This window comes from Idiotropiscis lumnitzeri, chromosome 1, assembly GCF_059441095.1.
Source record: "Idiotropiscis lumnitzeri isolate Australia: NSW breed Sydney's pygmy pipehorse chromosome 1, RoL_Ilum_1.0, whole genome shotgun sequence".
Classification (NCBI taxonomy): domain Eukaryota; kingdom Metazoa; phylum Chordata; class Actinopteri; order Syngnathiformes; family Syngnathidae; genus Idiotropiscis; species Idiotropiscis lumnitzeri.
In genome coordinates, this window is record NC_142391.1 from 15,314,755 (window position 1) to 15,600,186 (window position 285,432).

The following is a 285,432-nucleotide window of genomic DNA, read 5'->3' on the forward strand; positions in this document are numbered from 1 at the left end:
AATACAAAACCAGTTGAGACTCCTCTCCCTTTTTCCGTACTCCTCAAATTCCACCTCTCAAGCCATGCTACCACCATGAATTCTGTCTAATCCAGTGACCCACACAGAACATTCCTGGTTTAACACTCCTCGGAAGAGGCTGGATTTGGACGGATTACATGCCTCCAGTTCTGCTTGGTGCTACCTATGGCTCAAAGTGGAGGGAAGAAGCAACGGTGACAGCGAAGCATAGACACAATACTATTTTCTTTTTTTTTTTTGTCTTTTTCATTTTGAGAATCTTTGCAAGGACTCCATTATTCAATCAAAGTATATTACATGGTGGGATGTCACATCAGGGTTTATGTGCGTGTCATTGTGGGGTGGGGTGGCGCAGACAGGATGGGTGACATCGAGCGAGTGAAGAATGTGGGGGAGATGAGAAGTTGGTTGGGAGTGAGTAGGGGGGGATACTGACTTTCACTTTAGCCCTTCAGCTTATGTAAAGATGTTGTCACTTTCACCATCTCAAGTGTTGCCACTTCAGATGTTGGAGCTTAGCATTCGCTGTGGGCTGGAGGGGGCCAAGAAGGAGGAAGTCTGGGAAGATTTCCATTTTAACAAGCACAACTTTGTCACACTGTCACCTGATTACCATGGCACCCCCTATTCAGCACTCCGCAACTTCCTGTTTCCTCTTTACTCCATTTGTGCCACCCCTTCACCAGCCTCTCCATCTTTCTCAAGATCTCTTTAGAGCAGCGTTTCCGATTTGAATCATGCTTCCAGTGTGATCAGTTGTTTTTCAAATCTATTTTTTTCTTTTTGGCTGTTAATTGTTTCATTGCCTTTTTAGGCAACAGTAATTGCAGACGTGCATATGTTAAATTAGGTGTTATTTCCACCACTTTAATCCATGATATGACCTCAATTGTTCCATGGGATGGAATGGAGGTGCACAGACGGCAAATGATGAATTAAATCTTACTTTCAGTCCTCCTCTGAAATATAATCACTCACTGGCTAACTAAGCTCACTTGCAAAATTTAATAGACTCTTAATGAGTTATGGACCATATCTCTTCAGTGTAGATGTGCAGATTAAGAAAGGGCTCAGCACCTGGAATAGATGAACATCCCCATATTTAAACCAACATAAACAGAGGGCTATTTAAAATTATCCACTCAGGGAAACAAAAGTATGCACAAACAGAGCGAATTGCAGCAACACTGGATAGTGTTAAGAGTGTCAGCCCTGCACTGCATTGATTATTCTTCGCCGCTGTCAATTGGAAGTTCATGATGATGATGATCTCTGGCATGGCAAATGATTTTAACCTGCCTGTGGGACGCCCCCGCACCAAGTCACAGATCAGCTGCCCCACGTAAACAAAAACATTAGGAGAGTGTTGCACATTTAAGAGCACGCTAATTGCAGTCATTCCAATCTGAAGTACTTTTTGCTGCAATTTGCTCAGATGACCATAACTCCGATCCCTCATGTAAACAAACTCTCACGCCGTGCAGAGAAAGAAAACAAATAATAAAATCGACGTCAATCCTATTCAAACTCGCTGGGGGCACCGAAAGTGAAGTAGGCTTCAAATAGTATTGCACATGCTGCACTGTTCAGTTCTAACATCGTGTTTATCCCCAGTTAGAAGAAATGACATGAGTTGTTGATATGCAGAAACAAACAGTCAAGTAGAATGATGAGGGATGCAAGCCATAATAATCGAGTTTTCTCACATTAAATAAAAAGTTTATTTTTCACTTCTCATTGTCACTAACCTTACTGTTAAGGATGCTTTTCCACACTCTAAAACTAAAAACACACGTTAACAAATGTTCACTTCAGTCATTTTGTGGAGTTGAAGTAAGTTATGCTTCTCAACTAGTAAGCTGTGGAAAAATAAGTTAATATGCCATACTTATTAATTGCAGACAAAGGTACAAACATGCACGAGATTATTACTCTACTGTACAGATGAAACTGAAAAGTTGATTGTCCCCGATTGTATGATTAAGAATCCTGACAATTTGTACCTAACAGCATCGATTGACTGTAACTTTTTTCAGTTTATTTTGAATAGCAATGTGAGAAATGCCCCCCTCCCCAGCTTTGTGGAATTTTCTAAAAAAAAACAAAAATCAAACTTCAGATGAGCTAAAAAAAAAATCACTTAAGTGCATGTCCACGGTCTTGTTCTCATGAACAATGTTATATTTGTGCAAGTTCTTACGACAATTGCCAATTGTAACATCACAGGGATTTTGACGTGTGGATTTGGAGAACCCCTCAGAATTTTATCCTATACAAGCTTTTCAGTGGCTATTTGTTTTTATTGTTAACTGAAACTAACAGCCATTCGAAGGAAGTGTTCCTTGAGTAGGAGATTAGAAGATAAAGGATGTTGATAAATGACAAATAATATTTTTACTCTTTTATTTTGAAGGCTGGAATAGTAAAAATAGTTTAACACTCCCAATATTTTTGACCTGCATGTGTAATATGTCACAATTTATACAATACTTCTTTATATGTGAATCATTTAAAAAAAATTCATCTTATATCATATTTTTCTGTGTCCGATGTTCATGTCTACTTGTTAGGTTATCATCTCCACCTTTTCTAGTCAGTCCAGAACCAATCAGGTCTTTCCTGCCACTGCGGGTCTGCCCGACGTCTCATTGGTATGCTAGTATTTAGTTGCCCGATTTCTTGTCGGAGCATTATTGTTGTTTAATGTGCACGTCATCTCACCTCACATTATGTAGATTGTGTCCTTTCGTGTTGAGTTTCACGTGTTTCTTTGTCACTTTGATTCTTGCTTTTTTTTTTTTAATTTTTGCTTTTTGTGGTGTTCAAGGGGATTTTTTTAAAATTCGAACGAACCAGCGCTACACTAGTATCTGGGAACGGATTGTGTTCAATTTGTCCGTCTTGAGCTGTTATAATAAATAGATTAAACGAGATGTCACTACGCATAATTGCACTTACACAATTAACCGTTTCTACTCAACACCCTCTTTATTCATCACCGTCCTAATTGCTCTCCTCGGTCCAAAGGCACCAGCGCCACAGCAACAAATAAAGCTGAGTGTCACCACAGCCGTCGAGGTGAGTGTGTTTCTCCAGTGGCTGAGGAAATGAAGCAAAAATGATGGAGTGTTTGTTTTCTGACATTTTGTCTCTCTGCAGCCTCATCAGGGCTGAACCTCGCAAACGTCAAGTGTTAATTTAGGGCTCCTGCCGAGCGTGAGGCTGTCAGGGACGATGCTTGGAGGAGGGAGGTGAGCTCTTGCAGAAAATGACCCTTCTGCTCTGATTGTCTTCTGGCTTGCAGACTGGCACTAAGGGGGGAAAACAAAGGCACAGGCAGAGAGGGAGAGGCGGCTGAGTGCTAATGCATCTCACAGCAATTAGAGAAGCTTACCTGACTGCATGAGCGCGGCACATAAAAACACATACGAAAGGTACACTCAGTAATGTACACTACCTCTGGTTAAAGTTAGAAAACACACATTCCGTATGCTCACTTAACATACCGTATACAATCAACACTAGATCTTGTCAGCATTTAAAAGAGCAATGTGAAAAAAAAAACATCTTTTGCACTCGAAAAAAGTCCTTTGGATGTACTTAATTTGAACATGATGAAGATGTGAAGTTTTCAGTTCTGACTCACGTTTCACTTGTGTCTTGATGTTTCACAGACCCATTATGTAAAATTAAAGTCATTTCATGACATCAATCGCATGATTAAAACTGTATTTTTACCTACCGAAAGTATTATGTGGCTTGAAGGTAATTTCATTTTGTCTTTAGTACCCCATCAAATATCTATCTATCTATATATATATATATGTAGTCGTCCACCAGTTTTCTTTGGTTTGTTTGCTTTTTCAATCTCATTTGTTATATTTTAGGCATAATGCAACCAATTTCACACTAAACAGAGTGAAACTCAATTTTCAATATGTGCGTATTGGAAACATTACAAAACAACAAGAACTATGGAAAGTAATAAAACTACAAGTGCATTTTAAAATGACAGATCTATAATTGAATACACACCTTTGCACCCATTTTGGCTGTTTGTTTGACATGAAAACTGGTTTGGAATCTGAAAATGAAGGGTATTGGATAAAGTTTGGGACAGATTTATTTAAATTATTTATTTCAAAATACAATATACTGCCACGCTTAAGTGTCGACCCCAAGTGCAGTACACCGGACCACAGTAGACTTTGGAAATGGCTTTTAACGCACACAATCCACTGGCAGCACAACAGGGAAACTCACTGCAATGTGACAGCACAATGCCAAACAGCCACGGCGACGGGCAAACAGCAAGCATGAAGGTTAGAACTCATAGTCAAGGACAAAAGGCTCAGGTTGTGAATCACTCTGTGCATGACTAAAAAATAATTGCAGTGTAGAAGCACTTGTGTACAATTAGTACTTTTCTGCGGGCTGTGTGTCATCATTGTTTCTTCATGTGTTGGATGCCATTGAATGCCTCATTGCTTCCTAAAATTTCATTCCACCACCACAATTATCAAGATTATCAAGAAAAATGATGAGACAGCAGGTATGGATGCAGGCAGAGTTGCCCGTGGAAGATGAATCCAATAGAGAGTGCTGGTGAATCTCGCATAAGAGCAAAAAAAAAAAAAAAAAAAATTCCAAATACAAAGAGTGAGTAAGCAGGTGAGGCTTAAATAGTGGGTGATTGCTGATTATAACCACCTGTATGCCCAGAAGAGCAGAGTGGCGAATGAGGTGGGCGTGGCTGACTGGGCGAGTGGAGCAGGAGTGGAGCTAAATTGGAAAAACACTGAGAGCACACATGTAAAACAATGGAGCCTAATTGTGAAAACAGAGGTCTCACCTGCACCAACTTGACTTTGGAGATGTGATTTGTCGGGTGGACTTTTAACGACCAAGGTAATTAAAATCATACAGCCACTGGATTGACCGCCTTCTGTACCTCGAATGGCCTGATGAACTTCAGTGACAAGCGCAACCAGTCACCTCCGGGGGTTTGTTTGCGCATTCATGCTCTTGACCGCTTCTGGTACGGTGTTTTTTATTTTGTGGAGGTGATCATCGTATTTGCTCATATCAGCACATGTTTGATCCAAAATATTGCGCAGAACGCTTTTATGATTGCAAAGGTTGAAGTGCACAAGAGTAGGAATATGCAGTTGAATTTTAGTGGTAATCGGTCGCCGTTTCTAACAATAGAACTGACAAACCAAGCAATATTACAATGCTTGCCTCCCTGCTGTGACATCGACGGCTCAGACGGAAAATATAACAAGCTGAGCTTCAAAAGGTGGCGTGCCAATTTCTTGTAAATCTCATCCCAAAAAAGGCCCTAAATCAGTTTGTTAGGGGGACCGATTTTAGTACTGATGTGATTTTTACTTGCATACTTTTATATAAATGCCAATGTTAATCTTACTCAAGTGTCCCTTTAAAGGACTAAAAGGTGGTTCTCATCCCATTTCATGGTGATACTGTGTTGCAGGTAGGATTTTCATTTGTGTCAACTTCGTTGTTTTATTAATTTATTAATGAAGCTCTTTAGTCGTGTAATTAATGCTGGCTTGGCTGGACTGCAGTTTCGTGCAGCAGCCGATTATTTTTACAGCTTCCACATTAAGGCTGTGTGAGAAGCATTCAGGAACACCTCGTGAAATAAATGTGAAGGTGTTCTTTGTTTTATGTAATATTAAAAAACAGATTATTTGAGATTTTCAATTGTATTAATGGGATGTGTATCAAAATACCTTAGTTAACAATTTCCACTATTTGATGAAATTTAAGTTGGAATTTTTCTTTTAATTTGTACAGATTCTGGAATTTTGGTATTCTGTTCTTATTTACATTTTACAAAACATCGCAACTTCAATTGATTTGGAGTTTGTATATTTAAGACACACATCGCTACATAGGTGTGGTGCTCATGCACAAAAGATGTGTTATCATATGAGAGTGCAACTACTGTCTTGACATACAGTAGGTGTTATAATGTTTTTCCAGATCCATGTAAACCTCAAATGTTCTGGCAGCCTTAAAACCAGCATGGAAACATACATTAAAAAAAAAAAAAAACAGATGACGATGAACCTTTTTTCTCACCAATCCACCAAACGATGTGTACAAGTATGTAAAATATTACAAGGCATCATTGGCTAATGGTGCGCCACTAAATTTGAGGACATTGTTTAATTGGTCTGAGACCACAAAAGTGTGGCACTTCACTCTGTGAAAGTGAATCAGAAAAAGACTCGAAAAAAATTATAACTGCACAATAAGCACAGATTCAACCATAAAATTGTCGTTTTTGCCTCGTGAAGTGTTTTGAGTCTTGGAATAGTTTATACAGAGTATCGTAGCCACATCCAAAGAGCATGGTTATGACTGTGTTATATCTAGACTTCACACCGATCTGATAGGCTGGATAGGATCGGATAATATTTTGCAATTTATGCAAAATCGGTGATATGCTGAAATGTTCTCAATTTTCGATTGATCACTGATCGGACACAAAATCTCGTTCGCTCCGCGGCGTTCTGTGCTGCCATCGTTTATGTGTGAGTCGGAAAGCTAAACTAATTTTAGCCTTGCTGCAAGGTGTGTGAGCCGAAAGCCTTTGCGCTTGCAAGCAGAAGTTCCGCCTATGCATTTTTGACCATCCAATCACAAAGTAACTGATTACATAATTTTAGTAAAACCTCAAGACACCTTTTGTCGGACCAATTCTCAGTTATGCATCATATATCTGTATTATTTTTGTGCAAATTAATTTGCGAATGTTAATAATTTAATTGATGGTTTACAATTTGGGATTATTTATTATAGCCCACACCAAATAGCCTCATTATAAAATAACTTAATCAGTCACAGAATGGAACCAAATTTTCCATTTTCCTTTTAAAATGTCAAAATCATTATTAAATAAATTAATTTAAAAAGAAAAAAAAGTAATTTAACCTTGAGTAACTCATCACTCTACAAAGACAGTAAACACGTAAAGAAACATTAGTAACTTGCCCAAACCTGTCTTTGAAAATGTCGGTCTCAACCCTAAATATTGTAACAATACTCAACAATTAAGTCCACGGTATTGGTACGAGCAAGCAATGTTTACGTATTTATCTTAAAGGTTTTGCATTCCAAAAGAGTCCAAAACATCAAATACCTTGCCATGAAGAGCATTGAGAGGCTCATCATAGTGGAAGTTAAGGTTAATTCTGTAATTACCTTGGTGTGAAAAAATGTGTTCCTAATTTGTATGAAAATTCTTTTTTTTACGTATTCTTTTTTTTTTCTCCACTCCATCATACCTCAATTCAATCGCTTGAGTGCTTGTGTCTAGGTTATGCAAATCTGAGCTACTCAGAATGAACCCATTTCAATGCCCAGCTCAGTTGTGAACTGAGGTGTTGACATAAAATAGAAATTCTTCCATTTCAATGAGCCTCTCTCCTGCTGCTATCAAGGCTACCTTTTTACTTGCTTCTTTTATTGCGGGATTTTGTTACTTCTTTTTATTTTAGGCCAATGCACACTGTTGTGACGCGTTCTTGTCAGATGTGCCCTAAGAAAAAGGAGAGGGGTCAAATCTGTTTTGTGTGCTCAAGTGAGGAAAACACTTAATGTATGTTTAAGATCATGCAAACGGATGAAGAAAAAAAAAAAGTTAAGGGAAAAGTATGAGCTTTATTTGACACGTCAACCACTTGGTAACAACTAATTTTTTAATGTCTCTTTTAGGGGTGTCCCGATACAACTCTTTTCACTTCTGATACGATACCGATATTGCAGTTGCGATATTGTCCGATATGATATCAGCATGCTTTAATTTATTTTTAGTCTGAATTGTTCGAAAAGTTTTGCTCAAGTTATACTTTTAAACGAATGACAATAGACAGAAACAATAGGTATGACACAATATGATCCATTAATTCCAAACATTTTACATAAATTCAACCTCAAACATGAGCTTGTTCTGCACTTGAATAAAATAAATACAAAATAAATCAAATCAGGGCTCTGGACAGTTTTTGTACTGTTCTTAAACTGGCGGACCAAATTTTTCTGCTGAGTTGCGCCATCGGTAAAGTTGCTAAAGCGGCCAACTGGGAGAAATTCATTTCCTTAACATCCATCCATCCATTATCTGAACAGCCCCTTAAATTGAAGTACTGTTATGTTCAGTACTATTTAGTGAGAAAAGCATTGAGCAGTTTGTTAAATTTGGCAGCTGCATGAACTTTCCGAGCAGGTTTTGATTGACATCCAGCATCAGGCCTGAGTGTGGCTGAGGCCAGTGTCTTCCGACATCCAGACGTAGCACTATTATTTGTACTTATCCCCAGGAATAAGTCCAGGCAGCCAAGGGCTCAGCAGGCGGCTAATAGACTAGCTCAGAGGAACCCCCCACTGAAGCTTGATGTATTGTGTCAATGTCTTGTCGACATTATGGACCACATGCCACAATTTCACAGTACAGCAGGGTGACTGGCCCCCAGCCCTGGCCCTGATTGGCCAGTGATGGATGGTGTTGACAGTTACAAGCTGAGTACCAAGTGGGACAACAAAAAGGTCAAGGTTGAAGCTGCCAGTGTGGTCTGGTTAAGAATGCAAGGTCTCCATGGCAGGAAAATGCTCTTTATACTTCCCACTAATTATGCAGCGTGACCACAAAGGCTTTAGTCACTCGAAGCCATGCTTTGTTAACAGTCATTGTTGAATGGATTCAACAATTGGTATTGAATTACGCAAGGAAAACATGATCATTTACAAGGTCTAGCCAGACCTCCAATCCATTCAAATAAAGTGCTCAAGTGATTTGATTCAAAATGTTAGTAAATTGTCATTGATTTTCTCATCTTCAAGTTTTGACCAAAATCTGAGTGGTACTCTACCAGCACTATTAGCTACACATAAAGGGGTCCTCACTATGGTGCCCGCGGGCGTGAGAGAAGTAGAAAAAATACATTTAAAATCCAAATCAGTATTGCCCTTTACGGTATATAAAAAAGTGAAATTTTGTCGAGATATGTTGGGAATAGTAAAGTTATGCTGTTTTACTCTAATTTGAAGTTTTAGTTTTTTGACCAGATTTTCAATTATAACCCGAACGCATTCCCATTATTTTTTTTCCCCATACACAAAAGGCACATTTTTTCCAATTCATCCAATTTTCAAAATTCTTGGAAGTTGCCATTCCATCAGACATTTCAGTTTGACATTTTTGTAAACTCTCGTCACATTACTTTGGCCTCATCGTCTTCAAACACACTGATATTTCTTCCTTCCCCAGGTCAGAGTTTGCAGCGGGCAACTCCAGGCTCACTGTTGCATGAACTCAGAGTGCCACTCTACAGTACTTAGCAAAGCTTGACACCAGAATGGAACACTTTATGCAAAAATGTGTATTGTTCTCGTCTTTTATTCCGCATTAAGAACAACAGATCTCACTTGCTTTTAATATTTTGCAGGGGTCAAATCCCGGGTACCACTGCACTTTTAGTGAAAGCAAATAATGAAATAATGAATGCACACTTCACCTCATACCTATTCCATGAGGACATTCTTTTGTGTGCACTGTTAAATAAAACATTGGTTCCCACTACAGAGTCCTGCGGCGTGAACAACTTGACGACGAGACATTTCTCTTGTCATTTTCCTCCAGTACTTCAGTGTAATTTCTTTTTTTTTTCCCTCTGCCCTCTATTTTTTTCCCTCAGCGTCTGCAGTATGTGGCAGTCTGAATTGTGTGTTATTACCCAGCAGGAGACAATATCATTACCACATATTTGCTGTCAAGGGTCTGCAAAGAATGGTGCTGTCTTGGGCCTCAGTGATCTAACAACCTCACACAGGGCTCCCGAATTACCCACTCCTGGCTGGGGGAAGTCAAACACTACCAGTTAGAGAGAGGAGTGAACAAAACAGAGGTAGGCTTCTCTCCCCTCTTCGGTCTGTCTCCCTCTCTCAGGAATGTAAAAGCAGACACACCTCCTCTGCGCAAAACGGAGGATGTTATTCTCTCGCGGCTTGATAGAGATATACGTTTGCCTCAAGTGCTGGACAGTATGAGGCTGCAAGGTAGATGCAGGTGGGATGTGTACATGATCTTTTTTTTTTGTAAGGAGTGCTGTTGTGTCCCCAGTGGTGCACCATTAATGTTGAATGCACAGCTCATAATTACCAGTCCTTCTATCAAGTTTTTGCTTGATGAGCTTGGCGCTGGCTCCAGCAATAACGTTTGTAAAAAAAAAAATAAAAAAAAAACATTTCAAGGGGTTTCAGAATGAAGCTCGCAGATTACGTCTGGAGAAAATAGCTTCCGAATGGACCAACCATCTCTTTCATGAAGACTACTATTCAGACTTTGTAACAATATCTTTCTCATGAGACAAGTAGAATTGCTATCATTTCCGTTGACAGCGTACAACAAACAGACGAGCAGTTTATGCATACTGAGTGACACAGCCATCTATTTTCTTTCCGGGAAAACAGGCAATACACACTCTTGCAATTGAACCACAAATGAGGAGTGAAAAACTGCCTCTCTATCCATAGAAATATATGATTGCGCTTGCATATCTCATCACACTTAAAGAGGCAGCCAACCAATACAGCGCGACGTAAACAAAGTTGGAGCCATATATGAGCCTATCATTTAAAAAATCCGCAGAATCAAGATGGAAAACAATCAGGAGTGTAGAAGTTTATGAGTGTTTTTACTTGTACTGCTTTAAAAGAAGTTGTAGATGGATCCTTATTTAAGGTAAGATGTTGCAGGTAGCGATTGCCGGATACATCTCGGTGGTGAAACAAGGCAAGAGCCCTTGATTTGTCGCAATAGGGGCCTGTCCATCAGAGAAACTCATTCATATTCATGAAACGGGATATTAAAATGTAAGTAAGTGTATATATATATATATATATATGTATATATATATATATGAGGAAAATGATAAACACACCATGATAAGCTGATCTCAAAGAGCAAAGACAAAGGGCCAAGTTCTCTCAAATATTGTTTATCGAGTTGGCTCCGTGTTGCAGAGCACTGCTTTGCCAAGATAATCCATCCACCTCACTGTTGTGACGAGTCAAGAAACTATCTCTGGGAAGGTCATCTGCATGCTCTTCGTCGTCAGAATCTCGACTTGATTCACTCAGTTTTGATGGCATCTGGCTCTTTGGAGAGATGTTTTCTTCAGTCACTGGTTTTTAAATAGTGTTTTGTGTGGTGTGGAAAGTCGTAATTTATGGACAACAATCACGGGTGCATTTTATTGATGGTCTTTTGAATGTACGAAATGAGACCCTGAGGCCTATTGTTATGCTATTGAGACACGACCATCACCTCAATGTTGCGGCGTGATAATGCAATTGAAAGGATCCGTACAAAAGTCCCGGAAGCTGAAAATATCCCAGTACTTGCCTGGCCAGCATACTCACAAGTCATGTTAACCAATGAGCATGTTTGGAACGATCTGGATCAGCGTATATCGAAATGTGTTCCAGTTCCTGACATTATCCAGCTTTGCAAAGCCATTGAATATGAGGGGCCAATATTCCACAGTCCATAATCAACCATAACAACCTGATCAACTAAATGTAAACGAGATGTATTGCACTGCACACCGGATAACGTTTTCCGACCCCCTACATGTCTATACACATTTTAGAGAGGCCTTCCATATTTTAATGATGTGCCATACTTGTGAGGTGCATGGATTATCCGGGCAAAGAAGAAGTGCTCAATCAAACAGATTCAGACAGATTTGTGAAGCACAATTTTAATAAATACACCATTTCTGTCATCAGACCGAGTCTTAAATCTTTAAGCTCACTTCAGGATAAATGAGTGCAAAAACAAAAGCAATGAATTTACATGTTTTTTTCAGTCGTGTATTTATACTGGCCATTGTAGACTTCGTAATCAACCAAATGAAGTGAAGTATATTAAGTGTGCCCTTTGAAATTGAAATCAGAAGAAACACAGAATGATATCAGGCAAATAGACTAATGGAAGGACTTTCATTCTACCGCGAACACTCATTGCAATTTTGAATTTAATTATTGTTAGGGCATTTACGGATCTGCTCGTAATATTCCAGATCGTGCATCAGTAAGATGTGTTATCTCACATGATATTAAATTAGAACACCTTACAAACAGAGAGCACTCAAAGACAGCAGCTGGGAGGATATGAAAACCTTTTCAAGTCTTTGCCACTAAATTAACCTAATTCTAATAGAATTTGAGGTAGATAACATTGAACATTGCTGTTTTCTTTCAAGGCAATATATAACATGGAAGAGGTACCGATTGAGTTCCATTTCCTTCCGAGATGCCCTGCCCCAACCAAACATAATTTCATAATTTCAGATGACGCGATATGAGTAGTAATAGTTCCTATCTTATCTTGTCACACCCTGCAGTTGTTGGAGAGGATATGATTAGCTGAACAATAGCATGAGTAATGCACTTCATGAAGCCTATCCTGTTTTTTTAGCGACAAAAAAAGGTGGAGAGAAGGAAGGGACATGAGGCAGACATGACGACAGTCAAATGGAGCCATGGCATAATTGGAATCTTTAGCAGAAGCCATTCAGCCTAAACCAGAATTGGACAAAACAGCAGGATTAGCCAAGTATTATCGGTTAGAGATTATTTAGGAACAGGAAGACATCCCTGGGCCAACATTGGAAGCACAGCTCCAAAGGCCAGTGTTTGGACCGGTTAGATGCACCATTAAACCTTTTAAAATGAGCTCCTCCTGCCAGAGACTAAAAACAAACGTGACTCTCAGAGTATCAATGGGCACCACTTACAGCAAACAATGCCCTGTTGAGGACCTCCAGTTTCCTCATCAATGAACATCAAAGATGAATGAGCCCCGGCTGACAGCTTTGTTTTGGACTCTGACACCCACAAAGCTCTGTTCAGCATCATCCCGGTCCAGCTACTTTAGGCTGCCCCAACAGGTGCCACTTCGCCCCACAATGTAGCATTTGACAAGACCATGGAAGGACAAGGATTGGGCAAGGGGTGTTCCGGTTTACAGCCAATTAAATCCACATCGCTTTACAGGAAAACCGAATGTTTGTCGGGCAAAGTCAAAGGCCAGGGATCCCTCCGTTGCCTTTCGTGCCTTGTCAGTCTCTGATTCACAGCCATTTCTTTTCAGAAGAAAAAGCTTTTAGAGCAGACAGTTGTTTGGATTATAATAACGGCACACAAAGAAGACAAAATAGAAACATCTGGGCAAAGTCAGGCAAGCCCAATGACATGACTATTAAACTAGAATGGCACAGACTTCCACCAAGGCTTAACTGCTTACCCAAATGTTCGTCGGTCTGTTCGTATATTAGTCGGCCACTTCCTGGTTAACAGACATTGACGTAAAAGAATTTGGGGCCGTACGGAATTCTATGGAGAGCTGAGGGAGCAGTTCAGTTTTGACTTATACAGCAGAAAGAGGAATACAAATCCGAAAACAACAGTCAACAAATTCTGCCAAATTTGTTTTGTCACACCGTGTATTCATGAGTTCGCCTCTCCCTGGTTCACGGAGGACACAAGTCAATCTCGGATGGGGTCTGGACCAAATTTGTCAAGATGCAAGGAGACTAACTAAGCCAAGGTTATAAAAATAAGATCTAATATAAATACCTACAGGGAAGGCTGCTCAATTATGAAAATAAAAATATTAATCACAATTTTTTTCATAATTTGAAATTAAATGATCTCAATCGATCCTTTCTTTTGGGGATACAAAATGAGAAAATGTTTGAACATAAAAAATATTGAGTTAAATATTACAATAAAATATTATATAAATGTTTTATCATTTAAAATGTAAAAATGAATAAATAAAATTATGATTTCCTTTTATAAAGAAACATTTTAATTGCTCTACACTTATAAAGTGCCTCAGAACTGTTGTAACATTTCAATAAAGTAAGTCTTCTCACTATAGCATTGTAAATTGAGCACTATTTTAACAATGTTATGTAGATAATAATGTATACAGTATATAATAATTGTTTTTTTACCATAATGCCAATTCTGCAATCACAATTGTAAGTGAATTTTGATGAATTGCACAGCTCTACCTATAGGTGACTAGAGTTTAGTTTAATCTTGCTAGCTATTTTAGCAAACCAATTGCGGTGACAACTTTATCGCTCATGGTTGTGGGAATGTGATATTTAAGTCATCTAAGGCAATCAAAACACCCATCCATTCATTTTCAATCCAAAATACTTTTTGCTATTTTTGGGTTACCTGTGCTAAATAAAGGCACTCAAGATAATTCCCATCACATATTATGGAAGGTAATGGTTTGCTTATAAAGCATAACCGGCTTAAACTTGTGAAATAACAAACTAAAGGTGATCTCGTCATTTTTTGATAAAATTATTAGTTTCACCAAATCTCTTCCCTACAAAGAGGCAAACATGTGCATATGTCCCCCTCAGTGATTGGCTTCCACTACTTCATGGGGAGATTAAGGCTCCTCCACTTCTGGATATAGAAAAGTCTTCAGTCTGGCAGGGAGAGCCAACGTTGAGCGTTTTAATCTAGAGTCTCAAAGATAAGATGCAATGGCAGATCAATATGTGCTCTATGGTGGCAGCTCCCTGAGAACATGTCTTTCTGACTGCGTAATGAGAAGCCTTTACCCCAAGTGCCCCGTGGCTTCATTTCTCCTCACATTGACTATCTGTAGTGACTGTCTCTCAGTGACATCTCACACCGGGGCACGTTAAAGCCGAGACACCACGCAAAACAGGCGCTGAATATCTAAATGGGATCACCTGTGAAATTTGCTACGATAAATCTCTCACGGAATCACCCATTTTGAATATTTGATATCGCAACTGTCCTCCGCTACCTCAGGGTGGCGAGGCAGTTATGATAAGCGATATTCAGCGTGATTAGATAACAGGAAGCAATTTTTTTTTTTATTATTGTGGGCAATGCATAGAAATGGTATTTGCACTCTTGACACGTCTGTCTGACTGAAGCAACGTGTGCAGCCAACATTTAGAACACAAATTCTACTTAATTTAGTCTCTTTTCCATCATTTCAGTATCATCAGATGCGCTCTCAATGACAAAGAATCATCCGGGGATAAAACGGAAGTTCTTCAACATGTCTGAAGATCGACATGAAAATTCAGAAAACCTTGAATTCGCTTAATTTTAAGATGTGCTATTCTCAAAGCATGATATATACATTCGCATGATCTCCTCCGTGGACAACTTTACTTTACACGAGTGGGTTAAGGCAGCCCGGTTTTTAACGCGAGCCTACGACCTTCACATTTTAGCTTCCAGGGGATGCTTTTGACATGTCTGTGGAGAGATGCATTTAGAAAGGCAGGTTGTTTTTGCTACTTGGCTTCTTCTGGGGTTGTGAAGTGTCTCATACTTTTAAGTCACAGTATTAAAACCAAACATGCCCATCAGTACAAACAGGTAAAGAAGAAAACATGTCTAACAGGATAACAAGACTGTGAACTCCAGTTTATTTGTAGTTCTCTGTTCTTTACTGTGTAACCTGTGTAAGAGCTATTCACTAACGCACCTTTTTGTACTTTTTGTAATGTCACAAAATGAAGCCAAAATATCGTACTGTTTCTGAGGGTTGCCGCATACGACGCAATGCGGCAGAATGCCGCTCAACACTTGCATAGTGTTGAGTGGTTCTGCCACAAGATTTCACGAGCGGCCGCGTCTCTCGTTTGGGCAAGTCTAGTCTGGTTTAGTTTTTACTTTTGGCAATTTGGCTGACTGTGCTTCGCCATGCTTGGTGTTCCAGCGGACCAAGGGCATTTTTTTTTTTACACGCCCCAGGCACACCTGATATTTTGGTGACTGAAAGTAGATTCAACCTTTAGGCCAGCTAAAGCAGGTCTAAGTTGTGGCGCAGACGGTGAAACATGATTTGTTCAAGGTGTGGGGAGACAAATTCTGTGCTCCGTTGATATGTTTGCTGGATGTCATTCGTAAACATGACAACACAGTGCATAGACGTATCTGAATCATTGTAGAAATTGATTAATTCAACGCTTAATCATCATCATCATCTATTCTATTTTCAAAACAGATCTCTGAGCAGTGTCACAACTATGCTGGGTGGGTGAGGCGTAGAACTTGCAGGGGTCACCACTCCACAATGGTGATCTGTGATCGCCCTGGTCAACTTTGCATTATCCATCCATGAAGCTCTTCTGCATAAAGTAGGACAAGTCTATTTCTGATTCCACAATGTTGAAGACTGTGTGACTGAATTTAAAGGAAACGAGATGAGGGGAGTCAGTTCCATTAACTGGGAATGAAGTCGGATGTATTCACGCCCACAACGGCGCAACTGCCCCGCTCTACCTGCGCCCATCTTGGAAAATACTCCAAAAAAGAAAATCCCACCCAGGATTACAGTTAGACTTTGCTTTGCGCTAAACTTGCGCTGGGCTCGAAAATAGAGCCCACTGTGGAGGCGGTGCCCTTTAGCAAGGCAGCACAAACGCAAAGCCCTTGGGGCACTATTAATGCAGAGAAAAAATGTATGAATATCTATCTAAAAAATGTGTAATCTGGGCAATAAAAATTCTCCTGTGAGGAAAAAAAGCTTTCATGTAATGGTAAATAAATAGTTTTGCTCTTAATATGCATGGAAGTAATACTGTACATGCACTATTAAAGACTAGAGTAGTGTAGTGCACTGTAGTGTTTTGGGTACGCGTGCAAGTCGCGCGTGCACAGGAGCAGGCACATTTGTGAGTGTTTGTATGTCTGTGCGTTTTGTGACAGCAGACCTCCCCAAGGAGCACTAGCAATCACTCCATTTGGCATCTGCTGCCGCACAGCTTATATTGTCATTCCCCAGTTTAAAGAAACCTTGAACAGCTTCAAAGATCTTTTCAAAGCCTTAATCCTAATAGGTCGCGGTTTGTTCTGTCACATCAAAAGGGGGGGGGGGGGAGAGTAGGTAGGAGGAATAATGCATCCGGGCTGGCAGAGATTCTTAAGGGCAGAAGATTGGCAGAGGATTTGCAGGACTGAAATCGGAAATATCGGCCACAGAATGCCTGCTGTAATAGATATGAAATGGGTCTTCTCAACAGCTTGAAAGGCTGACATTTCCAGAAAGTTTGCTATGAGAAGGCCCTTTTATTCCCCGCCATCTATCTACGTTTGTACTGCCACCTTGTCTATAGTGGAAGTTTGCAAGTGTCACTCTGACAGGTTACAGAAAAGGGTTGGACATTTTCCATTTTTTTTCCTTCCCACCTCTTCGTCTTTTTTTTTTTTTTTACTTCGCCGCTGAGAGACCAATTGAGTCAGAAGCTATTTAAGAAGACTGCTGCTTTCCACCTGGCACTCAAGTTCAAAATACTTTTATTCAGCACTATTTTCATGAGCCTTTTTTTCATTTGAACGAAGTCCAAGCTTTTTTACACAAGGCCCATTATTAATTATATTTTTATTTTTGTCACAAAGATGCCACAATTTGTTGACGCAATAAAATCTACTCCTAACTATAACTCAGTATCTTTATTTGAATGCCACCATCAAATTCCAAAACACCTAAAAATTGTACAGGGGAACCTCCGAATCCATATTCTGTTCTGTGATTGGTTGACATGGAAAAAAAATGCTCCCATGGGAAGTAAGATAATTTGATACAGGCTCAAAATGTCACCATCATTAAATCTTTATTAAGTGTGAACATTTTGGTTTAAAGTCATATTTACAAATTTTTAACCGTCACACATTTTCAAGTAAACAACCATATAATAAAACTACACTAAAGTAAAACTACTTACTCTTTCAGAAGCCGTAATTGGACAATAACAGTCATGTAGGTTTTTGCAGAGCCACACTGTCACCTTCAGGTAATTTTTGTCATTGCTGTATATAATAAGGTATTGCTATTATACAATTAATAAGAAATAATATGTTGTTCAACTTTCTGGTTGATTTGTCAGTATGTATGATTTAAGTAATTCTGCGAGCTACATTGTCAAATACATTTAGCGTCTGTTCGGGTTAGCCAGATGCTTTGCTGGGTCAAAAATTCAGTTCACGGCGCTACATGGTATAGCGGAAGTGTTTGCCAGCACTATCATGTGGTGACGGAAGACAAAAAAAGCTAAAGATGAACTAAAACACACTTGTTTACTTCCTGCTTCTGATGCTCACTGAGCTTTCCTGCATGATGCGGATTCAAATCTGTTTCAAGTTGTAGCTGCATATTTTTTTATTTTATACATTACTTTAGAAGTTTCCTTGTATAGTAGTCAGTGTGACCTCCCTTTACCCTCAAGCAAGAGCAGAGACCCGTCCGTCTCTCTTGAACCTAAATTGAATGAATCCGAAATGAACATCATTGCTCACCTGTATTTATAGATTTACAAAGTCAAAGTCATTGATATCGGAGCATTAAAAACATCAAAGACATTGGCGGCATCTCCGCTGTGTGTGTGTATCAAAAATCATCGAAGGTATTTACGAGATAAGAAAAAAAAAAACGTTTTGTGTCCTCGTGACTCGGACGATAACGTTGAAATGAAGTCTGCCAAAGCATATAGTAGGTGTGAGACGTGCTAGACCGTAAGTGTCACTTTTGTGTTTACTCCTCACCTCTCCGACACTTTATCAGCTCTGAAGGTGTCTCTCGTGCATTTCGCCCTATCGACCCGGTAGACAAAGAGATCTGCTCTGTGTTTTAACAGCGTACAAGTGTCCAGCTAATTAGGTGCTCATGGGAAACTGAGCATTGATTTTCTGTCTGCCCCCCAGAAAGAAACAAGGCTGTTTGTCTTTTTCTAATGATGCACAGCGTGCCATTGATAACAACGATAAAAAGGCCAGAGGTGTAACATAAGTAAACCTGAATGCACTATACCCGTGGGAACCCATACTTAATGACACCATTTAATTCTATTGGCTTTTCAGAAAATATATAGGCTGGCGCTGTGCTGGAAGTAAACAAAGTTTGTTGTGGAGGGAGCTACATTGTGTTGACTGAGAAAAACATATCTTTTCCGGAGGGAAAAAGGCATGAAGTCCCTCTTGTGCTTGTTATTTCGCAGTCCTGGAGTTTCAGTTTGGGCCATAAATAACACGCAGGACAGCAATGTCAATGTGCACATATACACGCATTTATACAGTAGGGGAGTGAATTTTGCCAGAGAACTTATTAATGACCTCATATTGTCAGTATCCTCTGCTAGAATATAAATCCCATAGAATACATTTTACAAGTTGGGTGTGTCGAATTAGCATTGCATTTCAGCAGCAGCATTTTTCTAGAATATAAACTAGCCAAAGATGGCATCTACTTCCCATAAATTCTGTGTGAGGTGGAAAACTTGGATTTGCTGGGCAGGCAGAGAATAAATAATGGTTTCAGTATCATGTTGGACAGTGTAGCAGCCACCTGCTGATCCAGGCGCACAGGTAGAGCCAACAGGGTGACGCACGGCCATTCAATCTGCCAGCAAACTAATCAGCGAAAAGGATGAACTCCAAGCTTATCGGAGGGGGTCACGGATGTAGGTGGAGGAGGCGGCAATGGGAGAGCAAGGTTATTTTATTTATTTTTTTTAATTTATTTATTTATTTTTCCCACACTAGTATGAGACCGGCCCTCGAATGGAAGAATACACAAATCTCAGAGCACCAACCTCGAGGAGGTGAAGGAAGCTCGCTGTGTGCCACCCACGCAGGAACTGAACTTGTGACAGTCAGTTGTTAACACCCTGGGTTTAACTATGATATCATGAATTTCTTGCTTCGGAATGGTTATCTGATAGCTGAGGGATTTGCGATGGAAAAATCTGTGTTTTAAGACAGAATAATGTCAGAAATGGGTCGTGTTTGTCGTGAGATCGAAGGTTCAATTCATGGAATTGTGTGACAACTTGAAGCCATTCTGTGAGAACATGCTAAATACAAAACAATTTTTTTTTATATAGTAATATTGCATTGAGTCTTTGAATTGCGAGTGAAGCATCCCCCAACAACCATTTCATTCATTTAACAGATAGTTTCTTCTTTGAAATGCAAGGCCGCCGACCGAGTATGCAGTTTGGTCTTAAATTCAAGAATGTCTCAGTAAGGAGACACGCCATTGAATGGATGCATTATTTCAGCCCCTTAACTGATCACCGCTGGAAACCAGTCGGTATCAGCTTTTAAAGTCACACGGCTGTAATTCAGGAGGCGATTTCACATCTCAACAGAATCCAATTAAAAAGCGCAGGCGTTTCAATTAAACGTCCCCTGGCTTGTCGCGACAGTGTCGCATCACGAGTGAAATTGGAATCAGATTAGGGAGAGAACCTGAAGAACTATTTTCCAGCTTAATATGGATCACACATTCCAAATGGAAACCCCTGTCATGCATACTGCAGAAGAAAAATCGCCTTCCTTTGCCAAAACGCGTCATTTAATTCTCTGGGCCTTATTAATTTCACAGCAGATTACTTGGAAGATACAAAATGCTGTTAGCAAAGAGTTTTAATTAAGAATAGCCTATTTTGCTGTGAGTACCTGATGCGAAACAGTTGCCTTATAATACTCTTATTTTAATTACTTCAGAGTGCACCCTCATTAACCCCCATGGAAATGTGCCCCGGTCATGTGAATCATGAACAATAGACTATGCAATTAATGTATCTATACACTACATAATATACATATAGTACACCGCTTCACCTTTATAATTAGTCATTTGACTGAATCCGTTTATATAATATCGGTCTTATTTAGACATTTGTTTAAGTTGTGACAGAATGTTCTAAATAAAACAATAAAGATATATTTAGGAACGTTGTGCTATGAACCTTGTTGCATTCTTTGATTGCTGAGGGCACGATGACGACCCCTGGTGGCAGCTGAAATGTAGGCTAGCTAAGCTCTTGTTTTTTGTGTGCTTTTTTTGACGATTTAAAATATTTCAGTCGGATTAAAATAGTTTTGTATTGCATTACGTGTCGACGTTTTCACTTTGAATTTGAGGAATAAGCAAATTTACTTTGACTGCTCAAAAAATGAAATTCAAATAATATGTCATTGTCAAAAGGTGCGCGTGTGTGTGTGTGTGTGTGTGTGGAACCATCTCACAAAAAAATATTAAAGTCAGGGCGTCGCTTCAGGGTCATTTTTTAAAAGTGTTTTAAATGTCTAAACAGACCATTTAAAACCCAAATACCTACAATTTGTGTGTGTTGTTTAAATATATATATTTAAGTATTTTAGGTCTTAAAATGTAATTTAAAAACTCAACAACTTCTTCGTGTAATTTTGGTCTTGTTCCGTTTGCTTCATTTGACTATTTTACTATCCCTTTTTGTTTTTTAATAATTCAGTTAAATTGCAAGATTTTGAGTTTAAAGTTGCACTATATGTGGATGGGGAAAATGTGCCACTGTCCACCCCCAACACTGCTTTAATATGGTTTAACTGGATACATTAGCTTTTAATGGCACTTAATTGTGGAAAAGGGAAATCCATAACCACATAAGGAGAAAAGTCAAGTATTTCCAAGCTCTTTGTAGGAACAATTTAGAGGCGACAAGTGCTTTTCAAACCTTGGATTATAGACAGGCTGGCCGTTGAGAAGAGCAGTATTTGTGAGGCTGCAGTGCCACCATTTGGTCACAACTTTAATACACCACCAACTCCTAGATTGGTATGAAAAGTTAGAACGAGGTAGATTATACACATCATTTTTTGAAAGAGAACTTCTTCCCCACCAGACTGAATCGGTGTTTGGCCTTGTAATAGTTGACAACAGCGAAATGTTATAGCACATAATTGTCATAATTATATGACCTCACATACTTGCAAGTACAGGACAAGGGGGACTATTGTATCTCACTGTTGTTGTTGAAAGATTATCGATGGTCTATGTTATCTCAGATAATAAGCAATAAGATGCACTTGAACAACAGGGCAGGTTTGCCAAGACTGAGCCATGATTACTGCGGTGATTACTCCTTCCTCAGGATGGCCCACTTCAGATAATGAGTGTCACACCAAACTGCAGGCCAAAGGCGGATTTCACTCTTTTTTTTACACCTTAGCTTCAGCTCCGTCATTCCCTCTTTCATTTCCTTTGAGCAATCTTGAAAAAGAGACACAATCACTTCAACGCGATTGTTACAGATCAATATTTTCCAGCGCTCACTTGAATAAATCACTTGTTTCTTTCTTTCACAATCATAATTTAGAGCAACATGAGACTTCACCTCCAGTTGACCTTGAATATTATAAGTAATTATTTCTTTGGGATTATTACCTCGTGTGTTCTGTGGTGTTTTGCTTTACTTTTCCAAATCTATTTCAATGACTTGGGCGCCCTCTTTCGGTGACTCTGGTGATGTGTAAATTCAAGACTAAATGATGAATAATATAAAAATAAAACAAAAAATAATGTTAACTAATGATACCGTTATTACCCATGAAAACTATTGCAATGTCATTTCAAGGACATTATAATACATTACTATATTTGCCCAGCCTGTACATGATTGCTTACATTAAGTAAGGCAGAGGTTAAATCGATTGAGGTTTTATAAAATGTCAAGTCAACATTTCCCCCTGACATCAATCAATGCATTGTCTTTATTTTTTATGACTCAACTAACCAGCCAAAAACAATTTAAAGAACACCAATCATGTTATTAATCAAACCCTAAATTAATCTGTTGGGCAGCTCCCTTGAATTGTTATTAAATTGGCGTTTGATACTATGGACCACAAAACCTTGACAATTAAGCTCTGTAATGCGTGGTCTGTCTGAGCAAGCTCTTTGTTAGTACTCCAACTGCTTGTCTGAAAAATATTTTTTTTTAAATGCTGGATCTTCTTCATCTCTTTTTTTAACGTGAAGAGAGGGCTCAATTTTGGGATCTTTGTCTTTCTGCCGGTATGTAAACAATTCTGGGCCAAGGTTTTTAATGCTGATATTTTTATGGCGACAATGCAATCACACACTCTTGAATTACTGCAGTCAACCTTTGATGTGGTCCAAAACTGGGTAATGCATCTCAAACTGGGGGTAAAGCTAATAAAAAAAGAACTAATTTACAACCACGCATGGCACTACAATTTAAAGAGTTCATCCATCCAAGTGATTGCGTATTGTCACTTATCATAATCAGTAATTTGAACGGCACATTGAAAACCTTGTGATTCAACTGTAACTCAAACTATTTGATCTCCATGAGAAGATCTGCTTTTCATTAACACAAATGATCAGTATCAGGGGAAAACAATACCTTTTATCACTGGTCCCTGCATTTCTTTACTGGTTATGGAAATAGTAATGCAATACTCATCCGCGTACATGAACAGATTTCCATATTTAACTTTTATGTGCAAAGCTGCTTCCAGCAGATATCTGTAAATAGACAGGATATGCTCATAAATCAAAGACTTTTACTGTGATCATAGTCTAGGATTGTAGATATGGAATGTACTGTGCATACGATGCTGCCTTCTTGCCAAAGTCTCAAAGCATTTTTTTTTTACATTTTTAAATATATATTTTCAATACAATGCGGTATTTAGATTTACTGTGATGCACCTGTATTCTAAGTGTATATATTCACATGTAAAGGTTATAGTCTATTTTAAGACATTTCAACGGAAAGCCCAATATCACCATCCTTTTCAACAGAGTGCATCGATGATGTTATGTGCATATAATTAAATTACAACTACAGTAGTATTGTTCTTTTTATATATTTCTGTATTTTAAAAAAATGTTTATGTCAGAGTTGTTTTTCCTATTTCAGGAACCATTATATTTTACGTCAAATATGCGAACACAGTAAATGTGGCTTTTGTCTAAAATGCGTCACGTCCGGGAAAATCTTCGATTGATCAATTTACTTCAGCGTCTTTCTATTCCAAAACACCAGGAGGCGCTTTGACGCCAAGAGTCGTCAACCGCTTATATGGAATTAATTTTGTTGTATTATGTCGCCTCGCAAAATATAGATTCATATATTGACTGACTTCGGGTTCTAAACTACTTTGCGTGTTTTAATTAGTGGGCATTTTAATGCACGATAATTAGATGGAAAGTGTAAAAAGTGACTGATAAAAATGCTTGTACAATATAAAATAGAATGAAACTAGAACTGGCAATCGAAAGCTTTCAGTTGAAATTAAACCTGTCCACACATTGACTCAAATGTAAGGTTATAAACCAGTAGGCGTACTCTTATAGTCTGACCACTCCTCGCTGTCACACGCGCTTCCGTGTTTACACTCCAGCCAGAAAAAAAGAAGAGGAAAAAAACACTGGCGGCTGTAGGGCGAATGTTTACCGAGCAAGCATCGAGTGGTGGTGAGGGAAGTGACAGTCACACTGGAGCCTCGGTGTACGGTAACAACACAGGTGATCGGCTTCCACGGTTGCATTTGACAGCGGAATGTTCACTCGAAGAGGCCATGGAGACGTCAAGAAATCTACACAGAAAGTTTTGGACCCAAAGAAGGATGTTCTGACGCGGCTGAAGCACCTGCGCTCACTGTTGGGTGAGTGAAATGACACCGTGCTTTTGATGCTTCATCGTCGTTCGAGGCTAGGCTAGGCGAGTTTGCTAGCTGGCAACAGCCGACTGACTGTCTTGCAGCCAGGCAAGGAGGCTGGCTGGCTGGCTGCCTGTCACTGTGCTTATTTGACTAAGCCGGCTGACAGGTTCCGCTCATGTCCAAAATGGTTGGACGTGCACTCCGGCATGGTTAGCACGCCGCTCTCGCGTCCGTGCATTTTGCTTGGTTTAACAATAATCCATTGTGATGCAACGTGGGGGCTAGCTCCTGTCTGCTAATGAGGTTGACAATGCTAACTGTCGGTGCCTCGTTAGGGCATCAGTCCCCCGGCTGCTTTCACCATTGTTTTCATTCATTCCCTTTGTCCTCACTGGTAACATTCTTTTATGTCAAATTTCCAGCACCATTTACACGTCAGCACCAATATAAGACCATTTAGGTTTAAAGTGGCAATACTTCTACTAGCTCATCTCTATTGCTCGGAGCATCTTGCAGCAAGTTGCACACCTGGAGATTTAGTATTTGAAAGTACTACTACTGGATACGACATTCTGTTAAAGTCCTGTACACATTCAATCAAACTAGGAAGTTAATTACAAACTGTCTTGTAAGGAGATCATCACAATGCTAAGCAATTGTAACATTGTTACCTAGCCTTTGCTGAGCCAAGGCACGTATTTTACAACGCCACCAAAGCTCAAGTATGTAGCTGCCGTCATCTCATGGAAGAGTGTTTAATTGGTTCCCTAGTTAATATTTGTACTGGAAGAATTTACTTTGTAGAAAATTAGAATTTTCTGACCGTTTCACTAAAACTTAATCATTGTCCATGACACTCTTGGTGACATTTTACCCTGCAGTTTGAGACTAGTGATGCTCAATACCAGTTAGAGTACTTTTGAGTACTCACCCATCCCGATACCACTAGTAAATCGTTGACAAATTATTTTAAAGAGAGACTTTTCTTTTATTTCTGATTAAATACAGAATTTAAGTCCAAAGTCAAACACAAACAACTAAGATTTTAAGGTTCATTTGTAATAAATTTAATAAATGTGCCCAATAAAACTGACAACAGCCCACATTTTCGTGTTTAGTAAAGAACAAATCAAGTGCAAAATAATACAGGTTCCCCTGGTCAAGGATAAGAATGACAATGGTTGATATAGTTGATATACTATTACAGTACTTTCACAATTGCAGTATTTTTCTATCGTTGCAGTACTTTTACCATTACAGTACTTTTATCATTGCAGTATTTTCTATCATGCAGTACTTTTCTATCATTTCAGTATTCTTACCATTACAGTACTTTTATCATTGCAATATTTTTATCATTGCAGTATTTTCAATCATTCAGTAGTTTTTATCATTATAGCGTTTCCCCCTCTGTATAATGGACAGGCATTAGGAGTGTTTCCTTACACTTAGATACGTTTATACTGTGTATATTTGCATGCTTTTTATGAATGTCTGCTGCTAATGTTATACATTAACGGCTACATTACGCCGCCGACTCTGTGTGATCTATATCTTTGCTGCTGTAACACCTCAAATTTCCCTATTGTGGGACTAATAAAGGACATCTTTATCTTTATATAGTATTTCATAAGCCAATCAACTGATATTGATGAATATAGATTTTTGTGTATTTAAAGAAAATGTAATGGGTAAAAATAGGTAAAAACTTAAAAGATACAATTCATCCTACAAAATATAGGTGCGTACAAGTACCAAAAAACTAGGCAACAGGTATGTGTGGCACTCTGCACAACACACACGAGTAAGTAAAAGTGCTTTGTTGCCTGTACTGCATTCAGCCATATTAATGACCATATTAATCTACTGAATGAAGAGAACATCCTATTTTTCTCGGCCGATGATGTAAATGTGTAAAATAATTACATACATGTAATACTGTAAGGGAGAAAGTCATCATGACCCACAAAATGAGTTATCAAATCGACATTTAATGTTGGTAGCAGCACATTAATAATGCCCTCTAAGCATTAATATCAACAATGTTAACATACATTTACTAAATAGAAATTGCATCTTAATGAGAGTGTGAGAGGATGGGCATGGACGGAATTCAAAAGAGAAAAAGACTGGTGGATCTTGTAGAAATTGAGTTTGCAAATACATTTGAGTTGCAATGTACAAATAATGATTTTTAATCTTTAACATACACCTTATATACTCCAGGAATTGAATCTGAATGAACATAGGAAAGGACTGACATGGATACAGTTCACTTAGAAAACATTCTGTCAGCCATGCTTGCCATTTAGTTCCTGATAGTAAAACAGGCACAGAAAGGTTTTGGCCAATATAATAATATTATTATTTAATATCACAGTAACAATGTGCCATGATAAATTTTCAGTTATTCTAAAAAAAAATAAATAAATAAATAATTGTACAACACACTGTGACCGCTTGGCTTTCCTTACTTTATTTTAAAGTGACGTTAATAAGACCTGTATCAAATGAGAAATGCATCCAGAAGTGCAGCTATACAAAATTAACATATTTAAACAGAGACAACATAACCTTCATATTTCTGGCAATTTAAGTAAGTGACATGGAAAATAATGTTTCTGTCAGAAATTATTTAAAATAAATAAACAAAAAAGGATGAGCTCTATTGTAATGTAATTTTGAGAACATTTGTCATTTAACATTTATTCAATTTATCAAAGCTCAGGACTATATTTTGGAAACAAATCACATTTGCACTATTATATGAATTCAATATATATCCATCAATTTTCGGAATTGCTCATCCTCAATACGAATATACTTTTAGTCTTCTAGGCCACTACTCACAGCTGATGTACATAGCATTATTTTGTATAACTTTCTCTCCAGGCACTTATTAAATTGCCAATTAATTTGCTGTTCAAAGTTGTGTGGCGTGTACTCAGTCATCCAAACATTTAATTCTGGTCTTTCAAAGTGACATTTGGTTAGCTTAGCAATTAGCATGTCTTCTCCATCTTTCTCACAGTTAATTATACTTTGTAATCTCTTCACCGGAACGATAATAGTAAAAAAAAAAAATTAGTTTATGTGCTGCCTTGGATGAGAGATGATGGACGTTGTGATTAATGATTTAGGAGCAAAACTGCAATGTGTTTAGCAGGAAGAAATAGACAGTCGAAAGCTTGTTGCTAAACTTTTCTCGTGATGTAAACATGCTATCACAAAGAAGTAGCATCACTGCAGTCACGTTTACCTTCATTCATTGTTTATGCAGTGTTGTGTCTGAGGTGTGTCGAATTTAAAGTCACTCTTGTCTCACCAAAACTTAAAACCCCGTACTCTCTTAGAGGACATTGCGCAGACTCAGTTTGTTGAAGTCAGTTCAGACGTACCAATGTCACACAACAGTTGCCTCTTTAGCGCCCTATTTTATAGGCATGACTAATCCACTCCAAGTTTTTCCCAAGACAATTTCAAGGTCATATTCTTTGATCATTTTGGGGGAAAACAATACGCGGAAATCAGGGCTCCAGACTTGCCCTAAATGGTGGAATTTAGTGCAACGATATTTTTCATCTACTTGCACATGTGTGACCAACCAATCATCTTGCCAATTTATTTATTTTTACATTCTTGAATATGTCTTGTTACTGACAAACAACTGCTCCAAAATTCTGCCTACTTGTCATTATTATAGTGAAAATGAGTGGAAATGTGAAAATTAACTTCATTTTGTGATTCACGTGTGGCCCTAAATTTTCAGTTGGGGTCCACTGTGATGCACTGCGTGTGCACAAACAACCTCACTGCAAATTGTTTCAGTTCAATTTTATTTCTGCAATGTTGCTTGACACCTACTTAGGATGACTGAGCTAACATATGGTGGACTCAATAACACTTGCCCTTAACACAGACAAATGTGGGTCAGTGTGTAGATGGAGAAAGTTGACTTGAGGGAATTATTGGCATAATAAATGCAATTAATATCAGGGCAAAGGGCGTTTTCTGACCTGGATCTTATTAAAAGTATGCTTGGACACAATTTTTACTTCTGCACAAATGTTTTGCTCTACTGTGGGCCCTCAATTAAACGTTCTGGGGTGCCGCTTCAGAAAATAATCCTCAAGCCTTGGTAAGGAACATCATAATGTGTTGAATGCATGATAATTAATCCATTATAAGTTTGTTGGAAGGCTGATCTCCACAGAGATTGTTGAGTGGCGACCAGTTCTCTGTGTATCCTACCACTCATCCAAGGTCAGTTGGGGTAGGCAACTTTGGATAAAGATGAGTGCTCTCCTGACATTTGCAAAACTATTTAGCATTAAAACAAGCCGAACTGATGGTTATTAGCTGTTTTCATATTTTAAAGTACAACATTTTCTGTTTACGTTGAACTTTCTTCCTTGGGCTTCTCTCCTTGGTTGATTTGCTTCGCACTCACGTGGGAGGAGTTTCCATGCACCTGACTGAACACACGCTTGTTAACTATTGTTATAGCATTTTAATGCAAATCACATTTTTAGGCTGATATATTTCCTGTGGCTTTGCACTTCTGCTTAGTTTAATTCCTTGTAAAGTTAAGGTTTCACAGTGACCAGACATACAAATAAGTATTTGTTGTTCTGCTGTTGCTGTCATATTCATTTCAAACACACGATTGTCCCCTCATGCCAATTTGTGGCATCAATTATGTCTGTAATGCTCTAAAATTCAAAACGTAGTTGCTGTTCTTCCATTATAATGCACCTGTCCTGAGTTCAATGTCATTTGTATTGCAACCCAAAGCAGAGGTCAAAACAAGACCCTGTCTGCCTGCATGTGTTTTTCTTCACCATGTGTGCACGTCAAGATAAAGCCTGTCTGTTTGTCCAGCCGTTGAATAGTACATTTTGCATGTTGCTACCGCCACCACCTCCACTCCCACCCAACCATCACTGATTCCACCATGTTTTTAGCAAAGGAAGGATTTCCTCCCAGTGCTGCTGGTTCCTGTGCGGACATGAAATGCTGATGAGTGATGCTGTGATGTGCATTTTGCGGTACAAGGACGAATGGGAATAATGCTCGGACCCTTTATTTGCCCAATGGTGTTTGCGATGAGTTAGATGGATGTGGTGTTAATGATGATACGGGTAGCTGAGATCTCACGTAGTTGCCGTTTACAGAGCAGCTTTTCTTTGTGACCAAAGAGGAGTGTGTAGCAATAATCAAATCTGGAAGTTACAAAGACAAAGGCGTGGTTGACTGAGTTAATGGGAGATGAATGTGAACGAAAAATGACTGCTATTGGACGATAGAGATTGTTTGATACTGCGAAAGTGAAAATAAGTGGAGCGAGTGATGTTATTGATGTGAGCTTTGAATGATAACGCGCCATCCGGCATGACACAGACTCTTGACCTGAGGGCCGGGGCATAGTGCACTAGTGTAAATATGGAGAGAAAAACTAGGTGCTTTGGAAAAGGTTAATTTTGTGTTTGTGATAAGTTTTATTACTGCTGCACGAGTCAGTCTTTTATTACTGATATTGACTTGTTGCTGATTTAGCTGTTTTCTTTTTTTACTGGCAATGAAGAACTGAGACCCAGAATGTCACTGCCACTGCTTTGTTGCAAATTAATTCTCTTTCCCATCATCCATGTATTTTTCCTCTTTGCCATCACTGATATCCTTCTGTGTTTATTTCCAGTGTAAAATAACAAAAATGTCTCATTAAAAGTCCAATTTCAATGTTAAATCATTAAAAAAAAACATTTCAATGGGTTAGGGCTATTTTCAGAGTGGCCCATATTGTTTTTCTGCTCACTGAACAGATCTGTAGGACGGAGTGCAAAAGCGGCTGCATGTTAATTTGCTGGTCATGCCTGGCTAGATTTGGCTGAGGTTGTTAATTACAGGAGGCCAGCAAAGCTCCCACTGCTTGTCTCACTGAAAGCAACAAAGAGCCAGAGGGAACTAAGCAAATGGATATTCCTCAAGACTCTTTGTTGCTCTAAGCCACTTGCACGCCTAGGCATTGTCATCTCATCGCTGTGTTGACTTGTGCAGAGTGAGAATGTTTATCTTGGGAAAATAGTTAGCGATGCTCAAAGGAGATATCCATCGTGTTGCCTATCACCACAAAGAGATTAAAGAGGTCAAGAGTGACTAGTGAAGGGCAACATCAGACAATTTATAGGGCAGAATCCAAGCGTAAGTCAAGATCTGATATCAAAACTATATTTTAGGAACGCTATCCAGCAATGGGACCATTTCTACCTGGAAGAATCAAAATAATAATCAGTGTTTAAACACGTGAGTTATACACTGTTAATAATAAAATGTGTTAACAGTATAACACCTAATTTGACCTTGATGACACTAGAATAGGGACGAAACTGGCTTCGTGTCTGAGTTATTAAACACTGGCGTATTGATAAGCTCCACCTTTAATATTTTATTTACGCTATATAAATGGTATTTTGCAAATTCTACATCTCTGATCTAAATTGTAACTATGTAATTATGGGGATGATGTGGGGAGGATGGCCTGTTTTTCACTCAAAAACTCTACGTAGTTTTTGCATGTATTTCATTTCAGGGAACTTGAACTAGATTCAGAATTTTCATTTTTATCAGATTGTTTTGGAGAAATCAGTAAAAAACTGACTCTTCTTGTACTTCTTTCTGCTCTGCAGGCACGCCCTCCTTTATTCAAGTGCACATGATCAAATTAAAGACATTTCAGTGTTTTCTTTTCTTGTATTCACCGTATTATGTTTGTGTTTTTATATGCTACAGCAAAATGCTATTGCACTGTCAGCAGTGGAATGAGTGAGAAAATCAAAATGATTGTCATTGTCCAAAAATATGAATCGTGCAAACAGGCTTTATGGAAACAAATTGTAACTGTAATAAGTGTGTGGATGATAATAGTTTGTCTGCAGAAGACGGTTTGTATCTCAAGGTAATGTTTTCCAAGGCTGCTCTTCAGTCCACTTGAATATTCAAATTTAATCGTGCCATTTTTTATTTTTAGTGACTTAAAACGGGTGAGGGATGTATGAGGTGGCAAGATCAACTGTGCATGCTTTCTTTGAGAGGAAATCGCTGAGGCTCTCAACAAGGTCCTCTGTGAGGCTCAAGTGAAGGCTGAGATCACTTCTCACTCTGCCGTTTTTGTGAAAGTCAACTCAAACTTGAGAATAACTTCAGCCTCTTATCGTCTTTTAGTCTGACAACTTAGGTGTAATATCAGCTCTTTTTTAGAGTTTATTCTTCCAGTGTGCCTTAGCACAATAAAAAAAAATTAGCACTTCCTAAGAAGGTAGTTTTATGGGCCTTTATGTCCTCTAGATGTCTTGAGCGAATTTGGTTTTTTGGTTGCATTTGATAAGCAACAACAAAATGTTATTTACGTAGCTAGAACATATATAAAGCTACATTGAGATGCTGGACCACATGTGACATTCTCAGCATTTTGGAGTTGGTAAAATAAAAACTAAAATTGGAAGCAAAATAAACTATTGAACTGAATACTTTTTTTTTTTTTTTTTGCCTGGGTAAGCTTCATTTTTTCTTCTTAATTGAGTTGTGTAACAGCGGCTAGTAAGCTGACAGAGCAGTCTTGCCCTTCTAAATTGTGAAGTAGTGTTTGAAATGCGCGTATGGAGCGGTGCTGATCGGCGCGGTTTGTAGCATAAAGCGAAACTAAATTACTCTGCAGTATGAAGAGACGCGTGGTTAAAAATATGGCATTTAACAAACATTTATGGACATCAGTCAGCATTTATTCGTATCTACGAATTTCGTAAGTGTAAGATTCAGACCTGTCCTGTCTTCAAAACAAAGGGCGCTTTTTTTTATGGCAATTCCCTTGATGATGCTTCTCCAGAGAACTTTACATTTCCTTTAGTCAGTAGAAGACATTGGACCGGGCCTGTGCAATATCACATTGCTTGCACGGTAGACTGTATTTCACAAGTGAACACTGACCGTTTTGACAACATTGCCGTCTTCAGTGTATGAGAAGTTTTTCAAAAAGGCAAAGGAACAAACTACCCTCATGCTAAACACACACTTTAGTTGCCAGTAACGACAATAAGTCCTTCCTACTGTTCTACGTTTATGGATATCATGCCTGCAGAGTTGCTTCATGATGAATGAACGTATTCAAAAGAACTTAGTAAAATGTCACCGCTCGGTCTGTAGTTTGTGTTATCAGGACCCCTGCTATTTCTTTTTTTTTTTTTGCACTGGGTGTACTGGTGCACTCAACTGTTTTTCTTGGGTGCACCAGGAAAAAAGATCAAATTTTGAATTTGATGTAGTTGTTTCTATAATCTGTCACACCACACGATGATTGGTTAAACCAAATTACGTGAATATCTAAATTGATCAAAAAATACATTCTCACTAAAATATTAGAGGCAGATTTTATTAACATTTTATAATTTTTTTTGAACATTATTAATGTCAAAGATAATTTTTTTAACTAACTATTAATTAACTGTTACAGTTTCCTGAAGCGACCCCTCATGGCCCAATAATTTTTTCATTTTCTCAGCATCCGAATGCGGTTGTTGGGTCAGGTGTAATAGTAAGGAAGTCATGAAGTTTAACGAACATAATCATTCCTTTTACATTTTTGATTCACAATTTCATTAACAGTTTCACAGTTGATTAACAATAGCAGTCAATTTAAGGGATTGGTCTGACTTGCGGCACTTTTGAACTTTGTCCAGTGTGAGGTTACCAGCTCAGGTTCTGCAGTAACGTACAAAATTATAATTGTAACTGATGCCAGTTTGTGGGCATACAGTATGAACAAGTTTCTTACGACTTTATGCTGCATAGCGCCAACCTCAAGAGGCTTAAATTTCACATATTTACAGGGTCATTATCCACTTGATAAAAAAGAATAGTGTTCTAGAAAAGAAAGTGTAGGGATAAAGCAGCATGTGGCTATGATGATCGTTTTGGGTGGAGTTTCAATAGTTGAATCAATACAAAGTTTTGAAATCAGTGAATAATCATTTTAATAAACGTGATTTCAATCCTAATAACATTTATTATGATTGTTTTTTTTCCCCATTATCGTCCAGCCCGACAATCCATTGTAGAAGTGCGCTGACATTTTGAGCACTCATGGCTCACACGTATTAGCTGTTCCTATTTGCAACTCCCAAATCAATATCATATGAGGACACATTGCTCTTGCTCGTGCTTGGTTGCACCACCCATACACATGCATGCACATTCACAAACACACACTAAAACCATCACATTCTTTCTTATGGTGATGCAATGCAGGTTACATAAAAGCAACAACAAATGCTCAGAACATCAATGAACATATCTATCACAACCCACCAAAAATACATTTCATTTGAATGAATATTTAAATGCAGCAGCCAGTCAGAGAGTGGGCCTTTTACGAAGATGATTTTGATGATTGTTGGTTGCAGTGGTGTAGAACTGTACTTCATCATAATGAGAGCTGTGCTTATTTGTGACCAAACACGGAAAACAGGCTAGCGGGCTTTATGTGTATGCTGCGTTTACTATCAGAACAACCAAGTTGCTGACATGATGGTTTGAAGCCAAACTCCCTAAAATATTGTTTTCTTTATGACTGGTGTCTCTGGACAAAAGCCAAACACTGTTCATGTATATAATTAATTTATAAAAATATATGGATGGATGATGTGTTGATAGAGTATGTACACACAAGCAAAGCCAAAACATTGGATATTGTCATCTTTGGTAGCTATTGAAGACATGTTGCGCAAATTGTACATGTAAGAAGTTCCTATTGGTACTTTGTTCCTGTCCCCTGAGATCGGCTTCCACCATTTACCCGTGCTGGCAGGAAGTGGTTTCACCTTTTGCCAAATGCGGAAACTGGTTTTACATGTACTGTATTAGTCCAAAATATTAGGGCGCACAGTGCTGTTCTCTGACAAACACAAACCCACATTTTGTGTTGCTATAACATATTGTTAAGATCATATTCCCCATTTAGTGTCAATCAAAATTGGACAGTATTGTGTTTGGAAAGAGAGACAGCTTTTGCTCTTGGATGTCAATATAAATGGTCCTAAATAGCTGGTTGGTGTATTAGGTATGACATTTTTAACGGACAGAAACATACATTTGTTCTGGATGCTACTTCTGTAGAACATTTGATTTAATTTGAACATCCACAGTTTCCTTTTACAATCATTATTTCTTATTATTATTACCTCTGGTGTTTAGGCCTAATGTTGTGTGTTTTACAAAAGCCCCATATAAAACTTGGTCAAATCACATTGCCATGTTTTTTTTAAATTTTTTTTTTTTTTATAAACCCTACCAGTCGCCTGTGAAGAATACTACAAAAATAGACAAATTCTTTGCGGTGGATGGCGGCTGTTTGTTCTCCACAGCACATTAAAAACCAGTTTTGCTAGTTTCATTGAGTCTGCCAATGTGGCCCTCCAGCTCTCCATTGGTTATAGCTTTCTGATTTATTTAACTACAACTCACTGTGGAATTTTTTTTTGTTAAGCATTTGCTAACATGACAGAGGTCAACTTAACAAAAAACAATTTTAGTCGGGGCATTTTAATGATTTTGTTAAAAAAAATTGACAAAAATTAGACAATTAATCCGAAAAACACCGAAAGATGCTCAGCAGATCTCGCCTAACTCGGCAATTCCTTAATGTCCGTCATATGATTTCAAAACTACTACTTTTGTTACTTTTTGAATATATTGACTTGTTTCTCACACATTTCTTTTTTGTTACATTTACAACTTTTTGAGTCCTATATTTTAGAATTACAACTTGATTCTCATCATTCCATGATTGTCATGTTACTGGATTTTTGTTTTCAAGCATGTTGAAGATGTGAAATGTTGCAGTATTTTCTCGTGGAATCCTTTTAATAGAAAACCAGTGAGACCCCTCTGGATCATAACATGGGAGTTTTTCGTCCGATCAGTTCTGCTAGTCGAGAAAATAAGCCACTTGGCCAGTTCTAGCGAGTTCTTCCCGGGTATCACTATGTGCTCTAAGAAGACTCAAAGAGCCAAATTTGTTACGCAGCCAGAATGAATGCATGTTGAGAAGCATTCATGCTGTGTTTGGCACAGAAATTGGTATTATAATTAGACTCAACCTCGATCTGATCAGCTGGATAGGATTGGCCCATATTTAGCATTTTATCCACTTTTTTGGATCAGCCATAATTTATTTACTATAATTCACCAATCAATTACATAATTGAAAAGATATTGGTGTATCAATATGTAACTGTTGTCATTTTTCGGAAAGCCGCTCTGCCGCTTGTGTGGTCTTTATTTCTCGATACCAGGACTGATTTTCTTTGTGGTACGGTACTGCAAATACAGAGTCTCAAATGACTGAAGTAGTAACCGTACCAATGTTTAAAGGTTGAGAATCGATCTCAGTGGCACCAGCTCAAACAGTATCGATCCGCCTCGCCATTCTTGTAAGCATCATGGCCGTCTCGTCACTGTCAAAGTACACTCGGTGCTCCTTTTGCTGTCTGATAGTTTGTATTTTGACTTAGAAACACCACTTCATATTGGTGAAAGTCTACAAGTAGTACAAATAGGGTCTTTCATCAGTATTTCCGATTACGCTGCGAGGCGAATGTGCAAACCAGGCAGGCACCGTGCCGGTCTACACAATCCCATTTTTAAATAAATAAACGCATACAAAAGTAACAATTTATTTTTTTTCGGTGATCCGTCCCAAAAATGCTGTTTGTTATTATATTATTATGCAACACAAACAATGTTCAGAATTGTCTACATTACTTTTTTATTTCGGCTCCATTTCTCCCACCTTGATTGATGAGAAATGTGAGTGAAGCCTCTGCAATTTTAAAATTGCATTGCATTTCATTGTGATGTTGATTTGAATTTGATTCATTGTTCCGGCCTACTCTCAATGGACTGTGTTTGAACTTTGAGGTACGACTGTAACCGGAATATTAATCAATGACCATGGTGCATATTTACACAAGAAAGATAATATCAGAAGAGAAATAATATTCCACCTTACAATTGACTCTCTCTCAGTAGTGTTGTTAGCTCAAGGAACCTCTTTCATTTTGAATCTTTAAACGAGTCCTCTTGGTCTGATTTCAACATATATTGCCCTGGAAGGATTCCTTTGCTTCCCCCTCATCTCCATTTTGGCATCAACATGGAGCACCTGCAGAGTCAGCAAGCACAGTGCTAATGCTAATGAGGGTTTTAATATCAGGGGCTTTGCTTGTGGTTTGAGCATGACATAGCATATCAATATTGCAGGTGGTGTAAACGTCTCACCCTGTCAGGTTCTCAGATTGCTAATCATGGCGAGCACATGAATTGTGCATATGAAAAATGTTGATGTGGATATAGTCGCCTGATGGCTGGTGTCTAAATAGATCACTGGCTGCTTCAACTCACTACAGTAGATGACCTTCACCCTCGCTGCAAACAATCCCAGTTTGCACAATGCTCGTGCTTGTCTGGCATATCCAGTTCAAAGGCAGTTCACGGGAACCCAACAAAAAGATGCACTAATTATTCATCAGGAGATTAGCATAATACCGCTTTGCCTACCAGATGGCTTCCTACTGTGAAATTATATTCACCCTCATGTCACGGTTTCATAGTAAGCAGCAGCTAAATCTTCTAACGTGTCGTTATTGTCCACGGTGAGAACCTCTGTGGTTAGCTGGAAAATATTTGTGAGAATTCCAAATCTACTTAGTCAGAGGTTGGAAAATACTGTCATAACCTTTGCACTGCTATTGGAGTGGGAGGTTTATTCTAGAGTTTGTGTGAGAGTGACATCTAATAAAATTACTTTTGGAACAGACAGCATTACACAGTTCATGGGACAAATCAGGCCAGTCAACCGTCTGGTGCTTTATTTTGAAAGTTGTTCTTTTATTTTGAAAGTCTCTTTTTAACCTCACCCGTGGGTCATGAGAGGGTTGTTTTGTGGGTTTGTGTTTGTATAAGAATCAGACATTTCCCAAGATGCTAAACTGCACACGAGTAGGTTTCTAGTTGGCTGAAGGCTGCGAAGTATGAGCTGTGGGTGATCGGTTTTTCAGCTCCCCAACAGTAGGCATTAATCGACATATGGAAATCACGTAATTATCCATGATCACGATTGGTGGCCATTCGATCGGACAGTGACGTCATCATTAGTAACTGGCTGGGGCAACAAATTGCATCAATTACTTTATATGACACATACGTGCATTGTGCATAAGCAACCATGTTGTTATATTCAATGTCGTCCGTATTGGGATAATGTTCTGTTTTATTGTTATTGTTGTATTGAGTAGAAAGCTGTCCAGAGATCTCTGTGAGGATGTAGAACATAGCTGTTATGTTGTTGTTTCTTGGGCCATACTATTAGTTGAGAATAAGAGCAGTTCCGTTGGTCACCGTCCAGTAATGCATGCTGATACTTTTCTTTGTTTCTGGTTGGCTCAGATATTGTGGCGCATCGCTCCTCCACGGTTAAAAGCTCAAACTCAAAATGCAGGCATTCTTTTCTCGCCTCAGTTACAAGATGAGAGAATTGGACACATATCCACAGTCCGCCTCAGTAAAATTGGAATAAAAAAACGTGCAGAGCGCTTACCCATTATCATTTTACAGCTGTTCTTTTCACACGGGGGTGGGACTGCTTTGCCTCCTTGACAAGTAACATGAAATGCACCACAATTGCTTGGAGTCATCCGACCAAAACTACCATGGCGGTTGTGTTTGAAATGCATTTATTGGTTGCTAGATCGGTGCTTCATTAAGTTGTCACTAATAGCATCTTAGACCTCTATTATAAGAGTACACCGTATTTTTGTTTTTCTATTTGCAAAAAATAGTTGTGCTGCGATTCATGAACAGCATTGTTTATTTATATAGCGCAGCACTTCACATATGGTGTAATATAAATTAGCAGTAAAATAGAACACAAATTCAAATAAAAATTAAAACACATAAACACATATACAGTAGATACCAGAATAACAGCCAAACAGAGAAAGTCTCGTGTTGAGTCAAAAGCCAAAGAATAAAAATGTGTCTACAAACGAGTGAAGTAGCTTAAAATTCACTCTAAAGTGCACTCAGAGCCAGTGACGAGAAGCCACGATTGGGGTCATGTGCCTCGTCTTCTGAGCTCCAGTCAAAAGGAGAGCAGGAGCATCTTGGACCAGTTGGAGACGCTTGAGTGAGGACTGGCTGACTCCAAAATAAAGTGAATTACAGTAATCTGGACAAGTGTGTTAATCTTATTTCTTTGTTTCATTGTTTGCTTGTATGCTGAGTTTTTTTTGGTTTTGATTTGAAACCGTGACTCTAAGGAGTGTGGTGACCCCCCTTGACGTTGTCGAGTAGACGTGTTGCCATGACATCTCTCATTGGTTCTAGTCAATGTCATTGGCAGTGATCCCTTATGGTGCCATGACATCTCTCATTGGGCTGAGGTGATGCCTCTGGCAGCGATCCCTTATTGGCGTGAATACTGGCGAGCTAGCTTGCGCGAGCAGCTTGCGCAAGCTAGCTTGCGCCTCGTAGTGCGGCGCGCCTAGTATGAGTATTAAATACGGAAATAGCACCCTCAACCGGTGTTGCGCCCTTTGATGCAGCGCGTCTTATGGCCGTAAAAATACGGTAACTCAAAATGTTGTTTCCCATTAAAAACACAATCCATCACAGTTTTTATGAGTTTTTCCTCACAGCAAATTCATATACTGTATGTGCCGGGGTCAATTGCCCGGATTGGATTCGCCAACTGTGTTTTTTTTTTTTATACGATTGTCCAGTTATGATTGCTCATGTCGCTTGCTGTGCTGCATGCTTGAGACTACCGAGTGCATTCTACTGCATAACATTTATGATTTACTTTCTGTTTTACAGATATCATTGACAAGAGTGAGCTGAAGCTATTCTTCGAGAGCAATGGTTCACAGATTTATTTTATCTTCTATGAAAATTTCATTACACTGGAAAGCAACTTAAAACAAAAAGGTGGGTTCGATCGTTTTCTTCTTTTTCTAAATTTCACTCTCCACTTGAACCCGTCATGTAGCACAGAAATTCAGCTGTCTCCCTCCTGTCTGAATTTTGTGTCATAAAAAAAAAGTTAATTTTCCACTTAATTAATTAATTTCCCACCTGTATTGGTTTTCTCAGGGATCAAATCTCAACGGGAGGAGCTGGACTCCATCCTCTTTATTTTTGAAGTAAGTTGCTGTTTTCTTATTACCGGTACTTCAAAACGTTTCTAAAATATGCTGATTCTTCAACATTAAGGTTAGAGTTATCTCTCAGTTCTCCTGCAACGGTGGAAACAAATCAACTGCAAGTTTTAGAGGGGAGGGGGTTCTGCGCTCAATCATTTTCTAACTTAACTTTATGTGATGGCTCTTCCCCCTATTTCACTGAGCAGTCTTATGTTGAGCGTGCAGGTTAAAGTCCTCCACCGTGTTTTTCCATCTGACTTCAAAGACAGCTCCAGTGTCCAACACAAATACTTAGCTCTCTAGTTACGTTTGCACAATGAAGGGCTATAAGGCTGGCAGAATATCAAATTGGGGATTTGAAGCATTGATATCATCACCTGCGCTATGCCTTTCCGGAAATGACTCTGCAATTTGATTGGCTAATAGAGGAACCAGGGTTTCCTATAGTATGTGCTACACTTGAGGGTCTGACGCCGTTGGTCAAAATAATATGTGCATAGCAACATATCAAAGCTCAAATCTGATTGGACAGAAAACAAAATCAAGTCACAAATGACTAGAAGTAGCGTGGCCATGACACACTATATATATATAATGAAGACAAAAGACTGTTGGAAAAAAGTGATTAGTTCTTCATTTAAGTTGTAAATGTAGGTCACGTCTTCTGATAATGTTTGGGCCTACAGATATACAAACCCAATTCCAAAGAAGTTGGGACGTTGTGATAAACATAAATGAAAACAGAATTCAAATCCTCTTCAATTTAATGGAATAGGCTACAATGACGATGTGTAATGTTCAAACTGATGAACTTTATTGTTTTTAGCATATCATCATTAACTTACAATTTTATGGCTGTAACATGTTCCAAAAAAGATGGGATATGCTCATGTTTATTCACCACTGTCTTACATCAACTTTTTTTTTTTTTTTAAACAATATTCGATTCGAAACATTTGAAACTGAGCACACTAATTGTTGAAGCTTTGTAGGTGGAATTCTTTCCAATTCTTGCCTCATGTATAGCTTCAGCTGTTCAACAGTCCAGTGTCTCCGTTGTCGTATCATACACTTCATAATGCGCCATATATTTTTAATGGTAGACAGGTCTGGACTGCAGGCCAGTCTAGTACCTGCACTCCTTTTAGACAGAGAGAGTTGGAGCCTTTTGTTGTTGTTGTTGTTGTTTTTTTTTTCCCCCCAGTATAAAGTGATGACATTTGTTTTCCCTCTACTTGGTTTTAACAAGTAACTGTTACTAACGACCAAATTTTTCTTGATTTCCTTAAGCTTTTCTTGAAGCCAGAAATTTGCCATTTGAAAAGACATTTTTGCTTTTTTTATACAAATTCAAACAACTGAATGAACAGCCTCTGAGACTAACTGATGCCACCATTTTACCCTTCCACTGTGTTGCATTGTGACAAATTGTGAGATGAAACACATTTTCCCATGAAAAAACGCTAAATGCTTAATAGAGTATGATGTGCATTTATTTCAATTAGGATAACAAATACATTACTTTGACGCACTTTATTTGAATGATTTCAAGACTTTTTGATAACCTTGCTCGGAAACCAAACTTCCTAAATTGTCCTTCGATGTTCTTTTTGCCACCACAAGATAATCGCCTCAACTGTACACACGCTCACAAGTTGACCTCTAACTAAAATGTTAATTCTTGCCTGCTGCATATGTATGCAGTTTTTTTTTCTTCCAGAACTAATATTAAAGCAGCTTAACCATCACTTGTCCCCTTTTAGCGCCTGTCTGTGACGACGTGCTTTTCATCATGTACTCAGAAGATAAGCATTGAATGTTGAATACCGGACTAATATGTCGCTTGGTGCTAAGATCTGCTAAATTAAAGTACTCGTTCTTTACGCCACATAAGATCAAATGTTATCATAGATCGTGATAGTGTGACAGGCTTAAGCATTAAAATGACATTAGAATTTGTCCTTTAAAAGTGTGGCTGGACAAAGTTGGTCTCGACAAAACAGAATCATGTCGTTCTGAGTCACGTACTTAAATGTAGGAGCTTCCCTGAGTACCTACCGTAGGGTGGAATTATTTTGCCGTCTTGCCGCACTAAGAGGGGACAACATTTCTTTCACGCTTCCTTGCACATTTGCATTCAAATCTGGTTGACACAATAGACACAACTTATCTCCGCTCTGTGTTTGCTTCGCACACCTTTGCAGAGACTACTTTGCTGTCATTATAAAGTATGTGACCCCTTTTTCTTGGGGTGCCTCAGGCAAGCATAGTAGCCCGGTATGGTCCTGTTTGTGTGATGGGTGTCGAGAGAGGGGCACGCTTTTGTGCTAAATGTTCTGGAACACCCAAAGCCCCACAGGCGATGCCATTCATTCACATTGACTTTCATTGGATTTCTTTAAAAGCGTCCGTAAGGCTATCTTGTTGTCTTATAGCAGCTTTTTCAAAAAGGATAAAAACCTGTTTATGACAATGCATTGTTTCTTTTTTTTTTTGGTATCATTAGTAGTGTTTATGTTGGCAATAAAAAGAAATAGTACTGTCATTCAGTTCATTTACTCTGATGTTGTTTAGGGACTAAATAGTGGATGAATTACTTATATTATATCTGAAATGAAAACCACAATACCACCAAAAGGTATAGTTCATTTTGGCATATTGTAAATCCTTTCCACGAAGGGTGTGTAGGTGAGATAACAATCTTTGTGTAAATAATATGACAGTGTACCAACCCGCCACAGTGTTACCCATAAACGAATACAACAAAGGGGAAGGTGTCACAGTAAATTCAGGACAAAAATGGAGAACATCTCTTGCCTCCATGCTGGTTTTCTTGTGGCTCTTCATTACAAAAGAAATAACCTAGTTTTAGAAAGGCATGTTTTGTTCCCATTCGTCCCATTTTGGGCCCCATGAAAAGATATCTTAGTGGGCATCGCCACAGCTGGCCAAGACGCCGGTGGAAAATGTTGATGCTGTATTATATTAAACTATGATTTGTATTGATATTTTTGACTATTCCCGTGTTTGAGAAAATGACATGAAATTTACTTGGTAGCGTAAGCTCTGAAAATAACCAAATTCGTGCAGATTCAATTTATGCTGTGCAAGATTGAAACCCAAATCCCAAAACCATTCGAAAATTCAAAACTTCAATACTTAATAACCTCTTTCATTAAAATGAAATGCAACTATAATCTGTGAAGAAACAACAAAATGGCCAGTTGCCTTTTATGATTTATTGTAATTTGAACATTATTATTTATTGAACAGAAATCCACAAGCCAACAATAAAATAAAACAATAATTTAATGTCTATTGCATTTTTGGCTACCGGACTTGAAGGGCATCTTACCGTCTTCACCTCCACTCACTCCACACTACAAAGCTTCTTCGCTGGGTTTTTGTAGCACTATTTCCCCCTTAAAAAAAAAAACAACCATCCTAAACAATTCGTGTGAGTAGTAGAAAAATAGAGGAATAGAAGAAGAATATATAAGACCCGGACAATGACCATTCTGGGAATAAATACATTTGCAGTCTTTCATTGCCACATGTTAGCTGCTAACAATAGCCAAGATTGACTGGCTACCAAGTCATTAGTTGTCAGTCAGTGTTATTCGAGATTTGGAATGTGGGAAGGAACCGAAGCACCCGGAGAAACCGAACACATGCACGGTGGAACATGCCAACTCTTTACAGGATACCAGGAGCCCGGATATAAACGCCGACCTCTGTACTGTGAGGCGGATGTGCTAACCAGGTGGCCATATAGTTCAGCCATAAACATTTTTGATTGAGTTATTTCCTTATTAAAATAGGCAATTCTACACTTTTGTTATTTTATTTCTATTTTTTTTTTACCCATCTTCAAATGACCTGGGGCCTCCCGTATCAAAGAGTGCTTGGGATTCCTACAAAAAGATTGCCTATGCACAATATCTGAAAATACCATACAACACAAAATAGAAGAATAAAATCAGTGTGTCATGCCTGTATAACATTTTCTTAATAAGTCCCCGCACTTGGGAACCCATATGTGGATCTTGCCCTCTCCACGCCCAACCAAATCATATTTTGTCAATGTAAAGCAGTACTTGATTATAAATGTGCCATGCATGCCAATGTTTTGTGACGGGTGAATCAGGACAACATGCTTATCAACCCAGTGGGGGAAAAAAGGGATACAGTTGACCACTGTGGTTCATATTCTCAGGTATTTATTCAGAGTTTTTTCTTTTTATATTCTTAACTATTTGTGTGTGTATGGGTGTTTTCCCTATTCTGTGTGTATGATCTTTGAGAAGTATAGCCCCAAGGCATCAGTCTGTTTCATAAATGAGAAGTGACCTTTGAGCAAATAAGTTTGCCCACCCCTGGTTTAGGCAATGTGGTTGACAGGTAATGTTAGCGGCAACCGGTAGCTTCTGATTGGCCGCTACTGGTATTGTCATGATGGAAAATGTTGTACAGTCTAGATTTTGTTTTGATGTTACAGTTAAAGCAAATAGATGCCACAGGCCAAAATCTAAATAGACACTAAATGATCGAATCTGAAAGAAATACTGTACTACTCTTCGCCAGTCAGCTGTTTTTGCAGTCACAAGACAAGCCTGAACCTCTGTCAGGCAACTCCAGTCTCCAGGTTTGAGAGACTCCAGTGTGTTTACACTCCCATATGCCAGTACTGTACATGACCTTATCAGCTGACTGCCTAAAAGCAGCTCGATCCCTGCGCCACTGTGAATGTTTGACATGGGAAATTTGCACTGCCCAAAAAACCTTAGGGAAGTTTGTGCATATCCATTTCCCTTGATTTTTCTCGACAGGATACAACCTTACCACGACCCATCCGGATTTGACTCAGCGTTCTGAATTTCCCCTGTCATCTTTTCTTTGGCTCAATTGAATAGGTGACTTGAGTCTGTGTCATATAGTGCAGTGGATCCCAAACTGGGGTAATTTGGGGTCCGCAAAATAATTAACAATACAGTTTAGCACACCAATAAAACAAACTTATGAAATTAGTTATCCCTTCCTATTTTAACTTCAGGCGATTAAAAGGTCTTATAATAAACGTCCCTGCATGCATGTAACATTTCTAGCTCTCATGCGCTTTTCTCTTGTAGGTTGGCAAAATATTTGTGGCATTCAAGCACATACAGTACTTCGGGTCAACTGTATACGGCATGTCGATAAATGATTGCTTTGTAACGTGTAAGTGGGTGCCTGTGCTATGTCTCCTTTCATGTTTTATAAAAAAAACAATGTGAACTCATTCGGCTCTCTTAGGTATTAAATTTGCTCATTTTTTTCCCCCTTCAAAATAGTTGGTAGAGCAGTCAGAAAGATGTTAAATAAAGCAACCAAAATGCTAAATTGGCGTCACTGATACACTAAGTAGCAACATTAAACATTGTGTAACCTAATGACTGAGGCAGCAATCAATTGAGCGCTTGAATTTTGAGTCTTCAAACTGTATCTGAATTAACTTCATGCTGAGTGAACTTTTATTGGCATTCAAATTATTTTATGCTTTATTTTCCTCTTCAATGGCTTCATGTTCCCATTGTTTATAGGCGGATCGTTATGATGATGATGATGTTTCAGAAAACAACACAATGATGTGATTGGAACTACAAATGACCTTACAGTGATGTACTGCTGCTACCATCTATTGGTTAGAAATAAGAATACACTTTACTCGTGATTTTTTTCCCCCCCACATTAGTGTGCTTAAACTCGCAGAGTAAGGAGCTTCCATGTCAAATATTTTTGATAAAAGAGCAAACCGTTGTAACATGAGTTGGGAATTTATTCAATTTACATGATGGTTTTGACTGCTTTTTGTATTGTCATTGTTATTCCCTATGTTGAGATGATTTATCTCAAAGTCGAAGGAGTGTTTGTCAAAAAGCCCTCGTGGATGTTCTAGAAACCTAAGCGCGGATCATGTAAATGCACTAAAGTTGTAGTTGTAGCACAGTAATACTCCCATCGTTATGCTGGCGTATGGCTGCAGATTATAGTAACACCACCAACCTTCAGTACAGAGGAGACTGCCATCGCCTTGAATCAGCCAGTAAATTCCTCATTGTTAGGACCACCATTCCGGCTCCATGGGGAGTCTTTCGGAGCGAGCTTCTCCATCTCGTTCCTACTCTCCTTTCCTGGTGCTCTGTAAGTGAGAGAAAGGGGGTGTTATTGTGTCTGCGAGGGTGCACACACATCCACGTTGGGGAAGGCTTAACCATGCTACCCTGCTGGGTTGCAGCCTAGGATAATATGCCTGCCATCCCAAGGAGACAGACCGAGTGGGGCCAACACATATCCTGTCCAGAGATGCGCTAATCCCACGAAGGATCAATAGTAAGGTGCAGCTATACGTCTTTCAGCATGTCTGCTGTCACCGATAATGAAAGGGATTTAGTCCAGAGGACAAGAAGGGTATGTTAAAGATGAAGAAAGAAAAGGAAGTTGTTGACAAATCAAGTTAATCAAAAGCAATCAATGATCTCTTGACTTGGACATTGCAGTCAGTGGTAAAACGGTCTAAGGTATGTTAAGATAAAAATATTATGGACAAGTGTAATCTTAAGACATTCATACAGTATGTTAATTACACACCTATTCCTTTGGGCATGCAGTTATCGAGACACATCAGGCCCTTGGGGGAGCCAACAGTCCCCCATCTTCCCTTTGTTGCTTCTATCCATATTCTATCCAGATGCAGAAGTAGAAGCTCCATTTGGGAGTTGTATACCTCTTCCCTTTTTTCACTTATTGTGGCGGACCATTTATTTTTTTTTTTTTTTAACTTGCCCTCCTAGTTAAAAGCATAAAGTCATCCTGGTTCACTGATTTGTGATTTTGGCAAAGCAATTGCTCACATTTCAATGACTGTTGTGGACCGTGTGTGTGAGCACGTACTCCATTTCCCAACAATTTTTCACCTTTCCAGATAGAAGGGTCGAGACGGGCGACTGGCCTTCAAAATAGGGTCAAGTGCCCAAGTCTGATTTCTCGGACTATCATGGTTGTTTTTAGAGAGTTCAAGAAATATTTATTTTGCTTATGTCTAACTTCTAACTTCTTTTCAACAGAAAATTCTTCAATTTCTGCCGGAGAAAATCTATAACCGCTGGCAGTTTCACAGTATAGGTATGTGCCGCTCACTTTTTTCACAAACGAAATTTTCTGCATTTTCTATCACTGCTAAGTACATTATTAAGATATATCCCGGTGCTTCATTTTTCATCACTATGCTCCCATAACATTTGAGATGTCTTCATTTTGCACAACAAAGAGAAATTAATTAGTCTTAGAATTGAATAGAGAAGAGAAGTGCTAATTAGGACTTAATTTGAAATGCAAATAAGTAATTGAAATATGCTGGCATGAGTTCAGACCCCCGTAGATTGAAAAGCCCTTGCCAGTTTTGATAACCCCAATTAAAACATTTTATTGTCAGGCATCAGCAGTGCAAGAATCATTGCTCTTCAACTGACATTTTTAGTTCTGAACGTCGAGACCGGATGCACCTAAGTGTGTTTTATATAACATCACAGCTGCTATTGTCTTTCTTTTAAAGTCGTCTACAGAGGAACTTGTTTATTATTCACCCCTCAAATCAAATAAATCCTGACAGTAGTCTTAAACTTGAACTGTATTCTTTTTTTTCCTGAACAAGGTTTCAATGAGGTAAATTTTTTTGACAGCTTTTGGTTTCCTCTCAAGACATGCATTTATTTTGAAAGCATTCCCTAACTCTCTCACATATACACAGACATGCATGCACACCCACGCACACACACACACACACACACACACACTCCCTCAATCTGCCTTGGTTGAGATGATGCTCATACCTGCCCGCTTTGTAGTTTGTTGTAACTGTGAGCATCTGGGCTGTGGGTCAGTTGAAAATGAGGCGTGCTTACCATTTGTCGCTTTCTTTTTTTCCAGGTTCCATTCTGAAAAAGCTTCTACACACTGGAAATTCCTTCAAGGTAACTACCGTACAAAATTATAATTAATACATGTTGTCGCATGCAAAATTGTTCCGGTTGTTTGTGATACAACTGCATCCACTGCGTCTCGCTTTCTACGGCCATCATCATTTATTTTTGCCTCAACTGTGCACACTACTCACCCTGTGAACGTTGTTTCATCTTTGCTATAGTTTTTTTGCAAAACCACGCTAAGCCCTCTATCCTTTTTCTAATCCAGATCCGCTGTGAGGGGATCCGTCTCTTCCTGCTGTGGCTGCAAGCCTTGAGGGACAATTGTGCTGAGGAGCAGTTCCTTATCTACGCTTGTCTGGTGCCAGGTTTCCCAGCAGTGCCCTCGTCCAGGGGGCCTTGCACCCTTGACACAATCATTTACAACCCTTTCTCCAACCCACCTGATGGTGAGAAAGGAAATAATACAATATCTTATATTCTGCGTCATGCTTCGTTTAGTTTTTTTATTATTTTTTTTTTACCCCCACCCGGTTCTTGCTTCAAACTGGACCATGTGGCTCTTTTCTCATCGTATATGTCAATGCGAGCAGCTAAAGTGGTGCCTGAAGAGATCACCCCACTTGTTCCAGCTGTGGCAGGCGAGAAGGTAGCAGATGACCAGACTTGTTACATCCTCGAAACCCTCCTCAAGTTCATGGTTACCCAGGTGATTGATACTGTTGCAAGGACAATAAAAAATATACAATTTTATTAAAAATATCATGTATTTTTCTATTGTTGATAGATACTATAGTTCTCAGTCTTGATTTATATGCTTGCTTCCTCACTGCAGTAATCAGGTTTTGTGTGTGGGTGTCATCATCCACAAGTGCTTGCTTTTACAATAGCTGATAATAATGAGAAACCAAACATTATGGCAGCTGTTAAGTGTGTAGAGTCTTTCCATTGACACCAAAGCGACACAATTTTCCCTTTGCACGCCGTTTGTAAGTACAATAGCTTCAGTGGTTTATGCTGCAAACAATATACGGTGACAAGCTGAGTGATTATGTATTCAACTCAACTCCCTGTAGCCTGACCTTGTCAGTCTTTGTTTTTTTTCTAACCTGCCAGGCATCCAGTTTAGAGTGGAAGAACAAAGAAAACCAGGAGACAGGCTTCAGGTTTCTCTTCAGCCTGTTCAAGAAGTACTACCTTCCACATCTATTCCCCTCCTTCACCAAACTCACAAATCTCTACAAGCCTTTATTAGGTAATGTGGCGTACATTCAGAAAATATGTCATTGTGTATCACCTTGTTATTGTATTCTGTCTGACGGACAGCGTAGGTAGTTCAAAGGTCATGGGTTCAAATTCGGGCTCCGGCTTTTCTGTGTGGCGTTTGAACGTTCTCCCGCTATTTCGGCGTCCTTCCACATTCTTAAAACATGAATGGGAGGTTAATTGAAGACTCTAAATTGTGCGTAGGTAAATGTGAGGGTGTGTGAGGTGTACCCCGCCTCTCGCTCTAAGTCGGCGGGGTTATGCTCTAGCACACCCGCAACTCTAATGAGGATATGCGGTACAGAAGTTGGATAGATGTGTTGTCTCTTCTATGTGTGAAAGAAAATGTGACGGCACAAGATACATTGTGCACACACACACAGATTTGGAAAGTCCGAGTCATTTTTCATGACAGTGTATTCAGTCTGGCTGGCAACCGGTTCAGTGTTTAACCCACGACTCAAACAAGACTTTTGAATGTCACTACACCAAACCCTGAAATCGTCGATTCCTGAGCCCTTAGATGCTGTGATGTCATATTCAGTTGACAGCTTAATTCATATCCCACAAATGTAATATTAATCTGAATGCCGTGTTTAGACTAAGCGGGACTCATAGGACACTTCACTGTAAATTAACTTGACTTCCCCTTTAATTATAATTTATCAATTCAATAATTGATAGAATAAGCACAGTGCTGTAAGGTGATGTTTCTTTCAAAGCTTTCTAGTCACATCGTTCTTTGTTTTGCTCTCTCGCCCTCGTTTCTCACTGGTTATTTTTGTCTTTCTTCATCTTCCTGTTTTTGTTCAAATATCAGACCTCCCACATCATAGACCAAAACCCTTGTATGTGCCAGTAACAAGGAACAACGAGAGCACCTTCTGCACTCGGGACCAGTACCTGGCTCCCCGTGTAGCTTTCATCACTTGGCTGGTCACCTTCTTCCTCAAGAAGAAGTATGTCAGCAGTGCTCCAACAGCGCAGAATACAAAGAATGGCCCTGAGGTCCTTCCCAAACTCATCCAGGTGGGAATTGTGCAACTGTGGACGTTGGATCTGCGGTTGTAGTGGTTATTTCAAAAGTACTGTCAGCTGCCTTTATCCAGTGTGTACTTGGAATGTACAATACATCACATAATTTTCAGAAAACTTTGTCAAAATTGCATGAAACAACGAATAAAGGTACATATAGTGGAATATTTACCATCTGAGTCACTGTGCTAACAATTCAAACTGTCCACCACCTGGTGTCAGAATAGAGCTTCCCTTCTGTACATCTTCCTCCATAGACTGACGTACTTTTTTAATTATTAAATATTGGGACAAGAAAACTAACAAAGATGATTCTCAGGACATTGAATCTATTGCAACTGGACTGTTCCGTTTGTCTTCGGCTTCATGCACAATTTTACTGTACATTAGGCTACGTACTGTATCTTACATGTATGGTGTGTCCAGACTGTCACTGCAGGCGGTAGCAGCCAGGAAAAGGAGAAGGAGAAGTCATCAGACGGGGACCCAAATGGCCCCACAGGGGAGCCTGAGAAGAGCCACTCAAACAGCAGCACACTCTCAGATCGACGGCCCAGCGATTCCAGTTTATGTAGCATTGAGGAGGAGCACCAGTATGTCTATGACATGGTGCATGCCATCTTACTATCCACCAGGGACAATGTGAATTTTGTCAACGAGGTCTTCCACCAGGTATCAATGGCACTCTTGTCAAATTGTATTACTTCCTTGTTAAATGTGCACGTTCAAATTAGATTGGATGTTAATTCCTGGTGCGTTAGCCTAGTATTAAACGGGTTATGTTGCCCTCTGCTGGTCATTTGTCGCAAAGCTCCTTCCTTTTAACACAACTATGTAGCATCATCACAAATGGAACAATCGTGTTCTCCTCTCTGAAGGCTTTCCTCTTACCGTCCTGCGAATCATCGGCAACCAGGAAGGTGATCAAAGTGTACCGAACGTGGATACTGCAGGAGAAGCCAAGCTTTATGACAGAGCCGGACATAACTGCACAGGAAGATGAAGTGGATGATAGCACTGAGCAGATACTCAGCACAGAGAATAATAACATGCAAGCACAGGTAATAGTGTACATATTTTTACTATTGCTTTTGTAAAAATGTATTTTCATAAAATTGTGGAATTTTAACATTTTAGATGTACACTGATGGCCTCATACCAATTTTAGTTGACTCCCCCGTTAAAAATGAGAGAGTGTATTACACAGTACAATACAAATTTTATTGATGTAGCGCATTTCACAAAAGCTGGAGCTGTATTAATGCACTTTCCATATGCCGTCATGTAAATTAGCAGGTAATTAGAATACACAATAAAACACATATCCACATTTACAATAGGTACCAGTTATCAGTAATAATATCAATATGCAATGTGACAAGGTCAACGTGACTACTAATTTTGCTGTAGTCCTTCCTGTTGTAGGCAATTGATAAAATATATCAATGAGTGCACGAACAGTAAAAAAAAAAAAATCAATAAATAAATAAAGCGTTCATGGTAACTTTGCAACACGCATGCAATGAATGTCAAAGTCGTTAAAGGATGCACTATTCTTACAAACAAGCAATTGGAATATATAGGAAATATTTTGTCAGTAAGTAAAAGTGACAAGTTGTGAAAGGTCTTCTCATCTTTATTTTAAGCCAATGTTTGAGTCGGGCTTTGAGAAAGGTGCAGTTTGCCACAACTAATGTGTCGTGCAAGTTTCTGTCATGGGATGTCAAGTTCTATAATTGTTAGTCTCATTATAGATCTTTTTTGAGATGTTGACTGGCCAAGTCTTTTAACAGACACTTGAGAGTCACGGTCATAAGCGATCGTCAAGTTGGGGAAGGACCTACTCTTTCAGCAGCGCAATCAGTCGAGGTTTTCTAACAGAGGAGAAGAACAGGGACATCAAGGCGGGCATACAGCCCACACTCCAGGTCTGTCGGTTTTACATCGGGACATCATTTTGATCATCTATCATCAAACTAGATGACCGTATTCATGTGTGTCTACAATTGTAGGTTTTCCTGACAAACTCTTCGAATGTTTTCCTACTTGAGCCATGCCAGGATGTACCCAAGCTCCTGGAAAATCAGGTTGAGGTGTGCAAGTGTGTCCTTAGCATCTACCGGCACATGATCATGGAGCACACAATGAACACACAGACCTGGTGGGTAGAATGTTTTTTGGCCTGATTGACATATTTATGTGTAGAAAAAAAAAATAATGTTTTTTGGCCTGATTGACATATTTATGTGTAGAAAAAAAAAATAATGATCCGCTTTTTATTCTGTTTTATTGTTTGCAGGGAGCAAATGTTGCAGGTCCTACTGAGGATCACTGAAGCAGTAATGAAGAGGCCATCAGAAAACCAAAGAAAGGACAGCTTTGCTGAAAGTTTGGCATCCATTCTTTTTCGTGTATGTCTGCCCTATATTTCATCCTCATTTTTTCAAAATAAATCAGAAAAAAGTGGAGTTAGCGCTCATGACATTACAAAACCGTAGGCGGTTTCGTTTGTCACGTCTTTTTCAAGTGCGGTGTTGGAGGTGTATCTATTCATATTTGTTCTCATGTTGCATTCAGACGATCATTGTGGCATGGGTGCGAGCCAACCTGTGTGTGTACATTTCTCGGGAGCTGTGGGATGAGCTGCTTACAGTACTGTCCTCTCTGACTTACTGGGAGGAGTTAGTGACAGAGTGGGCCAGCATCATGGACTCCTTGACGGCTGTGCTGGCCCGCTCTGTTTACGGCCTGGACATGGCCAACCTGCCTCTGGATAAACTCAGCGAACAGAAGGAGAAGAAGCAGCGAGCACGTGGTGAGGAAGACACCTTGAACAATTTTTTAAAATTCTTTTTAGATAAGGAAATTTCCTGGGAGAAAGTGATGGTTTTCTGTCATGTGTTTGTAGTTTTTTTTTATTTTTTATAATTTACCTAAAGGCAAGTGCACAGATGAACATTTCACCTTGGTAATATTCCACTTCTTCCTTTCCACACTGATACAATAGCCAGGCAGTTCAGTTGAAAACCTAACTGAAATACATTACTGAGGAAAATAAACAACCACCTTTTTATATTTCTCATAACTTTTTAAGTACATTTAAACACATGTAAATATGTTCAAAGTAGTCTGATTACAAACCCATTAACAGCTGCTGGAGTTACTAAGGGCCCTCATACTCCCTCCTCAAGTTTTTTTTTTTTTGTCTACATGTTTTTAGAGGCAAAAAAACTGAACATACATACAGGTTTTATTACTGTGAGTGTGGTGTCCTATGCTGAAGCACAAAAACAGAAAAATAAAATACAAATAATAATAAAGAAATGCAGCACTTAAATATTTGAAGCTAAAATCTCATCCAAACAGTGCATGATGTACAAAATCTGACTCATAACAAGACATGTAATATAGTTAAAAAACACTTCCACCCCACATCCATACATGGACCCATTGTGGCCATATCCACGTATGATAAAGATAAAGATGTCCTTTATTAGTCCCACAATGGGGAAATTTGAGGTGTTACAGCATCCCCAATTCCAGGCCTGATGCATATTTTTGAAGTTCGGTGGCAGTGGTTGCTGATGTATTGGTAAAAGATCATGCAGTCAACCTTTTGCCAGTGTAGCAAGGTGCACAGCCCATGCTGCCATCATGCTAAGCATGCCCCCAGGATGTTGAAGCCAAGGAATTAGTGTGACCCAAGCACAGACACTGCTGGGAACCTGAAAATCCACCCCATCCGGTGCAGCCAAAGTGCTCAGGCACAGCGCTTGGGTGCTGCCAACACACACGTACTGAAAAGCAATTCCGTTAGGCCAGGTCGTGTCTGTAGGCCCAAGAAGGCCTCCAAGACCAGAAGGGCTTTGGCCCCATGCCACAAAGGCCTGACTAAATGGATAAAACAGTTTGTTTTCAATGTTATTTAACTTCATTTGAACAGTTCAATAATAATGAAACTAAATTATTCTCTTTCACTGGAGCGGTTCGCAGCTGAGTATGAAGTGGTTAGGATGAGAATCAGCACCTCCAAATCTGACTCCATGGTCCTCGGTCGGAAAAGGGTGGAGTTCCCTCTATAGGTCGGGGATGAGATCCTGCCCTTAGTGGAGGAGTTTAAGTATCTTGGGATCTTGTTCACGAGTGAGGGGAGGATGGACCGTGAGATCGACATAGGATCGGTGCAACGTCTGCAGTTATGCGGACTCTATATCGGTACATCGTGGTGAAGAGGGAGCTGGACCAGAAGCTCTCGATTTACCGGTCGATCTACATTCCTACCCTCACTTATGGTCACAAGCTGTGGGTCGTGACCGAAAGAATAAGATCCCGGATACAAGCGGTTGAAATCTCTCAAGGCAAAATTAAAAACATTCAAAAAAATGCTTATCAAAATCATATTGAAACATACAAATGCTCTTTCTTTGGCAGGAGTGATTCAGGACTCTCAGAAAGCAGCTGCAGTGGCACGTTCCTTTTCACTAAGTTGGAGGAACCAAGGTGACCTGAGTGGGACAGCAGTTCAGGAGCCAATGAGGATTCGTTCTGCCACCACGTCGGGTGCTCCTGGTGTGGAGAAGGCCCGCAACATCGTGCGTCAGAAAGCTTCAGGTTGGGACATTTATTATGACAAGTTGGCATTGTAAAATGAAATGTTATCCACCTTCAAATTAAGCCGATCATTAAAATAATTTATGAACTTGGATTGGAAATTGTATTGTTCACAGTAATATTACATAATGGAGCTATCATTGTTCCTATTAGATTATCTAGCCCCAATTATGACTGTTTAAAAAGGTATCGAGGCTGTAGTGAATTTTATTTACGTGAATATTTTCTCGATGCGCTGCCTTTGTGTGAGAAGCTGCTGCTACTAAGCTTCTGGTGCTCTGAGACGCATTGACTGCATTGAGATCCATATGACAGGTCCATGTATACACCAGTCCAGGTGCCATTGAAAGGCCAAACACCAACGGCAGAAAGCTCCAGCAGATGGCCCCTATTGTCCCCCTCACATGTCATTGCACACTGACTCCATTTCCATGTCTTGACAGTATGTCAAAGGCTGGCTTAGGACGCCCATTGTTACAAGCTCAGTCCAGACGCAGCAATGGCCCTTATCTGATGAAGATGTGACAGGCTAATTATAAGTTGAGAAGCGTAACTAGTTAAAATGCACATCTCGCATGTATGAATTTTTGGTCTAGACCGAAAGGGAAAGATAAAAGAGACAATCCCATTTCTTTTCCGCAATTACCTCTAATGCTCTGAAATGACGAGCTCGGTGAACAAGGAGCAGCATTTGAGCCTGAAGGAAAGAAAAAAAAAGTCCTAAGTGTGTGTGTGTTTGTGGCGGTTTCTATGTAATATATGAAACAACCGCTTCAACTTCCCTTTCCTCTCTTTGGGCCTAATTTTATTTCTTTCCCGATGATCTTCAAAGACCCCGTCGGCTCGTCTCTCTACTCCTCCAAAGAACGTCCACACTTAATTGTGTGATAGTTTTTGAGAGTTTTATTTCAAATGTAATTAATGCTCATTAATATGCATTCATGGCAAACAGTAGTAAGCTGTCGCGGACATAATATATCTTCCCCTGAAAGGAGTAATTAAAGTGAATTGAAAGAGACAATAGCAATGTCCCCTTTCATTGTTCATATTGACATGAGGCTTGCCATCCACATCCAACAGCCATGCCTTATCATTGACTTTCAAAAATTGACTCTACTCACCCATGCAAATATAAACTCTGATTGTTTTGTGTTAATAAGTGTTAGCGCGCTAACATTTATCAGCTAAAGGTAGTTAAAACCTTTGTACAATAAGTACGCAGTGAATCCTCTGAGATTTTATTACTCCATATTTACCAAGTTGACTATATATGTGGATGAGAGTATATTTAAGACGCAAATAAGTTAGATATATAAAATGTCCAAACTTGTTTATCTGATGAATTACTATTCTTGCCTTCAACAAAAACACCATCTTAACGGTTACTGTATAATTCATTTCAATTTAATTGTATTTATGTGGTGCCAAATCACAGCAGATGTTCATGACCTCACTCATTGAAAGACTAACTGAGCCCCAACTGAATTACACACAAGGAAGTACTTGGTAAGGAAAAATTCCCTCTTGGAAATAGACCCAATGCGAACGAACGCAAGACTCAACAAGGACCGGCCATCTGCCTGGGCCCGGTGGTTTGAGCGTAGATAAGGAGATTTAGGCAGGTAATCAGGTCGAGGCAATCATGTGCTATTGTATATTTAACATGATACATTTGAATACATTGTGGTTTAGATTCGTTTTGCAATGCCCAGTTCTATTAAAGTCTCTGTAAAGTGAAATTAAAATGTCTTTTAAATTTGGCAAACCACAGAGAAGATTGTTGCCAAATTTGCATGAATACATTTGCCCATGAGTCTTTAAGTATTTCGACCAATGGGGTCACAAGACCATATTGAAAAGAGAATTTTTGACTTGTGTTCCCCTTTATGCACAACGTCGCATGTGGCTCACACGAGCACATATTTCCTGGAAGTGTTAAACCCACAATGCTTTGCGGTTAAACGTATCACACTAACCCGAATAACATCTACACATAGTGTAAATTTGACCATCCAGGGTTGATACATTTTTCAGGTTGTAATGCAATGCTTGCTATCTAACGGCATGCTGTAGAAGTAGAAATGGGCCGGATAGTCACCAGTGAAATTAATGTACTCAGTACTTATTGCACCAAGTGGTACCTGATGTTTGTTTGAACTACTCTCAAGTAATCCGGAAATGGTAAGTTTAACACTATAGTTCAATAATTTAGTACTTTGTTGCTCACATATTTTGCGCGTCTCCAGCAATTAGATTCAAACATATCTTACATATTTAGAAAAAAACCCTCAAAATTCACTCTACAGGGGCTTTAATATATGCATTCATCAAGTTCAATTTTTTTCCCACATACCGTACGCCATTATTTTTTAATACTGTCTTTATTCTCTTTATTCCTTCTTTTTTTCACCTTTTGTTCTCTTTTTTACTGATGGAAGCGAAACGAAGCCAGTCCATCAGCAACTGCGTTCACCTATGTGAGGCTTTGCCCACTACTAAAAGTGTTCCTACGCTGCTCCACACTGTGAGCTCTTTCTTGCCTGGTATCTCTTCTGGTAACTCTGCTTGCTCTCACAGACTCTCAGGTAAAGTAGCTTTCGAGAGGTGAATGGACAGTAGTTGTGTGTTTGTGGCCTCCACCCGTCCTGCATCATTCACCTGTCGTCCCATCATAAACTGTCTTGCTACCTGGTACAGAGGGTTTGGAATGCTTCCACAGACGGGGAAAACGTGGACTTGCGCCTACATTACCGCTGCATGTGTGCATGCCTTCAGTTTGCTCATTTTGTTTACATGACAGGATTTGTATACACATTCATTGATCAGCATGTTACTACTGGCTCATTTTGTGATATTCTTTTTTCCCCCTCTTCACCAGATGTAGAGGAATGTCAGCTGTCAGAAGGTGGGGAGGAATTAGGAGGAGGAGATAGCCCGCTCCCTCGTAGCAGCAGCACCTCAGACATCACGCAGCAGCTTTCTGACACATTACAAGGTACACAAGTAACTATAAAAAGGAAGTTAAAAAAAAAATGTCCAACCCTATCTGGTCCCACATAGAAAAAGTAATTAGTTGCTAAGTTCCAGCAGCGGTTCACTGAACAACTCTGCCAAAAGCTCTTGCTGTGTAAATTCTCTCCGACATGTGGTGATTCTATTATGAGCAATCATAGGCAGTTTTGTTGAGCAACTTTAAAGTATGCCACTATCAGGCGGAATCCCCCATTTGTCCAAATATGGTCAATTTCATACCTTTTCAACAGAACATTACTATTGGTCTGTCTTCAAGCAGTCTGTTATTTTTTTTTTCACATTGTTAACCAATATAAAGTGTTGGAAATGGCTTGAGAGCAAATCTATTAACCCTCTTGGACTCTTGAACTGTCTGAGGAGTGTTTGTTCAACTCCACCTCTTCCTCTCTCCATAGGGGACATGCAGCATTATGTAACCTCAAGATTGAAAGTCTGGATGTTTTTTTTTATACAAAAACTTGTGGAAATAGTTAGGTTAGATACAGCTGCGTAAGCATGTTTGGTTGAAAATGGATAGCTGGCCTGTAATGATTCAATACTGAGGGAACTGGTCAGTCAAAGATAAGTTGCCATGCAGATTTATTTCTGCCTAATACACTGCGTGGTCAGCACATTATTGTATTAATTGCATTACTCATGGCTATAAAACCTTTGAAAAAATTTTGGGGAAGATGGTGTAACATTTGTTTGCTTTTTTCTTCTTGAAATAAATTCTTTATGTGTGTTCCAATGGTCAGCATGAACACAGACTTTGACGGTTGGAGGCCGCTGTCTGTGTTGTTTCCATTGTGTTTGAATCAATAACAGCGTGATAAATTACTTTTTCTATAGCATATTGAATTAGCAATTAAACATGATTTTGGGGTGGTGTTTGGGGTAATTCCGGTGCACAGCAATATACGATAGCATTATCTCAAAGTTTAAGTTCAGTATACTTGGGAAAAAGACAGTACAGTATATGCATCAACTGGCGTTTGCTTGCAATGTGGTCATCTATTTATAAAGTAGGTTGGCCAAGGACAAAGTCTTTGTGTTTTACATACATTGTAATCATATATTTGAGCACCTTTTTAACCTATTCTCATCTCTGTATCAATTTATCTCTCGTCTTACTCTCCAGCCCAGAAGCGAGAGCATTCACCTGCTTCCTGTGGTTCTGATAGCGGCACATCAGAGAGACGAGAGGGCAGTGAGCTGCCAGTTGTGAGAAACCTATTTGTATTGTAATGTTGTATCATAGGTGGAGTACTAGAAAGAATGACAATGCCAACATAGTCTTTGTTTTCTTGTGCTTGTAGATCCTGATCCGCCAAAGCAGCAGTCCAATTGAGACAGAGAATAGTGCAGAGGGGTACCATCACTACGCAAGGGCCAAGCTCAGAGAGAAAAGTTAGAATAGCATCTCCGGTTATGTCCTCATCTGATTTTATGTTTACCGTAATTACTAAATTGTTCCATTTTAACCTGCTGGCCTTCATTTCCCAGGTGAGAGTATTAGCAGCGAGACATCCAATGGCTACGTGAATGAAACTGAGGTCACCTGGCAGGTTTTCGAGGAGGAGGCTGATAATCAGTCCACCCAGTCGGCCCACATGGACGTGACCGCTGACCCGCAGAGCCAGGGGAGTCTGCTGCTCAGTCACCATGAGGCTCTAGCAGGTGACAAATCACATAGAGTGCAAGCTCACCTACATGGGTTTTGTCGTTTTACCCTGCTTTGTAACGATTGCAGTTTATTTCTTTTGTGACGTAAATGGAACACAAAGTAAAATCAGCCAGATGTCTCTCTTACCCTTATGCACGCACATTCTATTGTGACTGTTGTTTGTGATCATCATGAAGTTTTTGTCTTTGTCATTCTGCTCCCCTCCCCAAACCCAATTTTATCTCTGTCCCTTGTTTATAGGTCCTGAGTGTACTCTCTCTCCCCACTCTTCACCCCCACCCCAACACTACATCCACTACCACTATCCTCAGAACCCCCCCGCCTCCCCAGCCTTAGTGGTACACACTGAGTGCCCGCAGGATTGCCCCCTGGACGACAGCATTCATCAGTCTGTCTTACATATGCCACACCACTTGGGTACTGCTCTATAGCTGCTCATCACTGAGTCCTCATGCGCTTACATTTTTCGCCTCAACCTTGACTTTGCAAATTGCACATTTTTATCCTCTCGACTCACACATTATATCTTCACACATCTGTTACTTCACTGGATTTCAACTTTTAGCCTCTCTATAAATTATTGGTTGCAAACATACTGCATAAATTGCAGAAACTTTAGCTGACAATTTTCAGTTTCCCATCACCTAACCCCTCCCCCTTTCTAACTGCTCTTTTGCCCACTAAGTGGCGCTGTCTTTCTACAAATCCAAAAGAACTCATATGGCTGTTGCATGAGACCATGTATGTTTTCTAAACGTTTCTTTCCAGCACAGCACTTCAGTGGACAAGGATTTAATCAACTAGTAGCAGCATGATAATACTTAATTGACAAACCTGTACAAACATACTACGTAAAATTTGCTTCCCTGAATGTCATTTAGCACTTTTTGATTAAAGCCTGTGTCTCCTTGAAAATCGTTTTGATTCATTCTATGGCAGTCACGGCGACAAATCTCATTGCTGCCAAAATAAAGTTTAGCATCAAATGCAAAATCTCATGCTTTCTTTCTCCTTTTTGACCATGCAGACAGCAGCGAGTGTCTGACTGATGATGTCAGCATAATTGCGGGTGGCACCCTGACAGGATGGCATGCTGATTCAGCCTTTGTCCTATGGAGGAGGATTTTGGGAATCCTTGGAGATGTCAACAACATCAGATGCCCCAAAATCCACGCCAAAGTGTTTTCTTATCTCTATGAACTGTGGCAAAAACTTGCAAAGGTAAAGTGGAAAACTAATCAAACAATACATTCATATCATTAAAAATACTGAACGTTATCACACAGCATTTCCTTCAGAAAGGACGCTTATTGGTTGTTGTAACCATTTCCAGATTCGAGATAACCTTGGTATCAGTGTGGACAACCAGTCTTCTCCTCCCCAGCCTGCATTCATTCCTCCCCTCCGTATGCTTGCTTCCTGGCTCTTCAGGGTACCAACAACACGTAACCTCTGACACCTGCAGTCCACATGACTAATTCCGCCGTAGCATTTTGTTTTGGGTGTACAGAACATAATCGCCAGCGACACAATTTTATGCTGCCTAATAGCTCTTGAAAAAATGGAGCTTCTGAGAATGTCTTGGACACAACAGACAAAAATCTATATCTTTTTTTCCAAGATATATTATTGTACACGAAGCATACAAGGAACAACACTACTTTTTATGAAAAAGAGGAGGCTCACTACTGTTTTGTTACATCCGGCACAGAAAATCTCAAGACTTTGACTAAGAGAAAATGTAAAAAATGTACCAAATGATTTGCTTGGTATCTGAAAGTTCAAGCTCATTTGAAGGTCGTGGGTTCTTCAGACCAAAAAGACAAAAAAATAATAACAACCCAAAATATTGAACAAGAAGGCATTGAACTATTCTGTAGTTGTGTTTTGAAGAGTTAGGGCTTACGCAATTTTTATCCAGGCCAGAAATAATTCTGTTTGATGACAAACAAATGAAATAAAAAAAAAAAAAACATACTGATTTGGAGTTGACCATTTTTAGCAATTTTTGTCCCAAACACATTTTCATGTGTGTAGTCTTTTTTTTTTTAAAAGACACATTATTTGATACAGCAGTATTTCACAAGTTTGGGAAACAAAATTTGTTAACTGTACAATTTAACCCCGTTTCCTTTTTGTATAATTTGTACATAAGAAAGAATGAAAATTGGCTTAAATCAGTTATGGTGATTTTAATAAGATATGAATGACGAACGTGTCTCTTGAACAGCAAGAGTGATTTGACCTTTTTCACTGTTCTTCCCCATATCCCACGCAGGCCACCATGCTACCAGCAGAATACAAAGCAGGAAAACTGCAGGCTTATAAACTGATCTGTGAGATGATGACCAGACACCAGGATGTCCTCCCGAACACTGACTTCCTGGTGCACCTCTACCACATCATGCACAAAGGTTTCACTAGCAATGATCAGGTATGACCAGCAGGTAGCGCCACCTTGACAGCATTTCATTTCATTTTGGTGCTTGACTGCTCCATGAAACCTCAAAGGATCATTTTGTGTAATTCCTGGAAAACATTGATTTCCGTTTGTCAGTAATACCGAATTGACATCAATAACTCTTTTTGTTTCAGAAATTTTAATTGGTTGAGATTTGGTTAATCATTTCACTGAACAATATATAAATGTGCTTTTTTTTTTGTTGCCGCTATTTTTCATCATTAGCTGAACGCAAAGATTTGCGCATTTTTTTATGAGCACAAAACTCCTTTCAGTAATTCTTCACGAAATTGTCTTAATTTGTGTTCGTCAGGTATTTCAAAATGCAGTTTAAACTGTATGATTATTGCGCAGGTGTGCCTTGGCCTTTCCATAATAAAAGACAGTCAGTATCTGGTGACCACCATTTGCCTCACACAGTGCAACACTACATATTGTGATCGATTCATTGGGTTGTTGAATGCGGACTTTTGAATGTTGGTCCACGCCTCTTCATTGGCTTTGCAAAGTTGTTGAATATTGGCTTGAACTAGAACACACTGTTGTAATGTACAATATATGCCAATCCAGAGCATCCCAAACATGCTCATTGTGTGTCATGTCTAAGCCTTTGTAGCTGCCATCGTAGAGATCCTTGCAACCTGAGGTGATGGCTGTGGATGAATGGCACAATGGGCCTTGGAATTTTGTCTCTGTATCTGTGCAATCATCAATCAATAAAATCACCTGTGTTCGTTTGCCAGTAAGATACCATAACTCTGAGATGGTTTCTGAGAGTTTGTGCAGAAATTCTAAAGCTAACTAATTGTTGCAGTAGATTTCAAGAAGATTGGTCTCATTCGATCTTGGAGGTGAAGATGCTTGATTTGGGCTGGTGTGGTTACATGGTTCTGAGGCCAGTTGGATGCACTGCCACTTCCCCGAATAACCTTTGGACCTGCTTTTTGTAGAGAAATGATTATATTGACGGGCAACAACTGGCAGACATTCCTTCCTGCAGTTAGCATGCCAACTGGTCGCTTTCTCAAAACTTGTGAGAGCTATGGGGTTGTGGGCAGCCTAAGGTAGACCTGTGACATCATCATGCTCTCTAATCAGCATCTTGGTAGTCCACAAGTGCTCAGTGACAGATTGTTTTAAACAATAAGTGTGACAAATAGTGTGTTTTTTTTGTACTGCGGAAAAGTATTGTTTCTTTGAGTACAGCTCCTGAAAAATGGGCTAAGAAAAAACAAACGCTGATGCATTTGTATTTTTTTGTTCAGTGTCGAGTGAAAATGTCTTTTTCTTTCAGCATCAGTTTCTGACCTCACACATTTCCACCGACACAATCACACCCTTGCAGCATGTGACCAATTAAAGCCGCAAAGTGGGACTATATTGTTCATTCCATTTCAGCTCCTGTAAGCGTAATGCTCAGGTGTCCTAGTACCCTTTGTCCACATTGTGTACTGAAGATGAACTTTGTGAGGAGGATGCAGATATACAGTAGAGGCGGCAGGCACAGTGTCTTCACTTTTGCTGTCATGTTCCTGCCAACCAGCTGTGTTGAAGAATTCTGCTGTGTTTTGGCATCTTCCGGTCTTCCTTTAGTCGCACCCTTCATTATATTTAAATCTGGCCTAGCTCCACTCCTTCTAGACGATGCAGAGTGGAGATGAATGATGCCCCCTCACTAACCAGGGAAACAAAGAACGGGATAAAAGCGTGGATAGGGGGTATTTTGGATACAAGTATGTGTGTGCGTGTGTAGTTGCCCTTCTGGCTGGGTTTCTATTGCACCTTGGCAGAGCGACAAGCTTATTAGAATGTTTTCAATATCGTTCAATAATGTTTTGAGCCCCTGCCGCGTATTCGTGATTAATTAAGGATTGACGTCTGTCGCGCTCCGTTAGACTGACAAGTCGGCCGGAGGCCCAGAGTGGGCTGGTCTTGTGTGTGTTTGAGTGTGTGCGTGCGTGCGCGCGCGCGCGTGTGTCTGTGAAGGAGCGGGAGGACAGCCAGGGGATCGTAGTGTAGAGTGGAGCAATGAGGGGGGCACGCCGAGGAACAAGGCAACATTCTCTCGCTTTTGTTACAGCGCTGTATAATGCGTCAGGGGGCCAGAGCCAGGCTGGCCACTGAGGCATGCTCAAATTGGCCAGAGAAAAGAGTCCTCACACCACACAATAGAGGACAGCCGCACGCCTGCTTAACATAAGAAAGTGGCTCTTACTCAACCCCTCCTCCTCTCTCCTCCTCTAAGCCACCCTACCCCACCCAAAAAAGAGGAAAAGCATATATTTTGAGGTGAATACAAATGATCTATACCTTTTAGAGTCAATGTGTTCCTTGCATTTGTGTTAGATCGCTTTTACATAATACAGTAGTCGTAAATTACTGAATGTGCTGTCGTATTTAGATAATTCAAGATTTTGTCGTAATATTGTCTTTTAGCTTTTGTACAGATGAAGCGACATAATGACATAATCTGTTGTAAAAACACCCATGCTCTGTGTCTCATGGTGGGAGGGAATCACAGTGTAAGTCATCACCATTAAATTCAGTTAGGCTTCGAGTAAAACGACAGTTCCCTTGGAGGGATTGTCCCTTCAACTGTCAAGAGGGTCATGGCCATTGTCCTCACAGTTTGTCCTACGCTGCTTTCATAAAGACATGACATGCCATGACAGCGGTAATCCGTCTAAAGGTCAATTTAAGTAGCCGCTGTCCAACTTGGTTCAGGTACATCTTTTTGGCAGATATTTGTAAACGTGAGTTCCTTTTTACCAACCTGCATGGGCCAATCCAATGAGTTGATTTATTTCTTCATTGAAACTCGTATATATCCATGTTCAGGTTGTAAGACCGGAGACAAATAATTGTGTTTTATGGGTGACGTAATGGCAGAATGCACCCTGTCACCCCAGTGGCCGGCAGGTGGACAGGGTGTGCTCTGTTTGAAATGAGGTCAAATGAAAAAGTCTGAGGTGGCTTTATTCAGAGGTACATTAATGCTTCTTTTGTTGATACGCGGGACCATTCCTTCTGCCAACATCGAGCCACACAGGCCTGCATTCCCATTTCTGTACACTCCTTAAATTTAGGCACCAGAAAACACTTTGCGTTCTCCATTTGTGTCCTCCTCTAAAATGCTCATTTCAGGCAATCAAGCAAGAGTTTGTTGCACGCTAATTACCTCTGACTGCACTGCACATTATGTTTCAGAGGTCAATTACCAACAAAATGAGGCTAAAATGGACCCTCAATCTCTCCCCACCAATTTTCTGCAGGCAGTGTGTCCTGTTGGATCCACTTCCTGCATATTACCTCTCTGTTTATTCTTGTTCTTTTCAGTTCAGCTGTACTCTGTGTTTGTCAAAGCTCTGGGTTATGCGTGAAGATAGGACGAAGGTACGGTAATCCAAGAGAGTAGCGAGAAATTGTAGCTTTTTGTGTTTGCTGAGTTGCCCTGTTAGTTTAGATAGAAATAGCCTCGTGTTTGAACTGTGGGATTTGCACAGGTTTATAGCTAAGGAGACAGGTGCTTTCAGGCTGGACCTTGCCTTTATACACACACACACACACACACACAGACGCACAGATGCGCATGAGTTGAGTGTAAGATAAGAGAGCGAACGAACACAGTGCATACTCATACGGGGTGCTTGTGTTTTTCTGTGTTGTTCACAATCACTGTTGTATTCCAAGATACAAACACAACCAGTCTTTTACTTCTTTATCATATATCCCTGTTGCCTTTTCAACCTTGATCCAGTTGATTTTTGCCCTGCACATACTTGAGAAGTTTGCAGTCCTCTTAGCATATAGGATTGTTGAAACCCATCTGCTAGTGAGCTGTCTGTAACTCAACAAAAAAAAAATACTTAGCTTAAATACTGGTATTCCTATCTGTGTACGTAAATGCGATTCACAAAGGTTATAATCCTTTGTTCCCCCAATCCATCTGTTGCCTCTCTTTTTTTGCTGTCTTGCTCTGCCACTCTTATTTTCTGTTGCTGAATTTTAGTATCCCGTCGAGTGCCTTGCTGTCCTTGCCACACTTAAAATGCTTAGCCTACCTGTTGGGGAAAGAAAAAAGCTTTGTCCCCACCATGTCTCGGACATTGTGGCCTATTTACAAAATATTTCTGTCCTAGTTTTCCTCCGCAAAATGCACAAATCTTGTTTAACTGCAACTCTGCTCGTTGGCGTTAGTTATACAAACCAATGGAGATGGGATGTTGAGTAAAACATAATTAAAAACGAAAACTGTTTGCTTTGTGTACGGAACATGACGACATGAGTTTGACAACAGGCTGTCTGCACATTCGGGTTTGGTCAGTGCCGTATTCTCAAGAATCAGTCTTGTATTTTTTTTTAATACATTTTATGTACAGGTCAGCACATAGATTTCCAGTTTCCGTTCGAACAGATGCCAGATTTTTTTCTTCTTGTCTTCTGAATTCATTTTTTACATGCTGCCCCCAGTGTTTAGACTGAGACACCGCAGTTGGATATAACGGTGACTTTAGAACATTACAAACTTGTTCCTAAAAGTCCACTAAGATGGTAGGTGTTCCCAAATTTTCCTTGATGCACTGCTGCATTCAATTAAATTTTTTACTTCATTAAATTGCTTGAAAAGCCGTAATTAATTGCTCAAATAATCAATAATCAGCTTTTTTTCTGCCAAATATCGGATTTGTCATTGGCCTAAAAAATTGGTTGATGCCTGGTTAACATGCCCGTCACAGCTTTATGGAACATGTTGATGGCATCAAATTAAAAATTAGTAAACATTTACAAAACAAAAAAAGTTTATTAGTTTGAACATTAAGTATCTTGTCTTTGTACTTTATTCCAGTTTTTCGCCAACTACCCGTACCAATACCATTATGTGATATATGGCCGACAAAGAGACTCAATAACATCGTTTTGAAGCTCCAAGGGAAAAAAAATGCAGCAAAAGCAAGTTGCTCAAATACCAAGATAAAAGGAAGAAGTGGGGGTGGCATGATAGGACTGTGTTGGGCCACCATGTAGCTTCAAACACTTTGCTGATCGAGCCAGGATACATTTATCCACTTAATTCAATCAGGCCATTTTATCAAAACTCTTCTTGTTCATGTGTTGCGGTTAAATCATTTCCATAAGTATCGTATAGAATCGAAGTGAGATCACGAGGGTATTCAATTTATTATAGGTTGAAAAAGATTTTCAAATGGTTGCATTCTGTTTTAATTTAGATTTTACACAATCTTCCAACTTCATTGTAATTGGGGCGTGTACTTACCGTATTTTTACCACCATAAGACACGCTGCATCAAAGGGCGCAACACCAGTTGCGGGTGCCATTTCCGTATTTAAAGCATATACTAGACGCGCTGCACGGTCGCGCTAGCTGTAGCCAGCTCACCAGGACTCATTCCCTTAAGGGATCACTGCCAGAGGTATCACCCCAAGTCAATGACAGATGTTCCTGAATCTATAAGGAATCACTGCCAATAACACTGACTCTAACCAATGAGAGGTGTCATGGCAATACGTGACTAGACAACGTCAGGGGAGGGACTTCACTGGTCACCACACTCCTTAGAGTCACGATTTCAAATCAAAATAAAAAAAACTCAGCATACAAGCAAACAATGAAACAAAGAAATAAGATTAACACAAAACATGTATCTCTCATGCCATTTATATCCCCAAAAGAAATAATAATAACACAAAAAGATGAGAGAAATGGCTTCTTGGGAGCCACTCAGCCTTAGCCAATTACAGCAATGGCTTCTTGGGAGCCACTCAGACTCAGCCAATCACATGGCTGTTTAGAGAGATGTGCTGTTGTGCTTTGCAGTCTGTTGTCTAAACCTGGGACGGTTCTTGCTTGCAATAACATAAATGATAAGAAAGACTACAACATTGTGGACAGCTGCCCTTTTGTCCAGCTTTCTCCTACACCATCACCCAAACACCGTAGTCACATAATGTATTAGTCACAGTCAATTCGAAGCATAGATGACTCAGACTTTGACCAGCAGGGTGTGCTAACATGCACTCCGAACAGCCCAATGAGTCAAAGGGTTGATGGTCGAGAGTGATGCTCAGTCCATATAATGGGCGCGTCGCTTTACAAGGCGCCTCGTTTGTTTTGGGGAAGATTTGGGACTAGTGCGCCCTATGGTCCGGAAAATACGGTATATGAAGTTGTTGCTTACCTGCTACTGCCGATATTGTATTAAAACTTAATGATTCATTTTGTCACCAGGATACTTTGAACACAATTATCCGTTCCTGCTCTCCAAGATTTTTCTTCCTCGGCCTGCCGGGCTTCACAATGCTGATCGGAGATTTCATCACTGCTGCTGCCCGCGTCCTCAGCTGTGACTCTTCCGAGGTACAACCTGGCTTGAATGTCCGTCCATATTCTTCAACTCTGTTTACACCAAGCAGAATAGTTGATGCATCATTTTTTTTTTCATGCCAAAATTTGTAAAGGTTGCCAAAACAAGTACTTTATCTAATACCATGTCACTTTAGGGCAGCCTTTTACTGAGGTCCAAAATGCAACGGTATGCCAGTGTTAGGGTGGATCTATATACCACCCAAGTCCACCCACTGGTTGAAAGAGAATTGTCTGTCAAATGACATCATAATATATTCAAAACCAACCCGTCAACTATGCTTTACATTTTTGATTTATTCACACCATATATTAAATTTAAAAAGTACTTGATGTTAAAATGTATTTTGTATTACATTACTAGTTCTTAAATTTAGAAAGAAATTTCAAGTAGATGTGACTAGTATATTTTCTCCATGCGCTAGGCTCCCAGGATGGAGGCTCAAACAGTTCTTGGCTCGTTAGTGTGTTTCCCAAACCTTTACGTCCACATTCCAGTCCTGCGGAGTGTAGCTGGCTCTGATGACGTTCTTGTAGGAAATGAGGATATCAAGGTAAATCACTCAATGTGTTAATCCTCGAGGGTAAAGTATTTTTAGTATTTTTCATTACTGTAAAGGCGTTAAAGCCATGGGAGACTTCAATCCCAAGATGCACATTGTAACCTATGGAGTCTGCGTGAGCGGAAGGACTAGACTATAATCTGATAATGTGTGTCTTTGCACTTCAGGATTATCTTGTCAATATCCTGCTTGAGGCTGCAACAAAGGAACACTGTGAAGGGGCCCGGTATGTAATTACATAGGTGAAATGGCGTGTTTAAGTATAGTCTATAAGATCAAAAAAGGATGATAACAAGTTTACTCTGTCATCAGATATATTTCGATTATTTCTGAAATTATTTTTACTTTTATACCACCGTAGCTATTTTTTTTTTTTTGCTCTCTAGATGTATTGCTGTGTGCAGCCTCGGCTTGTGGATTTGTGAGGAACTTACACAAGCAAATGTCCATGATCAGGTGAAAGACGCCATCAACGTCCTGGGAGTCACACTTAAGGTCAGTGGCTGCACTATAGTATGGCCGATTCAACATATAAAATGTGGTCAAGCTGTCGGGTTGAATGAGAACTGTGATTGGCTATTAGCTGGCAAATCAGTGCTCTGGACAAGAACCGGATGTGACGAAAGCGGAAAAAAATTAAAAATTTAAGCTATTTCTCAAAAACTAAACTAACTTAATTTAGCAAATTTTCACATCGCCTCTATGGACATAATTGCTGGCTGGACTGAAGATCGCAAAGTCGAAGTAATCTCTATAATTCTCGAAAGAACGCAATTATTGGACAACACCGAAAAAGGCTACGTATTGACAATTGCCGCCGAAGTCCTGAGTAGTTGGCATCCCTCTCGGCTTTTGCGGTGTGTTCTGTGGTCATTTTCCGGACTGACTTGCCGACTACTAGGCTGACGCGACAGTTGGCCATGATGGCCAATGTCAGATTGATGTGTGGAGAGGCCTGAAAGCAAAGACTTGTCCAAAATATCTTTGTATGCTGAGGTTCTGGCTCAGCACTTGATTATTTGGTCAACTGATTAATAGATGTGTCTCTCTACTTCATCTATCTAGTGTACTGACGGACCGATTATCGTCCGGGCTGATATTTGTCACATTTTGCCGATTATCAGTAGCGGCCTTTTTTTTAACTTTTAATGCCGATAAATTAAAAGCCGGTTTATTTTGGCTTGCTGCAGCACACTTCTCTTTCTCTCTCGTTCTGCTGTGCTTGTGGCCCTGCCTGCAGAAGCTGATTGGCCCACCCACAGCACCATCTGATTGGTTCCTTTATGCAGTGGGTAGCAGCCAATGAGCAGTAAGATGCCTGTTTGCTTTTACACCTCGAGTCACACGCAAGCAGAGAAGCGTAGAGCAACAGACTTTGCCCAAATTTTGATAAACGTCAGCCTGCTACAACTCACAACTAAAAGAAAACTATTTGCCGTGGTAAAGAGATGTTTGTGTTCTTTGAACTATAAGACATGCAGCTAAGTCTGGGAGCTCTGTGCACTTTTGGTTAGACTTTTAAAACTAGATCGAAAAAAAGCTTTGACATGTTGTAAACCACTGAAGTTGTTTAATAAACATGTGCTCAAAGGCATTTAAACAAAGTCAAGTTTGTTAGTTTCTTTTTTTTTTTCTTTTTCTTTTTTAAATTTACTCCTTTTTTTCAACAAATGACTATCGGCTTCAAATATCGGTTATCGGCCTTCCATGACTACTAATAATCGGTATCGGTATCGTCCCTGAAAAAACATATCGCTCTATCACTAATATAGTGTATATTTGGTGACTATTTAAACATTTACAAAAATGTAACAATGCACGGTATTTCATTGCCTGAATAAATCACTCATGGCAACCGTGTTCATGGATTAGCTTTTACAGAAATAATCTGTCTCTCTAATCAGTTTACTAATTTCACTTGCAGCCCTCTATTTCCTTTACTGGAGAGATCCAAAAAAACAGTTGAGGCCTTTTCTTTCTTCACGGTGAGGGACTTGTATGGTGGCGTAATTTTGAGACTGCGCACTGTCTCTGTAGATGTTGGCCAATTTAAGCAGCTCCATCTCCCAGCTTCCTGCTCGAGTAACCCCCCCCCTTCCATCTCTAATGGAGCAGTAATCACTCCCCTGTACAACTTGACACACAGACTCCGCCAGCCCCAAAATAGAGGGTTGGTTGGATAGAGTGTGTTGTAAAGGGGGAGGGGGTTGAAGAGTGGCACTGACAGTCTCTTTTCTAAAAGCAGGTGCTGAACTCTCAGGGCCTCTTTTTGTGTTTGGCCATTTTGGCACTCATTGCATTATCTACCCTTGTTACATGTTGAGAGGCATTCAGTTGGAAGAAATGGGAAATTCTATTTCTGAACAAAGAATTTGAAATCACTGAAGAAATTCACATTTGGGTGGAAATGGCCCCTGCTCAGTTCTCGTCTCTGATGAGTCTGGAGAAAATGAAGCATGGGTAGAACCGGAAATTAATTTATACTGATGAACTCCAAAATGTGGAAAAACTGATCTCGCTCAGAACTTGGTCGATGTTAGTACATGTGACTCTTCTTATTGTGACAGCAAAGTCCTCTTTTTTCCACCGCACACTGCACAATGCTTCTGACGCAGACCCAACCATATATGAGAGTTGGCCACTCTCCTCTGCACACTGGACGATTTCGCAAAAGGACTCCTTGGGATGTGAACTGTATTGCATTCTGAGGCTCCTCGTATGATACATATCTTGACCCGTTTCACCTTTAAAAGATAGAGTGTCAGTCAAGGCAGACGCAGGTCGCTACAGAAAGAGGACATAGGTGAGGATAAAGACAAAAAAATGGCAATGTATAAAAAAGTGTGGTTCACTTCCATTCATTTGAAAACCGGTGCAGTATGTTCACCGCCTGTGTCTATTTTTACCACTAGCCTTGCTATTTGAGGTACAGGTAGATATGAAGTTATAAACATGGTTAATTTTTGTTGTAATACACAATTTGGAAACTACTGTATTTCTATAGCTTGGCAGCACGTGGCGAGCGGCTGTATCGCGCCCTTTCAGAACCCAGAAATTCATTTTTTGCCACTTGTGAACACTTCCGTGTACGTTTAATTAGCTATGATTTTTTAACTTTGCCGCATTGTGCAACTGGGATAAAATTTTGAAAACCAGTGGCTGAGACTCAGCCACTCGAGAAGTTGTTGCAGGACCAGCTAAACTATGAGAAAAAATATGGCATGTTGACCACAACAAACAACAAAACCGTCTTCTTGCCATTATTTACTCACTGAACTCACTGTTTTTTTATTTTTGGTGCAGTTTGGAAACAAAGCTGTGGCTCAGGTAGCCTGTGACGTCTTTCAGCTGCTCATCTCTCACTGGGAGCCTCTCCAAAATGTGGAGCCAACTCTCCCTAAGAAAATTATCGAGGTAATATTCACAGCGACGACTCAAAGTGTGAGTCACTGATGGTGTGTTTCAAGTGCCGCTAACCACCGATCCACGGGCCATTTGGTACCCGGACGCACAGAGAACAGTATTTATTTCATTTTATTTTTTTGGGGTGGGGGACATATACACCAGCCCCCCTGCAAAGCCCCACCCCTTCAATACATTTCGAAAGGGCGATGACATATGTAGGGCTATGTGATTATATGGTCAAGAATCATATTAAGGTGAGCAGTTGTGAGCATATTTACTCCATCAGACGTAGCTGTTCTGTGAGTTTTGCAAATGTACTTCATATGTTAGTAAAATGTTGATATACACTAGTTACCCGAGTTTTCAGTATGGAGGCTTTAAAACTTGTCAATTAAAAAAACAAAAAAAAAAAACAAAGTCATGATCATTTTTATTCTTATTGCAGTGCTTTTCAAATAAACTTGACTTGTCTGGTCCCGGTTGTAGTCCGCTGGCATAGGCTCCTCCTCCCTACAACGCTGACCACGATAAGCCGCATAGAAAATGGATGACTGCATATGAAAAAATGTGCAGTTCGAGCACATTAGAATGTATTATGACTAGAAAAGAAATGTCAGATTTCTTTTCTCCGAACCAATTAGTCTTTTTTTTCTTTATGCTTTGTCCCTTTGCAGATATTTGTGGCCACAACAGCCTTTTTGTTGCCGAGCGCTGAGCACTCAACAGTGGAAGCAGACAAAAAGGTACATTTTGCAAAGGAAATGGTTGAGATCTGAAGGACCTTGATCTATCATGTTGGAATGGCGCATTTATGGAGGAATGTTTTCACTCATGTGATTTGATTTTCTCCTGTTTTCCACTCCACCCCCTTTTGTTTCATTTGTCCTTCTCGTAACCCGTTTTCTTTTCTTTAACAATCTTTGTTGATGACATTACATTTTGTCTCATTTTCTGTATTTTAACTTCCTCAGTTGGTGGTGTCCCTGCTGTTATGTCTTTTGGATTGGTGCATGGCAGTTCCTCTGAGTCTGCTTTTGGAACCAATTACCACATCTTTGCTGGAGGACCACACATCCCACAAGGCCCCTCTACTGGACTACATCTACAGGGTGGGTGGTGTCACTGTCATCTTGGTGAGAGGAGAGCGATTTTGAATTTAGTGATTTAGAATTTTTCTGTATTTTTTATATTTTAGTCATCATGTCTACTCCTATTATGCAATTATTTTTTTCTCTGCTTTTTTATAAATAGTCCAAGCAACGGCCACTCATAATTTTCAAGTCATTGACTGTTTGAGGATAATTGATGACCTAAAAATCATGCTGAGTTCCATTTGCATAGACCATTTTTAGAAATCTTAAAAACATAATTTGCACCATTATTTAGAACGTGGTGTATTAAAACTATTGCAACAGCTTCAACTCTGGCCACTCTGACCTTCATCACTCCTCACATGCTTGCCACTTGAACCACTCGCTATGACCTCCTGGCTATGCTTCATTTAAAAACATTATAGTGACACAACATTGCTGAGGTGCATCGTTTATTTATCGTGAGCCAATAGCATTTTCTCTGGAATCTTCACTATCCTTCTACTAATAATACCATTAAATGGAGGATGGTTTGTACTACATTTAGCTGTATTCATCCCTCTGATCCTTCATTTTTTTGTGCTGACTCTGAGGAGCTTTAGGCCTAAATGAATGACGTATTATTCATTCCCTCCTGTCTGGGCAGATGCGGTCAACGGCAGATCTTTGTAAGGATGTCAACCCTGATAAGAAATGGTCCAATTATTCAAACCGGACCCTTTGTCCATTTGATAAGCTCAGACCATAAACGCTTGTCCTGCTGATTTGAATGGAATATGTCTTCATATGCGAGCGACTGCAGCTGCTATAAAAGCAAAGACAATTAGACAAGATTGGTTGCCTATCAGAATCTAAACAACAAGACCCCTCTGGGTTTCATTGGAAATAATTCATCAAGTAAGTTGCGACAATGCTAATGCAATATCCAGGCTTAAATCTGTATATTTCCATGCTAATTATTCCACAGGACCCTCCCTTTTATTCCATTGTTGAACAGAATGCGTTCCTGTCAAGGTAGTCGTATGTCCTTTATTGACATTGCTTTAATTATAAACCTCAATTGAAAAGCTTTTTTCTCTTTTGAAATCAAACGGTCAAATATCAATGTAATACATATCAACAAAAACGGTCGCCGTGCTTTTCATCCTGGCAAGTGTGTGCTTGTGATGCCTAATAGAATGCAGATCCATTGCAAAAGCATCATTGCGCTAGACCTCTGTGGTGTTCTGCTCAAGCTTCTCCATCTGCTCTCCGTTCCTGGCCCAGCAGCCAGCTGCACCACCCCTCTGTGAGGGCCTGTTAGGTTTACATCTGTCTTTGTGAGGACCAATTTAAATTTGAACCTCTGTGTAAGGGTGAACTGTAGTGATAAATATGCAAATGTGTGTACGACATACATTTTATCGGGATGATTATGAGAAGACAGGGACATGGTGAAGGTTAGGCTATGTCTCCAGCATCCAATTCAAATCAGTTTCATCCCAAATTGTTGTGAGATACATGTGTCCCTCTTAACTACAGTGTGCTCATTTGTCTGTTACCCTCCAAGAACTGTTGCTATGCAAAGTGTAGTCACTTAGTTGTCAAGCGCAGCCGTGGGTTTTCCCCCTCCCTTTCTGTCTCTCCATCTCTCCGCAGAGGGAAGCTCTTTGGGGGCTTTGGTGTAGCAGCTGTTTGGTTCAGGTCTTTTCACCATCAAGCTGCCAATCCCTCCCCCATGTACTCAAAGGTCTGCTGGGGAGATTCATCCACGTACTGTCTACATTGCCACACACAATACTGTTTCAGATGACGGGCCCAGTCTGCCTTCTCTCTGCGTCTCTCCACCAAGTGCGAGCGCATGTGTGCGCTGAAAGGGATTAGCCTTTACATGGCTTTACCCCAAGTTGCTCTACTGTGACCAAGCGGGCCCCTCATTTACATATATTAGACGTATGATCTAAACCCCTTACGTACAATGGCATTGTACAAATTACAGGTGTGTGGAGGATGGATGTTTGTGCTGGGAGTTAAACACGCAACAAAAAAAGTCTTAATTAAATCAAACAGTGTAAACCTGTCCGATGGCTGTAATCGACTGCCCCAGTGCGCCTTATCTGGTGCTGCCAAGGGATGCGCTGCCATCTGTTATGTAGATCGATACATTCTCACAATACAGGAGAGATGGATTCAAAGCAATCAAAACACTCCTTTTATTTTATCTCCTCTTTCATCACCATGGTGTAAATGAATATATTGTTTTCCTCTTCCAATTTCCTCAAAAAAAAAAAAAAAAAAAACAATGTTCCTGTTAAACTTTAGTGACCAAAATTCCCATTTTCGAATTCACACTAATCTCCAATGTTTACCAAGTGTCTCAGCGGCGGGTGTTTTGAAATGGCATTTGCTCGTAAAAATACTTCTTACCTTCCAGGGAACCACGTTTACCCAAAACATGAGGTGGGGAGACATGTTTTGTTTTAATGGACGTTTCCTTGTACCCTGACCCATTTTGAGACAAATCCACTCACGGGTGTTATGGTTCTTGATGAAGAGGGAAATTATAACAGCTGAAATTGTTAACAAGGTAACTTCTTTACTCAAAAAAAGTATGTGTCACTTTGAACATAAAAAATCACATTAAAATGACTGCAGGTAATCCTTAACTTTTTGAGATTGGATACCAAAATATCAGGGAACTGTATGTAGAAAGTGGACACCTTTTTTTTTTCCTTTTTAAAAGCTTACTGGTGTACTCATCAGTCCGGAAATTCCTGTAAATAAATACGCATCAAACATTCCGTCCATAACAACCCAAATGGTTCTTTTCCTCTTTGGCCCCAAGGACACGATGTCCACAATTTCCAAAGACAATTCGAAATGTGGACTCGTCAGACCACAAAACACTTTTCCACTTTGCCTCAGCTGGATCTCAGACAAGCCTGTAGCGTTTCTTTGTGTGGTTGATAAATGGCTTTTAAATGGCTTTTGTATAGTCGAGCTTTCATGGCACTTAAAACTATCACGTCAAACTGTATTTACTGAAATTCGTTTTCTGAAGTGTTCCTGAGCCCATGTGATATTCTTTACACATTGATTTTGGTTTTTGATGCGGTGCCACCGGAGGAATCGACGGTCACGGGGCATTCACTGTTGGTTTTCGGCCTTGCCGCTTACATGCATTGTTTTCAACAGAGTCGCTTATCTTTTAGGGAATAATATGGACAGTAGATGATGAAATCCCTCAATTCCTTTGTAATTATGCATTGAGGAACATTGTCCTTGAACTCTTTGACTATTTTCTCACGCAATTGTTTGTAAGAGGTGGACCTCGCCTCATCTTCAAGGAAGCTCCTTTTATGCTCAATCATGACACCCACCAGCTCCCAATTAGCCTGTTCACCTGCGGGATATTCCAAACAGGTGTCAGCATCCTTCAACTTTCCCACCTGTCCCAGCTTTTTTAGAATGCTGCCATAAAATTATTATTTAAAAATTATTTACTCAGGACAACAAAATGTATCAGTTTGAACATTGTCTTCATGGTGTATTCAATTAAATACAGGTTGAACATGATTTGAGAATCATTGTATTTTGTTCACGTTTATTCTTAACATAACGTCATTGGAATTGGGGTTGTACAACGTGTTCCTAGAAATATTGAATCTAGTTGAAATACTACCTCATTTCAACTGTTAAGATGCTTTATTATAGCTGTTCGTGTTTCATGCATTGATTTCATTCATTCATTTGAAGCATCAATGCCGTGTCAGAGGGCTGCACTCTCTGAGTGCTCGTGTTCCTCTTCATAAGCCCCTGAATCACGTCAACCCAAAACAGGCCTATAGGATTGGTCTTGACTGCACACGGTCTTTGCCGAACACTATCACATCTAATCAGGCAGTGTCTTTGCACATCACTGATACAATTTTGCCATCAACGCACCTCTCACTGATTGAAAGGCGAATACATAACCGGGAACACAATACCTGATCAAGTGTTATCCCCTTTCTTCTTTTTTTCTTAGGTGCTGCACTGTTGTGTGTCAGGCTCCACCCTCCACACACAACAGAGCCACTACCTCCTCAGCCTGGCAGACTTGTCCGCTGACTACGATCTCATGTTGGGGCAGGTGAAGAGTTTTGAGCCGCCACCTTCCCAAACGACCACAACCGACTTCCGCAGCTTGCTCACCGTAGCAGAGGGTAAAGTGGCATGACATGCACAGCAAATTTACAGGGGCCACTGTTTTAGGAGACATTCTACCTGTGTTTCACTAGTCAAACAGACAAATGTCGACTCTTAGGACCTCTCAAATTACACAAAGGATATAGAATTATAGCACACTAGACTTCCACAGTTTTTTTTTAAAATAAGCATCATGCTTCAAATGCGTCAAAAGTAAGACGCAATGAAGCGAAGCCGATCACTTTTCAAAATAAGACATTTTTCAGCATTGAATATCGAATAAACCAGAAGTACTGCACTTATACCGCGGCACCATACAAAGTACTGGACCGTGGTCAGAGTCCACTACTCTACATGGTAACAATACTGTCTTCTGGGGCTGTCTTACCAAGTCAAGTGTCTCCCACGGCTGTTCAAGCTGCTCCAGTGGCCCACTGGCAGTGGACGTATGGACTTTGTTTATTAAAAAAAAAAAAAAAAAAAACTTTTTTTGTTTTTTCATTTTTCCACTCGTTCAATGCTTAGCGATGTGTTGATAGTGCAAGCTACGTTATGTTAAGATAAGTAGGGAAGACACTTCGCTACCATACAGTAGTGATGGGCCATACTATGACGAGGCTTAAAAGAATATATATATATATAAGCCATTTGCAACCGTTGAAAGGTACTGTTTTGCCTAAAATTAAATTGATATTTTAATAATTTTTCATGTACGTACATTTAGTAACTTTCAAAATGATTTTCTAAATAATGGATGGCCGCCACGTTCATTGAACAAGTCACTAGATAACCGTCACGTGTGTAAACGTTGGACGAGACTGCACAATGATATACACAAATAACTACGCTGGATGGACTGCTTCTATAACATTAATCCGGAAATAATGAAGCTTTTCTATTACCTGTCAAAACTATGAAATATTCGACCCAGTGAGATTCCCCTTGTAATATGAAAGATTCCTGATTGTCATTTGATGGCATAAAATAACATTTGGAGAACAAGTGGAGCAGGACATGCAACAGACAAAGTGCTCATTTCCGAGCTTCACACGCATGGACAATGCTGGAATTAATGTCCTCCTACCTTGCGCGCCTCATTAACAAAGTGCTACTTTCCTCAGGTGTCTCAGCGGCTTAATTTATGAGCTAACAACCAACACGCCACAGCTGCGCCAGGGATTCTCAGAACCATAATATTTGCTTGTAGCCTGCTAACATGGAATACAAAGTAAAGCAAAATATTTTTCCCTCACTTTTGTGTAGTTCAGCCTTTTCCGAGCTCTCTATTTAAATAAGTGGCATTCTACTTACATGGTTATTATTGAAGAAGAAATCAAATAGTAGGCTAAGTCTGTGAGCTCTTCATTGGCAGCCTCTTCAACGCATTGCCAGAATGTAATATTTTATTGCATTGGCCTGAAAATCTTCAAAGGAGTTTACTGAAAGAATTAATTCTAAGTAGCCCATCCATTTGGAGCTGCTCTATTAAATGTCAATATCCTATTAGACATATAAAAAAAAAAGGAAAATCAACTATCAGGGAATGTAACATTCGCATTAGTGCCCGTCCTCAAGAAGACCCATTACAGGGTTTAGATAAAAATGTCACATTTTTCCTATTTTTGTGACCTTGTGATTCCATTAGGCAATGTGTTTCCCTCTCGCGCTCTCTCTCTCTCTCTCTCCCACTCTCATGTCCTCAACTTCTAAAAAGTCCCTTTGAGCCCAAATGCATGCAATATTTGCACTGAAACAATGTGAGAATTTTGAACTGTAGCATCTGCCTTAGAATTTACAACGCACCTTTTCTTTGTGGCACACAGCTGCAGAGTCTTAGTGGAAATAACAAAACACTATCAAAAGGGCAAACCAAAGAGTGCCGGCCTAGTTATATTCATGCCCCCCACCTCATATTGATCAAGTCACATCAAAGGGCCAGCGTATCTCTAATGTAGCTTGGCCTGCTTTCTAAAGAGCTTTTTCCACTTTGATGGGGGATGATGGTATTGATAGCACTGTCACAATGCAAGAGTGCATCTTCTTGTTTTTCCTACATCACCGCATAATGAGGCGCAGCATGCTTTTCACTTGAGCGTAAAAACCCATGCATTTACACAAATGCAATTCACTGAGTAGGGTCCCATTCAGTAGCCTGTGAAGATGGAGGTTCTCATTAGCGTGCGGCCAGTCTAAACACTTGTCCATTATAAGAAGACTCAATGGGCTTTTCAAAGTTGTCTCATATGATTAGATGCTACCTACTTAGAGTCGTGTTGGCTAAGCTATTGTGAGAATTAAATGAGACACTTTTATTAGTAATCATAATTGAGATTTTGCTGTGTGTTAGAAGAGCTAATAGAGATAATAGCATGTCTACACACAAATGTTAGTCTTTTGAAAAGTGTAAGATAAATGATAGTCAAGCTATGCATTCCCCATGGGTATTTTTCTTAGTATCTCAGGTCTGTGTGTTGTGTATTTATCATACCGTCTTCACTCCTTTGCCAGAAAAGCGGCGTCGGAGCATGGAGCTGATTCCCCTGACAGCAAGGATGGTCATGACACACCTGGTGAATCATTTGGGCCATCATCCGTTAAACGGAGGCCCGGCCCTCCTCCACAGTCTAGTGAGCGAAAATCATGACAACCCGTACGTGGAGTCGTCGGAGCTGTCCTCCGAGGTCTTCAAAAGCCCCAATTTGCAGCTATTTGTTTTCAATGATACCACACTGGTGTCTTACCTGCAGATCCCCACAGAAACCCCCACTGTCGGGCAACCCCCCCACCCGTCCTCACAGGTGCGCATTATTGTCCGTGACATTTCAGGTAAATATTCATGGGATGGGACAATCCTGTTCTCAACCAACCAGGAAGAATGTGAGGATATCGGCGTTTTTAAGCCAGTCGATCACACGCTTACAACCACCGTTTCTGCAGCACACAACAAGCCTCTGTCCAGTTCTCCCACCAGAGGTCCGTCCAAGTATCATTTCTCTGTCTCTGATTCCCTCCCTGACTCCTGCGACGTGGATCAAGTAGATTATCTCAACAAACTTTTGGAGGATCTGGGCCTCAGCAGCCCAGAATGCCTCCCCAAATCGCAACTCCAGCTAAATCAGCCGGCCACCTCGCCCTTGGGTATGAACCGTGAGCAAGAAAGTGCCATCCTCGGTGCCATTCTTCGTCAGACTCAGCAGGAGGAGGAGCAGGTGCGAAGGTGGGATGCTGACGTGAGCTTTCGGGCCTCCTGCCAGCGGGAGCCGTCCCACCAAGAACCCAAGGCACCTTTTTATTATTGTCGACTACTGCTCAATGACCTTGGCATGAACTCCTGGGAGCGAAGGTATGTTACGTTCTAAATGTCACAATTATTCTCTTGAGCCTTACGTGAACATGTGAAGTAGAAGTGAGGTTGTGACTCGTTCAACTACTTCTTCACTTCTACAACTTAAAAACACTTAACTGAAGTATGAGGCTGTGCATATCATATTTGCATTTATGACATCTTAATATTCTGCAAGTAATTCAGCCGTTGACTTGCGACTCTTAGGAGAGCAATTTTAAAAGCACCAGAGTGCTTTAATCTTCCCTCCACCGGGTATATGTGCCCAGCTGTTTCCACAAAGGTCTCCCTTGCACTGCCACATCTTTATAGTGCCACCCGCAAATTAAAAACTTGCACCTCTTAATCGTGATGGCGTAACATGCACACAGCTTGTGGGAGATTGCTATTTGCACCTGTGGCCTCTTAAATTAATCCTAAAAAGGGGGAGTTTGCAACCACTCTGCCTCCGCCCCCCAAACAAAAACACTTTTGGTCATATTTGATAAAACAGCTGTTCTGACTTGTGAGTAATGTGGAAACCACCTTGCAAAAACGTAAAACATTTAGTGTTACAGTAGCACTTTATGAATAAGGTGCTTTTCTAGGTTAACAATGTTATGGATCAGCGTGGGGCTTGTGCGTGTGCCCACAAGTGTGTGATGTATAAATGACACCCATATGTTTGTTGTTTTTCCTTGGGCAAGGAGATTTCTTATTTATTTGGGGTTTTTTTCATATATACTACAGTCAAGTCAAAATGATTTTTTTTTTTTTACAAATTTAACAAAAAGTGGTTTTGGAGGAACAATGCTCACTCCCCCTTGAGAGGCAAATAACAAAAATTGAACAGTTGTGTTGACAATGTGCTATAATGAGAGCCATTTCATTTAAACACTGTTTATTCTTTGTGGGAATCAGGGAATTGAATCTAAGCTAACTTATTTGAATTATTTTTGGCCAACTAGGAAAAGTTTCCATTTGCTGAAGAAGAACTCCAAACTCTTACGAGAACTAAAGAATTTGGATTCTCGACAATGGTAAATATTTGTCATATCTGTCATTTACTTTTTACTCCTTTTCTCAGTAGAAAACCATATTTTGTCTATGATACTGCTGCTATACTGAAATCATTTGGCTATACGAGTAACCGGGTGTTGGTAATACATCTAAATTGTGTTGGAATCTTTTTTTTTTCTCCCAGCATTATTTTGAGACTTGCACCAGACACTGCCCTTAGCTTTGTTAAGTAAAGTAAACAAGTGATTTGGTGTCATTGCATAAACAACTTGAACAATGCATGAACACAAAACACATTTTGTCCTCACTGACACTTTAACTGCATACAATAGTTGTGCTTTGTTACTCTTCCAATGATAACTACTCTATTTGTTGTTCTGCAGTCGGGAGACGCACAAGATTGCTGTCTTCTACATTGGCGAGGGCCAAGAAGACAAGTGCTCCATCCTGTCAAACAGTGCTGGCAGTCAGGCTTATGAAGACTTTGTTTCTGGCCTCGGATGGGAGGTGCTTGTCAAGTCTTAACACTCAATACAAATTCATTCATATTTGTAAGAAAGATATGGACCTCTGTGGTTATGTGTCAAGTTAAATGGAAAATATATCTCCCTCAGGTGGATCTGGCCACACACTGTGGCTTTATGGGCGGCCTCCAGAGGAATGGCAGCACAGGACTAACAGCTCCCTACTATGCTACCTCCACTGTAGAAACCATCTTCCATGTCTCTACGCGAATGCCTTCTGATTCTGATGACTGCCTCACCAAAAAGGTACCTCACGGCTTCACTTATGATGATGTCTGTCGATCATATCTGCATGCTCAAATCCGGGTATGTCTTGTTGTTTGACTTTTGGCACCCTGAGTGTGAGAAAACAACGCTGCACGACTGATGCAATGAAATGGCTACACTGTCACGCTTGCCGAGATTTTTTTTACATATATATTTATATCCTTCACTTCGGTGTTAAGCTGTGATCAGGAGGTGTGACTCCAGAGTGTGACCATTGATTAGTGACCCTGGCAAGCAGACATGACGAGGAGAGAGTAGCGGGCTGACGAGTGAACAGGGGTGCATTTGCCGCTGTGGTAATGACTACGATTCTGCTATTCCCTGCCCCCCCCTCCCTGTGTGCTGTGACCAGGGCCTGGATTCAGCCATTATCTCTCCCTGCTAGAGCAGGCGCCGGACGGATGCCGGCAGGATCCTTTTATCCAATTCCTGCTGCCTCCACAGGAGCGATCAATTGGGTTCTGCCGTAGGATTCAAGACTGTAGTACACAACGAGCAGTTAGCGCGAAGAAATGAGCTGCAAAGGCCCCTGCCCATGCTGCCAATCTTCTCATACGGAGCCATGCTGAGAAGGGAAATTAATCAGGCCTCCCCCATACCCAACGCCACTCCAGACCTCCACAGACCCTGTGTCACGAGTAACCGCCTACAAATTCCACACCTATACGGAAACTCTGCTTATGCACTGCAAAAAATAATTGTGTAAAAATATTCACCAGCTACCTTAGGGCAAAAAAAGGAAATGACAATGCAGTTTGCTGCCTCACTAAATCCGTTTCACTATTGGAAATGCTATAATTGCATATGCTCATGTTTCCCAAATCTTCACTCCAGCCACAGGCTATAGAGACATTGGTTGGCTTGGTGCGCACTCAGATGCTTCCAAAGAGTGTGGGGGAAGTGGGAAGTGGAGATGAAATGAAGAATTGGAATGAGGAATGAGGCTTCATCGCTGTGTGGGTGGGATTTTTTTCCATGTCAATTTAAAAATAACACTTATAGCCCAGCAGCCACCCACTTTACCGCTTGTGGCCATAGAGCCATACTTTGGGTTGTTCTGTGGGTAGGAAAGGACGAAGGAGGTCAAAGTAAACAGTCAAATCAAACAGAAAAGGAGTAGGGGGCTGGTGGAAGAACAAATTCCTCAATCCAATTGTGTGTTGTTGCGCAGTGCAGGTTGCAGAAGTAGCAGCTGGCCTCAGTAATGTGGTTATAGAAGCAACTTGCAGAGTTTGGGTCAGACCGTGCGTGTGCGTACGTGTGCGTGTATGTGTTGTGAGTGAGGCTGTATGTGTGAAGAAGATGGTGATAGCCTGAGCTTTTTCACTCTCCCCGGGGCACCACAGCTTAAATGGGACACTGAAGGTTGTTTTTATGAGTAGCCCCGAGTCTTCTGAGGTCCTCTCGTCTGCCGTATCCACCGTTTTCAGGCCCATCAATTGGGTGCGAGGTCAAAGGCAGCTAATTGGATACCAGCCTTTGACTTCACATTCCTTAGAAAAAAGAACTAAATAAATAAGTCACACATTTGGACGTTATTAAGAAAGAAGTAAGTAGATGCTTGATGCCGACTATTTGGCACATAAGCATTAAGCATTAAGTGTGTGATTGAGCTCATCCAAATGCTAATATTTTAACCCAAATTAACATCCATATTCAACGTTTCCGTGAAATTGTCTTGGTTTATACCTGCTGGTCCTTGGATTTGCCGCCTGCTCTGGTGAACAGTAATCAGCATGCCGTGTGTTTGTTTAAGATCACAGAATTACCATAATTAAGGGGTTATAATAGAATGCGCTAATTGCATTTTTGATGGCGAGGGCATGTTTTCTAATGGCTCATTAAGCCCACAGTACATTGGCTGATGTTTTCAACGGAACAGAGTCTTAATTTTTCGTGTCTATGATACCCCATAAATAGAAGAGTTACTGGACCATCAGCTAATACAGGTATATATGTGAGCTACACTTGTCAGACAATATAAGGTAGCTGTGTTGATTCAACTTTGGATGAAGCTGTTTACCTATTTCAAAGCAGCGTCAGTCAATTTCCTGTTCTTTAAGTGTACACTCTTGTCATGACTGCTTTCATTTATTTTTGTGAATAGAGTGGAAATGGGAGGCAATTTAATCTCTGATGGGGAAGTTAATTGGATTTGAATTATTGGTTTTAAAATGCTCAATTTTGTGCATTTTTGCTATTTCATTTGAATGCATGTTGAAAACACTATAAAAGGGTCAAATCTGAGCCCAGACCCCTTTTTAATTTATTGTTTTCAAAGTTTGTAATTTAATGATAAACGCTATACTTGCTCTTGCACCTGCTGCATTATGTATTTTCTGGAGTATAATAAAAATGCTTTCAACAGAAAAAGATAACAGATATACAGTACACAGATATATAAAATGCTTAAATACAAGCCTATGTAATATCAAAATAAAACACCACTACCCTGTCATAAATGAACGATATAGGCTACCCTCATCATTACATTTCTGAAACATAACAATCCTCCAACATTTGTGTTCTTATCATCATCACTATTGGAGGAAAATTACATGCAGTCACCAGACTCTTGATTAGTCTGATTTTGTGTGTTTGGCAGCTTCGTCACCTTGGAAATGACGAGGTCCACATAGTGTGGTCAGAACACACCAGGGATTATCGGCGTGGTATCATTCCAACGGACTTTGGAGACGTACTGATTGTCATTTACCCAATGCAGAACCACATGTATTTCATCCAAATCATGAAGAAACCACAGGTGAGAACATTTTTTTAAATGTTCTGGAAAACATTACCGGTCTGTGGGCCATTTTGGACCGGCAGGCCACGCGGATGAAAGAAATAAAAATAACTTGCATTACTTCCGTTTTTGTTTTTTTTAATTATTCAAGGCTGTAAAAAATATTTTATTTTCAAAAGTGACCAGCTTTTCTCTGTTGCATCCAGGATCCACGATGGACTCTTGACCTGTGTCAAGATGCTAATTGACTTGGTTGCATTACGCTATTATTAATAAATTAGCTAGCTAGCAAATGAGTAATAAAAACAGACCACATACGAAATATGCAGCAAGCGGCTCTTGATAAAACGTTATGGCGAGTTTGTTCATACACTTGTTCTGTGATTTATTTTTTTTTTATGTTGGCACATTTCAGGTGGACACTGCAAATATAGTTACAGAAAAATGTGGCTTCACGTCTACAAGATGCCGCAGATTTTGTATTGATCGTTATTATTATTTTAAACCAACAACAAAAAAAGAGAGGAATTGGACTCACTGTTGCAATATTTTGGATGTGAGTTTCTAAAGAGCAAAAAAATAAATACAAAATAAAACCTCATTAGATGCAACAAGACATGCATACACCTCTTAAATTGAGGTTAAATTAATTTTGCATCATTTTAAATTCTTTAAGTACTCTGAGGTAACTGGAATCAGTCAAAGAAATCCATTATCAGTAAAAGACTTCAACAGAGTAGAGGCACTTTACACTTTTAAATAAGAACTTAAATTTTCTGGTACCAACTCAGCTGTCACGGTAGTTTTATGGCAAATGAGTTCATCACCTTTAAATCTCTTTGTTGTATAATTTGACTTGCTATTATGCTCCTTAAATCACCAAGTTGAAGACAGCAGGACCTTTAGGAGGGACTTTGACATTCCCGTCAACTTCCAGGTCAATGACCATTGGGCCTCAGTGATTAAGGGCCCGCATGAACAGACGCGTGTGCCCACACACTCGCACACAGCCGCTAAAATGCTTATTGTCGCTTTGTATTTGTTGTTTAGCTCAATATGGGGGCATTGTTAGGTATTGATTGTCATTTTAATTTCATTTACCATGCGTTGATTCTCATTCAACGTGTGCGGCTGTCATGCGTAGTTAGGTAACATCCAGTTAAGTGTTGAGCCCTCTCGCCTCAAACAGATGGAAAAACGGTCAGTGGGATTTTTTAATCAGCCTTATTTTGTCAGGGGATTGATTAATTTAACATTAGATCAGCATGCACGTTAAAATACCTCGTTACAATTTTTTTTTTTCCACATTGATGTTCTCAGGTTCCCTTCTTTGGGCCTCTGTTTGATGGCGCCATCATCAATGGGAAGCTGCTGCCAAGCTTAGTGCGGGCCACTTGCATCAACGCCAGCAGAGCTGTCAAATCCCGGCTGACTCTCTACCAGAGTTTGTATCCTTTTCTTCTGAGTTCTTTTCACCACCGCAATAATGAGGATGGTTGCATCAGTTTGTAATGTTTCTATCATTTCTTTTTTAATAATTATCAAAGCAAAGTATTTAAGCATGTGAATGTGGATTTTGGTGAATTTTCTGACTGCTTGATATGAAAGAACAAAGAGATAATTCAATGACACCAGCGTCCTGTTGGAGTAAAGTTACTGAGACATGGCTTGCTTGTCACGGCGGCCAATGCACACAGCTGAGTGCCGACATGGATCTTTATTGGCTGGTTGATTTGCATACAGCAATTAAACCGGGGCTGTTGCACAGCCTGGAGCAGCATGGAAGATTGTGTGGACCTGTTTGTCGTAGAAGCACAGATGATGTGTCATCATCTATTACTACCATTTTATGGAGCACAAGGAGGGCCCAAATAAGAGCCACATCAACAAATGCTCACACACGCGCACAGACAAGATCACTCTCATCCTTCCATCCATGCCTCCAAACAGTGTGCCGTTAAGAGCTTGACTCCAGCTGTACTTGTCAGTTGGTTTAAAGGCAATGTAATCACCAGTGGAGACAAATTAGCATGTGAATGCCAGCAGCATTGGATTGGGAAGCGAGATTGGAGGGGGTGTGGGGTAAAAGGGTCGGGATGGCCCCTGGAGGGGGAAACCTGATCTCTCATAACACCCTGCTCCTTCTCGGACAGCATGTACAGCACTGCCTCACCAGAGCCCCGCTGCCCCTCTGGCGGTTGCTATAGAAACCTCCCCCAATGTAGTTTGGGGTAAAAGGGTTGTCAAAATATAGTGTTGTGTAGTAACTTTTTTTTTATTGAAGTTGTGATCAAATTTGCCATGTGTGGCTTTACAGTTGAATGTGTAAGTATGTATCTGCTGTTGCACATCCTCTGCCCCCCCACATTGTTTTTATCAGGTCGTGTCTTTGTATTCCTCGGGGCGTCCTGAGTGACAGATGTCTGTTACCCGACGCCAAGAGAATTAGCCCTGTGTGTCTCTCAGCGCCAGGAGGAGGAGTCAACCGCAATCTGCCTGCCTCCGTAAGCCTCGGGGGAGTGCCGGGGCAGTACCGAGGCCTTTCCGGCCCGCAAAAGTCTTACCTGGCATTCCTTAGCAGAGAAGCAGACAGCACGACGTCATGATGTATGAGAGGGGATAAGCCCCTGGCGTTCTGGTGCTGATAGGCTGCCAGGCATGGCGCTGTCCAAGAGACGTGCTGAATGAACGTGCCAGGCGCACTCAGCGCACTGCCAATATCTGCTTGTCCTTCTGCTGCTTGTATGAGAAGAGATGCAATGAATGACTGCTTTGGTTTTCTGATGTCAATGTGCAGCATGGGCGCACACAAAACCCAGCCTTTAGCGTCAGGTGCGCTTTATTTAATAAGCTTTTCAGCTGCAGTTTCAGTTTAGCAGCTTTTTGCTCTTTCGTGCGCTAGTGTGCATTTTTCTATCTTCTTTGGAAATGCAGCTCTTTTATCTTTCACTTTCGAACAATGGTCCAAGCCTTTTCCGGCGAAATCCTCATCCTTAGTTTACCCCGACACAATGCTTTAACACTCCACCGACTGCTCTCTGGCTGTGAGGCCACTCTCCAAGGTAATTAGTTGAATATTTCTTCAAAGAGAAGCTGTATGACCCCTGTGTGTCTTGATAAAAGGCCAGTATGACGCTGTGGCCCCCCTCCCTCACACCGTATCAAGGCTGGAGAGGACTCCGACAGTCTGCGACAACACTCCCAGGATCTCTCAGTCTAATAGGATTTGATATAGAAAATGACCACCGGCAACATTTTTCCCAAAATACAGACGCAGATAGGCCATGTGAGGGTTTCTGAAATACAACCACACACACACCGCACTCAATTTCTCCTCATATCTTCTGTCATCTATTTCCTTCTGTGAGATTTGTGGAATCTCAGCTAGTTTTTGTGGAGTGTCCATTGTTCAATGTCTGTTTTAATTTGCGTCAATGTCGTCTGTCAAGGTGCAATCATCGACATCATATAACAAGTCTCTCACAGGCAACTCGTAATGTATCATCTATTATTTAGATGACTGATGGAAAATGCAGCTGGTCTTGCTTTTGGGTTTGTTTGTGCGTATCAGTCCGTCTCGTCCATCCTTTAGCAGTTGCTTTTTGACCGCAAGATGTTGGCTTTTATGAGACCACATTTCCATCATTTCAGCGGCAATCAAGTAGAAGTGAATCACATTTAAGGAGTGGCATGCACAAAAATGTATGAAGCTTGAAAGAGATGACACGTTGGATTGCGTCATTTTAGCTCAGCCTTGCTACCTACCATGTCTGCTGCCACATACTGTGCCACCAGTGTCACAGAAGAATAATGTCTTCATCCAGCAGCTCAGATTCATTTCTCTCTTCGACAGGCACTCTCCATCACTCAATGTGATATTGTTAAGGGTAAAAACCCTTGATATATATGTGTGTTGGGGAGACGGCAAGTTTGTAATAGGTGAGACAGTACGGAGCTGACCTTGATTCAGAGACATAGCCTCGCTATTGGACAGAATCAATAGTTTTTGCACACTGTCCCCCCATCCTCTGATGTGACACACACAGGCCCAGAACCATCTCCAGGCACCGATCAATAGCCATAATCTGTTTCTGCTCTTCGCCAGCCATGCGAGCCAGGCTTTTTTGGTGTGTCTTCCTCCGTGCGCATATGTGTGTAGTTGTAAGGAGCACGTTGGGCCTTTTCAGTGGAAACCAAAAGTCGCCGTAGTCTGCCATGGTCCTTCACAGGCCATATAATACTCTGAAAAGAAAAAATGGAAATTATATCAATAGATGTGTCTTGACGATATGACCTCCCTCATGCACTTCTTAGTACACTGTTAATCCTAGGACGTCATTCTAATGATTACAATCAACTTCATTGACAATGACATCTTCTCACACTCCTCCCTTTGTCCTTTTCTCTCCCACTCTGGTGGAGCTATGACTACTCCCATCTTTTTCTTTTGTTTACTGCCAAGATTCCTCACCTAGCACAGATGAAAGTGGGTTGTATGCCTGATAGGGTGTCATGAATAGGATCTGTCATGTTAGTGTTGTCTCACATGAATTATTAAGCACCGTTGATCGGTCTAATTTGCCAGCTGTTGTGCCATAACTGTATGCAGTCTCATGGATAATACAAGGCAATTTATATTGCTGAGGAGTATGCAGCGCTCCAGTGGGCACAGTGAGATGCCAAGTGCAACTCCATTATATGCCGAGCCCACTCAGTGTTCTCATTTGATGTGTGTATAACAAGTGAACTTCCTGTTTATTCAAAAGCTGGGCAGATGACCTAAAATGTGTCAGAAATTGTCCCAATCTAAACAGACATCCCAATATTAAAAGAGTTTTATGCAAATGATGAGATTACTATGTTGCACGAAGACCTTCTTTCCTTTGGTCGGTCACAGTGGCTGCCCTTGGTGTTGATGGAGTGATTGAAAGTTTGTGTCGCATTTGGGGAGCTACTGAGAGGTGTGTGTGTTTGTGGGGTGCGGGTCGGAGGGGCGATTTTCCCCCACTGAATGTTTTAACCTAATCCCATTATCAGTGTAGCGCACTGCCTCTCAGTTTTTCCCCCTCTTTATCCCTTCCCCCCTTCTCACCCTTCTCTCCAGCTGACCAGCTGTTCCTGCCGGGACTCATGACAATGTCCGATGTGTTCAGATCACTGAGTACCACCCGACCAATCCGCCCTCTTCCCCATACACTTGGACAAATACACGGCGCAACCATGCACAACCAACGCAATTGCTTAGACCATTGCTGGAACCTCGGTAGGCCGAGGAGGAGGAGGAGGAGGGTTATAGTGGAAAATGGGCAATCTTTGGTAATGTAAAGAGATGGGGGTGAGGGTTGTGTGGGGGGGGGGTTGCTGTCAAACCAAGAGCCCTGACTCAGGAGGCAACCCAGCTCGGATGGCATATGGCGTCTAGCGTCATACAACATGCAAAAGTATTCTCTCCCCACGCCCCCTTGTATCCACCCCTCCTCTGTCTGTCTCTCTCCCCTGCTGCTAATGCAGAATGACTCATAGCATTACTCATTTTTTTTTTCCCTTAACACCCCCCACCTACACACGCACACACACGTCCACCGCATAGGTCCTACACCCTGAAAAGCCCGGGGTTCAAGCCCAGCTCATCTTGAGGTTCATGCGCCCACCCCCCATTAAAGACAGGTAAAGCAGGCATGGAGCCAGACCAACAGCAGGTACACACGACTCCGTTTGCATAACCCGACACACATGGCGGGTGTCAAACTGTTGTGAACGTTGTTGTTTACCGTACTGTATATGGAAGCCACCTTGGACTGGCAATGCATTATTTTACAGTAAATTAAAAAAAAATGTGTATACCAAATGCTACCCTGAATATGATGCTCCATATATTTTTAAACTTGAACCTCCTCCTTGTCCCCCTCCCCTCCTGTGTCCGTCTGTTATCCATTCATGTCTGACATCTGTCTGTTTGTCTGCTGTAAAGTGACATTGAGCATGTTGCCAGTTTTGTGTGGAATCCATTTGTCCCCGCACATGCTTAAACTCAGGGTGTCAGTCAGATTACAATTCATCATATTTAGTTTTCAAGACACATGCCATCATATTTTGCATGACTTGGTTTTTCATTTTGTATATACAATGGTGGCCCAAAAAAATGCTCTCTGGCTAATACTGATGTTTTTTTAATTAGATTTAAAGGACAATTGCATTAAATTTCTGATTATTTAATAACATAATATGAAGCATTAGTCCGAATACTCCATTCTTCCCATTCCTGTGCAAGGAGCTGACTTCACAATTCATGGTGTTCTGAAGAGATCCTCAAAGTACGACATGATCGGATCAATGTTCAATACGTTAGTGGTAGTTAGGTACTAAATGACGTTTTGTTCAATGACAGCCATGTTTTCTGACCAATCTCGTTAAATATTTATAGATCATGTTTCTAGTGCCAAGTACCAAGGAATGACATTTTGTAATCGGAATTTCCGATAATTAATTGTATTTCAGTTTATATAAATGAGATCAAATTCACCATCTTTTTTGTTAATTGTCTAAATTCCATTGAGTTTATTTACACTTATTGGATGGTTATTATATACTGGATATGTTCAGCACATTTTTACATTTTACAAATTTAATTCCGTAAGGGAGTAAACCTTCCTACTTTCTTCTTCTTAAGTTGGGCAGAACAAGTTCCGAAGAGTTTAATATGGCTCTTAATTTAAATGATACTCCCCTTGAATACCATTTGTTTAAAATCAATACGTAATACAATTATTAAATGTTTCTATTAATAATTGCCGTGCTGATGATATTCCAAAACACAGTACTGTTTGCCATCGGCATGTCGAGGCTTACCCCATATTGTACTCATGGTGTTCTGGTACTCGTAGCATGTATGCTAGGACATCTCTGTTCACTTTAAGTGATTAGCAGCCATAACCTAGCTAGCTATCCATCTGTTCCCCTAGCCCTGTTTAATTTATGAACTTTCTTTCTCCGCCCTGTAGCAGCCACCGCTACCCTAAAGCAAAAGCTGTTAACCCTCTCAGGTTATCCCCCCACACCCCACCTCTCCTCCACTCACACCGTCACACACAATCCTTAGTGGGTGCATTCTCATTGATTAGTTACGTTTTGTTTTCCTCTCTTTTGTCTCAGGTTCTTGAAGGGAGGGTTAATGAGCTTTGCTGGCAAGCAAGAGCACTTGGAATTCAGGGATAAAAGCGAATCATCTTGTTGTAGTTTTTGTGTGTGTCTGTGTGTGTGGGGGGGTGCGTGTGTGTGATGGATTCAGAAGAGACAAGCCCTTGTGCCAGTGTATGGGTTTATTTTTGTGTGTGTGTGCGTGTGTGGGCACGTGCGTGGTCCTGTGTGTTTATTTGGATGGTTATGAATGGCTTTGAGTTGGGGTGTATTGCATTTCATTCCCGCTGGTCCTTTATTCGTCTTCAGAAGCAGGGAGTCTGGACGACTTTTGAAACATTTGGCTGTGGCACTATTCATCCACACTTCCAGCCATCTCAACAAACTCTTGTCTTGTCCCTATTTTACTACCAAAGTACACACTCCCGCCCTTTATGTCCCTTTTCCCTTCGGTGTCTCTTGTTACAAGGCAGCGGACAGCCTTTTGTCCAGCTAAAGCTGCCCCCTTTTGTTTGGGCTGCCTTTTTTATCCTTGTGCTAATCGCCATGGTCGTGTGCCTGAGTTGGACCCCATATTTCACACTCGGCTCCCCTTTGTTTGACGCACCGCCCATGATAAGAATCCCAATTCTAGGGCCTCTCTGATATTGAAATCCAACAGCGGCGTAGAAAGAGCCTTCAATCATCCATTATCTGTGCTCCAGTGATTACCATTCAATCTCTCAGAGTCCAGCCTCCTCATCACCATCCACTGAGCTGAGGCCGTCCCCTGAAAGAACCCGCATCCCCAACGTTGGTGTCACATTCAAGCATATCCATAGATATTTCTGACGCAGTCTTGAGACAGCGCCACGTCAAATGCTGCTGGGAAATGTCACTGAAATGTCACTCATCATTCTGCAATGGAATCTTTTGGTCTCTGATGTGGCCTTGGGATTTTGGAACTCTAAAGTAGGTCACCTTGTGACATTATTGGGCCTCTTTGTCCATTTTGTCAGGTGATAAGATTGCTCCTCAGTTCAACCAAGGCTGCATTGCTTTTATTATCACAGACTTAATTGGTTGTGTTTTGTTTTTTTTTTAGACGGAGAAATTAGTTGATTATTTATAAGTTGCACATTAATGCCTGTTTAAAAGGTTCAAAGGCAGTGTCTGCTCCCTGGCTGGCCTCGGGCAATTGTTCTCTTATACAGAGTGTCCTCGTGCCAATAGCATTTGCATCTCTGCACAAAATTTCTGCATTGGCAGACAATACATGTCAGACAAAGCAATAACGCAAACAAAACATTTAAGTATGCATTGCTGCGCATTGTCAACCTCTTCATACCGAAATCTACCTTTGATGTGTTAATACTCATAGGCTATTTCATTTTCAAGTGGTAGTTGAAGGAGCGGTGCTGAGACATATTGAGCAAATCTTGTTGTCTCATCACTGCAGCAGGCTCGATGTCACACAATGAGAACAATTTGTGGCTTGTACAAACCGACACAACATCCTTCATATTGAGGTTATGATATCTTGAAAGTGATGTAAAGAGGAGCACAAAAGTCATATTTGAATAATCCTGCCTGCACATGCTTCAGATATATATCTATTTATCATTGTATGTTTAACTGCTATTGGTACTTTTGCCTAATGTAGTGTGTGCACCCCTCTTCATTAGTTATGTATAGCCTCTAATTACTATTGATGATAATAACTGATTTGGTTACAAATCTATGGCTTTTTCTTATTCAAATGAGCGTTATTTACCCTCAGATCTCCAAACAAGGGGTCTTTGGAATTGGTCTTTGTGCCAGCTAATATAGCATGGACGCTCAAGCTACACCCACTTGTTTTTGTATCTGCCGACTTTGACAAGATCCACTCTCCCTCCCCCTGCATCATCACCCGTCTGTGTGGATGTATAGCACTTCCCGCTCCTCCATCTGTTTTTGTCAACCCATGAAAAGGTCCATTGTAATCTGCAGGATGCACAGTTGACGTGCCGCAATCTTCGCTTGAGCCAATCAAGGCAGTGCACTAAGTTATTCCACGATTTCAAGAGGCCCAAACCCCTCCCAGAGATCATTTTGAGTCCCTGGGCTCTCTGTAAGGGACCTTTAGCTGAGCTGTTTTTTGTTGTTGTTGTTTTTTTTGTTTTTTTTTGTTATTGTTGTCTTTGTTGTTGTTTTATAACAACATGGTCTACATCATCCCGCATCCCAATAAAAGCCCATTTCTGAATAGGACTGTCTCTGTGCCCACTGGATGATAGCAGGCTCCTGATTAACCCTAGAGTGACTAGCTAATGTCATTGAAGGAGGGCCACCTGGCTGTGAGACTGTACAGTCAGCTGCCACTGAAGGGCCAGAATAGGAGACGACCAGGTGTTGGGCTCCAGCCCCCCCTAATTGTTGCCATGTAATAGCCTGCTTGACTGCACAATATAGCCTAGGGGTGAGGATTAGGAAAAAGCTGTTGCCAACACAGAACTCTATTTTCTTGTCTTGGCCGAGGTTTTGTGTGGAGATTTCTCTTAAGGCCCTTTGACACTGCACTTAGCACAGCGCCGTGCACTGTCGGCCCACTCATTCATTGTGGATGTGCTGACATTGTGTAGCACTGCGTCATGGAGGCTGGCGGCACACGAGTCGGGTGCGGCAGGTGCACCCAAATTGAAAAATGTTCAATTCTGAGCAGCATTCGGTGAAGACATTGCGGCGCCTCCAATAAAAGAGATTGTTGGCTGAGTGATCTCAGAGTAAACAGTGAGAGACTTTGGTGTAGTTCTACTGTACAGTGAGCACTAAATGTATGTGTTTATGTTGTCACCCACGATACCAAACGTTGAAACATGACGTTCCGTGATGTGGAAAAAAAGAAACTGCTAGCCTGAAGGACATCTTCAAGCAGTCTTCATTTAGCTGCAATTCACGGAGGAGCATGAACTCGCCCGAATCTTGCCTTGCCACGTGATTCCGATGAATCCATACCCTTTGCTTCTCTCCTGCTCATCTCTTCTTCCTCATCCCCTCATCCAAGCCAAGCTATGGCATTTCATTGAAACGGTGACACTTGGATATTACCGAGATGCTGTCTGCTTCACTTCCAAGCCAGTGCAATAAGGCGCCAGGCTACTTCCTGTTCAGATCTTCGCAATCAGCACCACATCTTCTTTTCTTTGTCTTTGAATTCAAATATATTTCATATTTGGTGATTTTACATTGATGTTATTCAAGTAAATACCTGTTACAAGCTTACAAAAAATCGTGGTTGAAGAATTTGATTAATAGCAATTAATTATGGATTTTTTTTAATTTGTTAAAAAATTTAATCGCTGGACAGCACTAATATATATATCCCTGTGAACTTGAGCCTATCACAGATGGCTTTGGGCAAGAGGCTGGGTTCACTTTGGCTTGGTCACCAGTCAACAGCAGAGCACATATTGAAAATCGTTTCCACTGGTATTGCCACCTATGGGCAAGTTAGAGTATTCGGGTCATCAAACTATTTGTGGTATGATGGCAGTCATGGACATAAGGAAATATTCAAAGTATTATAAACTAAACTGTTTGATTGTCCACTGCCACAAATTTAGTTTTCACTCATGCCCCAGAAATGAATCTTCACATTTGCATTCACAGCTGTGGTCATATGTTAACCTAGCACTAATCATCAGCATTCCCACTAAATGTTTGGCATTTTGTGTAAGGCTAAGAAGCCTAATTGGCCTGATGATCCTTTTCATAGGAATGGGCAATGAAGGAACAAGATGTGCAGTATGTATTGACCTGAAGGCAGATGCTGTTAACACATTTCAGTTACTCATTCGCACATGCCTCAAGCGTCATTAAAATTGCAGAAGCCACTGTTCTTTTTTGGTCAGAATATTTGATTATTGTTTGTCTGAACAGTGGCATTGCAGGGTTAAATCAGCCGTTTGGCATGGCCTTCGGCTTCAATACTGCTTGTTAAATTGAAGTGTCTTGTCCAAGTGTCAAATAGATTATGAAAGGATCGCGAAATGTCAAATTCAAAAACTTTTATTCCCCTCTGCATTTGGAAGCAACTTAGTTTATTCTAATGATACGTTATGTTTATTTGATAGAGATATTACACTAGTTTCAGACCTGTTCTCGCATGCTTTTGTTTGTACTACACACGGGACGTGCTTCGAGTGGCTTGGGGAAAAAAAAGGAATTTGAATTAAAGATAACAAAATGAAAAGCCAAAAACCAATCAGTGCAGTGGATTTCAAAGCGCACCGTCAATTTTTTGGAGATTATAAATGTAATAAAAAGATGTAATGCCAGTGTTAACCACAGGATGTCAGACATCGCTCACCAGTATATCTCAACACCCAGGCTGGTGAAGAAGAATGTGTCATGGCCACTGCTGTTTAGAGGTTTTGTGCCACGCTTTACGGGGCACGGTTGCGTAAAGGAATCACAGTATGTGGTTATTTTGTGTAGGGGAAATTTGTATCTTTTCTACGTGCATCTGAAAATTAAAATATATAACAATACTCTTCTCTACGTTTGGACCAATAGAAAAGACATGCATATATTTCGTCCTTAAAAAAAATAGCATTTTTGTCATACATCTGATTAGGAAGTGCGTAGTCCTATGTGGCCCCCGCAGTAGCGCTTATGAAAAATCGTGTCCTGCTTTACATTCAAAGCCAGACAAACCCTGATTGTCTACCTTCACCAACACTCGTCGATGTTCGCCCCTGAGTGGTAGCCATATATCAACATATAGATAAAGAAAACAATTATTTGAAAAACCGTTGTGCCTTTCCAAATTATGAATTGAAGAAGCCTTTAGTTGACCTTTTTACTCTCTGATCTGACACAGAGGTAAGGTGAGTCTAAAACTTTCCATCTTTCCAGAACACTATCATGTTGGAGTGGAGAGAAACGCAGTGGAAATACTTCCAAGTAATCAGGAGAATTTCAAGTCAAGGTCAAGGACCAGCTTGCTCTCCCCTGCTTGGTCTTTGGCATTTTATTAAAACTTCAAATTGAGATCAGATAGATGCTGTTGAGCTCTGTACCGATTCTAAAGAAAATGTTGTATATTCACCTCTGATAGCTTAGATGGCAATCTGTGTTCTGACCTAATAATGGATCCAGTCTTTCGAGTCCCTCTGGTCATCATCACTGACAAAGGACACCTTCATAGAGAACTCTCACCCAGCCAGTCACAGAACTGTATCTGTTAATCTTCATCCCTGTCTTTTGTAGCTCATCTTATTATGACTTTCTGTTAAAGCACGTTGGAGGCCTGTGTGCCTGTTGGACTATAATGGGTCTGTGTTTGATTAATCATGTTCATCCATTGTATTGCACATCTAAGGCTGTTGTGTTAATACTCATCAATGGAGACAGGGTCCTTTGAAAAGGAGATGGATTACAGACGCAGCGCATGTAAATACACACTCTCAGTATGCTTTGATGGCTGTCATGTTGTGCTCAATCAAATTGTGTTAAACAAATATTGATGCCCCCCAGTGATGCTTGTCCTTACCTTTTTATCAGAGGCGTAAGTCTTACTTTCTTGTCAGCTTGGGACTCCAGCAATCAGCCATCAAGGGTCAACACATAACTTTGTTGTCAGTCTTGTGATTTGTTGTGGAAGCAGAAATCGATTTTTAGTGTTCCCCAGCGGAATGGTGGATTGTCAGAGACTTGGTGACCACTTCCTCCAGCCAGCTCATAAATATCCCGTCCATGCCAGCTCGCAGACATCCGTGCTTGTCTGCAGCTGTGGCAAGGCTACGTGAAATAACTGATGGGCAGTGATGATGTCACAGGTTAGGAGTGATGTCACAGCCATAACTCCCCATCTCGCTGTCTGAATGCCAGATGGACGGTACAGAGGTGTGGAGGTTGGAGCTTAGAAGCGCTTGCTGGGTGAAGCTCACCCCTCAAGAGGTGTAATTAACCCAGGCTCACAATTTGACCCGACTCCTTTGGGGCCCCTTATCGCCAATTTCCTGGTCCTGCTCCTAATTAGGCAACTTGGTTAAAACTCCCAGAAAGCTGAGACAGATTTTTCTCTAAAGCATGTCTAAGGATGTCTATGTACATCCAGAAAATAGACAGCAACACCTTGGCTAATCATATTGCATCTGTAACACGAGGACGTTTTGTGTCCTGGAGATGCGGCTGCAGCAAAAGCTATTTAATGAGACACCAAGGTTTGAGTGGCTGCTTTTATACAAAGGGAAGTGAGGTACATACAAACAGGATTCTACCCTCCCATTGGGCGTTTCTGTCATTCAGGCTCATCTCAATCTGTTGGTCCTGCCAACGTTGCCGTTATTATAGCCGCATCCTTTTTCGCTCTCCCATTGTTTCTCTGTCCAAATGTCTCTGTGTTCCTCCCCGCTCTTCCCTGTAATCACCTCACACCTTGGAGGGCCTTTGCTGGGACGAGCTTCACACCTTCAGTCCTCGCCGTGACAACAGGTACCACCGGCACTCACCACCTGGCCTCCCTCCAATCAACACCTGCACTGCCTTACTCCTTTTCTTGCCTGTTGCTCCATGTTTTCTTTCCCTCCATATCATTTTCACTCCTCCGGCTCCGCCAAACCCTTTCAAAGTGCATCTTCCTTATACTATGTGTGTTTGGTGTCAATCTAACCTTCATCCCCCTCATAGAGGTGGTGTGACCACTCGATTTTGTTCATTATACACTAATTTGCTTTCATACCGTCTTTAGTACTCACTTTATTCATGTCATTTATTAGTCAGCACCGTCATGTTTTGTATTTTGCTTGTTTGCTGACTACAAAGGAGACCTTTTACTCGTATACTGCGTACAGTACACCCAAAAGGGTGGGTAGTATTTTTAGCATTGTGTAAAAAAGACACGGGTGCTAAAATGAGGTAGGGCGCACCATGCTTTTCAACAAAGAAATAAACGCCATGTTTGTGGTTTTGCCTTTCATTTCACCTGGCAGCCCATCACTCCTGAGCACCCCAACCACTTCCTCTTCGGAGGCCAATTATTTGACTGCTAAAGTCAATGGTACTGCGAGCTACTCGTGAGTTCCCCTTCTCTTCAAGGTCAAGCTGATTGGCCCAGGTTAATGGGCAGATGTGGGGCTGAGAGGGGGGCGGTGGGGGGTTGGGTCAAGGACCTAGACCTAGAGGCACACTCCACCTCATTTCTAAACTGTGTCTCTTCACCACAAGAGCTCCTTTTACTGCAAGCGCTTTGACAAACAGGATTAACCTTCGTTGTGGTGTGCGATACCAAGCGGTGTAGGAGTGGGTTGCCGCCATTTATGGTAGACTGTCTTTTAGGTTTTCAATGTGTGTATTTCAGAGGGAAGGTTCGTTGCATTATCTTTAAGTGATGATGACTTGCCGTGAACATTTCTATCACAATTCTAAGGAAAAAAAATAACATCATGGTTATGTCTATCGATATGAATGTCTCTCTAATCTAATTATCATGTTATGAAACAAAATGGTCACCAAAAAAGTATTTAAAAAAAATCATGGCCTTTACATGTATCCAACAAAATATAAAATCAGATATATGTTTTGTTTTTGTTTTTTTAATAACCAGAAACAACCAATATGTATTTTGCATACAAGATTCCATGTACTTAATTTGATTAAGACAAGTCAACACCATGTAGTAGTGGCTAGCACATCTGCCTGACAGTCAAGATGTCTTGTGTGGAATTTGTATGTTCTCCCACATTCCACAAATGTGCATTTGTTGAAGACTTTCAATTGCCCATGGCAGTGAATGTCACAGAACTCGTTGTTGTGTCAAAAATGGATGCTTAGGACAACAGTGATATATTTAGTCATGGTGGGACTCCTATTTAAGGCTTTGTAAGTAATCACTTTTTAACCAAACACAAATATTCGACACACAATGAATAGCTTTTCCATTTGATCGATTTCGAACGATGAATAGACAGAGATGAACAAGTAACTTCAATGATGATTTTTCAAATTATTTAATTTGTTTTCTTTTAGGCCACTGAAGTAACAGTTATTTTTTTCATTATCTGTAATTATAGGAATATTATTTCAAGATGCATATGAAACTTTATGGATCAACTAACCAATTTTATTTCTCACAGGCAACCAATTAAATTATTTTTGGAAAGATAAGGGGTTTTTTTCAGGCCACACTCGGGCCTGATTTGCTGCCAGATTTGTTGAATCAATGAATCACTTGGATAGTGTCTGTCAGTCAAAGTGAAGTAGGCAAAATAAATATATCATGCAACTACCCAAAAAAGGTAAAAAACTAATGACAAACAACACTAAACTCCATCCTTAATGTTTCTGACAATGGTTTGACTCAAAATTATTTTCAAATGATTTGGGCTATGCAAACTTTATTTTGCACCGACTACCTTTCTGATGTCGCTTTTAATAGGGCTGCACAATATATCGAAAAATTATTGGTATTGTGATAATGGCCTATGCAATGTGCATATTGCAAAGACGTACAATAATTGTCTCATGCTTTATTTTAATTTGACCAGTCAGACGCAGACTTAAATGCGCATCACCACCCAGTAGTTGGACATTATCTTGCGGAATTAAAATTATTTAGCTAAGAACACATCAAGCTTGCTTATTTTGCCGCATGAAAAAAGTGTACTTCTTTCATTAGATAATAAAAATCTCTTTCTTTAGGTACGTGTTAAATATCACAATAATATTGATATCACCATAGTCAACATCCATATCGCACATCAAATGTTTTTCCAATATCCTGCGTCCCAAGGTTCGAACTAAGAATAAAATTAATGTTCATCTAAGATGCATCTTCACAATCGGAGTTACCTGTGACAAGCAGTATTGTTAAGAGTAGTCGTATCGCTAAAATCTTATATGTACTCACACCTATTTAGGACTCCAACAAACCACGGTTAGAGCCATTATACAAAAATGGAAAAAACTGGGAACATTTATAGGGAACCGTCCCAAGAGTGGTCAGTTCACCTAAAGTTTTGCTGCTTTGTTACAAATAATTCTTCTTCCCTATATAAATTCCTTGAAATCAAAGCTGGAATTTTGAGCTCTTGTCTCATATCTTTTGTTGTCTATAGCAAAAACAAAGTTGGACCCACTCTTCCAATACTTTTTAGAGGGGAGTAAATATGAAGCAGCTATGTATGTTTAAGGCCGGTGTGTGTCATCATCCAGTAGTGGCGAGAAGCCTTCTGTCAGCAGGGGGACTTAGGTATACAAAGACTGGGGGTGGACGGTCAAGATGCTCTCCTGGGAGTCACCGGATCAAAGGTCAGCATTGGCTTTTGGGGGGAATCGTGCATGTGTGTGTGTGTGTGTGTTTGTGTCTTGCTGCTTATGCACAAACGGCGGTGTGAGAGCATGTGTCGAGAAGGCCGACGCAATGGGTGGGTTGGACTCTGCACAGAATGGATCCCAGTGGACAGTCGTTTTCAGGACAGGTCCCTGTGGACAGAAGAGGAAAAAGAGGGAGCTAGTGATGAAGGTCGGTGCTGCTTGGCTGATGGGGTCCAGTAGAGACAGAGCAGCCTGCTAATGAAGAGCCATCTGAGGCCTTCATTCACCTTGAACGTGGGCCTCTGCATTTGCCCTGACCTTGGCTTTGATGCTTGGCCCCTGAGTTGCCCTCCTACCATCTGGGCAGCACGCATGCACATGCACATACTACAATGCATATGTATGCACACGCATGTTGACCCGTATGCCTTCATGGGTATGGTCTGACCGATCTGTCTATTTCTCAGTCACCCGCTCTGTCCTTGCACATCTCAGCTTCATAATGTGTGTTTGTGCATAAGTGACCTGTACTGTTGTGTTGAAATGTTTGGGATCACTCGGAAACACCATTCCAGCCACAAAACCCTTGCACACCCATAACTATTACCAAAAGTGCATGAATGTTGAAGCAATTATATTTGGTTTTTGAGAGCAGCATCTCTGTTCTTGTAGTGACCCTGGATCATACACTTTGGTAGTTTATCATATTGGTGAACCAGCTGCCCATGAACATATCTTGACAGTATTTATTTCAACAGTGTACGATAATTTATTTTTATGATTGTCCTCTTGTAGATTGGCATTTTTTTCGGCAGTTGAGGCGGTTGATGTTTTCCCAAAAAGGTCACTTACTACAGTGTACCCTCGACATAAATATAATCAATATATTGCTGTTCTGGATGTGTCCCTTGATTGATTGCCCCTAGTTACTGCATGGAGGCAGCAGCGGCTGTGCATATGCAGGGGAACGAGCTGTACCCCTGGCTTAGTAATTAGAGATAAACAGAAAGAGGCAGCAGCAAGCGAGAGAACGAGAGACAGAGAGAGCAAAATAAGGCAAGATTACCCCTGACTGTGCATCAGGTCTGATTTCTGTGCCGCAATTTTTTACCCACCGATAGCATTGTCCATTTACTTTAAGTGAACTGATGATGACTCTCGCGTTCGCTCTTCTAGAAAACACCTTTTATTAGTCATCCTCTCGCTGCGTTTCTCTCCCATGTCATGTACTGCTGTCTTTTGATCATTCTCATTTTATTCATCAAATCAAATGTCCTCACCCAATCTTATCCTTTGGTCTAACTCAGATGGAGGGCAGCACAAGTTAAGTATTGGAAAAGAGGCATGTGTCAGAGTCAGAAGAGCGCCTGCTCCAGCTGGAGTCAATATTTGCTTTAGGAATCTCAATAACAGGCCTGCAGTCATCTGCATCTCTGATAATGGACGGCCATATGGCTCTGTTGACCCACTATGTGCTGAGGTTCTCCGTCTTTCTCCTCATCTTTCTTCCCCGTCATTAGTTGGCTTGGCTCTCAACTTCTCTCATTTCTTTTCATTTACTCCTTCCTTCACATGTGTTTGTCTTCCACTTATCACTGAAATGGACACATTGTGCACACTTTTACCAACATAATTTCTCTCCTTTTGTCATCTGTAAAACCTTCCAAATGACCCACCTCGCAGAGCTGTGACCCATGTTGCCATGGTAACAGTTCCTGGGATGCCCACCCTTTGTCCAACATTGTTTCCAGGCTGTGACAGAAAGCAATGCATCAGGTTATGACTACATGGCCGATTGAGAGCCCGGGAGGGAACGATTGCTTTTTCATACTTAGTTATTGTGTTCTTCTCGGCTTCGATGCAGATAGTTGTTTGGTCTCAAGCCTTTGACTATGAAAAACTATTTTCTTTCTCATTTGTCCTCATTAGGGGTGCAGGTGATCCGGAGTCTATCCCAGATGACTTTGGGCACAGTCAAAACCCGAGAACTGTTAGTCTTATGTGCTTACCACTAGATCACCGTGCCGCCTCATGAAAATGCATGCGCCATAAAATTGCGCAAACACGTACTGGTGCACCATCTTGGACGTCATTATACTTTGTGAATTAGAAATGTTTTTATCATCAACATTTTCATCTTACTGTATATGGAATATGCCACCATACTGGCACTTAATCTCAATTTCCCTTTTCACACTAGCCTTTGTCTTTCTGTACCCCCTGTCCATCCCTGGGAGCAGCTTGGCCATCTTAGCCGTTGGAGTGTCCCGGCTCAGCTGCCCGTCAACCCCACTTTGCCATGGTTTCCTCAAAGCCATTGGTCATGGCTGCCTTGGCCCCGGCTGTGGCGGCATGTGCCCACAGCAGGCCGCCTGCCCAGTCACTGTCTCGTCCTATCTAACCAACCCAGACCGGAGCCTCTCAGCCCTGTCCAACCTATCTCAGCTCAACCTGGTTCATCCTTGGCTTTAGCTGCAGCCCAGCGCCACCCCACGCTGGGCTCTCCTAATGGGATGAGCGACGCGGGGCTGTTGAACTGTTTCAATGTTTGATACTGAAAGCTCGATTGTAACATGAAGTCAGCGGAGGATACATAGTGGTAAACAGACAGTAATCAGTCATTGTTGAATACTGCTTGCTGTCATCATGCCATCAGAAAGACATTTTTACCTCAGTAGTTTCTTTTAGCATATTTTACGCAGCCCCGGCCTCCATTCCACAACAGATTTGGCACACTTCATCTTCAATAATGACATGATAATGGCCGCCGGACTGTTTTCCACCCTCACCCGCAGCTATTTCACAGCCCCATTTATTTATTTGGACTGTTCCCGTCATTTTAAATCTGGCCATCCGTCTTGCTTACTGGCTGCCCAGACTCCAGTCGCTGCTTGTCACTCTGAATTTCAAATGGCTTCAATTTTCCCCCTGATGACACAGAGAAGTGGCAAGCAGCGTATCAGAGAGGGTAGTAGTGGACATGCTGCCTGCTGCTGGAGTTCTATTAGAGAGGGGGAGGGAAGATTGTTTAGAGCCGTGGTTCTCATCTGTTGTCACACTGGGACCCACATTTTCCTATTGTCACTAAGTTGTGACCCACTTGGCATTTCTTTAGAAGTAAAGAAGAAAAATCAAATGTATTGTACAAAAACAGCCTTTGAAAATGTGTTTTGAAGATCATTACATATACTTTCATGTTCAAAGTATCTTTCAGAGCACCTGATTAAGAAACTGAGGATGAATATGACACCTGCGTGTACAAAAATGGGTATAGGCAGATTCTCCTATTTGCTATCCTCTGTCTTTCATTTCAAAACTCACACATTCACTGTTTTTGTACTCAGGCTAAATCTTTGTCTGTTATAAAAGTGTTACTGTGGTGGTGCCAAGGAACTATGTTGAAGTGAGTTGAGCAGTTTCATGTTGTGCTTTGTCGCCATCTTGTGGCATCTGTAAGCAATTCTACGACTTTTAGGCAGGGCATCTATTTAATCATAGAATTCCGCATTTCGCAGCAGGGCAGTCTGCCTTGTATTTTATGAACACTTGGGCCTTACACCTTACTGAATTTTAATGTTGGTGATTATGCTCAGACTTGGAAAACAATTTTTTCAGGTGTTACTTGGTCTGAAAACTGAGAACCAATGCTTTAAGTAATTAGAATTGGATGTAGAGGAAATGCATGAGGACATTTCAAAGACATTTCTGAATTACGTATCATAAAATAAAATTCAAGTTTGATTTTACTACTGCTCCTTTGTGTGTGTGTGTGTGTGTGTGTGTGTGTGCGTGTGTGTGTGTGTGTGTGTGAGTTTTTTTTCCACTTTGTTGTGTATTCCTTAATGATTGTTAACCAGCTATGAAGAGAGGGCGCTCTACCTGGAAGCTATTGTCCAGAATCACAGAGAGGTCATGACATTTGAAGACTTTGCCTCCCAGGTGTTCTCTCCCTCCCCTGGCTACCCAACGAGTGGGACAGGTGAGAAATCCACTGCACTTCCTTACTTTCAGTCCCCTTGTTTACCCATCCATGCCATTCATGTAACTTCCTTTATCATCTTTATTTTCCGCTTCTCGTCCAAATCGATCTCAGCAAGAGAAACGCACCTGACAACACTCATCATCTCCACCTTTGCTCTTCTTCCACCTTTACTGTTGAATATCAAACAGGCCTGGCTCTTCACTGACTTCAAAGACATGCTCCTCAAGCCACTTGCTACAATGTCTTTCCCATGAATATAAGCAGCCCTGTTAAATGGCTCTCAGTGATTGTGTGTGTGTGTGTGCGCGTGTGTGTGCGTGTGTGTGTGTCACCATGAGATCATTCACCAACACTTAAGGGATCCCTCCGGCAAACAGCAGCCCGCGGATGTCAGCACAGGACTCTTATCACTTCATGATGAATAGAATCCAAAGCGTGCCTTATTTTGTTCTTCCTACTTGTACTAGCACTGATCGATCCACAGCTGCACAGAAATCAATACCGGATTGCACTTTTCTCCTCCACTGGGTCTCAACACGCATTCTGAAGGGAACGTAGGATATATTCGACGCTCCCTTCAGAATGCGTGTAGCACGCCATAGTCAGTTAGTTTTTTTTTTTAATCAGTAAATCACATTTTTTAGCTGTATCAATTCAAATTGAGAGACTGCAGCTGAGGCTTTGAATAGATAATGGAAAAATATGAAGAAATATGCACTTGTGCTATTCAAATTACATAGGTAAAGTGTAGAAATGCTATGTAAAACACTATTATATATATATATATATATATATATATATATATATATATATATAATATAAAAGCTTCAAAATTTGCGGTTTGACATCACTGTGAATAGCAAATAGCACACAATGAATAGCAAAATTAGACCTTTACCAGCTAGCTAGCAACGAACTTCAGATGGTTACGAGTGTGCCTAAAAGTATGACTGAGTCAATCCTACGTCAGTAATCGTTGCCTCCAAAGCAGTAAATAAGATACAATTCTGGCAATTATCATTCTCATGAGAATCATTTTGAGGAAAGACGGAGAAGTTATGCTCTTTGCCAAGCTAACCTAAACTTGACATGTAATCTGAATTAAGTGCTTGGTTGATGGAGTACACTTTGAACGCGGGCAAATTAATAAGAGTCGAAACTCTGGCTAAACTCAGTACTGAAACAGGAAATGCAAAGACAAAAAAGTATTTTGAGCATTGTGTACACTATATTCCAACAGCAACTTTTTTGTCACTACTCACCAAATCATTTTGCTTGGGGAAAAAAAAATTGAAGTTCAAGACATTTTAATCCAGGAATAACGATGACAAACCGAGTTTTAGTTTTTACAGCAATTCTGATAACCAAGTAAAAAAAGTCATGCTCATGTCAATTTTATTATGCTTTAATTCTAATAACTGCAATCCCAAATGGAATCATATTATTTTTACAAATTTCTGCGTTTTTACCAGCCTGTCACTTTGCCATCTTCTGTTGTGCGTGTGTGTCTGCGTGTCTCCCTGTTTGTGTGCGTGCATGCGTGCGTGTCTGTCTGTCTGTCCCTCCGCGCTGGTCTGCTTCCCATTGCTGCCACTAACATGTCATCCGTGCCTCGTGACAGCGTGCAGGCGTTGGCCGGGAATGGTTTGGGACATGGAATACCCTTGGGCCAAACTGGACTGTAAGATTCTTGCTTTGCCTCCTCCGCACTCGGCATGACGCCCAGCCACAGCCCACTAACATCTGAATGTTCATTTAGGTCACCCCCTAGCCTCACAACCATTAATAGATACCTGGGGGGGGGCGCATGATTTAGCCGTTACCCCTAGCAGGGGTCCACCGAAAGCGCATATGCTGCATGCTATGTGCTCGGTGCTCCTGCAGTGATTTGGTGTTTTACTGTGGAGGATTTAACATTACTTTACACGACCCCGCCTCCTTCTTTGCTTTTGTGCCTTGATTTTGGGTGAGTCACCTTCACAGTCCTTGTCCTCACCCTCTAACTCAAAATTCGCATTATGGCGTCATGGCATGAGTGGTTAACGTCCATCAACATTGCGTCCACTGTGCACTTAGTAATTGTTTTGTTTTTTCATTCATCTCACCAGTGGGTAAAGTGAGTGCAAAGCCCTGGCCTGAGATGCCTTCACAAATCAACCACCGTCTTGAGATGTCGTCTTGTCTTTAGAGGAGCATTACTCCTAAGTGTGTTGCTACCATGTGAACTGGCCACTATTCATACTTCGGACATCCCTCACAATTAAGCTTCTGTAAATGGCTCTCTTTTTTTTCCCTTGGCCAGCAGACCTAATGGTCTTTAAAATATCACCGGAAAAAAGCTACTCTGTTGACCCTGAGTGAGTTTCAAACCTTGCAGTGACAACTAACCTGGATGCCACTCATGCTGTCCAAGCATCTTTTCAGCAGTGTTGTGTTGTGTTCACTGTGCTGTGGTGTTTGTGTGTCTGTCTACTGCCTCACGTGATGCTCTACTCTCTTTCCCTTTTTAGATTAAATTTATCTTAGGGGTCCAAATACTGTATATGACGAAGGTAAGCACCCGGGCCAGAGCGACATCCTACCCTTCGCTCGTTCATGCATCCTGGCTGTTGTAACTCAAGCCCACCCCGCCCCCTTCTTTTTTTCCATCCACTACTAACCAATCTTTATTTACTGATCACACTGACAAAGGGAAGGGGACAGCGAAAACCAGGCTGTTTGTTCACTGGGTGTCCTCCTGTCGAGGCCAGGCTGGTAATTGAGAGCGGTGGCGACAATTAGCACCTGACTAAGTAGCAGCATGAACAATACGGCTACGCTACTGGCCCTTGCTTCTGCATGCCGAGCGCCTTTTATCCCTTTTCTCTGCAAACGCTTTTCTCTTTTCTTTGAAACCTGCCTCCCCTCCCCCTGAATTTCCTCCTGTTGAAGTGTGCCTGTTTGCCCGAGGCAGACTCTGAGACCAACACCTGCCACACTGGAAGACGTCTTTGTCATGTGAAGCCTTGTTTGAACTTCCATAGAAGGGGCCGGTGGGACACCCGTGACCCTTTTTTGGGCTGTCCACCTGAAACTAACGGTCAGCAAAGCTATCAATATGAATTGTGGGTCTTAATGACAACAACAGTGATTCACTGGAACTATTTTGATATATAAAAAATATTTGTACTTAATAAGGCCACACAAGCATCAGCGATATTTAAGCAAAACATTGTGAAAGATACTGCTGGTTGGAGCAGAACGTTTTAATGGGCCACTTAATGGATAGAGAAGGCTGAGTGGTTGAACTGCACCGCAATCACAAACTAATGAGACTTCTTCCTGTCCATCATTTGCCTTTGTGGTAGATTCAATTTTAGCATGTAATGAGTGTTTACTGTAGGAATTAGTGTAGAAGAATACAGGAATGCAGAATATGAACTGCCTTTAGGGCCAGCCCCCATGGTTAGCCGAACCTGTCCCATTTGGGTTTATTCTTCCATATTCATATGCAGATTTGAGAATGTTTGAACACCCACACTACAGGCACCTCCCCTCACACACCCACTTTTTTATCCAAAGCCCCCGGCCCCTGGATGCTGCTGGTGTCCACTGTGCTGCTGAGTGTCTGTTACTCCAGCCATCTGCCATTCCTTTTAGCCGCTGCAACTCGAGATGCTCTGCAAAAAAACGGCAGCAAATAAAAGGACAGGGAAAGAAAATAGGCAACCAGATGCTTTCCCAACAAAGCCGAGGAGTTGTTTAAACTCGCATCATGGGGCAAAGGCGGGCAGGGGGGCTGCAGGTTGACCAAGGATGACAGACCGGCGATCACAACTTTTGATTGTCCTCGCCAATATGTCATGACCACCTTCCTGCCGTTTCCATGATTCTTGAGCTTCGGCAGCTTTTTGGGGACAAAAGGGATGCACGCAAACCACAACGAAACGGATGTATTTTATTTTCTAAGCATCAAATATATTATATTATATTATATTTAATTTTTCTAGCTGTAGCACCAATGGTTTCTTCCATTTTCATCACTTAAGGAACTTTACAATCTCAAATCCAGCTTCTTCTTTCACAAGCTATGCTTTTCTGGGCATGTGAAACAGCATGTACTTTCAAAAATGGTTTACAGTGGAACCTCTAAAGCCCATCAAGTTGTATAACTTGAAACGTGTTCATCCGAAGTCGCCTTGCCATGACGTCACATATGAGAGACTTGAGTTCAACCAGCATCAAAAGAGTAATCCAATGCGTTTTTTTTTTTTGGGGGGGGCTTCTTTGCAATATGTAGCTCACTGGGAACAACAATTACAGAGTACGAAATTGGAAATACTGTATATAGTTTTAAAAAAAAATATGCATAAGGTTCTTCTGCATGATATCTTCGTCATTTAAATTCATTATTTGTTTTTAAGATCATAGGACTCTTATGAATGTTAACATGTTACAATCAGCCATTCTTTATTGCAAAAGAAATGTTCAGGCTGACCCACATTACGGTATGTGAAAACTCGCAACATAGAGTGACGATGTCATTTTATTTATTTTGAAAGAAGGAAAGAGTTGACTTTTTCCCCCGACTCACATTCTAACCATATTAAACTTTATTAAAGCACACATTTTAAGTTATTACTTAGGAACTGTTCTAAGGCTGGGCAATTAATTAAAATGTAATTGTGATTTTGATTTTGGCTTCTCACAATCATAAAAACCCTTAATGTGCCCAACAGCGCGGTGATTGCACCATGATGCTTGTGCAGCGAGCGTGTAACGAATGTTTCGGTGGTTTTCAAACCATAAGGCGCACTTAATATCCTATAATTTTCTCAAAATAACGACCAATCACGGTGCAGCTTCAGAAAACGGGTGAATCTTGATCAGTCGTTACCTAAGCCCTGAGCAGCTGTGATGCCATTTTTATTCGACAGAAAGTGACAAAACGACCGCCACCTGAGATGGATTTTGCTTTTCATATTCACCAACACAATATTAATCACAAAGCCGTTTTTAGACTAGTGTGGCTGCATATAGAAGATATTCTCGTTAAGCACAATAGTTTATTGACATCAAACGTGTGCTCATGTGATCACCTCCACAAAATCAAAAATACCGTGCCGATCCATTATCCACATTTACCGGCTGAAGCAGGCACGAGCAAGAATGCACACACAAAGCCCGGCTGGTTATATTTCGGACATTTAGCTCAACTCGAAAGTGGCAGACGGCGGCTGACAGCGGCCCGCAGGGGGGCTTGGATGTTAAATTTCAAGCAAAGTGGGAGTCGACCAGCCTCCCAAAACATTGTTTTTTTATTTAGAGGCTCCACTGTGTTTTCTTCCTCATCTTCATCCTTGCGACTGAAGCCAGGGAACAAATGTTTTAGCCGCAAACGGAGGTTCGAGTGGGGAATTTTGGTTTAAGGGCGTGGCCACATGCATGAAAAAGCCCGCCAAGATATGCTGATGAATCACACCACCGGTGCCGTGTTTATGCCCCCGCGTGATTGCCCCCCCCCCTTTTTTTTTTTAAACGCTCTCTCTGCTTTGTGAACATGTCACTTGCAGGTTCCCTCTCCAGCAGCACAAACACTGAAGTCTCCGCCTCCTCCTCCGCCGCCGCTACATCGTCAGACCCTGTTGACCAGGTTTCCCCCAGCATGCCCCGGGCCGCCAGGAACCGAGTCTCCGGAAGACTCCGCCGATCGGCGAGCGCAATAAGCAAATCGTCCAACTGAGCTCATATACGGCCTCAAATTTTTAACAGCAAAAAACTTTCTCATGTTTTGTTGTCGTCTTGTTAGCTAATGACACATGAATATGTAACGGGAGGGCAATGCAATTTCAAACTCAATTTGTTGTGACGTTTCCTCTTTAAGCAGAACATTAGCCCTAAGCTGTTTCAGCCACTTTGTGAGCGGTGTCATTTTTTTTTCCCCCTCTTGTGTCCTCTAATCCATTTGAGGAAACCAATCTTTCTAGGAAACGGGAGACTTATTTTCCTTTCATTCCTTAATGGTAACTCTTAGTTACCAACTATTGACTTCCTATTTTTTTTTTAACCTTAGTCTGCCTTCTGCCCTCCCCATCTTCTTTTTGTATTTGTGTTGAAGGGTGCCACTTGTGTCTAGTGAGCCTCCAACACAAGTTTTGAACAGTCACTTTGGAAGCCGCCCTTGCTGCAGCGCAAGTAGCAGCTGCACTTGCTCTTTTCAAAGCCAGAGTGGACAATCAGTGACATCTTTCTAACTTGAGTGGAACTGAAAATTGTTGGATTCTTCTTTGTGTTTTAATGACTCTACGGTTCCCTTTTTTTAAACTGATTCAGATAGATTGTGTCATGATTTGATTTATGCAACTCTGCTGGAATGAGAAAAGACTGCGTTTGTAATTGCATTGTGATGTTGTTAACATGGGCTCGTGTCCGGTAATCGAATAAGTTCCTGCTGTCTCTTTCCTCTTCCATTTGTTTCCCTGTCCTGTGACATCGACATTCCAACATTCAAGCCATTGATTTTTTTTTTTTTTTTTTGATCCTTTGGATCAGATAGCATTGAATGTTCTTGGGCGTGTATTGCTTTAAATTTTATTTTCCCTTGAATGTTTTTTAGAAGTAAATAGAGAGTCCTATTTAATTAATTATTTCTGCTGTTGTGTTGTTTTGTGTAGGCGAAGCTCTACTCGGTGCACTGATAAGCGTGTGTGTGTCCATGTGTGTGTATGTGCCAGACAGCTCCTCACAGTGCCTGTGGATTGTCTGTCTGCTCTGATGTCGCCCCTTGGCCGTTTGAGACAAAACATGGACGCCCTTCACCTTGTCATCTTTGCCAGTGTGTTTTTCCTCTCCCCTGCGACCCACAACAAAAACAACAGCAGATGGATTCGGAATGGCGGGTCCTCTTAATTATATGTTCGGCGCTTCTCCCTCTTGTCTTTGCCTGCGAATGGAATCAAGTGGCTCCTCCTCGTTCCCATGATCCACAAGCTTGAGTTTGGCGTGGCATGCCTGAGGTGAACTCTCAAAGGCCTCCAAGCAACAGCCTGGCTGGCGCTCTCACCTCTTGAGTTGCCATGGCAGCCAGGTGTTCCCCACACACGCATAGATACCCTCTGAGGACTCCACCCAGGCTGCAAGCTTATCCCCATCTGGCGTGTTCGTATGCCTTACTTTTCCACTCCACGTCACACATCTCCAACTATGTTTGCTTGCTTGCTGGTGGATGCAAACATGCAGCTACTTGAAGCTGCTGCGATGTTTGTGCTTTTCTGTTTGGAAGAGGAAGAATGTAGAAATTCCTACCGCCAAGGGTTTCTACTTCCCCTTAAAAGCCACTTGAAATAAACATCTAAAGATTGTAGCGTAGTGATGATGTCTGTGTCATTGCGGGTAGAACAAGGAAAATAGTGTGTGATAAAAATAAGCTTGTGATCGGGGTTTTTTTTTCTCCTTGTTTTAGCATTTCTTGTATACATGGTGTCAAATTTGAGGGCTTGATCACCTTAATATAAATAAATAAATACCTGTAATATATTCTTTGTATAAGAGCAAGAGGGGGATTTAAAGGAAAAAAAACTTGAAGATTTCATCTCTTGTCTACATATCAGACTGTTTTTAATGATCTGCTATCTTTTATTAGGGATGTGAAAATTGGACCATTTCATTAAATGTAATTTGAAATTGCATGACGTGGCGTTTGTCCTTTATTTCTTCCGGCTGGTGGGTAACCTCTGATTGTTGTAGTGCCGTTACTATGGGTTTTGTGACCCGGGCCAGGCCTGGCTAGTAGCAGTGGGGGTAACCTGACCCTCCTCCCATCTGCCTCCCCTGCTGCTCAACCTCGTTTAGAGGAAGCCTGCATAATGGAGCCTCGCTGGGAGGTGCAGGTGCAATTGCGCCAAGCACCTTCGGGTGCCGTGCCTCGCCTTTTTCCACATAAAGACGCCAGAAAAGCACTTGACCGTAATTTGAGCCCAAAAACTTGTGCGAGAAAGAAGCCTAATGTTAGCTCATTTTCGCTCCTTGATAGGAGATTTTAGGGCTGCACGTCCTTGATCCTCTGAGCCATCCTCTGTTATTATCATTTCATATGTTACACCTGTGACGCGCGGTGAGATACATGGCAGGTGAGGCACTGACATTAAGAGTCACATTTGCAAATGTAAAATCCCAACAGCCATTGCCATTGATTTGGAAGCCTGACAGAAAAAAAATGGGAAATTTGTGTTTTTATTTATTTTTTGAAGTAGTTTAATCCATTGGGTCCTCTATTTATAATGTGTTTTAATTGGTAGTCCAGTTTAGAGAATTGTTTTATGGTTAGATTTATCCTCCATGTTTTGCTTTCATTTGGAGAAAAAAGTTGTCATTTTCCTCACAACTGCGCCAACAAGTTTGTTTTTATGTAAATGAATGAATGAATTCAGACAAAAACAATAATTGTTGCTTTAAATTGTTTTTGAGATGTATGTGAGCCCTGGGAATCTTCAGATCCTCGTTATGAGGCAGAGTACGTCTGCCTCACCTCTCTGAAAAACACTATAAAAGAATGACTGGCAGAAAGAGGCACCTGAAAATATCTGCTCTGTTGTATAATTTATCCATAATTTTTAAAAAGTGATAATGGTGACATATCTCTACTTGGAGTGAGGGATTGTGCGATCTGAGGGGAGTTTGGCTGCTCACCGCTTCACTTTTCAGTCTTGCCCATGTATTTGATTAGGAAATCATTATTAGATCATAAAAGAAAACCAATTCAAAACACAGACCAGAGAACTAAAATTTAAATAAATTTTATTTGATCATTATTTGTTTGTTTTTACTCATGTTTATGCAGCTCAGGCTCTGCCTCTCCTGACTAAATGTACCTGGTGTTCCGCCACTCAAAAAGGCCAGTTATCATACACGCTCTCCCACTTGATGCATTGTTTTTACTTAAGAAAGGCCACCAGATCACTTCCAGAAGCAATGAAAAGGTATAAATCACAACTTGGAGCAAATGTCATAATCACAATCATCTCTCAAGTGTTACTTAATTACAGCTTCTGCAGGTCGCTTGACCTCATGAATCTGTATGAAACAGAAAAAAAAAAGCGAACTGCTTGACTTAACGAAAACGGGCAGGTGTTTTACTGCTTCAAAGGTGAGAAATTATTTTTTAAAAAGTGTCCCCTTTCAAGTCTGGACATACTGAAGAGTAAAATTCTGATGAGACGTCAATGGGGGGCCACGAGAACTACAATTTACCACCAGAGTGAGTAAGACTGTTTTCTTTTTATTTATTTTTTTTCAGGCCCACAGTTTTCTTTGCATGGCGATTTAAAAAAAATCCAACTGACTTTGCGTGCCTGCTATTAAATGCCTGTTTGTAATAATATAGTATATCAATATTTTATGATTTGTTATTGAAATTATTTAAAATGTAAACTATGGTTTACTTCAGACTATAAATCGTTGTGACCTACACACATAAATCATTTTCTAATCATCATCCTTTTTTATATTTGTGTAATGCATTCATTCACAAATGTTTTCCTTTTGTTTACTAAACGGCTTTAATAGTTATTTCTGTAAAAGTGAAACCACCATAGGACAAAATTGTCATTTTGAAAATATTTTTTTATTATTATTTCAATAGACAACAACAATATACACATACAATCAAAGCGCTATAAAAGCCAACATTTAGGAAAAATAACATCCTTAAAAAAAGATTGCATCTAAGTTAAGAGCTTTGTGTTTTTGTTTTCTTCTCCTTCTTTTTACAAGAGCTGTGGATAACGATGATTAGAACCCGACCCACCACACTTGTCACTACTCATAAATTAGACAAGAAAAAACAAAAGTCAATTTGGCTAAACGACATGTAAACTGCCAGAACGATTCACAGAGAGGGGGAAATCACAACAAACACAGCAATAAGTTACATAAAATCATTAGAATAAATAAATAAATAAACATATGATGACAACAAAAATATTGCAACAATCTTCAATTGTAATAATAATAATAATAGCATTAAAATATGTGCCAGCGTTCAAAATGAAAATAATCTATGTTGACTCTTTAAGGCAGTTGTACAGCGGGATTTGGATGAGATGGAGGCTATTTCGGACTACACTAAAGGCATTTGTGGTTCTACTTAACAGACAATCCTTCAGTCACACATTATTAAGACAAATTTGATCATTTTGTCTTTTATAAACAAAGCTACAGTGATCCTTTTTTTTAAGAAAAAGAAAGAAAGGCTCCGACGGATTTCTGAACAATTCTTAGGTCTAGAAGCTATCATTGAGTACATGTGCTGTCCTAGAAAAAATACCCTTTAACAGTCAAAACTAAGCTTCTCCGTAAACTAATTTGAGAAAAGAACGTCTCAAAATAGGCCTATATGTTTATATCGTTTAAATCGAAAGAGAAGCGCTCAACAATCACTGATTGGCATGAAGGGGGAAAGACGCCACTTGGAACTTACAAACTTTTTTTTTTGTTGTTGTTGTTTTGTTTTGTTATGTTTTGCTTTGAATCCCCTCCAACTTTCCTTGAATTGTTGGTTCTCTTCTCCCTTCCTGTCCAAAGGCACAAGTTCTGCGTTCAGCAGGCGGGCCGCACGGGCATTTGGAGCAGGATCACCTGGCGGTTTTCCGACGGGTGGCACTTGTTTATGTGCCTGGTCAGTCCCGGCGAGCTGTACAGGGTGGCGGGGCAGTACTTGCACGGGTACGTTTGGGACGAGTGCATGAGGCGCAGGTGTCGCTCCTGTCCCGCCCTGCTGGTGAAACTCTCCCCGCACACGGGACACAGCATGCGGTCCGCGGGGCTCAGATTGAGGGGACTTTGGTTCGAGGCGTCGTCTGGTGAGGAGGAGGAGGCGGGCGAGGATGAAGGTGGCGGCACCTGCTCCACCGGGAACCCGTTCTCCTCTAGAACTTTCTTCTGCACGACCTGGTGTCCCATGATGTGTTTTCTTAGGTATGCTTGGCGCTTGAACCTTTTGCCGCAGAAGTGGCAGTCGTACGAGCCGTCGTCGGAACCGGACTCGGACAGACTTGGACTCGGGGTGTCTCTGTCGCTCGCGTCTTTGGCTTCGTCGGAGACTGATTTGACACCCGCTGGTGCCATTTTGGCTATTTCGGGTTTTGTCCCCTGTGACGTCGGGGGTGGAACCGCTGGGGCGCCGCTGGTTCTGGGCTTGTGCCAGCGGCGGTGCGAGGCGAGGTTGGCGGGGCAGCTGAACATCTTATCGCACTCTGGGCACCGGTACTCGACACGGACGATGCGGGAGCATTTGTGCTGAGCCAGGGAAAAGGGGTCCGCGTATGCTTCCTTGCAGAGCTGACATACAAACTCCCCCAAAGGCTTGTTGGCTCCTGACGCGTGTGCCCTGGGCTTCACCTCCACGGGACCCTCTTTGATTTTGAGCCCCAGCACAGGGGAGGTGGTCATCTCGTCTTCAAAGTTGAGCTTGCGGATGGCTTTGGGTTTCTTGGGAGCGGCTTTGGATTTGCGCTCCGTGCCGTCAGCTGCCGGTCTTTTGGTGCCGGCCACCCGGTTGCTCGGTGCCGGCAGCGCGCCGCCACCGGTGCTGCTGGTGGTGCTGATGCTGGTCGTACCGCTTCGGCTGCTGTTGCTGGTGCCGATCTTCAAGTCGACCGGGGCGTACAGCAGATGGTCCAAGCCGGAGAGTGAAGCAGGTGTCGGGAATGATTCAGCAGAAATGGGCGAGCCCAGATTGAAACTACGTTCGAAATACGCCCTGTCGTGCTCCTTGCTGATGGGCCGGGTCGGGCTATACAGGGCTTGGCACACCGTCTCGGGGTTGCCGAACTGGGCCGGTTTCTCCGTTTTTGGCACCGGCGCGTCAGCTGCCGCGAGATCCGGGGATGCTGCGGGGCGGTCCGGGCTGGACGCCGCGCACATTGGTGGCAGGCATGGCTGGATCTGGCTCGGGAAGGCAGCTCGGGTGAGGTGGCTGCGGGGCTCCTGGATGTCGTCCTCGTCCGGCCGAGTCCTGTAGGAAACATGTGCACACTTCTTGTTTCTTTTTACCAGGAATCCTTTGGGCATGTTGGCTGCGGGGATCGGCGGGAAGGCACTTGGAGGATGCGGATGCAGTGTCGAGTATCCAGGGTGCTTCGAAATATGGCAACTCCTGACGACCAAGCAGGGACTTTATCTCCCCGCTGTATGGAGCCTTCTGTTGCTGAAATGTTTTCGTCTCAAAGGCATAGCTCCACTCTTTTTATGGCGGAATGATGCTATTGTTCTCGCCCCCCCGGTTGCCGCATCCCCGGCCAATCAGACGTCTGGTTGATCCCAGTGGAGTGCAGTGTGGGAGGGCCCCGAGCCCCGAGCCCTGCTTTTGGTGGATTTCGTTGGAGGGTGTGCAGATAGCTTAGCAGATGCACTGGCGGTTTATTGCATTAATGTGCGCGCCCAGCCCCTCCCAGACGGAGGCACACGCCGGGGCCCTCCTCTTTTTACGCTCTGATGGCTCCCCATACATGCACACGCGCCGTGGCTTTTGTGGCTCTCTTTTGGGGAGGGGGTAGTTGCTGAAGGAAATCTCCAACATAGAATCAAAATAGGTTGAGATTATCCCACAACACATTCTTGCTTGTTACATGTGGACACTTTTACGCAGACCTATCGCAAAATTACTTGTACGGCCATTAATTTTCTCAGTCAAAGCTACAAGGAGGGAGGGGGTTGGCGGCGTTCTTTTTTTTTTAGGGCACGTGTCTTTCTCGGTAGTTTAACCCCAGCTATAAATCAGACATCTCGCTGCATACATAAGTAATAAGAAGACCCTCTGGTGTTTGCGCACAATAGCCACGTCTGCCCATCTTTAAATAGCCTTGCCTATCCCCCCCCCTTTTTGTTCCCGTTAAAGGCACGTTGTGCACTCAGCAATTTGGTCCAGAGTGTGACGCGTGCTATACGTGGAATTAACAGCGCCCCACATACTACTAACAAAGGAAAAAAAAGAAAAAAATGTTGCCCAAATTTAAACTCAAATTATCCAAAAAGTGATTGCATATGCAACGCACGCTTTATATGCAATTGTTCTATACGCAATAATGACTGGCGGGGATTAATACAACATAGGTCATATGGACTTCAAAGTTTTCATTTAGTATTAAATATGTAATAATATGTATGTATGGCAGTTGATATATATATATATATATATATATACATATATATATATATATATATATATATATATTCATTTATTTATATTCATTTATTTATTTATTTTTATTTTTTTTTGCATGATGCCGTATGTGTGTTTTTCCCCTGCAAGGCTCCATGTAGGCTGCGGTTGCGCCACTTGCCCGAGAGAGCATTCTTTTCCCCTTTCAGTCAGCAAACCAGGGAGGAATTAATCTCCATCGTCGTACATTGTTCCTCTCATTTGCATAAAGCTGCAGTATGACCAAGTCAAATAATTACACAATCGGCGCTGAGCCTCGGGCCTGTGCGCCTTCCTCTCAATGGGCCCATGTGTGCGCCTGTGTGCGTGTGTGTATCACCTGTCTGCTACATGGCACACGCCGTTTTTTTTTTTAGTTGTTAACTTCGTTTTCAAAGTCATCATATCACTTTGGTTTGATTTAGTTAGTTCCCATTTCGAAAAGCACGACTGCATATCTTTTAGATTTTTTTTAAAAGAACTTTTCTCACTTTCCTTCTTTCAATGCCAGCAAGTAGCAGTTTTGTCGATAATAGGGACTCTTCTCATATATTAGCGTTGCTCGCTTTGTTGAGATCTTGGTGGTATTTTAAGGACGAAGGATTTCTTTTCAGCCATGCTTATTTCTTCTGAAGCCAGCGCGTGGGCCGCTGTCGAGGCCTCGGCTGAGTTGTAGTGCGCATGCGCGACGTTTGCTTGGCGGCGCGTGCTTGTACGGGAAGCATAGGCACCTCATTAGCATACAGCTGCTGCCAGGAGGCCTCCTCCAGCCTGTTGTCATCCCCCACTTTTTTCCACTCGCTGCGTTCACTTTAATTACTGCGATCGTAGATATGCGTTTTAGATGTTAAAGCGTCGTTTTAATCATGTGCTGGGTAAATATTTGCAAAGCCTTCAGTCAAGCTGGCCTCTGAATTGAGTCAGGTGCTGTTGTAATAAAGACTACTCGAACATTGTTTCAGTAGGCTAAAAGCTGAACAGACAAAGCATCTATTAGCTACTTGCACTGTCTCCCTCTATTCAATTATCTTCTTTTACAATTGATTATATTTTTTATATTTTCCTAACCCAAAGTTTAAGAAGACAGGAAGGACAATTCATCAACGTGCAGGAGTCTTTCGTGTGTGTGTGGGGGGGGGGATCCTAATAATATTGAAAATATTGAATTTTCTCATTTAATGTGATTTGTGGCTTTACCTCTCTATTTACATAATTTTATATCATGTCATCTAAGGAGTTTGAAAAAACAAAGTGATGAGAGTGCAGATGTATGTGTCTGGGAGTAAGTGTAACACGTATGCAGAATAATAAATACCATATTCAAGTCGGCAAGGCAAGTTTATTTGTACAGCACCATTCATGCATCAAACAACTCAAAGTGATTTACAGAATTAAAAACAATTAAAAGCAAACATAATAATCAGACATAAAATATTTTAAATGATTCCAAGTACAGTTAAAAGAAACACAGTCTTGGAAAGTATATTTGAATGAATTATTTAGCTTTTTATTTATATTTATATTTAGCTTTGACTTGAAGGTGTCATCATCAGGGAGTTTATTCCAGATTGTTGCTGCATAGTAACAATATGCTGATTTACCATATTTAGTTCAGATTTTTGGGGTGGCTATAAGACCAGGCCCAGATCTTGCTGTTTCATATGGCACAAGCTGGTCAGAGAAGTATGTGGGTGCTTATCCAAAGAGAGAGTAATAAACCAGAAGAGAGATTTTGAATTTGCATCTCTGACGAACAGGGAGGACTGTGTTAGTTAAAACTGGTGGTTTATATGGTCATAATTCCTGGTTTTGTCAGGACTCCGCTGTTCTGAATGAGCTCGAGCTGACGGACAGCTTGTTTGCCAAATCCTGTGTATAGAACTTTATAGTTTTATGGTAATCTAATCAGCTGGATATAATAGCATGTACAATTATCTCTGGGTCATGCTGCATCATCACTCCTCTCACCCTGGTGATATGTTTAAATGATAAAAAGCAGAAGTTACAGCAGAGCAAGAAGTAAAGATGTCTTTTAATAGTCCCACAATGGGGAAATTTGAGAATGGGGAATTTTGAAGTGAAAAATTTAATGTGAGTCTGGAAATTCAAAACTGAGACTAGATTGGAAACAAGAAAGTGTGACGGCAGATGAGAGCTCACACTCTGTCTTACTTTTTGTGGTCCAAACACAATGATGCTAGTCATCTGTGTCGAGCTGGAGAAAGTTTGCTGCATCCAGTCATTGATTTCCATGATGCAGTTAAACAGTGACTGAACAGGTCCATGATCTCCTGGTGTATAATTACAATTTATATTTGTGTGTCTTCTGAAGCTAATAATCTAATATATGTTGATATATTTTTTAAATTTTGTCCCAATGGAAGCACGTAAATATTGAACAGCAGAGGTCAAACTAGTGAGGAGGGCCAGCTCTGTCCTGGGCTGCTCCCTGGACTCTGTGGACTCAGTGGGGGGCAGGAGGATGACGACAAAAGTGTCATCAATGCTGGACAACCCACCCCAACCACTCTATGATACTCTTAGAACACTCCACAGCTCCTTCAGTGATAGACTGTTACACCCTCGTTGTATGAAAGAGAGATTTCGCCGCTCCTTCCAGCCGGCTGCTGTCAGACTTTTTAACAAGAACATTAGTTCAGGCCTACAAACGGGCGGGCATTAGTGCAATTGTGCAGTCCTAGAATGCAATACACACTACTACTACGCTTTATCCAATGCTGTACTTAAATATTGACCAATGCTGTATTTCGTTTACCATTACAGTATTCTTATCATTACAGTACTTTTATCACTGCAGTATTTTCTATCATTGCAGTATTTTTTTTTAATCATTGCAGAGTTTTTAATCATTTCCCGTCCGTACCATGGACAGGCATTAGGGGTGTTTCCTTACACTTGTATATGTTGTGGGATGTAAGTGTGTATATACAGGGGGATTTGTGTATATACGTATATACTGTGTATATTCGCATTGGTTTGCTTTTTATGAATGTCTGCTGCTAATGTTATACATTAACGGCTACATTATGCCGCCGCCTCTGTGTGATCTATATCTTTGCTGCTGTAACACTGCAAATTTCCCCATTGTGGGACTATTAAAGGACATCTTTATCTTTATCGTTATCCTATCATGGATCCTTGCGGGACCCCACAAGGTAAGAAAATTCCGGATCAACCACTGATGTAATATTGCTGTGTGTGTTTATACAGTGTGTTTTAAAATATATTTTTTGCTTTTGTGAAGTGAACGCATGATGCTTGCGCTGCTGAATTCCCCTGTAAGGAATAATAAGGAGTTTACTGTGTTTTAGAATGGCAACATGAGGGAAGTAAAAATATTTTAAATGCTCAATATGATGTAGTGGAGTATTCCACCACTGCAAACTATACCACCACAGTACTGAACATTGAGGTAGTAATAGTGTAATAGCCATGTTTGATGTAGCTTATGATTAGATTGGGCTTGTGGTCATAATGATGCGGCCGCTTAAATCTAATTTCCCAGTTTGTCAAACATTTCGAGGATGGCATATTTGGGGAGTTATTTCACATTGACGGGGTCTCGTTGCCACCGCAGATGCCTCCAAATGAACGATCGGCAAGCCAAATTGAAAGTGCAATAGGACAAGGCTCTAATTGGTGCTCCCTACATGGCCGTCTTCAATGCATTGTCAATCAATTACTGTAATGGATTAGCTGAGGTCTTGTTCTTGCTGCTCCTTTCCATGGAGAGAGCCAGCGAGGGACCCAGATTTAATAAGGCTGGCTGTAGACACGGCACAGCCTCACCCTCGGCCTCTGTCCTCGGGCTGAGAGCATATGAGCAGGTGTCAACAAGAGTACAAAAGTAGCAGAAAGTGATGCACATGATTGCTTTAGTGGCTTGGTGGCAAGGCGATAAAAGTTTGCCGCCTCTTTATTCTGTGTCTGTTTCTAAATGTGTGATTTTGAGTCCACATTGTGCGCACAGGCTGCTTACTTCAAATAAGATGACACAAAAATATCTTTTAAGTATGTTTGTGTGTGTGTGTGTGTGTGAGAGAGCACCGACTGTCATGATAGTGTTTTTAGCTGTTCACAGTGCAAACATTTGTGAGTTCTTTCTCATATTTTCTTCTGTTTCTTTTCCTGAAGTCATTTTCCTTAAGTGAAATTTTAATTCGCCAAGTTTATTTAATATGCAGCACAAGAAAATTCTCCTCGGTTGGAAGTAGTCTCGGCGAATCTGCTTTACTATTGCAATGACAAAGGAGAGAGTTTTTTTTTTGTTAATTCTTTGACCTCCTTGTTTACTGAGATGCAGTTCTTCGCTCCTCCAACTTCCATGATAAGTGCACATTAATTTCTCTGCTTCGTCAGAATGATATATATTTTTTAATACAAGCTTTTAGCTTGGTGTCCTGGCATTATAACACCAAGTGCCAACACACCTTTTAATTGATGTAGATGGTTCAGGTGTGCCTCTTAAAGAGTCCTTTAATTGTTTTTTTTTTCATTTGAGTACTTCACACAGTCTCCTGTAAAATATTCAGAAAAATGATGAAAGACCAGACGAGTGCTGTGAGGTGTCTGTAGTGTTGTTTTGACAATGATGCCGATGTGCTGATGTCTTTAATACACACTCATTGGCCACAATGTTCAGAAAATGTGCACAATATAATGAGATCCACAAGTCTGCTGTTAGCAAGTTGTTTTTAGTTCCGTATAATCATACGTATTTTCGTATTATTGTCATGATAAAAGCTACCGCTGTCGTTGAGGTGTTAATATCACAATGTGTGTTTCACTCTGAGTACAAATGTGAGAAACAACTTTTTAACTACACTTCATATTCCAGCCCCCAATAACAAACTATTTTTTAACATAGCTATTCAGTACCTAATGTTTGGTCAGTGAAGCCCACGATTAACATGACACTCATCAGCAGACACAGCATGTGTGCTGCGGGATTGTGTTCACATCCATAGCAAATATAGCTAAGTGTTGCTGAAGATGGTTTCAGCATGGGCAGACACAGTATGAGCAAGAGCTTTAAAGGGACAGCTAATGCATCTAAATGTCACATTTGCTTCTCTTCCAGAGATGCTATTGTTAAACAAAAAAAAAAAAAAAGCCGCCCTGCATATCAGTAGCTGGTGTCCCAGGGGCACGTTTAGCTCTAATTTCCTCATCAGAAACATCAGAGTGTCTCTCAATAATCTCCACAGTCCATTGGTTGTTTGGGGTGGGGTCCCCTGCCAGAAAGCATGCCATGGAATGTTAAACACTAATTCACCTCTGAGCTGCCGAGGTGGATAAAGTGATTGTTCTATCTGGGAGATGATTAAAACCGCTCGGGCCGCTTTCTCCCCCGCCCTCCTGAGTTCACCTCTGACGTCCGTCGCATTCATTTCTGTATTCATGAGCAGACGAGGAGGCGCGGGGTGCTCGGAGGCCATATTACAGATAATAAGGCCAGCAGGCTTCGCATTTGCTGCCACAGGTCCCCCCAACCCACCCCCGGCCCAGCTCATTCAATTACTGCACAAGAGTTCTCAGAGGCGCAGCTGCACTATGGGGGTGAAGAGCAGTAAATTGAGGTCCACGCATGTAGACACTCGTGCACACACTCTCATACAACCACACTCGCATGCACGCAGATACAAAGAAGCGGCACTGTATCAAGAGAGTGCTGTGGCAGGTATTTGACCTACATTTTTCATACGACAACAAAAAAAGGCCCGTGAAGATGGCCATGATATTGATGATGACTTTTGTAGAACAAAAAAATGATACCAGGGCATAGATTGCAAATATGAGGTCACCATTATCTTGATGAAAGTTGAGACAGCAGCGGTATGATGTGGGAGGATGGACTGTGGCTCACTAATGGGTCGTACCTCTCACTTATCCGCTTTTCACTTCCAGTTATTTATTTCAATGCGGTCACAATTTCTCTAAAGTGTATAACCCTTCTGGTTCCTTTTCAAATCGTTGAAATGAGATCTCTGTGACTGTGCCTGATTGCTGTCCATGGTGCTGAACTTTAACACTCACAGTCAGCCAAAGTGGATCACATCTGTGATTCCAACACAGGTTTTGTGTTCAAGTCAGAAAAGGAACACATTATTGTCATTATTCTATTAGCGGGGCTAAAGTCCAGTCGCTGTCAACTATCAAGCAAGCGTTAGTGAAGTCATACCATGTTGCTTGATCATAACATCGCACAGGTGTTCAACTCCGGTCCTCGAGGGCCGATATCCTGCTTTTGATGTTTCCCTCCTCCAACACACCTTATTTAAATGAGCAAGATTCTTATCGGACTCCTGCCGAGCTTGCTGATGGTCTGATCATTAGAATCAGGTGTATCGGAAGAAGGAAACATCCAAAACATGTAGGATATCAGCCCTCGAGGACAACTTAAGAGTTGTTGTTCTTGTTTTTTTACGACTAGTCAGAGCAGTGTTGGCAACAGGTATGCTGTGGTCCTCAATGTTTGAAAATGTATACTGGAGCTGAGCAGTTTATTGCCTCTAAACCAAAACTGTAATTTTTGCTTCAAAGAAAAAGAGAGAACAGTCCATGCCCAGAAGCCAGGACCAAATTACAAAAATAAATAAATGAATACAAGTCTATCTGCTACGTGGGTATTTACAAAGCCTGCGAGTCAACTCATCTCTTTGAAACAACGCATCTTTCTGCCATAGATATGCCAATATGGCTGTTTTTTTTTTTTTAATTTAATTTAATTCTTAAAAATACTTTATGAATATTTTGGAAAAAAAACAGTGATGCACTGTAGCCACAATCTGAAGCGAAAAGTGGTGAGGGAACACTATATGAGTCCATTTACTTGGCCTAGTTTTTATTTGGATTTGCCACACCTAATTTGGCGGGCACACAGCAACGGCAAAAGCTACTGAAGGTGGAGTCTATCAATATATCTCTAAGCTACAATGCTAATCACAATTTTCATAGTAGTTTCCAGTTTATTCTCTATCACTTTATTGACTACTCAAGTAAAGCTGAAACTAATTTGAATTATAGTTAACATGATCGGCTGTCGGTGAGATAAACAGTGAAGCTAACCTAGCTAGCTTTCCCGTCTGACAAAAGAAGGTAACTGCCATAGATGTTGCGGCCCCTACAGGATCCTTGACCTGCAAACCTTGCATGTTCCTATTATCTTTTTCCCGATCACGTCAAAAAGATAACCCTTGAATTGGAATGGAGCTACTTATATATGATAGGATGCAGCCTCGGCCCTGTTCTCATAGCGTGCTGAGTTGCCAGATTAATGGCACACGTGACACACACACAAAAAAAAAAAAATTCATACAAAAATAATAGATTGAATAATCACATTTTTAATGTAAACAGTATGAAGTTATTTTGTTCAAGTCAAGTCTTTCCTAAGTTTTATCCACGCAATTTGTAAATCCTGAAATTGGTTACCCAAGTCTGACTCAAGTCATGTGACTCCAGTCTCCCACCTCTGCTGTTAACTGGCTAAACTTCAAGACACTTGGTAGTGAGTGACTCCTTGTCAGTTGTAGCAAAAAACAGGTCGCGTGTGAATATGGGCTTGTCTTTATTTTCACCTTCAGCACATCTTTGTCTTTACACACTCGTTGCCTTCTTCATGTAAGTAGTCTGAGCAACACACAATCCCACAATATGTTTCCTTGATCCTTGTTTATAGGACGTACAATTTTCCAAACAAGGCCCTCCCAGAAAGTGAACACTCCTCATTAGACAGCCTAATATGCTTTTCCATATAATTGTGCTGTTTCCTTGATTATTAAATGATCGCCCTAATTAGGGGAGAATAATAGGGTTAATCACACTCTGCTCATCACACTTGCACACTGCTATGCCTTCAGAAATGAAAGGAAAACGATACAGTTCTTGATTAATTATATCAGCCTTTTCATCAAATAGGCTGCACCAACCCTCCCCCCCTTAAAATTAATATCATGTTGTAAATGGAAGGAAGGAGCCGGCCGGACACAGACAGATGAAAGATTTTACTCAAATTAATTAAGCGCTAATTATGCGGCAGGAGTTGGGAGCAGTTTGCATAATGAGCTCTATCAAAAGAGATCAGTCATGGAGAGGGTCTATGTTGAGTTTCAATGCAGCCTTCAGATGATACGCATGAGGCAGAACTACATGAGGAGGAGTGGGCAGAGGGTTAAATCATTTCTCAGGCTGTGGAGTGTTTATTTTGTTTGGGTTTTATTTGGGAGGGGGGACAAATTCAAGCCTTCTGACCGCATGTTGATAACTTGACAACAAATGTGTCCGATGATTGTCCGAATGTTTCTTCTTTTTTTTTTTGCTGCTCGCATCAGATGATGAATTCCCTGATCCGGCAAGAGGCAATAAGAACAGAATACACTTTTAAATCTGAGCTAATCACAAACAACCTCAGTGCCCTCTCCAGGGAGCCTTAAAGACCCGAATCACCCCCCCCCCCCCCCCAATTGTTGCTGTTTTCTGTTATTGCTGATCAGGGAGTCCATTGTGGCTGTCCACGCACACAAGCCGAGGAAAGGGATTAAACAGACAAAAATTCTCTCTCGCTTTTTCCGTCTTAATTGCCTGTTTAATCGCCGCCGGTGTGTGTAGTTGTATTGTAGTGCATGGAGTTGAGTAACTTGAACTGATTTGCAACGTCGCAGCAATCATGCACATGCAGCCTAATCAAGGTGTGCAGCCCGGCACTGCCCTTCAAGGTCTCCGAGAGGAATTACAAAGACTATGATTAGTTAATCAAACGAAGGACCCGATGTCCTTTCTTTATTTGTGTATACACCTTCTCTGAATGGAAATTGAATCATAGAGGTACTTCCACAAGGACACATCTACATGTGAATGATCCTTCTTGAGCTGTGGCGGCGGATACGCAGGAAGATCACTCACCAATCATCATCGTCATGTTGCGGCAATGTGGAGACTTTTGCATGTTGAAGTCTGTGTGATGGATGCAATCGCTTGGAAAATGGCAGGGAAAGCAAAGGAAAAGGAGGATGTCAAAATAATTTGATTGGATAGTGAAGACGAGTAAAATGCAGACTTTTTGGTCATGAAAGGAAGGAAATCTTTTGTTGTGCAGAAATGAATACGCGTAAGCAGGCCGCATGTTCAAATCCCCAAAACCCAGTTGGGCTCTGAAATCTGCAGACTTGAGCAAATTAGTGTGGCCCAAGTTCAAAGTAAACACGGTGAGGTGGCATTTTGTCGTTATGCTGCACAAAATGGAATAAGATGCCAACAAGTGAAATCAGCCCCGAGTGTAAATGATTTTAAATCCAAGAAACAATTTAAAATCATTTTTTCTCCAGATGTTTTAGAAACCCACTTTTATTTCTTTACTTTTAAAAGTTTTCTGTTAATGTGTTTTAATGTTGTCAAAGTATATTCTAGTAATTTTTGCAAGCTGCTTTTGTTTTCTCTGCTTGAATATTATTGAGTGTCGTATTTATAAATGCTTGCCTTTGCTCATGTGAAGCACATTGAGTTAGCTTTTGTATGAAATGTGTCATATAAATAAAACTGCTTTGCCTTGCCTAGCTAACGTGCCTTCGATAGCTGGTTAAAATTATTTTATTTTCATCGCAATCTAATCTGTAAAATAACAATTGTGTATCCAGTCTTTCAATTGATTTCAATTGTATTATTTCATGGAGTCATTCTGTCAAACTCCAGCACACGTCCGTCTGTCATGCATTGTGAGTGGTGTTGTTCTTAAAGAGAAAGGAATTTCCCTCCATTGCTTTGTCATAACTTCCTACCAGGGGCAGCAGTCTTGACCTACCCACTCCCTTTAAATCCACTCCTATTATTTGTCAGTGAAAGCCGCCCTTTGGATGGCAGAGGCCCCTCGCAAAGGTACAGGGTCGCGAACGCCCCAATCCATCTCAGTCTGCCCAACGATTGATTGTGATTTAGTGCTCAAGCCCCAGAGATGGCGGGCTTCCATTCTGACGAGCAATAGGTGGGACCCCTTTGACTCGCAGCACATGGCAAGCAGAGGCGAGGCTATGATGAGGGGTCAGAGGCAGCTGCTGCGGGAAAGTGGGGTGGATCTGGGGGGGATGGACAGAGGCAATGGGGGGGGGGGGGGGTTGCTTGGATTACAAGATCGAAAGTGTCAAAGATCCTGGACAAAACCCCCCAACTGACAGTTGGAGTCTATCTCTTCGCGCATCCATCACCCAGCAACCTTTGTGGGTAGCATAACGGTTGCTAGCAAATCGGTTTATTATCACACGGATAAAGACGATGACAGCAAATAGAGAGCATCGACATTGTTGACAGAAACACAAACAGATGGTGGTCAAGGTGGATGAAAGAGGTGCATTCAGGAACCTCTTGGTCACAAACCAATAATTGTGTTGTAACGATGTACTGTATGATAATTATGCAAACATGTAACATGAGCAACAATGAAATCTTCATCATTGGGCTCAAACGTCGGATCGTGACTGAGACGAACCACACTTTCTCATTTCGCCGTGGTAACGGGCTTTAGTTTGCCATTTATTAATTTTTTTATTATACAAATTTTTATTTTATATTCTATAAAATGTATAAATGTATGTCTGTGTGTGAAATTTTACATATTCTACACAAATAAAATTGTATTGTATTGAAAATTATTATTATTATTATTATTAGAGATATCGGAATGAATAAACATATCTTTTGTAGTGCTTCACGCAATTGCGGAAATCATTCTCCTCATCATTTCCATGTTTTGTTTCATTTTGTTTTATTTTTTTTTCCAAAAACATGCCTGTGAGTACAAGCGGTACAACATCTCCACTAACATTTTCCTTTATTTGTACTTTCCACCCTTTTTTAAACATTTAGTGATATATTTTCATAGATGGTGCATGGCAAGATGATTTTTGTGCAGGCGCAAACTTCCCTCATCCCTTTTTGAGCACTCCACGCCAAGCTGGGCATTCCTTTGTCCATCCGACAAACCGGTGGCTGAAAGTCAGTCCAAACGTGCGGCTCCGGAGACCATGTCTAATTTTTTTGGTGCAAGGTAGACCCATTGTCGAACGTGTGGTGGTAGATGTCAATGTCTTTCGTTCATTAATATGACAAGAGCATCAGCACATGTTCTCATGCTGACCCCACACGCCACACCTGCCAATTAGGCGCTAAACTATCTTATTAAATGTGGAATTCAAAGCAGAACGACCAATCTGAAGACAAGTGAAAATGGACTCTTCGCGATTATTTTTCCATTCTTGATTCGACACAAATTAGGACGGTAGTTTGTAAATGAAATCCAAGCTTGCATGACTCAAGCGTTCTAATGCTTGCGACTGCTTCCAGACTATCTGACTCAACCGGTATATTATTGTGATTATTTTCCTGAATCCAGTACGATGCCTGCAATATTGTTACAAATTGAGTGTATACACTGATTTAATGAATGATCGGTGGTCCTTTTTCTAATGCCTATTTAATGTACACAGTGGTCCCTGGGCGCTTGGATTCTGAATCCTTGGAGCCATCTGTAAAAACAATCAGTTTTTTCAGAATAATGTTGTTCGATATATTTTTTGCTATTCTTCCTCGTGCCATCTCGCTGTTCTTCTTAAGCACTGGATGTCTATTTGTATAAATGTTTGAATAAATACGTTCCAAGTCTATTCATCTATCTATATATATATATATATATATATCTATATATATGTATATATACATACATGTGTGTGTGGGGGGGTGTACTGTATATAAACATGTCTGTAAATTGTCTAATTAATTTGCGAAACGCATTTTGTCAATCAGGGATAAAATCATAGTTTGAAAGGAAACACGCCCACACGCGCTTGATTATTTCTACCATTCTATTGTTTTCTTCAATCTTTCTACATAATTTTCTTACAGTTGTGAGGTACGGCTGTGGTAGAGAAACACTGCTCTTCCATGCAGGCTTGGTGTGTTTGTTTGAACTATAGTTAATGGTTAAACATAAGTGTGTACATGATAGCATGGTGGAACCAGTTCAATTCCATGAAATAATTAGGCATCCTAGTGTTTAACTTTCAACCTAGATTCTAAAGGTTCCACTGCAGAAATGAAAAAAGTCACAGAGGTATATTTCTATTCAATTTCCATCTGTTACTCCAATGTGCCAGATCCCTCCAAAATACACATCCTACAAATGATCTGATTAGATACCAGAGGGAAATGGCTAATCTGGAGGAAACAAAATCATTTTCAAATGTTATCATTACACCGGCGCAGAGCTTGAGAGAGATTTGCATCCCAGTGCTGGTGGATACCAGCTGTCAGTCTTCCTTCACTGGGCCATTCTGCAAACACTGTCAAAAGATTTTGATTTCAAAGCGAGATCTTGTGGCGATTACTTAGTTCAGTGGGCGAAAAGAAACGACAGTTTTGGCAAGACAACTCTTGGCTTTTTTTTTTTCACTTTCTCTAGCTCAGGGTGTCCATTATTAAGGGGATCTGTTTTGAAGACGTCGACGATATCAAATTAGCTGCAACGATGAACCTCTGGAGGAGATGTTCAAGTTTCTGAAGATTTTTTCTGAAAATAGCTCAATCATTTTCAGTACCCACACTTACAAACATTCCATTCTAATTAACATGACATACTTAAGTCCATTTACAGTAGGCCGACATGGCCAACAAATGAAGCTCAATACACTGAATGGAGTCAGCTAGGCTTCTAAGTTGCACATTTGTGCATGGTAGATGGCTTTTATAAGTTCACACATACATGGATTTAGTCACGGAAATAAATTTGAAGAAATATGCAACTTGCCACTCTAGCTGCCGACAACCTTTGAACCAAGAACATGTTACATAATTGTTTTAATTGAACCTGATTGACCGTGTAGTCCATGTGACCACATGACATCACAGAAAATAAAACTCTGATTGGACAAGTGCCTCATGTGACTAATACACAACCACGGAATAATGTTATCTGTTGTAAATCATATGAAACCAAGTTATGAGGAAAGTTTGATACCATCTAGCAAATTAATATGTAAGGGCGCGGTTTCAATTTTAAATCAACACTAATCAGGGTCAACTACAGTTGACACCCCATTTTAACAACATATCAGTGTTACGTCTTTCATGGCTAAGTGGTGTGAATGCAGCACAGACATTCTACTTTAACACATTCACTGCCCTTGATGGATAGAGAAGGAAAAAAGTCCATTGGTTTTTACCTGAGCTGGGAGTGAATTAAACCCTGGCCTAGAAGCAATTTAACTAGCTGGGTAATTGTATGCTTTAATGGTAGAAATGGACCCAATATTTATCGTTAAAGCCACTGATGTTAACAAAGGTGCTCAGTTACTATATAGCAGGGTGGTGAAACTAGTGCTGGACTCCTCAGTGTATTATTGGCCATGTGCAAAAATAATCAGGAAAACTAAAATTGTGAAAAGGAGTTTAACACCTTAAGTGAGTACTACACAGCTATCTTTGCATATTTTTTCAATGGAAATAATCTTTAAATTTATAATGAAAGTATAGACACTCTCTGAATTGACTTTACATTGTTTTTAAACCAAATACCTTTAAGGTAATGCTCCAGTAGATTCATTTTGAAAGCTGAGTTCATGTTGTGTATTCATGTAGGCCAGCACAATGTCAGCGACAGGAAGTTGTGTCAGCCAGGTGAATGTGTGGCAAGGAACCTGATCTGCTGTTGACAGAACACGGACAGGTGCTCCAGCCAACCTAATCCATACATGCATGCTTTCCTCAGGTCGTCCATTAAGGTAGATTGATTCAAAGCTTTAAAAGACCACTCTTTGCAGTTCCCAGGGCTTTACCTTTTCTGTTGCCATGATACCAAATTGTAGTAATTCCACATGGCCCGTACCGGAAAATGAAAGGAATGTTAAATGTTTGCTTTGATAATGCTGCAAACATTTTGCCACACACAGGCTGAGTGGACATGCCTCGCATTGAGGCACACGGCAACCTTATTGAGCTTATTCGAACGAATGGTGGTTGCGAGTGAGTGGCGCGTACATCTCAGATGACCACATCACCAACTAGTAAATGCACATTCACTTTGATTCAATGTGTTGTTATCCAACCCGCTCCCACACGGCCCCTAAATGCCAAATAAAGGTTTACAGGCAGAGTGCTGACATCTGCTTTGCTCTGATTGGCTGAGAGTTCTGCAGCGGTCTCACCTGTTATCCACAACCCAGTGGATGGTAAACACCCTCAGTTAGACCTGCAGGGGACAAGGAGCCCATCTGGGCAGCCGTATTAACAACCACCTCTTTAACAATAGCTTCCAGGAAAAGGAGAAGGGTACAACAGGCCATATCAGCCAATAAAAGTAGGCTATGCATGACATTTAACGCCTGACGCCCAGCTTAGCCGTGTACAGGTTTACCGAGTGGCTGCATCAGCACCTGGCAAAATAACAAAAAGCAATCTAGCCAAGCTATGAATGAAAACGTCTTGTTGCTCTCGTCATTTCAAATATGCATAAAGCTAGGATATTAGGTCTGAGTGTGGGCCACACAATTTTTATTATCAATAAAACCGACAGTCTGCTTTATTTATTTACAGCAACTGAGGAATATTGTTTTGGGGGTAGGAGGGGATTTCAATTACATATGAAACTAGTGTAGAGAAGAGCATTAGAGGGTGAAAATGGAGGGGGGACTGTGTGGGTTAAATTAAGATTGAAAAAAAAATCACGGTATAGGGCAGTTATTTGACTGAACAGCGCCATCTGGTGCTTGTGTTCAGCAACTCTGAATAGGCGACAGTAATCGCTCTACACACACACACACACATATATATTTATATATATATATATATATATATATATATATATATATATATATATATATATATAAAGTATAATGTTTTTAAATGTTTATCACCCATGCATTATATATATTAATAATATATATTGTATATTTTCTCGTCATGTCGGTAACCAGGCTTAATGGATGTTTGAGCGAACCCTCTTTTTTGTGTTACTATTGGTGCAACCTAGCATGCCTCGAAATGACATGAGGAGCACAAAAAGTAGAGGCAAAACACAGCAGAAATGGTCGGGGTGGGGTTTGAACAGCAAGCAGTGGCCTCTCTACAGCTGCTGGCACTAATGAGCATAATTACCACAGTAATAACATTAGCCTATCTGAGGGAATGGAGGAGAAGGACAAGTGGTTGTATTGATGTGCATGTGTGGCCGGTGCGTGCGCGTGTGCGTGCGTGCAAGTCTGTGCGCGTGTGTGCGCGTGTATAGGTGTGTGTGCGTGTACATACTGACCATACCATCTTATTTGTAGCCTCGCTCCCCTTCCTTGAATCTCAATATCTCTTTGTTAGCTCACAATAATTGTGTTTGGGCCTCATATCCGCCGTATCAGATTGGAGTTTGTACAAGGTAATTAGCAGAGGAAGGGAAGCCTCCACACCAGGAGGACAAATGCCCCCATGACATCATTGCGGAGGGGGAGACATCCTTTCCCCCCCCTATCTTCTCCGCCTCCGATTTATCTTTCATGTCATTAAGTCTCGGAAGGAGCGGTGAAAAGGGCAGAAGGGCAGCAGCAAGTGAAAGTTGATGACATTGAAATGCTGCAGAGTCTGGATTAAGAATGATGGAGAGAAGAAGGGGTTTTGAAAGAGATTTGAGATAAAATGGAGAGCTGTGGTGTCGCTGCAGGCCTGTAATCTCCAATCAGCTTTGACTAACAGACAAGCACGAGAGGAAAGTTCTTGGCGTTAATGCGGCTCGCCTTTCAGTGGGGGACGCTGCATCCTGCTGGGAGTCGGGGGGGATGAGGGGAGGATTAACTGGCACTCTGGTGGAGAGAGATGAAGAGAATCAGATGGGGACCCCGTGGATGGTCACACCCTCGCTCATTCCATCCATTACCTTCCCCCCACGCCCCAAACCTCCCGATCGATAATCAAAGCCACGTATGTTTTTAAAGGTGACTCTATCTAATTAACACACATTGTGACTTAAGGGCGGAGACACATGCCAGCAATAAGAGTCAAGAAATTGTCACAAGGTGCGGGGGAATGGTGAATATAAGCAAACTTTGGATTTAAAGGTCAAGATGTTTTTCCTTCCCGTTGGCTCCTGAAGTCTGCTCGATTTTTACCAACCTTTACTTTACTACCTTCTGCCATCTAGTGGAAGAGACTTTTATTGTTCTGCCTGTCAACATACGTCAAATATTAGTGAACAAAGAGACATTATTTGGGTATTCCTTGGCTAATGGTAGCTATTCAGTGTGATTATGTTGGGGGGAATGTTTTTAACATTCTATTATTTGAGCAGACTCTTTCATTTGTGGTCCATATAAGAGGTAACAGATTTTTTTTCCATTTTAAGAAAATTATTGATGCAATGAAAGATGTTGATTTTTGAATGAAAGATTTTAACTAAAAAAAGAAAAAAAACGTCAAAGGTCTTCAGCTTGTCCAAAACGTAGCAGCTTGGATTTTAACTGGGTCATCGCAGTATGACCGTATTACCTCAATATTGGCCTCCTTTCATTGGCATCCGTAGGTGCTGCTTTTAACCTATAAGAATTTAAATCGTTTACCATCAGCGTGCTTAATATGAACTTTGGGACATTTATGTTACCCAACGGTTTCAGCGCTAAGAAGGGTGCAGCCGGCTAAATATTCCAAGAGCTTGGGAACGTTTGGGGAACGAGTTTTTTCAATTTGTGACCCAACACTATTGAATGTCTTGCTCGGCGTCAGCAGCTCAGTTCAGATTTTTAAAGAAACAGACAGTCGCGTAAGCTAGTTCATGTTTAGAAGTTAGAAAAACACTATTCAACACAGATTGTCTTTCATATAATGCGACTGAATCTTGAGAACAATATGAAGTAATTAAATCTTTGGAATAATATTAAGTGAATAAAATCTTTAGAATGATATTGAGTAAAATACTGGTTCGAGCCGGTTAACGCAAAAGGCGCTCTGGGAAAAGGAAGCGCCTACATTTGTACAGGTGTGCCCTTATAGACATACAGGTTTTTAACGTGCTCGAGAGTCTTCGCTTCATCCGTTGCCGTAAGTATTTTCTCTGTCTGTTTTTGTTATTTTCCAAAGTAATATGCGATCAGCTATATAAATATATAGCTGATCACATATCAAACACATTTTGATTTTTCATATTTTTTGTATAGGATCACGCGTCACACCACCATTATAAATACAATACGCGGTTATTCAATTATTAAGAGTAGTTATATATTTTAGGATGTTGTTAATTGTATTTTTTTAATAAGGTTTGCGTATCAAAGAGTGGTCGTGGTTGTGGTGCGTGCGTGCGCGTGTTCGTGCGTGTGCGCGTGCGTGTCCACTTGAAACGTGGCACTTTTCCTGTCCTCTGCCATGTCATCGTAGTCTCAGGTAGGCTCGCTTACAATCACCTCTCTGTGTGAATAGGCAAGGTCTCGACTTCGTTTACATATGAGCTGACGTCACTCTCAGTTTACTCATACAGGAAAAAAGCTCGAGGGTTTATGATGAACCTTTCAAAATACAACTATCTTATTAATATTTACATAGTTTATCGCGATGTTATATACTGTGTTTAATATTTGAACTGTACAATTATCAAACATATTGTCTTTATTCAAATTTATGTAGGTTTAGTTTCTTAAAGTTGTGATTTTTAATTGTTTTTCATTTTTACTTTGAAAATTCCTACATAGGAAGTTACCTTTCTATGGTGAACTTTACTTTAGTATACGTCCGACAGGAAGTAAAGACGTCTGCGGAAAGGTATATCTGTTCGTCTGCAATTGTATTTCATGTCATTTCGCGACCACCGGAAAACAACTAAGTGAGTATTTTCACTGGAAAATAGTCACGTGTACCTTTTTTTTTTGTTATTTGTCACTTAAATGGGGGGTTATATTTGATCACTGCCTGTAATTGCTCAGTTTGTATTACTTTAATTTAGCGGGTATATGATGACGATGACTATAAAAAATATACAAATAAATAAAATATCTCCCTCTCTCGCCCCTACTCCCACCTGGGTCCTTTTCTCCAAACTATATAAATGCGAACCAAACTGTTATCGAAACTATCAAATCTCATTCAAACTCTGAACTGACTGCAACTCGTTGTCAAACGCCTTCATTTTGAATGGAGTCCGAAAGTTTTATCTTGATGTCCGTCTGCTGCCAATGATAAAAGTGTCAAATGTGAATGTAAAGCCTGGAATGTTGCTTCAAAACTCAACAGGCTTCCTACAAAAACATCTCTGGAGGTTCATAATTTTCCTAGCAGGCTGAAGCGCTTCCGGACATAGTCACGTGATACAATCGTGCCAGCGAGGCCGATAAATCGCACCCTACTCAACACACTTTTAGAGGTGGTGAATACTACGGTGTTTATCCATATTCATCTCTCAGGAACCGCGGCGTCACTAGGTTGTATGGGCGGGGTTTGGGGGGGGGGGTCACCCTACAGGAGATGCACAGAATGCAAGCAACGTAGTTGATTTCATGGGCATTCACTTTGGCAAATGCACGTATAAAAAAAAAAATATATATATATATATATATATATATATATATATATATATATACATATACATATACATATACATATACACACACACACACATTTTCAATACCGCTTCTCCACACTAGGGTCGCAGGGGGTGCTGGAGCCTATCCCAGCTATCTTCGGGCAGTAGGCGGGGGGGGACACCCTGAACTGGTTTTTAGCCAATTGCAGGGCACACAGATATATATATGCAACACATCTGATTCAAATGATTAGATAATGAGTGTGTTGTAGCAGGGAGAGATGGAAAAGCAGGCAGGACAGGACCCCTGCCCTAGACATTGATGCTGCAAATGCACACACAGTGTATAATGCAGGATCAAAGTAGTCAATGCAAAAGTTAACTGAGAAATAGACACATGTAGGCACTCGCACAGGACAGAGAGAGGAAGGAGGCAGTATGTATAATGAGAAGGATTTGTGAAGGGAAAATGACAAGACAAGTCTGTGCAAGTTGCAACAGAAATCGCAGTGTCAAACCACCCGGAAACCTGTTTTTCTACAATGCATTCTGTAAGAAACATGCTTCAATTACTTATGAACGTATAAATTATGCTTCTCCTTGGATGAGTGCTCTAAGTGCCAATCACTCCATTGGATCAGCAGAGTTCATCCTTGACTGGGAGGGTGCCCGGTGGGGGGGGGGGAGCTATGAAATTAGCAACTCAAATATCCACTCAATAGTGTGAGCACCACAACACCAATTTGAGAAGGGGAGGAGGGTCATGCAGCAGAAAGTTCCAGGTTTTGCAGTGTTAACTCTGTCTTGAAATGAAATTCTGGAACCAGCGACAAGAGTTGGCAGGTTTACCGTCTGCAATTGGTGAAATATTTTGTGCAATTCTACCGAGGCCAATAATATGGCTAACTGGAATGTATCAAATCAGCTTGTTTGCACCGTGATGTTTTTTGTCACAATTGGAGAGAAGACCAGCGAACTTGTGATGCATTTTATGAGAAATAATTACTTTTACAAAAACACATTTAATGAAAACAAAAGAGTGTGCTTTGTAATTAAACTGAACCTCCCAGTTTATGTTTCTGCTTCCGGTTGCTTGATAATAGTGATGATGATGATGATGATTATATACTGTATTTTATTTAATGTGCAGACAATGGAATGTAATGGGGCAGAAAAGGTGCTGGTCACAGGCGGTGCAGGTTTCATTGGGAGTCACTGCGTACTGGAACTCATCGACGCAGGCTATCAGCCCATTGTGGTTGATAATTTCAGCAATGCTGTTCGAGGTAAGATTCAATAGATATGTGCATTATTTAGGCAGATATGGTCCTATCTGCTCACATTGCATGCATGTGTTATGAATGGAGGAGAAGGGGGTATGCCCGAGAGTATTCTAAGGATAGCGAAGCTTCGCGGCATCAGCATTGAGTTTCATGAACTCGACCTTCTGGACAAAACTGCCCTGGAAGGAGTTTTCAAAAAGGTTAGTGCGTCCATTCAACACAATTCATTCAAGTACATGAATTTGACAACTCGGGATACTCTTCATTGGACCTGAATTTACAGACATGCATTAATTGTTACCACAGCTATTTAGTACATTTGATACAGAGCAGAGAACACCAAAAATGATGTTACTGTAAAATATGATAAAAGTACATCCACGTCTGGCTCAGACTTTTGAAGTTTGAGGTTTGAATTTTTGTTGTCTTATACTGTGAAGACAATTGAATTTGAATATTTAAAATCTCATGTGCACCTTAGCATTCTTTCAGCGCCGTTATACACTTTGCGGGCCTGAAGGCTGTTGGAGAGTCAGTGCAGCAGCCATTACGCTACTACAGGGTCAACCTGGGCGCTTCCATGAACCTACTTGAGGTGAGTTTAATCGCGCTCAAGCTGCACTGCGTCCGTTTGTTCAAACGTTTGTTTGCTGAGGACGTGTGTTCATCTAGCCTTGTTTGTTCAAACAGAGCTACAAGATACCGTCTTTGACTCTTGATTAACTCGCCACGCCTCTTTAGCGCTACCTGTGCGGCATAATAGTGTGCAACTGTTTGTGCTGCAGGTGATGCAGGCTTACGGGGTGCACAACCTGGTGTTCAGCAGCTCTGCCACCGTGTACGGAGAACCTCAGCATCTGCCCATCGACGAGCAGCACCCTGTCGGCAACTGTAACAACCCTTATGGCAAGACCAAGTTCTTCATTGAGGAGATGATCAAGGACCAATGTGTGGCCGACAAGGTATTGAGCTTGAGATAAAGCAGCGTTTTAAACATGCATTCAAGAGCAGTTTTTCTTATGGTATGCTGTGTGTAAAATGTGAGCAGAGTTGGAATGCGATATTGCTGCGGTATTTCAACCCCATCGGTGCTCATTCCTCTGGCCTCATTGGAGAGGATCCTCAGGGTATCCCTAACAATTTACTGCCATACGTTGCTCAGGTACAAGGATGCTATGATTTTTTTTTTTTAACTTGTTGCAGTTTATGATGTATGGTATTGCAGCACTTTGTCTTCATAATAGGTTGCTGTTGGGAGAAGGAAGTGCCTTAGTGTATTTGGAAATGACTATGACACACCAGATGGGACAGGTATCAAATATCTCTATTTTTTTAATTAGTTTAAAACAAGTTACATAGATAACTTTTTTTTAACATTTCTATTTGACTTTCAAAATCTGAGCGACTCCACCCATGATGAGCAACAAGAAAATCAGCATGCACATTCATGATACAGAAGTCAAGTGAGAGTCTCTTGGCTTGTCCCAATTCATCGTGATTCTTGCGATCCATGGAGGCTGCACGAGGAGAAGCCTTCGAAGGATGATGCTTAAAAATATCTATATATGCTTTTCTGCACAACGAGAAGGACAAAAACTGCACCTGTTATATGCGTTTTGCCCAGGGAGTTAACTATTTTAATAAGATAACATTTACTTTTTTTTTTGTGTATTGTTTGTGTTTTATCATGTACAGCACTTTCTTACAACTGCGGCTCGTTTGCAATGCCGTATGAATAACGTTGAATTGAGTTTTAACTAAATTATATTGACATTTTAATCAAGAAAGACATTTCAGAAAATGTTGAAGCAATAAGTACACCTTTAGTACAGCTTCGGATCAAACTCACGGCAGAAAAGTCAGAACGTTTCACTCCCGTTTGCTCTAACCTGTCTGCCACCCTGTCGCTGTACACAACATATGGCCAAAGTTCTTAAACTAGCCAAGAGCAGTCAAACTTGTACTGTAATTCTGTGGCAAAACCAATGATTCATTCCATAAATCCACCTTACTTTTTCTTTTCCATGTGGCCTGAGCTCAATGTTCTCTTGAATTATTTTGAAGTGCCTTCTCTGAGTTGAATATGGAGACAAAACTAGATACGATGTAGGTGCCTGACTGACCCACATCCAAAATGGAGGCCACGTCCAATTTCAATGGGAGGCTAACTGTTAGCTAATCTGATAACTGCTTTGCAGTGGCGAAATATTCTTGTAATTTCTGCTTTAGGGAATTACTTGGTAGATGTATTCGGCAAATACTAAACAACCTGTCTCAACAGTGCAAGCTACGGAGTCTGTGGTTCGATCAAACTTGGTGTCAAGCATATACCAAAGATTTTGCTGGATTCCAAATATCGAACTGGGGAAGAAAAATCACTCTTAACCCAACTCACACAATTTGATAATAAGATTTTGACAACTGGGCGTTGACGGTACAAAAGCCGCCCGACCACTAACGGCAGCGGGATTACTATTAACCACAAACAGCAGAAAACAAAATGGACACGGAACTCTGATATAGTCAGTCACTCTATCCACGCTTTATGTCAATTAAGAGTCAACACATTTGAAAGTTCTTCAGAGGAAAAGAAATACCAACAAAATGTATCTGATTATCTCTGTGGTTTGACAGCTGTAGTTTTGAAATCTCCTGAAGACAAAGTTTGGGTCATTTGGGTGTGTGGAAGATCACCTGCTGTAATATTTAAATTAAACAAGAGTTTGTAATAAAAGTCTTATATTCCCAGAACATAAGATTTATGCATATCAACCTAAAAAGAGAGAAGATAAACATGTCGGGCATCTGTTATGTGTCTGCATCCCCCACAGAAATTAGGTGATTGCGCCAATGTCAGTATAGGTTTACCCTCCTCTAGAGAATAATTTCATCACGATTGAATGTAATGTATTTTCTCTTTCAAGGTGTGAGAGATTATATTCATGTTGTCGATTTGGGAAAGGGACACATAGCTGCGCTGAAGAAGCTGAAGGACAACTGTGGGTGCAAGGTAACAACATGGGAAAATACAGCTTCCTACTGAGATGAAATTTTTTGTTGTTGTATCAAAACCATTGTGCTTTAATGAGAAAAAAAAAACGATTCACCGATTTGACTGAATTGGATGGGTTCCAATCGGTCTTTATGCACTTCACAAAGTGGTTGACAAAAACCTCTCTCTCCATGTAAAACAAATCTGTTGATTGTTATCTTGCTGGAAGTGAGTTTTGACACAGGCCTTGGCTTTGATCTCATTCGATGGCGCAAGTTCAATTAATAGTGTTGAGTATGTGTGTATGATATGCATTCATGAAAAAAAATATAGAATTATGACAAACAATGTATATCAGTTCAACTGTCTATGCCAATAAGACAAAATGACTTGAAAGTGGAGCCACTTTTTGTGGCACTTTAGCTGGGTGGTGTGCAGTCTGTGCCTTGGGCCGATGAACGTCGGTAAACATCTTTTTTGTCTACAGGCTTACAACCTCGGAACAGGAGTTGGTTACTCTGTGCTCCAGATAGTAGATGCTATGAAGAAGGCATCAGGGAAGGAAGTGAGTCACAGAGTGGAAGTCTTTCCTCTCCAAAATAAAGTCACCCTCGCAAATGACTTGAACCTGTTACAGGAACACGACAATATTCTGTGAATTGAAGGTGCATTCTCGTCTCTCTGTAGATTCCCTACAAGATTGCCCCCCGTCGACAAGGAGATTCAGCATGCTGTTACGCTGACCCTAGCCTGGCTAAAAAGGAGCTCAACTGGAAGACTGTCTTTCCACTGGAAAGAATGTGTAATTTTCCCAACAACTTCCTTCCTTTAAAAAAAAAAAAAGATAGTAACTATGGTGTATGACGCTAATATTATAATGTATTTGTTTGCATGTAGGTGAGGATCTTTGGCGCTGGCAGTCAATGAACCCCGCCGGGTATTCCAAAGAGGGAGATCATTAACGGCATTCCATTTTTTTTTTTTTTTTTTTACTTCTGTTAAATCTAAGGGCCAAAGCACATAGCATTGTTTTTTCTTTGTCTTTTAAGAAAATTGAGTGCAATATGAGTACTTTATGCTTGATATTTAACGCATTGAAAGGGTAACCCAAAAATTTGATAACTGAAGTGGGTGTTTAAAATGATTATATATATGATTATAATATGTGTAATTATATGCACATTCAGACTGTTTTTAAAATTATTCTGCCATACTCTAATCTGTTAAGGGTGTTAATTTAAAATTGGAAAGGGTATTAATTTAAAATGAAAAGTTCTGTATATGCAAAGTGATGGCAATACATCACTTTTAAGACACTGTTGAAAAATACATTTTGTGTTTTATCTGTGTTCGTTGCCTTCAAGTTGTGTATTTTCTCCATCTGTCCTGTTCTCCAAGCCATACTAATGAAGTAATAAATTATAGAGGTGCGTCTCATATATTTTGTGTCATCTCCATGTATTAAAGGCTGCCTAATGAACAAAAAAAATTGCTTGCCACGATCGTTGAATAGTGCGTCGTCCTCCGAAAACCAACCCTTTGACTGCGACGGGTCACTACGGTAGATTTCGGAGACTTGCTACTTTCACTCTGAAAAGTATTTAAAATCTTAAACCAAATGCGACATTGTGCATGCAAAAGCATCTAAGCATGGCGCTGGGGCTTTAAATGGCTCCTTGAACCCTCGGGCACCCAGTTAATAAAACACCCACGTCAGCACAGCGCTCCTGTCTCTCTTGCCGGGTTTCGGTCTTTAGGGCTGAGCAGGAAGTGGCTGGCTGTGGACCCTGATCGAGAGAAAAAGGCCAAAGAAAAGCCTACAGGGAAGCCAAAAATGGATCTTGTGACCGACGAGGGGGAGAACAGGCTTTATCGGGCGTCGGGTGAATCCAACCACCAGTGAGTATTGGTGGGTTTTTATCACGGGTATCATGGCGAGGGGCGTAAGCGGGTTATGTCGAATGCTCGCGCCGGGAGAGAGTCGCTGCGTTCGGGTAAGCGAGGCAAATCCTCCCCGCTGCTCGCTGTGCTCCGGACCTCCGGCGAGAAGTGTGTGAAGGTGGGGTAGGGGAGGGGGGTCCACTTGAATAAAACGGGTGTTTTTCCACGTATAACCCGGTGACTGATTCCCCCCGGAATGATTCTACACTATTCGAAGCCGAACGCTCGGTTCTGTTCGGAGGTTTCTTTTCCATTGTGTGCTGGTCGGAGCCTGAAGTGGGCGTCGCTCCAGGACACAGTGGGCTGCTCTGGAGTGCGGCTGCCCGCTTTACCCTCGCAGGACTACCGCACTCTTACGACGTTCTGCAGCTCCATGCGCCTGAATTAGCTCTATATTTCATATATGCTTATTGTTTAGATTACAATCATTTATTAAAGATTCGGACACCGTAGTATAATACGGGCGGGCGGGTTCTATCGGGCAATGCGAGGAGAGCCTGTCAGGCAGTTCGCAGAATTAAATGAATGTGTGTCGTAGTCGACGTGAGGATGGGAAAATAGGTTACTGTAAAAAAGGGGGTTGATTGTGATTTTTTTTTTTTTATTCAAAGCTCGTGCCTCTCCACGATGTTGTATGACCTCTCCCATTTCCGAGTTTGTTTGTATCATCAGATATTTGTCGTGCTACGCGCCTCCATTAAGGGTGATTACAAGGATTTGTCACCCGAAGCTCCTTGCCTGGTGTCGGGTGTAGCCCAGTAGATGACACAGTTTGATTGAAGGCTGGTTTAGCCAATGAAAGTCCAGAGTTTGGTTGAGTAGGCGGAGCGTCCGCAGTGTCGTAAATGTCCTGCCTACAGCATAGTTAGGAAGGTATATTTAACGCTCATATTAGGAGATGCAGTGGCGCTCACTAGCTAAATCTAATGAAAATATTAGATTATATTATGATGCTGAGTTTTGGTCGGCTCTTTAGAGAAATATTAATTTAAAAATCAGTTTATGATTGTGGTTATACCGTACTTAAAGGGGAAGACAAAATTTTGAACAATGTTTTCTATTCTGTCTAAACACAATATTCGGATTAATATTGAATTTATGCAACAAAATGCACCTGATTTATCCATCTCAGAGAGCAGCTATTTTGACACTTGCCCGGCGACTGAAAATTACATCACAGGTTCTCTGGCTCAGCAAACAACCAATCAAGCTCACCTGTTTTCTGATTTTGGTCATGTGACATTTGCAAACTGAGCCATGATTGTCATTACCTTAAACCTGAGCAATTGTTATGTCATTTTCAGTTGATAGCATTTGGAAATAGAGTGGCCCCCGGGTGCATTTTGCTACTTAATTCATATTTAACAAATATAATATTAATCACTATAGTGTGAGAAGACTAGAGTATTTTGTTGTAAAGGAATTTTGGGAATTGACTTCCCCTATAAAGTGGCATAAAACGGCACTGAATTCGGCCTAGGTAACTAACAGTATTATAAAACCTATCTCGTTATAATGCAGTCATTCTTTACTCCAAAAAAAGGCAGCTATGTGGATCACTGCCTAACAAATGACTCTCACAATAGTCCCATGCATCCATGGGTCATCCTTTTTTCCTTCCTTTCTTCCATCTATCCAACAATGGACCAGTTCTTTGAACTCCTACCTCTTCAGGATCACATGGTTATGATTATCTTGGATAACTACCACCCTGGACAGTTCAAGCAGCATACACACGTAACAATTTTAAATTAACACATTTTAAAATGTGGCAGATCCCACAGACGATGAAAGGAAAACATCACTGTCTGGTGCAGGCCTACTCAAGATTACCAACACAGAAAATATTTCCACTACAAAGACTGATCTCACCGGAAAATACAAAGGAGTAAGAGTCATAGTAGAAGAAAAATTATAGGACGCTATGCTGACTCTTGTGTGTCTGGTAACTTCAATTAACAATTGTCATTTTTATTGTTGTGAATGATTTGGGAGACATGTCGTACAACCACTCAACAAACAATTGCTCCTCTGTTAGTGTCCGACAAATTTGGCAACCCGTATGGCTATCGTTTGATTTCACATCACAATCATAGAGTCCGTGCCTCGGTCGACCTTGGTGTTGACTGCACATATAAGAATTTGTGATTGTAAATATTGAACAGGTTTAACATTTATGATGATTGAATCTGGCTGTTTTTGGAGCAGATGAGGGAGGAATCACTCCTAAAACATACTGCACAGGTTAATCCTTCAGCATACTCTTGAAGAGAAATCCGATAATTGGGCCTTTTCTGATTTTGATGAGGAGGAGGGATAAATGCTATAAATTCTGCCCATTTATGGGTATGTGCGAACGCACTTTAGCAGTCAATCACACTCCTGTTGTCAACTATGGGCAATTTGTACAACGTACAGGGAACTTCCTTCTCGTCTTTTTGAATTTGTGAGACACTGCTCAATACATTACAGCCGTTCTATTATTACACCCTGTAACATCATTCTAAATAGTAGAAAGCTAGGCAAAGTATTTGGCTCCAATTCTTTTCGCAGATACACAGCTCTTGCTTTTCTTAATCTCATGAAATTGTGCAGATATAACCAAGTTCAAGGTGAGCATGACAGCCATGAGACCCGATAGGATGCATCAAAAGTCAATCATTTTCCCTCAGTCAACTGCAAACAATTTATGATACATGCACAGTAACCGAAGTGCTCTACTGTTGCGTCCTGCAGGCAGCCCCAGAGATGGTTCAACACGGCCGACATCACGGTGGCTCACCAAACCAACCTGCTCAAGCAGCTCAACCAGCAGAGACGTCAAGAACTCTTCTGTGACTTCAGTGTGTTGGTGGAGGGCCACCTCTTCAGGGCCCACCGCAACGTCCTCTGCGCCAGCAGCGGCTACTTCCGCATGCTGCTGACGCAGGGCCTCGATGGCATGTCTGAGTCCGCTAATGCCACCTTTGACTCTTTTAGCCCCGAAATCTTCACAGTCATCCTGGATTTCATCTATTCGGGCCAGCTGGACCTCTCCGGTCAAAATGTGATTGAGGTGATGTCTGCAGCCAGTTACCTGCAGATGAACAATGTCATCAATTACTGCAAGAATTTTATCAAATCCTCTTTGGACATCAGCGTGAAAGATGAAGACAGCGATCGTTGTCACAGCTTGTCGGAGACCTGCAGCTTTACCAGCGGGGCTGGAGAGGAGGCTGTCGAGCAGCAGCAACAGCAGCAGCAGCAGCAGCAGCAACAACAGCCGAAGCCAGAACCACGTTCTGACAGTCCACCACCTGCACTTTGGACCAGGGACAGCTCCAGATCCCAGTCAAGCTACATGGGCAAAGATTTGGAGCATGACATTTCAGGTTCAGCCTTGAAGACTGAGCCAAGTAGTCCTGCCAATGAGCTCAACACCGAGTTAGAGGACCCCCAGGACCCTTTGTATACTTTGCCAGTGACTGAGCGGCGGCGTGCCAAAGGTGCAAATAAGAGGAAGGCGACTAACAGCTCCGACTCTAAGCAGCATGAAGACCCGGACATCCACGAGGCCAGCACAATCAAGGCGGAGAAGGCGGATGAGCTTTACGCCAATTTACCGCCAATTGTGGGTGTTGTCGCCAACTTCAATGACAATGGTAAGCAGAGACGTTTGGAGAGAAATGAGACTGACACCCAAGTTGATTCCAACGGCTTCTCCTTGTGCTTTACAGAATCCAATGCCGCAATGCGCTTCAAATGCCCTTTCTGCACTCACACGGTGAAAAGGAAGGCAGACCTAAAGCGTCACTTGCGCTGTCACACCGGTGAGAGACCGTATCCTTGTCAGGCCTGTAGTAAGCGATTTACTCGACTGGAGCATCTCCGCAGCCACTTTGAGACGGTATGCCTGAGTTTCAGAATTATTGTTTTCAATTTGGGCAAAGGTATTGGGGTAACATCTCCATTACCACAAGTAGGAAGTCCCCTTTTCCAGCTAAAATAACGTTTTAATTTATTATGATTTATTTTATTAGGAAGACTTACGATGAGATTTTGAGTCTGTGGAGATGATAGTCTTTCCATCCGGATAGGTCAGTAGTTCAAACTCTATTTTAGTTCATCCCGAAGGTGTTTCACAGGGTTTTAGTCAGGATCTGATGGAAGACTCCCACAGCAGACTTGCAGTTTCTTGACGCACAGCGAGGCTCATTCATGCTAAAAAAGAAAAGAGCCTGCCACACAATTTTGCATGTTTAAGATTGTCCAAAATGGGATGCAAGCAATAAGTGTGATTCACGAGAAGAACTCAGCCTAACCTGTAATTAATTGAAAGGCGCATCTAGATATTTCTGTTAGGGATGAGTGAGTACTGATACCGGCCTTGTTTTTGGTATTGACTAGTCATGGAGGCTGCCGATATCAGCCAACGATACTTTCAGTAAAAAATATAAAAAATAAAAAAGTTCTACAGGTATCCGTACTCTATATCTGTGAGTACTCAAAGTGTGAATACTGAGATTGGGCTGGAAAAAAATACTCTGTGATCTGTTCTACTTGTCAGATTCATCAAGCCAGGAAGCTGGTGTGCAGAAGGTGTAAGTGTCCGGTGACTGAAGACTCTGGCCAAGTGGTGTGTGAGGGCACAAGGCGTTACCGCATGTGCCCCTTGTGCGTCCACGAAGTGGGCCGCGATACTATGCCCATGGAAAGTCTAGAGGGAAGCAACGAGGAGCCGGCTTTGTTACTGGGTGTGGACGGCGAGGAGGAGCAGAGTAATAGGGCCTGGATGGCAACCGATGAGGACGACTTGGCCGAAGACTCCGGGGCTGACCTCATCATTCAACAAGTGGATGATAGTGATGAGGAGCTGCAGTGAAATTGGACCAAATTGTGCGTATTAGTGCATGGGTGTGTGTACTCACACATGTGCATGTGTAAATATTGGTTGCGGGTGAACATGTTAAAGTCATGCTTGAAATTGTCGGCGACAAAGGTGAGATCCAGAAGCAATGTGACAAGATTTCCTAAAAATAACAAGCTGTCAAATACACCGTCCGGTAGTCTTTGGTTGGAATGGCCACTTCAAACCGAGTACAGCGCGGCAAGAATTGTGAAAATATTTCGGGAGAATGTTTTTGTGCTACATTGTCTGTAGAAGATCTGGTCAAAAAGCACCTTCAAATTAGAGTAAAACAATTTAACTTTGCAATTTCTCATCACTTATTTTATTAGCTGGCATGTAACAAATTCCAAGGTTTCCGCCAAGTGGTCTCCTTCAAATTTTGAACTACATTACTTGTCCCCCAAAAAAATTGACTGAAATAGCACAAATTGGACATAATTCATGAGAAGAACATTTTGAGCAGTTCATGTGGTACTTTAGTCACCAATTGTTTTTTTCATGGATTTATTTATATATGGAGAATTTTAGAGGCATTTGAAGTGCTCATTCCATCACTTTTATAAAATTCCATAAAGACAGCGGCCACTTGTCATGTTGCAAATCCATTGACATGCATATGTGTATATACATGACTTTATTATGATACGCTGTATTATTATTTTATTCATCGATTCTTTCAGAGATCTTTTTGCTTTTGTGACAAGCTCCTTAAGTATATGTATATGCATTATGCCGTATCTAAAGCATGCGTCTTGAGTGTTACTTTTGCCGTGTTTAAATGATAAACTGTTCGTGTGGCATACCATTTTTTTGTATATATGGAAAACTTGTTTTGTTTTTTTTACTTTTGAAAACATTCAGCTCTGACAAGAGAGGTTGATTGAACTTGAAAGACTACAGAGGACTATTGAACGAAGAACTGAATGATGTGGAATTTTTTGTTTTTAACCTTTATGTCATTGCAGTGCTACCTTATAATATGCACTACGACAATAAGCCAATTCAATATTTTCCTTTTTTTTTTTTTTTTTTTTTTTTACTTTTGGACATATTAAAGATATTTTTGTAGACTTCCCATGGCTGGAAATTTCCTTCTAAAACTCATAAAATCCCAACTCAGATTCTTCTATTAAATCAATAGTTTATAATTCTTTGTGCATCCCTAAATAACAAAAGAGTCTTAAAGGGCTTCAAAAACCCACAGTTGATAACAACGTGTGAGACCCTCTGACGTAAAGCCCCCAAACCAGGTGAGGAAAATCTCCAAAACCCACGAGTGAAAAAGGAACAATCCAATGTCCAATAACACTCGTACACCGAGTGTGTGCCAATGAGCTGTTTTATTAATGTGAGCACGCGCAACATTCTTTTTCACAGTCGCTTTGAAACACTGCAGTAACATTATGTTGCGGTATTGCATACGGCACTATACTACATTTACGCACACCCCATTCCATCCTTGTGGAACTATTCCTGAACCCTTGCTAAGCCTTTAATCCTGATATGCGTTTCAAGGTTATCTAGTAGTCTGATGTGATACAATATTTATATCAATGGCGGGGCTGATAACTTGTAGTAATAGTTTTGATGTGTTGGTGTCCATAAGTAGTAAACGAACATGAGACAATTTTGCAAGTACTCTCTTATTAGAGTGATCTGAACTGGATTAGTTCAAATTGATTGTAAAAAGCCATGTGATCATTAAGATGTTGAGCTGCAATTATTTCAAGAGTTTGGGAGACAAAGGACGCTCAGGGTCGAGGTTGGGTCTTTTGAGTAAGCGTCTACGGTATTAGTTTTGGCTAAAACAAGAGCTTGTTTGTATTTCAGAACGTTTTCGCCCCATGCCTGACAAAAGACCTCAAGTTTAGTCACACGCCATTTGCGCTCAAGCTTCTAATTGCTTAAGTACTCAGGTTTCGTCTTTGAACCAGAGTCATTCAGTCTGTGTTTTAATTCTTAATAGTGCTACAGTGTCCAGGACGTTAGCCAGAGTGACATTAGCATTAAAGATAAAGATAAAGATGTCCTTTAATAGTCCCACAATGGGGAAATTTGAGGTGTTACAGCAGCAAAGATATAGATCACACAGAGGCGGCGGCATAATGTAGCCGTTAATGTATGACATTAGCAGCAGACATTATAAAAAGCATGCAAATAGTATAAACGCATATACACAGATCCCCCTGTATATTCACACTTACATCCCACAACATATACAAGTGTAAGGAAACACTCCTAATGCCTGTCCATGGTACAGAGGGGAAATGAATAAAAACGCTGCAATGATAAGAAATACTGAATGATTGAAAATACTGCAATGATAAAAATACTGCAATGATAAAAGTACTGTAATGGTAAGAGTACTGAAATGATAGAAAAATACTGCAATGATAGACAATGCTGCAATGATAAAAGTACCGTAATAGTAAAAGTACTGCAATGATAAAAATACTGCAATGATAAAAGTACTTTAGTGGTAAAAGCACTGCAATGATTAAAAAAATACTGCAATGATAAAAGTACTGTAATGGTGAAAGTACTACAATGATAGAAATACTGCAGTGATAAAAGTACTGTAATAAGAATGTTGTAATGGTAAACGAAATTCAGCATTGGTCAGTATTTAAGTACAGCATTGGATAAAGCCCAGTAGTAGTGTGTATTGCATTCTAGGACTGCACAATTGCACTAATGCCCGCCCGTTTGTAGGCCTGAACTAATGTTCTTGTTAAAAAGTCTGACAGCAGCCGGCTGGAAGGAGCGGCAAAATCTCTCTTTCGTACAACGAGGGTGTAACAGTCTATCACTGAAGGAGCTGTGAAGTGTTCTAAGAGTATCATAGAGTGGTTGGGGTGGGTTGTCCAGCATTGATGACACTTTTGTCGTCATCCTCCTGCCCCCCACTGAGTCCACAGAGTCCAGGGAGCAGCCCAGGACAGATCTGGCCCTCCTCTGTAGTTTGTCCAGTCTCTTTTTGTCCCGGCCCGAGATGCCTCCTGCCCAGGAGACCACTCCATAGAAAATGACCGGTGAAACCACCAAGTCAAAGGAAGCAATAGCTGTATGTAATAGCTCAGAGATTGTGGTAGTAGTTGAACTAATATCATGGCTACTATAGTATTGATTGTGGTCATAATGATGGCAATTGGCCTAGACTTCAAATTTTACGAAGAAATTCAGACATGGCAGCAGTATATAGGACGATTCATGACATTCAAGGTTGCAATGCAGTATTACCACTATTATGGGTTGGAAATTCATGTGAATATTATAGTCATCCATGAATACTACAGTATTATATTATTGCCGTAGGTCACCAGATAAGCAACAAATTCAGAACTTGTAGAAAAAAAAAACAGGAGTGCCATAGGGACTGTACATAACTGCATGATAGAACCGCAGTGGTATTGTAATGCCTGTCCCAGTGGTCAAGGATGTGCACACAGTCGGTAATGCAATCTGTTTGTTTTAATAACCAAAACGGCAGCGAAAATAACACATTTACACTGGAGCTGCTGATGGCCACAACTCACGCCCACACGCTCCACACCCAGACGAACTGCCCGAGCCAATCTTCCCTAACTTGGCTCACCCACTACTCAACTGACGCCGCCCTCACATACACTAAACAATGAACAGATATTTCCATTACAGTATTATGGATCACCGAGAATCTCAAATATTTTAAAGTCGTTATTAGAGCCAGGGCTAAGGTTGAGACTATTTTCGTAGTAAACTGGAATGCCTCTATCCTTCTCTAGCGCACACGCAACATATGAGCTCACAACGTTTGGGACACCTCATTCATTCCTATAACTTTCACCAAATCTTGCAAAGACGCATCAGATTTATTTAGAAGTTAAGTCTTGGGGAATTAAGACCTAAAAGGGATACTTTGCATCTGTATACCGTTTGTAGCAGTTACCAGTTTATATTTTGTCTATAATTAATTTGATAACGTCAATATTTTTTATGTACATTTTTAATTACTGTAAAAAAAAATACATGCTGATTAAATACGTCTCAAATTCCCTAATATACATATGTTGCCGAGTGTTTTTTTTTATTTATTTATTCATTCATTTATTTATTTAAAAAGTCACTACAATAATGCGTAAAATGGACACGTGTCATCTGTGACACGCATCAATGACGTCTTTTCGTTTGTAAATGACGCCCCCATGAAATTGCGAAAGAAACTAGGCGCGAATAGCGAGGAGAGTTGGTTTCATGGCTATGAAATGGTTGCGTCTTCCAATCAGTGGCCGCTAGAGAGCGCTCAGGCGCTGCCCATCGAACTAAGCAAGAGTTTCCGCAGAAGAAATGCGACCAGACCGAAGACCGGACCAACATGGCGGCGATGTGGAAGCTTGTAAACAGAAATGTTTTAAGCTCAGCAGCAATCGGACAGCAGTACCTGCCGTTCAGTTCTGCAGCGAAGGTTTGAACACTTGGAATGTGGGTTTTATCGCGCAGTTGGTTGGAGAGGTTGTCTTTGAACGACCGCTTTGGAGATTTATTTTCAGCCCCCCCCCCCACACTCAAAAGAAAGGAACGTTCCTTAAAAAATAGCACCTGGCAATGTCATTTTGACATAAACCTCAGAACTCCGCAACATTTGAATGTACACTACACAAAGATAGATGCATGGAATAGAAACTTGTACCTCTAAATTTAGTTGGAATACAATTTCTGCTTATTAACTGTTAAGAAATAAATACTGGTACTAATGTACGTACACGATAGAAATACCAAATATATCAAAATTTAGATTTTAATTTAGAAATGTTTTTATTGTCTAAGAGAGGTAAATTCAAATGAACATCCCTAAGAAACTATCAACATTATTCATGTTTACCAGAGTGACCTCCTAACTTGGCCCTGAAAATGTACTTCTAATAATCAAAGTAAAGTCACTGTGTAACAGTAAAAGAGTAATGTATTTATCTTTCTGTGGGATGATGTTGCACGTGGATTGCTGATTTACGCTTTAGTGTATCAAATTTCACTAAACAAGTTTAAAACAGTCGTATATTTTTTAGATATTTATGCTAATGACATATGAATGAATGGTAGAACAAGTAAATGTTTTTCTGATTCTACACTAAGCAAGTCAATTTTGGAATAAATTGAAACAAAAACAATTCAGTATTCGTACTTTTTAAATGCTTTTGATATTTTTGTAATGTAAAATGGGAGGTTGGGGGGAAACAATGTGTGTGTGCGTGTATTATTCTCTCACAAACTGTTTTTGCCCATCACAATATGTATTTATCAATCTTCTTTTGAGCAAAGTCTAAAAGAGTTTGGAAAAAAAACATTATTAGTCTTTGCAGGACTTCAGAAGCTGTGCAGTTTCAAGGTTGTAAATCAGTTTGAAGATGAAGTAGTTCTAATTAGCCTAAGTTGGTTTAGAACAAAAAAAGTTTTATGTTACGCTGTTTTCCTCCAAACACATGACACAATTTAAAGAAATTGTGAGAGGTGAAGGGAAAAGGCCTGATTTTTACATGGAATAACCCTGGCACTCTTTTTAAAGTGATGTTTTTTTTCTGTGCAGGCTAGTGTGAGAGCAGGTCTAACCCTCCCAGAGAGGGTCAAAATAGTGGAGGTGGGACCCAGAGATGGCCTTCAGAATGAAAAGGTGGTGTATTATGTTTTGTACTTATCACTTATGAGTTTCAGTCTCAAATATTTTTCAGCTTTTTTAAAAAATAATACACTTAGTGTTGTTATTTTTTTTCACAGACTATCGTTCCAACAGAGACTAAAATCCATTTGATAGACATGTTGTCAGAGTCAGGGCTATCAGTCGTAGAAGCCACCAGCTTTGTATCGCCCAAGTGGGTTCCACAAGTAAGTTTGCTCTCCCTCAGTTCACATGCAAAATGGTGTCATGCCTGCACATGCAAATAGCAGCGCTGAAACGACAATGTCACCCATGAGCATTTGGAGACACTAGTTTCAGTGTTACTGTTCTCTGTTATAGATGGCAGACCAGATAGAGGTGATGAAAGGAATCTTTCGGAAACCTGGGGTGTCTTACCCGGTTCTCACCCCCAACCTTAAGGGCTTCCAGGCTGCTGTGGGTATCGAGCACACCTTCGCCATTGGTTCCTTTGACATACTTGGATCTTACAATGGTGTTTCCCTACTCTGACTTCATCACAGGTGAAGTCCGGAGCCTCCGAGGTCGCCATATTTGGTGCTGCGTCTGAACTGTTCAGTAAAAAGAATATAAACTGCTCAGTGGATGAAAGTTTACGGCGCTTTGACGAGGTCGTGAAAGCGGCTAAAGAGGCCGGTGTGCCTGTAAGAGGGTAAGAAACTTTTATCTGTTCAAAATTAGCATCTTTATCAATGAATCAACTTCCTTTTGTTGTCCTTTCAGCTATGTGTCTTGTGCTCTTGGCTGCCCATATGAAGGCAAGGTTGCTCCTGAAAAAGTTGCACATGTGAGTTCTCACTTAAATCGAATAACCACACTTAACAAGCCTTAAAATTCAAGTCCATGATTCTATGTTGTCATTATGATGAGGGTGGCAGACTTTGTTGCAAAAGTAAAATTTCAATTCCCGAAACCAAAATGTACAAGACAGAAGCCATTTCAGAACTATAGACCTGACTATTATTGATTCCACATTCGTCAACTAATCCGCAAATTGACCTTACGTTGACTTTATGTTTTTGACATATTAACCAATTTACAGAGGATTTTTGACTTAACTGTTGCTGTCTAAGATTCTAAAAAGAGTCTTAATATGTCAAGGTGGCTTCAAGAATGTGAAAATTAGCTTGTTGTGGAAGTGAATTGTGGTGAGCCTTGCTGGCTGCAGCAATTCTGTTCTCCTAAAAGAGTAGTAGCTTTCAGCAGTACCCGCAGGACAGGCAGTGATGACCAAGAGCAGTGACATTATTTGAAATTCCATCTTCTTTGCGAAAATGTTATGTAATATATTAATGCACAGACTTTATTAATCATGAAAGTTTGATACGACACACACCATTTGTCATTTAATGTGATGCGAGCATAGTCACAACTCCTGGTGTCTCTGCAGGTAGCAAAGCGGCTATACTCCATGGGCTGCTATGAGATTTCCCTCGGAGACACAATTGGCGTTGGCACACCAGGCGGCATGCAGGAAATGCTGGCAGTGGTGGGCCGCGAGGTGCCCGTCAACGCCCTGGCGGTGCACTGCCACGACACGTACGGGCAGGCCCTCGCTAATATCCTCGTTGCTTTGCAGGTTTGTTGTTTCTCATTTGCTTGCTCACACTGATTTCCAAATAAGTGAGTTGCGTCGAGCTTTTAATTTGACACTCCCAGTGGAAATTTACCCTAAAAACTGACGCATACAAATGTCACTCAAATATTGGATTTCGCACAATCTGCTACAAGTCAATCATGTTGAAACACTGGAGTGCCTTGTCTTTTTAAATGTGCAACTGTTTATTTTTTTTAAATGGAATTTGAGTCCAAACGGAAAAAAAAAGTATCTAATTAAATTCAACAAAAAATAATTAATCATTGTACATTTCAACACTCACAGCCTGAAGAAGTAACATTGGAGCCGCTATAGGGGTCGAGTGCAACATTCGCTCGGTGCCGGCCAAATGCAGTCACCTTTGCAGTTGGTCTGATCCCTGGCTACAGAAATTGGCTGTAGGGACACGGAATGTCCCCTCTCTGGCAGGGAAGGAGGCCGAGCTAGTATGTGGAATTTGGAAATTTCAGTTGGGCTTGACTCGACACACGGTTTTGTCGGGAGTGTGGAGTGCTGGACCCCCTGATACGGACCGTTTGGTCCGTGTACGATCAGTTTGGTCCGCATTGCCGACAGTTGGCCGAATTCGTCTCCAGTGAGGGTTGGACTCCGCCAAGGCTGTCCTTTGACACCGATTCTATTCATAATCATTACTGACAGAATTTCCCGGTGTAGTCAAACGATTGAGGGGTTTCGGTTTTGTATTGTCACTTTGCTCTTTGCAGATAACGTGGTTCCGTCGGCTTCATAAAGCCGTAATCTTCAACTCTCGCTGGAGCGGTTCACGTCGACCTAGTCTGAAGCGGTTGAGATGAGAATCAGCACAACCAAAACTTCTTGTTACTCGAATAATGCTGCATCTCTTCCAGTAGACTGGGACGCTGCGGCATACTGAAGGCGCACCACTCCAAATTCTGACATACAGTAAAAATCTAAAAGGAAAAATTTGCGATTATGGTAGGAGGGCTGCAACTGATGAATTGTTATACTCCAATATTGTGGAAAGCATTGCACCATTCATGATGGTCATAAATTTATCACAGACACACAGATGTACGTAATATTGTGACAACTTCATGTGTGTCATGGTTATCGCCTGTCCTGACTCTCTTTTGCCTGCAGATGGGAGTGAGTGTGGTGGACTCTTCTGTCTCCGGGCTCGGTGGTTGCCCTTATGCGCAGGGTGCTTCTGGGAATGTTGCCACAGAAGATGTCGTCTACATGCTTCATGGACTCGGGATTCAAACTGTTAGTAGTAGTGTTGTCTACGGTGTTAATTTTTTGGGTCACACAAATTCTGTAATAATTTAATGAGATGTGGAAAGTAAGTTTAATGGTAAACGTGCATTTTTGAAGAAATTCATTCCATAAAAAAGTTACACCAGATAGAAAGCTGATTTGGATATGGTGCAAGAGGTGGATTGAACATTCATGAAGTTTTGTGAAATTGGTTATAATAACTAAATTAGTTAAAATGTTTACATTTTCTAGGGCAGGTAGTTTGTCAAATGATCATTGATTCATTTTGAACTATGTCAAATTATTTGGAAAGTAAAAATGTCGAAAATGTTTTATCGGACAATTTGTTTTACCTCCAGCTGTTGTGAAATGCGCTATATAAATGAAGTTGTATTGTAATCATTCATCTAAATTGTTAAGTGAAAAGCACTTTTAGCCGTGTTTATTCTTGTAATAAAATGTATCTCTTCTTCCCAGGGAGTGGACCTCACCAAGCTGATGGATGCGGGAGCTTTCATTTGTCGAAGCCTTAACAAGAAAACCAGTTCTAAAGTGGCACAGGCAACCTGCAAACTGTAGGAATAATTCAGTCGTGAGGACTTTCCCAGCACACACAAACCTGAAACCAAGTGTGATTTTTGTCTGATCCACCAGTCAAGAAAATATCCCTTTGAGATTTGTATGACAGTGAACTGTGAGAAATGATCAACAGGTTCCTTAGATTCTCTCTGGATGAAGGCATTGCTTGAACAGTGCCTTGAACAAAATATTTGCATTAAAATGTGAGTGTGATGGATTAACTGTTGATGAAATCTGAATTTCTATTTCAGATGCCTTTTGAAAGAAATGTGTGATTGTGAATTTTTCTTTTCATGCAGAAATTAAAGTATAATGTGTTGTTATTTATTTTCATAAATGTTTTCCACGTGTACATATCAAAGTTGTGAAAGATAGAAATAAACACTACTTGGTCCATTGATACTCTTCTCGCAAATGCCTTAAAATTCAATCAGCAGTAGTTCCAATTATTTCAAATATTTAAGAACTCACAAATATTCATTTTAAGCTACCTTTGATCGTGATTTTTTTCCCAGTAAGTTGCTCCAGTTGTTTAGAAGTTTGTTAAGGAAGTCATTTAGTCAATGCACTTTTTTCCTGTGCCACACCTCACACGAACCTGTCTGACTGGCAAGCTGAGATTCTTAAAGCAGGCTTCTATCACTTATAAATAGGACTACAGCTGCTCAAGTCAAATGACCACATGACAATTAACAAGTCGACGTATTGTTGATGGCGGAAGTGTGTATTTACATGCCCAAAAATTTTAATATTGAGGGAAAGTCAGTTTATTTATGTATTATATAAATAGGCCAAAATGGATGCTCACAGAGCGCTATATCAAAGTACACAAAAGGAGTGTTAAGAGGGAGTGGAAAAGGTGCTCAAGTGACAGGAATGGAGAGGATGTCAAGCAACAGCGATAAAAAAAAGTAGGGAGCTTCATAAGGAGTGGACTGAGTTTAGTGTTAAGTGTATCAAGATCAACCACGAAGAGACATGGGCTACAGCTGTTGAATTCCATGACTCAAGTCACTCCCGGACCAAAAACGATGTCAGAGGCTCCTGTCCTTGGCTGAGGAGAAGAAGTACTGTTCTGTTGTCCAGCGGCCCAAGTCCTCTGTTTCAATCAAAGTCAATTTTGCATTTCATTTGGAAATCACAGACCCAGAGTCTGAAGAAGCCCAAAAGTCAAACATGCCTAAAATCCTGAGTGTGTGGCTCCCAGGCCAAAATTAACGCAGCAGTCTACCAGGAAATCTTAGAGCATTTAAAGCTTCCTGCTGACGTCAATCTTTTTGAAGATGATTATTTTATTTTCGAGCATGATTTGTCTGCTGCCCAAAAAGCCAACACGACCATTACCTGTTTTAATAGGCATGGGATCGCAGTACTTGACTTAAACCCCATTGAAGATTTCTGGGTATTATCAAGAGGCTGAGGGGACAGAAACCCTGAAATGCAGACCATCTGAAAGCCACTATCAAAGCATCTTGGGTAACAATAGCACGTAAACTGCGACAAAGCCATACCACATCATCTTGATACAAAAATTAATGTAAAAGGAGGGGCAACAAACTACTGAGGACATATTGTTTTAATACACTTTTCAGAAAGCCAACATTTCTGTGTTTCTTGTTGGGCTTACAAAATATTTTAATTTCGTGAAATACTGGAATATTTATTTTTGTGTCATTCTGCCATTATTATAAAAATTGAAACAAATTAAGGCTTGAACTATTTCACATTGTCATGAACTAGGATAACATACAAGTTCCACTTTTTTATACAAATTATACTTTCCCTCACCTCACAGTCCAGAGGTGCAGGGTTCGATTCCAGCTCCAGCCTGCCTGTGAAGAGTTTGCACATTCTCCCCGTGCCTGCGCGGGTTTTTTCCGGGTACTCTGGTTTCTTCCCACATTCCAAAAACAGTCATGGCCGGTTGATTGGATACTCTAAATTGCCCCTAGGTATGAGTGTGAGCGCAGTTGGTTGTTAGACTTTGTGTGCGCTGCGATTGGCTGGAAACCAGTTCAGGGTGTACCCCGCCTACTGCCCAAAGATAGCTGGGATAGGCTTCATCATGCCCGCGACCCTTGTGAGAAGAAGCGGTTCAGATAATAGATGGCTGTATGGGCTTTCCCTCCATATTAAAATTTTTGGGCATGTACAAATATATATATATATATATATATATATATATATATATATATATATATATATATATATATATATATATATATATGCGCTCAACGGTGATTTGGACTTATCTCAGTAACCCCAACGACCTCGGTGTGACAGCCCATTATTTTGACCCATTTCATTTGCACTTTGTTGATATTTTATACTTCTTATATAACTCCAATTTGATCCCTTACAAAGGCTGTTGAGATGTTGTTTTGTGTGACTTTGTTTGTGTGAGTCTCATCCAATGCTTTGTTTTTTCAATTAAAAAAAAAAAGGATTTGCATAAAAATCAATTGTCATATATTAAAGGTATTAGAATTCAATAAAATATTGAATTATATGCATAATATACAAAAAATGGAAGGGATTTTTTTACAATGAATAAAGTGATTTTTTTTTTTTTACAATGAATAAAATGTGCAATTAACTACCAGTTAACTATGAAAAATGCAATTAATTATGATTAAATATTTTAATCGCTTGACAGCAGACACACACAATATCAAGTAAAACTAATTTTCACTGATTGTACAATGTTTTGGTGTACATTGTATTCAGCAGTGTTGTTTACATTTATTCTTTGGACTCAAGCAGTGCTCGCAGAAATTTGTGGAAGATGTAATACTCCATACTCCATCATCGTTCCATTAACATTCATTCTGTGGTTTCGTGTAGCAATTATTATATTAATATTATTATTATTACCAAAGGACATGTTATTGTTACACCTGATTGTGACTTAATGGCGATGCTGAGCATAGGAGCTGGCTAACAAACATCGTAGCTATTGCACGTGAAATACAGCGAACTCCTTGAATCCATTCACTTCATGTATCCATCCGGAAGTGTAGTGTTTGTTGGCGCAATCTGATCTTATCGCAAGAGTTGCACTCAAGCGAAGGGTCATTTATTTGAACAAAGCCAAGCCACACTTAGGTTTGGCCACAAACACACAGTAAATTAAGTAGATAAGAGTGAAACGCTCAATAAATTTAATAAGTATAAAAATAAACAATTGTCAAAATTACATATCATACAAAATCCTCGGGGGGCTTTGTAGCATTAGCCAACACAACACGAACAGCAGCGTTCCTTTCAGCGGATTTAAACAGTGGTCTTTGAGAAGATGATGTTGACTAAAAAGCCCAAATAAACACAAAAAGCAAGACTGCTTGTTAGAAAGTCAGGTGACACTTTATTTGAAGTTTGTTCATCAGACTGTCATAATCATGACATGACACCTGTCATGAACATGAATGAATCCTTATGACAAATGTCATTAAGGGTCATTCGGTAAATGATGTCACGTTTGATGCAAAGTTGACATTGACCAATGTATCAAAAGTGACATCATTTACCGAATGACACTTAATGACATCTGCCATAAGGATTCATTCATTTTCATGACAGGTGTCATGTCATGATTATGACAGTCTTATGAACAAACTTCAAATAAGGTGTTACTGAAAATGATCATAAATGTGCCTGTTGAGGGTTTAAATGAGGAAATGCACGTCATGCACTTTGTCACCCTCAGGATTCCAGAAACTCTCCCCGCCAAACCAAAAAAATGTGATAAACGAGTTTTGAGCCAGTTAACATACTTTCAGTTATAGTTCTCGGCCAAAGTGGTGTGCCCACATTCCAGAATCATTACAAGTCTCTCGCTAGTGACTTGAGCTCTGCTTGCAGGCGTTACCAGCACATCCGCATGACATTGAAAAGTTGGATGAAATGTACAGAGGAATTAAAGGCAAGACATGTGCAACCTCTTTAAGTATTTCCCTCCTGTCCACTCACTAAAGTAGAGGGAATAATGCCTGCTTCCTGTATTGTATTCCAAAAGAATCCCACATATCAATATGAAACCGATCTGCCGTAGATGACATGGAAATAGTGCGGTGGTTGACAACATGCAAACCCGAGTTCACATGCTCAGAAAGAGTCTAAAGGTGTGGACGAACGTTCTCACAGCATGGGCCAGTGCTCAGTGACTCTAGTTACAGGGGCTGACACGAACTATGGTTTGGCCATAGCTCTGAATGTGTTTGAAAGCCTGCCGGTGAGTCATAGCCCAAGCACAACTGATGGTTTTCAGTCGCTTTTGGTTTGGCTCTCAGCAAGGAGTAGACAAATTTGGAGCAGAGGCCCGAATCTTGTCGTCAAGCTTCAGTGCGGACAATCTATACTCTGGCTTGTTTGCACAATTGAAGGATGGAGGCTTATCCTCCAGGCCCATCTTGGGCAGAGGATCGACATAGTTGTTAAATAGGTCGTCTTTGTCGTCATACGGGACCACGGGGAGGTTTTGTTTGCGCCTCTTCATCTTGTTGGCAATTCGCACGATTCTCTTGGAGATGAGGTAAATGATCTCGCAGATGTTGAGGACGATGCAGAGTGCAGAAGCGCCCACCATGAAGTAGGTGAACACTTTCTTCTCGGTGGGATGGCCGATGTAGCAGTCCACTATGTTGGGGCAAGGCAACACCTCACATTTGACCAGCCTGGGCAGATAGAAGCTGTTGTAGACGTGGTGGAGGATGTAGAGGAAGGCGACCTCGATGGCCGTCTTGACAAAGAGGCTGATCAAGTAGGTCCACCACAGGCCGCCGTGCTTCTTGCCCGTATTGTGGTACAGCTTGGCGCTCTGCCCGTGCTTGGCTTTGTGCTTGCGCTCGCGGTCATCACGGTAGGCCACGTGCATAACCACCATGAAGGACGGGCAGGTGATGAAGATCAGCTGCAGTGCCCACAGGCGGGTGTGCGAGATAGGGAAGAAGTGGTCGTAGCAGACGTTGGAGCATCCCGGCTGCTTGGTGTTGCAGTCAAAGTCCTTTTGCTCGTCGCCCCACACCCGCTCGGCGGCCACCGCATACACCATCACCCTGAACACGAACACCACGGAGAGCCAGATGCGCCCAAAGGCTGTGGAATATTTGTTCACCCCACTCAGGAGGCCTTGGAATGTCTTCCAGTCCATGACTTGACCAGTTGGTCAGATGTGTCTTCAATGGAGTTCTTATTCTTTATGGGGTTCTGTCTTAAAGGGCAAGCAGAGAACCCGTTAGAATTATTAGTTCATCAAGGATGACTGTGGACATCAGTTTGAACTCAGTAACATGATGCAACCCCATAAGGCAATGCAACAAGAGACTTTCTAAAATACTTTGTGACCAATTATCACCAAAACTCATATGCACACTTCTACTCATGCCCACTTCAACATCCAAAAATGTTAAAACAATCACCCCAATATTTAGATTTTTCCTCTCCATAGAAAAGATTTGATGCCAGAAAACTGTGATCGATCTTCACCAAAATGCATGTGGGCGTCACTACTTCAACTCCTGCAAATATTACAATTGCCTCAATACTTTGGAACTATGAACATCTTGCTCTACATAGGCGCTCACTAAGGAAGAAATGAGGGAAATACTTAGCATCCATGCAATCCGAACTATTGGGGCGATCGTTCTAATACTTTTAGAGGTTGAAGTATAGATGGCCATATTAATTTTGGTGACAATTAATCACAGATTATCTGATGTCATACAATTTTTCTCGATAGTGAGCGGCTATAGAGGGCTACAGGCTTAACACCCCCAATCCCCCCCCCAAAAAAAAAAAAATAAATAAAATAAAAAATATATATATATATATACGGGTGCCCCAAAATAATGTATACACTCTTTGAATCATTATAACTTATTTAATTTATGTATTTTGACTTTTGAAATAGAGTGATAAAAGAGAAAGAATACATATTGAATGAATCTGAGACTAAAATATACAAAAACCTTAGGAAATTAACCTTTAATAAGATACGAACTACTTGGGGTCAATAACCGAATATTCATAATTATGAGTTTACATCAAGTGCTCAAACTGGTTGCCGTTCTGTTCAATACACTTTTCATATCTTGACGAAATGGACCTACAAACGTCCAGCAACATTTCCAATTGGTATTTGAGCACATTCTTCATTGAGAGCATGAACAAGCGCTGGAATAAAACTCTTCCACTGAGCACGCTTCAAAATGCGATGAACGCTAGATTTGGGAATACCTGTTTCACGTGAAATTTGCCGAACCGATTTTCTCGGAGAATTTTGAACATTATCAATAACTTCTTGCTCTCTTGCTGGGCTTGTTGATGATCTGTGTCGTCCAGAATGACCCTTTCTCATACACTGGGTGCTTCCATGCTCCTCAAAGTTATCTAAGATGCGTGAAATAGTGACACGTGATGGCGCGTTTCTGTGGAACTCTCTTGTGAAGCGTCTTTGTACTTCAGCTTTATTCTCATATTTCCAGAATTTTTTTAAAAATAAATGTCTTATGTTGGAATGTTAGTTGAGTATCCTCCATTATCAAGGGTTAGACAAATCTGAAATAGGAAAAACGTATTAATAACTATGAATATTTTTAGATTGTATACATTATTTTGGGACACCCTGTATATATGTATTGGGGCGATCATTGTGATATGTTCATAAATTGAAGTGGACATAAGTAGAGATGGCGACATAAATGTTGGTGGTGACAGTTGATCAGTTTTCTTATTAATTGACATTCATTACACTTACGTTCATTGCATTAGATTGTCCCCACAACAATGTAAATAAACCTTCCTAGTTGAAACTAACTCACCTTGAATTTACATCCTTATTTAACCAAGCGTTTCATAACTTAACAAAAAACATTTTGTTTGGTTATCTGTTGTAGATATCATATTTGAAAAAAACACATACCACACGCTTTCAAAAACATACATATTTATTTATATTATAAATTAATATTATATATTTATATAACATTAAGAACATTTAGTTTCGTGTTGCCACAAGGAGTATATTTCATGAATGTATTTGTGTACTTTTGAATACATTTACGGATTACTTTAGTAAGTGTAATCCATAAACGTTCTTTATAACTTCACTTAAAGTCACTTAAGTGTTTACATAAAAAATATATTTGACTCATACAAACCTTAAGTATTGATTTTAAGGGACATTTCATATTTCGTATCGTTATGCTGCCACAAAAAAATATTCGGAATTCACACAACGACGCCTATTACAAATGAGCCGAGCCCGGGTTTCGAAACGAGCACGCCCGCTCTAACAAGTATAACATCGTTTAAAACAACAACATCGCGAATTGTTATGTTTTGAGAACGTTTCCATTTGTCGATTAAAAAAAATAAATAAAAAACGCGAATTTCCAACAGGACACAAACGCATCAGAGGAGGATTAAAGAGAACGGTCATCTTACCAAACGACGTATTAGTCCATTTGTGGTGAGGAAGACGATCGATCAAACGTGTTGCCAAGACATTTTTCGATTAATTTGACGTTCCTTTTTCGTCGCGAAATACAAAGAGTGGCAGTGCGGACAGGTAGAGGAACACAGCGCAATCTTGAGAGAAAAGCGCCTGTGGGTGTGGTTAGAAAAGCCCAAAAGAAGAAGACTGACTCAAGCGGGCCCAGATGTTCCTCCCTCCTTTGCCTGTCTCGCGGGCCTCACTCGCATTATTCTGTACGTTACACAGCACACTTCAGACTATGAAAATGACTTTGAATATTTCATTACGGACACAAGATAACACTTAAAACGTTTTCCACCCGAGTATTTTCGGTTTGGGAATGCTTGTGCTTAATGTAAAGGTACATTTTTTGTATGTGTTGTTTACTCTCTGTGTCACCAGGAACCAAAGTCTTCTTTTGTCCTGACTTGTTTCCACTTGCTTCACTGAGACAGGCACACCCTCCACTGAATACATTTTTTCTTCACCTGAACTACAAGAGAATGCATGAACAGCAAGCTGCTATTGTGTCCTCCTGTGAGAGTCACAGTGCGTCGTCATAATCTCTTAGTTGGCGTTACTCAGTAACTAATTCACTATACAATATTGGCACGATATTTTAACTACTGCACTGCTCACAAAAGTTGAGGTTCATTTGGCCTTTGAGCGAAATTCCAGGATGGTAGTTAATGCACTTAAACATTAAAGGTAAACCTTGAGGTAAATCACTAAAGATTTGAACGCACATGTCCAACTGTTGAATGATTCAACATGTTGGGAGCCTAACAGAAATTGCAACAGGTGTCTAATGAAAATTTCCAAAGATGTCCACTTTTATGCCTTTCTGTGAGTCTTCCAGTCTCTCTCTTGAAACCTGTGACTGACACTCTGGGCTCAGTGACCACTTTCCTCAGAGGACATTTTCGGACTGAAGCTTCACAATTGTTGGGCGTGCTATGTGGTCTGTGAAAACAGCATGGAGGGCTAATATAAGAAATTATCTCCCATCTCACAAAGAATTCTACCTCCAGCACAAGTACGATCCTCAAGGGCACGTAAATGAAATTTAAGAGGAAGTCGGCCATTTTAGATTGAAAGCAGCCTTTTACAGGATTCGTACTGAGATGAACGCCAACTAGGAATTGTTCCATCGTTAAACTTTTGCTATCATCAAACCTTTCTTAAGAGTGTAGGCAATGTTTTAAGACTCTTTCAAACATTTCTGTCATACAAAAACAAAAGCATGCTATTTACTGATCATTGTACATAAAAATCTTCAAACAACAAAACATGTCTTAACTACAGTGAGGTGTACAGAAGTCATAATGTAAATGTGAAGTTTGTCGGTCCATTGGTTGACACCGTCACGCAAGTGAAAAAAAGAAGTTAATCACTGTTTCCATTAAAAAATATATACAAAAACTTGGTTAACAACTTAACACGTGCATTGTTAGCTTTGCAATTAGCCTCTGGCGTATATTCTTGTCTTCTTGTCGTGATGAAGATAGCTAGCTAGCTAGCTAGATAGCTAGCTAGATAGGTAGATAGATAGATAGCTCTTAATAACTCTTCTGTTGTACAAATACTTTTGAACGGTAAAAAGCCAAACAAACAAAAGGCAGCAAGTGTTGTCTTGTCCGTGCAGATTCTTAGTCACCCAGGTCACGATAATGGCTGAATCAAGTCAAATTGCAGCAAGCATGTCAACACTCGTACACTGCAGTTTGTTTTCGGATATGTTTATCAGAATATTCTACTATTAATGTAGCAAAAATGAGTTAATTAGTCCAATATTCATTTCACAGTGCATGCCTTTGAGTTCAATCAAGCGCCACAAAGGATTGTCTAGGCTGATAAAAATGCTCAACCAAGGTGTATTTTCCATTCAGTTAACCTCAATGATACAGTTAACCTCAATGATACAACACAAAAACTGGCACAAAGTTTTCCAGGAAGCCTGATGAGCATGTCAACACTTAAAATATATTGACATCCTTCTCACACGTCTGAGAAAACGTGGCACACTTCCTGTGCGCATGAGCGGCTCCATGGTTTGAAATATTTCAGGGAACATCAACACTGGACGTCCTGTCAGCGAAATGAGGAATTCTGGAATATCAACCCCTCTAAAAGGTCTGGCAGCTGTGAGCTAAAACTCACAGGACATCACCAGATTTCCAAAGTGACTTGTGATGTTTGCGCAGTATGTGAGGACAGAAACTTTATTACAACTGAATAGTCACAGATATCAAGAGGGGGAATGGTGTAACATACGTTTTGGTTCCAATTAAAGAACTGGTCCAGTCAGTCTGTTGGGACACACCTGGAGGAATGCACCAATTTTCTCAACTTCTTCCCGCGTGTTTCGACAAGATCAACCCACACAACAAAGTTACAACACAATGTTGAACTGGAGGATAAAAGAAATATACTGGCACAATGGAGAAGAGGAAAAAAATGCTAGTCCCGGAAGAGAGACAACCTGAAAGTTTTCATAATTATCAGCACCTTATGAAGTCAGTGACTGAGCTGAATTTTTGGGGGGTAAACGAGCAAACATTTACTTGAGCTTGCTTGTATTTTTACACATGATTCGATTTGAGCAACACAGAGCTATATAAACACGTTCGGATCGGCCTGCAGAGTGAAGTGTGAGTATTTTTTGTGACATAACATTTACTTTTAGACTCAGCCGAGACAAACTTCCCAGTGCAAATAAAAAGAGTAATCAATCGACAGGCAGAACGGACGTAGAATTCCTACACTGGGTGGGCCCGCACGTCAGAGGGGATGACTCAAAACACGGAGGGCAAGGCCCCTCCTTTTTGTCCCCTCACAATACCAATCAAGCAAAACAACAAGGATTTTGCTCCTGGCAACATGGCGGAAAAAAGGAAACAACATCAGCAGAACCACCAATAATATTTTGTTTTTTCACAACGCAAGAAAGGACAGAAGAAGTGGAAAATGAGTCTATTTAATGAAAATATATACATCATTAAGATCTTAACAGTGTAAAAACAAGCAACTTGAATCTTTCATATCAAAGTGGTGATAAATTACAAACACAGTGTAAAACAATGGAAGCAAATGGACACAAGCAAACAATTATGGACAAAAGTATTGGGACATGACCACAGAGGAAGTGAAAGTGGAAGGAAAATGTTCCAAGATTCCACTCTTTCGGGAATGCTCAGATGCTGAAATTACTACTCTTGGCTCACAGTCTGTCTGTCGTAGTTCCTCCCATAGGTGTCTCATGGCGGTTATCGTTAGGGTTTTACTTAATAGTCAATTAAATGATTGCTTCGAAAAGAGTGGACGGTGTGATTGTTGAGTGAATAATTACAGCAATTCAAGCAAAATTGAGTGCACTACTTGGGTGCAAACAGTAGTTGATTTAGTCTCAGCTAGCTACTCTAGATCAGCTTTGCAAAGCTGAGTACAACACTAGCATGGAAACAGGAGTTCAGAACATTCAAAGATCTGGAGTCTAACCCAGCTGACTTTGGGCAAGAGGCAGGCTATATACATAATACGCTCGCATTCACATGAATGAATTGAAGAGTCATTCATGTTTTTGGAATTTGGAGGAAGCTGGAGAAAGCCTATGCAGAAAAAGGAAGAACATGCAAACTCAACACATGAAGGCCAGAAGCAAGATTCAAACCTCGAACCTCAACAAGAAGGTGACATTGTTTCGGGAATCTCTTTACCTACCGGGATTGGGATGGTTCCGAATAAAACAAATACACGAGAGCGGTATGGAAAAAAAAAACAGTTGTGCAGCCATTATTAATGTAGTAGTTGACCTCCAAAATGGGAGTGCGCACACACACGCACACAAATACATGCACACACGCACTTTGGACCAGGACTAGGGTGGGATTTTTCTTTTTTTATGTGGTGAGTGAAAATCTACTCCCGTGTCAGCCCCTACTCACCACCACAATTCTGCCCTATCACCTGTGAACTGATTGCTAATTGTTCCCTTAGCGGAAAGAACATGTAGTCAAATGCCCATCTCCAGTTCAGAGCTCTGAAGTTCTCTTCAAACGTGTGTTTTTGATTTGCTCTTTCGTTGGAATCACATCACGTATTCATTTAGAAGAATTACGATTCAGGGCGGTACTAAAAAGTCTGGCCCAATCTATATAAATAGAATTTTATTGTATATCGTATTGTATCATCTCTGATTAACTGAATTATAAAGAGTGCACCAATAGTTTTGTCCATGCTGTGTATGTGCGAGTTACAATTTCAATGAAAACATTTGGAGGTTTGGCACTGGCCAGAGAGGAAAATCTTACACATAAACCATGTGTGTGCGTGTGTGTGTTACCACACTCTCCAACTCACGGACTGACTCATATATTGGTCTACTCTCAAAGCCCGCTTTCACACAAACGTGACTTTCTCTTTGTCTCTCAAGCTAAAAACATTAAGAGTGACCATGTTCCATTGCAGGTCAAGAACCTCAAATTTCCAGACAATAAGAAGTCAATGCGATCATTTTCTGACGACATTAAGAAAAGTGCCTGACTTGTTAAGTCTTTGCCTGGAAAAAAAAAAACAACAAAAAATATTTCAAGATACAGCCACGCTGTACGCCGGGGCAGGGGTTTGCGGCGTGTTTTTTTGGGACATCTTCTGAGCTTTTGCCTCCACCAAGGTGGTGCTACTGGTGGCCATAGTGTGGTGAGAGTGATGGGCACGAATGAAGATCTCACGGCAGCGTTTGCCCACGAGGTAGACGATCTCCATAACAGAGAGGAGGATGCAGACCAGGCTGGTGACCACCATGAAGATGGTGAAGATTCGTTTCTCGGTGGGCCGGGCGATGAAGCAGTCCACCGTGTTGGGACACGGCTTCTGTTGGCACTTGATAAGCAAGGGGAAGTCGTAGCCCTCATAAATGTGGTAAAGGAGGTAGACAAAGGTGGTGTCCACACCAACTTTAAAGATCAGAGTCATGACATAGGTCCACCACAGACCACCGCGCTTCTTGCCCGTGTTTAGGTAGAGGCGGTTGCAGGTCTCGCCGTACTTGAGACGATGCTTGCGCTCGCGGTCCTCCCGGTAGGCCACATGCATCACCACCAGGAACGAGGGGCAGGTGACGAAGATGAGCTGCAGGGCCCACAGCCTCACGTGGGACACGGGGAAGAAGTGGTCATAGCAGACGTTGTGGCAGCCCGGCTGAGCCGTATTGCATTTGAAATCCTTCTGCTCGTCACCCCAAACCTTCTCGGCCGCTACCACGAACACCAGCACCCTGAAGACAAACACGATGGACAGCCACACTCGCCCGAAGGCAGTGGAGTACTTGTTCACCCCACTCAGGAGGCCCTGGAGGAAGCCCCAGTTCATGGTGAAAACTTTAGTTGCTTCTTACTTCCTGCTGATGAAAGTGGAAAAGCATAGGATAGGGGAACAAAACAGGTCTCAGGTCAATTCTTAGTGGGGCAATGTCACAAAAAAAAAGTCAAAGTATTTTATCAACAAATCGACATTTTCACACGTTGTGTTATCATTAGTAGATTAATATGTTCATATCAATGCAGTACATTACATCTGTATGTTCATACCCCAACGATGAATCAGAGGTCTACAGCTGAAAAAGATTGGGAAGCTCTGATCTTATATCACTTGTTTTTTATGAGTCACAAAATAAGTGAAAATAAACAGTTTTGGCGGAATCTTATTCGTGTCCCGAGCGAAACCCCTTTCGTCTATTCTTGGGGTAAATCACTCAAGTTGCGTTCACGGAACCAGTTACGTGGGAAGGCAAGCTAAGACTTACGCAAAATTGCGGCTTTCCGAACGTTAGCGCTTGTTTAACAAGTTTAAAAGAAAGGTTAAAAAAGACGACAAAACCAAATGAACGTTTAGTATTTAATGTGAGTAGGCTACTTACAGTGCAACACGGAGCAGAACTCGGATGAAGCTCGCCGACGGAGCAATCTGAGCAGTAGTCAACAGGACTGACGATTGGAGGGTGGAGCTCTTCTCTGCCATGTCTTAGCAAAATGCAACCTGCTTGCCCAGGTGTGGCAAAACCATTCCACCACTGTTTGTTCGTCGAAGCTATGAGATGTGTTGACTTTTCTGTATATGTTTTTAATTAACCCCACCTATCTCCGCGGCAATGCGCATAGGGATCGAGGGGTGGGGGTGTGAGCAAGCTGTTTGAGGGGCTTGCTTTAAAAATGATTTATTTACAGCATTACCATTATTTAAGTAAAGGAATAAATGTCGGCCGTAAGAGTGATTTATGAAATTAAAAAAAAAAAAAAAACACCCCACCACCTCACACCCACTCGCGCGCGCCCCTATCACTAAATAAAAAGCAGGAATAATAATTACAGTTGTAGAAATTGCACCTCAAAACGGATCTTTTTTTTTCTTTTCATGCATTCCAACACACAGCAGATGTTTAGAACACAACTGCAATGCATTTGCACTACCTAGTGGGGAAATGTGGTTTATTTATTTATTTAAATTTATCTCTCCGAGACCTTGAACGATATTCAATGGTAGCCCGTGTTGAGATTTTGAGAAGGCAAAAAATCTGTGCATATTTTATCACTTGTAAGCTGATCTTTAATGCAAACGAAAGAAATGCAACTAACCGTGTTTAGAATCTGAATCACGTATTCCCTACTCACAAGAAGTTTTTTATTTTTTAAATAAAATGGACTGACGTTCTCAAAATAGAGAACGCACAATGGTGTCAGATATTCCTTAATTCTTCATGCCCCTCGGATGTTGCATACTAGTATCACACTGGTCAACATATTTTTTGTGAATTTTATTAAAAGGACATACAAGTAAACTTTTCTCAAAGTCATCGTAATTACATCCCTGTCAACATAACAGGGAACAATTGGCCCCAAAATGTATGTGCACGTGTTCATCTCAACAACCTCAGGAAATATAACAAAATTATTCGCCTTTCCATGGCTGACTTAAGCGCAAGAAATGAGCAATTTACGTGCAGTTTCTGTCACATTTGTCTGTTTTCTTACACCAAGGAAAACAAACAATGCATTCAGAGAGGCTTTTCACAAGCAGAAGTGTCCATAGGTCATTTTGTATTAAATTTAAATCCATACGGGTTAGCTTGACTTACTTTTTTACCCCGAAGTCCACCTCCATTGGATATGCTTGCTCTCCACTCCCCATCCAAAAACGAGGTGCTCTAAACAACAGCTCAGAAATATTTTCACAGGTTGAAGTGGACTAGAGTAGAAATCTGCATATTGAATTTCGGTGATGATTAATCGCCGTTTCAGGCACTAGGTGACAACAGAACGTGGCAAACCAAGCCAGGTAACAATATTACAACGCTTGCCTCTATGAATTGGACAGGCTGAGATGGAAACAAAAAAGCCATGCAACAAAAATGGGCGTGGCAATCTGTGGTAAAACTCATTATCACAAAAACCCTGACATTTCAAGAGATTCTTTCAGGGCGGTCAATTTTATTGCTGACATTTTTACACACAGACCTATTATCTAACTGCCAATGTTCAGCCTATTCAAGTGTCCCTTTAATCTTACTGGTTTAGAACCAAGATTTGCCACACATACTGGTGTGTTCAGGGTCATTCCAAGGTTTCTCTTATTCTGGTCTGTATACAACACGCAGTTAAATTAGCATGTAGCCTATTAAAACCGTTCTCACTGAATATTTTTATTAAGATGAACCACTGAGTCCAACAGTTGCATTTTCTTTATTTAAAAAAAAAGTATGAAATATTTACATGACAAAAGATTTGGGCTCGTGGTCTAATGGGGGTCGCTATTCACACAGAAATTCAAATTGGCACGGCAAATTTAGTTTCATTTACACACATTCTCCACAGTCAGAGATGATGACTTTCTGCTTTGCCTTGCCGTCTTTTGTCCCCTGAGCCTGCACAACAAAAATGGTAGAATATTTGTTAACAGAAAGAATGATGAAACTCCAAATTTTGCCGTAAGATTGTAATTGGCGTTCTTTTGTGCTGTCTTGATGTAAAACAGCAATGTCAACAGTATTAGTATGTCACATATTGACACAGGAGGTTGCCATTGGGAATTTCTGGCAAATATGTGAATTTTACCAAATGGCCGGTATATTTCCGTGCAGTCCAGTCCATCATGGCCACTAGTACCCACTACGCTCATTATCAAAATTAGTAGGGCTGCACAATATTGGGAAAAACATGTGATATGCGATATGGATGTTGACTATAGTGATAGATATTATAGCGATATTTAACATGTACCCAAACAAATGACATTTTTATTATCTTGTGAAAGAAGTAAACATTTTTCTTGGGCAAAAAAAGGATGCTTAATGTGTTCTTATGTTCAACTATTGGTTGAGGCTACGCATTTAAATTTGCATCCGACTGCTCAATTTCAGATCAAAGCATATAATTCCTTAAGAAAATTATTTTTGCGTTATACATACTGCATAGGCCATTATCGCAATATCACTATTTTTTTTTTTTAATACTGAGCAGGCCTATTTTTAGCGCCCTTAATTAGCGATTGAACGTTATTACAGGACAACGTGTTGTTGACGTTGGTAGCAACAGTTTGTAATAGCTCCAAAAAAATCTGGAAGATGTGTCAAGTCAGCTGGGACACAGGACTGGCTGCCAGGCCCACACAAACATCCCTATCGGCACCCAGGAAGAAGTCATGTAATATGTCCTTTGCCTCCCTATTTGTCTCATATACTGTCCAGCATCACATAGTGATTTCAAGCAAATTCTTTCCTTTTCAGTGACCTTTTGTCATTTCGGCCTCACCTCCATTGCACGAAGCACATCCATTCCCTCCACCAGCTCTCCAAACACCACATGTTTACCATCCAGCCAGTCTGTTTTGTCATTGGTGATGAAGAACTGGGAGCCGTTGGTGTTGGTTCCAGAGTTGGCCATGGAGAGCTGCCCTGTGTTCACCAGAGACAAAGTTAAGCCACTCGTTGATGAACGTGCCAGTGAACATGAAGCTCAAAGGATATATTAATAACGAAGCCACATAATCTAAGGCAAGCCCTTCACCTGGAGCGGTGTGTTTGAGGACAAAGTTTTCATCATCGAACTTCCGGCCATATATGGATTTGCCACCTGTGCCGTTGTGGTTGGTAAAGTCGCCTCCTTGGCACATGAACTGGGGAATGATGCGATGAAAGCTGCTGCCTTTGTAGCCAAATCCTTTTTCATGTGTGCATAAGCAGCGGAAATTTTCTGTCAAATAAATCCATCAGATCCACGTTAGTTTGCATTCATGACAGACCGTTTCAACTCACCACCGCGCTCAAAGAAGTAGTCCAGCACTCGCTAAGATAGTTAATTTAAAGGTTTTGCATCAACATTTTCAGGAAAAAAATACACCTCTTAAGTCACCAAAAACTTTTTTGAACCACAGTTGGGACAAAATTATTTTGCTTGATGTGTATATAAAGAAGCGGTCCTCAAATCTTTTTGCGCAACAGACCAGTTTTGGGTCAAGTAATATTTTTAATTAATTTGAACATTTGAAGTGTGTATGACGAATTTTATACGGCATTTTTTTTCCCGGTCACCGTCATCGGAGAAAATCCTGCTTCACAAAGATTTTATGTTGGAAATGAAATTATTTAGTGTGGCCTTTTTCAGCTTTGAAGGCTAAAGGTTTTCATTTGTGAGGCTATGGCCTCGTATTCCATAGAGAGGGCTCGTTGCGTGAGACTCACTAGTCATGATCAAGCCATATTTTAAGTAAGACCATTGATATTGTCTATTAAAAGCAGCTTTTGTTTTCTGTGAATTTGTAGACTCTTTTTCTGTCTTGTCAGTTGACCTTTTCTCCAGAGCGGTACAACGTACTGACCTGCTGTTCCAGAGAGGTACAACGTACTGACCTGCTGTCATGGGGACAATGTCGGCCCGAAGGAGGAAGCGAAGTCTCCCTGCAGGCTTGTTGCCGATCTTGATGTCCATGTAGACCTGTGGATTAATTCTGCCCTTTTTAGCAGGGGGTTCAGCCTGCAGAGACAAATGATACCCATCACAACAGGCTTCCAATCTTACATTGCGGAATTCCTCAGAGTAGAATTATAGTCACCCAACCTCTTGTGCAGCAGTGTTGGCTGCTTCTCCTGCGGCCTCCACCTCAGCTTCTTCTATAGTCTTCCCTGAGAACTTCTTCAACCAGTCGTCATCCGACCACACTAAGGAAAGAGTATAACAATAAGAACAAACGGACTTGAACATCAATTCAAGAACATAATCTAGTCAATTTTCATGTACTCACCCGGTCGAGAGGATCCCTCTTTGATTCTCATAGGCTTCGCAATATTGACACGGACAGTCCGACCAAAAAGCTCAGATTCATTCTGAAACAAATATGGAAACAATAGAATATCTTAACATGGTGACCTATTCTTCACATATTGCTCACTGTCAAAGTCTGCGCTAATGCGATGCACTCACCATGTTATCAATCGCCGCAGCAGCATCCTGGACAACACGACGAAATCGAACGTAAACAATGTTTATTATGAATATTTACTCAGACAGTAACTTACAAACATTCATCAAATTTTAAATCATTAGTGAACTAAACATGTTATAATCACTTTGTAAATAGTAAAACACTTCTGGTCGCACATCAAAATGTGCATGCACGTCTACAAGGCATGACTGTATCCAGACAAGTGTAACCTCAGACATACCTCTGCAAGCTCAAACTCAACGAATGCAAATCCTCTGTGTTTTTCTGAAAATTTAAAATAATATTGATTAACACAATGCTATTTGTCAATACCTATTGAATGAAACCAGATATTGTAGAGAAAATTATGTCGGAATGTACCCGTCTCATAGTCTAATGGTATTTGGATATCTGTGATGTCTCCAAATGGGATAAAAGCAGCATGCAGCACTTTCTCGTCCACTTCCTCTGCCAGCCCACCTAAAATAAAGACGGAGCAAAATAACTACACAACCAAATTCAGCACGTTATAATAAATTCTCTTTGTCCCATGACTAATAAATATCACAACTGAAAAGTTCGTAAAATTAGTATACCGCAAACCCGTTTCCACATTTCACACCCACCATAAAATATTATGTAATTAATCGTTTAAATACTTGGTTATTAAACTATTTTGCCGATGTAACACAACAACTCACCAACATACAAAACTCGCTTGCTAGCCGCCATATTGGAAGGGACCTTTCAACTTTGACCGCCGCCCTGATTGGTGGAATGAAACTAAAGCCCGCCTCTGCTCGGCTTGCTTCCCGGCGTCATTCAACGACGTAGTGCAAGTGCGCCACTTCCTGGCCGGATTTAGTCATTTTGTCATTTGATACTATATAGTATGTATAGACGTACAGTATGGTAAGGAATGGTGTATGAAAAATATGCTGGATGTGTACTATCTATCATAAAGTATAAAACATAAATATATAGTAGCGTAGTATAATGTGGTTATCAAATGTCACATAATCCATGGCTATTTTAAGATAATGTATTTTAATGGGTTGCTCAGGTTAAACCATGCCTCTCTTTCCCTCCAATATTCCGTCATGTACCTTCAAACATTTAATTAAGCACAGTATCTTGATTTATGTAGAATTCCATTATTATATTTAGTGTAATAACTACAGTGTTTTTATTTTGAGAGCCCTGCAATTGACGGTGACAAGTTCATGGTGTGCCTTGGCTCTTACCTAAAAGGCAGCAGGAACAGGTTTCAGCTCACCCCTGAAAATATATACATAATGCAGAGGAAGTGTAAATGAATAGATGGAAAGATGAATTAATATACTATAAAGCAGGGGTTCACCAACCTTTTAGGAGTAGAGCACTACTTGTTGGCTGCTGATTACTACGAGAAGCCACCAGTTTTTTACACACTTCTGAAACAAGTTTGCTAAAATTATCTTTAATCAGGTAATTGTATTCATTAATGTGGAAAAAAATATTGTGATTTTCCCCACAATTAGAAAAGTCTTCTAATACCGAATAAGCAACACTTGATTTCTATTCAGCCTTGCCTGTATTAACATTTTGAAATGTTCACATACACAACATTGCCAGAAAATCACAATGTGCCATCACTGGTGAGGTATTTCCTCATGTCGTCTTTGGGGGCTATCTGATGCCAGCAGGCAACACATCGATGACCGATGCTATAGAGATTTCCTTCTGCCCCTCAAAAAAAAAAAAAAAACTAATAATAATTAAACTGCCGTGTGCATTATTTGATAAATATGGACAATCTTACAAATTTAAAAACAATTTTTTTTTTCAATATTTCAAAAAAAAAAGGGAGTGATGGGGTTGGGTCCCACTACAGCACATTTGAATCAGAAGAAACACTTCACAATATCAAATAAATCAAGGCTGTTAAAAGGATATGTCATCTCTTTATTTAGAATACCACAAACCCATCAAAACAAGATGAGATGCAGAACCCCACAATTTCTAATCAAACATAACACTTTCAAGCAAAGAAAAAGTCGGTCATTTTCCTTTGTCCAAGTTGTTTCTTGAGGTCTTCATGACTGCATACTGTTTGGCAAGCAGTTTATTAGATAAAGAAAATAATTACCTGTCACTTTCTCTTAAATTATTTAAGTACATTTTTAAATGACATTTTACTTTTTTTTTTCCAGATTTTTTTTTCCCCTTCAGAATTGTTCTAAACTTGTTTGGTTTCAGTGTAGCGTTTCTCTCCACAGCCCAAGATGCTCTGAAACACACAGTGACCCAATTTGTCAATATTTCGGGATGTATAGACAATACAGTCAGTGTGAATAATATAATCTGAATGTGTTATACATACCGTTTTGAATAAACCATTCAGGAAGTGGTAGCAGCACCGGTATTAGGCATGGCGCCTACTTTTTGAGTGGCATCTTTCTTAGCTTGGTGGGCCTGCAGCACTGCAACAGCTTCTTCCACCTGTATTAGCAAACACAACAATGAACATGGAGCACAAGATTCCAGATGAATAAAAAACAACATCATGGAAGAAATACAGGAAGTGACGCACCTTTGAACGCAATGACTCATGAGATTCCAGCATATGTAGCAGTTCCGAGTTGTCGATCTCAAGCAGCATGCCCGTGATCTTTCCTGCGAGGTTGGCGTGCATGGCCTGAATCAGTGGGAATAGACGTTCCCCTATTCGGAACAAAGAAATCGCATTAAGGAGAATAATCAACATAACAAACTTTGAATATTTGAGGCTTCGAGGCTACGGATTGTTACCAAGCATCTGCTTCTGCTCCTGTGGTGGTGCTGAAGCTAGCATTGAAGCTGTCAGCGGTTCCTGACCCTGAACATGCACAGCTGGCTGAGTCTGGAGGGGACAAAGACAAACATATTTACACAACTTGTCATGTAACCACATTTTGTTCAATGAGATGAGCTGCTTCGATCGTACCTGCTGTAAAGCAATTGGTTGCACTACTTGGGGATTGGGGTTGCGCACACCAGTGGCGTATTTGTAAGGCGGCATGGTCCGGGGACCTGGTACTCCCATGGAGGGACGGGGACCAATGGTCTGGCCGGAACCTGCACAAAAAGAAGGGAAAAAAGTACAATATAAAAATCCCGACATCCATTCTCAGTTCTACCTGAACTGATTTACAAAAAGGTGGCATGTGCAAAAATGGTCAAACAAGCAGATGTTGAAGTTGACCTACAAGAACAAACTGGGAGGAACCAGGATTGCCAAATGTGTAAGCGCTTTGTGGGAAGACTATATGCAAATGCATGAATATAGCACCCCCCGTGTGATTTATTGAACCTGAGACGAGACTAATTGCGGTGCCAGCATAACGTAGGCAAAATGAGAGAAAGCAATGAGAACATTTTAAATAGTGTTTGAATTTTGGGAAAAAAATATTATTGGGAAAATATTTTTAAAAATATTGGGACATATCTTCTATTCAGAAATACAATTTAAAAGTGGTCAATCTAAGGCCTCACTCGAAGCCAGACACAAGAGGGAGTCATGCTATAACACCTGACAAAACCATGATAATCGGTGCTTGCCTCTCCCAGAACAGAGTTTTTAGCATGGTGTCCAAGTTTTAAATGCAATGTTACGCATGATGGGCACAAACGTGTAAGGTACATCTAATGTTAGATTAGTCCTCTTTGGCACACATAATTTGATACTGTAGGCGACTTGAGCTAACCCGTTATATGGCTGTGACCTATTTACTCACTTCTACTTGGCCTTCCCTATCTCTGGCACTCTCTGTGGAGTCGCTCATTGTTACATCTTACATTGTTATGAAAGAACACAGTATAGCACATGCTATTTTTGGATCATTGTAAGCCCACCTCTCGGCCCCTGTGTGTTGCTGTTCGGTGACATGTGTCTCAGGTTGGTACGTGGACCTGGTTGCCGCAGTGAGCTGGGCATCCCCTGGAAACCACCTGAGAGCATAAAGACCAATAACGGCATTGGCAAAACCATACTCGTATATCTAAAAAGGTTGATTTAAGTCCATTTAAAGTGCTTTAAGATCTGTGTTGTTGTTACATGCACACCTTGACCCCGACCACCTTGTTGCCACCGAGGATTTGGTCGCATTTGGGCCATCTGGTTGGGTGCGTAGTAAGTCGTTCTATTCTGGGCCTGATGAGTAGAAGAAAATAAAAACAAAACGCAAAATGAGTCTTTAAAAAAAAACAAATATTGCTATTTATTTTTAAGACATTCTACATTTAGTCAACATCACATGTTAAACCTGAGCATGTTTATGTTTGTGTTGCCATTTTCTTATAGGTCACTTGCTAATTGTGTAACCTGGCTGTTTAAAAGAAGCCTCATGACGAAGAGCGGCTCTTCTCTCCTGAAATTAATTGCAACACTGATTGCAAGAAATTAATAGCAGTCAAACTCGAAATTAAAAAAAAGCTACGGACAACCCTTAAATGTATCTCTTTAAAGGATAAAAGTATGGCCTCCTAAACGCGCCTAAGTTTCAATTTAGATGCTCGTACCTGAGGCATGGTTGGCATGAAGTAGCCACTGGTGGGTTGGAACTGATTAATGATGGCGTTGGCCGGCATGGCCCTCATGCCCGCGATGCGTTGCATGTACTGGTTGGTGAGATGGGCTTTACGCTCCTCTTTGCGCTGAGCAAGAGCCACGTAGAGCGGTTTGGAGCCGACGATGCGTCCGTTCATCTCTGTTACTGCTTTGGTGGCCTCCTCGGGGGAAGAGAAACAAACAAAGCCAAAGCCCTTGGAGCGGCCTTCCTCCAGCATCACCTGACGAGGCAGAGGCAGTGTGGTTAATTTTTACTGCACCTACAGAATAATCATATCTCATCTCTTTGGAAATCTCTCACCTTGGCACTTGTAATGGACCCGAAAGGTGAAAACTCCTTACGCAGTTTTTCATCATCTATGGTGTCATCTAGATTCTTGATGTACAGATTAACTCCCTAAATCCAAAGAATATCAGTCATAAACAGAGTAGTTTCGAAGAAATTTTAACTCAGTCATGCTTATTTTATCGCCGAGTCCTGCCAACCTGATAACGACTTATTCTCTCTTGTTTCAGCATCTCAAATTTGCGCTTTAGCTCCGCCTGCCGCTCCATTTTCTTCTGAGCTCGTCCCACAAACACAGTCTTGCCGTTGAGATCTGTGCCGTTCATGTCCTCCACAGCCTAAGGATTACGTTATCATCATCAGAGGAAACACTTGATGAATAAATACACAAAAATTCGACACAATTTCATGAGGCCAAAAATACCTTGTTAGCATCCTCGTGCTTCTCATAGCTAACAAATCCAAAGCCTCTGGATTTGCCAGTAGGGTCTGTCATCACTTTCACACTGAGTGTTTTGCCTACAGAATTAAAAGGCAATTAGTGAAAGGCAGTACACTGACCACACAAGGGACACAAAGCTCCGTATCAAAAGACACTGTAAAGTTAAGATTTGTTTCTAAATACTTTTGACATGTTTAAAGATAACAAGGTAAGATTGAGAACAATATAGTACGTGAATGTGGAGACACAGCAATAAATACATTTTCACCATTTCACTTTTCCTAATTATTTGAGCGTCGCTTAAATGGCATAAGCAACCCCGCAGTGAGAATCTTTATTCATATAAGTAGCTGGCACAATTGCGAGATTCACATACCGAGCAACATTGCCGGAAGCGACTTAAATGGACCATCGCAAAAATTACTGTCGACAACTCTTCGTTACACATAAAGCAATTAACCTTCGACCCATATTGGACAATTGCCATGAAAGAAGCGGGTGGCCACACAGAAGCATCAAAAGCGGAAACAAGAGTGTCGCTATTTTAGAGTGTTGCTATCTTGAGAGGTTATTAGCAATGAGCGATTGACTGTACTTGTCCACTTCAGCAACAAAGACTCAGCGCTTTGCTTTCTAGCCATATACAATATACAGATACTTTATATTTGACGGATAGATCATTTTGGACCATTCTGTTTGCAAATTTGTGTGAACTGTTTTCTGAACGTCACTTCCTGTTACAGTACGACTGTGGCCTATTGCTGGAAGACAAATCCTTAAAGGTTGGATGAGTTTGCTGTGGAAGAAACTGAAAACCCTGCACTCAATTCCATCAAACACATTTGGTATGAATGAAATGGAAAAGAAATTGTGAGCCAGGACTTGGGCTTCATTTATGACTGGTGCTTATACACAAAATAGGTCCTAAAAATTGACGTTAGATTTTCCACCAACGATAAGGTTTATAAAAATGTTGACTATTTAATCTCCATCTCACCGATTTGTAAATAGTAAAAAGTAAAAAAGCCACTGATTAACAAGCTCAATGAATAGCATGTTCATTCGATAAGATGCTCGATGGCGTGTGAGTTCACACAAAGGTTGCAGCCAAATAATAAGAAATACAAAGTAAAAATATTACCATATTTGTCAAAAAGCTCCTTAAGGTGCTCATCATCCATATCGTCACCAAAGTTCTTGATGTAGACATTTGTGAACTCCTTGGCTTTGGCGCCAAGCTCGGCCTCCCGCTCCTTGCGAGATTTGAAGCGACCTACAAACCTGAAGACGGAGAAAGAGCGATACACGCTCTTTTAAAACAGCCCAGACTGATCTGGGAAATCTCACCAGGATCCAACACTTTACAGTCTTATTTTATGGACAGTGATTTATACCAGCTGAAGATCAACATTGACCAGACCAACCACGGAAAAGACATCATTCACAAAACACAGCTACACATCATCATCGCAGCCGGGGCAAACATGAAAAAATACATTCCAGTGCTGTTAATACCACCAGAGGCATATGCTGGCATGCTTGACAGTGACTACCATCAGTAGCATCTTGGTCCAACATGAGGATGACGTTGATGATGAGGATGAAGAAGTGGATGGAGAGGGGTGGAGGTAGAGGGTCTCACAGAACAAAGGAAAGCTGAGGAGGACCAAATGTTCTCATATATACCTTGCTATGTTGACCTCTCCCATTCTGCCATCCAGTATTGCATTCCTGCATTCGATCCATCACTAAAACACACAAGCGTGGTCATACACACAAACACACTCAGACGGGTAACCAGCGAGTGCACTAATAAGGCTGCAAGAAACTGTTTCTGGTAGAAAAGATTTTAGTTGGTTATTTCTTTCTTCACACTGAAGCAAGAGATGAGCTTATTAGGCATCATTTAGTCAGCAACTGGAAAAAAAACAAATACGGTGAATTTACTACACACAGATGCACAACAGAACGGGTAAAGCTTGCAAATTCCGCACAGAACAAATCAGGCTGACACACCAGAGCCATTGACGTGACATTCATCGTTTATGGAATGATGAGACACTCACACCTTGCGGTCATTCAAAAGCATGCCGTTCATTTTCTCAATGGCGCGGTCAGCAGCATCCTGGGTCTCAAAGTGGACGAAGGCGTAGCCCTTGGAGCCATTTTCATCACACACCACCTTGAGGATAGTCAGGAAATATAAGTGGGTTCAAGCTAGAAAATGTGAGAATCACTCATGTCCTTTTCTACTTCATTATAGACATTTAATTAAATGATCTATTCTTGTGAAAACGTTACTTCCATGCTTGTGCTTGGCGAAGGTAAAAATTTGCCTGACCAAATGCATAGTTGTGGCACTGCATCATACGAAGAGATATTTTTAGTGCTTTATTTAGCAGTTAATCCAAACATACTAGCATACTACAATAAACCCCAACAGTGTTAAAACTGTCGTAATGGCATGGACTGGATTGGAATTGATCTCCTGTATGTAAACATGACATTATATTGATCTATGTACAGTACGGTATATTTCCACATAGAAACTCTACCTTGCAGGATAGGATGTTTCCAAAGGCAGAAAAGGTGTCATAGAGCGCTTTGTTATCAATGGACTTGTCAAGGTTCTTGATAAAAACGTTGCCCACTCCAGACTTCCTGAGGGAGGGATCTCTTTGGGACCACATGATTCTGATTGGCTTTCCTTTCACCACATCAAAGTTCATGGTGTCCAAGGCTCGCTCAGCTGGTTTGGGGGGAGGCACACACACGGAATAAGGGTGCTTGTTTATATAGAAACACTGGTTTGTGCTGTTGTTAAGATGTTAGTGTTGAGATTACAGGTCGTATAGAGGACACATAGTTTAATAGAGTGGTTTCTAAACTTGTTACTGAATCCCGCAAGTCATGCATTCATTGAACTTTGTAATTGGAAAAATCAAATGTGATGTGTTCAATTCAAAACAAACGTACATGTTATGTCAATGGCAGAAAAAAAAAAATGAAGCTCATACACACAAGCCAAGCAACACATAAACAGTGTGTGTCCTTTGGAACTGACTCACTTAATCCCTGATTCAGGACAACTTTAAAGCATCCCAACTATAGACATACACCTCTGTTTTCGTCTATCTGAAAGAATTTTGTTCTTGTCATTGCATTTTGTGAAGCGTGGGTCTGCAAAACCCTTTGGGACTCTTTTAATTAAGGGCTCCATAAATAAACTTGGAATGCAGCCTTCCTCCGTCCCTCTCTCACAGTTCAGTTAGAAATAATTTTAGGTTCAATACATTCGTATCTAATCCATAAGAACGTTGCATTTTTTAACATCCATCTATCCATTATCGGCACCGCTTCTCCTCACGAGGGTCGCGGGGGGTGCTGGGGCCTATCCCAGCTACCTTCGGGCAGTAGGCGGGGGACACCCTGAACTGGTTGCCAGCCAATCGCAGGGCACACAAAGACGGACAAACATCCGCGCTCACACTCATACCTAGGGGCAATTTAGAGTGTTCAATCGGCCTGCCATGCATGTTTTTGGAATGTGGGAGGAAACTGGAGTACCTGGAGGAAACCCGCACAGGCACGGGGAGAACATGCAAACGCCACACAGGAAGGCCGGAACCGGGATCGAACCCACGCCCAATCCTGTCTCTCACTGTGAGGCCATCGTGCTAACCAGTCGGCCACTGCGCCACCGGATTTTCTCAACATTTAAGTACAATTTTACTTTAATTTGCAGGAAATTTAAATTTAAATCTTATACGTTGCTGCGGTTTACTATAAACTATTCAAGAATAAAAACAATCTCATATTTGCAAGCTACAGTATTTTATAGTTGGTCATCGAGAGCCAGGTACTTTTTTGGGTGGTACTTTGTATAAAAAGTATGAGATTCACTAGATCACAAGCATTTGAGGAAATAATGGAGTGTATGACTTCACAGCAAACAGCAGAGGTCAGGGGGGCCCGAACGGGTCGCGGGCCGACAATTTTTATGAATAAAGACAAATGCATTTATTGTATCGCATTTAAATATCTTAGAAGCTAACGCATTATTTCATGTCTTCATATTACTTGTGCTGACAAATATTTTTCAATGAAGGAGAACTTCTACCCCAAAAAATCCTAGAGAGAGAGGGGGGTGTTTGACACACAATCTACGAGCAGCAGGAAAAAGTGTGTGTGTATACAGTTTAGTTGGTGGGCGTCTGAGGCAATGTGTGAGGGTGAGGGTGCTTGTCCCAGAGGTGCTGTGGTAATGCTCAAGCTGGGAACACATGGGCCTCTTCTCTGCTTCAACACATGCTGTTGGCCTCACAATGGCACAGTACACTCGGCCTCTGATAACCCCAGCAGCCGCAAACTGCGGTGTGAAGACGACATCTGTTTGCATTAAACACCTTCTGTTACGCAAGATGAAATCACTTTCTGCTGCATGGAGCTTGTTGAGATTCGACTCTATCATCTGACTCTTAACATAGGACAGGGCTCCAAAGTCCATGTGGTTATATAGGCCTAACATGCTTTTGTTCGGTCACTCCACATTAACACACACAGAGGCCAGGCGGCCCTGCAAAAAAAAAAAGAAAAAAAGTCTGGTAAACAAAACAGAGGCTGCCTTGCGTCTGCTGGCATCAGCAGTTTGGCTCGCAATTGTACTTCACAAACCGTATATTCAGAAGTGTGTGATAGCTGTCAAACATGGCTGGCGTTGACACATCAATCTTGGCTTTAAAAAGGAAATTATTCTTTAGTACAACAACAGTTCATGTTGTACACTTTAAATGAAACAATGTGAGACGAGAATCAAACCGAATGATGAACTTCTCTCTCATTTTGTCTCATCATTTCTAAGAACTTATTAAAGCGCCAGCAGGGTTTTTTTTTTTTTGCAGCTTGGAGAGATGTTCTATATTTAGAGAGGGGTCCTCAGAGGTATGTGCTGGCATGGTGTGTGCGTGGAGAATTCGCCACCATTGATGGGGAGAGACATGTAAAGTGTGGTAGAAAAGATCCAGGACTGGTGTAAGGAAAAAAGTATTTCAAAACCAAACTACGAGTTTCCGCCTTCAATGTGGGCCAGGCGTTCAACATACAGGGAGAGCTTGCTTCATTCAGTGCGTGAGAAGAGGCGAAAATTTTCATCATGACAACGTGCCTGTTCACAAGGAGAGCACATCGCTGTGTTGGAGGGAGCTAACTCCATAGTCACACGATGGGCCTCTGTGTCATTTTTTTCCATCTCCCTTTTTCAAGCTCAATGGGGTTATGGAGGAGACCCGTTTTGAAGATGAGGATGACGTCCAGGTGGCTGTGACGATGGAGCTGAAGAGGATCTCGAAAGAATCCTTATAGGAGTGCATGAAGGGGTAAAAGAAAATGCTCGGAAAATCTTTTGGACTCCAGGATTTCTTTGAAGGGAAACTTGGGAGTTTGGATTTAAAATAGTACTCAGTTAGAATGCTTGGCAGAGCAACACCAAGTTGAACTCAACAATCCTCCTTCAACAAAACAGTTTGACCTTCCACTAAAACTACTCGACGCAGTCTTTGTCAACAAGTCAGACGTTGGTTGTCCTTTAAAAGCAGCAAACATGTCACTCAGACACGTGCGGGGACTACGTGGAATTGCTCAACAGCTACCATCCCCCCTGGAACACAGTACACGCCTGACAACAAATGGTGTCATCTCATCAGAGGCTCATCTTACAGTTCCTGACCAACGACACCAAAACTTCTGGAAGTGAGCCAGTTGTGAGTGATTGCTCTAGCGCCTTTTGGTTACCGACTGGAGCACAGATATGTTGGGACAGGTGTTCCAATGAAGCCTGATACAAAGAATCTTAACCGCCCCCCATTTTCCCACCACCACACACATTGTAACCAACCACCTGACATTACTGCTCAATCAGTATCCATGACGGTCAGTATAATAAAAGTCACATGAGAAACAAGGATGACTCTCCAGGCTTTGGTCAACTCCATCTAACTATTTATCTATGAATGAACAGAAGATCACAGAAGCAATGTGGTGGCCCAGTTGAAGTGATCAAAGCATCAAAGACAGTCGTGGTTTTTTTTTGTGAGTGTCAAAAGCGACCCCATGTACAAAAATCAATGAAAAAAATCTATGGGTTAAAAGACCAACACTTACAAACGTGCATTTGATATTGAACAAAATAGATATACTGTCCTTTGAATGTTAAATTAATATTTACGGATTGACATTGAAGCCGAGTGTTAATGTCATTCACGCTTGTGATGCAAAGAGCAAATAGCGGCTTTTTTATTTCTTACCGTCAGCAGGCTGGGAGAAGTTGACATAAGCGTACCCCAAGGACCGCCGGGTGATCATGTCTCGGCAGACCCGAATGGACAGCACCGGTCCGGCTGGGCTGAATTTCTCGTACAACATCGCCTCCGTGATGTCGGGGTGCAAGTCGCCAACGTAAAGAGAAGCCATCGGATAACTCCCGGTCGCTGTGTTCATATCTCGAGCGTGAAATTCTTTTCAAAACGTTGCTATGAGGAGCAATTGATCCGAAACGTGCGCGTTCAACCACCTATGGCAAGGAACCGCTTTCAAAAAATAAAAAATAAGATAAAACGAAAAGATCAACCAAAAAGAATATTTCTTTTTAAGACCGCAGGTCTCTTTTTTAATTTTGCAATTTTTTTTCCTCGTATATTTTTTAATTTAAACACTTCGTTTCTTTTTATGAAGTTTTTTATAATTTTTTATATTTTTTTAGGTATTTTTCAAAGTTTTTCAAGAACAGTGAGTTAGACACTCACGGTGGTTTTGTGGCCGTGGAAAGAGACTGCATGGGGGCAGCATGGGTACTTTATACACGGTGCGGTGTGTGGAGGAAATGGCTGCAGGGTCAAACTTGGGGTAGGAGGGGAAACACGCCACTGCGCATGCGTAGTCTACAGAAAGCGCGTCCCAACCATATAACTAGATGTCTCATTGACCGTTGCCACGATAATTAAAATATTAAATATGTAATTTGTTGCGATATTAATTAGATCCTTAAATGTACATGTGGCGGTTTTTAAACACGTTTACATTCAAATCCTTCTGAGAGCTGTTCCACACTGCTTTAATGTGCCATCTTTGGGAAACCTGCAGTTAGTTAAATAACTAGCAACATAAGAATACGTGTATCGTAGTGTAAAATTGTAAATGGGCTTCGTTACAGGGCATGTACAAAGTCAGCAAAAGTGTAAACATTTTTTCTTTGAGGGGTAATTTTTTTTTTAATGACCAACCATTTTAATGCCACGCACTTGTCTCTCCACTCAAAGCAGCAAATGAAAATCTTCGCCGATGGCCACAATTTCCCACACCCAACAAGGTAGCAAAGTTGACGTACAGCGCAGCACCCTTGACGGTACCCAAGTACAGCTTATTTATGATGCCAAGCACATAGCCCAGCTCCCAATAGCGACACCTGAAGGCACTTGGGGCACACAACAGAGTGGTATGCATGTTAAAAGAAATACAATAATGTACTTAAAAAATTTTTTTCGATGCGATTTCACAGGCCAGTTAAGAGTCGAACAATATAGACAGGGTATTTGCAATATGTATAAGCCTTCAAGTATTTTCTCCTTTAACAGTCTAAATAAATGCGTTGAACCAAGTATTTAAATATTCTCCAGTAGTATTTCAGGGCTTTAAAGTTTAAACCCAATCAAACACCATGAGCTGTTTCAATGACTGTCGGGACTCTTAAAGTGTGGTCCTTGCGGGCCACCAGGAACACAATTTTTGCGACCCCCGTTGTAATATAAGCGCGTTACAGGTTGAGTCTGGCCCTTTAAGAAAAATTGCAACATGGGAAACTGAGTGCTTTAGTTCCGTGCCTTGCCTTGCCTCTTGGAACCGACGGCTTTTCCACTCAGTTATGTGTGGCGTGTAGGAAGCAAATAAACTAAGTGCTATGAGACGACGTATGCCTGTTCCGCCTCTGTACTACGGTTAGGAAATCACTGGAAATAAGGAACACGTGTACACAAATCTAACCCATTTTAATTTTGTTGTGGGACACGGTGATCATTGCCACCAAACGGATGCTTGTAGATATCGCTTTTTGGTTTTTATAAAGTCGATTAATAACAGTCCAGTAATTAAAAAAAACCACATAGTGGCATTTCTTGTAATGCACTTACTCTCACCACAAATTAAAATCAACCAATTAACAAAAGCTACAAACAGTGAATGGTAAATATTTTTAATATGCTTGGAGAGTTGCTGTTACTCCACTTTGTCCATGCTCCTGGAAATGAAGGAAAGACAAATGGAACCATAAATTAAACATCCTACAAGAAAAACAAATCTCATCAACCCCATTAGATTATGGGCAGATAGCCAGTACTGTGATTGGTGATTGCCTACGCAAGTATTAAAAATGGGGAATGAGGGACTAGCAAGATCAGTTACCTCAACAAATCCAGGAAAATGGAACGAAATCCCCTGCGCGCTCGCCTCCGTTTACACTCAGGTTTATCCATTCCAAGTGCTCCAAAAGGACCTCCATCTTGTGCTACTACCGCTTCCTCATATCTTAGAGTTTTTGAGCCATCAGCAGTTTTAGAAAACTGAATTTTAGAGCGAAGTATTGGCTGTGCATAGTTTTTCTGCTCTTGGCGTTTCATAGCTTTGTCATCACGCCACAGCTCATCTCGAGCCTCCACGTTCAAAGGCTTGTCTGGTCCAAAGTTTGCACTTTGACCTTTGGTATCATCATTTGGGTTTGTCTCTGAATTCAGAATGGGAATCTGGAGCTTATTTAATGCAACATCACTTGCATCGTTTCCTCGTTCATTCTGTGCTGGTAGCACAAGTGTCAGGCTGGAGACCGGGTCTTGCTTCACAACTACGACAGCACTTGGAGAGGGCCACTGGAATTCACTTGAGACTGAAGTGTCAATCACACCGTCTTCCTCTGGTATGGCAGCATCCGACTGCATAGAGTTCAAGGCTGCTTTTGGAATAGAGGGGGCTCTTTGCACTATGATTAATGGACCAGTGCTGACAACCGCCTTAGCATCTGTCGAGTAAAGTTGGATTTAGTCTAAATTTTGTGGCCGTTTTGAAGAGTTTACTTTGTTAAAATAACAGACCTTCTTCAGAAAGGTGCTTGACAGAAAGGCCTTTACACTTTGCGTTACAGCAACGGCACACCTCCACATTGCCACTTAGCTCCTCCCATCTGAAACAAAAATTAGGCACATGGGCGACGGAAGGGGTGGAAAAAAATTAAAAAAAAAAAAATTATTTCCACAGTGCTCCAGAAATGGCTAACTTTCACTTTGGTTATTTATCCTCCATTTAAACAATTGCAGTATAAAGAACAAATTTCAGCCAAATAGTGGGGGGTAAGAAAAAAGGAGCAAGTTGAGGCACATGTCATTTAGAACAGAGACCACTGTCATGCGATTTAACAAATACCTTGAAGTGACCAAATCAAAGTTGCAGGATTTAGAGCCACTTGTTATCCCAATGTCTGAGACGAGCACACTACAGTGGATGTATATCTTCAAAATCGGTCAGAGAAAAAAATCACAGTGTCAATTAGGACAATAGAAACTGTACAATATTTTAATACAACTCACCTCTGAAATCAAGTAAGTTGAATTTAGAGCAAACTTCACTTCTGAATAGTCCGAATCAAGGAATTGTATGAATGTATAACGAGAACCGGATGGGGCTGTGCACCTGCAAAGAGCATTAGCATCAATTGAACAAATCTTTTTGATAAAGTGCAGTTAACTGCTGCCCACCCTTTATTCATGATGATTGCATGTCGGGGTTTAGTACGAGACTCAGGAGATGAAGAGATGAAGCAGGACTGGATGAAGAGCTGCTGATGAGGACTGATTTTTGCAGACACTTGAACATTGATGATTTGGCCTCGCATATAGACGTTAGACTCTGCCGCACTCGTCCATGACGCTGCAGGACACACATTACGTGCTGAGGCGTTCAATGCAGATTTCGGCCCCGCTCCCTCCCAACCTGTACTGTACTCACGATCCATTGCTTGTATGCTGAATTGTCTGCTTTTATCAGCAAGTGTGTGGTAGGCCAGGTTTTGTTCGTTTGACCTGGAAGAAACTTCACTCACATTTGCATCCGAGAGGGTATATGCAGATTTCGCTTAAAATTGAACATCTACACTGAAAATATAATCTACTACTTTGTGCGCTTGTAGTTGATCACTTTGTGCAATTACAAATCCCTTGCAGAACATATTAACACATGCATACAAGTTCTGAAACTGAATCACAAAAAATTGTCACAAACAGGAAAGTGTTGACGAAAATTGTAAAGTCAAGCTTTGCATGTATACGGTACCTATTTGGACTACAGGAAAAGTGCACAATAGAAGGCGTGAGCCTCGTGTTGAAGACTTTCCTGGGACTGAAATGAAGAAAGTTGGAGAACACATCCAAGCCCATCTCCATCTGGTAGACGACATTGATTCAGAAGCTCATTCAAACCAATTAAATCAAAATCAGATTTTGTCAACTCACTTCATGACTTGTTCCACATTGATCATATCTGTAAGTGAACATCAGCTGGCTTGGCAGCTCACTGTTGCTATAGCAGCCATCACCCAAGTGGATCTCATCACGGTTGAGGGCGACATCACCAAGGTTTTTGTTCACGAGAACAATTAGTTCAGTTTCGTCACAGTAAACCTGTACGGTCTTCACGATATCAGGCAATCGCGCTCGCCAGGGGCTGAAGACATTGATCATGTTATATGGAAAAGGAATAATATTCTGGAAAGAGATAGCTTCTGTCCAATGTATCAGCAAGAGATGACCTACAAATAAAACCAAAACTAGCTCCAGCACACCCATGGCAAAGCTCAAAGTGGATGAACCACTCTAATGATTGTGGAGCACCAGGTGCCATTAATAAGTGTCAGCAGTGAGGTGACAGCTGCTTCCTGTTAAACTAATCAAGTTGTATGTTGCATTTCTGATGGGAATTAATTGGACACCTTGGATGGTATTTTTGCAGTAATTTAACTGGAAAATGTTAAAAAGATCTCATCTTGCTTTTATCCTCTGCAGATGTGCATTTTTTATAAAAAATATTGAAAGCAGTCATTTACTCATAACCTACGTATCACAACATACTTTTTCTCCAGCAACAGAAATTTATTTGCCAAACCACCTGATCAGTATATCATGATGAATGAAGACACTTTTGAGCAATACTTTTTTTTATTACTCAAAGATGTACCTGGAGACCAGCCTATGCTGGTTTGTTCATTTGCCTCTGAATGCACAGAAATTTTTATCTTCAAGCTTTTAGTCTTCTTCAGGCTCTTCCTCACCTTCCCCTTCATCCTCAGCAGTAGCGTCCTGGTACTGCTGGTACTCGGACACCAAATCATTCATGTTGCTCTCAGCTTCAGTGAACTCCATCTCATCCATACCTTCTCCCGTGTACCAGTGCAGAAAGGCCTTACGACGCAACATGGCTGTGAACTGCTCCGAGATACGCTTGAACATCTCCTGGATGGCTGTGGTGTTGCCGATGAAGGTGACCGCCATCTTGAGGCCACGGGGAGGAATGTCACACACGGCGGTCTTAACGTTGTTGGGGATCCATTCGACAAAGTAGCTGCTGTTCTTGTTCTGAACATTGAGCATCTGCTCGTCCACTTCCTTCATAGACATTCGCCCGCGGAACACAGTGGCAACTGTGAGGTAGCGGCCTTGACGCGGGTCGCATGCCGCCATCATATTCTTGGCATCGAATGCTTGCTGGGTGAGCTCGGGTACCGTGAGTGCTCGGTACTGCTGGCTCCCTCTACTGGTCAGGGGAGCAAAGCCGGGCATGAAGAAATGCAATCGAGGGAAAGGTACCATGTTGACAGCCAGTTTACGGAGGTCAGCGTTGAGCTGGCCTGGGAAGCGCAGACAGGTAGTGACTCCGCTCATGGTGGAGGACACGAGGTGGTTCAGGTCTCCGTAAGTGGGCGTGGTCAGTTTGAGTGTGCGGAAGCAAATGTCATACAGGGCCTCGTTGTCAATGCAGTAGGTTTCATCTGTGTTTTCAACAAGCTGATGGATGGAGAGGGTGGCGTTGTAGGGCTCGACTACCGTGTCTGACACCTGATGACAAAAACATGCACGTATTTAGCATCGTCAGCCGAAACAAACTTTGTTCTACAAGGACGGCTAACCTTGGGGGAGGGCACCACGCTAAACGTATTCATGATCCTATCAGGGTACTCTTCACGAATTTTACTGATGAGCAGAGTTCCCATCCCCGAGCCAGTTCCACCTCCGAGTGCGTGCGTAAGCTGGTAACCTTGCAGGCAGTCGCAGTTCTCTGACTCTTTGCGTACTACATCCAGGACTGAGTCAACCACCTCAGCACCCTCAGTGTAGTGACCTTTGGCCCAGTTGTTCCCAGCACCGCTCTGACCTGTGAAGGGATGGCATTTGGGATTGTCAATTTAACAGCCCTAAGCATCCATTCCTCCATCTTCTATAGCTACTGCTTATACTGTTCAGTGTTGCAGGACGAGGTAGCTTGACCAAGTTGGCTTGGGGCGATATCCTCAACTGGGTGTTATAGTCAGCATGAGATACACATCAAGACCATTGTCCATTGTCATTGAGTGGAAACTGAAATTATGTATTGAAGTCAGGTGAGTGAACCACTTCACTTGAAAAACTTTTGCATGCTAAATCCTATGCTGATATTTTGCAATTGATAAAATTGTCTGCAAAAACCCACACATCAAGACACCACAACTCTTTGAACGCACAACATAGATCATTTTAAATCACTTACCGAACACAAAATTGTCAGGTCTAAATATCTGTCCAAAGGGTCCGGATCTCACAGAGTCCATGGTGCCTGGTTCCAAGTCCACAAGAACTGCACGTGGCACATATTTACCACCTACATTGAAAACAAAAAACTGGTATGATATAGAGAACTGTACTAGTGAGAAAATCCATGTATGAATTATATCATGTCAGAACCTGTTGCCTCATTGTAATAAACATTGATCCTGTCCAACTGTAGGTCACTGTCTCCATGGTACGTCCCTGTCGGGTCAACGCCATGCTCGTCACTAATCACCTCCCAGAACTGCAAAAACAAAATTGGATCTCAAGATTAATCCCTTAAATTAGGGCTCCTCAATCCTGTTCCTCGAGGGCCGTGTCCTGCCTGTTTTCCATCTCTCCTAGCTGCAACACACCTGATTCAAATGATCAGACAATCAGCAAAGTCTGCAGAAACTAGATTCATACAGGCGAGATCGGAACATTTGAATCTGATGAAGCAAGGAGGGATGGAGGACACAAGCCCTGGAACAGCATTGAAGACCCCTGCAATAAGTCATTCAATGCCATTGACAGATATAGACGTCAATGATAACATTTTTTAACCTTGCTGTGAAACTTTCTTGCTCTATCTAAACATGATGCCAGAGTAACTATAAAATTAAAAGGGAAAAAAACATTAAAATATCGTGTTCAGGGTGTATGCTGCACTCAGCCAAAGTGAACTGGGACAGTCTATAGCTCACCCACAAACCTAATGTTGATTAGTAGTGCTAAAGAAAATGGGTGGATTGAAAAAGCCTTCACTCTTATTAAATATTATTATACATATTCAATTTGGTACTCAGAAGTCAGACATTTGTTGTTTGCAATGAATGCAAGCAACTTTTGATATTGTCAAAAAAGAAAATGAATTACAAAAATGAGCAATTTCAATACAGTTGTTCTGCAAAAATGAAAATAAACCATTTAGTAATTTAAAAAAAATCAAAATCATATTCATATAAATGCTGTAGTAGCCCGTGAGGTGTTGTGACAGGTGACCGATATTCCCGATGACAATAGCACAAACGAAAAAAAAAAAACTGAAAAAGCAGTCCCTTTGTCATCTTGGTGGGGTGAGGGCGCTGACCGATATTTCAGATTTTTATTTATTTTTTATTTTATTTCATTTTTTTTAAGTTATTATCAATAAACTTCTCCTGGATACATAAAATTAGATACATTCTGGTTTCAAGATTACCTTGGCACCAATCTGGTTACCACACTGGCCCGCCTGGATGTGAACGATTTCCCTCATTGTAGAAAGCAATATATGGAACGACGTCAGATACTATGGAAGATGTCTTCTTCTCGGCTGTAGTATCTCGTATCTTCTTTTCTCTCCTGTAGCAGAGCTGTCCTGTCTCCTGTACCCCCAGCAGAGCCGTGACCACCACAAGGACCCACTTGACTCTGTCACAGAGGTGCACGATGACAGCACGCGGGTACGTAACGCGAGTGACGCATGCACGTCGACCTATTGTAAGAAAGGCTCTTCGGCGAATTAAAGCTGTGCATTGCCAGCATGTTTTTCTCGCAAGTAATAAATACAGAGGCTCACTCATGACACCATTAACATTACAGCATGCAATTAGTCATCGTACGTAAGACAACGTCAGTTTTTATAACAACATCAATCACTCTTGACGTACTGATCTATATATATATATATATATATATATATATATATATATATATATATATATATATAATATATATATATATATATATATTATATATATATTATATATATTATATAATATATATATATATATATTATATATATATGGTTTTTTTTGCTTATACATTGGTCAAGGCATTTTTACTATTTTTTAATCAGATATAAGTGAACTAAAATAATTTTTGAGCTTCTCTTTTCTCTAGCACATTTTTTTTTCATAATAATATAAACATGCTAATATAATACCAGTAATATAATGTGATATGATATATTTTTGCAGTATTCAATAATTAAGGGTTTAGGTTCCGCACCAGCTGTGCATCATAAATTACAACGCTTTGTAAAATTTGTACTGGACAAGCAATTACCGGTCAAAAATAAATAAATAAAAAGTATATACATGTACAGTATTTATTGTTTTGTTTAAATCAAAAGTTAAAAAAATATGTTTGGGACACAAAACCATACGTCTGTGATTCATATTTGTTGACTAGTGCGTACAAATTCCTTAATTTATCAATTATTATGACAATATATCGTTCATAAAGCAGTAAAAAAACACTAATTGACCACAATATGACGTGTACCTGCACAACATATTTAATACGAACATAATCAGATTTTTTAAAATATATATATCGATCATTTGGCTGTATAAACTATGAATATTCGAGTGGGCATTTTAACTAATGTATTTTTCTATAAACTGTATAAAATTTTCTGACCCAGTTATATAATAATGGCCTTCATAGTTACATATGTACACAAACTAAGCTCCAAGCTAATGATGCTCAATTTGACAGTCACAGATGGACAATTTTTAAACATCTATGTTGATTTTGTGTGGCGGTCTTACGCTAAAAATAGCATTTCAATTATTTATTTCATTGTTTCCTCATGTACGTCATGTCTATGAAAGCATCATTTGTTGAAAAAAGACATTACATTACGTCAGTACTAAAACCAATGATGCATTAGGGGCATGCGCGTGTGCTTTACGTCGTGCATTGATTACGCCATGATGTACTGATACGTTTTGTGAAAAAAAAATGTACTTGGCTCATATTTTCCTTCCATATATATATATATATTGCGTTCTCGTTTTCCATGCACCCTCCTTTGCATTTCGTGCAACTGCACAAGCGCAATAAAATACAACCCCTTACTAAAATATCCGCTTAATAAATATCCCAAATTAGATACTTTTGCCAAAGGGTGTGGTGACAATAATAATGATCAATGAATATTATTTTAGGTGTAGTGGGGGGAGGCGCCGCTTCCGTTCAGGTGAGGAAGTTGGAGGAGGAATCGCAGGTGAGCGACAGTTGAGGAAAACAAGTCGCTCATCCAGAATGCGAATTTTTCAATAAACGCTGTCAGAAATGATAGCGGCACACCTTGTATTCTTACGTACGATAAGAGAAGAGGACGCCAATCATGGTGAACTGCGGTATGTTTATTTGGACTCAATCCAGCGTGTTTTACTTGAGAGGACAGTTTTGTGCTTTAGTGTTAAGGTGTGGTCTTTTCTCTCGTCGTTGCGAAGGCGCTGAGCTGGTCCAGTTAAACTGTTGTTATAATTGTGTACCAAGCAGCAATCCTATTTTATTTAGTGGTAGTTTTATCCAAACGCCAGATTAGAATAGTTCATCGAAATGCAAGGCTTTAATAACGACCCTTAATGTACTTTATGCAATTGCAGTAGGGCAAATATAAATTCAATTCAAATGGTTTCTAAATAATTATTTCAAAGTACGAGGTTTTGTCTGAGATATCGGTTAATAGTGACGTCACCCCACTGTAAACATTTGGCGTAGTGGAGTATTGGTGAACATGGCAACCTCACAAGCTTTGGTCTTCTTGTATGGACTTTATAGGATTCCTCCAGTTACGCTTGTTGTCCTCCCACATTCCCAAAACAAACGTATTGGGTTTATTGAAGCTTGGTGTGATAGCATGCGAATGGTTGTTTGTCTCCTGTATGTGCCTTGTACTGCACTTCACCTCTGCCTCTTGCTCAACGTCAGCTAGGATAGGCTCTAGTTTTTTTTAATTTGATCGATGACTCAAAGTCATGAACAGGAGAAGACAAACTTACTTTAACGCCGTACTCACTGTTATCATTCGATTGTTTTACTTCATGGTTTTGAAGAGTTTTTTTCACCAAAATATTTGTTGTAATAATCATTACGTCACTCGTGTGTTAGCACAGATGAATTCTGACTGACGTAGAAACTCAGTACATTGTGGCCCTAGAAAACGAAATCCAGCCTTCATCAAGATAATCATCCATCCATGATTAGTCTTAATTGGTTGACACGGTTAGAAATATTCATGTAACCAAATGTTTATTATTGTAGAGTGGAGAATTACTGCTCGACTGCACCAGAGCCGTTGCTAATAAGTTTGATTTGCATCAGGGGCGTAGTGAGGGGTGGCCGTGAATGCCTGCATCATTCTTTATCATAAAATTTTTTGCAGTCCTCATTATTAATTTCTATTATTTGTTTTGTGATTTTGCTCCATGTACAGCACTTTGCATACAAAGGTGGTTTTCTTAAAGTACTCAATAAATTCAGTCGAGTTGGGTTAAGTTAACACTCAAATGTTGTTAAGACAGATTATTTTACAGTGCATTCAGATCGATTCTGTATTTATTCTTTAAATATTCAGTTTATATAAATAATTTGTGGTAGAGTATCAAGGGCTCGCGCCCATGCAAAAAAGGCAGAAAAATAATTAAAAAAACAAAACAAAACACAATTTTACTTTATGTGTGGGCCACCATGTAATTCTGACCTTGGTTAACATAGGTGAGTATTCAGAACACTTCTAAACCTCTTTGACAATGTTAAAACTTAAATTGGAATCTTATATTCATCAACTGTATTGATTCCTCAACTGATTATGCAGACACAAACAGTAACGTTGTGGCTAGTGAGTGTATACAGTAACAGACTCAAAAGTATTTTCATCCTCACTTTATGTGACATGTGAAAGGCAGTAAACAAACTAATAATATTATGACCCAAAACACTTGAGTTTGCCTAGCAAGTAACCTGCTCTACTCAACCCCTTGAGGAAGACATATGGTACACCCCACCCAAACCTTTTGTTGACTTTGTTTAGAAACGCACATTACTGATTTTTCATAACTGACTAAAGCGGCATAAAACGTCATTTGCATCATCACCCAGTATGAGTGGTTCTGCAAACAAACTTGTCTCCAGACCTAAGCATTAATTTTTGATGCTACTGTATCGCTGATGCCGCTCCCAGTTAATAGTCGTGAAAGCACCCTTGGCAATAACTGCCAGAACATATTCCCATAAACAACATTTAAAGTACATAATGTATACAAAGATCACGCCTCGAAAATGTTGACACCGCAGCCATATTGGATGTGGCAAAGTGAAGCGATTTATCAAGATGCCTGGTTCACTTGCTCCTTGGAGACTTATCACGGAAAAACTCATTTGATTAATATGGAATAATGGCTTTTCATTGTATTATGTGATTCTAACTTAATTCTATGAATATAATTTGCTGATCTCATGGCTAACACAATGATATAATATGATGATCTCTCTTTAAAATCAGCATTTTGAAAATCTGATGTTGAATGGTCCCGACTGAGAAAACAAAAATCTTTCTCACGGATTGCATTTGCTTATTGCAGTAAGTTGCTTGGTGTGTGACTATGACTGTATTCAGTTCACTTCCTGACACAATTGCGGAAACCACAAACATTTCAGATATTTTCGCAGAGTACTGGTTTCTGTAGCCTCATAAGTTCAACATGTAGTACAACAGTGCTTTTGGTACAAAACTGGACACTATTGTTAAAATATGAACAACTATACGCTTATCGAGTGATAACAGATTTACGATTTAGTCGATTGTTTTATAGAAACTATTTACATTAAAGCAGCTGCAGGCCGGGTCATATTAAAACGTTTGTCCTCATTTTATGTTAAGTTCCATTCCTACGGCGGATTTCCTTTGTATGCCATTTGAAACGTACTGTATTCTTATCACTAACCTATTGTCATAAAATAATAGTTAATCATTACAATATTTTGTATGGAAAATACTTTTAGACCATTTTAATTGTTTTTTTTTTCGCATGGAATCTCTGAATCTGAATCTGTTGTGCTTGCGTATTCCTGTTCCTTCATGTTGCTGCTCTCCTTTTTCTTTTTCTTTTTTTTTTTTGTGGTCTAATAAGCCCGTAAAATTCAAGGTTCAATCAAGTGTTTAATGCTCTTGTCATCCACACAGGATACAAGAGTCATCAGCCCATTTAGACAAGGAGTAGAACATACACATCTTTTTTCAAACAGAAGGAGTAAAAATAAATATTGAATTGGAAATAGCTCAACAATCAACTAACATACAGTAATAAAGTATTTGTAATTAGTCCCCTCCAGTGGTGGAGCTTGACAATATTTGTGTTTGTGTAGGAGTGTGCTGTGCCAACCTCAAAGACAACAAAACCCTGATGAAAATGGGCTTGGCGCTGGTGCTGGTTGGCCACGTCAATTTCCTGCTTGGCGCTCTGGTGCACGGTGCAGTGCTCAGGCACATAAGCGTGCACGTCGAGGCCCGCATCATGGTGTACGCCATCGCTAACGTCATTGCCATCGTGGCAGGCCTAATGGTAAATTACACGTGTGAAAGCACGACATTGTATAGCAGCTAAATCTTTAATAGGATGTGTTTTTTGCATTTATGAATGTATGAGTATCATGTCAATTCATGTTCAAGAGTATTGCAATTCCAATGATTGTGCTGGAGACGTAAAACATTTTGGTTTGACATTAAAAGGTGTTAAAAATGTCAACTTTTATTTCCAGGTATTTACTTCTTGGTCTGATATATGGCCTAAAATATAGCCCCTTTAGGACCTCTAAACCCTCATATTTTTTTTTACCACCAAAAGAGGCAGCAATGAACGCACCACATAGCACGGGTGCATCATTTGGTGATGTCAACGTGTCAGGCTTGATGCAGTTAGTGCTGCTGAAAGATCTGACAAGAAATATTTAGCCTTAATCAGTTTTCAGTATTTGAAGTCTTTAGCTTGTTCCAATACTTTTGCTCACCTTTAAAAAATGTTTCATTCAAATGTTCAAAAATGTATCAGATCCAGATGTACCTGCTAATCAAAGCCCAAATGTTTTCTTATCTCGTCTTAGTGTTGTATTCATCTTTTGATGTTAAACCAAAATGTTTTGAGTGTACAGCAAAAATAAAGGACATGGCATTCCGATACTTTTGGAGAGGATTCTGAACATGCCTGAAGACAAACCATCATTTTAATTGAATTTAAAACCCTCAATTTTTAAGTATTATGACTTGTTGAATTGGAAAAAAATCCATACACAGTTATTGTTGCTCACATACTTCTTCTGCTCCTCAGGGAATTATTGGTGGAATAATTGCAATTGTCTTGTCCAAAAACAAGAAAAGCAGGATTTTGGTGAGAAATGTTTGCTTTACATGTCTAAAGTCATTGCATATGCTTCTATAATAACTTGTCTTTTCTGTTAAGTGAGTGTGAAAATAGACTGCCCAAAGAACAAGTACTCACAACAACTACAATGGGACCTCCAAAGCCAAACAGCAATGCTGGTCAAATCTCCGAAAATATGGTTTGCAATGAAAAATAAGTTTCCGTACTGTGAATTCAAATAATCAATTAAAAGTGAGATTCATAGTAAATAATGTATAAGAAGACTACAAAAAAGTTTATGCTAAAGTCACAAAATGTACTGTAAAACTTCACAATTATGTATAACAGTGCCTTGGTGAAGTCGAGCTAACTTTTACATTCTCCTTTGGAGGTCCCAACAAAGGTGGTTTGTGTCACTCATGGTATTAATGCACCTCTACTCCATTCGTGTCTTGGAAAAAAAAAATAAAAAATCCATCCTCGACGTTGTGGCTTGGCCGATAATTCGATGTCAATATGTATTGCGATAGTCAGGTGTTTGATCGCAATATAAAATGGTATTGATACATTATCGATCTAATAAACCTTAAGCAACGGAGCAGAATAATCATTGTATGAGTTATTATTTTTTTTGCATTTTTTTATTTCTATAAATGACTGAACAACACATTTGTTTCATATTACAAATGTTCAGACAGCCTTAAATTTGCTCTAATTTGTTTACAAAATATGAACATTTTCTAATAATTTGTTCCACGTTTATTTATTTGCATTGTTTGCAAATTACTTTGCAAATTTTGTTTTAATAATTGTGTATTTAAGCAATACTGAACAGTGCTTGACTCTTATATAGTTGTGTTGACCTCATTTTGAATGTTAAATGATACATTTTAAAATAAACCGAATCTAAATTCAGCCCTTTTTTCATTTTCAATTGTAAAAAAATTATTAATTATCGCTATCGACCAATATGACACACTTGTATCGCGATATAGTTTTCAGTCACATGGCCCAGCCCTAGTTGTGGCATTTTCACATTTAAGCCTTCCTGATAGTTATTCTGTGATGTCACTGCAGAAGTGGGTCCTGCTGGTGTTCAGCTTCGTAGCAGGTCTCTTGGCTATTGCCTCCACTTTGGGACTGATCGCTTCCCTGGTCACCGCCATTGTTCACAAAGGACGAAGCCTGATGACACACTGCGTTCACCACAAACATCTTGTCGGATCTTCCAGCATCACCTATGAATGCCCCTTTGACCCCACCCGCATTTATGTGAGGACCTCACATTGGAAATTGAAGACTGTATCTATTAAAAAGTTATTCATCATGTTTTTCTCAATCAGAGCACCACCATCATTTTGTGGGTGCCACTTATCCTGATGTCTGTGGTGGAAATGGTGTTCTCCTTCCGCTGCTTCGCTGCCTGTACGTCGTTCCTGTACCTGTGTCCATGTAGGCGGAGGCCCACCATAGCAAAGAGGGTAAACTTCTCAACTTTTGGCATTGATGCAGCAATCATAACGTTTGAGCTCGACTTCTTGATCAAAATGAGCTCAATCGTTTCTTCTAATGTAAAAATGGGAATGTTTTCACATTATACAACAAGGAACATATTTGTATTAATCCGACGTTGGTTATTATTTTCAGAGAAGCAGCAATCGAAGGTATAGAGTACTGCCCTTGTGTAACATTTCTTTATCAGATTTGGAGATAGTATTCTTCCAGATGACACCATTAAATTATGGTGGCGATATTCCGTCAAGCGTTTAAATTTTATCCCAACATGAGCCAGATTAGGCATTGAAACGGCCATCACTTTTGTCACATCAAATTCCATCGTGATGTTAAGTCTTGGAAGATGATCTTCAAGCATTTTTGTCCAGCGTGTTTTACAACCATTGTGCGGTTTCAGGTCCGCATCCAGAGAGCTGCTGCAATCGCTCAAACGCCTCCACCCCAGCAGCCGACCGAGGTTGATCCAGAGGTTGAGGAGCAAGATGAGCTGCTGGGCAGCGGTGCGGCAGCAGAGCAGAGCCATTGGCTCTGAGCACATTGAATCAAATAAGATGGGTTGAAATTATGCATATGCCTAACAGTTGGCGTGATAAAGAACTTTTGTCTTGAATATTTTTTCTTACATGTGTATCCTAAGCTTTTTTTTTTTTTACTTGTTAAAATACTTCAGTTTTAGGTCATGATCAAATTGTTGTATTAAAAATGTTAATACAAGGTGGTCAGCTTTTTTTATTTGACCTATAGAAAAATACTACATTGTCTCTATCGGTTTTATTTGTATTACTCAAATATCATATTCAAACAATTAGAAAGCTTTTGCCAATTAGAAGCAGGTTCTCATTTAGAGTTCAAATCTGATTGATTCCACTGGAGTAGCATGCCATTTTCCCATATTGAAACATCTGATATCAGGCCGTTTTCAAATGACAGTAAACCTAAATATCCAATTAAATACATAAAATCAGGGGTACAAAAATAATTCCTGAAGATTTTAGCAGTGAAGAGACAGAAGTATTATAGAAAATGCTCTATTATACAAACATGCAATAACTATACTCTCAAAGGCACAGGACATAACTGGGACTGAAACATGTTTTAAAAAAAAAAAAAAAAAAAGGTGTAAAGGATCCAAGTATCTACGATTTAAATAAGTTAAATCCATGAGTTATAAAACCAAGTCATTTTAAACAGTCTGACACAGTAAATGCAAGGGTGCATAAAAGGTTTGGGTGAAAATAAGAAGCTTACAAAACATCTTTTCTGATTACAGCTCATCAGTAATATTGGACAAGTGTCCAATAAGAGAAAACAAAAAATTCCTGTCCCAGTTTAGAACCTATTCCACAGAAGCAATCCCCCCCACCCACAAAGTATAAAAAGACAATGTAGATTTAAGATCTTTTCTTCCCAGCACTGGCATCATTGGGAGGGGATGATCTTAAGGTGTCTTTGACTCCTCTTTTGGCCTAAAGGAATAGTATGTGACATGATTAAAACGTCTCCCTAGACACTATTTGTGCCAACAAGTGTTTGCTCACTTTGATGTGTCCATTTTCTCCTCTTCTGGTGCCTTCTCCTCATCTTTTACTTCTGTGAGGAAAAAAAAAAAAACATCACCATTGCAACCCTAATACCCAACATCCATATTCATGTCAGCAATCATAATTGGTTAAGACAGCTTTCTCTAAAACGTGACAAAAGAAGCGTATTCATGATTTAATCCACTTTCAAGATCTCATAAATACAAACTGTAGACATCTGGAAATGCTCAAACATAATACTGGCACCTTCAGTTGTATTTCACTCATTAAGCAATATAAAATACAGTGGAACCTCGCATTACAAACGTCGCTTTTCACGTACAATTCAAGTTACGTTCAAAATTTTTGTCGAAAAATGACTTATTCAAATACTATTTTTGATACATGAATGTTCTGGCATGGACGAGAGGCGATGAATCTATGCTGCTTTTCTTATCGTGCTGCTCAAGCATTCATTGACAACGTGCGTTGATGTAAACTTGAAAACTAGTTGCACACTCCTCTCAAATTAAGACACCAAATAGTTAATATTGGAGTAATCCCGCCAAATAGCCGCCTCTCCAATGTTGTCGAGAAGTTCCTCCTACATTCGATACAATCACAGATGCCAGAAGCATCCACGTTGAATGAATGTGGAAGCAGGTCCTGTGTTGACAGATATGTTCAACTTATGCCAAACACGTAAATTACTCACTTAGCAATCAGAATTGCCCTTGAGAAAAGGAAAAGTACCAAAGAGTGTTACTGGAAGCACATGTCATGCATGAGCAGAAAGATCTGTGCTCTTCTTCTCGCCACTTATAACCAAAATATGCATCTGTTGTTTTGATTTTTATTAGACAAATGAAAAAGCACTTGCTGATGATGGAGTGACTGAGGCAATTAGAAAGAAACATCAAAATATTTGAATTAGTATATTAAAATAAATCAATGCATCAGAAAGCACAATGATCAACAGACTAATTTTTGAAAGAAGAGTCTTTCTCAATGGTGGAGCTTTAGTCCTCTCCCCTCTTCTGGATAAGTTCATGAGCAATACTTTTTTTTATATACAATAGTGTCTTTATATGCATTTCAATATAAGATTTATTTTTAAACACTATGGATTAAAAAAAAGCAAACAAAGGTTGATATAGTTTAATTTAGGGGCAGGAACTGATTAATTGAATTTCCATTTATTTCAATGGGAAATATCTTGATTTATGAATGTTTCAAGAAACAAACGGGCTAATGATTAAGTTTGTAACTTGCGCTTCCACTGTACATCATTACGGCAATTCAAAATCACTGTCTCAATTTCAGTACTTGTCATATTTTGCAATTTGAATGCACAATACACTACTCATGAGTAGAGTACCATTTCAGTTCCAGTCTTTTATGTATAATAAACATTAGCAATTAACATCTCATCAAATAGTTGTGGTGTAAATGGCTGCCAAGGGAGTCATTACAAAATTGTATTTAGTTGTATTGGTGCTCAGTGTGGAAAGAGGCAAGCTAATAAATATTCAAACAGATGGCTAACAAACTGAAGCGTCAAGTGATACGCAGCATCGGTCAGCACGGTGAAATGAGAATGGGAAAAAAACAACAACAAAAAAATGAATAAATACCTTTTGGTTCCTCCTCACCTTTCTTCTCCTTTTCTTCACTCTCTTTCTCTCCTTCGGTCTTGGCTCGCTTGGCCTTCTTGAAGTTGGCCGTGTTTCTGCGACCTCCTTCACCTTCATCTTCAGAGTCAGAGAACTCCTCCTCACACGCTATCCTCTTGTCATGCGCACGGACTGAATACACACAGGAGGGCGTAACATTAAAGCTCTGGCACTCCAGTGGAATCATGTTCTGATTAAGCCCTTGATTCCGTGTGTATGTAAATGACAACAGATTCATACTAGAGATGCGTTTGTTGGGATCCTCCTCTTCTTCGTCTCCACTATCCTCCTGTACGGCGTCTTCAGGGATGGCCTGCATCTGTACCCCTGGAGCATGGGGCAACATGCGCAGGTTCTCAAATAAACGCTGCCTGGGGGACGCAACACAAGTCATCGGTTAATTTTAAGAAAATGAGTAAAATTTGCACAGCATCGGGCGTGGGTTCGAACCCGGCTCCGGCCATCCTGTGTGGAGTTTGCATGTTCTCCCCGTGCTTGTGTGGGTTTCCGCCGGGTACTCCGGTTTCCTCCCACATTCCAAAAACATGCATTGTAGGCCGATTGAACACTCTAAATTGCCCCTAGGTACGAGTGTGAGCACGGATGGTTGTTTGTCTATGTGTGCCCTGCAATTGGCTGGCAACCAGTTCAGGGTGTCCCCCGCCTACTGCCCGAAGATAGCTGGGATAGGCTCCAGCACCCCCCGCGACCCTAGTGAGGAGAAGCGGTATAGATGATGGATGGAAGTAAAATTTGCCTGACCTCTCGCCTTCACTGTCAAACAAATAACAGTGAAATTGCAGAAGTAAACCTTATGTTACATGCAAAACCTTCATGCAATTTTTGAGCAGTATTCCCAACCTGTGACCCAGAGTACATACTTTCCTGAACACTAGAATCAAATCTCATGGCTCAAAACAAAAAGTGGATACAGCTTAATTGTGCATGCACCTTCCGCCATCTAATAGAAAAACATTTCCATGCTTTGCCTGTCACAATACATTGTTAGCAAACAATAACTATATTTTAAAATATACATTTCTGGTAAATGATTGTGGGGCAAATTGAGCGAAATTGGTTACTTAGGTGCAATAGTATGCTGGCACACTTCTTGGGAAGCACTGGTTTCATCGACTTACTTAATCTTCTCCAGGTAATCGTTGGTGTTCTGGTTGGTCATGTTAGAGGGGCTGATGTGCAGCTTGAAGTCTGGTCCAAAGTACTCAAAGTAGTCATTGTATGGGAGTTCTAAGAGGGTTAGAATGGTTAAGCGATATGTTAAAGAAAAAAAAAAAATCACTATAAATTATTTTCATTTGCCAGTTATCGCATGCTGATATAAGCAGCCCAGTGGACTCAAAAGAAAAACAGACATTTTGCAAAACTTATTTTCTAAAGAGACATCAATACGTTAAAATTAATTCATTTTTGACTGATATTTAATAGCCTCGTGTTTGATTCACACTGTATGTTATACTACAACACCTCATGGATGAGTATGTACCATTAGGGATTGAAGTATCAAGTGCGACAGCAGTTTCATATGTCCAGCAGCGTGCTACATTTCGGATGGTGTAGCCGCCTCCTCCCAGCATGAGGAGAGGCAGGTTGAAGCTTTTCATGTACTCCACACACTTGGCATGTCCTGGAAAAACATCATAAGGCGGTTACAGAAAATGTTTCTTACAGCGTCATCAAAGCAGAAATGTCTCGCTACCTTTAATGGTGAGGTTAAAGCAGCCGAGTCTATCGCCTGACAGAGAGTCTGCGCCACACTGCAGAACCACAGCACTGGGCTGGTACATCTCCATCACTTTGGCCATGATCTACACAAGACAATAACATCCACTTCGAAATGCTTCTTTTAATCACACATGGCTGTTTTATCTACTCACAGGCTTGAATATGGCTTCATACGACTCATCGTCAATCCCATCTCTCAGAGGGTAATTCACGGCATAATATTTGCCTTTCCCAGCACCAATGTCCTGCAGAGGACCAATCAAGTGTCACTCTAGTTTTTAGTCATTTTGACAGACCGCGTGCCTAGCAAATACGTACTCTCAGGTCACCAGTGCCAGGGAAGTACTCTCCATACTTGTGGAATGACACAGTCATGACACGGTCGGTGGTGTAGAACGCCTCCTCCACACCATCTCCATGATGGATGTCGATGTCTATGTAGAGAACTCTCTGGTGGTACCTAAAGCAAAAAGCAGGGTTGTAGATTTCTTTTTGTGTTCACACTAGACTTCTACAAACAATCCAATTGGTTATCCAAAAAGCTAGTCTAAAAATCGCTGTTCCAATTTATTTAGAAAGCTACTATTTAATCGTGCCAAGTTTGTGGGCTCACTTCAGTAACTCCAGTATAGCCAGGACAATGTCATTGACGTAGCAAAATCCTGAGGCCTCAGACTTCTTGGCGTGATGCAGACCGCCTGCCCAGTTAATCGCAATGTCTGTCTGCTGTTTATTCAACTTGACGGCACCAGCTGAAGCGGAGAGAGGACGTGAGAATTAGCCTGATATCATCAAAAGTTGACAAGTTGCAATGACAGAAGTACGTCTTGTCCAGCAGTCTTACCAACAGAGCCACCTCCAGAAAGCTGGCAGAACTCAAATAAGCCATCAAACACTGGACAATCTTCTCCAACATTGACTGGAGAAGTAAGAAAATGACAAACAATGAGAAGTATTCTTCATATCAACCTCAAGGAAAAGAATGTTGCACAGAAAGAGTGATCCAATTTACACCGCTGCATCTGTTTGCTGTACTCTGACATGTTGTCTGGACGGATAGAGCGCAGGAACTTGATGTAATCATCACTGTGATACTTGGTCATCTCCTCACCACTGGCTTTGTGAGGACGCTGCAAGAGAAACATCATACTCAAGACTCAAGCACAAATAAATAAACAAATAACACATTTACCGTATTTAGATCCTACTGGGGCTTAAAAGATCGACATTGCCGTGTCGGAAAATGCAATTTTCAAATCGCAAAGGCTGCAATTTGGGGGGGACCTCTGCATCATTTTCGTCGGTCGGCTTTAATTTTTTTAAATATGCATTTTATACATACAGTGTTTAGATAAGTTTAGTGCTTAAGAAGTAAAGGCCATGTTTTCAACTCATTGTTTCATGAAAGATGAAAAATTTGTGGTAAAGCCACAGATTTGTCTGCATCTCTGTAATCTGATTTATTATGGGTTTTATGGCACACTGGTAGAATTTTGTGAAGTTGTTGTAGTGACACCTTAAAAGACTAAAAGTCACGCAATTAATCAGTTGACAAAAGTAAGAGAACGATAAAAACAATCTTTTATATCAACTCATGTTTTTTTGCCATCCTTTCAGCATAAGCCTAACCTATAAGAACAAAACATTTATGTATGACAATTCTGACAGTGTTTATTGCAATACAGATTAATGTATTGGAGAAGAGGATTTGAAAAAAATGTTTGCATAATAAATCGAAATTATTATATCAAGAGGGATGGGGGTGTAATTGGATCAAAATCGTTCAAACCCAAAACCTACATATATCTCCATCTTTCTGTAGAGGCCATAATTGAGCAGCAAGTTGTGCGTCATGCGGATACGGTGGGGCTTCATGGGATGCCCTTGACCATAGTAATAATTTCCCACATCACCTGAAATGAGAGCAAACGCTGTGAAAATCATTCAAAGGAAGCGTGAACTTGAATCGCCTCACAGTGCATTCCTCTGCAAAGCATTACTGCACCGAGGACGAAATCTCCACACGACGGTCTGATTCTACACAAGCTCGCAGTTTAAAAACAATCACTTCGACTTGAAATGAAAATAATGGTATAGGAACAACCCAGCCAGAGAGTAGAATTTATGTGCAAGTAACCCGTGAGTAAAACCAGAAATGTATTCCACTTTCCGCTAGCTTTCCGATCAATGAGCTACGCTGCTGCTAGCTACGCATTATGTTGACAATGAAGCGCTCATATCGCCATTGTTAGCGCAAGAAAAAAACAAGCAACTACAGAGTGGTTCAATCGTGCTCAAAATACGCTATAAACGCATTTTATGGCATGACATTAATAACCGCCAAATCAACACGAATGGGTTAAGCGTTGTCTCGTGTGCCCGAGTATGACAATGAAAGCAGCTCGAGCTTTATGCTAGCTACCTAGCTAGTGTGCACGATTAGCAAGTGAGGGAATTAATCAAACATTTGATGGCGATAAACTAACGAGTGCGTGAATCAGTCAGCGTTTAATTCCAAGCACTCAGACACGATGGAACTTACCGTCGTAGTAGTAGCAAACTTTTTTCTTTGTTCCTTGACTAAGCGCCATTTTCGTCCGTTTTGGTTTGCTTTACTGCTCAACCGCGGGAGGCGACGGCGACTAGAGGAGGACGGACGACTTGTAAAAGCGTTCAAAAGGATGGGTTGTTAATGCGTCATGTCCCCAACAGGAGTCGCCAATTCCCTGCAGTTTGTACATTATTTTTATTCGTTCCTTTTTGCAGCGAAAAATTCACCCGCAATGTAAAATGCTGGGGTGTCTAAACCGCATAAAGAAAACAAAATGATACAAGGGGAACCGTTGATATTTTACAACTTAAAAATTTAAACCCGTTAAAAAGTAGATGTGTAAAATTTCAAAGATACTTTATTTCTCATGACACCAGGGAATGTCAAAGATGATTTCAGTTTCAGTGTCATTTTTCTTTGAGAAATATTAAGAAAGTCATCACTTTTTATAACCGAATGGAACACTCATTTCTGGCCAACATTTTCAATGCTAACACTGCAGGGTCGAGATTTTAGGTGTGACAATTGTTTTTTTCTCAAGGTTTCTCACTTTTCCCCTAATGAGGTTTTGTGAGTTTTTCCTTGCCCTCCTGGGGGTTAAGATCGGGGATGTCGATTGTGGCTATGTAAAGCCCTTTGAGACTGTCTGTGATTAAGGGCTATACAAATAAAATTGACTTGACTTGACTTGACTTTGTTTAATCAGAGTTCCAACCTTTCTTAATCTTTATCCTACTTTAAAAAGACTGAACTCAATGGCATTTGTGTTAAACAATAGAAACAGACAATATATGGAAGGCCGATATGTTATAGGTTTCAGTTAACCAGTTTGATTAACTGCTCATGAAGGACCCTATTTTCGGCAGGCGCGCGTCTACTCGGCGTAAAAACTGGTGCATATTCATACCTGGGCAAGTCTAGTTTACCGCGGTTAGGAATTTCTAATGCCCACCCCTGGCACCTGATAATCTGGTGACAGAAAGTAGACTAGTCATTAGACTCAGTGAAAGTTGTAGTGCAGGTGCTGAAACACCATTTTTGTGTATTTGATCCAGGCATAGTCAGACAGATTCTGTGCTCCAATAATGCATGCGGTGGATCTCATCATATTTCATTCATATACATGAAATTTGTGAGTATGATGAAACCCTCTGAATGATTGCAGAAATCACCAAACCTCAGCGAGTGCGTTTCTGCTTCTGAGCAGGAGCCGCTTCAATCGGCCAGGAATCAAGTTGGCTCTGTTCACTCCCACAATGGTGCAAATGCCCATTTGTAACTGCGCCCGTCTATGAAAATACCAAAATAAAGAAAACTCCAACCATGTGCGCACTAATTTGTGCTAGACTTGCGATTGGCAAAAAATTAGGACCCAAAATGTGTGTGTTTGTCAAGCTGCTGCTATCATTCAATGATTTATTGTACAAAAAAGACAATCAATGTAACGCACCATATGAGGAAAACAATAGTAAAATTTTTCTTGAACAATTGTAATGAAAGCTAGAGAGAGCTGAAGAATTCAAGGAGACAGCCAACCACCAGGCCTTTAAAGTGGGAATGTGCCTTTGAGCAGTCAAGGCTACTCCTGATACTGACGCTCGGTGGCAATAAAGAAGTCCTCCAAAACACTCCTCAGGTACTCAAAGGTGGGTCTATTTTCCGGGTTCTCCGTCCAGCAGAGGCACATAACATTATAAAGTGCATCTGAACACTTTTCTGGCTTTGGCATCCTGTAGCCCTGCTCCAGGTTCTGGATCACCTCTGGGTTGGACATACCTGCACATCGATATAACAGTCAACCAGAAGTGTGGTTATCGTGAAATCATTTTTTTTAAAGATTGCAAAGAAAAAGCAAAGGAATGGTTACCAGGGTATGGTATACGTCCGTATGTGACTACTTCTGTTAGGAAGATCCCAAAAGACCACACATCTGACTTGATGGAAAATGTTCCATAGTTTATAGCTTCTGGGGCGGTCCATTTGATGGGAAACTTTGCTCCTGTTAACATAAAGATAAATTAACATTTGAGCTGCTATATAGTCAAATAATACTAAGTACTGTCCAATACGAGACAATACAATACAATTTTATTTATATAGCGCATTTGACTACAGCTGGAGCTTTAACAACGCGCTGTCTATATGCCATCATATAAATTAGCATTTAATTAGAACACAAATTCAAACACATAAACACATTTACAATAGATGCCAGAATCATAGCAGAAGAGCGACAGTCTCATGTTGAGTTGAAAGCTAAAGAATAAAAATATGTCTTCAAGCGCGTCTTAAAAAATGGACAGTATGTCTTCTTACCCTCCCGAGCTGTGTATTCATTGTCCTCAATGAGCCGAGCAAGTCCAAAGTCTGCCACCTTGCAGATGAGATCATGGGACACCAGAATGTTGGCAGCTCGGAGGTCCCTATGGATGTAATTCTTTTGCTCAATGTAATCCATGCCGTCCGCAACCTGCAGAGAGCAGCAAACCATCAGCCAGGCCCTTTGCTTTTTGTACAACATGGTTACCCCTAAGGTGGTGATGTAACTCAAATTTGCAAGTTCAAAGTAGTCTATACTGCAAACATGAAAGGTTATGACGGCAAAGTGGATAGATACATCATGTATACTTGTATGCGCATTAGTGTATTTCGATGGACATTTGGGTATACGATGGATGTGTGTTGTACGTGTAAATGTATGCTTAGGCAACCGTAGAGGGCAAAACTCAGAGCTTTTAAAATGCATCGAATTTTGTCACAACACTAAGAGGGTATATGGAGCAGTAATCAAGAGGATTACTTTCACACCTGTGTAGAATTAAGAGATTTATTTGTCATTGTGCTTCTCAGATATGATTTGAATAAACCATCGCTCGCCAGTGTGCAAAATGGCGTTGGCCGTTGGTGATGATCATTCTGGTTGACTGTTAGCTAACAAAATCAGTGAATGAGAAGTAGACTATCAAATAATACACACAAGCGTGTGTGGGGGTGCGTGTGTGTGTGTGCGTAGAGAGAAATAAGAGACAATGGTTGTCCTGTGTGTGTTTTGGACACAGATTAAGCCACGTCCATTTTTTGGGCAATTTATTCTGTCAAGGGAAAAGCTGAAGACTATCCCATCTGACATTGGGTGAAAGGCAGACTACGACCTGGCTTGGTTGGCAGTGAATTGCCGGGCATTGTTCTGGGTAGATAAGAAGAAATTTTCCCAGGTCAGGAAGGTAACGCTTCCCTTTTCTATCTTTGGCCGCACATCTCATCGCTTACTATGTCCTCCACCCAGGTACACAAATGGGCCTGCATAATGTCACCTATACTTCATCCTGCCCTAGTTCTTGGCTCATAATATCCAATTTACCCTTTATTCTGTTTCAGGCTAATTCCCGTGACCATGTATGTGCCCAAGTTATGGAGTATACGGACAATGGTGGGATTGTACGCATTTTGCTTGGTCTGAAGTGCATATTTCAGACCTCCAAAGAATGTCTCTCATAGGTGTCGTTGGCCTCAAGGACTCATGACATACAAGGAAGAAAGTCCGTTTATTCTTTTAGATTTCAGACATTGGCATTACACCACTATGCCCTTCTTTGCATTCATTGAATTGTCATATGAATCAGTCTTTTTTTCATTTTTTATTCATTTTTTTATTAGATCAACTTGTCCAATATGTACGTAATATTGCTAAAGCCCCCTCGTCTCGCTGCAAAGGAAAACAAAATGACACCTCTATATAGTATTGATATATTTCACTTTTATGGCAACATTTTCAAAACATGGGGATACGGCTTTGTTGGGTCCAATGAGATGTTATGTCACATTTACTGCTAGAAATTAGACAGACATTAGCCAACGAAGAGGACACAAAAAAAAAACAAAAAAACAATACCATAATGCAAAGGAAAGCGGCCGACCATTGTGACATTAAAAACCAACATCGTGCTGAGTATTTTTAATGAGCCAGAGGCGGAAGATGAGCTTAACTGCCTAAGGGAGGATTTGTGCCACCGCTCCGACCTCAAGACCCAGTGTTGAGTCCGTGGCTCATGGCCACAGAGGCTGAGTTTTGCCTGTGATGGTCATGCTAACTGACGATAACTCAAATAGTGTAAGTGGCTTGAAAGGAGACCACATCCCGGAGAGACAGACAGAGACAGAATGGAAGGCTGTCTTACCTGAGATGCCATGTCTATCAAAGATTTCATGGACAAATTACTCCCCTGTGTTGTTTTTAGGTATTCCAGCAAGCTACCTGCCAACAATACAGATTTCAGAAAGTCACACCTAGTGGTTTTATACATCCATTTTCTTTTCCAATTAGTCTCATATTATACACGGTATATATACATGACTATTATTGCATTCCGGTTAATCAGAATAATTCCGGTTAAACTGAATAATTCTTCAATCTGAGGGTGTTGCATTGGGCAATATTACCACGTGCTGGCAACTACCACAACTACCTTCGTGTTAAAACCCTGAAAAACTTTAACTGACTCCCTAGCCCAGGGGTGGGCAAACCTTTTGATTGGTGGGCCACAATGGGTTCTACAATTTGACCGAGGGGCTGGACCAGGAGCCGATGGATGGAGTGTTTTGGTAACCTCACCTCATCGGAGAAAAAGAAATGTATTTAATTTTAAATGAAAATGAGCAAAAGCATTACAACAAATTATATGTCTTTGACACACCACATTTTTTTTTCAAGTTCGGTGGGCCGGATTAAAACGTTTAACGGGCCGCATTTGGCCCCCGGGCCATAGTTTTCCCACGCCTGCTCTAGCCGTTTCTCAATTTACGGTATGTTCTTGTCAGTTGAGGTGATCTTGTGAAACGTCATCAGTCGCAACCCATGTCCCGTTCATACTGAAAGTACGAATAAATCAAGAATGCATGGAATACACGGCTGTTCTTGTCAGCTTGCTTAAAGTGTACCTGTGGTGGTCGGAAGGAACCTGTTTGTCAAGACACCCTGACAGCTAATGGGCATAGCCAGTCTGCAAGCGGTACAGCCATGACAAAGTCATCTTGGCCGAACCACCTCCCCAAATCAACGCAGGATTTTCTTGGTGAAGTCGTCACAGGTCATTCTTGCAATTTCCCAGAGTCAATACTGACACAAGGTCCGTCAATCCGTCACTGACGACACCCATTTTGCTTGCTGTGTGTCAGACGAGGCCGGTGCTAAAATTATTGCAGCATTCGCGGAGAATTTGCAAAACCATTCTTCAGGTTTAGTTGCGAGATTGTGAAAGTCATGGGATAGTTGTTACGGACATTTTGGGTGCCAGGAGAAGGTACTGTTGACCAACAGGACGGTACGCTGATCTTAATAGAGCTTGATGAATTGTTATTCCATAAATGCTATAGTATTCTAGCAGTGGTACAATGTATTCTAACCCCAAAAGATCTCCTTTAAGAAACTCTATGCTTTGAAAATGCACAGACAGACTTGGACCGGAAGAGCAGTTCAAATCAGGGAACATAACAGTGGAAGGAAGAAAATAGAGCATCAGTCAATTTGATGCTAAGTCGACAGTCAACTGCACTTCCAGGGCCTTTTTTCGGAGGGCAGATTAGAAAAGAACAATACCTTTATATGTCATCCAGCCACGTCAACCCAAAGGGAAGCAGTTAAAAAAAAAGAATGTCAGTGTCAGGAAAGAAGAGGCCTTACTGCCCTGTGCTTGGACTGCGTTTGAAGTCGGCCAGCCAAATGAATGGCCTTTGTCAAGGTCACACAGAAACCTCTGAGGAAACGCCTGTTATTTTCCATCTTTGTTGTTGTCGATAGTAAAGAAAGGGACAAATTGAAAAGACGGGAACTCCAAGCCATCCTTTCTCTTGTCAACAGAAGCAGCAATTGTTTCCTCTCTCCACGTGGATTTCAGACAAAGAGAGAGTCTCATGCAGAGCCACTGCTGGTGGTTTTACAGCCCAGTCGTAGAAGACTTTTTACAAAGGCGCGCCATTCAAGGCTGTGGTGATGTCTGGAGCAATACCTCAACCAATTTTGGTGTTGGTATTTATCGTGCGACAAAAAAAAAAAAATCATAAACCTTTGCAGATTATCAAGATTTCAAACTGTTATATATGGGGAAGGGAAAAGAAGATCCCGTGGCAAGATATGGTGCAAACTGCCTTTGTCGAGAGGCTATTTGTTTACAACTGCAATTGGGCTGTGCCAGTATTAGAGTGCACGTAACTGTGCATGTGTTTGTGTCAGCGGATGCACTGATTCTGGAGAGGAGCCAGCCATCGCTGAGGGTTTCCTAACAATAACCCGGCGAAACACCCTTTCCAATTTTAACACCTTCCCACAGACAGGCCTTGAGAGACTTCGCCTTGGTGAGTAAACACCGGCGACAGTACAGCGTCTGCAGGAGCATGCAAAGCCCAGTGGAAGTTAGTTTCCTACGAATGCTCCGGGAAATGAGTGCACAAGAAACTGTAAATAGCCAATCGGATGTCTTCAGCAGAGTAGAGAAACATGATCTCAAAGGGAAAATCTCACTAAAGTGCCACCTTATTACCTCCACAAAGCATGAAAACCCGAGGGCAACAGCTATTATTTTGGTTGTCTGATAGTTAAGAAGTATTGGATGATGAGTCATTTAATTCTGGAGCGGATCCAAAAAAGGGTGCAGATATACAGTAAACAATAATTTTCTTTTTACTTTGGGGCCAAACGAAGCTGAGACTAAGCATGAGCACTCAGATGGAGGAATGGGTTTATTTTCCCTTGGTAGGTGTCTGCCATCTACTGGGTTCCATTCTTGTTTCGATTGTCTCACATTGCTGACTGTGCTTTCTTTCAAAGCCCTCCATCCAATGAATTGTGCCATGTCACTTTTGAAAAACAAGTAGACGGGCAGCTTCTATTTGATGATTAAGCGGTCCTTACAAATTCTCTGCTTTACTGGAATATGTGAAACTAAAATGTGAGTCAAGACCAAGGTGAAAAATTAAGGTGATTCCAGGTTTTGTTCAAGCATGTGCTCTCTTATCCAAAGACTGTAACCGTATCAACATGTTTGATCCTGAACATGGATGACACAACGCTGAGAGCTATTTCGTTTGCACTTCTGTCTTTGCAATGTCTATGGGTAGATCCGTCTGATAATTAGGTAATCTTTTTAGGTGCTCATTTATTAGAAATACCCACGGGCCACATTCGTCTTTCTTCTTTATGCGCCAGGGATACATGAAATTCCGATTCCAAAGCAATAGTCAATGGTAGGTACGTACCATTTTCCATGTACTCCGTGACAATATAGATGGGCTCCTGGCTCACCACAGCGAAGAGGCGCACAAGGCGAGGATGCTGGAGGTTTTTCATCACATTGGCTTCTGCAAGAAAGGCTTCCGTCGACATTGTACCAATCTTGAGACTCTTAATGGCAACCTTCCTGTCATTATTGTAGAAACCTGAAAAGAAAGTCCTTGAAAATGAAGAAATGACATGGCCTTTATAGTAGCGGACATTGATAAGCGTCTGCGGTTTAGTCATGTATTTGAGGACGACTCGGAATCTAACGATACGTCTCAGAGCACGATGTTTATCTTGAAAGACAGAGATGAAAAACCACATGCAAGAAAAGACAGCAGTGTAGCTGTAATTTGAAATGTGACCATTTTCAAGAAAAATACACCACGAAACAAAAAACTTATCATATTATCAATATACTACAAGAGCTCTTTTGAGTAAGCAACGGTTTGACTCTATGTGGGTGTCTTGCTTTTTCTTTGTTTTTTTTCGTGGCCTTTTTGGTGGCGTTTCTTCCCCCCAAAAAATAGCATGCCTTAAACAGGAAGTCAACCCTCAAAAATTCTTTGCAAAATGTTCAATGCGCCTTCACTCGTCTAAACATGGCATTCTGATTAATATTTTGTTTGAGTTAAGCAGTAAAATCCACCTGTTTTTAGCCATCTCAGGCGTGAGCCCTGAGCATCTGTGATGTCATTTTCAGTCGACAGCAGTGAAAATGTTTGCCCCTTGAAATGCCGGAAAACGGGTGTAAATGAAATATTAATCAGAATTCCAAGATTATGGAAGGAAGGGTCATTAAATGGTTTAAATTGTAGTCGACTTTATGCGACCAAATTTTCAGGAGCGCTGGGGCTGTGTAATAGAAAACACCCAGAAAGGCTAAACACACAAACTAGACGCCACGAAAATGAAGATGAACAACTTTTTACACCGAGTGCACTTGCGCCAGCTACGAAAATAGCGCCCAAATGTTTTATTGTTGTTAATTCTCAATATTATCAAAGACTGTCCAAATTTTACTAAGAGTTGTTGATCCATTCTTTCTATTTCAGTTATTTCCTTGGTAAAAAAAAACAAACGCATTCAATTCAAACAAGTCAGAGGTGAGTCAGCGTTATAGACCTTAGAGGTTGAACTATAGTAAAAAAGTGACCACAATATGGATAAGTTGAAACGAAGGTCATGTTTTCACACTCACTGTGGTGATAATTAATCACAGCGGGTATGATGGAATTTAAAAACAGAGGAAGCAGCCTTCCAATTAATGATAACAGGGCCGTGACACATATTGTCCAAGTACTGCAATAGCAATTTAAGCAAAGCTATTTGGCCTCTGGATCAACTTGCACAATGGCTGGTCACGCTCCTATTGTTCAAATAAAATTCCTTAAATGCAGAAATTCCACGGAAAGTTTGATGAATGGACTTTGAGTTACGCTTCATGACAAGGTTAATTTCTTGCTTTATTCTCTAGGTCGAAGAGCTCAAAGAAGCATGCAGTAAAGTCTGCATTGGGCACACTTGAGTTCTGGCGACTATATGTGGTATTCCCCACACAGAGATGGATCTCATCCAAACAAAGAACACAGTTGTTGATCCGCTCACCCATCCAGACGTCTCCAAACTGGCCCGCTCCAAGCTTATTCACCAATTTCAGGTACTCCCGGGGGATCTCCCATTCATCTTGCCACCATGGTTTCTGAGGAGCTCTCGACTGGCATGGCTTCCCCAACTTGGTACACAAACCATCGGCATCACCTGAACGACAGAAAGTGGATCAGTGGGAGACATCACGGCCGTTAACTTGACTTTTTGGGGTGTACGGAATACACATACGTGTGTGATGCTGGACGAGCTCCTTCAGTGAATTAAAAGATATCTTGGTGGTGATGTAAAAGCCACCGTTATCCAAGTTGCGGATCCTGTAGTGCTTTACTCCTTCACCCGTGTTTTGGTCAAAGTCCCTGATGGACAAGGAGTATGACCCTGAAATAAATAAGATACAGACATTTACAGTACAAATGAGAGGAGGAGTTTATGTTCTCTTTTTGCCATTGGAATGACAATTGCACCGTTGATTCCCATCATTGCTACGTATCACCCCTTTTCTTTAATTTTTTTTTCCACATTTGTTAACTGAACAAACTTGGGACGGTATCTCTACTAAAAGCCACTATAATTGCATCAAGTGAAAAAGTTTCATCTCATTATGTCGGTAAATGTTTGTTCTGAATCCTTTGAACCCCAACCCAAGTCCTTCTGAGTTTTTTTTTTTTACTAAACAGAAGCCCTTTCCCTGTTGGGGGAATTTTGAATGGATGAAGTTTTGACAATACCCTTCCTGACTCCAACTCTCAATATGTAATCTGCAATCTGTCACCTTTGGTTGTCTCACTCTCACGTATTAAGAAGGCGCCCTTCGTGTTCCCGGGAGCGAGCAGGAGCCTCATGGAATCATTTCGAGAAATGCTTTTAAAGAACCACCTGCAATACACAACATGCTTCACACTCAAAATGAACACCCTTTTTTAGGATGGTGAGGTGGAAGGACACAGATTATTTGGGGTAAAAATGTTCCTCAGTGCTAGATACTGCCTGTGTGACGTACGGTTCTGTCTCCTCGGTGTTCATTGCAATAAAGTTGTGTGGGATGTAGCCCTTCTGTCCTGTGGTGAGAGACTCTGCCAAATACCACTCTGGATCATCCCTGATCGTCAAAACACAAAATCATCAGTCAGCTGATATGTGTGCAAAAAAGAGACAAATAGAAATCATGAGAAATTTTACTTGAAATGTGTTTTTTTTATAAAGTAATCATAATGTATGATTTTTTAAAAACAGTTTATTTGTGTGATACAGCTGCAAATAAGTATGTGAACATCTGTCGATCAACTAAAATTCTGACCATCAAAGACTTAATTTCCTCACTCTCTCTCTCTCGCTTTCTCCTTCTCTCTCTCTCTCTCTTTCTCACTCTCACTCTCTCTCTCAATCTGATCACAATGTCCGTTGTTTCTGTCAAAGTGGACATCATGAGAGAGGACCAAGGAGGACACCACTGTTGAATATCTCATCTCATTTTCGGAATCACTTATGAGAATCGCAGCTGTGCTGGAGTCCATCTTTGGGCACCCTGAACTAGTGGCCAGCCAATAGCAAGGCACATAAAGACAAATGAACGCCACACTCGCACTTACTCCTAAGGACAATTTAGAGTCTCCAATTAAATAATTGTGCATATTTGAGGAATGTGGGAGGAAACCTGACTACCTTGGGAAATTATGGTCGATAGTTACTTTTCATCAAATTTTTATTTATCATTACTTTTGTCAGAAACAAGTTATTTCTGAGACCAATATGTTTATTTTCTTCCATTAACAGAGTGCTACCAACAATTGTGTCCATGTATGTATTAGTTTATTTTTAGAGTGATTAATATAGAATATTGTCAAACAAAAGCTAGGGCAACCGTTAAAATCATGAAAACGGCCACTTACAGCTCAGCTTGCGGGAATAAAATGTTTCAGATGAAACGAGCCTGTCACATGTTCTGAACTCACCGGTTAATTATCTTGAGTTTTTCTCCCTTTTCAAAGCCCAGGTCACCATCATGGGTGGGTTCATAGTTGTAGCAAGCCACTGCCATGTTCTCTGCGAAAGCATTCCCAATTGTGTAATCATTTTTTCCTCAATGTCTAAAACCATTTTGAGTGGAATGAGCCTGGGAGCAATTGCTTTACATACAATGCCAATTCAAGAGTGGGATTTTATATTCTTCTTTATAATACTGTGAAAAACTATTCATTTCATGGTTGCATCTTGCAAAAGAAAAGTAAAATAAAAACATAAATAAATCTAATAAGGGTACAATTATACAAAATAAAACCCTTGCCAAATAAAAGAGGAAATCCAGTGTTTGTTGTTACCGGGTAGAGGAGATGAAGGTGGTGAACCCTGTGATGGATATGGAATTAGCTGATCTGTATACTGGTGACAGAAGACAAGAAAACATGCATTTAAGTAAATGAGCATTAATGGGGAGGTTAACCCCCCAAAAATATTTACAAGAAAAAGTTCCATGTGCCTTCATTAATCAAAAAATGGTGTTGTGATTAATATTGCGTTTTTGGAATATGAGTTAAGCGGTAAAATTCACCCATTTTTAGCCATCTCACGGGGTGGACATTTTGTCAACTTCTGTTGACTGAAAATCAACATCACATTTGTTCAGCTAACGAACAATTATGGCTAAGCTTCAGAAAACAGATGAGTCATGATTGGTCATGACTGTGATGTCATTTTCAGTTGACAAAAGTGACAAAATGGCCACCCCTTGATTGGGTGAAAAACGTGTGTATTTTACTGCTTAACTCATATTTCGCAAACACAATATTAATCAGAATGACTTTAATCGACTAGTGAGCTCGCATAAAACATATTCTTGAAAATAAAAATTTGGGGTTGACTTCCCCTTTAATGTCATTTTAACCAGGCTATCAGCAATAGATAAAACATTTACAGTACTTAAACTACCAACGACAATTCAGGTAAATCAAGTCTGTGACGAAACAGTTATGCTGTATTCTCTAAATGTATAAATAAATATCTTCTGTGTTAACTCAACCAAATTACAATGTAGATTTTGAATCACAAACTTAAAATATTGTTGAACCAATGTTGATTGACCATCAGGCTTCAACTAAAAAGAAAAATAATGACACTATAAAAACTGTTATGAACAGTTTTGCACTTCCTGCTGTACTTATAAACAAAACTTTTAAGTGCACTTACTGGGTTGCACGATTGTGGAGGTATGGGACAGTTACAGTGTTCACAAAATTCATCCAAGTTCTCGATCCATTCAGCGTCTGAGTAGTCGGAGCTGCAGTTACATCCCATCTTTTCTGCAAGTTAATAATATTATTGAAAATTAATAGATCATTTTTGGGCCACCAGCCAATGTAATTATTAGTGCACTTAAATCAATACATTGAATTACAAACAGACCAATAAGCCAAAAGGGAAATACAACGGTTATGTCTAAGATTTCCAAAACTGCCTTAACCACTACTGCATGCTTTGTTTGAAAATTGAGTCTTTGTAGTGAACCAACGAAAGGATTCATCCAAGAGCAGCTTGACCTAATTACTGTTGGTTCCAAAATGTCAAATAATGCTCCTATTCTAATCCAATTTCAAGCTCTAGAAACGTGTACTTCAACTTGTAGCGACTAAAGCTGTGCTCCCCATTGTATTGTTTCAAGATCACTTGGTCCTCATTGGACCAGAACCAGAAGATTACAGCATTTGCCTCCCTCCACAGTCTCAAAGTCATGGGAAAAATTCATGGACTAAGACCCCAAGGAACAAATCTCAAGACTTTTTTTCCACTACTATCTTTTTTTGTACTCTCAGTGGAGAGCAAGTCAACATTTGAGGGGACATTGAGGAGATCTTCTTCTTGTGATTTCCAGCTGAAAGTCTTCCCAAATAAACACCGCTTATTATTGTTTGCTATGTTTTCAGTGTTGAATTTGACAAATGACCAAAGAAGGATTTGGTCTATTTTCGTAAAACTGAAATGAACGCTTCCACAAATACAACGACAAAAAGCTGAAGATAGTCTCACTGCCGTAAAATGAAATTTGAAATTAGTGCGAAAGTTATGATTATGCTAGGATTCAATCTTTAAAACAGAAGAACTCGTAAAAAGGATTTCAGACTGTGGTACCTCACACATCCCTGTTCTCATGCTCGTAGAAGATTTTCAATGCGAGGCTCTTTTTGTTGGATGAACTTTGTCCCTTTCACTTTGTCTACGCATGATGTACGATCACAAGTGAGAAACTCACCTCGTTGTACAGGAAATGTGTCTTCATGCACATCAGAGTTCTGGTTCCGCCATCGGTGTATTGGATGTAAATGAAGATATTTAGAAATCACTTTTCACCACTTGAGCGTGGCTGTGACGATATGATCATTTGTCTGTCTCGTTCGATATGACTGACAGTGCTTGCATGCGTCTGCACACACACACACACACACGCTGAAGTAGCAAAGGAGAGCTGCAAGAGAGCTTCCTGTCGTTGAGAGGATATCGGTTGCACTGCAGTCATTTAACAGGTGCTTAGTGTGCACGCGTTTTGGCGCTATGGTAGAAGGGTTAGGACAGCACGTTTTCCAAAGAATTTGGTCATCCCGATGTGGCACTATGTTGAGGCAGTGCTTTTTGTTGTTGTTGTTGTTTATAACTGGAGAAAAGATATCACAACCAACCACACTTAAGTTGGTTACCTACCAGAGAAAGTATAAAAGTGCGATGTTTTATTTTTCCACTTTAAATGTCTGTTCGGTTCCAATACTATGACCTTCACAGTCAACACGCACATTTTTGTGATTTTGATACATACAGAATATATGAAAAGTATTTTTACTTGGGCTGTCAAAATGAAAGCATTAACTCAGGTCATTATTCCAAAAAGATTTAACTCAGTTATATATTTTAACTCAATTAACTCAGTTTGATTTACTTAAAAAATATTTTGCATACTTTGCAAATATTGTCATATTAGCTGTCTTTAGCACGTCTCAGAACAAAACACTGTGTTCAAGTTACCACTGGGCCTTGCAAACCAACACTGCTGGAGTGTGACGCTTGTGGACAATTTTGAGAAATGTTTTGAAAATAAATGTCTGTAAAAATGTCTCCATTTAGATCGTATTCAAGAATCCAAGAAAGCTATTAGAACAGTCTTTGAATTAAATATAATTCAAATTTGGTGATTTTGCATCAATTCCAAGATATTATTCAAGTAAATATCTGTTATAAGTTTCGCAAAAAATAGTAGTTGAAAAATGTGATTAATCATGATTAATCATGGAATTTTTTTAGATTAATTAGTTAAAAAAAAAATCACTTGACAGCACTAATTTTTACTGGTGATGGCTCACTGGCCCTTGGTCACTTGTTTAGCATGACTCTCGATTCATAAAAAAAAATAATAATACATTTACCAGAGAGTCATACAGTGTAGTAACTAAATCAATAAGGCATGAGACAAGAGTAGTATACACATTTTTTTTAGATGAATAACTTTGCTTTATTAAATGAAAATTAGTTACGGAAAAGAAAGGAAAAACAGTACACAGAGTTGTTGTCATGTACTGTTCCACTGCCTCTGCTGTGGGCCACGTCGCTATTCTTGTGGTGAGGAGCTGCTGCAACAGAAAACGCACTGACAGGAAGTGCTCTTGCGCGCGTGTGCGTGTGTGCGCACGTACATACACACGGATAGGCTTTAAGAACCATTACTGGGCTCGTTAGGATTTTATATGTAAATATGTTTAGACACAACAGAGGCATCATTTTTAAATTCTACTTAACATATTTTGTTTGATTTTAATCCACCCACATCAATTTTCTGTCCGACTAGCAGACACGAGGTGAAAGGCAGACAACATCCTGGACTGTCAATCACAGAGCACTTGCAGTACAACAACAAAAAAGTCACTCACACACACACAGCCACACAGTCACGGAGTGGAAAGTGAATCAGCACTGCCTGCACGCAACATGGATTCTACGCTTTATGGTTTGCAGCAAAACAAAAAGAAAAATATTGATAATATACATGGAGGGACAGCGACAAGGTTTTGCATCCATGAGCTGTTTGGGAGTTTGGTGCTTTGCTCCGTGTACTTCCGATGTTTGCAGCGGGAATCAAGCTTTATACCCTCCAGGCCACATGGCGCATAAATATTATGAAGACATTCAGTCAATGATGTCATTTGAAGTGGTGTAGAACAGATTAACAAGAAGGAATCATACTTGTTTAGAATGACTGAACGTTTACTCCTGCTCTTGAAGTGGATCTGCTGATTGTGCAGGCAGGTGTGCCTAATGAAGTGTCTATGTGATGAATCTGGCACACAGTGTGAAAGAATAGCCTACGACTAAGGGGTGTCAAACTGATTTTTGTGGACGGGCCACATCGTAGTTCTGGTTTCCCTCAGAGGGCCGTTATGACTGTGAACCCATATAAACGTACGACCACCTTACGTTATCACATACACACAACAAAGCCAGTCAGTCATTTGTTTGTTCAACAATCCTTAAAATGGCAATATCGGATATCTCAATGTTGTTAAAAGTGAAGAAAACAGGAAGTTGACGCACATGATTTGCCCTTTGCGGGCCACATAAAATGAGGTTGCGGGCCAGATCTGGCCCCCGGGCCTTGAGTTTGACACCTGCGGCCTACGTCAAGGATATTCCGTTTTTTTCTCTAGCAGAACAGCTGACTCTGACATTTAAATATAATGTGAAATCTCACGTACTATACTCTCAAAGTGTGATACTATCATCACATTTTCAACTTCCACCTCCCACGTTCACGTTCCAGGCGCAGGCTCACAGATCCTTTAGAGCAGCCTTACCGCAGCGGAGGTTTAAATGTGCCTCCTGATTAAATGAAGCATACTGATAGGTTTATCTGTGGCACGTGCTTTATTTCCACTCAAGTGTCAGCCTCTGCTCTTAGAATAACAATGGTGATTTGGTGGAAAGGTCACGGGAAGCTATCTTCAGCGCATATCAGCCTGGCAAGAGAAAAATATGTTTGCAGCACTTTATTGTAAAAGCACTTACTGACAAATAAGCCCTCAATGTAAAACGCTGCAACCTCTTTGCATTTTCCAAATGATATTTATTTCCACACTGGAAGTGTAAAGGGGCATTATATTTTGTGTCCCGCAGTAGTCCTTGTAGTGTTCTTTTTCACACAAAGGCCACACTCTACCAAGACATATTTATTTACCGTAGTTTCTTCTATCGATCCACTTTATATATCACTTGTTGCTATTTGAGAGGTGGGTCCACGAGGGACTACTTGCCAGCCAATCACAGAGCACACATCGACATACAAGCACACTGACATTCGCACTTAAGGGGCTATTTAGAGTCGCCATGAACCTAACATGCAGGTTTCTGAGATGTGGGAAGAAGCCAGAGTAACATTCAAACTCCAAACTTTGAAATATGACCCTCTCAATTGTGAGCTAACCACCAGGGCACCGTGCACCAGATTTAGTTTCATGTTGGACTAATTGTGATCAACAGTATCTATGGTGCTATTCTTCCCCCAACAGGGAAACTTCAAAATGCAAGAATGGATGACACACTTCATGGACAAAAGTTGTGGGTCATGTTATCCGGAAAAGTGGAAGCGGATAAAAATATGGAGCTGATGCCACCTTTTCAGCAGTTTCCACTTCTCTCGAGAAGGTCAGATATTACTGATGAGGGAATCTTGTTTGCCGCTCCCAAGGGGTAGTGTTTCAGGTTCTTTCAAACCAAACGCCATCCACGCATCTATTTTCTACTGCTTAAAATAGAAGATAAGCCTATATTTCCATTTTGACCTTCACCGGAATGTAAGTTTCACAAAAGGTCAACAGTGAATTATTGAATATTTGTTTTCAAACCTGAATTTATGTTTCAAGCAATTCCACGCTGTTCAACAATGTGGTAGCAAGAAAAATGTTGTTGGGTTGCCGCTTTGCTTAGCTCTAAAACTAAACAACAAAAAAAAACTTTATTACTATATTTAATCAGAGGTGGGTCTCCTAAATCCGACACTAATTTCCCGTCAGTATTTCAGGCCGACCCACGTGGGCCCAGTCCGTCCCTCACCAACAAAATTTCCTAGTCGCACGCAGGTGATGATCAAACAGATACGCAGCCCCCCGCCCCCAAAAAAGAATAAAATAAATACAAAAGACTCACACACACAGGTAAAGTGTGGTGATCGGCGAGAGTGAAAGTTATACAGCACTGTTCTATATATTTTTTTTTTATTCTTTTTTTTTTTAATTTGGCGGCCCGTAATGCACACCAATGAAGCCCAATTTTGGGCTGACAGATGTCTCACCGTCAGGCTCGATAGTGTCTCAAAGCCGATTTTCTTTTTATCTTGATGCATCGCAGCCCGTGTAGTGTGACATACACAACGATTGATCGTTTGGTGTTTGACATGATAATTATTAGGTTAAAAAAGATATTAATGTAACACATGGACCATAGAACTAAAATGGAACAGAATTTAATGTAATACGTTTTTTTTCCCCAATTTTTTTTAACTCTTCTTCACATTAACAGAACAGTCTGCAGGGGTGAGGCACTATCTCGCTTGCCCACCCTTCCTGCTTCTGACAGTCAATTGCAGCCAACAATTCACTCACATTCACATCAATGTAGGCCACAATCAAATTAATATGCAAGTTTGTTTTTTTAAATGTATTTGGGAGAAAAACGAACTAGTCCACAAATGTTTGAGCAAATCAAATCCTGCACCCACTGATTGGGCTGCAAACACATTTTTTTGATGTCACCAGGCACATAATTACACTTAGGTTATTTTACGCTATTAATTGGCACATCTGTGAAAATTCAAACGCAAGGCCTAGTCCAACTCCACGCTGTTAGAAAGCTCGCTATGCACAAAAATAGAGCATGTAGTCTAACAGTATTAATTCAAAACATTTTCACTACAATTGTCTATATTTGACACTTGATAACATTATTATCAGAGCTTCTCCTATCGAGGCGATACAAAAAAAAAAAGAAGAACAAGATTTGGCCATATTCAAATGCTTCTCTTGACATTCTTATCGGGTATTTTAAGATTGTTATTGTCTGAGCCCAAAAACTCTATTCATAATAAATATCCAAAAGATGACAAGAGGAAGCATCTCAAATTTCCCCATTGTGGGACTAATAAAGGACATCTTATCTTATCTTATCTTATTTTTTTCTCTTTAATGTCAAGTGGCAGTGACAATTTGCATCTGCATTTTGCAGTTACGAGACATTGAAGACACATTTTGCAGTAAGTAGCATGTGTCAGCAGTCATTCAAGAATTTTCTGAAAATATGTAACTTTTCATGAAGCCTGCTGATATTGTTCACAAGAAATGTTGCTAAGTAACAGAACAATTTTGCAACCTTGTGTACATTGAAATGGAAACCAGTAGAGATATTTGGGGTTTGTGAGCAACAGATGTTAAAATTCTGGTGGTAGACAACATGACTAAAATGTCCATTTACGTGATCATAAAACTCATTTAAAAAATGCCCCTCATTTATGAATGTTACTTATGCACTTTAAAAATAATAATTTGGCATTCACCAATGTGCAAAATGGTCATTCTCCAGTTGCATAATATTTAAGATAAAAATTTTTGGGGAATCCAACTATCTTTCCCCAGAACCTTATATGATCCAATTTAAGAAAGCAAAAATAGACATAGCAAGGTCTATTTCTTTGTGAAATTGAATTCGGTTTGAATAATCCATTGCTCCTCAAAATGATTGTACAGAACCATCTATAAACTCAATCTTGAATTCAGCCATACAAAGAACACATGTTATGCAATTGCTGGTCACATTTTCATTCCCATCCTGTTTCGGCTCATGAGACTCTTGGCACATTTAGACATTCGCACTCACATTCGCTATTTTAAGTAATTAAATCAATCTTGTTTCTGGAAAGCACAAGAAGGCAACTCCACACTAAAATTCAAACTTGAACTTTGGACTGTGAGGCAAATGCACAAACGCCACTCTGCAGAAGAGCACTTCTTTTAAAATGCTTATTTTGTGTGCAAACAGTGGTGTACAACTTCACTGCATCATCGTGAGAGCAGAAAGTATAGCTACAAGGGAAGAGCAAAGTATGGCATGCACTTTGCAATGCAATTCTACACCACCTCAAACTGCAACCATAAAAGAGTGTCAAACAAAAAAACGATCCTTATCATCTTTAAAGAGGATAATTCACTCGCATCAGCTTGTGCAGTTGTACCTAATAAAGATTGTAGTGTGTGTTGATAGTCTTCATCCAGTGTAATGGTGCATCTGTGTTAGCGCAATGCACTGAATATACAATACAATACAATTTTATTTTTTATAGCGCATTTCACAACATATGGAGCTGTAAAAAAGCTCTTTCCATAAAGTGTAATATAAATTGGCAGGTAATAAGAATGCTCGTGCACTCCCCACGCGTGCCACACCGCTAAACATACAGCAAAACGCTTTCAGCTTCCTTTGGTTGACAGTGCGGCCCTCCCAAAGCGTAAATAAGACTCAGTGCTTGGTGGAAGTCAAGTAGAAATTGATATTCATCATCAGGATGAAGGGATGAAGCTTCAACATAGTGAGAAACGTCTCGAGTTGATGTTCATCTTCGTCAGGCCCAGATGTTTCAGTGGGGTGGAAAGAGCGAACGTGGCTTTCATGGGGATGTCACACAGCAGATCGGACTCCTCGCCGCACTCCTCCAGCTCGTACGTCGCGTTGTCCAGCATTTCTTTGTGGCGCTCGCACACCTGCTCCACTTTCAGCTTGTTGATCTCCCCACGAAGACGGATCAGCTGACGGGCCAGATGGTTGTCCTGGTCTTGCATCTCCCTCTTAAGGGCGGGGGAGAGATGAAAAAGAATCAACGTTTTGAGGCTGACACCAAGTAATTTAGTTCAAGTGGACGACGAGATGAGCCAGGCATTGAGCGTTCATATTAAAAGAAAAGTTGTGGTAAGGTACTGGATATTTTTTGGTGACATCATAAACCACCGCTTTGGAGGGCAACGTATTGTTTTAGTCAGGTGATTAGCGAGTAACCGCAACCAATAACACGTTAGACAAACAAAACACTGATCATGTGATTGCGATAACACGGACAGTAAATGGGTTTGTTGACGTTCTTATGTTTACTTTAGGACAACTTTTTTTTTCTTTACATACTCACCAAACAGGTATAGATGCTAATTACTGAGCCATGAAATGTGGCTTTACAGAGATAATAATGAAGTAAGAAGTACAATAATTATTGTGGTAGTAGTTTGCAGTGATGTGGTGAACATTTTCATGCTGTGCTGCTTCTAATATTATTCCTCATCTCTTATAAGTCAGGGGCAGGTGGGCCAAGTATGGCCGAGGGACAATGTGACCCGATCAGTTTTTTAATCTGGCCCAAAGCATTTAAATAGAGACAAGTCCTCTAATATTTGTTCAATTAATTTTATGTTCCCCTCTTACAAATCCAAAAACACACTGGTCGACAAATACTCCCTAAATTTTGAATCAGAAATGCAAGTAAACTTTTTCATTTTCTATTTAACTTTTTTGATTTTGAATCTGCCCTTGTTTTTTTTTCTAGTACATCAGGTTTTCATAATATTTATACTAATACGAATACTAATACTAATACTAATATTAACCATATATATTATAAAGTAAAATAGTAATGTTTAGGAATTAAGGGTGAGGTTCAGGGCGACACAATGTAGAGGTCCAGGGTTCTATTTATCTATTTACTTAATGAAAATTTTGGTTACTTGATTATAATTACACAATAAATACAATGTAAAAAGAGACACGGCTTATTTCTTATGTTACATTTTATGTTCATAACATTTTATTTCACTATTTATTTTTACCTCATATACTGATGACCTGCCCCATCTGTCCATTTTGAAAATCCAAAGTGGCTTGGGCTCTTGCAATGGCAAGAGTAGCAAATATTGTGGCTAACGGGTATCGGATCATTTTACGTAAAAGTTCCACAGTGTCACTCACCAATTCTTTTCTGAGAAAGTTGAAGGCGTCATCAATAGTGTCAAAGCCACAGATGTTTCGCACGACCACGTCTGGGTCGCGCTCGTGTCGCAGTGAAGTTGGATTCTTGTCCCTCCAAGGTTCGCTCTGCAGCCTCTCCTGCCACTCCAGATAGGAAGGTCTGCGAGTCTCTAACTTGAGCTTCTCTGTTAGTGCCTTCAAGCTGTCCAGACTTTCAGTGTCTCCCTCATCTGCAGAGTGTTTGGAATCCATGCGAGCAACCGGGAGTTCACTGGAAGTGTTGCAGGACACTTGCTCCTGACGCGCAACAGGTCTGCACTTCCTTTATAAGCGGATGGATTGAGGCAGTGACCGCCCATGGCCGCTACGCCTATAGAAGTGTGATCGCAAAGTCAAACGTTATGTTAAAAGGCAACAGTAAACCGCCGAGTTGGGTTGCATCATGCAATATAAGCACATACTTCAATTTGATTGGTCGCCTCAAACGAAAAGCTGGGGAGGATTAAAGTGACACTTGGGGGGGTCCCTATTGTGACGGAGGCTCACGTTTTACTAATAAACCACTCTTCGTAACTCAACTCTCAAGTCAACGCGAATTTATTTATAGTGCACTTTGACAACAAGCTCAACCGTTACAAAGAGATGTACAAAAAGTGGTCAAACATAAAAATAAACCACGAACATAATGATAAAGTAAAAGAAAACACCCACAATAATCAATGAGGAAAAAAACCGTGGAACTGACAAAAGTAATAATAATAAACGGAAAATTATTCAAAGAAAATCAAGCATTGTTTTATTTCTATCCTCCAACTAAAATGATTTAAAAATAAATCAAAATGGCCTGGGCAGAATTCAAATGACAGAATGCGTATTGTTCATTATATTGCGCAACATTTTGAGGGAATATTGTAATCAGGCGATTTCTGTAACGGCCAAATAGTCTATAGCATGTCTCGACAGGTATTTTTGGCATCTCAGCAGATACGTTGGCCCACTGTTCATGAGCTAAGTATTTACCCTTCACAGATTTGAAGTTTACCTTCTCAGGCTATTTGTTTCAGCGTCTTTCCCACATATTCAATAATAGTTGTACCAGGACATCAGAAGAGTTTGAAGTGTTGTTTTTAACTGTTCACGTTTTTATTAATTGTGTTTGTATCTTTATCCTGTTCAAAAACCCATGACCAAGATCTCTTCAGTGCATTCAGCACAGGGTCAAGAAACCCTGTGCCGGATTTAGCAAAGCAGCCCCACAATAAAGTAGAGCCTGTTGTTTATTTCATAGTAGACCTACAATGTTTTTGTTATAGATTTTTTTTGTACATGTGTAATGAAAAAGCCGCAATCTTCACTATCAGACATAATCCCAGACACATTGTGGTTTATAAATGCATTTAAGCACTTTCCACACAAATTTTAGCAATTAAAACCTCATTTTTGTCTGTGCCATTTTTCATTATTATTATTATTATTATTATCATTCTAATAATTCAGTTGGACCACAAAAAGAAAATAATGACTAGGTTTCACTGGTTAATGTCAAGCATTTCCTTCTTATTTTTGCCAGTTTCGGGTTTTTTAAGTCATCATTGTGGGTTTTTCTTTTATTATCAGGGGAGTACCAAAATGTCCTCTGGTGTAAATGTGATTAATCATCCACAACAAAGACTGCTTGTTTTATTTATTTATTTAATCTAGTAACAGTTGCAAAAAACACAAATGCGATAGGGTGAAGACTACGTATTTTCAAGGTTTGCTTTGTAGAAAAATAACCCCATTGTTGAATGGAGCTATAGTGTAACACATGAGTTTGCCTACTACTGTAAAATGGTTTCTTTTTTAGAGTAAGCAATTCTCCTTTACATGTTTTTACTGTGTCGACATCTAGCGGTTTCTGGCTGTATTGCAGTTTGCAATCGCATTATAAGGGTCATTGCCGCTAAGCGCTAAAATGCTTCCTTTTATGGTTGACAACAATTCAAAGAAAACACACGGAGGAATTTTTGAATGTGTAAGAAACAGTCACTCATTAGAAAATGAAGATAACTAAATAAACTCGTTTGTTTTTCTTAAACGTGAACCCCTGCAAATGATCTATTCAGTTGTAAGTGTAAAAGCGAGGGACTGAGCCACAGAGAGGAAATTCACTTATAATTCTTGCATCCTCAATCATGCAACAGCTTGCAACAGTGTGAAGAATATTTATGCATGTTCGGGCCTATGCTCAAACAGGGGAGCCACTTCTATTTTCGTTTTTATCGTGAGAATAACAGGCGAGCAAGAGCAAGGGGAGGAGGAGAAGGAGGAGAAACAGGAGGAGGAGCTGTCTACTGTAGTTGTCTTTCATTTTAGTGCAGGCGAGGAAGTGATTTCAAGTTGAGGCACTTCTTTGACTCTCAATGTTTGCTGGTGCTTGACTTGGGTTGAATGGAGTTTTCGGAGCACATCAAGACCGCCAATGTAGAAGATGTTGTGCTCCAGCAGCCTCTGCAGCCTCCCTGCAAGGGCACCCTTTGCATCACCGGCCACCACCTGATCTTCTCGAACCGGGAGGAGGAAAGCTCTCAGCAGGTTCTGCTGCTCCTCAGAAACATCGATGCTGTTGAGAAAAGGTGAGGAGATGCAAGCGGAATATCTTATAGATAAGCAGGATATTCTCATAACATTTGCTAATCATAATATTAAAATGGTGGAACTAGCCTCTGATTAAATTCTATGCTGTGAAATTGTCCAAAATCTAACAGCACAATCCCTCAAATGTGTTTTAAGCAGTGTGGAAAACCTTTTCAACTACTTCGGCCTCTTTCCTAATGTCGGCCGCAGCGACAGGTTGGAGGTTCATTTGTGTTGCAATGTGTCAGCAGTTCGTTGCACCTACAGCCCACAGGAAACATGTTTGATTACTATAGCTCTTCCTCGTCGTGTGTGCGGCTTGCTTTACTACTAACAACTCTCATTTGTGTGCTGCAGCTGTAAAACTCCGTTTTTAAAGCAAGCGGAAGCCCCATGTAACAAAGTTGTGCAAGTCCAATTTTCTGCAATGCTAGAGCAAAAATATGGGGCATCTAAAGAGGGAAGCAATCACAGGGGTATCGTAGCTATTGTTTTGCTCTGTGTTTGTACGTAGGGCTACAGAATCTTCTGGGACCATCGTCATCAAGTGTAAAGATCTGCGTGTGCTCCAACTTGACATCCCGGGCATGGAGCAGTGTCTTAACATTGCACAATCTATTGAGGTACATAAAATTATTGGAATTTGATCAACTTAACCTGGAAGCGTTTATCTGTTAATTCTCTTTTTCAGTTTTGCAACATTAACTGTTGTTTTCTCCAGACCCTGTCGTGTCTGAACTGTGTGGCAGAGATGTATCCTTTCTTTTACCGACCCTCCAATGCCAGCCTCCGAGACCAGTGGGGCCTCTCTACCCCTGAAAGGCATTACGCTGAAATGGCGGAACTTGTAAGATTGAAAATACTCATATAGTATGTCTCTTGGCGCCGTTTTCCTATCCATGAGCCAACAATCACATGACAGGAAAATGGCCGGGAAACAGAAGGTAGTGAGGGTCAAGAAAGAGGACATTCCCTATTTCGAAGTTAACCTCCAGCAACCTAACATTTATAACAGTGAGTGGCCTCAAAAGCAAGCGCTGGCTTTTAAATGAGGTGCTCTGAGAATTTCCTCTTTATTGCTTTAGAACAATACCATTTCTCATGAGGCGCATGGTCAAGCATGTCAACATGTTTGCCTGAAGAACAATAAAGAAACTTGCATCCCCACCCAAAAGTCAGCTGGGATAGGCTCCAACGTATCCGCGACGCTAATGAGGATACGTATTTTAGAAATGGAGGGGTAAATATTTCAATGGCTATTCCTTCACAAATCTGTTGTGAATGATGAGAAGCCTTGTTGTTTAAAACAAATGTCACTGGAACTAGCTAGTTTTGTGTTAAGCCTATTTGGGAATTTGCGAATCTTCCACATGATGAACTGGGTAGCCCAGTGATAAATTTAAACTTATTGGAAAGATTACAGGAAATTGGCTTAATACATCAATGGTTGTGCACACAAACAAAATTAGGGGTAGCTCTCTGCTAATAAAAAAAACAACAAAAAAACACAATGGTTAATAAAATAATTTGAATCTGACAAAAGTAAATAAACATGTAATGAAAATGAAGGACTGAAAATCAGACACTGCTTTTGAATTGTGGTTCAACAGAGGTTTTTTTTTTCTCTTTAAATTAACCCGTAAAACAGGCCTGAACTAAAATGGTAACACACCAGGAAAAGAATGAAAATCATTTGACCAAAGGGTCATGTTCAAACAAGGTGTGTCCTCTAATTAACATCGCAGGTGTCTTCACACTTGTAATCAGCCAGTTGAACTGTTTAAAGGGTGACTAGTAGTCACTGTGTTTTTTTGGTGACACGGTGTATATACCACAGTAAACATGGACTCGTATCAAGCGAGCAAAGGAGAGCGTTGACTCAGGAGATAAAGAAAATTATAGTCAAGAATGATAAAGGTATATAAGAACGGTAGTGCAGCAAAATATTAAGCTAAGTGGATCTTCATTTTTGACCATACCTGTTTTTTAAAACAAATCTCGCATTGAACCACAATTCAAAAGCAATGTCTAATTTTTAGAGGTTATTTTTCACGACTATTTACTTTTAACAGATTCAAGTGAATTGTGTGACAACTGTGGGTTGTCCTGACATTAACAGAGGGTTACCACCAATTTTGTCAACGTGTGTTCATGTCAATTCTTGTCCCCCACAGTATTGTCCTGGCTGTTTTATGACTCAAGAAAATAAGTAAATTCACTTCCATTGATCTTTTGGGATAGCACATCAGCCTCATAGTTTCAGGCTGGATGTTCATTACTGGGGCCTTTGCATGTTCTCCACGGGCTTATGTGGGTTTTCAGTTGGGTGAGTTGAAGACTTGAAATCATCCATAGCTGCGAATGAGAGTGTAAAAGGTCATCTGTGCCCTTTAATTAACCGGTGACCAGTCCAGGGTGTACCCCGCCTCTCGCCCAGGCTCAGCAGGAACAGGCTCCAGCTCACCTATGACCTTTGAGAAGCGATATTGAAAATGAATGCATGTATTGAGTTTTTGAGCAATGCACCAAACTAAGAATCCAGTTTCTTCTGGGGAATGGAAAGCTACTCACTGAATCAAATCATGCTTTCGTCTGAGTTCACTACTGTGATGCGTCAATACAACTGGTAATGGTCAAGTGAAAGAGCCTCTTCATACTGTATGTGCTGTATGCACTTCTATTTCCAGTGGTTTTCCGTCATTTATTTGCCTTGTCAACCTTCGATGGTACCTTTTCATTCCAGCATGATCGGTGGCGACTGAGCACTGTGAACCAAGACTACGCAGTATGCCCCTCTTACCCACCAGCTGTCATTGTCCCCAAGGCGATTGGTGATGATGCTCTAAAAAAGGTTGCCAAATTCAGACAGGGGGGACGCTTCCCTGTCCTCTGCTACTACCACAGGAAGAATGGCACGGTGAGGCCAAGGTCTCCTAACGTCTATTCATCGTAGTCTTATTGTTGTTTTGAAAAGCAAACAAAACCCATTTTCAGGTCATTTTGCGCAGCGGTCAGCCACTGACGGGAGCCAATCGGAAGCGTTGCATGGAAGATGAGCGCCTCTTGCAGGATGTGATTGGGGGCTCAGACAAAGGTTATATTATTGACACACGCTCAGCTCAGCAGGCGCAGCAGGCCAGGATGATGGGCGGCGGGTTTGAGTCCAAATCATGCTACAGCAACTGGAAGAGGCTACACAGACACATGGAAAGGTGTGCATTGGTAACTCTATGGTCTCCTTTCCCGTGTCCAGCAAGTCTAGTGTGGTGAGCTGTTGAACTCGGTGTGGAGAAGAGACCAAGACAAAGGTTTGGTATTTTCGCAAACACACGCAGCGTGATACAGTAACAAAAGGCTGTTTTGCGTTCGTGTGGGCGTGAACACAGTTGAGTTCATTCGACATCAATCAGGTCAATCATCAGGAACTACAAGCAGACTTCCATAACTTCAATTGCATTGTCGCGATAGTAATAGAAATACTGAGCTAGCATTAGCATTGTAAACAAGTTATCGCTATCCAGGGCGTATCCTGATTTTCATGTAGGTGTAAGCCTCGTTCCGCTTGCCTGGTAATTTGGCTCAACGCTCTGCCCCATGCCGAGCATTCCGACGTAGAGAGGGTGGGTCTTTTAAGTTGCCAGCAGGTCATTCTGTAATTAATCAGGGAACCCACTTGTGTTGTTTGGTGCCCTCCTACGCAAAAAGCAGCGACAATACTCTGGTCACGCACAGATCGGTAGTTCCTTTTCTGCGCAGAGATGTCTTCATGTGAGATGTGAATTTGCCGCATTTAAAGGAAATGGAAAGCCACTGCTTTTTTTGGTGACGTATGGACATTTTTTTTCACGCCCACATCGGCGTAAACTTCCCTTTTAAATATCTCTTATCCGGATCTGCGAACTTTCTGACAATTACCAAGCCGAGTGCCGACAGACCTCGTGCCAGACAAAGACGGTCCTAAATGTTATTATTATTAGGATGATTAATGTTTTGAAGTTTTATTTTTTTTGGTAATGTACATTCAATTAAAAAGCAAAAAGAGGTGAAAAAAGTTCCCGTTGAACAGAAATTATTCATTGCTTCTGAATCCTCCAATGTGCCTGAGGTCCCTTTGCTCTGCTTTGGTATACTGGTCTTGTGTCCAGTTGTTGGCAAACAAGGGATGCACTTTTTTTTTTTTGCCACAGATGGATATTCTGCCATAGTTTTAGCAAAGCTCCTGAAGCTCTATTTAACAGGTCGGCACGAGACTGTAGCGGCAAACATGCGACCTCTCGTAGGTCAAGCCCTCTATCCCTAACTGGTTGGTTTTCCTCGGGAACGGTTCTTAAATATAACTCCACCTGCTGGGGCCAGAGGAGGATAATTTTTTTTCACAGAACATTTTACTGCTGTCAGCATATACTTAAAGTTTGAACAATGACAAAAAGTATTTTTTGCAAATGTTTCCTATAAGTTCAGTTCAGTTGTATATTATTTTTTGTATATTATTTTTAAGCATTATAAAAATGTTTTTTTTTTGTAAAGTGTGAATGTTCAAACTGCATAATGTAAAGAAAGCATAAAAATATACTTCATAGAAAAATCTAATTTTTGGGTCTACTGCACTATTCTATTTAATGTTGTAAAATGGAGAGATAAATATCAGTACTTTTGAGGTGATACTCACTGTAAAAATGTTGAAAACTTCTTTACACGGTTACAGCGGATAATAATTATCTTTACAGGGGTAAATCACTCCAGGAGAGTCTAATCAAGCTGGTGGAGGCCTGTGATGATAAGTCCCCAAATATGGACCGCTGGCTTACTAAGCTAGAAAACTCCAAGTGGTTATCTCATGTCCAAACTGCTCTGTCAACCGCTGGCCTGCTGGCAGAGTGTGTGGAGAGGTAGGAACTATTTGTGCCTTATATGCCTCTCAGAAAAGCTATCTTTTTAATTTCATCGTTATTGTCATATGCAACGTGTGTTTGTTCTGTCCAGAGATGGCCATTCAGTCCTGGTTCACGGTTCTGAGGGGACAGACTCCACACTACTTATTAGCACGCTTGCACAACTCATTGTGGACCCAAGTTGTCGTACACTGGAAGGCTTTCTGACACTTCTGGAGAGAGAGTTTGTACAGGTGTGTGCATGATAGTGGTGTGCTCCAAAACATTTATACGGGGATATATCGTTGCGGGTCTCTTTACAATACGTGCCAACAAAGAAGAGAATATTTCTGCTGTCCAGCATATTAAAAATATCATTTGTGTATAGATGTGACTGTTAGTTATGTAAAAAAAATCTGGACATGGATCCCCTTGTAGGCCATGTATAGGGTATCACGATACATATTGGGCCGTGACCCCTGTATCGTGATACTTATTGTTTCGTAAAGTTGTTGACAATATCCAACTCTGTTGCATGGCAAAATATATATTTTTTAATTATCAGAAAGCCATTCACTATTACAAGTACTGTAGTTGGTAAGAGCTCAAATCTGATGTGCAGGTGTGGTGGTGATTGTGAATGGTTGATGGTGTCAAATTAGGAGCGGATTTTAGACCCAGAAGCAGACATGAAACGTAAAAGCGATTGAAAAGTAAATGTATCAAGTAACTACAGAGAGCAGAGCTTGATGCAGAAGACATGGAAGAAATCTTGATGTTCTGACTCAAAGAAAACTTGACGTACTGACAATGTGTCACTGGGTAACCAGAGTTTATATCCTCGAAGACATCAGGCCTTTACGACAGAATAAATGTGACATAATAAAGGAACAAAACATAAAAGGAGCACCGCAATTGCGCAGGAACTGGATAGCAACTCATACATCAAGGCACAATCAGTCACAACAGTTTATATTTTATTCTGCCGACTTTGATTGACTGACCTCTGGTTGTACACATACCAATCTTGCCCAAACACTCTTGATATTTTGTACAAGCAGGAACAAATTTAAGTCAAAAACTTAGAATTGTGAATAATTAACTCATTCACCACCAGCCGAGTATTTAAAAAAAAAAAAAAAAAGGAGCTTTGACGTCTTTAGCCGTCAATGGGAGTAAATGAGTTAATAGACTATTGTGACATTGTGCTTGAGTGAATGAGCTATTGAATGTAGTATGCAAAATGCCACTGGTCGCCTGCTTGGTTGTTAGCTAGCGTATTAGTACATAACATTGAAGTTGACTTTGAGGTAGTACCCAAAACAATGCCACTGCAAAAAAAATGACATCTACTAATTTACGATCAGCAAACTGCTAGTTTTTTTTTTTTTTTCCTGGTGATTAAGCGTGTGATGGGCCTTATTCTGTATATGTGTGAATCTTAATTCATGAAACCCTGACTGTGGGTGGTACCATAAAGATTGACGGCCCCACGCATGGTCCCCCCTCACAGAGTTGTTGTGTTACCCTCGCAATCCCACAACAGATTTCTGGCTACACCCATGAATAACCGACTATTATGGGCCATTTTTGTATTATGGCGTGGTTAAATCAGTAGATATGCGCATTCTCCCATCCACTCAAATCTGCACACTCAAGCCAGGTATGACCTTTGGGTGGAGCAACTGTAAAATGTGGGTGTTTCTTACCTAATCTGGTCCTGCACACATTCTCACAGGGATTTAAGCAGTTTTCTCTAATCTAGTGGCTGTCGTGAGTTCTCCCTATCATTATGTGAGGTAATCTGAGTGTTAATTGATGACTTCTTGTTGCCCATATGGCTCAATGTTTTTTTTTTGTTTTTTTTTTGTGATGTTGCCAAAATGAATGGACGGTTGTATATATCTACCCAACAGGCAGGACACCCATTCCAGCATCGATGTTCCCACTCAGCTTTGTCCCATGCTCGTCTGCAGCAGGAATGTCCAGTGTTCTTGTTGCTGCTGGACTGTGTGTGGCAGTTATGGTGCCAGTTCCCCCTTGCACTCGGCTTCTCTGAGGCACTGCTTCTCAGGCTGGCGACTGAAGCCTATGCCTCAGACTACGGCACCTTCCTCTGTAACAGCGACATGGAACGGTCAGTCATGCTTCAATATTTGTCACGGATGTGCAGAATTTAACTTGACATCCTACTGCACGATCTTTCGCCTTCCGTCCCAGCTGTGCTCTCCAGGTGAAGGACAGGACTCATTGTTTGTTTCGAGCCCTGATGAAGCCAAGGGAAAGAGAGCACTACACCAACCCACTATATGAGCCAAATGAACTGGCCATTTGGCCCTCAGTCCACCCACAATCTTTACAGCTCTGGAGGGGTGAGCTTTGGTTATCGTATGGATTCAAGATTGGTTTTTATTTGATGCAAACTGATGACGTTTTAGTCTTGTTTTAGTCAAATAAAACGAATGACATTTAAGCAAAGGTAGCAAATTCAGATCTAGAAAGTTAAAGCGATGCCGCAGTTTGGCTTTAGCCAAAAGTGCTACTCAACTGGCAGATAAACGAGCTCATTCACCTGTCGGTTGAGAAGAAGCACCTGCGGCTGAAGTCATTTTCCAGAAATCCTATTTTTTTCTTCTGATCCAGAAAATACATCGCTTGTCGGGATTGAGGAAAAGACATTGAGACCCAGGGAACAGAAATAAATTGACATTTTGTTACATTCTATAAGTTGTTTTGGTTTACGAAAATGAAGAGAAATTTTAGAATTTTATTTTGTAAACCATATTAGTCTCCTTCTTTGTTCGTCAACTATATGGTATTAGTAGATTTTGTTATCGTTATTGTCACATGAGCAATATTTTTGTTGCGCCTCGTTTCATCTGCCTCTCATGATTTCAAAGTCTAGTCTTACGACATCAACACTATTGATAGTGAATGCAAAACATTTTCCCATTAAACATTGACGATAGTGGTGTTGTGTTAGAAATCTAGATCAAAATGTTGAAAGAATAATGATTTCTAAAACGCATTTTAGTTTTCAAGACAAGTTTTTAGTGTGTATCTTTTTACAGGTTATTTTCTAAGGTGGACCCAACAGACTCGTCACCTGGAAATGATGCAGAAAGAAATAAAGAACATGGTCATTGAGTGGGGGAAATTGGCACTCAGCTGATGAACATTCTGCAATAAAGAAGTGATCAAGAAGAGCATAATTTACTTTAAGGAGGAATGTTGCATTTGTCCTCGTTTCTACTGACTTTTTTTTTTTAAATGTATTAAGTGATTTCCATGTAGAATAAAACCAAAATGCGAGCGGCACGATGGACTCACAGTGCAGAGGTCGTGGGTTTGATTCCGGCCCCGGCCTTCCTGTGTGGAGTTTGCATGTTATCACGAGCCTGCGTGGGTTTTCTCTGGGTACTCCGGTTTCCTCCCACATCCCAAAAACATGCATAGCCGGTTGATTGGACACTCTAAATTGCCCCTAGGTATGAGTGTGAGCGCGGATAGTTGTTAGTCTATGTGTGCCCTGAAATTGGCCTGCAACCAGTTCAGGGTGTCCCCCGCCTACTGACCGAAGATAGCTGGGATAGGCTAGATTGAAAGTGAATTGATGAAACCAAAATGGGACAGTGTTTAAAAAATTGTTGATATTTCAATCGTCATTTAAAAAACAAAACACATGATGAATTTCAACTTTTTATTTATTTTTTTTATTTTTTTGGGTAACACTTTATTTATGTAATTGTAGGTGAAGTAATCACTAATTGTATTATATCCATTATCTCTTCACCTCACAAGGGTGGCTGGGGGTGCTGCAGCCTAACCCAGCTATCTTCGGACACATGGACACGTGAACTGAAATGTGGGGGTTCCCCAAGGTTCAATTTCAGGCCCATTACTTCACCGTCAACAGGAGACATGATGTTAGCTTCCACAGTAATGCTGAGGACACGTAGATGTACATTTCCTTGTCTCCTGATGACACACAGCCTATTGATACACTTCTTGTTTGTTTGTTTAGCTCAAGAGTGCCCAGGTTTGGGCCTTGAGAGTCCCTAACCAGCCTGTTTTAGATGTCTCCCTCATCCAACACACCTGATGTTGGAGAAGGGAGACATCTAAAAGTCTGTTTTAGATGGCTCCCTCCTCCAGTACACTGGATGTTGGAGGAGGGGAACATGTAAAACAGGCTGAATAGATGCTCACATTTTTGTGTACCCTGGTTTAGCTGTTTCTTCTTCGGCTGCACTCAAAACATATTTTTTGTGCAAGCTCTCCTCAGATGACCTTGTAAAGGTGGCATTTTATATTATTGATCACGAGTGTATCATGATACATTTTGATCAAATTATCGCCCAGCCCTACGACCTAGTATAGAGAACTTTACCCACAGTCCTTGTTTACTTATTACCTGCTAATTTATATTACACCATATGAAAAGTGCTTTGTTACAGCTCCATCTGTTGTGAAATGCGGTATACAAATACAATTGTATTGTATTGTATTGTATTGTACTTGTTGGGCAGGTAGAAATTTCATGAAGCTTCAGGACGTGGAAATAGTGGCATCTGGTGGTGGGGTTCATCTGGTTAGATACCCAAACCCTGCCCCAGAATTATCCCGATATTTTTGTAAGCCATTTTTAAATTATTATTTGTTTAAATAAATAAGTTAAACAATGAAAAGAAACAGAAACACGTGGTAAGAGATCTGTTTGGGCCCAGGGGCTCAAAAATAGCGATCCTTTAATGAACTGATACATACAAAGGTGTGCCAAAATGCACACGTGTGTTCTCGTTTCTCGGCCAAATACTGCAAAGACACAACATGCGTTTTGTTTATGTCATGGCTTTAAAGTGACACTTGTGCGAATCGAGGTCTTGTCTTTCGAGAGCCTGCTTCAGTGGATGTAATTCATGTTGCGTCCTGCAGGATCGCAATCTTCACGAGGCTGGTGCTACACGTCTTCACTCAGCGGTCTTCTAACATCTATTTTCTTCAACGATGGACGCGGGGTTCTTCCGCGTAAGATGCTGCGAAATTTACTACATTTCAAACCAATTTCTCGATTCTGTCCAGATATATTCTTAGCGTTGTGTGTCATTTTGACGTTTGCATATAGGGCCGGTTGCTATTGAGTTACGTTGTAGTTTTGGGCACCGACTATCAACTGGTGCATTGCAATTTGCTCGATATTCGGTTAAGATCGTTGAACATGAGTTCGTACGAGGGTTAGCAAACGGAAGCTAAACTTGTAACGCGGTGTTGTATTGCTCCAAATTGCTTTTGGAGTTATTATTCACGTGCTGTGTGTGTGAAAATGACATCTAACTTTGCTAGCCTGTTACATGAAAGACTAGCTTTGGCTAATAAAGATGGCGCCCGGGTGGTGCATCGTTTCCGTCTCCATGAGCGCGTTGCCGCAACACTGACCGGAGAAAATTGAAGTAGCGCTAATGTCTGACGTAAAGCCAAATAGCTGACACGTGTGTTGCTCTATCTTTGAGAAACACAATGTAGACCGTTATCGGCTGCGTTGTCTTCAATTTTTAGAATGAGATAAACCAGTCGTCGATGTAGCCAATGTTAGCTCATTGCTATCAATGTCATATGTTTAATCCTAGTAAAATAATCTGATCACGATCAGTCGTACCTCCGCCCATCTTCTTACTTGTACATTGCGTGTGGGATCTTATCTTATTCTTTGAATCCCCGAATTCTTTGCTTCTAATAGATTTCGCCCGATAAGTGAGAATTTAGTTTCTGGGCCTTGCATGTGGTGCTACTAGAGGTGGGTAGAGTAGCCAAAAATGTATTATACCAATAAAGCTGTTATCTTAAGCGTCATTAGACTCAAGAAAAAGTTAAAAGTTGCCCTTGGAATAATTAGTAATCATATTGATAATAAAAAAACTCAAATTCCGAATAACTTGTGATGCATACATATTTTTAATCACAGCATGTGCCTCAGATTGACAAAAAATCGAATAATGTTTAAATTCAGATATCCAACATTGTGACTTCCGAGATAACTTTTCAGTTATAAGTAAATACATTCTTGTTAAACTAACAAAAATAGAAATAAATGAATTTATTGCACTGATAATTGTGCTTGACGTTGCTATTCTCTGTAGGGTAAACAGATTGAAAGTGAGGCCAGGGGTGTTGTGCCTCGTCTGATTGCGAGTGGCATACCATTGTTTCCATTGTTGTTGCGGCCTTACAACACATAAATTTGTCACTTTGTAAATGTAGCTGCTGTGTTGGACTGCTGTCTTTCTGTTGATTGGTTTCAAGAGTAAATGTAGGCCATTACCACCCACCTTTTGTTATCATGTCCTACTTTAAAATGATCAGCTAATATTCACAAATTTGTTTCTACAGGGCACGAGCGCAGAGCAAGACAACCGGTTTAGCAACAAGCACAAGAAACTGTTAAAGCAGCTGAAATTTGCAGAATGTCTCGACAAGAAGGTACATAAAATCTACCTTTGATGCATCTTGTTTTTGTTGGAGTCATTGATATCTCAATTCTAGGATTTATACAACAGCTGAATAATTAGATAATTTGTATTACTCAGAGTTAATAAGTCCTTCCTGATGCGTGCTCCTTGCAGTAACGTGACTGCAAACAGAGACAAACTAGTTTGTAAAAATATAGCCAGTGTTGCTAATTGAAATATTTTTTCCAAGCACTTGAGTCTTTCCAAAAGCAACTCACTATTTCAATACCCACTCAGAAACATATGACATGAGTCGGATGATAATCGCATTGCTTTCCCTCTAACAAGAAAGGAGTCTTGTAGATGGGAATTGCCCTGAAAATTTCCAAAGACACCTCACCGATACAACTCTACACAGTGTTCTTGTGGATCCGAACGGGGGTTGGTACTACAAATTCCCAGAGGGACACGGTTTAACGCCAGTCCACAAAACACATGCAGATGAGTTTGGCTAACTCCCATGTACCCTTAAGAATGCTGCAGAAGGTGTAGAACTGGTGGACTTTTCCATCGCCAGGACAAAAAAATATACTGGTCCTCCTGAAACTGAAATTCGACTTCCCAACAGACCCTCCTCTTCAGCTATTTACCTTGCCATCAAGTCTGAGGAGTGTGAGCCCCTAATAGGTGGAATACACCATCCACCTCGTTTTGCCAATCAAAAGGCACTGTCTCCAATGTCCACTGGATGTTGTAGTCAACCAGAAGATCCCTGTAACACCCGGAGCCTTTAGGAACTCCAGGCAGATGTCAAACCAGTGTCCTTGCAACAGAAGCTTTTCAACCATCTTGATGACTTTAACCTCATCGATAAGAAGAGCCCACCTCAAAGTGGCCAGACACTGCTTCCTCAAGGAGAAAGCGTTTCAGTGGAATTGAGGAGGCGGGTTCTGATCAGGGTGACTTTTTGTTCCAATCACCCCATTCCATTTCTCACTGTCATTGCCCACATGACCATTGAAGTCCCCCAGCAGAATGAGGGAGTCCCTCCAAGGATTCCAGAAAGGGTAGGTACTCTGAACTGTGAGCCCATGTTGCCTTTTCAAGGTGTGCTGGGTCGGGCCGGCCACCAGGCACTCGCCATTTCCGGGCATGTCTCCACAGGGGGCCGCCGGTAAACTCTGTTTGAGCAAGGGAAAACGTGTTCAAATAAAATTACACATCATAAGGTGTCTGTGAGCCGTGCTTTGTCTGGATCCTCACCTAGGACCAATTTGTCATGTGATCCTTTCAGGGGCATACAGCCCCAGAAGATGATTTTTTTTTTTTTTAATGATGTCTAAATGATGTCGTTGTCATTTGCCTCTGCTTATCTTAGGTGGATATGACCAAAGTAAACCTCGAAGTCATAAAGCCATGGATTACTCAACGGGTGACGGAGATTTTGGGGTTCGAGGATGATGTCGTCATAGAGTTCATATTTAACCAGCTTGATGATAAGGTAATGCTTTTAATTTTATGTTACTTGTTTGTTTTTACAAAACTGTATATGAGGGAAGTGCTTTCTCATTAAAGAAGGGAAATTGTCAAATTGTGCTCATCTTAGACTAAATGAGTGGTTAAATCAGCAATTGGTGCGATTATAACAATGTTTTGCTGTTATGTAACAAAGTGACTTTATTCAGCATACTTCTAATTATGATGTGATTTATGATTTAAAAGGCCTGAACCAATATGGATGTAATACCTTGCATCAGAAGTATAGCACCAACACCTAATTAGCTCTCTCCTGAGCCCAAAGTCACTGAGCCCAACTCTCCCTTCATGATGCAGTGTGTGTTTTGAGGTGAGTTATATACAGGGATCATTAATATTATGCCAGTAGTAGACACACCTGAAAAAATGCCATAATTATATCCTCCCTACGATTATTCAGCTCATTAAAATGTCCAGATCCCTTAAAATGTAGTCGAAGTTGTAGGTATAAAGGGGGCAGTTGCTCGTCTTGAGGGAAGTGAAATAGATAACTCACTTTTAAGAGTAACACTGTAACCTAAATTAGCACAAAGGTAGAACAATTTCAACCAACTTCCAAATGAGTATCATGTATTTTTGCCCTGGTTGTGATACAGATGGGTGTGTCTGATCACATCATGTACAGTATACCCGACCCAATAGGTATTGTATGTGTATTTTATTTTTCCTGCACTTCACAATGGCAGTTGAAACATGAATGAATCCACCTGTTTTTTATTCATTTGATATTCCTTATTTAGAGATGATAACTTTTAGTTGGAAATTAGTCCCTCTGAATAATGTTATGCACACTTAAGCGATACATTGTGCATGTTGCTTAGCCAATTTTTCAAAGTATGCTGCATTTTAAAATTATAAATAGAGAATCTTGGCAAAATTATTTTTGTCACACTGTCTGCCCATTAGAGGGAGACAAACTATTAACTTTGATATACCCTCATTTTGGTGAAGGTCTGTTGCCAGTCTAATACTATATTTTTATGAAGTTACAGTCAACCATATTTTCATGTGTTAATATGGTAACGCTGGCTAGATTTACAAAGTTAAATGGTACTATGAGTAGACCATGGTAAGAGAGCTTATTGAATTGCTATTGTTGAATAACACCTTTTTTTGTGTTGCTCTGTACTCATTATTGCTTGTTCGTCTCTTGCAATTCAGATAAATGATATAACATTAAGATCAAGGTGGTTGAGTCTCAAGCAGTAGTGAGGCGGAAGCAAGCCAATGGAGCTCCATGCCCACAGATCCCACGGGACTCACTGAAGACAACGGAACTGTACTTAAAAGTGTTGGGTTTTAATGCACTCTGTATTGTGGCTGTTTGTTAAAATCCTAAAGTTTTAGTCTGTGGGGAGACTGTACATGGGGATATGGGATGGGAAGGGACACATACTTTCAATGAATATCACTTAAATCTCATCAACAAGATAAGATCACTTCTTTTAAATATACTCTGTGTACACGTGTATATAGAGGAGCAAGAATATGATAGCAATATTGCATGCAAGATTTGATCAGCTAGATCTCTCCCCCATCAGTGAACACATTTTTTGAATTGAAGTTCAAATGAAACTCATTTTCCGAGTCCAGTAGTGGACTCCGGGTTTTTATACATTTAAGTATGAATACATTGCTTTACAGTTATCAACAATCACAGGTTTATTTTTGAGAAATGAAATGTAGACACTCCCATTGGAGAGAGCCTACCTCTTAATTATGTCATTTTGTTCCATTATTTCAACAGCATTATGTTTCTGTCTCTCTGTTTCTCTCTTTCCCTGCTTCGTGTGTTTTGCAGCACCCGGATAGCAAGATGATGCAGATTAACTTGACGGGTTTCCTGAATGGGAAAAATGCCAGAGAGTTCATGAGAGACCTTTGGCCCCTGTTGCTGAGTGCCCAGGAGAACATAGCTGGCATCCCAACTGCATTTTTGGAACAGAAGAAAGAAGAAATTAAGCAGAGACAGGTGAAATCACCCCTAAACATTTAAAGGCCAAAGGGACTTTGTTAGCCAACATGTTCATGTGGAGATTGTTTTTGGTCTGATGATGACTTGTTGTGTATGTTCCCTCAAAATTGCACATAAACTTGGAGTTTTGACAGCGCAAATAAAATCTAGATCCAATCCAACTCGGTTGATACAGCGCATTTCACAAGGCTCAATTGTTAGCGGGGCCAATAGTTATGTCTTCTCATCCAGATTGAACAAGAGAAGCTTGCTTCTCTGAAGAAGTTGGAGGAGGACAAAAAGGATTCAAGAGAGAGGGGTCAGTCAAAGAGCCCGAGAAGGTATTTGTCTCTCTTCAAAAAGGAAGCTGAATGTAGCATAGTTTTGTTTTGATCCAGCTCACTGTTAACCTTTCCTATAACCAGACGTAAGACGAGGTCTCCATCGCCACGACGCAGGTCTCCGTTGAGGCGGGAAAGGAAACGTAGCCCCTCACGCTCCCCAAGGCGTAAAGCTACTCTACCGAGTGGGAGTTCACCTCCACCACCCTTGATGCAGCTTTCCACAAAACCTGTGGAGCAGCCAGTGGAGCCTGACACATCAGGAAGAGCCATACCCGAACCAGTCATCCAAGAAGCGTCTTCCACAAGGTACGTGTTGAAACTTGGCTTGTCATAGTGGATAGATGTGTCGTTCTGAGATTTTGTGACAGTATCTCCTCTGCATCATTTCTAGTTGAACTAAAAGTAAGACACCACATTGGAATTACATTTCAATCGTAAACAAATGCTCAAAATAAAATGTACCCTTTTTCCTCTAGTGAAACTGTTGTGGAGATGGTGAAAACAGATGCGGTGACTGAAGAGAAGGAGCTTCCACCTGAGAAAAATAAGAATGAGGAAAGGCCCAAGTCCAGGGAAAGGGAGAAGGACATTAGGAAGGAAAGACCTCAGCGCCGTTCCCGTTCTCATTCCCGTCATCGCAAACGGCGTTCTCGTTCAAGGTTATTTTCTGTTATGTAATGCAAGCTTGAATTCCCTTCAAAACCGTTCACAGTTAACCCCAATTATCCTCTCACCTCTTTCAGATCTTACTCTCCACGTAGAAGACCGAGTCCCAGAAGGAGAATGTCTCCACGTCGAAGAAGCCCACCCAGACGGGGCCCTCCCATCTCTAGAAACAGACACAGGCGTTCTCCTGTTCGCAGGTTAGTCATTGCTATCACTTTGTAACATTGTGAAATCAAATATCCAAAATTCTCTATTGAAGTGTTTTATGTCCATGGGTTATGTCACTCGTGGTTCTAAATCTGTAGTATGTCCCACAGGAGACGTTCGCGCTCTGCTTCATCCTCTGGCAGCAGTTCTTCTCGCTCACACTCGCCTAAAAAAGTAATGAAAAGAATATCCAACACGCCACCACGAAAACAGCCCCACTTTCCCGACGCCTCCATAAGCCCTCCCAGGAAAGACAGGCGATCACCATCTCCACGGGTCAGAAGGGGCAGAGGGTCACCGTCTCCTGCCAGATCATCTGGTAACGTCTTCAATCTTGCTTGTTTCTATGGTTTTCATAGAAGTCGTCATGGCATGAAATAATGCTTGTAATTGTAAATCACAAGTCACCGTCTCATTTGGAATACCCTTTTAAATTGTGTATGTTAGAAACAGTACTGTGGATCTCTTCAATTCTGATAGAATTCTGGTTAAAGCCTCATACATCTTAAAATGTCGTTAAATTGATACATTTGACGATTCAATCAATATTGAGCGTTTTTGCCTTTGTAATGAAAAGAAGTTAAACTATGATACATATCAGATTGCACCTGTGGTCATGCAGTTGTGGCTAACTGAGGCATGCAAGCTAGAAGCAAACTGATGGTAAACAACTTTTATTGTACAAAGTAAGTCACAAAGATAAAAAAAAAAAGCGGTTTTGCTTCGCTGTTTTTTCATCAAAATTAATATTTTGCATCTCATTATTAGATACTGAATAGCAAAACTGAGACTAATAGTATAATTTTAATTCATACAAATCACATTTGAGTATTAACCTGCAGGACCCGTTATGCATCCAGAAGTACATTTTAGTTAACGGTGAACGTCAAGTCACACCATTCAACTGTTTTTTTTAAATATGTTCGTTTCTCATGGTGACTGGAGACTGAAGGCACATTTCATAATCTGTTTCAGAGGAGGATAAGAATGAGAAAGGCGCAACTGCAGATTCTGTGCAGCAGAGACGGCAGTATCGTAGACAGAATCAGGAGTCATCTTCAGGTACTATGAATTTCACGCAGCCATCCCTACTTTGCTGTAACACCTCATTTTGGTTTCAGATTCAGGTTCTTCCTCCTCAGATGACGAAGCATCCAAGAGACCAAAGGGAGGGCCAGGCGCGAGGAATGGTGATGTTAAGAGGAGGCGTAGCCACACTCCTTCCCCGAGGAGGCGACCAAGAGAGGCCTCTCCTAGGTAAGACGCATTCAATTTAAATCAAATTTCAAGGTTTTTAAAACTGTTTTAGTAAGGCAAGAACTACTCCACTACTTGATGCCAAGTATAAATATGCAATTATTTGTAATTGTGTGTAAAAATATTTTTAACCCCAAGACGTTTCACATTTGATACTATATTGCATGTTCCTCGTACATAAATGTAAGTTTATTATGTCAATATTTCTTTTATGTTTTTGCTCGAGACTTAACCGTTAATTTGACTCTTATTTGTTGTTGACTTTCAGGAAAAGACGTTCACCTTCTCCTGGTCCACGTAGACGTCGTTCCCTTACTCCCGTAAGGCGTCGCAGGACCCCTTCACCAAGACGAAGGTATTGGCATATTCATAATACATAATAAGCAACGACCAATCACAGCTCACCTGTTTTCTTAAGCTGAGCCGTGATTGGTCGTTATTCTTGCCTTGGGCAACTCTAAACTGTAAAGTGAAAATGAGCCTTGTAAATTTACCAATACCAATTAAAATGTATTTAGAAAGAAATAACTGAGTTCATTTTACAAGGTCTTCAAATTTCCCCATTGTGGGACTAATAAAGGACATCTTTAAATATTAAAATGATCTGTCCCTGTAAAATTGACACTAAATTAGATCTCTATTTAAAATGTCTTTGGTGCTTTGCAGGTCTCCCTCCCCACCTCCCCGCAGACTGTCTCCATCCAACAGACGTTATTCTCCTCCCATCCAGCGTCGCTACAGCCCTATACCTCCTCAGAAGAGGAAATTATCTATTTCTCCTGCTAGACGTGGTTCACCCGGGCACAAACGCCGTCCTTCTAGATCCCCGAAACGCCGAAGTTCTCCCACGCAGCGGAGGCGCACACCTCCCTCGTCTACATCCCCGCCCAGACACAGAAGAAGCCCCAAGTCCTCTTCTGTCCGGCTGAGTCGAGATGCACGATCCCCTGCTTTAGCAGCAAGTCGGCGCTCCCAGTCCCCTGCAAATCGCGGTCGCATAAACAGAGATTCCAACAGTCCTGCAAGACATTTCGAATCTTCCAACCAGCGCAGACACTCGCCATCACACAGTGAAAAACCAATCCGAAGAGTCTCACGTACCCCAGAGCCGCGCACCAACCAGAGGTAAATAGAGCACTACTTGCATCTTTTTTTTGGCGCAGTAACATGATTGGCTTATGCAATATCGTATGTGTATTGTGTTAAAGAAAGCAAAACTTCTAATGGTCATGGAAATGACATGAAACTGCCAGGTAATACAGTATTGGTAATAACGGGTTATAAAAAATTGACCAATAAAAATCAGACTTAAATGCTATTTTAAGTCGTAGAATCATAAAATAAAATAAATATAACGAAAGAAACTGGCCTGGACAAACAATGACATCTCAAGACAATATTGAAAATGATTTGACCGTAGGAATGTTAAACTAAGATTTGTCACAATTAGCATCATGAGTGTCTTTAAACTTGTAATCAGTCAGTTTGCTTATTTTCAGGACAGCAACTAGGCATGGGGTGTACCACACTGAACACTGACCACAGAAGGAGAGAATGTTGTCTCCGTGTGATTAATATTGTGTTTGTGGAAGAACAATCCTCCCATTTTTATCCATATCTCGGTGCTGCCATTTTGTCTTATACCAGCACCTGCACCTGCTTTTGACAAGGCTGTGCTTGCTAACGTCATGGCTCACCTGTTTCCTGGGTTTGGTCATGTGAGGTTTGCAAGGTGAGCCCAAGGATAAAAATGGGTGGCTTATTAGGCTTGATTCTTATTCCAAACGCCGAATTGATAAGAATACCTTTTAGGCTAAACGTATTGTAAAGATTTTTTTGTACTTGACTTGCGCTTTGAGTTTACATGCTCTATGTTTTTAGTTTGCCCATGGCAGAAAGAAATACACTTCTAAACAAACAATAGTCGTCAATTGTTCCTCTCATTACCCTAACGCAAAATGGTAAATGAGTGTGAACCATGAAGACCATGTGAACTTAATCTTAACTCTGTGTCATTGCTCTTACAGACTTTCTTTGAGCCCTCAGCCTTTGAGACGAGTTTCCTCCAGATCTCGATCCCTTTCTCCTCACCCAGCTGCAGTGAAGCACCCAGCCCCCACGTCAGCCTCCCCCTCACCATCTCGATCTGCGAGTGCGTCCCCACCAACAGCCAAGAAAGCAAGCAGTGGCTCTGGTAGCCAATCACCTAGCAAGGTATTCAAACTAATATGGTGATTATTTTCAAAGTGTGATTGTTGAGCTGCAGTATTTTGAAAAAACATGCAATGTTCGATTGGGTGTTGATTACTGCGATATAAAAATTATTGTGATATTTAACATGGACCTAAAGAAATTAGATTTTAATCCTCCAATGAAAAATATTTTTCCCTTATTCTTAATTGCAAAAAATAAAATAAATCCGATTTTTGGTGCAGCCCTAGCAATCGCTATTGCCAAATTAAGAGTCAAATTGACAAAATCACATCAGCAGTTTGTTGCCTTAATCTTCAAAGGCCCTCATAATAGCATTGTAATGTGTTGATTGCAGAATTCGGATGTTGATGGCAGTGCCAAGAAAAAGAAGAAGAAGAAGGAAAAGAAGCACAAGAAGGACAAGAAACATAAGAAGCACAAGAAGCATAAGAAGGAGAAGAGTGGCAACGCCGGGAGTGGAGAGACCCAGCAGAACCAGGGTGGGGATGAAGATGGTGAATCAAGAAAGGTTATGTCTGTTTGTCATCTTTAGCAGCGGAGGTATTCTGATGGCTTTTCAGTAACCACCATAGAACACCGAAGCAGGAGATGTATTGTTGTTTGACTGACATGAGCTTCTCTCGCCGGTTTAGTAAAACTAATCAGCGTTTGTTCCTTTTCAGGAATCAGAGAGTGAAGTGGAGGACACGTTGGATGACCTGGAGAAACACCTCAGAGAGAAGGCCCTACGCTCCATGAGGAAAGCCCAGGTGTCTCCCTCGCAAATGTCCTGAATCTCAAGGGCCGCCCCAATCCCCGCCTCCCCACCATATTCACGTTAATCTTGATGTTTGTGATAAACTGATTCAATTTAGAATGTACAAACTGTTAATGTTGCATTTTTTTTTCCTTTTTACAGATTTGGTACATTTTGAGTCATTGCTTTTGAGTGTGATTTATCAGCCTACCAGCTAATCTGTAAAAAGCTTGTGTTGTCCATAACTACTAAATTGATTAGCATGGGAACATGTAAATTGAGGGTTGATTTAAAGACGTTTTCCCCCCTTCTTCCCACAACCAAAAGTAGACTTGTTTGAAGAGGTGATTGCATGTGCAGTGACTGTTTCTGGTGTGCATGAACCTATGGCATATAGAGGCAAACCTGCACATAGTTATTATACATGGTTCTATTAACCTTCAAAGTTGGAGCAGTGTCACTGCTGTTAACATTGTTTGTCCTCACAGCAGTGCACAGTTGGTTTTTGTCACTCGTTCAAAGAGGATGTTTTAATTTATCCAACTTGATTTTATTTTATTTTTTTTTGTTTTGGACATCCTTACACCAAGCTAATCTGTGTGGGACTGCTTTGTTTTGTATTTAGTACCCCTTATTTGTCTTGTCGGCCTTTCAGAATTAAAACCGTTTTATAGAATCTGTTTTCTTCAATGTTACAGATGTCTGCGAAATAAAATTGCCATCTTTCTTTTGAGATGGTTATCGTAAAACAAATAAATAGGTCAATTATTGAGTTGAAATGTAAAAAAATCTATTAGATTGTATAACAGACACACAAAAATTGCTTAAAAAAGTTTTAAGTCCAAACCTAGGAATCATGCAACATTACAACAAATTACTCATGATCCCTTCTTGAATTTGAATAAAATGTTTTCAATGATAATAGATCTATTGGAATACATTACATTTAGAAGGATTTTAAAATCATGCCCATATATTCTGTACTTTTAAAAGTGAATTTAACCTGGAGATGCGTTTTCCTTATTAATATTTAAGATTAACATCCGACGTGAATGTTTACGTAAAGCATCGGTACACAGATTTACACCCGTCTTCGAAAAGTGCATTTTCAGATAAGATTTTATTAGGCCATATGGACTGGATAATTTGGGACAAGGTAGAGATATATTGGAATTAATTGTGTTCTTGAGTACTTCTCAATTGTAGCCTTACTTTTATTTAGTAAAAACAACTGGAAATCCATTTTGCGTGGTAAAAATGATAATGTCGAGACCAGTCATTCCCCATTGCTCAACACTAAAATTTAAAGCTCTGTAAACTGAAACGAGATTGTTTATATACGTACATATTTACTTTTGTGGTATTGTTTGGTGGTGTGCCGTGAGATTTTTCTAATGTAAAATCAAGTGTACACTAGGTCATTAAAGGTTGGGAAAACCCTCGGTAACATCTACATCAGGACATCCGGGGCGAACCCACCACTGTCACGGGGCTTTTTAACTCCGCCTCTCATTCCCTCCCAGTACAAACCCTCCCACATTTTCGTATTTTACCGCTGTCCGTGACATCACGTTTTGTAAAAAAAAAAAAAATTTAAATAATGAAATCAAATCCAGTTACTGTACTACTCGGTTTTCTTGCTCAGCGAGCAAGCATTACACTGCAGTGACGTCACTTCAGCTGCTCTTTCACGTACGGCGACGTTAGTGCGTGAACGCGTGGCGGACTCCACTGTCGTGTGGTGGGTTTCTGTACCTCCAGCACCCGCGGCGAGCTCTTTCTGGCCAGACAAAGCGCAGCGTGGACCTCAGTGCGGGAAAAGGGGTGGAGAAGAGCACCGATTTAAGTTGGGCGTGGTAGACGAGAGGAAAAGTCTTTTCTTCCAGCTGAAGTTCAAAGAAAGTAGCGGTCGCCATGTCACTGTCGGTCCCGCAAAACGGCATCAAGGGGGACAACGAGCCCGTTATCGAGCTGTTTGTCAAGGTAAGAACTGCGTGGGTAAAAGTTAGGTTTTGAGCACGTTTCTTTCTGATAAAATCATTGGTGAACTGTAAATTTCTTTCCACAAGATGAAGAAGTGTTAGCGATTGCCATGTGCTGGATTGAGACCATTAAGGTTGCGTTAACATGGCCCTTGCGCGCTTTAGTTCATTGGCTATTGTCTGCTTCGTGGAGCCTTCCAGCAATTGGAGCTCCACACTCGTTCATAGACAACCTCTGCAGTCACACAGGGAGGATGCAGTTCTCCCCGTTTCCTTGTTGAAAACGCATCCCCCCTTTTTCATTCACTCGCGTTGCATTCACAGTAAATTCGTTATTTTTTCAAAGTACATTTCTTGTTTCTGTTGAATTTCCATCCACGGAATTGTATGGGTTTAGATATGATTGTGCGTTGAGGCCATGTCAATTTTAGGTCAGTTTTGGCATTGTTTCGAGGAGAAGTAATTTCGTGATGGGTAGAGAATAATGTATACACTATTCACTTTTACTCGTATTGGTGGTGCTTGTACATCACTTTTCATGGCGGTGTGATGCCTTATATTGTCCATTTTCCTTCTCACCTTCCCGTGAATCTGGATTTTTTTTTTTTGCTGCTGTGCTGTAAGTGTACAATGACTACATGGATCTTTGGTTTTTCTTATGTAGGGCGGGAAAAGGGGAAAAAGGGGGGTGGGGAATAGCGTTTGGCACACCAGAAGCTGGGAGTGCTTTGTGGCGGATAATGTGCATTGAGTTGACTGAGTGGTGGTGCAGTCAGTGAGCATGTTTTCTGATCAAAATCAAACCAACACTTAACAGTTGCTTATTCCAAGTACAGGAGTAACTCTGTCTGCTTATGCCTGTAAATGGGTTATTCCTAATGTTTCAGGCACCAGCATTTTGACCTTAACCCGTGTATTAACGGCAAGTCAACATAGTCTCAGTCTGCTTGTGGATATTCTCATTCAGGTCATTTCCTTCTCAGGGCACTGAATCACACAGTCCACAGGAGAGATAACGTCATCCGCAGGCTTGGAAGGTTTACACATGATGTGGCCAACTCTTTCCTTCGGCCACTCCTTGCTTGGACTGTGCACTTTCTCAAATGAGTGATGCTGGGCTGGACTCTATTTGACTAATGTATCATGTTTTTTTTTTCCAGACCTTTCTATGTAAAGAGTCCATTTGATTACATAGTTGAGATAGATTAATTAGATTGTATAACATTGCTGTCAGATGACAATCTTGGTTAACGTAACATTTTTGTGTTGTCCTTCAAACTGTTAAAATTGTGGAGCTAAACAATGAATACAACATTTTTAAATTACATTTTTTTTTTTACAAAGTATTCGATGCCATAGCTTCCCTTTGAACACATAGTATTGACAATGAGTAAAACAGAAACATGAACAGATGACCTTTTGTTATAAAAAAATAAATACCTATCACCATGAATGTAGGGCTGAAACAATTTCTTGTGTAATTTGGGTACCTCTGTTTAAAACAACAAAAAAAGCCACAATTGCCTTGAGGCATTTTCTGCCTCAAGTACTCTGTTATTTGCACTGTACATTGTGTGGAAAAAGTCGTAAAGCTAACTGCTGCAACATTTGTTCATGCTGTGCATGACAGTAGCACGCAAGAGTGCGAGAGCTACGGGATTACTTTTCAAAGGCCGCAGACGGAACTGACTGCCTACTTGGATGCTGATAGCCTGACACAGTTGCTATTCTCACCGATCACTTTTAAACAAACCTTGGCTTACTCAAGTGTGTTGTTTTAGCTGGCAAAATCGCTACTATGGTTCTGACATAACTTTGTCTCATGGACTAAAATTTATGGGTCGATATTTGTCTGAAATTAAAATAAATGCATTAATTACGTGCAAAATGTCCGGTATGAACCAAATCCATATTTTTGTTTACGTGCTAACTGTTTCCGAAAGGAGGATGACATAAAAAAGATGCCAGCGACAACATAGTTGTGTGTTTAACTACATGCCGAATTCAAATTTCAAAAGCTCTGAGGCGTATCAGGCCCTATATTACTCAAGTTGGTCACGTTTTGTTAAGAGGTGGGACACAAGTCTTATTTTGCTTAAAGCAGATGTAAGACACAACTAATTCTACTTAGTGTGAACAAGCTTCATGTTGCTCAATGTCATAAAGATGTGTTCAATATTCACTAGAATTTATGCAAGCATCCCTACTTATGATCAACAGGGATCCAAACCTGGGTTTCCTGATTGTATGGTTGACATGAAAATCATTACACTACTGTGCTGCCAGTGTGAAAAAAATGTGCGAGACATGAAAACAAAGTTGTTGAATTAATAATCAGATTCTCCTAATTATCACGAGAATAATACGGATGAATAATATCAGACAAAAGGATAGCGAAACAAACCTATCACAATGTAACGTAAAATCTTCATTGGCAGCTTTTTTATCCCAGTTGAAATTGGATTTGAAAATAATACAATAGCTGATTAAATTAAATGATTACAATTAACATAAAAAATGCAAGATTGTGTAATATTGTTTACTGGAATATAATATCCATTTAGAAATTGATTTATGATTATAGGAAGGAAAATGACTGCAAATTTAAGAAGTTTATGTCTAAAGAAATTCCCAGTCCTTGAGTAATACAAAATCAGTTTGAGCGTGTGAGCACCAGGCTTTGTCTTGTAATGATTTAAACTTGTTATTAAGGCTTGAGCAGCGACCACTGCAAGGTCCCTATTGTTTTCATCGATATTATTATTATTCCTCTCACGTTTTCCCTCTTCAAAAAAGGAAAATCACTAACAGCTTTTTGTCTTTCTCAAGCACAAAAGTGGTGCTGATGTCAGCATCACAAATGAGGGAACAAAGATGAATGGTTTATTACTCAAGAGTGTGGTGTGCTGATTTTTTTTTTTTTTTTTCATTTTTTTGTCGTCTTTGCTGCTTTTGGTCCATTTACTGGCTTCCTGGACATTGTACCCAGCATTCCTCCTTTATAGCATATCTGACAAGGGTCTTTTTTCTACCATATTTGCACTTTTAAAGAACACAGATACAATAAAATACAATACAACTTTATTTATATAGTGCATTTCACAACAGCTGAAGCTGTAACAAAGCGCAGTAAACGAAAGTTTTCTCATTGGCTTCAGTGTGACCAAAAAGAAAATCAAAATAAATAACAAGCCTTTTATTCTGAAAAGTAAATAGACTTTTTTTTTTTTCCAAGAATGAAATTTTTGCTCTTTGTGTGCTTGGCCAGTCCCTATCCCCGTGAGTGTCGGCGTTCGACTGTATAGTAATTATGCAAATTGTTTAAATGAATATATTTTTCCATCACCTGATCGAATACGTGATCTACCCCCAAATCCAGATTGTGTAAACCATAATAATAGTCCATTCATCCACTATCTGTAACATTTACTTCACTCGAGCCTTGGTCGTGCTGGTAACCTAAATAAAGATTACAAGTTTGCTTGATAGTTTGGGTTTGATCCTATTTCTAAAGTAATTTTGTACATGCTGTGGTGTGTTTATCCTTTATTAATGGTTTATGCGTTCACAGTAGCTCTCGTGTGTGTGAACCCATGCATGAGCAGAACACGTACCTCACCTATGTGTAACTGAATCATTTGTAATTCAATCCAGTCTGCTTGTGTTTCACGTGACATATCCTCCAAGTGGAGCCCCACTACAGGTTTAGTGTGACACAAGCATTTTACTGTGTTGGATATGAACATCGTTAAGTTAAGAGAAAGGAGAAATGGCGCTGATACTGATGGATGGATGAATTGGTAGTTGAAATGGTGTTTTTTTTGTTTTTTTTTCCCATTGCCAAATCGATACATACTGCCCCCCGGTGGCCAAGGCATGCACACCAGAATGACAAGTTCAATTGATAAGTTTAATTGAAAATAGTTAATTTTTTTGTACTTTAATTAAAATAAAATAAATCACGATATTTAGTATTTCACATTGGTCAATCAAAATCTAGATTTTTTTTCTTATATTTTTGGGGTATTTATTTTGACATAATGCTTAAACTTTAATAAGTCAACACAATGATTAAAAAGTCAAATAAACTTTTCAATACATGTCAATTAATCTCCTTTTTGTACATAATTTGCTTAGTTGGGTACTCGAGGACCCGTTTCAGCCTCATATAACATAATATAAATTTTTTTGAGGACGATATAACTAATATGACCTTGCCACACTTGGGAGCCTCCGCAATCCAGGCTGGCATTGTTCATATCAAAATGCCTATTTTTCACTGAACTCATTGGAGTATCATTATCTTGCTATCTGGCAAAAATGTCAAGATATAAAATGTTTGCCATATCATACAGTCCGAGTGTATGCCCATTTTTTTTTTACAGAAGACCTGTTCACTCTAAAGTGAATTACTGTGCATTATGTTGTATGTAGTCATGCTTACATGCAACAATAGTCAGAATGAACTTGGATGTTATCCCATGTTGAGCCCCCTCATGGTTTATTGTTCTTCCTCATTCTTTTATTTACGGTAATCCTAATTGTCAGGGAAGATATGAGTTGGCGTTGGAGAGGAGAATACAAAAGGTAGACTTTGATGGAAAAGAATGACTCACTGTGGCGACCCCTAAAAGGACAAAGCCGAAAGGAAAAGAAGTAAGCTTTTTCATCAGAAAAAGGTCTTCTTGATCATCCAAAAATCATGGGCTGGACAGTTTCGCACTTGGCCTCAATTCAGCAGTAACATGGTTATGTCTCATTTGAACGTGTAACTGATTGTTTCCTTTAGTGCACCAGCACAGTAGTCCTGTGTCTGACAAGTTGTGAGATTTCCACTGGGTGATGTAAGAATGAGTCAGAGCTCTGTCATGGGATGGTATGGTGCTGCCATGATCCAGAAGGATCTGACTTTTATGACTACTCCTCATAGGGGTTTTATTAGTCATCACCCACCTAATCTCGACTTCTCAATTGTAACTGAGATGGGGAAATTATTGTTGATGATGTGGAGGGCTCTTTGTGCTTTCAAATGTATCATCTGAAATTTGGTCTGGTCTAGTTTAAGTTTTCAAATACCTTTCACTTATGATTCTGTTTTCTCTACACTGTAGTGCAAGGTCACACCTAAATGCCAAGATGGCATTTCACTTTCCCCAATTCCATTCCCCTGGATTTTGAATTGGTGAAAAGTTTTTCACTATACATTAATTGTTTGTTCTTTCTTAAACTATCATTTTGTGTTAGACTCCTGTCTCAGAGGTTATGCTACACCAGCATGCATGGCAGTCCAGTAAATAGGGCGAGGTGTTGTCATAGATGCGCCCATCCCAAATCAAAATCTTTGCTGCGTCACGGCTTAAAGCGGAAAGCTGCTGAGTTGTTCGTCAGCTCCTTATTCGGTCAAAATGTGTCCTGAACTTGTTGAGGAGTCCACCCAATTTTAGAATATTAAGTGTGTTGGGGAGGGCTGAGCAGGGGCGGACAAGTTACTAAAATTAGGCTGGGAGCTGTAACTGGCTGGACCTTGTCTGGGCTAAAAAGGAATCATTGTCCCCTGACTGCTGCCACCTGCAACTTTTTTTGCAGGAGATCCCATTACGTCGATCGGGAGTGTGGAATGATCCCATGGCATTAACTTAATCTTTGTCAGCCTTCCCAGTTTTATGCCTGGTAAAAATGAAAAAAAACAAACAAATAACCTTGATGGCTGCCTCATGCATATAATCCGTTATGTAATTTGTCACTTGATTGACATGATGTGCAGTCATCCGCCTGTCATGAGTCGACGACGCTAACAAACCTGCGTGTTGCCTTATTATCCTCCTATTAGTTTTCTTCAACTCTGAACTGTGTGCTCACAGCTCGCTATCAGAAGCTTCTGATCCTTCATAAGAAAAAAAAAAATCTCACTTAGCCCCTTAAAAGTAATTGTTTATCCCCACTCTAAATGATGTCTGATGGAGATAATATCAAATACACAATTGTTTCCTCTGACCAAATTGGCTCATAGTGCATTTCTGGCTATGAGATAACTTGAGCATGACTCACACCCTCACTCGGCAGCTGGATGCATTTTTTTCACATTAGATAAACAAACCAATGTGTATTTAAGGCCTGTCCGTTTGAGATGGTGAGTCTGTTAGGAGTCGTGACTTGGCTTGCGTGACCTCACATTTTCATATTGCCTTTTTACAGAAGCGGGTTAAGCTTTTGTCAGGGATGATGTAACTGTCTGCAGTACTTGAGTAATTTTCTTTTCTTAGCAGACTACAGAATGGGTACTATGAAGAATTCTTTAATAGCCTGGAAAATGTTCGTCGCTTCCAAGTGGTCTTCACTTTATAAGGACGTCCAAGTAAACGTCAGGCCTTACCCTCTTGTTTTATTGGACCACTGAACAGGGCAGGAGGGCTGCCAGTTGCTAACTGGCAATGTGCCTAAAATTAAAAACAAAAAAATGCTTTGTGTTGTTTCTGTTTTGAATGTTCCATAGGTGCTCTTTTTTTATATCATGCTTTTAAAGAGGAACTCTGGCTTGAGAACAGATATTTTGAGTAACCTTGTGTTTCGATTATTTATTTTTCCAGATTTACTAGTTGTGATATGATTGGGCTATAATTTTAGCCAGTTTTATCATTTAATTACTCCAGAAGGCGAAGTGTTCTGGATGAGAACACAACTTGTGAAATTTAACATGTAAAGTAAACAAAGCACTCTCTTTGACAGGACTAACAGGACATTTCTGGCATAGTTTCTCCCTCCTCTCCTCCAATGGCAAACTATCCCCCCCCACACACGCACGCAAACAGAGGGGCCCAGGATAAGGAAAGAGAGATGGAATGGAGGAAGAGAAGAAAGAACTGAAGAGCATGTTAAAGAGTCTAGTCTTCTAAGAGTCTCTTCTCCTTATTTTGCATCATCCCAAAGCATTTATTATCGCGTGTTCTTGCTTCTGCCGACGACCACTGTAATTGTGCATTGATTGTCTCTGGCAGGGAGTTACGTTCTGTTTTGTTCCGGCACTGCCACAGCTGCGATAATAGGCTTATAGAGAGAGTGCGGAGTAGCCAGTGTCATTGTCAGCTGTTGTTGGTCATTTTGGATTAAGGAAGTCTTGGTTGAATATGACGAACGACAGGAATTTGTAAATCACATTGCATTGCGTGGCTCGCCTAAAAGACGGAGGTCATGGTTTACCTTTTAAGTTGGTCCTTCACACCGTGTGGCTGGTTGTTCATGTCTCGTCTGATATTGCCATGGTAACAGTTGATGTGCTGCATTTTCACCCTTGATCCAGACCTGAATCTATCAAAAATCAGCCATTACGGTGGCCCTGTGAGGGAAATTGATTCATCACCACATTGTTTTGCTCAAGGGTCGCGTAATTGCAAGTTCAACTGATATAAACCAATCTCCATCTCATGAATCAATTTGCAGAACAAAGCCTGTGATCTGATCCAAGCCTTTCCGATAGTGAATTGAAATGCGAGGTGGGTGGGATGTTGTGGGGCTCGGACAGCCGCCGTACAATAGAAACCAGCAGATGAAAGAGGGTCATCCCACTGCTTGGTACACAGAGGACAACAGCAGCCAGCCTGTTCACACCAGAAAGGAGTCGACTCAAAATTTCAAAACAAAGTCTTCCACTCAGTTACAGTTTTGAACCTTTTTTATTAATTCAGTGTACATTCACAGTGTTATTGTTTCACACCTTCATCCAGTGCCTTTTATATTTAGTGGGGTCATGTATTTGAAAAAGAATTTGTGCGTTTGAGTTTTGTTTTTGGCCTTTCAGTCAGCGAGAACAGTGAACTTTGTTCTTGATTAAGAGGGTAGACACCACTTACATTGATCTCAAATCCTGACTACCACTCTTCACTCTTGTTTGTGCAGTCTAGAATTATAGGAAACAAGAAGCCAGCCTGTCTGAGTCACTTCAGAGGTTTCCGCTTACTCTGGAAAGTAGTTCTCCAGATAAATGGAGGCAAAGTGTGATCAAGCATAAGAGAAGGCAGTCGGCGCTTTAGTCTTTTTTTTTTTTTTTTCTTTACTCCACGCAGTCAGTCATGTGTGAAAGAAGTGTTTGTAAAGGGCTCGCTAACCGAGTACAATACCATCAAAAGGACCATAAGGTTTGTGCAACACATATATGTTAGTTATGGTCTTTTTATTTATTTTGTTTCGTCTTCAGACATGAGTCTGTGCCTTTCAATGATATGTTTGCAAATAATGCTATCATAGGATGGCAGGGATTTTTTAAATTTTTTATTTATTTTTTTAAAAATGTGGTTAGCATGTTGCGGTGGGGGCACATTGCTGATTAAAATTGTTGTCTGTATTTACTGTAGGCAGGAAGCGATGGGGAGAGCATTGGAAACTGTCCTTTCTCCCAACGGCTGTTTATGATCCTGTGGCTTAAAGGCGTCGTCTTCAACGTCACCACTGTGGACCTCAAGAGGTGCATCCAATCTCTTCTCCTTTCGTGCTTCTCCTGAGATTTTGTCAAGTCGCGCTACAATGGTGTTACTCATTTGCCGTATATAGATTTGCTTATAATATATAACTGAACTCAAACTCAAATGTATTTATATACTGTAGCACTTTCACAACAATCACAGCTGCAATAGATTTCTGTACTTAAAACCAAAGAAAATAATGAAAATGGTAATAATTATACGATCATAAATGACTAAATAAAATATTTAGACATACAGGAAGTGCAGAGTTTTATTCCCCCTTGTCGAGATTTAGTCATCATGGTGACTTTTAATCTCTTCATGATGATTTAAATCTCGTAGTCCACCACCCCAACTGGGTGACCAATAAGCCGTCGTACAGTATAAAATTACAACAAACATTTTCCTTTGACTATTTTTTTACTCATCCACAACAACAAAAAATTTAATTAATTAAATTTATCACCCAGGCCTAGTGTTTGTTGATGCCATTGCATCTACCACAGTATAAACAACTGGCTTCAAACATGTCTTGACAGTCATGTCTCAAGAGAAAATATTGTGGGTGATATGGGCTAAAAAAATCTGGAAAATGTCTCAATCCAAAAACTAAAAATAAGTTGATTATATTCCTACAAAAATTATGTAAATCTGCCCTTGCTTCACAGAACAATAGTGGGTGATAGCATCATACATTTGCAAAATATTGTGCAAAGGTATTCTATGGCAATGTTTAATAGTGAAGTACTTCAAATGATATCCAGGCTATATAGAGGTGGGTTTCATTTAAATTTTTTTTGTCAATATTACGGACAATTTATTTCATCCCGTTTGTCCTTAATGCGAGATATCAGCAAAGTTTGAAGTTTACTATGCATAGGTCTAACATTTTCAATCGCCTACCGCAGTCAGAATAAAAAAAATGGATATGGTAATCTGTGCCACATATGTAATTTGTTTACAGTTCTTAACTGTCAGAGAAATACAGCTCTGAGCGCAGTTAAGTGACAACAAATGCAACCGGGATATTCTTCCAGTTTCCGAAATGTTACTACACATGTTATAGTCGCTAATGTAACTATAATGCAAACTTTGTTCGTGTTAGAATGACTGTAAAGCAAATATCGAACATCCAGCCAACATTTACACGCTTGCATTTAGTAATCTAAGTGATGGCGGCGTTAGGGATGTTTATTTGCTTGGTCAATGGTCGCCATAGTGCATGTTTGCTCAATTTAGGATGGTTTCATGAGTGTGTTGCTGTATCAAATGTTTGCGTCTTCGCAAAGGTAATATTTTGGTAGACATCGATTGTGTCATGTTCTTGTGGAAGTAGGTTGCACTTTGCAGTGGTTTTTAACCGTAGTGCATCATGATGAATACAGTGAGAGATTATCAGATCTGCTATGAGATATAGCCCAATTTCACTTAATAACCGTATTTTCTGGACTACAAGTCGCTCCGGTGTATAAGTCGAACGAGCCCAAAAACGCATAATGCGGTACAAAAAAATATACATAAGTCATACTGAAGTATAAGTCACTATTTTTTGCGGATAATTTATTTTACAAAACACTCATCAAAATTCATCTTGGATGCCAAGTTATAACATTGATAAACAAATAACAAACAACGAACAGGCTGAATTGGTTTAAGCTATGCTAACACAATGAAGGTTATTTAGCGACAAGAAATATAAATGTGAACAGAAACGCTGTCCAGTGTTCATGTTCATGTTTTTGGGACGTCGCTGTCCGTGCTCGGCTAAAGAGTTCATCGTGTCGCATGAAGCGGAAGCGTCAGGAAGGTCGTCCCGCAAAGTCCTTTATGCTCGTCGCCTTGGCAACGAACTGTGCGCGAAAACGTACCATAACTGCACCGTTGACAAGACAGCACATTGTTCATTCGCCCACTGGTGAACCCGTTCCTCCTGCTTTCAGTGTCATTTTCGCCAGGCCTTAAAAAGTTTTGCATTCACTCTACAGAATATAATTCTCTTGAGGTCCAATTGTTTTCAATCGTTCTCAGTTGTCGTTGTAAAGAGTAGGAGATATCGGTGCATAAGACCATAGTGCCCTCTCGTGGCTGTCTGTGAAATTACATTTTTTCCTTATACAAGTCGCTCCACAATATAAGTCGCAGGACCAGCCAACAAATGAAAACAAGTGCGACTTATAGTCCGAAAAATAGGGTAATCTGAAAAATTATTTGTAATTTATCTGTGTTCATCTTTCTATGCATAGTGAGAGTGAGCAGAAAAATTAAATGTTCTTCCGCTAGATGGCAGTAGGTACAGTTGACCGGCGTATCAACCTGATGCAATTCAAAATTGCAACAAAATCATAATCATGCCGTATAAATAATTTTGTGACTTATGTTTTGTCGTGTGCTGGGAGATATTTCTAATGCAAAATAAATGTGCCTTAAGTGGTCATAATGTTGTGGCTTGTAGTCTTAAGTGCTGTGTAACACTTTGATACAGCCCCACCCTCACTCACTCACTGTCTCCCCCACTGTTTATTTGGTTTTCCCATGACCCTTTCCCAGGCTGACGAACATTTGAGAAAACATACACCCAGGCTCGTTTGAGGCTGCAGACTCCGCACACATCCTGCCCGCTTTGCTGGACATGTTATTTATCATCACAGAGATCAAAATATGGTGATCCTCTGCAATGCGAACTGCACTTCCTGGCAGCTGCTAGAGAATGTTCCAGCACCAGACTATCTTGACCAAACCCACTACTTTTCCCCTCTGCATGAGTCATCTAGAATTCACCGACAATTTTTGTCTTTTTTCGCACCATCCAAATGTCAGACTATTTTTTAGCCACGGTCAATTGTACATCTGTTTTCCAACTACAAACTTGGACTTTTTCTTTTCATCAAGTAATGTCCGTGTCGCAGCTGTTCACTTGCCCCTCTCACAAGCTCAGCTTCCTGGCTTAAGACATGATTATTCACAACTAAAAAGTAGAAAAGAATGTTTGCCGATTTACATTGGTATACAATATTCATCCCCACTTACTGCGACAAGAATGTCAAACCTGTAATGTTAAAGGAAATTCGCCTACTTGGTCCTATTTGCTTATGACTTCCTCCTCAAACAAGCCTGGGCGATGCGGTAGACACGCTTTTTCCTCCATGTTTTGATAATGGCTTGAGCTTTTGAATTCATGCAGCATAAACTGTTGCATAACAAGATGTGTGTTTGCTGTAAATACATGGATTTTTTTTTATTACTGTCTTAAATTGCAAGACCAGTACATAGTGTTCCATCTGAAGGAGGAAATGAGTTTCAAAATGTCACTGATCCAAGTGTAATAGGCTATATTCCCCGAGTTGGCCTCTGATGGATCATATATTTTATATCAGTAATGAAAGTCTGTGATTCTGTGGCTGCTTCTTATCCACTGTTCAGTAATATCATTGGCCAAGGGTGCCACTTCCCCTTAGCATGCCAAAGGATTGATGCTATTTCCTGTTTTTGTAGTCTTGGATGCTTTGGGCCAAATCTTGCCCACTTCTTTTTTTCCTGATTGAGTAAAAGTTCTTTTTTTGTTATTTGAGGGTTTATGAAAATATAGGACTGTGAGTTGCTGAAGGCTGGGAATGAAGCATCTGTGTACACACTAACCATTCAACACATGCTCATTTTTGTGTGTGTTAAGTGTCATCTGATAACAGGGACATCTGGTTTAAAATGCAAATGCTTGAAGGCCACATAGAGCGCGACATATGCAAACGCATCAGAGGCAGATATGAACACTGAGGAAATCATCGCTTGTTGATGAATTGCCCCCAAGCTTTACCTCTTTGTACTTTTAATATCTGAATGTCAGGGTTATGTTAGGAAAGCAGCTCACTTGGTCCAGTTTGTTCACCTCAATTCTTTCCTCCGTGTCACACAGAAAGCCGGCAGATCTGCAGAATCTTGCCCCAGGTACACATCCTCCCTTCGTCACCTTCAATGGCGAGGTCAAAACAGATGTCAACAAGATCGAGGAGTTTCTTGAGGATGTCCTCTGCCCGCCCAAGTGAGAATTCTCTCATTTCTGAGCCCATGACTTTGTCTATGGCCTGTTGCCAAATGCACTCCAACGACTTGTGTCCATGCATATATTTCATGTGCAGGTACATCAAACTTGGCGCGAGACACCCTGAGTCAAACACAGCTGGTATGGATATCTTTGCCAAGTTTTCAGCCTTCATTAAGAACTCAAAACCAGATGCAAATGAAGGTAGGAATCTCCTTTGACCTATGCAAATAGTGGAACAGTGACACTTATTAACTTTTATTCAGTAATTAGGTATTTTCCGGCTCCCTGACCTAAATCTCAATTATCACAGCCACTAACCAAAAATCCTTTCCTGAATTGATCCCCCCCTTCCTTTTATATTTTATTTCATTTCATTTTATTTTGCTGTAATGCATTAGAAAGCGAGCTGTACATGCACACCTTTGCACGGGCTCAGAAAATCATCCAGTCTTGGTGACTATTATGGTTGCTCAGCAACATGCTTGCGCTGACCTGATTGGTGGCACACATGCATAACACAAAACAACACCTGAGCTTTTGTTCCATGTCCTTAAACTCCTCAACTGGTAGGACACGGTAGAAGCAAAACAAACTGAACTAATGTTCGCAAATTCATGCCTCATTTTGTCAAAATAACATAATGGCAATTTAAAAGGATTAAATTATGAAGTCTTTTGACTCAACTATTCCCCTGCATGTTTTAAGAATCGTCAAGAATTCCAGGCTCATGTGGCAATTTCTGTTTGGCGATTCCCCGCCCTGGGGAAATTTTGAGCCATAAATTGAAAGCTAGTTCGAACAGTGTGGTTCTGAATGCTATGTTTCATTGATAAGAGACTTATAATACAGTCCTGTTGAACAACAGTGCAAACAACATTCATATCATATTTTCCATTACCATGAAATGAATGTCAAAAAAGTACAGTAAAAATATTTTCCCACGTTGTCTGTACATGGACAGGATTGCCTCTGAAATGGAAAAAAAGAACTGAAATATGTCACTGACCACGTTTCTACATTTAATATCCATAACAGGCATTTGTTTGAATGTTGATGAAATACTGCCCCCAGGTGGTTGCCGATGTGTATAAACTAGGGAGGTCTGCCTCGGGCTGAATATAAATTCCATCCATCTTCTGAACTCCTTTTAATTGAAACGTCAAAATTCCTTGTGGTCTGTGTAGCTCTGGAGCGCGGCCTGCTGAAAACGCTGCAGAAGCTGGATGAATATCTTCACTCACCTTTGCCTGATGAGATTGATCACAACAGCATCGAGGACATCAAGATTTCCACCCGCAAATTTTTGGACGGAGAAGAAATGACCCTGGCCGACTGCAATTTGCTGCCAAAGCTGCATATTGTCAAGGTGCCACCGACATTAAATAGTTGACAAAGGAGTTAACTAGTTTGACGATGTCGAGTTTTATATCAAGTTCACTCTATTTTTTTAACCTGAAGATGTTTCAATCCTGAGATGCCCCCCCGTTTTGTTGGCGATAGTGTGGTATTTTTAGCATATTTTTCAAGTGTCTCACGTTGGATTTGTTCCGGCATGTCCATTTTGACGCAGTCCTTAATTTTTTTGTGTGATCCACTTTTAATGTATATGTGAATCTCAAGGGAAATAACAACAGAGTGTGACATGTTAAATAAAGGAGAAAACTTGAATAACACCACATCGAATTGATAAGACGATAGCCATGTTTGTGTGGGCATCACAGTGGAATAGTCGCTATCACTCTGCCTCACATATACATTTGTTTAATTAGAAAATTGTCCTTCGATGCGATTGGTTGTAGTTCTCTACGAATAGGAAGCAAATGGCTCACTCTTGCGATCACTTGTATGTTGTGATGTAAAGCTCTGCCTTGGTATTTGTTCCTCCAGGTGGTGGCCAAGAAATACCGAGGTTTTGACATCCCCAAGGAGATGACGGCCATCTGGAAGTACCTGAACAACGCCTACACGCGTGAAGAGTTCACCAACACCTGCCCCAGTGACAAGGAAATCGAGATTGCATACGCCGACGTAGCCAAGAGGCTTGTCAAATAAGCTCACCTATCTCGAACCGTCCTCCCCCTGGTATCGATACGCAGCACATGGACTGGAGTGCTAACATGCGAGAAAGAAAACTACATATCATCCCCCTTTCCCAATTCATCGTATGTAATTCGTTCTTTCAGCAAATGTGTTAATTAAATATGAATCATTTTTGTGTTTCGGTTTGCTGATGAATTGTGAGGCGCTATAGCAGCTAGCCCATTATTATCACTCGTCAAAGTCAAGATCCCCTTCACTCTCAGATAAGTGACCTTCAACGTGACCGCTCTGCATGCAGAGGAAAGGTCATGAACAACTGTTTGTATGGTAGCCAAATTGTCAAAAAAAGAACTAAAAAGTATTTTTTTCCCCCAGTCCTTTGGCTTGTGAACAATGTTTAGTCTTTCAGTGTTTTTGACCGAAACTAATCCGCACCTGCGTTCATCTAATTGATCTGCTTCATCAGGTCTTGTAAAGCCATCCGATATCCAAATAGGTGAAAACATTTTGTAGCTCTTCAGGCCAATCCTCTCGACACCAGTGAGAGCCTGAGGTCGAACGGCTATGTAGCTTCAAAAATCGATGTCCACTACTCATGCCTTGTATGATTCACCACATTGCCATGTTGAGGAAATGTCCACTGAAACAGCAACGCCAAAAAGAAGTCTGCTGGAAGGTTTCTGAAGCAACGCGTTCGGCTTGAGTTGTAGTGCAGCTTTTGGAAAAAGGGCAAAATATTGAGGTCTGTGGAAGATGAAGTAGAGAAGAGATGTCAAAACACAACGTTGTTGATGGGTTGTGATTCCAAAAGAATCTGGCAGAACAGCATGAAAAACAAATCTGCAACAGTCTGTCGGTTAATCTCGAAGTAGCGAATGTATTGATCACAGTATCTCAAAAAGTGCTTTGGAATATAGTGCCGAAAAGCAAAATATTATTTTCTCCTACATTTTTCACATTTTTGTTAGGGTAGAATTTTGCTTTATGGAATTGTAAATATTTGTTGGATTGCTTGAATTTCATTGTATAAATTTTATACATAACATGATGGCAGGTTGGCGAAACGGGCCATTTCCTGGCCGCTCAGATTTAAATTTTAGATGAGCTTTCATCTCTTTGCCTTACTTGTTGTATTTGCCGGATCATTTTAATTCAACTCGTGTTTGCCCTTGCACCAAGGTAATATCAAAGTTGTGCGTCTATGTTTTGTTTTTATTTTATTTTATTTCCAAACATCAAATTGAAATAAACTTATTGGCCGTGTTTGATGTGTGCCACGGAGTGTACTTTTATTGCCAACTTTCATTGGACACTTGAGACCCGCTTTGAATCAGTTCTGTCGGAGGAGAGGAATATCAAAAACATGCAATATAGGGGCCCTCGAGGGCCGCAGTTGGTGACCCCTGCTATGGGTTGACCCACGTCGGCTGGATTTTTTTTTTTCTCTCTCTGTCAGCATCTCACAGGAATCGTGTTTGTAAGCCCATTGTAAGCTGCCCATGAGGACACACTTCACCCTAAATCATACCAAAATCCAAGTCGATGTAGAGCCCAAACAAGTCTTCTGTCATTTGACAAAAAGAAGGTGTGGGGGTCAATCACTGTAGTGGTTGGATTCTCTCCGGATCATTAAAGTGTCAAGTTTAAACCCAAAGTCTGTGCTCCCCTGTCACTGGAGAAAATTAAGACACGAGCTGCACTTGTAATTTACAGGGAGGAACTTCACAAGGGTCTGCCCTGTGACTGGCTGGCGACCAGTTCAGGGTGTAGTGCGCCTTTCGCCCGTAGTCAGCTGGGATAGGCTCCAGCACCCTCCCGCCACCCTGTACAGAATAAGCGGTGTGGATAATGACATGACATGACTTCACAAGGACACTGTGTGCGTTTGTGTTTGTGTGTGCAAAGAGAAAATACAAGACCCGCGCACACACATTACCAGCAGGGTAGGTATTGAGTAATTCTGTAATCAATGTGATGATGTAGTACATGCTGTTTCTGTCCCCCCGTTCGAGTGACAACAAAAGATTGCTGCTAGATATTTCCTTGCATTCGTCTTGCTTTTAAAATCTTCACACACTTTGTTAGGTTATTAAACTGCACATTTTATTTTTGCACCCTTAGATATTTGCTTCTTTTGTGTTGTTTGTGTGATCTCCCTCCCAACGAGACAGGGCAGCATTTTCTATTTGGCATTGATTTTTTTTTTCCCTCATCCAAGCTGGTTTTCTTGCTTCGCAGGTTTTTACACAACACCCATTTATACAGCCGGCCAAATATTTACACTGGTGAAGTATATCGCCCAAGGGTATGCACACTGTTATGTCAGCCAGTTTTGGGCCTGCAATTTGCGCTATCGCTTATGGATGGTGTACATTTGGCATGCAATGTGGCAGTGTGATATTGCCTTTTATTTGGATTAGTCTGCGAAACCTAAAGGATTTCTATGTACTGGAAATATGGACTTCATGACTGGAAAAAAAAATAATTGTGATTGAATGATCAATCAAGGCTCGTCCTTTGTTTAGCATCACGGGTCTCTTCAAACTTGTAATAAGTCAGTCCACCAATTGAAAAGGGGACAAGTAGTCGCTGTGAGGTTTGATGACATGGTTTAAACTACCCTAAACATCAGCCAGAGAAAGCGAAAGAGAACAACAACGTGCTTTCTTTTTGGCATATTGGTAAGCCTTCTCTCAGGCCTTACGGGCAGCGCTATGCGGATGGACAAATCCACACCAGACATTCTTACTTGTCGACCTTTCTAAAATCCAAACTAGGTGTGTAACGCACAGCCCGCCACTGGATCTGACAAGTTTGGCTCACTCAACATCGCATCAACCTGTTTGTGGCTCCTGAAATACACTTGGAGCAACTGATTTGGATCCCTCATCGGACCTAACATGCAGGTTTTTGAAATGTGAGATGAAGAGTGACAACCCTGAGAAAACCAGTACGACCACTGGTAGACTATCCAAACGCTGCATGAGAAGGCCGGACCTGAAAATCTCTCCAGAACCTCAAAAATGTCAGACAGACATGCTATCCATTATACCACCTTGAGGTGCATATTTTATTTTTAACATTCATCATTTATTATAGTGCATACATTGTTTTGAGAAAATCCTTCTGAAGTCCTGTGAGAAATGATATGCCAATCAGACAGAATGAACCAAATTTGGAAGTAAAAGTGGCATACACAAACCCTGTTGGATGTTGGTACCGTCATAGCTCAAGTGTACTTTGCAACTTAATGCTCACCATGTCCTTTGTTTGGCCCTTCAGAAATGTTGGCCTTCAGTCAGAGGTAGCGTTGGCATCTGTGTTCAAAACTCTTCATCTGCAGCTGGTTAAAGGAGTGCTAAGGCCATGCTGAACCTCCAGCAAAGGTGTATTTTTCTTTCCAAATGCCTTAAAATCATACTAGCTGTCATTAGGCCATCAATCTTCATGTCTGCTTTTGGCTGCAACAGAGTGGGTTTGTCTGGTGGGCATTTACAAGTCATAAATAAGCCTTTGATAGTTCTGCATGACATATCAGGGCGCTTAAAGTAATTCAGAGTGGCACATTGGTGGAAAGCATGAAACCCAAGAATATTCGTATATATTTAAGCTTTTAGTCGGTTTCAAATGCTGTTAATGTTAGTATTTGAGCATCTGATGTCAAGACTGGAATAAATGGCTTGTGTGTTTTATAGCTTCAGTTTGTACGGGCTTTTTTTTTTTTTAAACTTCAATTTGTCCTTTCAGATTCCAGTTGCTGGAATACAAAGTTAAAGTGAGTGCAACATAATTTTAATTCATTTAAAGTAAATGACATACAGAGCAATACAGTCAAGTACGTAAATTGTTGACCGAAATTATTAGTCAATACACTTATTTAAAAAAATGGTTGCAAATTTGTTTTGGTCTACAGAACTTGAATATAACTTTGCTACTTATTTTAGTTTTATTCTAATATAGATTTGATGAAACCATATTTCCTCAGTATGTCACATATTCCAGTATTTAAATGTGCTTATGTTTGAACCTTAACCCTTACAATTGCCATTGTATGTTTGTTGATAGCTCATCTCGCCCATCGACTCCCAAACCGCCAAGTAAAAGCCCAGCTTATCTGCCCTGCGCCAATGCCTCCAGTCAACCAGTCAGGGTGGGTTTTGTGGGCTCATGTTGTTTATTTTAGCCCTCATTAAAATGTGGTGGGGTGGCTTTTTCTCTCTGGGGTGCAGTGGCTACTGTGGTGGAGAGATAGGGGTCTGTGGTAGACCCCCTTGGGCTGCTCACAAAAGCTGCTTTGCCCCCATCTCTGACTGGCCACTCACCCCATGTGGGTCCTGCAGTTACACCCTGTGGCGGAGCTGCGGTTAACTACTGCAGTTGCCTGGTAAAGACCGAGTGAGGTTTTAAAGACGTTGCAGTTCACGATACGAACCACTAGAGGCCACAATAAGCCACAGAATCTTCCTGCCTGTTTCGGCTCCATTTCCTTTCCACTGTCAGCACTTTTTCACGGGAAGCAAGCACAGGGATGTTTGTGTGCAAAGGGAGGGTGTGTTTGGATAAAAAAGACATGTGGGTGGTAAAGCTTCAAAGTCTCACACACACAAAAAGGGCATCTCTTTAAATCCTGTGCCAACTGTGTGCTTGTAAGACACCTTGTGACGTCAGATTCGTCAGGCGTCCGAGAGGCCTTTGTCGGGATGTTTAGTCTCTTCATGAGCATACAATAGCTGCCTGTTTTATTTTGTCTGTGATGGGAAGACTGTTTCACATAAAAGACTTGGTTGTCTCAGCAACCACGCCCACCACCTTCGCTTTACCTGGCAGGTTTCTTCATTGTGTCAAGCCTGCCGAAAATACCTGTCTGGTATGTTAATTACTTATGTGAGTGTGCTGAATGGGAATTTTCGTGTATATCATGCAAATATCACTCATTCACTTATCAGGTTTCGGAAGCCTTAGTTGTGTGTTGTGTGAAACTGTACATAGGCGCTACACTTTTAGTTAAAGTGAACTAGCAGGTTTCCCTTTTCGAACTGCATAGCACTTCAATGATGGGTGTAAGCCTTTGAAGTTTTGCCTCTGCCATCCATCTTGAAGTCCCCGACTTTATTTTCCTGCCATCCACTGCCAAGGCCAGCCCAGCACAGCAGAAACTCCCCAGTCGACTCCTCCCCATGTCTCCAATTGGTTAAATGACAGCAGCTCTCTCTCGCATATCTCTAACTGACTCTCAATCACTGGTTCAATGCCAATATTTTGGTTTAAGTTCGCCATGAAAAACCTTTAAAATCAAGTAAATAAATGAAGACAAACCTGGATCAAGAGGCAATAAACTTTGTGCTAAACTAATGTGCAATATCAGTTTATTGTAATTCTGCAGGTGCAAGTTTCTCTTCTAACCAAAGGATCTACTTTACTCACCGGCATCCACAGACGATGCTGTGAGTTTAAGAATTAACACTGGAGGAGCAAAGGAGACAGCAGTATATTGATCGTGCCCCTTCAAAGCCTGTGTTCATAGTTTGTGTTGACTGCCTAATGGCTTTTAGACTTCCATTAGGCCTTTACAGGCTGCACTGGTTTAAGTAAGAAGCACAAGTCTTTGTTAGAATGCTTCAAGTGCGATAATAAGTTATTGGCCCGCAAGCTCCAAAAAGGGACTGGGCTCATTTTGCGCTGTGTGCGATTGCCATTAAATATTCAGATGTGCCCAGGTGTGTTTACTGTAATTGTCCTACACTGGCAGCCTTACTAATCAGCTGTTTACACAATACGATTTTGAACTGAAAACTGATAAACGTGCAAAAGAAAAGAAAAAAACCCCCAACACATTGTCGTTTCCATCGAACGCTGAGAGTTAATGAAACCCTGACCGTGATGATAAAGAATGATGGACTCACTCATGGCCACCCCACAAAATCGTTTCTGGCTGCACTCCTGTTACAAAGCAACAGCGCCAACTACTGGCCTGGCATGCAAAGAGAGTAACCAGATCTTTTTTGGCAATGTTGTTGTGTGACCCAATGAAGAAATGTTCCTGTTTTCACTCTGTGGGTGCCTTGCAAAGTTATCCTGAATAAGGCGGATAACTTGTTGGGTGTTGTTGAACTGGGGAGTCTTTTTGTTTTTAAGCTGACGCCTGGTTCTACTTCCAAAACCATCTTGTTTTTATAAAGGTTGTGCCTTTCTTTTTTTTCTTTTTTTTTTTGCATGGAAAGGCACTGTGGTTTTCACTGTTTCAGATCACTGTAATTATTGGGTTGGTCTGGCTTTCACGCCGCGCACACACTGGCATATGATATTCACAATGGCCACTTGAATCTGCAGTATGACTGGGTTGCATGCATGCATACAGTACACACATTTAAGCATATTAAACAAAATATTCATCTGATTCAAACGCATTTATCAACGAAGAGAATTTGTATTGAGTTTGAGTCCGCTGAGCTTTGATATTATTTTCCTTGGCCAATGTTCATTCTTAGCATTGGCCCACGAATACATAATGGTGTTACAATATGCTTCTCGCTGTTGACTCGTCCAGTTGTTCAGACTTTATCACTATTATGTGCAATCTGATTGTTCGGATAGTTTTCTTTCAAACATCCTGTCCTGTGATGTACTAACCAACATAATCGTTTTCAATTTATTTCCATGATTTGGATTCTAGCTGGCATTTCTCAGCTTTTCAGGTATTACAATGTGCCTTATCGTCGGTGGACGGCCCCATTTCACCCGGCAAACTCCTCTTCTCCCCGAATATTGTCATTTTGGTTTCCCAACGCTCTGCTTGTTTAATGCTGCAATGTCTCTGCAACCCATCGAGGTTCTGGGCTTAAATGCGTTGGTTACCATATTTTTCCACCAAGAGGACTGTCGCTTGCCGGGAAAGCCGCACGTCGTTTGTGTGTGCGCGCGTGTGCACTCGTGCCATTTTTAGAAAAGTCGCTACGTGCGCTTTGCACTAGCACACGAGCTTTACGGAAGCCTCCTGGGTCCATTTCTTCTGTGGTTGGACCACATACCTCAGAATCATGCTTTCGTTGGAAAAGTGTCTGTTTTATTTTCCAGACATCATAACGAGTCAAAGTCCCCCACTGTCTACCCATTGGACAGTAAAAGTCTGCACTGGCCTTGGACTCGCTCCCCCCAGTCTTCTCTGGGTCGCCGCTGGTTACAGTAAAAAATCAACACCTCTCATACCCCAGACTGAGACTTTTCAACATCCAGATCCAGTTTCTCCCATGTGCAATCTGCCCGTTCGGGAATCAGGAGGGGTGTGTACAGTGTTAAAATCATCGCTCACTTTGGAGCCCTCTAATTGTGGCTTGTGAGACCGGTGAATCCACTGGAAATCTTACGGTTCACTCCAAAGTCTAGTGGCAATACTTTTAGCCTTGTGTATGTGCTTGCTGAGATTTTCCAATATTCTTGCTTCACCACCACTGCCATCTGGACATATCAGCAGCACTCCGGGACAAATACTGCACATATCTCAGGCGGCCTCTTTTGGATGGTTGCTCGTGTCTGATGACAAAGCAGGAAATACTAGAAGGCTGGAACAATGACACGACGTCATATTTAATTTTTGGTTACTCAAGATGACCCCCCCCCTTTTGTCTTAAATCCTTCAGAATAGTTCTTTTGATGATGACTGGTTTTGATATTTGGGTTTGCGATCCTTTTTTTTGTATCAGGTCCAAAGAAGCAACTGTTAGGATGCCACAGCTTCCAGAGCATTATCACAACATTCAGAAATGCAAATAAATAGTTCTCTGCAGATGGCTTCATGGAAATTGCAGAATGTATCCCAAAATACATTCCTTTACACATTTAATGTTATTTCTTCTTCTTTTAATATGTCCACTCAGCTCCACTATTGTGTGTTTTGAGTATCTTGGCATGCTTTACGCTGCTGATTTATGAACGTTTCCATTGATGGCCTTCCAAGGATCTGCCCATAAACAGCAGCTAAACGAGCAATAGTGGAGCTGGCACTCGATTCTAAACTATATTACCACCCAAGCGTACGGGCCGCCTGCTGCGGTCCCCTTTGCCTGGCCCTCACTCGCTCCCACAACTCCTCGTAACCCCCCTCGCCACCAGGCCGGAGGTAGGAAATCAAACCAATTACTGTTGTATTTAAAGAAAATTGGAGCGCGGCCGGAAAAGTGGGGGCATTTCCAGAAACCGCAAAAAGAAAACTGCAGGGCCACCGTTTGGCACAACATAGAATGACTGGGGCAAAAGCGTAATGGCACTTCTGAGGAAAAAAAAATCCCCAAAAACTTTGACAATTTCCGGTAAAAGCAGTTTTTTCCCAAAATAATAAAACTACGATGGCTGCAACTAACCATTATTTTAATAATAATAATAATAATAGTAGTTGATTATTTTGTTGATTAATTGATGGATGTTTTATCTGCCCTCTATTTCAAAACAGGACATTATTTAAAATTGACCCTGCAGAAAATGCACATACAAATTAATTTTGATTCAGTTACTAGTTTAGTCGTTAACGTTTCATTAAAAAAAAAAAAAATGTTCGTTCATTTGTGTTGTTGTTTTTTTTTGTTCAAAAGTTGACGTTCTGATGATATGGACAATTTTGAATTTAAATTAAATAAGGTCTAGAAAACAATAGATTATCAGCATAATTATTGATTAATTTGATAATCAATTACTTGTCAAGGCGGCATAGTGGGCGACTGGTGTGCATGTCCGCCTAACAGTCCAGGTGTGTAGGGTTTGATTCCGGCTCCAACTCCCCGTGTGGAGTTTGCATGTTCTCCCCGTGCCTGTGTCGGTTTCCTCCGGGTACTTCGGTTTCCTCCCACATTCCAAAAACATGCAAGGCAGGTTGATTGGACACTCTAAATTGCCCCTTGGTATGAGTGCGAGCATGGGTGGTTGTTCGTCTTTGTGTACCCTGCGATTGGCTGGCAACCAGTTCAGGGTATACCCCGCCTCCTGCCCGATGACAGCTTGTATAGGCTCCAGGAGAAGCACAACAAATATGGATGGATTGCCCATTAATCGTTACACCTCTAAAAACTCCAGCAAGAGATGGAAAGGAATAAACGACAAATGTGACGGTTTCAAATTGGTCGTCATTATATGTTGTCTATCATAATTATTTGTTAAGTTTGGTTACAGTTTTTATGTGTGTATGACCAAGTTTAAAATGTGTCACAACAGACGTTGCAACATCACATATGTGACAGACAATTAAAAATGCACAAGCTTTTACAAAAAACAATATATGCATGTATTTGTATTATTTTTTTTTATTTTTTTGCAATGGTCCACTTCAGTTGTTTTCAGCAACGTCACTTGCTCTCAGTGCACAGACATGTCATAGAAGTAAATAGTAGAAATTTGTTTTGGGTTGGAGTTTTGGTAAAATGGTGATTGAGATGTCCCACTTTTGAATTTCAGCTCAGGCCTCCCTGTATGAAGTGTTTGTGTCCTCCCTCAGTTTGTGTGGCTTCCTCCCATGTTCCAAAGCATTCTTGGTCGATTAATTAAAGACTGTAACTTGCCCGTTGGTGTGATTTGGAGCCCTATAATTGACTGGTGACCAGCCTCAGGTCTGCCTCTCACCCAAAGCCAGCTAGGATAGGCTTCAGCTCACTGGAAACTACGGCTGGCTGATATATTGTTATCACATATATAGGTGTGAACATTGAAAATATTAATATTGGAAATTAGAATGTTATGTATTAGCGATGCGGATTTTCCACACCTGCGCTGTTTGTGCGGCACAGGCTAACCAATCACATACCTCCTTTGAAGTTTGGTATTGATCAACAGCTAAAGCCAGCCCATGGCAATCAGATGACGGAGGGAGAGCACACTCACACGCGCACACACACACACACACGCACCCCCCCCCCGCACACGCACACACACACACACAAGCAAATAGGTTGCACGGTGAGGCAACGTTGCAAATTACAGCCAATCTAAATGAATAGATTTTACATTTCCATTTCCTGTCATGTCCTGCTCATGCTTATTTTGAAGAGCCTCTTCCTGTGACCCATTTAATGTGCCTCATCTTGAGCCTCATTGGTTTTACTTAGTTCCTGCTCTATTTAACCAGCTTCGCTATTTTCATCAGTGCCAGAATGTCACTTGCATTTTGCAACATTAAATTGAGCCTGTTTTGGAACCAACACAATTGCTGACCCTGCTTATTTCTCCTGACCCCAATCCATGTCTCCCTCAACATTGGAGAAAACGTTGGAAGTTACTAAATTTGGATTATCGACTAATCGGTATTGGATTACTGGTTTTGAACCTCTCTTGGAACTTCAGATTTTTTTATCGCAGAACTCGACACTCCCCTCCTGGTCTGTCATTGATCACCTGAGCCTATAAGATTATTCACAAATCTCTACCGTGTCTCCTCCTCCACCCCCCTCGTGTCATCCTTGGTTCATTCAATTGTAATTGAACCTATTTTGGACACTTATTTCACTTTCATCATGTCAAGATCATACATGTGCTGTCACTTAGGAGCTCAAGCCTCTCCCTGGTTCCTGCTGCCTGTCAAGGATTTTCCTCACACTTTTTTTACAATAAAAGTTTTTCACTTCGGTGGCGTCACCTTAGTCATGCATTTGAGTCCATTCTATTTTGACCTTTCCGGGCTTTACGCAAGTGAGACACTGCAGCCAGATGCGGGCTGCTAAGCCATAGAAATACAGTATATAGCAAGGGTCTCAAAGTCTGGTCCTGTTGCAGGGAGGGATGGAAAACATACAGGAAAGCAGCCCTCGAGGACCAGTGTTTCAGACACCTGGTAGTACACACATACTTTTTGCATTTTACAGCTGTACCTAAGCAGAGCAGCTATGAGCCCTTTAGATTCCCTAAAGTGACAAGTCAGATGGTGGCCGCGATATTAGAATTTTTGCCCCGCTGGGGGTGTGTGCTGACGGATATTTAAATGACAGGTCGAGGATGATGAGTTTTAACACAAAATATGTGATTCATGTGTTTTTGAGATCTACAAACGTGAGCGTGATTTCTGCATTTTTCAGATCTACATATATGCACGATTTATACTTGGTTAATGTTGTGAGCATTTAACGTGACTTATTTGTAAATAAATATTCCATTCTGCTTGTGAATGATTGATGTATGTTTTTTTTGGATCACACACAGTCATTTTTGAGCCAAGTGTGAAGTCCTTCAGATTTCTGCAACAAGCGTCAAAAAAACAAATAAAACTCCATTTGTGCATCTTTCAGCCAGTGACTCCTCTAAGTTTGCTTGTACACATGATCCGTGGGAGAAAATACAACTGTCTTAATTTTTTTTAATGCTTTAATTAATTGTAATTAAAGTTAACATTTTAGCTTTGACACTCCTAATAATGAATAAATCTGTGGTCGGTCAATAATGTTACAAGTTGAGGTCAATTTTAATCAGAATAAGTGGTATTTTCCACTCCCGTATCTGATCTGGTCCTTGCTACTTTACCTCTCACATGTCAGCCTCAGATCCGCCTCCTTGCAGTCATCTCTTAGGAAACCCCCTTCATTACCAGGCCAGAATGTAGCTTCTTCATTTTCCATCCCCCACAAGCCCTCTTTGTTCCACGGCCGATCTAACTGTAAGATCTCATCTCTTAAAAGCAATTATTCCAAAATACGAATACTCCCTGTAGGACATCTCTAGACCAATGTTCTTCCTTCATCGTCCTGCATGCCTTTTGGGCAAAAATAAAGGGAAAAGAAATAAAGGTGTCTGCTGTCTACAGGCCAAGACTCCTGACGCGTTTCAATAGACTTGTAGGCGCACACGCGCACACGTGGCTCGTTATGTTTGAGATAAGGGAACATGGCTTTATGCCATCGGTGTTTTTGTGTTCAATCAGCCAGGTTTGGAAAAAGAAAATGATCATCACTGATTCGGGCAGAAGATGGAGGAATAATTTACAGAACTTGTTTACTCTACGGTCAACCCCCGTCATAATGAACATGCATTGGAAATCATTTAAACTCCCCAAATTATTTTTTTGATAAACATTAAATATAACATGCAAAAGCCATACGTTTGCAAAATCTCTCTAAAAATGAAAAAAATGGATGAACATTGCACATCATTCAGAATGTGTAGTGTACAGGAATGTACTGGCACCAAAATTCTGACCGTGAGTTGTCTTCACCGGTGGGTGTGATATTGTCCTCCGCTCGTCATGTGCTCAAAAGTATTTCCCGATGGAGGGACGGTGTGGAATAATCGTCGATGGGATGATGGGGGCCATGAAAACTATGAAAATAGTGACCTGAAAAAACATTGCATTTTACAAGACAAATGTCTAATATTACAAATTTAAGAAAACAAGCAGTGAACTGTGTTGCATTCCAAAAAAATAGGGTGTTGTAAAATTATTATTCATTCATTACAAATCTCTCTTTGTCAAAACCATCTATGCCAGCAATATAAAGTGACAAACAGAATTGCGCTTGTATTCGAAGTTACAACAAAACTCTACGTCTATTGCCTTTCATACAACAGAAGGCGTCAAGGCTTCCTGCAAGTATATCAAATTTGGGTTCAACGAAACCGGCCCAGATGAGTGAGTCAATTTCTGAGTCAATTGAGCTGGGATTGTCATAATATCTGTAGTCATTCTTTTTGTTTTCGGTGTGCCATTAGATTTTTTTCTGCGTGTCTTGACCCAGTAAGGAATTGCATCAGACAGTTTTAACACTACAGAAACTCAATTAACTGATTAGCCTAGATCCAAATTACAGTATTGCTCTTAAAATTAAACAAACTAGTCAGATTGGTCTTCACTAGTGTGAAAAAACACATAATTAAGAGCAACTGTATATGTGTTTTTTTTTGGATAAATTATTTTGGTCTTATTCATTTTAATGTCGCTGAAGAAGGACACCAAAACATTTGAAACACATCTCATTACGATGCACTGTAGCTGCACACTCCTGCAAATTACAACCATGACAAACATATCGAGGCACGCATGTTGGTGCGCACACACGCACACGTCAACAATACTTTGCCTTTGTCTGTGCAGGTGCATGCACATTGCACAATGTACAAAAAAAAAAAAAAACGCAAACTCCCAAACTGTTTATGTCACATGCACACACACGCACAAACTATAAAGAGTGTAAGATGATCTCCCATTAAGGATGAAAACAAACCAGTGAGAGGGAGGGGTCCCCTGAGGTCGTGAATATAGTAGAATCATGGAACCATGGGAACTGGTTTGCAGGAGCCTGTGGCCAGACGTGGCCAGACGTGGGGGCGTGTAACACTGCCACACACGCACTTACACACGACATACACGGGAGGGAATCAAGGTAATCACTTTTTTAGCACACTGGACACTCAGGTGATTTGAAGCCAGATGAAAAAAATGACCAAATCCGCAGTACTCCACTATTGCAATTGAAAATAGAATTACGTCGCACCCCAGTCAGTCACGAGCTCTTAGAATTGTCATCACTTTTCTCTCCCTGGGGACACTGACGTTGCACTGATTCCTTTACCATAACATAACTCGAACTCGTGACAGTTTTTGTAATGCAGTCAGCTAGTCTGCCCTTTGATGAATGATCAATTTCAGAAACGACTGAAAGTAAAACTGCATTTGCCTTGTCTACATGGGAACAAAGCAATGGAAAATAAATGGAGCAACAATACAAGGCGATGGCCACTCGCATTCCCACATGACTTAAAACAGATTTTAACAATCATCTTCAGTTTGCTTGCGCACTTGATGAAAACAGTGAGGGAGACAGACCGATAGAAAGATTGTTTGTGTGAACTACAATGTCGCGTGTTCCCCTGGCCCGAGCAGGAAGTGAGTAGAGACCTGCTCCGCTGGGACCTAATACTGTATGTTTCCCTCCTCACCATTTCACTGAAGAAAGTGGGGGAAAAAAAGCCTGGCACAGATCTGCAGCGCGTGGCGTTGTGCTCTGTGCGTATGCGTGTGGATGCTGATTTCCTGTTTTATGGAGGAAGCAGCGTGCACATGTATAGATCGTTATTCTGATTTTCTGTGTGAGAAAAGAGCAAAGAGAAAAAAAAAACATTGTGTCATTTCTCATGAACGTGCATGGGAAACAACTCACATTCTTTCTGGGAAAATGACCCACTGTTTTAGTAAAACCATATTTTGGTTCATTGCAAATCCAAAGTCTTCAGTTTAAGTCCAGTGGACATCAATCCAATAACACTCTAAGTTCGTCAGCTCAACAAAGTTCTGGTTCACCCCAACTAATTAATTAAATGAAAGGCTAATTGGGTGGAGACACTTGTGGTCATTTCGCACCAAGACAAGCTTCAATGCATTCAGACATTTTTTGTGGTTTTAGTCACTGTTGTCTTTCGAGGTCTCAGCCGCTGGTCCACCATAGTGTGGTCTGTGGGGTTCTATTAAGGCGCTTCTGGTTTTGACTGACTGGCTTCCTAGAAATCAATGAAAGGGCAGATGAGTCAGCACTATTCATTTTTTTCATCAAAATAAGCATGAACATGCTGCGACAATGACTTCACTGACTTAAGCCACGTCCATATTAACATGGGCGTTATGAAAAAGGACATTTAATTTACGTGCGAATTTAGGCCACCAACACAGCAGGTTGTTAATGTTATTAAGAAATATATTTTTTCAATATATCTAATCAGAGGAAATTCACTATTACAAGTCACCATTGTTTTTATTGTGCATTTTAGGGAAATGTCTTTTTCGTGGTCAACGTGTGCCTCACAGTTGAAAGGTTTGAATCTCAGCTCCTTCTCCCGGAGGAGTTGCATGTGCAATATAATATAACTTTATTTGTATTGCGCAAGGGTGCCCAGTCGTTTTCAGCAAGCGTAGCTGGCGGTTGGGGGACGTCTCCTCCGTCCTGCAGGTCATTCTCCAACACCAGCCAAACTGCGAGCGCATGACTTAGCGCATCGCCATTAGCGCATTCCGCTTGCCCTGCCTGCTCTGCAGCAAGTGCAAGACGCCCCGCCACGGAGTCCACCACAAAAAAAAAAAATAGCTGGGCGATCAGGCTGGCTTTCTCCCACATATAAAAAAACTAAACATGTATGTTCAATTAACTAAGGGCCCTACATAGTCCTTAGGTGCGAATTTGAGAGTGTTGCACTTCAACTACAATTAATGTAGCACCTCTCTGAATTGTCCTGAATGAGTTCCTGTGTTTCTTT

At 40.6% G+C, this 285,432-nt stretch overlaps 18 protein-coding genes across 38 annotated transcripts; 8 read left to right on the forward strand and 10 right to left on the reverse strand.

Moving 5' to 3' along the window:
* Nucleotides 1–24,232: 24,232 nt before the first annotated feature.
* On the forward strand, nt 24,233–113,418 carry ralgapa2 (Ral GTPase activating protein catalytic subunit alpha 2). Of its 7 annotated transcripts, XM_088278448.1 has the most exons (43): nt 24,234–24,585; nt 39,508–39,618; nt 39,784–39,833; nt 46,937–46,994; nt 47,799–47,842; nt 48,063–48,243; nt 48,388–48,503; nt 48,911–49,049; nt 49,881–50,089; nt 50,522–50,767; nt 50,974–51,156; nt 51,889–52,023; nt 52,108–52,256; nt 52,395–52,506; nt 52,673–52,910; nt 54,527–54,706; nt 57,145–57,291; nt 57,585–57,701; nt 58,860–58,942; nt 59,038–59,128; nt 59,225–59,398; nt 59,646–59,822; nt 60,433–60,626; nt 60,739–60,837; nt 61,684–61,839; nt 68,114–68,242; nt 68,674–68,802; nt 68,979–69,037; nt 69,198–69,306; nt 72,115–72,225; nt 72,891–72,959; nt 73,188–73,325; nt 77,314–77,491; nt 79,983–80,817; nt 81,765–81,836; nt 82,200–82,323; nt 82,431–82,586; nt 85,213–85,371; nt 86,674–86,801; nt 105,627–105,748; nt 107,373–107,432; nt 108,262–108,303; nt 111,304–111,448. In XM_088278448.1, the coding sequence occupies exons 1-42, from the start codon at nt 24,480–24,482 to the stop codon at nt 108,264–108,266; spliced, it is 6,078 nt and encodes a 2,025-aa protein (XP_088134574.1). In that variant the 5' UTR covers nt 24,234–24,479; the 3' UTR covers nt 108,267–108,303; nt 111,304–111,448. The 7 variants fall into 7 exon arrangements, with proteins under 7 accessions (XP_088161252.1, XP_088134574.1, XP_088146459.1 ...); XM_088290333.1 differs by lacking the exon at nt 108,262–108,303 and having other exon boundaries at nt 111,304–113,418; XM_088288102.1 differs by lacking the exon at nt 107,373–107,432.
* Nucleotides 113,419–115,395: 1,977 nt separating this feature from the next.
* On the reverse strand, nt 115,396–118,134 carry insm1b (insulinoma-associated 1b). Its single transcript, XM_088303912.1, has one exon. It carries the CDS (start codon nt 117,797–117,799, stop codon nt 116,327–116,329), a length of 1,473 nt encoding a protein of 490 aa, XP_088160038.1. The 5' UTR covers nt 117,800–118,134; the 3' UTR covers nt 115,396–116,326.
* Nucleotides 118,135–135,863: 17,729 nt separating this feature from the next.
* gale (UDP-galactose-4-epimerase) lies at nt 135,864–142,902 on the forward strand. 5 transcript variants are annotated; one of them, XM_088289892.1, is made up of 11 exons: nt 135,864–136,010; nt 138,635–138,770; nt 138,852–138,967; nt 139,249–139,362; nt 139,553–139,729; nt 139,816–139,929; nt 140,012–140,078; nt 141,692–141,777; nt 142,247–142,324; nt 142,447–142,561; nt 142,657–142,902. In XM_088289892.1, the coding sequence occupies exons 2-11, from the start codon at nt 138,638–138,640 to the stop codon at nt 142,719–142,721; spliced, it is 1,065 nt and encodes a 354-aa protein (XP_088146018.1). In that variant the 5' UTR covers nt 135,864–136,010; nt 138,635–138,637; the 3' UTR covers nt 142,722–142,902. The 5 variants fall into 5 exon arrangements, with proteins under 5 accessions (XP_088146018.1, XP_088145210.1, XP_088147731.1 ...); XM_088289084.1 differs by lacking the exon at nt 135,864–136,010 and adding an exon at nt 136,648–136,788; XM_088291605.1 differs by lacking the exon at nt 135,864–136,010 and adding an exon at nt 136,648–136,788 and having other exon boundaries at nt 138,855–138,967.
* Nucleotides 142,903–143,464: 562 nt separating this feature from the next.
* Nucleotides 143,465–149,581, forward strand: zbtb8a (zinc finger and BTB domain containing 8A). Its single transcript, XM_088305700.1, has 4 exons — nt 143,465–143,658; nt 146,437–147,341; nt 147,417–147,586; nt 148,247–149,581. Exons 1-4 carry the CDS (start codon nt 143,594–143,596, stop codon nt 148,559–148,561), a joined length of 1,455 nt encoding a protein of 484 aa, XP_088161826.1. The 5' UTR covers nt 143,465–143,593; the 3' UTR covers nt 148,562–149,581.
* Nucleotides 149,582–152,863: 3,282 nt separating this feature from the next.
* On the forward strand, nt 152,864–158,076 carry hmgcl (3-hydroxy-3-methylglutaryl-CoA lyase). The gene is made up of 9 exons (XM_088296772.1): nt 152,864–153,032; nt 154,152–154,235; nt 154,340–154,447; nt 154,581–154,676; nt 154,763–154,911; nt 154,983–155,046; nt 155,650–155,838; nt 156,979–157,104; nt 157,573–158,076. Exons 1-9 carry the CDS (start codon nt 152,943–152,945, stop codon nt 157,672–157,674), a joined length of 1,008 nt encoding a protein of 335 aa, XP_088152898.1. The 5' UTR covers nt 152,864–152,942; the 3' UTR covers nt 157,675–158,076.
* A 2,736-nt stretch (nt 158,077–160,812) lies between these two features.
* Nucleotides 160,813–165,293, reverse strand: gjb3 (gap junction protein beta 3). Of its 2 annotated transcripts, none has more exons than XM_088295546.1 (2): nt 165,118–165,293; nt 160,813–162,879 (listed from the first exon to the last, which is right to left on the reverse strand). In XM_088295546.1, the coding sequence occupies exon 2, from the start codon at nt 162,821–162,823 to the stop codon at nt 161,960–161,962; it is 864 nt and encodes a 287-aa protein (XP_088151672.1). In that variant the 5' UTR covers nt 162,824–162,879; nt 165,118–165,293; the 3' UTR covers nt 160,813–161,959. The 2 variants fall into 2 exon arrangements, with proteins under 2 accessions (XP_088151672.1, XP_088150937.1); XM_088294811.1 differs by having other exon boundaries at nt 160,813–162,883.
* Nucleotides 165,294–168,106: 2,813 nt separating this feature from the next.
* gjb10 (gap junction protein beta 10) lies at nt 168,107–171,211 on the reverse strand. Of its 2 annotated transcripts, none has more exons than XM_088298323.1 (2): nt 171,066–171,211; nt 168,107–170,549 (listed from the first exon to the last, which is right to left on the reverse strand). In XM_088298323.1, the coding sequence occupies exon 2, from the start codon at nt 170,516–170,518 to the stop codon at nt 169,736–169,738; it is 783 nt and encodes a 260-aa protein (XP_088154449.1). In that variant the 5' UTR covers nt 170,519–170,549; nt 171,066–171,211; the 3' UTR covers nt 168,107–169,735. The 2 variants fall into 2 exon arrangements, with proteins under 2 accessions (XP_088154449.1, XP_088153602.1); XM_088297476.1 differs by having other exon boundaries at nt 168,107–170,546; nt 171,066–171,208.
* Nucleotides 171,212–172,865: 1,654 nt separating this feature from the next.
* Nucleotides 172,866–176,469, reverse strand: ppie (peptidylprolyl isomerase E (cyclophilin E)). Its single transcript, XM_088303900.1, has 10 exons — nt 176,323–176,469; nt 176,003–176,101; nt 175,863–175,906; nt 175,621–175,647; nt 175,442–175,523; nt 175,258–175,358; nt 175,050–175,173; nt 174,208–174,393; nt 173,953–174,095; nt 172,866–173,066 (listed from the first exon to the last, which is right to left on the reverse strand). The coding sequence occupies exons 1-10, from the start codon at nt 176,351–176,353 to the stop codon at nt 172,998–173,000; spliced, it is 906 nt and encodes a 301-aa protein (XP_088160026.1). The 5' UTR covers nt 176,354–176,469; the 3' UTR covers nt 172,866–172,997.
* A 1,075-nt stretch (nt 176,470–177,544) lies between these two features.
* Nucleotides 177,545–187,780, reverse strand: pabpc4 (poly(A) binding protein, cytoplasmic 4 (inducible form)). Its single transcript, XM_088300384.1, has 15 exons — nt 187,240–187,780; nt 183,493–183,686; nt 183,004–183,119; nt 182,079–182,218; nt 180,920–181,014; nt 180,696–180,833; nt 180,511–180,606; nt 180,161–180,430; nt 179,705–179,792; nt 179,495–179,590; nt 178,587–178,717; nt 178,412–178,502; nt 178,194–178,324; nt 177,984–178,102; nt 177,545–177,890 (listed from the first exon to the last, which is right to left on the reverse strand). The coding sequence occupies exons 1-14, from the start codon at nt 187,430–187,432 to the stop codon at nt 178,001–178,003; spliced, it is 1,881 nt and encodes a 626-aa protein (XP_088156510.1). The 5' UTR covers nt 187,433–187,780; the 3' UTR covers nt 177,545–177,890; nt 177,984–178,000.
* A 1,383-nt stretch (nt 187,781–189,163) lies between these two features.
* zpcx (zona pellucida protein C) lies at nt 189,164–191,864 on the reverse strand. The gene is made up of 9 exons (XM_088299537.1): nt 191,485–191,864; nt 191,306–191,415; nt 190,982–191,055; nt 190,732–190,903; nt 190,564–190,666; nt 190,400–190,485; nt 190,072–190,160; nt 189,389–189,998; nt 189,164–189,224 (listed from the first exon to the last, which is right to left on the reverse strand). Exons 1-9 carry the CDS (start codon nt 191,815–191,817, stop codon nt 189,203–189,205), a joined length of 1,599 nt encoding a protein of 532 aa, XP_088155663.1. The 5' UTR covers nt 191,818–191,864; the 3' UTR covers nt 189,164–189,202.
* Nucleotides 191,865–192,143: 279 nt separating this feature from the next.
* On the reverse strand, nt 192,144–195,289 carry LOC148343377 (tubulin beta-4B chain-like). Its single transcript, XM_088301589.1, has 5 exons — nt 195,014–195,289; nt 193,966–194,074; nt 193,772–193,882; nt 193,155–193,399; nt 192,144–193,083 (listed from the first exon to the last, which is right to left on the reverse strand). The coding sequence occupies exons 1-5, from the start codon at nt 195,068–195,070 to the stop codon at nt 192,274–192,276; spliced, it is 1,332 nt and encodes a 443-aa protein (XP_088157715.1). The 5' UTR covers nt 195,071–195,289; the 3' UTR covers nt 192,144–192,273.
* Nucleotides 195,290–196,768: 1,479 nt separating this feature from the next.
* On the forward strand, nt 196,769–203,177 carry tmem54a (transmembrane protein 54a). Its single transcript, XM_088304295.1, has 6 exons — nt 196,769–196,943; nt 199,957–200,153; nt 200,916–200,975; nt 202,026–202,220; nt 202,292–202,429; nt 202,861–203,177. Exons 1-6 carry the CDS (start codon nt 196,931–196,933, stop codon nt 202,993–202,995), a joined length of 738 nt encoding a protein of 245 aa, XP_088160421.1. The 5' UTR covers nt 196,769–196,930; the 3' UTR covers nt 202,996–203,177.
* A 42-nt stretch (nt 203,178–203,219) lies between these two features.
* Nucleotides 203,220–210,100, reverse strand: LOC148343379 (putative histone deacetylase 1-B). Of its 2 annotated transcripts, none has more exons than XM_088303388.1 (14): nt 209,942–210,100; nt 209,200–209,312; nt 208,412–208,529; nt 208,244–208,318; nt 208,013–208,151; nt 207,718–207,859; nt 207,552–207,644; nt 207,374–207,482; nt 207,161–207,301; nt 206,796–206,904; nt 205,897–206,027; nt 205,636–205,788; nt 204,002–204,053; nt 203,220–203,929 (listed from the first exon to the last, which is right to left on the reverse strand). In XM_088303388.1, the coding sequence occupies exons 1-14, from the start codon at nt 209,988–209,990 to the stop codon at nt 203,902–203,904; spliced, it is 1,452 nt and encodes a 483-aa protein (XP_088159514.1). In that variant the 5' UTR covers nt 209,991–210,100; the 3' UTR covers nt 203,220–203,901. The 2 variants fall into 2 exon arrangements, with proteins under 2 accessions (XP_088159514.1, XP_088158668.1); XM_088302542.1 differs by having other exon boundaries at nt 205,618–205,788.
* A 1,258-nt stretch (nt 210,101–211,358) lies between these two features.
* lck (LCK proto-oncogene, Src family tyrosine kinase) lies at nt 211,359–223,254 on the reverse strand. Its single transcript, XM_088305498.1, has 13 exons — nt 223,075–223,254; nt 222,015–222,127; nt 221,150–221,210; nt 220,784–220,874; nt 219,832–219,930; nt 219,604–219,707; nt 219,060–219,209; nt 218,829–218,981; nt 217,202–217,381; nt 214,129–214,205; nt 212,267–212,420; nt 211,818–211,949; nt 211,359–211,726 (listed from the first exon to the last, which is right to left on the reverse strand). Exons 2-13 carry the CDS (start codon nt 222,120–222,122, stop codon nt 211,530–211,532), a joined length of 1,506 nt encoding a protein of 501 aa, XP_088161624.1. The 5' UTR covers nt 222,123–222,127; nt 223,075–223,254; the 3' UTR covers nt 211,359–211,529.
* Nucleotides 223,255–229,161: 5,907 nt separating this feature from the next.
* On the reverse strand, nt 229,162–231,277 carry fam167b (family with sequence similarity 167 member B). The gene is made up of 2 exons (XM_088305143.1): nt 230,859–231,277; nt 229,162–229,693 (listed from the first exon to the last, which is right to left on the reverse strand). Exons 1-2 carry the CDS (start codon nt 231,108–231,110, stop codon nt 229,430–229,432), a joined length of 516 nt encoding a protein of 171 aa, XP_088161269.1. The 5' UTR covers nt 231,111–231,277; the 3' UTR covers nt 229,162–229,429.
* Nucleotides 231,278–233,208: 1,931 nt separating this feature from the next.
* Nucleotides 233,209–242,412, forward strand: LOC148343382 (myotubularin-related protein 9-like). Of its 3 annotated transcripts, none has more exons than XM_088303901.1 (11): nt 233,209–233,473; nt 233,631–233,690; nt 233,989–234,097; nt 234,196–234,321; nt 236,218–236,391; nt 236,469–236,686; nt 238,202–238,363; nt 238,458–238,599; nt 240,262–240,482; nt 240,566–240,717; nt 241,417–242,412. In XM_088303901.1, the coding sequence occupies exons 1-11, from the start codon at nt 233,289–233,291 to the stop codon at nt 241,515–241,517; spliced, it is 1,650 nt and encodes a 549-aa protein (XP_088160027.1). In that variant the 5' UTR covers nt 233,209–233,288; the 3' UTR covers nt 241,518–242,412. The 3 variants fall into 3 exon arrangements, with proteins under 3 accessions (XP_088160027.1, XP_088160028.1, XP_088160030.1); XM_088303902.1 differs by having other exon boundaries at nt 233,634–233,690; XM_088303904.1 differs by lacking the exon at nt 233,631–233,690 and having other exon boundaries at nt 241,417–242,411.
* Nucleotides 242,413–243,220: 808 nt separating this feature from the next.
* Nucleotides 243,221–254,381, forward strand: srrm1 (serine/arginine repetitive matrix 1). 6 transcript variants are annotated; one of them, XM_088306060.1, is made up of 16 exons: nt 243,221–243,373; nt 244,733–244,822; nt 246,170–246,292; nt 248,129–248,299; nt 248,534–248,622; nt 248,707–248,931; nt 249,102–249,284; nt 249,369–249,488; nt 249,609–249,817; nt 250,474–250,560; nt 250,620–250,755; nt 251,024–251,110; nt 251,422–251,880; nt 252,783–252,969; nt 253,304–253,477; nt 253,632–254,381. In XM_088306060.1, exons 1-16 carry the CDS (start codon nt 243,353–243,355, stop codon nt 253,740–253,742), a joined length of 2,472 nt encoding a protein of 823 aa, XP_088162186.1. In that variant the 5' UTR covers nt 243,221–243,352; the 3' UTR covers nt 253,743–254,381. The 6 variants fall into 6 exon arrangements, with proteins under 6 accessions (XP_088162186.1, XP_088164491.1, XP_088166133.1 ...); XM_088308365.1 differs by lacking the exons at nt 243,221–243,373; nt 244,733–244,822 and adding an exon at nt 246,514–246,637 and having other exon boundaries at nt 246,924–248,299; XM_088310007.1 differs by lacking the exons at nt 243,221–243,373; nt 244,733–244,822 and adding an exon at nt 246,514–246,637.
* An 877-nt stretch (nt 254,382–255,258) lies between these two features.
* clic4 (CLIC family member 4) lies at nt 255,259–270,294 on the forward strand. Its single transcript, XM_088310755.1, has 6 exons — nt 255,259–255,688; nt 264,036–264,145; nt 268,054–268,179; nt 268,277–268,383; nt 269,367–269,548; nt 270,070–270,294. The coding sequence occupies exons 1-6, from the start codon at nt 255,620–255,622 to the stop codon at nt 270,232–270,234; spliced, it is 759 nt and encodes a 252-aa protein (XP_088166881.1). The 5' UTR covers nt 255,259–255,619; the 3' UTR covers nt 270,235–270,294.
* The last annotated feature ends 15,138 nt before the right edge of the window (nt 270,295–285,432 follow it).

Bases quoted from the DNA above. Each gene is read 5' to 3' on its own strand.
- ralgapa2 (XM_088290333.1), top strand. From the start codon at position 24,480: ATGTTCACTCGAAGAGGCCATGGAGACGTCAAGAAATCTACACAGAAA. The intron at 24,586-39,507 runs GTGAGTGAAATG...TCTGTTTTACAG, and splicing joins GCACCTGCGCTCACTGTTGG to ATATCATTGACAAGAGTGAG. The intron at 73,326-77,313 runs GTGGGTGGTGTC...TTTTTTTCTTAG, and splicing joins TACTGGACTACATCTACAGG to GTGCTGCACTGTTGTGTGTC.
- insm1b (XM_088303912.1), bottom strand. From the start codon at position 117,799: ATGCCCAAAGGATTCCTGGTAAAAAGAAACAAGAAGTGTGCACATGTT.
- gale (XM_088289892.1), top strand. From the start codon at position 138,638: ATGGAATGTAATGGGGCAGAAAAGGTGCTGGTCACAGGCGGTGCAGGT. The intron at 138,968-139,248 runs GTTAGTGCGTCC...TGTGCACCTTAG, and splicing joins TGGAAGGAGTTTTCAAAAAG to CATTCTTTCAGCGCCGTTAT. The intron at 139,930-140,011 runs GTACAAGGATGC...TCTTCATAATAG, and splicing joins TACTGCCATACGTTGCTCAG to GTTGCTGTTGGGAGAAGGAA.
- zbtb8a (XM_088305700.1), top strand. From the start codon at position 143,594: ATGGATCTTGTGACCGACGAGGGGGAGAACAGGCTTTATCGGGCGTCG. The intron at 143,659-146,436 runs GTGAGTATTGGT...TGCGTCCTGCAG, and splicing joins TCGGGTGAATCCAACCACCA to GCAGCCCCAGAGATGGTTCA. The intron at 147,342-147,416 runs GTAAGCAGAGAC...TGTGCTTTACAG, and splicing joins CGCCAACTTCAATGACAATG to AATCCAATGCCGCAATGCGC.
- hmgcl (XM_088296772.1), top strand. From the start codon at position 152,943: ATGGCGGCGATGTGGAAGCTTGTAAACAGAAATGTTTTAAGCTCAGCA. The intron at 154,448-154,580 runs GTAAGTTTGCTC...TCTCTGTTATAG, and splicing joins CGCCCAAGTGGGTTCCACAA to ATGGCAGACCAGATAGAGGT. The intron at 155,839-156,978 runs GTTTGTTGTTTC...TTTTGCCTGCAG, and splicing joins ATATCCTCGTTGCTTTGCAG to ATGGGAGTGAGTGTGGTGGA.
- gjb3 (XM_088295546.1), bottom strand. From the start codon at position 162,823: ATGGACTGGAAGACATTCCAAGGCCTCCTGAGTGGGGTGAACAAATAT.
- gjb10 (XM_088298323.1), bottom strand. From the start codon at position 170,518: ATGAACTGGGGCTTCCTCCAGGGCCTCCTGAGTGGGGTGAACAAGTAC.
- ppie (XM_088303900.1), bottom strand. From the start codon at position 176,353: ATGGCGGCTAGCAAGCGAGTTTTGTATGTTG. The intron at 175,648-175,862 runs GTATGTCTGAGG...CGTGTTGTCCAG, and splicing joins TTGAGTTTGAGCTTGCAGAG to GATGCTGCTGCGGCGATTGA. The intron at 174,096-174,207 runs GTGAAGGGCTTG...TGGTGAACACAG, and splicing joins CCTCAAACACACCGCTCCAG to GGCAGCTCTCCATGGCCAAC.
- pabpc4 (XM_088300384.1), bottom strand. From the start codon at position 187,432: ATGAACACAGCGACCGGGAGTTATCCGATGGCTTCTCTTTACGTTGGC. The intron at 179,793-180,160 runs GTACGAGCATCT...TCTACTCATCAG, and splicing joins TCATGCCAACCATGCCTCAG to GCCCAGAATAGAACGACTTA. The intron at 178,325-178,411 runs GTAACAATCCGT...TGTTCCGAATAG, and splicing joins GGAGCAGAAGCAGATGCTTG to GGGAACGTCTATTCCCACTG.
- zpcx (XM_088299537.1), bottom strand. From the start codon at position 191,817: ATGGGTGTGCTGGAGCTAGTTTTGGTTTTATTTGTAGGTCATCTCTTG. The intron at 190,904-190,981 runs GTGAGTACAGTA...TGTGTCCTGCAG, and splicing joins CAGCATACAAGCAATGGATC to CGTCATGGACGAGTGCGGCA. The intron at 190,161-190,399 runs GTATTTGTTAAA...TTTTTGTTTCAG, and splicing joins TTTGATTTGGTCACTTCAAG to ATGGGAGGAGCTAAGTGGCA.
- LOC148343377 (XM_088301589.1), bottom strand. From the start codon at position 195,070: ATGAGGGAAATCGTTCACATCCAGGCGGGCCAGTGTGGTAACCAGATT. The intron at 193,883-193,965 runs GTTCTGACATGA...TTTTCAATGTAG, and splicing joins TTATTACAATGAGGCAACAG to GTGGTAAATATGTGCCACGT. The intron at 193,084-193,154 runs GTTAGCCGTCCT...TTTTGTCATCAG, and splicing joins GCGTGGTGCCCTCCCCCAAG to GTGTCAGACACGGTAGTCGA.
- tmem54a (XM_088304295.1), top strand. The intron at 200,154-200,915 runs GTAAATTACACG...TCTGCTCCTCAG, and splicing joins CCATCGTGGCAGGCCTAATG to GGAATTATTGGTGGAATAAT. The intron at 202,430-202,860 runs GTAAACTTCTCA...GTGCGGTTTCAG, and splicing joins GGCCCACCATAGCAAAGAGG to GTCCGCATCCAGAGAGCTGC.
- LOC148343379 (XM_088302542.1), bottom strand. From the start codon at position 209,990: ATGGCGCTTAGTCAAGGAACAAAGAAAAAAGTTTGCTACTACTACGAC. The intron at 207,645-207,717 runs GTACGTATTTGC...GGTCCTCTGCAG, and splicing joins CTGGCACTGGTGACCTGAGA to GACATTGGTGCTGGGAAAGG. The intron at 206,028-206,795 runs GTAAGTCGATGA...TGCGTCCCCCAG, and splicing joins GATTACCTGGAGAAGATTAA to GCAGCGTTTATTTGAGAACC.
- lck (XM_088305498.1), bottom strand. From the start codon at position 222,122: ATGGGATGTAACTGCAGCTCCGACTACTCAGACGCTGAATGGATCGAG. The intron at 221,211-222,014 runs GTAAGTGCACTT...TTCTGTCACCAG, and splicing joins CTCCACAATCGTGCAACCCA to TATACAGATCAGCTAATTCC. The intron at 217,382-218,828 runs GTGAGCGGATCA...CTTTCTTTTCAG, and splicing joins GTTTGGAGACGTCTGGATGG to GTTTCTACAATAATGACAGG.
- fam167b (XM_088305143.1), bottom strand. From the start codon at position 231,110: ATGGATTCCAAACACTCTGCAGATGAGGGAGACACTGAAAGTCTGGAC. The intron at 229,694-230,858 runs GTGAGTGACACT...CCCGCCCTTAAG, and splicing joins ACTTTCTCAGAAAAGAATTG to AGGGAGATGCAAGACCAGGA.
- LOC148343382 (XM_088303901.1), top strand. From the start codon at position 233,289: ATGGAGTTTTCGGAGCACATCAAGACCGCCAATGTAGAAGATGTTGTG. The intron at 233,474-233,630 runs GTGAGGAGATGC...ATGTGTTTTAAG, and splicing joins ATCGATGCTGTTGAGAAAAG to CAGTGTGGAAAACCTTTTCA. The intron at 240,483-240,565 runs GTCAGTCATGCT...CTTCCGTCCCAG, and splicing joins TGTAACAGCGACATGGAACG to CTGTGCTCTCCAGGTGAAGG.
- srrm1 (XM_088306060.1), top strand. From the start codon at position 243,353: ATGGACGCGGGGTTCTTCCGC. The intron at 248,932-249,101 runs GTACGTGTTGAA...TTTTTCCTCTAG, and splicing joins CAAGAAGCGTCTTCCACAAG to TGAAACTGTTGTGGAGATGG. The intron at 252,970-253,303 runs GTATTCAAACTA...TGTTGATTGCAG, and splicing joins GTAGCCAATCACCTAGCAAG to AATTCGGATGTTGATGGCAG.
- clic4 (XM_088310755.1), top strand. From the start codon at position 255,620: ATGTCACTGTCGGTCCCGCAAAACGGCATCAAGGGGGACAACGAGCCC. The intron at 264,146-268,053 runs GTGCATCCAATC...CGTGTCACACAG, and splicing joins ACCACTGTGGACCTCAAGAG to AAAGCCGGCAGATCTGCAGA. The intron at 269,549-270,069 runs GTGCCACCGACA...TTGTTCCTCCAG, and splicing joins CAAAGCTGCATATTGTCAAG to GTGGTGGCCAAGAAATACCG.